This window comes from Pelodiscus sinensis, chromosome 19 (assembly GCF_052426305.1).
Source record: "Pelodiscus sinensis isolate ZL-2025 chromosome 19, ASM5242630v1, whole genome shotgun sequence".
Taxonomy (NCBI): domain Eukaryota; kingdom Metazoa; phylum Chordata; order Testudines; family Trionychidae; genus Pelodiscus; species Pelodiscus sinensis.
In genome coordinates, this window is record NC_143070.1 from 26,970,712 (window position 1) to 27,232,364 (window position 261,653).

Sequence of the window (261,653 nt, forward strand, 5' to 3'; positions counted from 1 at the left end):
CCTGAGTCTCTCTGTGTCCCGATGCTTCTAACCCACTGGCTGAGCCATCCCTAGGCTGGGCTGTGGGGCTGTAGCTCCTTTGAGGCACTTTATTCTGATCCGTCAGGGTGTGAAACTCCAGACTGAGGGGGAGTTTCAGCATCAGGCTTCTGGGTCCTTTTCTTCAGTCCCCACCCCACTCAGTAACCCACCCCCAGCCTCTTCCAGCACAGCCTGCCCCACCTTCCCCTATAGGGCTTCCACAGGGGCCTCTGTCCCAGGGGGAATGGGGAGCCCCTGCCCCCGGCACCCACCCAGCCTGCTGCTGCTCCCACAAGAGCAGAGGATTCACCCGACACAAGTAAGTGCCTCTGTCCCCCCTCACCCCCGCTGCTAGTTTTCCCTCCTATGTAGCTTGCTGGCCTAGGTAAGGTCACATGAGACTGCTCATATCACCGCTCACCTCTTCCCCGCCAGCATGGAGCCCTGGGCAGCCGCCCTGGTCATTCAGGTCTCAGGCTGGCAGGGCCTGCAGGGATACTGGGTTTGAATGACAAGGTGTTGGAGCAGCTATTAAAAGGCTTCTTCCTTGGCAGGGGCTTTGTGCTTGTGGATTGGCTGTTTCTTGGATGACTGGTGCTTGCACATGCAGCTGGGCTTTAGCAAATCAGAATGAAGTGAGTCATGAGTAACCCAGCGCCTCTGGAAATGGGAGTGGAGTAAAAAGTACAATATTGTCTAAAAAAAATAAAATAACTTGAATAAAAATCAAAGTGTGACTAAAATAAATGGCTTGAGTAAAGTACAAATACCCAAAAAAGGTCTTGAGCAGTGTGATCAAGTATTTCTACTTAGTTATTTTCCACCTCTGCCCGGCAGGCAGGGGTTCTTGGCCCCTTGCTGGTCTGCGGACTGGCCATTTGTTACCACTGACTTAGAGGAGCCCCAGGAACTGCAGTTTCAGGAAGAAACAGCAGGAGATTTTGATTGGCTGCCAGGTGCTCCACATGCTAATCAGGAGGCGTGTTTCTGTAAACAGGGACATGGAGCATATTCTAATATACAGATTTCTAAACCTAGTGGAGTGTGTTTGAATGGGACAAGCATTTTGCTGAGATTATTTCTGTTTCACACAGATGTTGTGTGAAAACATTCCTCATGAGGAGAAAGTGAATGCACATGAATGTGGGTGTGTAGCGAGCAGGCTGCTGTTAAGACTGTGCTTTCAGGGATCATTTCTATAGTTGGTAACTAGAGAAATGCAGCTGAAAGTGGTTGGTCTCGCTAGCCATGAGGATGAGTGATAGTGTTCTCTTCTGAGCATGAAGCAAGCAGATAGTGTTGTTTCAATGTAATTGTTGTCTGCTGTTGATGATTGTTCCTTCTTTCCTGTTGGGAAGCTGGAGGAAGAGATCACAGGCTGAGTGGTTGGCTACTGTCAAAATGTTTAAAATTAGTTTTCAAGTAGAAAGGAGCAGCGATTTCACTTTATAATCCTGTCCTGGCTTTTCTTGAATTCCTGGTTTTACATGTGCTACCCTGATCCTGATGTCTTCATGTTGTTCTCTCACCAGCTTTTGGGTCTTTTTCCCTGTGCTTCTCACACTCAACTTAGCTAGTATCTTAGATCTGCTTCATGCGTTGTCCCTCATCTGTTCCTTAGTGGCCCTGGGGGAGACAGATACTAGGTGTAGCCAGGTATTAATTATCCCTTGGGTTAGTGTCTTTCTCCTATAACTTGTAGCTAAGATATTTGTTAGTAACTGGCAGAGGCCGCGGGGGCTCACCCCCGAACAGGCACCCACAGACTCAATATTGATGCACAAGATGAAACTCACCCTGCTCCTGGAACAGAAACACTGATGAGCAGTGAGGCCCTTCCCTGGCAGCACCGAGCAGTGAGAGCTGAGTGAAGGGGGAGGCAGGACCAGGGGGAGAAGGCTCCATGACTGTGTCAGAGGGAGGCTCTGCCCTGGTCAGTGGGGAATCGTTGCCTCTCCGAGGGGCCCAGGCCTGATGGGTCATTTCCCCAGGTTACTGAGTGGGGGCTGGAGCCAGTTCTGTGTTGTCTCCTCCAACAACCAAACTGAACCAATGGATCTTGTGCCGACCTGACACTGTGCTGGGCTAGTGCTGTGTGTGCCACAGAGCTTCCTGCAGGGCTGCCCACACAGCAGAGGGGAGGGGCAGTTTGAGTCACCCATCTCTGCCCCTTCTGAAAATGGCAGGTGCTGTCTTAGCAGTGAGGGAGAGGTGGGAAGGAGCCTGAAGTAACCTCTTGGGTCACAGCTGCTGTAACGTGTGATAGTGAAATAAAAGGTTAGGCAGTTGTCCAGAAGGTAAATTGACCAGGGATCTGTGGCTGGTTTCTTGGAACCAGACAGGACTTGTTCGGGGTAGGTGGGATTGGGTGCTAGGACCCCCCACCTGTGTATTAGGCCCGGGGCCATCTGGGGCATGGATATTGCTGAGGTGTCGGAGGGGTTTTGCTCGTGAGGCTTCAGGCAGGCAGCTGAAGCACTCTGAGACTGGTTTGTGGCCTATTTGGAGAGGTCACCAGTCTGGGGGCTGTAAGGAGCCCCAGATTTAAGCAATTCGCCCTGAGCGGACGCCCTCAGCTGTGCCCAGATACGGCCCAGTCCGTCACAGGGGACCATTCTCCCTTGTCCAGAGGGACAAGAACAGCCAAACAGAACATCAAAGCAGTCAGACTGGGCCATGCCAGTTGTCCAACTAGCCCAGAATCCTGTCTCGGGACAGCAGACAGTTATTAAGTGATCCTTCCCATCTCCCATTCCCAGCTTCTGGAATGCACCAGCTAGGGACACCTGCCCTGTCCATCCCGGTTAAATGCCATTGATTGACTTTTCCTGCATTAAATTATCCAATTTTGTTTTGGGCCTTCTTGCAGATATCAGTTTTGCAACATCCTCTGGCAAGGAGTTCCACTGGGTGCAAAAATGCTTCCTTTTGGTTTATTTTTAACTTGGTTACTTATCAGTTTCATTCTCTCACCCTGGTTCTTTAGTAGGAGAAAAAATACTTTCTGCACCCCTGTCATCATCACATAAACCCCTGTCCCGTCGCCCCTTGCTTGTCCCTTCCCAAGCTGAGAAGAAGAAGTTCCATGAACTCCTGGGAGCTGCTGTTCCAAAGAAGAGGCATTTCCTGTGGAGAAGATGCCAAGCCCAATCCCCTACACAGAGCCCCAGGAAATACCAATGGACATTGGGAAAGCTCCCTCTCGGGCACAAAGGCAGCACTTTTCCAATGGAGCTAATTCTGCCCCACCTGCCCCCTGCCTCCGGTGTTCCTGGCACTGCCTGGCCCAGGAGGGCTGGTGTCCAGCAGCTCTCTCCCTCAGTGTGGCTGGCTTTTGGGGAGAGCAACTAGGAAGTGGGGGAGGGGGGCTAGGGCAGCCACTTAGCCCCTGGCTGGCTCTGCCAGTAAAAAGATGATGATGATGATCTCCCTGAACACTGGAGAATGTGGGCATTGATCCCACTGCCTCTCGCATGCAAAGCAAGCGCTCTACCACTTGAGCTAATTCCCCTACTGTGTTTAGTTTGGCCTTCTTGGAGGCTCTTCCCTTCTCCACAGGGACGTCTGTCTTCTAGGTCAGTCGTGGGAAAGGAAAAGGCTCCAAAAAGGCCACAAGGGCAACTCTCAGGAAGGAGACTCCCTGCAGGAAAGCATGGGCGGGGAGGGCAGCGGCAGGGTGTGGTCTCTTTGATGACCCTTGCCCTGCAGCCTGTCCCACCTGGCCATTGTCATGGACTCTCTGTGAGGTCATCACCTCCCAATCTCCTTTAGCCAATAAGCTGAGGGGCTGCAAAAGGCCCTTGTGATGTCACTGCCACACCCACCCCTGCCCTCCAGGGCTAATGTCCTGCCCCAGGCAGCCCCTTTGCCTGGCTGAGCTGCTCCCAGGGGTGAAAGTGACACATTTCTTACAGGGCCTGTTCTATTGGGCACCACCCTTTGGGCGGGGGGAGGATCAAGGCAGGAAGTTGGGGGAGGGGTTGTGATAGGACAGTACCTGTAAGAAATTAAAATGTGGAAGGCTCAAGGCAGGGATTTGGGGAGTGTGTGAGAGTGGGGGGGTGCTCAGGGCAGGGGTGAGGATGTAGAAGGGTAGAGAAGTCAGGGCACATGCAGCCTTTGTTACTCACCTGGCTCAGCTGGCAGCTGACACTCTGTTCCTTGCTTCCCTTCTGCTGCTTCATCTCTTAGGGTGCCTCCAGCTGCCCCATGCTAAGATCCAGGCCCAAGAAGGAAAGAGGCGGGTAGGCCCTCTTGTCATCAGGGTCTCACCCCCCATCTTCTTCCCACCATCGGCAGCCACAGCCCCTTTCAGCCACTGGGTCAGCCCAGGAAGGGAGGCAGGAAATGGGGCCAAGTAGTGAGTTAGGGTGTGAGGGGCAGGCAAAGCTCATCTTGCCTTGCAGGGCCACCAGCAACAGCATGTGTCTTGTGCGCTGCTGTGGAGTAAAGCATCCCTGAGGGAGAACCCTGCTCCCAGGGCTACGTCTAGACTGGCCCCAAATTCCAGAAAAGGGATGCAAATCAGGTAAGTCAGCATAGGGAAATCCGCGGGGGATTTAAATATCCCCCGCGGTATTTAAATAAACATGTCTGACGCTTTTTTTCCGGCTTGGGGAAAGCCGGAAAAAAGCGTCTAGACTGGCGCGATCCTCCAGAATAAAGCCGGAATTTGGGGCCAGTCTAGACGTAGCCCAGGTATATAGAGCAAGTGCTGAGCTGGCCCTGGGCACATGGTGTATGTGTGTGGTGCTGGCCCTGGGTGCATGGCACAGGGGTGGTGCCAGCCCTGGGGGTGTGATACATGGGTGGCACTGGTACTGGGCACATGGGCTGTGTCTACACTGGCCACTTATTCTGGAAAATCAGCCACTTTTCCGGAATAACTTGCCAGCTGTCTACACTGGCCCCTTGAATTTCCGGAAAAGCACTGACGATCTAATGTAAAATCATCAGTGCTTTTCTGGAAAAACTATGCTGCTCCCGTTCGGACAAAAGTCCTTTTCCGGAAAACTGTTCTGGAAAAGGGCCAATGTAGACAGCCCAGATTTCTTTTCCGCAAAAAAGCCACAATCGTGAAAATGACGATTGGGGCTTTTTTGCAGAAAAGTGCTTTTCCAGAAAAGTATCCTGCCAATGTAGACGCGCTTTTTCCAAAAATACTTTTAACGGAAAACTTTTCCGTTAAAAGCATTTCCGGAAAATCATGCCAGTGTAGACGTAGCCTTGATGTATGGGTGGCTCTGCCCTGGGTGCATGTGTGGCCCTGCCCCAGGGTGTTGGGCAGCTCCAAAAGGCTGGGGACCACTGGTCTAGACTGTGTTGTTATTTCTAGCAAAGAATGCAAAGTAGAGAAAGTAGAGACACCAGAGTTGCACATGAAGCAGGGATTTAAATAGCACGTGCTTCATTTGCATACTCTCACCCATGTGCTGTTTTGAAACTGAAAGGGCGTCTGGGGCTGCTTGTTCAAGCCCCGTGGTTTAAACTAACGTGATTCTTCATTTTTTGCCCTCTGTGCCTCCCCCCCCCCCACCAACATACCCCAATCCCCCCCCCCCCAACCCGTTCCCAACACACCCCTTTCCCACTTTCCTCTCCCCCTTCCCCTACTGGTAACACAAACAGGACTTTTCCCTGTTGAAAGAACAAACTCTCTGGGGAATGTAGAACTGGGGAAAGAACCTGGGAGGAGGGTGGAGGGGAAGGGGAGGTGGGGCTCAGGGCTAAGGCTAGGACTGACACCTTCCTCTGATGGTTCCACTGCCTTATGTCAGGGGCCTTAGCAACGCCTGGGGGTGGCTCCAGGGGGAGAAGCTGGTTCAGGGGAACTTGAGCTGCTGGGCCACTGAAGCAGGCCCCCAGCAGTAGCCTCTGTGCAGGGCACACACGCTCCAGGCCTCCCGGTCATATTGAGTCTCCCCGTGTGGCTTGGGCTCCAGAGCCTGCCCCCCACCTGGTGCCTTGAGGTAGCCACTGCAGCAGCAGGAATTTGGGCATCAGGTCCCCTGCTTTTGAGGACAGGAAGACAGGTGCCAAGGCCCTTTTAGCCACTGGGACTGTGCAGGCTGGAGACTCCTACCAGATCTCTGCCCTGCTTCCTGCAAAGCTCACATTTTTGCTTGTTTCTGCTTCCCTGTCCATAGCAGACAGCTAAAGGAAGGGAAGTCACCAAACCAAACACCCCAAAGGCCAGCATGGGGCTTGAACCTGTGACTGTGGCATTATTAGCACCAACCTCTAACCAACTGAGCTAGCCAGCTTTAGGTGGATGCAAGGATGTTTCTGCAGCTTCCAATGGCTCGTCTCTGACAGGGCCACTAGTGATTCACTGTGATGTGGGCTGGCTAGTCCAGCTGGTTTGAGGTTTGGTCAAGGTGGCTGGTGGGCGACATGGCGCACTGAGACCCAGGGCAAAGAAGCAGCTGGAATCTCTTGCTGCCAGCACCTTGCCTCCCAGCTTCTTCCCTGTCGGCAGCAGCCACAGCCCTTTTCGACCACTGGGTCAGCACAGGAAGGGAGGCAGGAAAGGGGCCTCAGATTGCAGGATTCAGAGTCCTGAGCGCTGCCCTTGTCACCAACCACCCCTCACTCAATTGGGCCAAACTGGTGCCCCAGGTCATGCCCACGGGGACCTGCTTTACTTGGTTTCCTTCCGACTTCTTCTCCTGGGCTGCAAGGAGCATCCCTGGGATTCCCTGGGACAGGCACAGGACTCTGCCTCCCCACAGTCGGCCCCACCCCACAGGCTTTGGCAGAACGGAGGGTAGGGGCTCTGCTCACCCCACTGAATCCCACAGAGGTGCTGAGCTCATGCCCTGCCCCCCTCAGCTGCCCTGCCCCCCTCAGCTTCGCTTCCCTCCTCTGCCCCATTTCCTCCTTGGGCCAGTCACACAAGGGAGGCAGCAGGAAGAGCCATTCCCATACGCCAGCCTCCAAGGGCAGGGGAGGCCAAGCCACAAGCCCCCAGCCTGACCCATATGGCTTCCCCAGGCTGGCACCAAGGGGCATTCTCAGCTGATGTCACTCCCCTCTGTCACATGGGATTTGGCCTCATCCCAGGCACAGGCCTGGAAGCAGGAGCTGCACTTACTTGGCCACCAAGGAGAGCTCCAATAAGAGAAGAGCCAGTGCTTCTGCCTGGCTTTGAACTAGAAACCTTTTGTATGTTAAGCAACCACAGAAACACACATTGGTGGGGGTGGAACTTGGCTGTTCTGTTCCTAACACCCTGCTCTGCGGGGGAGGGGATGCACCTTGTGAACACTCCACCTCTTGTTCTCAGGGAAGCCGCTAACCCGAGCTGCCAGCTCCTCATTTCCTCACCAGCCCCTTGAGATTTGTAGCTCAAAGCTGGAGCTGCTGTGGAAGGAGGTGAAGCTACAGAAGCTGACGGGGGACAATCAGCGGGCGGAGGGTTGTTTTTTCTCCTTCCTGGGCTGATGTGGCTAGAACTGAGGAGAAGAAAATCCTCTTCCCTTCTCCTCAGAAGATGGAAATTGCAGTTGGTTCTCTCTTTGGTTCTACTAAAGCTGGACTTTTTCTTTCTAAAACCCTGGTGAAAGCTGAGAGTGAATTGCTTGTAAACTGAGAATGTGACTTAAAGAAGGGCATCACCCACCATAGAACTTGAACTCATGACCCTGATATTAAGAGTCTCATGTTTTACCCACTGAGCTAGCCAGGCTGTGTGCAAAAAGTTTCCTAATATCCCATCACAGCATAACAGGAGACAAGTGTTCTCCACTGCCTGACTCAAGGCTCTTTCTTGCCCCTCATGTGGGGTTCTGGTCTGTGGAGAGGTTTGAACTCGAACACCACTCCTGACACACCCACTTCTTTCCCCACAAGGAACGGCCCCATTTCCATCTCTCCAGGGACAGGAGAAGGGCTCTGGCCTGTTCTCTGCAAAATGCTCAGCCTGTTTCATTTTCTGCAGGAACGAGTGGGATCCGTGCGCCCTGTTCCCCAGTGACAAGTGTGTGTCCTCTCCCCCCTTTCCACAGACACAGCAGGCCAGGGGGCTATGAGCCTCCAGAGGCCCCTTCCTACTTGGCCTCCCACAAAGCTGGGGTGAAAAGCGGCTAGACACCAGCCCTCTGGGGCCAAGCCATGGCAGAGGTAGCAGGATTCACTCCCATCTTCTCCTGCCTGCGCCCTGGTGCTGAGGGGCCGGCCCCTTTCCTGCTGCCCCAACTCTTATTCCCACAATGCACTTTGTGCAGGGGCCGTTGGTCTTTCTGCCAAGGTGCATGGCTGGGAGCCAGGACTCAGGGCCCTTCCCCCAATCTGACCCGCTCACACTGTCTGGCTGCCTATAGCACAGGCTGGGCTCAGGGGTCAGGTGGGTGACCTGCCCTGCAGCTGTGATGGCATCAGGCCCTTCCTGCCCGCCTGCTCAGTCTGGAGATGGAGCTCCAGTGGCCTCAGACACCCAGCAAGAGGAACAAAACTCTCTTTATTGAACCTCAGGTGATAGAAACCAAAACACCTGAACCTTGTAACAACCACCTGAGTCTTAGTAGGTCCCACTGAGATTAGAACTCAGATTGCAGGATTCAGAGTCCTGAGTGCTGCCCCTTACACCATGGGACCTGTGGTGGGACAGTGCAGTGGGCACCTCTGACTCTCAGCTCTCAGGCTGGCCTCTGCTCTCCTGGCTCCCTCCAGCTGCTCCATCTCCCAGGACTCCCTGTAAGAAATGTGTCACTTTCACCCCTGAGAGCAGCTCAGCCATGCAAAGGGGCTGCCTGGGGCAGGACATTAGCCCTGGAGGGCAGGGGTGGGTGTGGCAGTGACATCACAAGGGCCTTTTGCAGCCCCTCAGCTTATTGGCTAAAGGAGGTTGGGAGGTGGTGACCTCACAGAGAGTCCATGACAGTGGCCAGGTGGGACAGGCTGCAGGGCAGGGGCCATCTCAGAGCCCCCCCCCCCCATGGCTTTGCTGCAGGGAGTCTCCTTGAGAGTTGCCCTTGAGGCCTTGTCGGAGCCTTCTCCTTTCCCACGACTAACTGACCTAGATGACAGACGTCGCTGTGGAGAAGGGAAGAGCCTCCAAGAAGGCCTCTGTAACTGCAGCAGGGGAATTAGCTCAAGAGGTAGAGCACTTGCTTAACATGTGAGAGGTAGTGGAATCGATACCCACATTCTCCAACTGCGGCTCAGTTCTTCTCCCTTATTTTCACTGTCAGGGGCTCAGTGGCCCCCTCTCTCTTCCTACCTGCTCTCCCAAAAGAGACAGACCTGGCTCCCCTTTCTTTGCCACCAGCAATTGCCATGCTGCAAAGCAGACAGTGGAGATATCAGGCTCTGTGGTGCAATGGAAAGCATGTTGGACTTTTAAGCTGCAACAAAATGCAGGACAATGTAGCACTTTAAAGACTAACAAGATGGTTTATTATATGATGAGCTTTCGTGGGCCAGACCCACTTCCTCAGATCAAATAGTGGAAGAAAATTGTCACAACCATATATATCAAAGGATACAATTAAAAAAAACGAACACATATGAAAAGGACAAGTCAAATTTCAGCACAGAACGGGGCTACCGGGTGAATCCTCTGCTCTGGTGGAAGCAGCAGCAGCAGGGTGGGTGGGTGCCGGGGGCTGTGGCTCCCCATTTTCCCTGGGACAGAGGCCCCTGTGGAGGCCCTGTGGGGGGAGGGTGGGGCAGGCTGTGCTGGAAGAGGCTGGGAGTGGGCAGCTGAGTGGCGTGAGGATTGAAGAACAGGCCCCAGAAGCCTGATGCTGAAACTCCCCCTCAGTCTGGAGTTTCACACCCTGACAGATCAGAATATAGTGTCTCAAAGGAGCTACAGACCCACAGCCCAGCCTAGGGATGGCTCAGCCAGTGGGTTAGAAGCACCGGGACACAGAGAGACTCAGGAGCTGCTCAGAGACAAGCACTGGCGAGAAGCAGAACAATTCCCCGGGCAGTCGATTGGTTCTGGCTCATTTGCTGGGACTTAAGGAGAACAACAAAGTCCTGAGTCTCCTCCCTGGGACTGGCCCCTACTCAGCCAATCAGAACTGGAACACTGTGTCTACACTGGTGGGCTGTGTCTACGCTGGTAGGTTATTGTGCAAGACGGGCCACACTGCCCACTCGCTCTTGTGCAAGAAGTTTTATAGTAAAGTGTAGAAGAAAGGGCTTCTTGCCCAAGAGCTCTTCTCTTTTCTAGCAGGTGTAAGTCTTCTTGCACAAGAGCTCAGGACAGGGGTTTCTTGCACAAGAGAGCATCCACATTGCCATGGATGCTCTTGCACAAAAACACAGCTCACACACAGCAGCATGGATGAGATCTTGCACAAGAACCCACCAGTGCAGATATAGCCCAAGGGACCTTCAGAGACAAAGTCCGGGCCCTGCCTCACAGCAGGACTAAACACCATCCCAATCAATGTCTCGCCAAAGAAGGGAAGTTACCAGGAGTGGGGTTTCAACCCACACAGATAAACATCCATCGGATCTTTAAGTCCAACACCTTAATCACTCGGCCATCCTGGTGGTGCTGGGAAAAGCAAACATGAGAAAGTTCTCTCCCCAAACAGCCCAGGGACTCACTCTCAGAGCATCTGCCCATCCCATCCCTGTACCAGGGCTTCCCACTGTGAGGGCGAGAGCTGACCCCTCCCCACAGCGAGGAGGGAAGCAGGGAAAAGGGAAACCAAACAAGACAAAACCCAACGTCCCCAGGGATTCAGAGGGACAAAGGCCTGGAGGGGAAAATATCCCCCCCCCCCTTCACCCAGTGTTTTCCCTGCCTTGCATTCGGCCAGTCCCCAGGGATCAGGCCAGAGTTTCCAGCCTTTGTGTTTACACCATGGACAGACAAACCATTCACAAACCTTTGCCAGACCAGTAACATTTTATTTACATATCACTGCGCATGCGCAGACTGCACTGAGTGCCGCACCGGGCTAAAATCTACTCACCACGGGTGGGTAAATTGCCCTAATTGCCGAGCCCTGCATATCTGCATACGCATTATGCAAATAAGTGTAAATATCTGCAAATGCTGATCTGCTCACTCCCCCAACCTCGCAGGTGCTGGGAACTGGGAGCAGTTTCCCTGGACCCAGGCTGGGATCAAACCCCCTCTGCTGGGAACAGCCCTGGGCCAGATCCGCCCCCTATAGCCCTGGGGGGCTGCTCTCTGGGGGAGAGGAGGGGGTATCTCTTACCTGCCCCCGCAAGTGGCAGGGACTGGGGGCACTGCCCTGGGAGAGGTTCCTACATCGCACTGGCCCTGCGGGAGATTCCCCCTCCTGGCAGGTGGCACTGGGGGAGCTCTGAGACTCCAGGGCAAAGGCCTCCAGCCCCCCAGGCCTGGGATTAGGAGGCCCTGGAACCAGGCCCTCTGGAGTAGCATTGTGGGTAGGGGGCTCTGACCCACAAGGTGGCTGGCCCCAGAGCCCAGGGCCTAAGCTTGCCCAGGCTCACGCCAAGGGGCTTTCTGTGGTGCCGGGTTGGGGAGGGAGGCCAGGCCCTGGCCAGTGGGAGAAGGGGCAGCGCCTGCCAGGGCAGCAAGGGGAGCTGCAGGGAGCGAGACGCGGTGTTTCTGTCTGGTTTCACTCAAGGGTCCTTCTGCGGGTGAAGCGCCTGTGACACCCCTGTGCTGCTGGGTTCTCCTGCCCCTCCCCTGGGAGGCCGTCCCCTTCGGGGGCTCTTGCCCTGGCACTCAGGGAAGGGCCAAACTGGGCAAAGCAGCCTGCCCCAGGCACCTTCCATAGCTCAGCTGGCAGAGCAGAGGCCTGTAGCGGGTGCTCGGCAAGTGCCCTTAGGTTGCTGATTCAACTCCAGCTGAAAGGAGAGATTCTTCTCCCTCCCCCTGGCTGCAGGCCCGGCCTTAGGACCAGGCAGCTGCCTTGGGTCTGTGCCTTTGGGGACTGGGGCTATAATTGACAAAAAGGTTTTGGGTACCAGCTGTCATGGCTCCTTCCCCACTCTGGCATGATAAATGTAGAAGTGGGGCCAGCAAGTGTACCCCAAAGCCTTATCTACCAGGCTTTGGTATAAAACTTCCCCCAAAATCTTAAAAACCTAGATCTTGGGAATAAAACTTCCGCTGCCACCACCCAAATGTTGATAAAGAAATCAGGAGGAAGATCATTTGGGAAATCTCACCCCTAAGCTAAAAATCAAGGCACACAATTAACCACTGCCAGGTTAATAAAAAGAAAAGAAAGAACTTTTATTATTACAACAATATTCCTGTTGCAAACATAATGACTAGATAGGGAGGTAACAAAATATACTCATGGAGAAACTCCATGGGCCTAGAACTTAGTTACAAAGAAAAGCCAAACCATCTTTTAAGCAGTGCCAGATCTCAGATCCCATACCCAATCCTTAAAACAATAAAACCTAACGAAACTACCTAAACTTTACCCTACTTACAGAAAATGAAGAATGGTGTCTTGGAGAGAGAGAGAGAGAGAGAGAGACATGCTTGTCCCTCTCTGTAGCTGCAGAGAACTCACCCAGAGAGACAAAAGGGAGGAAAAGAAAAAAAAACCAAATTCCTTTGTCCCAGTTTGAAAGTCCCACCTACATTCCTATTGGTCACTCCACCTGACTTGGTGTAGTTAACCCCTTAATCCCCAGGCTGCTGGCTAACCCTCATAATCATGACATGCCCACCAAATCACAGACGGTGCTGGACAGCCTCTGGCCACGCTGACTGTGATTTCTTCCTGTAGGTCTGAGATAAAACATAGTAAATACATTATTGACCACTTGACTAGACTATTGAATACATGAAAAGTAAACAAACTGCTTTCATATCCATGGAGTACCATAACAGGTGTATGTATACTGGTGAGCTGGGCCAGCAGTTTGCTGTGCCTGAGGGGGGTAAAAGTGACTTAGGGTTAGAAAGGTCCAGTGGGGACAAGGGTAAGGAAGTTGCAGAGGGACTGGAGGTTGTTTCAGATGGGGTGGGGATAGCCAGGAAGATGAACCAGCCCTCTGGTGACCAAGTGACTGTGTTTGACCAGCTTGCTGGAGAGTGTGTGTGGCTGGGACATGAATGTTTCCAGTCGGAGTCTGTGAAGGGACCAAAGATCCATAAGTCTATCAGGCCAGGGCACCTAGGCCCCGTCGCTGTGAAGCAATGGCCCACTTGGAAAGCTAGATTGAAAGCAGGGTGCCAGGGTACTGTCTGGACAGATTGCTTCATGATTAGTGGAGGAAAAAAACCCCTACTTTACCCTACTTACAGAAAATGAAGAATGGTGTCTTGGAGAGAGAGAGAGACATGCTTGTCCCTCTCTGTAGCTGAGGAGGCCACTCCCAGAGAGACAAAAGGGAGAAAGGAAAAAACCCAAATTCCTTTGTCCCAGTTTGAAAGTCCCACCTACATTCCTATTGGTCACTCCACCTGACTAGGTGTAGTTAACCCCTTAATCCCCAGGCTGCTGGCTAACCCTCATAATCATGACACCAGCTGCCAATCAAACGTCTTGGGCTGCGCAGGCCTTGAGTCATGGCAAGAGCTGGAGGGGAATGGGGAACGGCTGCACTTTGGAATGGGAAGGGGGTGTCTGGGACCATAAAGTAGAACAGTTTGAGCAGTGCTTTCAAGGAGGGCACCATGGCTTAGTTGGCTAAAGCACCTGCCTCGTAAGCAGGAGATCCTGGGTTCAACTCCCAGTGGTGCCTTGTTGTCAGGTCAATGGGTCTTTCCTTTCTTCAATATGTATCTGGTGTTGATTTTACCTTCAGCTGAGCTTGGTGGTACCCTCACAGTGGGAGTAGGATAGTAGCAAAGAGCAGGAGGTGCTCTAGGGGTTTGATTTAGTGAGGCTTAGCTAGACTTGCTAAATCAAGCTCTGGAAGATGGATTGCAGCAGCGATCTCCACCTGAGTGAAGACATGGCCTAATGGTGCAATTAGTTAGATGCCGACAATAACAGCCCCACTGCTGGTAACTCACAGAGGCTACATCTACACTAGAAGCTTTCTCCTTAAAAAAATATGTTAATGACGGACTCAATTGCACAAGTCATGATCTCATTTGCATATTTTCTGCCAATGGGATTGTTGTGCAAAAACAAGCAGTGTGAACATATTTTTTTGCACAAAATCCCCTTTTTTCACAAGATTCTTATGCCCCCCCAAAAGAGGTATCCTGATCTTGCAGAAAAAGGGGGTTTTGCACAAAAAGAAAACTTCCACACTGCTTGTTTTTGCACAGCAACTCCAGCACAAAATCAGTTTGCCAGAAAATATGCAAATAAGATCATGACTCATGCAAATGAGACCCTCGTTAGCACCTTGTTTGCTGAGAAAATTTGTAGGGTAGCCATAGCCGGAGATTCTGGTGCTGATCATGCAATAGAAGCACATTATGTTTAAACAGCTGCCGTATGAACGTACCTGAAAGTCACAAGGATCAATGATCTGTGTGAAAGGCAGGTGGCCAGTAATTAGAGCCCCATGTATGTTGTGTGCACAAGGGAAGGTAGGAATGTGCACGGGTAGTCTGATAACGGTGTTTAGTGTGTGTTTGTAACAGGCTCCTGCCCATCTCCGGTAGATTTGGGCACCTCCTCCACCAATTGCAATACACACTAGGCCGTTCCTCCCCAGCTGGGTGTGGTTCTTGTTCTTCTGCACAGCACAGCCCGTGGAGACCAGGGACCTGCCATTGGGCTTCCAAATCACACCCTTGTTGAATGGATGGAAACAGAAACCAGACCCACAGCGGGTTTGAGCTGGCTCCAGCTGAGGGACGGGTTTGCCTGGTTTATGGGCATTGGCACAGGACAGCAGTAAGGATTCGTATTCATTTATAGAATCTAAAAAAATAGAAACCTAGAATGTAATGGAATTGGAGAGATAAATGTGTCCATTGAATGGTCAGTTGGATTCAAAGTAACGCTCATATAATTTGTAGTCTATCACTGAGCTACATTCCCCAAAGTTTGCACTGTTAGGAGTTGAGAAGGGAACAAGAGGCTTTTGCAGCTCACACACCCCTGGGCCTGTCTCCATCACTTCTGCCTCTGCCAGGTGAAGGGAGGCCACTGGGCCCAGCATCTTTCTCCCCAACCAGGGCCGGCTTTTGGGGAGAGGGAGGGGCCACTGGAGCTGCTTGGTCCCCTAGCTGTGTCCATGGGGAAGTGGCTCTGCTGAAAACCAGACTGGTTTTCCTATTGTTAGGCAGGACCCCGCAATCCATGTTCTCTCCTGCTTTTGTAGCCTCTGTTGCCTTCTGCAGGTGTCCCTTCTGATGGGACAGGCACGTTCTTCTCAGGATCTGGGTACCATGTTGCCCTAGGAAGGGGTGTGGCCAAAACACAGGTTTTGCTGTGATCAGGATTTGAACCTGCACAGGAAAACCCTATTGGATTTTATAAGGCCAATGCCTCAACCACTCGGCCATCACAGCTCAAAGTAACAGCAGGCCAGGGAAACTCATAAATAATCTCAGTGCCCAGGCCTGACGTCACCTGACCCACAGAATTCACTCAGCAAAACATTTCACCAGTCATGCAGAGGAGTCCTGGCTGTTCAGGTCTAAGGCTGCCTTAGAGGGGAGTTCTGCTTCCAGGTCTCCCTCCTCCTTCTTGGTCTTCTTCCTTCCTTTCCCTCCTTCTTCCTCTTCTCATTTCCCCTTTTCCTTCTTCTCCCTGGTCTCCTGGGACCCCAGTTTATATAGTGAAAATTGAGTCCTACTTAACCAATTATTTTAATATGATTTTACTAACCAAAGCTAACATACTATTATGATTTACCTAACCAATCACACTCCACCACCTTTGTTGATTTTCCCCCAGCAAAATTAATGATACAGCCGACAGAAACAGCTACAATCCAGACAGCGATCACACAGAGAAACAATAGGAAAGTGAAGAGAATTATCACAGAGTTCAAGTGGAAACCTCACAAAGGAGATTCCAGGCAGCCAGGCCATGGGTGTCTCTGAAATTGCCCCTGTCCTGCCTGGCTGTTGCCAAGGTTGCTCTGTGAGGTCACTGCCTCTCAGCCAATGAGCTGAGGTGCTGTAAAAGTTCCTTGTGATGTCACTGCTGCTTTGCAGGCTCATGTCCTGCCACTGGCCAGCCCCTTCACATGTGTGAGCTGCTCCCCCTCTGCCCTGTCACTCATGGCTGGTTCTGGGGCTCAAGCAGGGAACATCAGAGGCTGCTCAGGGGGCCACATTGCTAGGCCAGGGGCCCTCCTGTGGGGCTGTGAGTGTTGCTGTCCCGGCTGTACAGACAGGGCCATAGAGCCTCAGGAGGCTGCAGCGGTGGGAGACACTTCCCTGGTTTCGGGAGGGAGACGAGACGTCAAGGCCCATGACTCGGAGCCAGCTACAGATACCCATGGAAAGCTGATTTTCAGAGGGGTGTGATCAGCCCTTCCTGTGTATCTGGCTTCTTCAAAGGGGCTTAATCAGGAGCTAAAAGTTGAAGAAGGGAGATTTAGAAGGGAGAATTTCTTTCCCTGACAGTCTTTTCTGTGTGCTCCAGTGGCCTAATGGACAAGGCCCTGGCCTCCTAAGCCAGGGTTTGTGGGATCAAGTCCCCTCTGGGGTGACAGTTTTTCTCACTGGCAAAGAGTTTACATTCCTCTGGTCTCTGAAACAATTAGCATGGATGCTCCACAGTTGCTCTCTCCCTCTCTGCCGAAGTTGTTCAGACCCTGCACTAGCAAATGCTGGTGTAAGATGCAGATGTTAGTGCTAAAAGCCCAGGTATTCAAAGTCAGAATGAAGAGGCATATTTTACTCTAGAAGGCCCAGGAGTGACAGCCTGTGGCAGAGCAGGGTCTGTCTGGAGACAAAGTGGACCTGAGGATGAGAAGGCCCATAAGAGGCAGAGACTCCAGAGCAGTGGGGTGGTTAGTTATTTGGTCTGGCAAAAGGACAGAAAAACCCCAGGCCCTGAGCATGGTGCGGGTGAAGCCCACGGGGCAGTTTGCCTGGTGGGGTTTGGAGCGTGGAGAAGCTGTGAAGCTCTGTGAGTGGCTAAGGTCCCTGGCTGAGCTGCGCCACCAGCCTTATGTGCGACTCAAACTGTCCTTCGTCCCCTTTTGTGTGTCTGTTGCGCTTCCAGCTTCTTTCCTCAGGTATGTTCATCCGGCAAAGACCCCAGCAGGGATCTTGTATCTTCCTTTGTGCAGCTCAGCCACAGACACAGCCAGGGCTGGAAGGAAATTGCTGCACTTTGGGAGTCAAAGGTGTTGTCTGGGACCACAGAGCAGTTTCACCCAACATCTTGAGGGGGGCACCATGGCTTAGCTTGCTCCGTCTAAACAGAAGAGCCTGGGTTCAACTCCCAGTGGTGCCTTGTTGCTTCCTTTGCTCACATTTTCCCAGGTCCTTCTGGGACACAGAAGAGGCCTCCCCTGGACACCCATGGAACTGCTGGGCTGACCCAGGGCCTGAAAGGGGCTGTAGCTGCTGCTGACAGGGAAGAAGCTGGGTGGTAAGATGCTGATAGGAAGAGATTCCAGCTGCCTCTTTGCCCTTGGTCTCAGTGCACCATGCCAGCCAGCAGCCACCTTGACCAAATGTCAAACCAGCTGGACTAGCCACCCCACATCACAGTGAGTCGCTAGTGGCCCTGTCAGAGAAGAGCCATTGGCAACTGCAGAGACGTCCCTTCAGCTGCCAGACACGCCTTTCTAAAAGGGCTATTTGTGAGCTGTGTTTGGGTTGGCTGGCTAGTAAAGTTGGTTAGTGCACGAAGCTAGTAATGCCAAGGTCTTGGGTTCAAGCCCTGTGCTGGCCACAGATATGTTTGCTGTGGTGACTGTTCTACCCCTGTCTCCCTCCTTTAGCTGCCTGCTATGGACAGGGAAAGAGAAATAGGCGAAAAACTGTGAGCTTTTCAGGAAATAGGCCAGAAAACTGGTAAGAGGAGGCTCCAGCCTGCACAGACCCAGGGGCTAAAAGGGCCTTGGCCTGGCCTGCTTTCCCCAATAGCAGGGAAACTCTTCTCTTCCCTCTATAGTGGGGCCACTTGTGGGCCTGCTGGCTCAGCTGTTTAGAGCTTGATGCTAAAAATAATGCCCAGGTCATGGGTACAAGCCCCTGCAGACCCCACAACAGCCAAATTAGTTTTGTTTGAGCTGCTCCCCATGAAATGCGGTGAGAGGGAGCCCTTGGCTGTGGGACCCACTTGTGCCTGTTGTTCAGGGTTAAATAAGTTCTTCCCCAGGAGGCTGCCTGTTCCCTTCCCACCTTGCATTGGCTGGGAATCAAATCAAGCAAGGGGCAGCAAACCCCAGGCACCATCATAGTCTGGGCCACAGATAACGACCCTCTTGGAGCTGTGATCCCAGGAGGAGTCTCTGAAGGCCCTGCAGTCCATACGGAGGAATGCCGACATTTTTGGCCAAATGGCCAATGGTCTAGCAAAGAAAGGCCACCTCCCTCCTACCCCCGCATCGTACCAAGTCAGAGCCAAGGTCAAGGAATTGCGGCAGGGGTATGTGAGGGAGGAACCACATTACTGTGCACGCTCTCGGAGAGGATGAAGAGCGGTGAGAGGCAGCCCACAGCTGCAGAACCCATTTGTGCCTGTTTTTTCAGGGTTCAAGTAAAAGTTCAGCAAGGAGTTTTGATGCTCCCTCTTTACATTGCATTGGCTGGGAATCGAACCCAGGTCAACTGCTTGGAAGGCAGCTATGCTCACCACTATACCACCAATGCCTGCCTGCAAAGTTGCTGGGAAAATTAGTTAAGAAATCCTACATCTGCCATGAGGCTAGCCAGAGGCGAGAGGGTGCCTGTGTGGTTTGGGTAAAGCAGAACTTCTTGGCTATTAGGCAGAGACCAGAAGTGGTGACGCTGGGGTAGTGGCTGCCCTGCACTCTCCGTGGTGTGAGGAGCCGGGCGGGAGAGGAGTCCCAGAGGTTGTTGGGTGGGAGAGTAGAGTTTATCAGACTTTGGGCTAAGCTCTAGAGCAGCCAAGGGAGAGACGGGGAAGTGACTTCTGGATACTCTGTGTGGCCCAGGGATGCGGACTAAGAGCCGTCCTTGTGTTTTTTGCCGTAAAGTGTTGTTTCTGGGTCCTTTGCCTAAGATCGAGCACGTCTGCCTTTCGGAGAGCCATGTCACAGGCACAAGCCCCCAGAGACCACTCCAGGGACACATCACAGGACCAAGCAAGGGGCAGAAACACTGGGCACTGTCAGTGTCTGGGCCAGAGATAAAGACCCTCTTGGAGCTGTGATCCGAGGGGGAGTCTCTGCAGGCTCGGCAGTCCAGGAGGAGGAATGCAACATTTATAAACATAAAAAGATAAGAACGGCCATACTGGGTCAGACCAAAGGTCCGTCTAGCCCAGTGTCCTGTCTGCCGACAGTGGCCAGCACCAGGTGCCCCAGAGGGGGTGGACCGAAGACAATGATCAAGTGATTTGTCTCCTGCCATCCGTCTCCAGCCTCTGACAAACAGAGTCCAGGGACACCATTTTATCCCCTGGCTAATAGCCTTTTATGGACCTAACCTCCATGAAATTATCTAACATATGGCCCAATGGCTGATGGCCTTGCAGAGAAAGGCCACCTCCCCACCCCTGCATCCTAGACCAAGTCAGACCCAAGGTCAATGAATTGCGGCAGGGGTGTGTGAGGGCCCGTGAGGGCAGGTCCCGCTCTGGGGAAGCACCGCAGCACTGTGCATACTGTGAGGAACTGGACCGAATCCCGGGGTGTGGGGAGCCCCTGTCTCCAGGGAGAGTTGTGGAGTCTGGGATGGAGATACCTGGGAAGCAGCGGCTGCAGCTTCAGGATGACAACGCTGATGACCTGCAGCTCCAGGGGATGCAGGAGGACTCCCAAACGTCTTCAGGCAGCAGGGAGGGAACATCAGGTGAGTGCTGGGAGGTTGCAACACCCAGGACATGTCGACACTTGCAGTCTCCTTCAGGAGAGGGCTGCAAATGGAGACATTCAAAATTGTAAATGAAACCGGGATTTAAATATCCTGCGCTATATTTGCATAATCGTGTCCGGGTGCTGTTTCAAAATACTTTATTATGAAATAAAAAACACTGTTTAGATGCAGTTATTTGGGGAGAAAACCCTTCTTCCGAAATAACCCTTAAACCCTCCCCTCTGGTCTGGACCTAACAGCGGTGTCAGCGTTTGGTAGTCGGGGCTCTGGACAGCACCTGCACAGAAGGAGATGGCAACTGCGGGACGCCCTGGCCAACTGTCCCAATGTCTCACAGCTGAAAAGAAAACAAAAGAGGCCAATGCAAACAGCCCCCTGGCAGCGAGGGAGTCAGCACGTCGGTGGCTGGGGCAGGGAGCTGGGGGCAGATTTTGACTCTAACTAGCTGGGTGACCTTGGCCCATTCAGTGAACCTCTCCCTGTCTCCATGGCCCTGTCTGTACAGCAGGGACAGCAACACTCACAGGCCCACAGGAGGGGGCTGGTTTAATGCTTCACCCCAGGGCCCAGCAATGAGCCCCCAAGCTTGCCCTGTGCGCTGGAAGCCAGGTTTGCTGTGTGAATTCTGTGGGGCGGGTGAGGTCAGGCCTGGGCACTGGGATTATTTACCACATTCCCTGATCCTGGGACACTGCTGTCTTCACAGCTGTGGTGGCCGAGTGGTTACGGCGTTGGACTTGAAATCCAATAGCGTTTCCCTGCGCAGGTTCAAATCCTGCTCACAGCGAGGCCTGTGTTTTGGCCACACCCCTAACCAGGCAACAAGCTGCACAACCCCTGCGCCACTCTCCCTGTCCCCAGTCAATCCCTTTCTGCGCCTTCCGAGAGAGACAGGGGCCATGGTGCCTCGTTATGGGTCCCTGGGCTCTAGGGAAACGCTCAGCTCCTGCAGCCTCTGCCCATGGCTCAGCCCTACCCTTGGGGGCTGCCCTGCTCCAGTGTGTGATAGGAGTTGAGTGAGAGGATGGAGCGTCTGGGCCTGCCCCCAAAGGTCCATCCATGAAGGGCAGAAATGTTGGGGATATGATGTGGGTCACTCCTCCCGAGGCACACAGTCCCCCCCACCCCGCCCCGTGTTGGGAGCAAAGGGTCTAGAGAAGTATTGGGGGGGGGGGGTCTTGTTCCCTGCTCTTGCTCTGCCTTGGGCAAAGAATTAGTAACAGAATATTTGTCCAAGTTTATGTACAGAAAAAAACTGACAAGCATGTTTCTGTGGGGTGGTGGGTATCGTGTTTGCTTAATGTGCAAAAGGCTCCTGGTTCAAAACCAAACAAAAAGTGGGAACAGGGGGTTCTGCTCCTATTTGTGGCTCCCCAGGTAAACACAGCCCCTGCTGCTTGGGGATAAGCCCAACTCCCAGGTTGAGTAAAGCAAGGAACAGCAGGAGCCCTGACCTAGAAAGGAAGGGGCCAGTGTGTGTGAGTGCATGGCCCAGACAGACAGCCCCAGGGTGCAAGGACAGAGCTGCTGGACATTTTTAGTGGTCCTGAGGCCAGGGGGGGCACATAGGTGTTAACAACACGCTCATGTGGTGCCATGTTCCAGCCACACCAACAGGGAAGGTTTTTTGTGGCATCACCTGATTGCCCCCAACTGTAGCACTTGTACCTGGCTAGATAGAGACCCAGGGCAGCTCCTGCAGGGCACCTTGGAACGACAGCTCTAAGCAAACCTATCAACTTCAAGTTATTAACACCTGCTAAAGCCTGGAATGGAACCAGGGACCTTTAGAGCTTCAGTCTAATGCTCTCCCAACTGAGCTACTTCGGCTGTTTCAAAAAATGTCTCTGGCCTGTAATTCTCTGTCCGGGATGTTTGGCAGCCGGGCCACATGTCGCCCTGCCCAGGAAGGCGAGACTGGCTTTTCCACAGCGCCCCTCCCCCACAGCCCAGAGCCAAGGTTCCCTCTAAGCCAGGCCTGGGCAATACAGGCCAGCGGGCTGGATCCAGCCCATGAAGCCACCCAACATGGCAGCAAGAAGCCTCAGGCAGATTCCCTGCTCGCCCTGCCCCCACGCACAGCTGAGAGAAGGGGCTGCTGGGCCCTTTGTGTCTCTCAGCTGCAGAGGAAAAGGCTTCAGGCCTGGTTCCTGATCCAGGCTTGTTTGTGGCCAATGGGAGCTGCCTGCTTGAAGCCCTGGCCAGTCCCCACAAGCTCTTATTCACCCAGGCGTGTGACCTGTACCCCCTGCGCAGGGAAGGGGCTGCCTGAGAAATGTGCTTGGCTGCTGGGAGTGTCTCCCAGTCAGAGCCTGCCTCTGGAAACCCAGCCCCTCCCTTCCCCCAACCCACTGGCCCTCCCTGTGATGGAAAAGGGCAAAGACTTGGCAGATTTCATTAATACAGATGAGGCTGGTTTCCCTGACTGGGAATTGAACCCAGGTCTCATAGTGAAAGTGCTGAACCCTACCCACTAGACCATCAGGGACACATGAAGAGGCCTTTTTGCTCACCTACACTAGCCTTTCACAGGCCACTTTCTGTCCCCTTCAGGACACGGGTCCATTTTCCATTGCCCAGAGGGGACAAGAACAGAAACCAAACAGAACATCAGAACAGCCAGATGGGGCCATGCCAGTTGCCAAACTAGCCCAGGATCCTGTCTCACAACAGCAGCCAATTTCATTGCCCAGTGGGAATCCTCAGGACAGACACTTGTTAAGTGACCCCTCCTGTCGCCCATTCCCAGCTTCTAGAATACACCAGCTAGGGACACCTGCGCTGTCCATCCTGGTTAAATGCCATTGATTGACCTTCCCTGCATTAAATTATCCAGTTCTGTTTTGGATCAAATGTCTTGGGCTGCGCAGGCCTTGAGTCATGGCAAGAGCTGGAGGGGAATGGGGAACGGCTGCACTTTGGAATGGGAAGGGGGTGTCTGGCACCATAAAGTAGAACAGTTTGAAAGCTATTTTGAAAGAGGGCCCCAATGGCTTAGCTGGCTAAAGCACCTGCCTTGTAAACAGGAAATCCTGGGTTCAAGTCCCAGTGGTGCCATATTGTTGCATTTGCTCATGTTTACTTATGCCCTTCTGGGACACAGGAGCCGCCTCCCCTGGCCACTGACCACTGCTGGCTCAGGAAAAGGCTGATTGGGGAGGAGTGTTGGGAAGAAGGAAACAACAGGTGAGAAGCACCTGATGCCCACAGACCCTGACTCTCTATGGCTGCAGGAGCAGCAGTGGTTGCTCCCTCAGGATCTCTAGGCCCTGACCTGACCCCCTGAGGGAATCACAAGGGCATGTGGTGCTGGCTCTCCTGTCCCAGCAATTGCAGTCAGAGCCCTGCCTTGCCAGTGCCAGTCACAGCAGCCTCTGTACCTGCTCCAGGCTTGTTGTTTCCTTCTTCCCAATACCCCTCTCAAATCAGCCTTTTCCTGAACCAGCAGTTCCATGGGTGGCCTTAGATGCTGGTATAGACACACAGGACTATGGGTAATAAGCAGGAAGAAGTTGGTATCACAGGGACTTGGTGGGATAATACACTTTATTGGAATATTGGCACAGAAGGGTTCAGCTTGCTCGGGAAGGACTGGCAGGAAAAAGGGAGGACGAGTTTCCTTCGATATGAAACATGCGAACACTTGGCCTGAGGCGGAGATGGACACAGGAGACTTGTCAGGAGTCTCTGGGTGAGGTTAAAGGGGTAAAACCCCAGGGTGATGTCACACTAGAAGTCTATTACAGACACCTCCCCAGGCAGAAGAGGTGCCTGAGGCTTTTTAAACAATTAACAAAATCATCCAAAGTGCAGCTGGTTTCACACACACTCAGCCTCACCCACAGCTGGGAGGCAGTTTGCAGGGAGCTGAAAAGAAACAGAAGAGGGGAAACTGGAGCCTGGCAGAACCAAGTCTTGGGATTCTTCTGTGTCCAGATGTGCTAAACAGCTGGCAGCCAAGCTCCCAAGTGCTGGTCTGTTCCCACCCTCCCCAGGCAGGTGAATTCAGCGTCACCTACAGCTGGGACGCAGTTTGCAGTGAATTGAAAAGAAACTGGCTGGTAGAACCAAGGCTCAGGATACTTCTGTGTCCAGATGTGCAAACAGCTGGCAGCCAAGTGCTAGTTTGTTCCTGCCCTCCCCAGGCAAGTGAATCCCCTCCTCTGGGTGTTACAGGCAGGACTTTGCCTGTCTGGCTTTTAGCCAGGGAACTTTTCTATGCCCAGCAAACGTGACACCCACTGCACTGCAGAAACCAGCCCCCTGCCTTTTGCAAAGAGGCCCCTAGAAGCACTTAGCCCCCTTGTTGTCTCTGCCTGTAAAACAAGGAAAAAGCAAATATCTATCACTGGAAAATGTGGGTGTCAATCCCACTGCCTTTCACATGCAAAGCAAGCACTCTACCACTTGAGCTAATTCCCCACCTTTTATGGAAAAGGGATGCAATCTAGACACAGGCATTGTGTAGACACGGCCTTGGGGTGTCACTAAACTAGCCCCAAGACACATTCCTTGCTTGGACCAGGCATAGTCCTACCTGAGACGTGTGTGACTCAAAAGCCTCCTGTTCCCTGCCCAGTTCCCAACACTGGCTGCAGACCCAGCGATATTTGGTGACTTGGCTGCTGTCCCTGCTGGCAGGGAGCTGTCCCGCACCTGCAGTTCATCCGCCTCCCGGAGAGGCAGCAGCTCTGTGAGGGGGAGAAGCCGGGGCATTTCCCTTCATGTGTAAAACCATCACTGCCGGCCCGGCCTGGGCCAGTGCGCTGGCATCCCTCATGTCTGGAGCATCCGCCAGGGAAAAACTGAAACTGTATCCTGCCAGGCGGGACTCTGACCCGCTATAGGGCTTGGGGTCCCTCCAACCCTCCCCAGCAGGAAATACCAGACAAGGGGTCCCTCCACCCCTCCCCAGGAGGAGCTATGGGGCCAGGGGACCCTCCACCACTCAGCAGGAGCCAATGGGTGCCAGGGGGGCTCACACACAAACAGGGGCACACTCCCTCAATATTGGTGCCCAAGGAAAAACTCACTCTGTTCCTGGAACAGTGAGGAAGACAGAAACTGTGCAGCATCCTTGCTAACTGTTTCAGAGAGCAGAGGAGAGTAAACTCTCTGTCAGTGAGAGAAACTGTCACCCCAGGTGGGACTTGAACCCACAATCCCTGGCTTAGGAGGCCAGTGCCTTGTCCATTAGGCAGAAAAAATTGCCAGGGAAAGAAATTCACCCTTCTAAATGTCCCTTCTTCAACTTTTAGCTCCTAATGAAGCCCCTTTGAAGAAACCAGATACACAGGAAGGGCTGATCACACCCCTCTGAAATCAGCTTTCCATGGGTATCTGTAGCTGGCTCCAAGTCATGGGCCCTGACATCTCGTCTCCCTCCCGAAACCAGGGAAGTGTCTCCCACCGCTGCAGCCTCCTGAGACTCTATGTCCGTGTCTGTACAGCAGGGACAGCAACACACACAGCCCCACAGGAGGGTCCCTGGCCTAGCAATGTTCCCCCCTGAGCAGCCTCTGATGTTCCCTGCTTGAGCCCCAGAACCAGCCCTGAGTGAGGGGGGCAGGGAGAGCAGCTCACACATGCCAAGGGGCTGGCCAGGGGCAGGACATGAGCCTGCAAGGCAGCAGTGACATCACAAGGAACTTTTACAGCACCTCAGCTCATTGGCTGGGAGGCAGTGACCTCACAGAGCAACCTCAGAGACCCCCATGGCCTGGCTGCCTGGAATCTCCTTTGTGAGGTTGCCCCTTGAACTCACCTTTAAGCCAGATCCCTGGTCAATTTACCCTCTGGACCTTACCCACAAATCACGCTGAGCCAATCCTTTAGCATCTACCATCTAAAGGTTTATTACTACAATAATACAATATAGGGCACAGGACACATGCTTCTTTGCTCACCTGCACTAGCCTTTCCCAGGATGAGGGGTCCCTTCTCCCTTGCCCAGAGGGGACAAGAACAGAAACCAAACAGAACATCAAAGCAGCCAGACTGGGCCATGCCAGTTGTCCAACTAGCCCAGGATCCTGTCTCACAACAGCAGCCAATTTCATTGTCCCGAGGGAATCCTCAGGACAGACAGTTATTAAATGATCCCTCCCGTCACCCATTCCCAGCTCCTGGAATACACCAGCTAGGGACACCTGCCCTGTCCATCCTGGTTAAATGCCTTTGATTATGGCTGCCAGGGATCCCGATGTTGAGTAGCTCTGCATTAAGGGTTCTTATTAATGTCAAGAACCTCAAGCAATGTAAAGCCAGAGTGTGATGGAACTGGAAAGGAAAATGTTTACACTAGAAGGAATTTTTTCCAAGGGGGCACTTGGAGTTGAGACAAGGACCAGTTGATCTGCAGTCAAAGACTCTATCACTGAGCTACACCCCCATGGAAGTTAGAATCAGCAGCCAATGTTGGGAACTGAGCAGGGAACAAGAGGCTTTTGTGTAACACCCAACCCAGGTGCTACCCTTGGGCTTGGTCCGCACACTGAGCAGACGGGTGGGAGGGGTCTGATGCTGTCACATATGCAGGGCAAGTCACTCACCTGGCCCCCAGGGGAGGCGGGGGATTTCTATATTTTAGGAAGGGTCCTGAGTCCTGGCTCCCAGCCACGCACCTTGGCAGAAAGACCAATGGCCCCTGCACAAAGTGCATTGTGGGAATAAGAGTTGGGGCAGCAGGAAAGGGGCCGGCCCCTCAGTACCAGGGCGCAGGCAGGAGATGACGGGAGTGAATCCTGCTACCTCTGCCATGGCTTGGCCCAGGAGAGCTGGGGTCTAGCAGCTTTTCACCCCAGCTTTGTGGGAGGCCAAGTAGGAAGGGGCCTCTGGAGGCTCATAGCCCCCTGGCCTGCTGTGTCTGTGGAAAGGGGGGAAGAGGACACATACCTCTCACTGGGGAACAGGGCGCATGGATCCCACTCGTTCCTGCAGAAAATGAAACAGGCTGAGCATTTTGCAGAGAACAGGCCAGAGCCCTTCTCCTGTCCCTGGAGAGATGGAAATGGGGCCGTTCCTTGTGGGGAAAGAAGTGGGTGTGTCGGGAGTGGGGTTCGAGTTCAAACCTCTCCACAGACCAGAACCCCACATTAGGGGCAAGAAAGAGCCTTGAGTCAGGCAGTGGAGAACACTTGGCTCCTATTACCCTGAGATGGGATATTAGGAAATTTTTCACATGCAGCCTGGCTAGCTCAGTTGGTAGAGCATGAGACTCTTAATCTCAGGGTCATGGGTTCAAGCCCCATGCTGAGCGGTGCCCTTCCTTAACTCACAGTCTCAGCCTGTGAGCAATTGGCTCTCACCAGGGTTTTAGAAAGAAAAAGTCTAGTCCTGGGGTCCAGCTTTAGGAGAACCAACTGCAATTTCCATCTTCTGAGGAGAAGGGGAGAAGGGAAGAGGATTTTCTTCTCCTCAGTTCTAGCCACATCAGCCCAGGGGGCAGAAAAAATAACCCTCTGCCCGCTGATTGTCCCCTGTCAGCTTCTGTAGCTTCACCTCCTTCCACAGCAGCTCCAGCTTTGAGCTACTTTTGTGTGTAGGTTGAGCTACTTTTGGGTTCAAGCCCCATGCTGGGTGGTGCCCTTCCTTAACTCCCAGACTCTGGTGCTGATCATGCAATAGAAGCACATTATGTTCAAACAGCTGCCTTGTGAATGTACCTGAAAGTCACAAGGATCAATGATCTGTGTGAAAGGCAGGTGGCCAGTAATTAGAGCCCCATGTATGTTGTGTGCACAAAGGAAGGTCGGAATGTGCACTGGGTAGTCTGATAATGGTGTTTAGTGAAAAGTTATAGGTGTAACGGCGTTGCGCAGGAGGGTTTTTCTTGCACAAGAAGGGGCAGTGTAGATGCTCCTTCTGGTGCAAGAGTCTCTTCTGAAAAAAGTGGTGGCTCATTAGCTATGCAAATGAGGCTCAGCAATATTCTACATTTAGCCTCATTTGCATATTACTCATGCAAGAAGCTACAAGTGTAGACATAGCCCATGTGTCCCTTCTGCTGGGACAGGCATGTTCTTCTCAGGAGTCTCAGAGTTTGGGTACCTTGTTGCCCTAGGAAGGGGTGTGACCAAAACACAGGCCTCCCTGTGAGCAAGATTTGAACCTGTGCAGGGAAACCCTAGCGGATTTCTAGTCCAACATTTTAACCACTCAGCCATCACAGCTCTGAATCTTAGTAGCTCAGGGAAACTGGTAAATAATCCCAGTGCCCAGGCCTGACGTCACCTGTCAGAATTCACACAGCAAACCATTTCAACAGTCATGCAGAGGGGTCCTGGCTGCTCTGGTCTGAGGCTGCCTTGGAGGTGAGTTCTGCTTCCAGGTCTCCCTCCTCCTCCTTGGTCTTCTCCCTTCCTTTCCCTTTCCCTCCTTCTTCCTCTTCTCGTTTCCCCTTTTCCTTCTTCTTATCTATATAGTGATAATTTAGTCCTGCTTAACCAATTATTTTAGTTTAATGTTACTAACCAAAGCTAACATACTATTATGATTTACCTAACCAATCATACTGCACCGCCTTTGTTGATTTTCCCCCAGCAACATTAATGATACAGCCGACAGAAACAGCTACAAACCAGACAGCGATCACTCAGACAAACACTAAGGGTACGTCTAGACTACAGGTTTTTGTCGACAGAAGTTTTATCGACAGTTACTGTCGACAAAGCTTCTGTTGACAAAGAGCATCTAGACTACATTCAGTTCTGTCGACAAAGCAAGCTGCTTTGTCGACAAAACCCTGTAGTCTAGACACAACCCTACAGGCAATAACACCTTCTGTCGACAGAAGGCGTTATGCCTCGTAAAATGCGGTTTACCAGCGTCGACAAAACTGCTGAGTTCTGTCGACGTTATGTCGACAGAACTCAGTGGTAGTGTAGACGCAGGTATAGTTTTGTCGACAAAAGTCCACTTTTGTCGACAAAACTCTGTAGTCTAGACACACCCTAGGAAAGTGAGGATGATAATCATAGAATGCCAATTGCACAAACTCAACTATTGCTAAGCAGTTTTTTTTCTGAACAAATGCTGTTAACTAAGTTCTCTCTATCCACCCTTAGACCTGTTTCTTACTTGGTGACGGTGGGGGTCAATAGGATCAGACCCCCTGGTCACAGTCTAGTGTGACCCTATTGAAATGCCATTTAGGTGGAACATGAGCTCAGGCTTTATAATTAATTGCTGCCACTTTGCCTGCAGAAGGTTTTAGTTTAGATCTGCCAAATAGCTAGAGGCCTTCCAATGGACACACGTTGTTACAGAGAACCATTCCAAGCATAAGACACCAGAACCCACAAGCACAGTCAACACAACTGCAAAGGGATTCAACCCTTCAGTCTTCTGACCCAAAGTCTGATGCCTTTTCTTTTAGGCCACACAGTCCTGTTTAGGAATGGACATTTCAAAGTGTGTAAGAAGGGAGCAGTCTAGCTAGCCAAAGCCGGTTGTTCTGCCAAAGCCGGTTGGGTGGGGAGGGGCTGGTTATGGGGAGGCAGAGTCCTGTGCCTGTCTCAGGGCATCCCAGGGAGGCTCCTTGCAGCCCAGGAGAAGAAGGGGGCTCTGGGTGGAAGGAAACAAGCAAAGCTGGTCCGAGTGGCCATAAGCCAGAACTCCAGTTCAGCCTAATTGAATCACTACTGGCTCATGTAGGTCCCTTGGGCTGTGTCTCGACGGGCCAGTTTTTCCGGAAAATCAGCTGCTTTTCCGGAAAAACTTGCCAGCTGTCTACACTGGCCACTTGAATTTCTGCAAAAGCGCTGACTCCCTACTGTAAGAAATCAGTGCTTTTTGCGGAAATACTGTGCTGCTCCCATTCGGGGAAAGGTCTTTTTCCAAAAGACTTTTGTGCAAAAGGGCCAGTGTAGACAGCTGAGATTTCTTTTTTGCAAAAAATCCCTCCAACTTTATGAGCTTTGGGCTCCCTATCTGCAGGCTCCCCAGAGAAAGAGTTCTGTGCCTCCTGCTGGGTGTCTGATGCCCCCTGGAGCTCAGTCTGATGCTATGATCTGCCTGGCTGAGATGGGCTGGGCCCTAAAACTTAACCTGCCTGGAGCTTGCTGCTTACCCTTGTGGTCTCTTGTGTGGTCCCCAGGAGCTGCCAGGCTCTGACTCTTGCCCCCCTGGCACTAGCAGGTGCCCCCCCCAAACAATCTTTTAAATTGTTCTTTCTGGTCCCTCTCAGGGTGTTTTTCTCCTCAGCAGCAGCGCACAAGAGAGAAGCTGTTGCCAGTGGCCCTGCAAGACAAGATGAGCTTTGCCTGCCCCCCTCAGCCTGACTCGTTACTTGGCCCCATTCCTGCCTCTCTTCCCAGTGGCTGAAAGGGGCTGCGGCTGCTGCCGACAGGGAAGAAGCTGGGAGGCAAGGTGCTGGCAGCAAGAGATTCCGGCTGGTTCTTTGCCCTGGGTCTCAGTGCGCCATGCCGGCCACCAGCCACCTTGACCAAACCTCAAAGCATCTGGACTAGTGAGCCCACATCACAGTGAGTTGCTAGTGGCCCTGTCAGAGAAGAGACGCCTTTCTGAAAGGGCCATTTGTGAGCTTGGCTTCTGAAGGCCAACTAGCTCAGTTGGTTAAAGCGTGGTGCTAATAACGCCAAGGTCATGGGTTCAAGCCCCATGTTGGCCACAAGGTTGTTCACTGCAGTGACTACTCTCCCTCCCCACCAGACACACTCTTTAGCTGCCTGCTATGGACAGGGAAGCAGAAACAGACAAAAGGCTGAGAGCTTTGCAGGACTGAGGCCAGAGAACTGGTAGGAGGAGGATCCAGCCTGCACAGACCCAGTGGCTAAAAGGGTCTGGCCAGCTTTCCCCTAATGGCAGGGAAAACTCTTCTCTTCCCTCCATTGTCCCCAGTGGGGTGACCTGATCCCAAATTCCTGCTGCTGCAGTGGCTGGCCCATGGTTCCTCCAGCCCAAGCCACAGAGGGAGGCTCCATATGTCCAGGTGATGGGACCATGTGTACAGCCCACAGAGCTGCTGCCAACCACCTGGTCACCTGCTTCAGTGGCCCAGCAGCCCCTCCCCCAAACCTGCTCCTGCTCAAGGCCCCCCTGAACCCACCCAGGCTCCTGCTCCTCTGACTTCTGCACTAGCCAGCCCACATCTCAGTGAGTCGCCCGTGGCCCCATCAGAGACGAGCTCTGGGCAGCGGCAGAGACGTCCCTGCAGCTGCCTGTGGGGTCTTTCCCAAAGGGCCCCTCGTGGGCTGCTGGCTCAGCTGTTTAGAGCTTGATGCTGATAACGCCCAGGTCGTGGGTGCAAGCCCCATGCAGGCCACAGGGGTGTCTGGTTTGGTGACTTGCCTTTGTGTAGCTGCCTGCTATGGACAGGGAAGGAGAAAGAAGCCCTGGGAGGTGAAGCAGCGGGAAGGAAGCAAGGAGCAGAGTGTCAGCTGCCAGCCCAGAGTCACAGGTGCCCTCTGCCTCCTGGGACCGCCCCTCCCTGAGCCGCCAGCCCCCTGTCTCTCACCGTGCGCCCCGTGGGGAGTCCACTCGCTCTGGGCTCCGGGGGCCTCCCGCTCCCACAGGGAATGACACAGCCCTGTGCCCTAGCCCAGAGCCACTCCCAGCCCGTGTGAAACAGGAGGGTTCATTGAGCATCTGACACAGCACAGGGACCCAGGCAGGCAGCAGGGGCTGCGGGTGGGGAGTGAGGGCACCAGAGGGGGCAGGGAAACAAGTAGCACCAAGACTCTTGCCACCAGGGTCTGGCCACCCGACTCCCTGCCCAGGCTGCTGGGCCCCCGACCACTTCAGCTGCCAGGTCAGCCCGGGAGCTAAGGCAGGAATGGGGGGAAGGAGCCAGTCAAACTGCAGGTGGCAGGAAACACCAGTCTCGCCTTCCTGGGCCGGGCACGACGGCATCATGTTTGTGACACGGCTGCCAGACATCCCGGACAGTTAATAACCAGCTAGAGGGGTTTATGGGTAGCTCAGTGTGGGGAGCCTAAGATGAAATATTTAAAGGTCCCTGGTTCAATCCCAGGCTTTGCCATGTCTCTCGGTGCAGCAGGGCCCTCTCTGGTCCCCTTGCTGTGCTAGTGCCCTGTGACATCCCCTCATCTATCTTAGCCACAGCCCAGCACTGGAAACTCCCATCCATCTGATTAACCCCCTTCACTTCCAACCCCTCCTCAGAGTCCTTGCTTCCTTGGCTAAAGTCCCCTCCCTTGTGTGTGTGGCTGGCAGTGGTTACTAGATGGATCCATTTACATGTAGCTTCACTGAGACCCCCCTTGTTGGCCTGCGCCAGGTCAGTCCGTGTCACTGGCTCAGCGGTTTCTCCCCCCAGCACGCTGCAGAGAAAGCCCTTGTGTGTGAAAGGGCCTCAGGGAGCCCAGAAACCAAGTTAAAAATAAACCAAAAGGAAACATTTTTGCGCCCAGTGGAACTCCTTGCCAGAGGATGTTGTGAAGGTGAAATCTACAAGGAGGTCCAAAACAGAACTGGATTATATAATGCAGGAAAGGTCAATCAATGGCATTGAACCAGGATGGACAGGACAGGTGTCCCTAGCTGGTGTATTCTAGAAGCTGGAAATGGGCAACAGGAGGGGTCACTTAATAACTGTCCGTCCTGAGGATTCCCTCGGGACAATGAAATTGGCTGCTGTCATGAGACAGGATCCTGGGCTAGTTGGACAACTCACATGACTCAGTCTGGCTGCTTTGATGTTCTGTTTGGTTTCTGTTCTTGTCGCCTCTGGGCAAGGGAGAATGGACCCCCTCCCCCCAATCCTGAAGTGGACAGAAAATGGCCTGCGAAAGGCTAGTGTAGGTGAGCAAAAAGGCATGCTTTACGTGTCCCTGGTGGTCTAGTGGTTAGGATCCAGCACTCTCACTGCTGTGGCCTGGGTTCAATTCCCAGTCAGGGAAACCAGCCTGCAGTTTCATGTGACACCTGCCTAGTCTCTTTTCTCACCTATCTGACAGCAGCTGTGACCCAAGAGGTTACTTCAGGTTCCTTCCCACCTCCCTGGTACTGCTAAGACAGCACTTGCCATTTTCAGAAGGGGCAGAACTGGGTCACTCAAACTGCCCCTTTCCTCTCCCATGTCTCTCCCCTGCAGGAAGCTCTGTGGCACACACAGCACTAGCCCAGCGCAGTGTCAGCTCGGCACAAGATCCATTGGTTCAGTTTGGTTGTTGGAGAAGACAACACAGAACTGGCTCCAGCCCCCACTCAGTAACCTGGGGAAATGACCCACCAGGCCTGGGCCCCTCGGAGAGGCAACGATTCCCCACTGGCCAGGGCAGAGCCTCCCTTTGACACAGTCATGGAGCCTTCTCCCCCTGGGCCTGCCTCCCCCTTCACTCAGCTCTCACTGCTCGGTGCTGCCAGGGAGGGGCCTCACCGCTACTCAGTGTTCCTGTTCCAGGAGCAGGTGAGTTTTGTCTTGTGCACCAATATTGAGGTCTTGTGTCTCTGTTCAGGTGTGAGCCCCCAGCGGCGCCTGCCAGTTACTAACAAATATCTTAGCTACACGTTATGGGAGAAAGACACTAACCCAAGGGATAATTAACACTGGGCTGCGGCTAGGCTCTGCCTCCCACAGGGTCACTAGGGAACAGATGGGAGACAAGGCATAAGGCAGATCCAAGGGGCTGGCTAAATCCAGTGTGAGAAGCAAATGGAAAAAGACCCAGCAGCAGGTGAGATAAAAGCATGAAAACATCAGGATCAGGACCAGAGCAGTTCGGCTATGTCTACATTGGCAAGATTTTATGCAAAATCTTGCCGCCTCTCTACACTGGCCACGAGTATTTGCGCAAGAACACTGAGTTTGTAACATACAAAATCAGTGGTTCTTGTGCAAATACTCTGACGCGCCCACTCACGGATAAGCCCTCTTGTCAAGTATTCTTGTGCAAGAGGGCCAGTGTAGACAGCAACGTTAATTTCTTGTGCAACAAAGCCCAATGGCTAAAATGGCCATCGAACCTTTCTTAAACAAGAGAGCATCTACACTGGCACGAATGCTTTTGCACAAAAGCACATGCTAGTGTAGGTGCTCTCCTGTACAAATGCTTTAATGTAAAAATTCTTGCATTAAAAGTATCTGCACAATGTCATACCAGTATAGATATAGCCTACAAGTAAATCCAGGAATTAAACAAAAACCAAAACAAAACAATAAAATGAAATCCCCATTCCTCTCTACTGCAAAACTAATTTTGACCTTTTTGACAATAGCCAACCACTCAGCCTGTGCTCTCTTCCTCCTACTTCCCAACAGGAAAGAAAGAACAATCATCAACAGCAGACAGCAATTACATTAAAGCAACACTGCCTGCCTGCCTGCCTGCCTGCCTGCCTGCTTGCTTGCTTGCTTCATGCTCAGAAAAAAACACTGTCACTCATTCTCATGGATAGCAAGACCAACCACTTTCAACTGCATTTCTCTAGTTATCAACTATAGAAATGATCCCTGAAAGTACAGTTTTATTAGCACCCGCTTCCTTACACACCCACACTCATGTGCATTCACTTTCTCCTCATGAGGAATGTTTTCAAACAACACTTAGAAAACTAAAAAACAGAAATAATCTCAGCAAAGTGCTTGTCCCATTCAAACACACTCCACCAGGTTTAGAAATCTGCATACTAGAATATGCTCCATGTCCCTGTTTACAGAAACATGCCTCCTGATTAGCATGTGGAGCACCTGGCAGCCAATCAAAATCTCCTGGGCTACGTCTATACTGGCACCCTTTTCCGGAAAAGGGATGCAGATGAGCCAAGTCAGAATTGCAAATGCAGCGGGGATTTAAATTTTCCCCGCTGCATTTGCATGAACATGGCTGCTGCTTTTTTCCAGCTCGGGGCTTTGCCGGAAAAAAGCGCCAGTCTAGACGGGATCTTTCAGAAAATAAAGCCTTTTCCAGAAGATCCCTTATTCCTCTTAAAATCAGGAAAATTTAAATCCCCGCTGCATTTGCAATTCTGACTTGGCTAATCTGCATCCCTTTTCCGGAAAAGGGTACCAGAGTAGACACAGCCCTGCTGTTTCTTCCTGAAACTGCAGTTCCTGGGGCTCCTCTAAGTCAGTGGTAACAAACCGCCAGTTCTCAGACCAGCAAGGGGCCAAGAACCCCTGCGTGCCGGGCAGAGGTAGAAAGTAATAAAGTAGAATTACTTGATCACATTACTCAAAACCTTTTTTAGGTATTTGTACTTTACTCAAGTAATTTATTTTTGTCACACTTTGATTTTTATTCAAATTATTTTATTTTTTTTAGACAATATTGTACTTTTTACTCCACTCCCATGTCCAGAGGTGCTGGGTTACTCACGACTCGCATCATTCTGATTTGCTAAAGCCCAGCTGCATGTGCAAGCACCAGGCATCCAAAAAACAGCCAATCCACAAGCACAATGCCCCTGCCAAGGAAGAAGCCTTTTAATAGCTGCTCCAACACCTTGTCATTCAAACCCAGTATCCCTGCAGGCCGTGCCAGCCTGAGACCTGAGCGAGCAGGGCGGCTGCCCAGGGCTCCGTGCTGAGGGGGTGATATGAGCAGTCTCATGTGACCTTACCTGGGGCCAGGCAGCTAAACAGGAGGGAACCCAGCAGCCAGGGTCAGGGGGGACAGAGGCACTTACTTGTACCGGGTGAATCCTCTGCTCTAGGGGTGTGGCATCGAAACCTTTTGTGCTGGCCGTAATGTTTTTCCTTTATTTAAAATGAAGTTTGATCAACTAACATGAGACAGTTCAAACGTTTAATCATTTAATGATTTAAGTTAAAATTTTCTCCCCAGCTGCAGCCCTAGCAAAATGGCTGGGGTGTGATTATGTCATTAGTGGCGAGTGTCCATTAGTAACCAAGAGTCCATGGAAAGGTTTGGGGCGGGCAGGGGCTCAGCAAAGGGGTGGGGTTTTGGGGAAGGGACGGGATAGATCCTGGCTTGCCCTGACATTTAAAAGGTGCCCTTGGGGGCACGTGGCACCCTGAGCAGCCTCTGATGTTCCCTGTGTGAGCCCCAGTACCAGCCCTGAGTGACAGGGGCAGAGGGGGAGCAGCTCACACATGCCAAGGGGCTGGCCAGGGGCAGGACATGAGCCTGCAAGGCAGCAGTGACATCACAAGGAACTTTTCAAGCTCCTCAGCTCATTGGCTGGGAGACAGTGACCTCACAGAGGGTCCACGGCAACAGCCAGGTGGGACAGGCTGCAGGGCTGGGGCATCTCAGAGACCCCCATGGCCTGGCTGCCTGGAATCTCCTTTGTGAGGTTTCCCCTTGAGGGCAGAAGGGATTGAGGGTCCCATCTGGGAGTGTCTCTGTGGAGATTTCCCCTTTCCCCAGGCTGTAGTGGGAGGGGCTGGCACTGAACTGAAGAGAGACCTGGGAGAAGCAAGAGGAAGGGCTGCAAACACCCAATGAGGATGGGATTTGAACCCATGCATGCAGAGCACAATGGATTAGCAGTCCATCGCCTTAACCACTTGGCCACCTCATCTGAGCTGTTGGGCTTTGTTACCAATTACCCAAAGCCATCACTGCCAGGAACCTTTGTGCCACTCGCTAGCTGGCCAGGGACACCCAGGGTAGGAAGGTTTTGGCTTTTCACAATGTTCCCTGGGCTGTTGTACAAAGCTCAGTGCTCGTAACAAACCCAAACAACCCTTGACTACATCTACACTGCAGGCTTCTTACACAAGAACTGTTTTGTGCAAGAGTTCCTGTGCAAAATGTCTTGTGCAAGAGCACGTCCACACTGCCATGTGCTTTTGTGCAAGAATGTCCGTGGCAGTGTGCACACTCTCTTGTGCTGGAAAGCTCTGATGGCCATTTTAGCCATAGGGATTTCTTGCACAAAAAAACCCGGTTGCCCATTCATACTACCTTCTTGTGCAAGAGCTCTTGCACAAGAGGGTTTATTCCTCATGGGGAGAGGAATAACTCTTGCCCAAGAAGCCCTTTTCCTTCATTTTGCTGTAAATTTACTTGCACAAGAACGCACGCACAGTGTAGATGTTCCTCAAGTTTATGCACAAGAACGGCCATTCTTGAGCAAGAAGCCTGCAGTGTAGACGTAGTCCCTGGGAGCCCAGAAAGGGGCTGTCTAGTCACAGTCTGACTCGGCGCGCGCTCTGCAATGGGAAGACGTCCACGGAGCAGGCAGATGGCAGCGGCACACGGCTCTGGTGGGCCCAGCATCCAGAGGAGCGTTTCCGATATGAGTGTTGACTGACAGTGTCCATCTCTGGTCTGATTTCACAGTGTGGTGAGACACTGGCACCCACAGCAGCATAGATGGGGTGGCTGGAGGGAGTGGCTGGCGGGCGGTCGGTAGGAGCAGCGGCAAGTGGCCAAGGGAGAGGGTGAGCCTCATTTGCATATCTAATGAGCCACCATTGTTGTGGAGGAGGCTCTTGCGCCAGAAGCTGACGGGGGACAATCAGCGGGCGGAGGGTTATTTTTTCTCCCCCTGGGCTGATGTGGCTAGAACTGAGGAGAAGAAAATCCTCTTCCCTTCCCCTCAGAAGATGGAAATTGCAGTTGGTTCTCTCTCTGGTTCTACTAAAGCTGGACCCCAAGACTAGACTTTTTCTTTCTAAAACCCTGATGAAAACTGAGAGCCAATTGCTCACAGGCTGAGAAAGGGAGTTAAGGAAGGGCACTGCCCAGCATGGGGCTTGAACCCATGACCCTGAGATTAAGAGTCTCATGCTCTACCAACTAAGCTAGCCAGGCTCTCTGTGAAACATTTCCTACTATCCCGTCACAGCATAACAGGAGCCAAGTGTTCTCCACTGCCTGACTCAAGGCTCTTTCTTGCCCCTAATGTGGGGTTCTGGTCTGTGGAGAGGTTTGAACTCGATCCCCACTCCCGACACACCCACTTCTTTCCCCACAAGGAACGGCCCCATTTCCATCTCTCCAGGGACAGGAGAAGGGCTCTGGCCTGTTCTCTGCAAAATGCTCAGCCTGTTTCATTTTCTGCAGGAACGAGTGGGATCCATGCGCCCTGTTCCCCAGTGAGAGGTATGTGTCCTCTTCCCCCCTTTTCACAGACACAGCAGGCCAGGGGGCTATGAACCTCCAGAGGCCCCTTCCTACTTGGCCTCCCACAAAGCTGGGGTGAAAAGCTGCAAGACCCCAGCCCTCCTGGGCCAAGCCATGGCAGAGGTAGCAGGATTCACTCCCGTCATCTCCTGCCCGTGCCCTGGTACTGAGGGGCCGGCCCCTTTCCTGCTGCCCCAACTCTTATTCCCACAATGCACTTTGTGCAGGGGCCGTTGGTCTTTCTGCCAAGGTGCGTGGCTGGGAGCCAGGACTCAGGGCCCTTCCCCCAATCCTCCCTCTGGCCCGCTCACACTGTCTGGCTGCCTCCAGCACGGGCTGAGCTCAGGGGCCAGGTGGGTGACCTGCCCTGCAGCTGTGATGGCATCAGGCCCTTCCCGCCTGCCTGCTCAGTCTGGAGATGGAGCTCCAGTGGCCTCAGACACCCAGCAAGAGGAACAAAACTCTCTTTATTGAACCTCAGGTGATAGAAACCAAAACACCTGAACCTTGTAACAACCTCCTGAGTCTTAGTAGGTCCCACTGAGATTTGAACTCAGATTGCAGGATTCAGAGTCCTGAGTGCTGCCCCTTACACCATGGGACCTGTGGTGTGACAGTGCAGTGGGCACCTCTGACTCTCAGCTCTCAGGCTGGCCTCTGCTCTCCTGGCTCCCTCCAGCTGCTTCATCTCCCAGGACTCCCTGTGAGAAATGTGTCACTTTCACCCCTGGGAGCAGCTCAGCCATGCAAAGGGGCTGCCTGGGGCAGGACATTAGCCCTGGAGGGCAGGGGTGGGTGTGGCAGTGACATCACAAGGGCCTTTTGCAGCCCCTCAGCTTATTGGCTAAAGGAGGTTGGGAGGTGGTGACCTCACAGAGAGTCCATGACAATGGCCAGGTGGGACAGGCTGCAGGGCAGGGGCCATCTCAGAGCCCCCCCATGGCTTTGCTGCAGGGAGTCTCCTTGAGAGTTGCCCTTGAGGCCTTTTCGGAGCCTTTTCCTTTCCCACGACTAACTGACGTAGATGACAGACGTCGCCGTGGAGAAGGAAAGAGCCTCCAAGAAGGCCTCTGTAAATGCAGCAGGGGAGTTAGCTCAAGTGGTAGAGCGCTTGCTTAGTATGCGAGAGGCAGTGGGATCGATGCCCACATTCTCCAACTGCAGCTCAGATCTTATTCCTTATTTTCACTGTCAGGGGCTCAGTGGCCCCCTCCCTCTTCCTACCTGCTCTCCCAAAAGAGACCGACCTGGCTCCCCTTTCTTTGCCACCAGCAATCGCCATGCTGCAAAGCAGAGAGTGGAGATATCAGGCTCCGTGGTGCAATGGAAAGCATGTTGGACTTTTAAGCTGCAACAAAATACAGGACTATGTAGCACTTTAAAGACTAACAAGATGGTTTATTAGATGATGAGCTTTCGTGGGCCAGACCCACTTCCTCAGATCAAATAGTGGAAGAAAATTGTCACAACCATATATAGCAAAGGATACACTTAGAAAAACCGAACACATATGAAAAGGACAAATCAAATTTCAGAACAGAACGGGGATACCGGGTGAATCCTCTGCTCTGGTGGGAGCAGCAGCAGGGTGGGTGGGTGCCGGGGGTAGCAGCTCCCCATTCTCCCTGGGACAGAGGCCCCTGTGGAGGCCCTGTGGGGGGGAGGGTGGGGCAGGCTGTGCTGGAAGAGGCTGGGGGTGGGAGGCTGAGTGGCGTGAGGATTGAAGAACAGGACCCAGAAGCCTGATGCTGAAACTGCCCCTTAATGTGGAGTTTACATCCTGACTGATCAGAATAAAGTGTCTCAAAGGAGCTACAGCCCCACAGCCCAGCCTAGGGATGGCTCAGCCAGTGGGTTAGAAGCACCGGGACACAGAGAGACTCAGGAGCTGCTCAGAGACAAGCACTGGCGAGAAGCAGAACAATTCCCTGAGCAGTCGATTGGTTCTGGCTCATTTGCTGGGACTTAAGGAGAACAACAAAGTCCTGAGTCTCCTCCCTGTGACTGGCCGCTGCTCAGCCAATCAGAACTGGGACTAGAACTGGAACACTGTGTCTACACTGGTGGGCTGTGTCTACACTGGTAGGTTATTGCACAAGAAGGGCCACACTGCCCACTCGCTCTTGTGCAAGAAGTTTTATAGTAAAGTGTAGTAAGAAAGGGCTTCTTGCACAAGAGCTCTTCTCTTTTCTAGCAGGTGTAAGTCTTCTTGCACAAGAGCTCAGGACAGGGGTTTCTTGCACAAGAGAGTGTCCACACTGCCATGGATGCTCTTGCACAGAAACACAGCAGCATGGATGTGATCTTGCACAAGAACCCACCAGTGCAGATATAGCCCACAGGACCTTTGGAGACAAAGTCCAGGGCCCTGTCTCACAGCAGGGCTAAACACCATCCCAATCAATGTCTCTCCAAAGAAGGGAAGTTACCAGGAGTGGGGTTTGAACCCACACAGATAAACATCCATCGGAACTTTAAGTCCAACACCTTAATCACTCGGCCATCATGGTGCTGCTGGAAAAAGCACACATGAGAAAGTTCTCTCCCCAAACAGCCCAGGGACTCGCTCTCAGAGCATCTGCCCATCCGATCTCTGTACCAGGGCTTCCCACCGCGAGGGCGAGAGCTGACCCCTCCTCACAGCGAGGAGGGAAGCAGGGAAAAGGGAAACCAAACAAGACAAAACCTAACGTCCCCAGGAATTCAGAGGGACAAAGGCCTGGAGGGGAAAATATCCCCCCCCCCCTTCACCCAGTGTTTTCCCTGCCTTGCATTCGGCCAGCCCCCAGGGATCAGGCCAGTGTTTCCAGCCTTTGTGTTTACACCATGGACAGACAAACCCATTCACAAACCTTTGCCAGACCAGTAACATTTTATTTAAATATCACTGCGCATGCGCAGACTGCACTGAGCGCCGCACCGGGCTAAAATCTACTCACGGGCAGAGAGATTGCCCTAATTGCCGAGCCCTGAAATATCTACATATGCATTATGCAAATAAGTGTAGATATCTGCAAATACTGATCTGTTCGCTCCCCCAACCTCGCACGTGCTGGGAGCAGTTTCCCTGGACCCAGGCTGGGATCGAAGCCACCTCTGCTGGGAGCAGCCCTGGGCCAGATCCTCCCCCTACAGCCCAGGGGGCTGCTCTCTGGGGGAGGGGAGGGGGTATCTCTTACCTGCCCCCGCAAGGGGCAGGGACTGGGCTGGGGGCACTGCCCTGGGAGAGGTTCCTACATCGCACCGGCCCTGCGGGAGATTCCCCCTCCTGACACGTGGCACTGAGGGAGCTCTGAGGCTCCAGGGCAAAGGCCTCCAGCCTCCCAGGCCCTGGGATTAGGAGGCCCTGGAACTTGGCCCCCTGGAGTAGCACTGTGGATAGGGGGCTCTGACCCACAGGGGGGCTGGCCCCAGAGCCCAGGGCCTAAGCTTGCCCAGGCTCACGCCAAGGGGCTTTCTGTGGTGCCGGGCGGGGGAGGGAGGCCAGGCCCAGGCCGGTGGGAGAAGGGGCAGCGCCTGCCAGGGCAGCAAGGGGAGCTGCAGGGAGCGAGACGCGGCGTTTCTGCCTGGTGTCACTCAAGGGTCCTTCTGCGGGTGAAGCGCCTGTGACACCCCTGTGCTGCTGGGTTCCTCTGCCCCTCCCCTGGGAGGCCGTCCCCTTCGGGGGGCTCTTGCCCTAGCACTCATGGAAGGGCCGACCTGGGCAATGCAGCCTGCCCCAGGCACCTTCCATAGCTCAGCTGGCAGAGCAGAGGCCTGTAGCGAGTGCTCGGCAAGTGCCCTTAGGTGGCTGATTCAACTCCAGCTGAAAGGAGAGATTCTTCTCCCTCCCCCTGGCTGCAGGCCCGGCCTTAGGACCAGGCGGCTGCCTTGGGTCTGTCCCTTTGGGGCCTGGTGCTACAATTGACAAAAAGGTTTTGGGTACCAGCTGCCAGTCAAATGTCTTGGGCTGCGCAGGCCTTGAGTCATGGTAAGAGCTGGAGGGGAATGGGGAACGGCTGCACTGTGGAATGGGAAGGGGGTGTCTGGCACCACAAAGTAGAACAGTTTTAGGGTTGCTTTCAAGGAGGGCACCATGGCTTAGTTGGCTAAAGCAGCTGCTTTGTAAGCAGGAGATCCTGGGTTCAACTCCCAGTGGTGCCTTGTTGCCAGGTCAATGTGTTTTTTCTTCCCACCATTCTTCAACATGTATCTGGAGTTGGTTTTACCTTCAGCTGAGCTTGGTGGTGCCCTCACAGTGGGAGTAGGATAGTAGCAAAGAGCAGGAGGTGCCCTAGGGGTTTGATTTAGTGAGGCTTAGCTAGACCTCCACCTGAGTGAAGACATGGCCTAATGGTGCAATTAGTTAGATGCCGACACTAACAGCCCCACTGCTGGTGACTCACAGAGGCTACATCTACACTAGAAGTTTTCTCCTTAAAAAATATGTTAATGAGGGACTCAATTGCACGAGTCACGATCTCGTTTGTAGATTTTCTTCCAATGGGGATTGTTGTGCAAAAACAAGCAGTGTGAACATTTTTTTTGCACAAAGCCCCCATTTTTCACAAGATTCTTATGCCCCCCCAAAAGAGGTATCCTGATCTTGCAGAAAAAGGGGGTTTTGCACAAAAAGAAAACTTCCATGCTGCTTGTTTTTGCACAACTACCCCAGTGCAAAATCAGTTTGCTAGAAAATATGCAAATAAGATCATGACTCATGCAAATGAGCCTCTCATTAGCACCTTTTTTGCTGAGAAAATTCGTAGGGTAGACATAGGTGGAGATTCTGGTGCTGATCATGCAATAGAAGCACATTATGTTTAAACAGCTGCCGTATGAATGCACCTGAAAGTCACAAGGATCAATGATCTGTGTGAAAGGCAGGTGGCCAGTAATTAGAGCCCCATGTATGTTGTGTGCACAAAGGAAGGTAGGAATGTGCACCAGGCAGTGTGATAACGGTGTTTACTGTATGTTTGTAACAGGCTCCTGCCCATCTCCGGTAGATTTGGGCAACTCCTCCACCAATTGCAATACACACTAGGCCGTTCCTCCCCAGCTGGGTGTGGTTCTTGTTCTTCTGCACAGCACAGCCCATGGAGACCAGGGACCTGCCATTGGGCTTCCAAATCACACCCTTGTTGAATGGATGGAAACAGAAACCAGACCCACAGCGGGTTTGAGCTGGCTCCAGCCGAGGGACGGGTTTGCCTCGTTTATGTGCATTGGCACAGGAGAGCAGTAAGGGGTAGTATTCATTCATTTAAAGCAGGGGTCTCCAAACTTTTCAGCCCGAGGGCCGCATTAACTATCAAACAGCAGTTCGGGGGCCGACTACACACTTGAGGTCCAAATAAAAAACAATCAAAACATGGATGTTGTTTTTAATTATTTATTTAATATTATTTTATTCAGTTATTATTTAATAACACATTGATACACTACACATGAACACCTGTATTAGTGTGAATGGTGAAATTGTTTCCTGGATGCCAAAATAGAGCCCAGCCCACTAGTGACCTCATGAGAGAGCTAGCCAATAGGATAAGAACGCACTGGCCAATAGGGAGCAATTGTCCACGCCAAGTCCCAACCCCTTTTGCTGTGAGGGACGCGCAGAGCCCGGGCTCGGCCGTCGGTCTGCAGGGCGTGTGGCCGTCCGTTGGCGGCTCCGATCCCCCGCACCCCCGGCAGGGCGAGTCTCGCTGCCCAGGGCAAGGGCTGCGCGGGTCCAGAGTCCCTCCTCCGTCCCGCTGGCTCCTCCGGCTTCCCTCTCCTGGCTGCCTGCCCAAAAGAAAGTGAGTGCCGGCCGCCCCTGTCCTTCCGGCCCCTCCCCCTTTTGAGCCGGCACGCACGGGGCGTGCCGCTTACCCTGGCGTCCCTGCCCCTTCTCCTCCTGGGTCCTGCCGCCTTCCTCGCCTGCCGCGCCTGCGGCTGTGCGCCCTCGCTCCCCTCCCCGTGGGCTTTCCCCTGGGCTCCGCTGCGCTGCGCCGCTCGGCGCTTCTCCGGGGGAGGGGCTGACAGTGTGGGGAGTTTCTTCCCCGCCCCAGCTCCGCGGCGCTGCGCCGCTCGGCGCTTCTCCAGGGGAGGGGCTGTTAGTGCGGGGAGTTTCTTCCCCGTCACAGTCTCCACGGGCCGGATGAGAGGGCCTCGCGGGCCGCATCCGGCCCGCGGGCCGTAGTTTGGAGACCCCTGATTTAAAGAATCCAAAAAATAGAAACCTAGAATGCAATGGAATTGGAGAAATAAATGTTTCCATTGAATGGTCAGTTGGATTTGAAGTAACGCTCATATAATTTGTAGTCAAACACTCTACCACTGAGCTACACTCCCTGATGTTTGCACTGTTAGGAGCTGAGAAGGGAACAAGAGGCTTTTGTAGCCCACACACATCAGGTAGGACAGATCCTCACTGTTCGCCAGATTGTGACTGGTCCTAACAAGGGATTTGCCCTGAAAGCAGCAGAGCTGGGGCAGGATGGAGAGTCCTGAGATGAAGCTGATGGAGGGACGGCAGGAGAGCAAGACACCAGCTGTAGGTCTCTTACGGTGAAATATGCTGCTGCCACTTTGCCACCTCTGCCTCTCACTGACATTCACGGGTGTTCTTTTGTGCTGCCCAGTCTCTGTTCCCCACATGAACTCCATGGCCCCCTGGGCCTGTCTCCATCACTTCTGCCAGGTGAAGGGAGGCTGCTGTGCCCAGCATCTTTCTCCCCAACCAGGGCCGGCTTTTGGGGAGAGCAAGTGGCCACTGGAGCTGCTTGGCCCCCTGGCAGTGTCCATGGGGAGGTGGCTCTGCTGAAAGCCAGACTGGTTTTCCTATTGTTAGGCAAGACCCTGCAATCCATGTTCTCTCCTGCTTTTGTAGCCTCTGTTGCCTTCTGCAGGTGCCCCTTCTGATGGGACAGGCATGTTTTTCTCAGAGTTTGGGTACCATGTTGCCCTAGGAAGGGGTGTGGCCAAAACTCAGGCCTCGCTGTGAGCAGGATTTGAACCTGCACAGGGAAACCCTATTGGAGTTCTAGTCCAACGCCTTAACCAATTGGCCATCACAGTTATGAGAAAAAGCACGCCCGGGAAACTGGAAAATAATCTCAGTGCCCAGGCCTGACATCACCTGACCCACAGAATTCACACAGCAAACCATTTCAACGGTCATGCAGAGAGTCCTAGAAACTCTGGTCTGAGGCTGGCTTGGAGGTGAGTTCTGCTTCCAGGTCTTTCTTCCTTCCTTTCCCTTTTCCTCCTTCTTCCTCTTCTCTTTTCCTCTTTTCCTTCTTCTCCCTGGTCTCCTTCTTGGACCCCAGTTTATAGAGTGAAAATTGAGTCCTGCTTAACGAATTCTTTTAATATGATTTTACTAACCAAAGCTAACATACTATTATGATTTACCTAACCAATCATACTCCACCACCTTTGATTTTCCCCCACCAAAATTAATTATACAGCAGACAGAAACAGTTACAATCCAGAAAGCGATCATACAGACAAACAATAGGAAAGTGAGGACAAGAATCATAGAATGCCGATTGCACAAACACAACTATCGATAAGCAGTTTTTTGCCAGACAAAATGCTGTTAACTAAGTTTTCTCTACCCATCCTGAGATCTGTTTCTTACTTGGTGACAGTGGGTGTCATTAGGATCGGACCCCCTCCTCACGGTCTAGTGTGACGCTATTTAAATATCATTTAGATTGAATGTGACTCTATACTTTACAGCTCATTGCTGCCGCTCTTCAGTCTGGCTACAGAAGAAGGTTTAGTTTAGTTTAGGCTCACCAAATAGTTACAAGCCTTGCAAGAGGACTATAGAAAAACCATATTGTTACAGGCACAAGGTAGCAGGATCCCAAGCACACAAAATACTACTGTGAAGGGGGACGACCCCCTCAATCTTCTGATCCAAAGTCAAATGCCTTATCCATTAGGCCACGCAGTACTAGAAATAGATATCTTGACGTGCAAGTAGGGAGTAGTCTAGAGAGTCCATCCGGTTTTATTATTTTCCTTGTGTGAGGGCTTAGAAATCACGTCTGAACTGGTGTATTATTTTTAATTGGTGCAAATAAGGATTGCAGCCCAGGGATTTGTCCTGAGTCTATGTCACTCCATGGCTCTCTACCACCTAGGTCCTAGGCTATCTCTATACTGCACCTCTCTTCCACAAAAGCGTATGGAAATGAAGCGCTGATTAGGATATTGCCATGCTTTAGTTGCATAATTAATTAGGGTCCATTTTTGCACAAAAAGTAGCTGTGTAGACGGGGCTCTTCCTCCCTCCTGCTTCCCCTAACTCCAGTTTGCCCCTGGGCTTCTCCACATTAAGGGCTTGCTGTTGGTCCCATGGTGTAGGGGCAGCATTCAGAACTCTGAATCCTGCAATCTGAGTTCAAATTTCATTGGGACCTTTGTTGGCTGGTTGCTGCAAAACCCTCCCATTCCATGTGCTTTAGCCTCCTTGTCCTCAGGATGGTGAAAAGAGAATTTCGTGCCTCCTGGTGGGTGTCTAATGCCCAGTGGTGCTTGGTGTCTTGTCTGGCTGGCTCAGCAGGAGGCTGGGATGTGCTGCGGCCATGGAACCTACCAGCCTGGCTAGAGATGCAGGGGGCTGAGTTTGTGTTTCTTGCTGATGTTTTCACGTCTGTTCCCAGCAGCTGCCAGGCTCTGCCTAGTGCTCCCTGGCGCTAAAGGGAGGGAGTCTCAGGACTGGGCCTCAGAGAATGTGTGTTCCCTGCTTCTGAGAAAGGTGAAGAAACCTGTTCTACTCCCTGCGCTGGCTCTAGGCTGAGGGAAATTGACTCAACACACCTTGACTAGCTCAGCTGGTCGTGTGGAAAGGTGTAGTGTGTGCTTGGTAAGTCATTGTTAGGTTGCTGCTTTGACTCTGGCTTGAAGAAGAGCCTTTTCCCTAGAGCCCACCCTTAGCACAAGCTGGTTGCCTTGAGTCCATGTTTTCAGAGCCCTGCACTCAATTGACAATAAGATTCTGGGTACCAGTTTCCAATCACATTTCTTGGGCTGCACAGGCCTTGAGACCCTGGAAGGCTGGAGGGAAATGGGGAATGGCTGCACTTTGGAATTTAAAGATGTTATCTGCAACCATAAATTCGAACAGTTTTAGAGACACTTTTCTTTTTTCAGAAGAGGCTTTTCCGACATTTGGCCCATCTACACGGGCCCAAAGGTGGGGAAAACCTCCTCTTTCGGAAGAGCCCTTATTCCTAATAAAATGAGGAATACGGGCCTTCTGAAAAAACATGCCCATTTTTTTGGAAAGTGATCCGAAAAATGGGACCGATTCCCTGGATGTGGATATAAAGCTAGCTAAGTAGGGCACCATGGCTCATCTGGCTAAAACACCTTCCTCATATATGGGAAATCCTGGATTCAACTCCCCTTGATGCCTTGTTGTAGTCTTTGCTCACATTTTCCTATGTCCTTCTGGGACACAGAAGAGGCCTCCCCTGATCACCCACGAAACTGCTGGTTCAGGAAAAGGCTGATTGGAGAGGAACGTTGGGAAGAAGGAAACCACAAGGCTGGAACTGGTGAAAAGGTTGCTGTGACAGGCACTAGCAAGACAGGGCTCTGACTCCCACTCTGAACCCCTGGGTACCGCAAACTGGCCACTGAGTCCTGCTCTATGGTCGTCCCAGTGCTCTGGGAGCAAGCGATGTGCCTGTAACTCCCTGCCTCCCCCCGCCCAAGGGGTGGTGCCCAATAGAACAGTCCCTGTAAGAAATGTGTCACTTTCACCCCTGGGAGCAGCTCAGCCATGCAAAGGGGCTGCCTGGGGCAGGACATTAGCCCTGGAGGGCAGGGGTGGGTGTGGCAGAGACATTACAAGGGCCTTTTGCATCCCCATAGCTTATTGGCTAACGGAGGTTGGGAGGCGGTGACCTCACAGAGAGTCCATGACAATGGCCAGGTGGGACAGGCTACAGGGCAGGGGCCATCTCAGAGACCCCACCCCCCATTGCTGCAGGGAGTCTCCTTGAGAGTTGCCCTTGAGGCATTTTTGGAGCCTTCTCCTTTCCCATGACTAACTGACCTAGAAGACAGACGTCTCTGTGGAGAAGGGAAGTGCCTCCAAGAAGGCCCCTTCTGGTATAGCAGAGGAATCAGCTCAAGTGGTAGAGCGCTTTCTATGCATGTGAGTGGTAATGGGATTGGTGTCTGCATTCTCCAATTAAGGAAGAAATCCCAATTCTTCTTTTTATCGGCAGAGCCAGCCAGGGGGCTAAGTGGCTCCAGTAGCCCCCCTCTCCCTCTGCTTTGTACTTGCTCTCCCCAAAAGCCAGCCACGTTGGGGCAGAGAGCTGCTGGACTCCAGCTCTCCTGGGCCAGGCAGTGGCTGGAGCACTGGAGACAGGTTGCAGGTGGGGCAGAATTAGCTCCATTGGAAAAGTGCTACCTTTGTGCATGAGAAGTATCAGGATTCACTCCCATCTTCTTCCACCGGCTCCTTGGTTCTGAGGGGCCAGCCCCTTTCCTGCTGCCCCAACTTTTATTCCCGCAATGCTCCTTACACCATGGTACCTACAGCTGAGACCCAAAGTGGCGCCTGAGTCTCTCAGCTCTCAGGTTGGCCTCTGTTCTCCTGGCTTCTCTCCATCCCCTTCATTGCTCAGGACTCTCTGTCCTGCCGCATCTCCGCTGCTTTCAGGGCAAATCCCTTGTTAGGACCAGTCACAATCTGGGGTCAGTGAGGGTCCATCCCATCTGAGATATGTGTTACATGAAAGCCTCGTGTTCCCTGCCCAGTTCCCAAGACTGGTTGCAGATGCTTGTTTTCATGGGGGTGTAGCTCAGTGGCAGAGTGTTTGACTGCAGATCAAGTGGTTCCTTGGTTCAAATCCAAGTGCCCCCTTGGTGAAATTTCTTTCTATTGGCAATATTTTCCTTTCCACTTCCATCACACTCTGACTTTACATTGCTTGACATTCTTGACATTAATAAGAATCCTTAATGCAGAGCTACTCAACCTTGGAAGGCCCGGGGGCCACAATGAATGGCATTTAACCAGGATGGACAGGGCAGGTGTCCCTAGCTGGTGTATTCCAGAAGCTGGGAATGAGCGATGGGAGGGATCATGTAATAATTGTCTTTACTGAGGATTCCCTTGGGAGAATGAAATTGTCTGCTGTCCTGAAACAGGATCCTGGGCTAGTTGGACAACTGGCATGGCCCAGTCTGGTTGCTTTGATGTTCTGTTTGGCTGTTCTTGTCCCCTCTGGGCAAGGGAGAATAGACCCTCCCCTCCGCCCCCTGCATCCTGAAGTGGACAGAAAATGGCCTGTGAAAGGCTAGTGTATGTGAACAAAGTAGGTTGCTTCAGTTGTCCCTGGTGGTCTACTGTTTAGGATCCAGCACTTTCACTGCTGTGGTCTATGTTCAATTCCCAGTCAGGGAAACCAGCCTGAAGTTTCACAGGACCACTTCCTAGTCATTTTCCTCACCTCATTACCACATGTTACAGCAGCTGTGATCCAAGAGGTTACTTCAGGCTCCTTCCCACCTCTCCCTCACTGCTAAGACAGTACTTGCCATTCTCAGAAGGGGCAGAGCTAGGTGACTCTAACTGCCCCTCTCCTCTCCTGCATGGGCAGTGCTACAGGAAGCCCTGTGGCACACACAGCACTAGCCCGGTGGGGAAAGCACTGGGGGCTGGCAGTGGATGGAGTCGTGGTTCGCATGGCAGCCAGACAAGCAGTTAGGCTGGGTTTGTGGATGTTCTTTACTGCTGCCCTGTCTCTGTTCTCTGACTCGCCCCTTTCCCGTCCTGCCCTGCTCTGACTTCTGCCTGGCTGCCTCCCGCACAGGCGGAGCTCAGGGGCCGGGCTGGTGACCTGCTCCACCGACACCTCCCATCAGTCTGCTCCATCACTCAGTGCATGCCAGGGAGCTGAGCGATTGTGCCCTTGAGTGGCATTCTCAGCCACCCAATCAGCTTTGTGAGGAGGATCATGGAGGCAGGGCAAAGAGCTCTCTTGTTAGGCCAGCAAGGAAGCAGCCAAGGCCCCACCCCCAGAGAGCCAGCTAGAGACCATGTGGAGGGAGCCGCTGCCTCTCCCCTGTGTAGCCGGCACTTTTCCAGGAGGCAACTCTGCCCCTTGGGGCCTGTCTCCACTGCTTCTGTCACTGCCAGGCAATGGGAGGCTGAGTCCCAGCAGCTTCCTCCCCCAGCATGGCTGGCCTTTGGGGAGACAAAGTAGGAAGAGGGAGGGGCTATTGGACACATTTAGCCCCCTGGCTGGCTCTACCTGTGAGAAGAAAAACAGGGACTGTTCCCATTAATGGAGAATGTGGGTATTGATCCCACTGATTCTTGCATGCTAAAGAAGCGCTCTACCACTTGAGCTAATTCCCCTACTCTGGCTATAGGACCCCTCTTGGAAGCTCTTACCTTCTCCACAGGAACGTCTGTCTTCTAGGTCAGCTAGTGGAGGGAAAGGAGAAGGCTCCAACGAGGCTTCTCCTCACACTCATTCTCTCTCTGGTCTCAAGGGCAGCTCTCCAGAAGGAGACTCCCTGCAGCAAAGCCATGGGGGGCTCTGAGACTCCTTGCAGCAAAGTCTCTGAGTTTTCCGCTGCCCTGCAGCCTGTCCCACCTGGCCATTGTCATGGACTCTCTGTGAGGTCATCACTTCCCAACCTCCTTTAGCCAATAAGCTGAGGGGCTGCAAAAGGCCCTTGTGATGTCACTGCCACACCCACCCCTGCCCTCCAGGGCTAATGTCCTGCCCCAGGCAGCCCCTTTGCATGGCTGAGCTGCTCCCAGGGGTGAAAGTGACACATTTCTTACAGGGACTGTTTTATTGGGCACCACCCCTTGGGCCAGGGGGGAGGTTCAAGGCAGGAAGTTGGGGGAGGGGTTGTGATAGGACAGTACCTGTAAGAAATTAAAGTGTGGATTGGAGTGTGGGAGGCTCAAGGCAGGGATTTGGGGAGCGTGTGAGAGTGGTGAGGGTATCAGGGCAGAGGTGAGGATGTGCAAGGGTACAGAAGTTAGGACACAGGATTAGTGATATGGGGGGAGGTGCTTGGGGCTGGGATTGAGTGTTGAGGGGATCAATGGGACTAGAATCCTGCTCTGAGCTCCCTGAGGCCCTTTAACACACAAGGGCTTTCTCTGCAGCGCACTGAGGCGCGGAACCCCTGAGCCAGTGACATGAAATATCCATAGTGTGGACGCTCCACTGCTGCTATTTCAAACACACTCCTCCCCAGAGCCACTAAAAATCATTTCCTGGGGCTCCAAATCTACACTGAGCACGTCCCCATTAGATCGCTGGCAGAGGGGCCACTGACAATCAAGAGAACTGACGGGTTTTCTGATGGCGGCAAACCTCTTTCTCTGAGGAAGAAGCCATTTTTCTAAAGAAGCGTTTTCGGGGAAAGGCAAATGTGGACACGGAAGGGGGAGTTCTTTGCAAAGAAGAGGCCTTTGGGAAATAGCACAGGTGCCCTGGTGGCCACTCCAGCCACAGTAATCACAACTGAAATTCAAGACAGCGCCCATCAATGTGGACATTATCATTCCAAAAAGCAGCTCAGTTTTTCAATGCACATTTGCTGTGTAGACGTTCTCTTTCAAAATAAGCATTTCCAGAAGATCTCCTCCAGAGGCCGTATGTTTGCTCCACCCCCATTTTCACTGGCTTGCTTATCTGTGAGCACACAGCCCCCTCACACAGAGACTTGTGGGCCCTGGTGACCAGCCCTCTGTGTCTTTCCTTGTTCCCAGACTCATGGGGTGGCCTGTTCTGTGGGAGCAGATGCTAAAGTGACTCTCGTGCAATTTGAACCTACAGCCTTTACTAGACTAGCCTGGTACCTACTGAGCACTGCAGCGTAGAAATCCAATAAGCTTTTCCTTCTGCCAAAGAACCCCACCTGCTAGATGAGCCCACATCTCCTCTCTGTGTCTGACGGGGAAGGGGTTACAAGTCCCTTAGCCTCCTGGCTGGCTCTGCCTGTGAAAAAAGGAAGATGCCCTGAAGAATGAGGATACCGATCCCACATGCAAAGTGAGCACTGCCCTGCAATTAGACGTTCATTATAGGCCACCCATCTCCCTCCAGAGTCCACAGCATCCCTGCAGCTGCCTCTGGCTCTCCTCTGAAAGGGCCACTAGCGACTCCCTTTGCTGTGGGCTGGTTCCTTCAGCCACTTAGCGTTTGGTGCTAATAGCATTAAGTTGTTGGGCTCAATCCCCTTGGTGAGTTGGTGTTTCTAAGTCTTAGTGGTCTGATCTTCAGTCTAATGCTCTCCCAAATGAGCTGCTTTGCCTGCAACAAGCAGGCCTCTCTGGAAGAGATGGAGGGGGAGGGCGCTAATCAGATTAAGATGATTTGTCAGTGCCAAGCTGTGGCTGAAAACCCTGACATGACGATCAACCACAAGAATAACTGGAGGTTAGCAAAGAGATCCCTGCTACATGTTCCAAAGACAGGGATTGAACCAGGGATTTTCAGACCTTCAGTCTAATGCTCGCCTAACCGAGCTACTTTGACGGCAGCCAGCAGACCTCAGTGGCCTGTGACTCTCTGTCTGGGATGTTTGGCAGCCAGGCTGCATGTCATCATACACTGCCCAGGAAGGCAAGACAAGCATGGAACAGGCATATTCTTCTCAGGGTTTGGGTACCATATTGCCCTAGAAAGGCTTGTGGCCAAAACACACGCCTCACTGTGAGCAGGATTTGAACCTGCACAGGGAAACCCTATTGGATTTCAAATCCAGCACCTTAACCACTCGGCCATCACAGCTCTAAGTAACTCTAGGCCAGGAAAACTGGTAAATAATCTCAGTGCCCAGGCCTGACGTCACCTGACCCACAGAATTCACACAGCAAACCATTTCAATGGTCATGCAGAGGAGTCCTGGGTACTCTGGTCTGAGGCTGCCTTAGAGGTGAGTTGAAGGCGAAACCTCACAAAGGAGATTCCAGGCAGCCAGGCCATGGGGGTCTCTGAAATTGCCCCTGTCCCACCTAGCTGTTGCCAAGGTTGCTCTGTGAGGTCACTGCCTCCCAGCCAATGAGCTGAGGTGCTGTAAAAGTTCCTTGTGATGTCACTGCTGCCTGGCAGGCTTATGACCTGCCCCTGGCCAGCCCCTTGGCATGTGTGAGCTGCTCTCCCTCTGCCCCGTCACTCAGGGCTGGTTCTGGGGCTCAAGCAGGGAACATCAGAGGCTGCTCAGGGGGCCACATTGCTAGGCCAGGGGCCCTCCTGTGGGGCTGTGAGTGTTGCTGTCCCTGCAGTACAGACAGGGCCATAGAGCCTCAGGAGGCTGCAGCGGTGGGAGACACTTCCCTGGTTTCGGGAGGGAGACGAGCTGTCAAGGCCCATGACTTGGAGCCAGCTGCCAAGTCAAAAGCTGATTTTCAGAGGGGTGTGATCAGCTCTTCCTGTGTATCTGGCTTCTTCAAAGGGGCTTCATTAGGAGCTAAAAGTTGAAGAAGGGCCATTTAGAAGGGTGAATTTCTTTCCCTGGAAGTCTTTGCTGTGTGCCACAGTGACCTAATGTACAAGGCACTGGCCTCCTAAATCAGGGATTGTGGGTTCTAGTCCCACCTGGGGTGATAGTTTCCTTTCATTAACAAGGATTTTGCATTTCTCTGAAATGGTTGGCAAGGATGCTCTGCAGTTACTGTCTCCTTCTCTGCAGAAGCTGTCCAGACCCCTCACTAGCTAATGCTGGAGTTAGGTGCGGATCTGGTTGCTGAAACCCCAGGTATTCAAAGTCAGAATGAAGGGGCACATTTTACTCTAGAAGGCCCAGGAGTGACAGCTAGAGGGAGGTGGCTATAGCAGAGCAGGGTCTGTCTGGAGACAAAGAGGAGTCTGAGGATGAGAAGGACCATGAGAGGTAGAGACTCCAGAGCAGTGGGGTGGGTAGGGGGCTAGTTATTTGGTCTGGAAAAAGGACAGAAAATCCACAGGCCCTGAGCATGGTGCGGGCAAGGTCCATGGGGCAGTTTGCCTGGTGGGGTTCGGGGCGTAGAGAAGCTGTGAAACTCTGTGAGTGGATAAGGTCCCTGGCTGAGCTGCACCCCTAACCTTGTGTGTGACTCAAACTGTCCCACGTCCCCTTTTGTGTGTCTGTTGCGCTTCCAGCTTCTTTCCTCAGGCACGTTCATCCGGCAAAGACCCCCCCAGAGATCTTGTATCTTCCTTTGTGCAGCTCAGCTGCAGACACAGCCAGGGCTGGAAGGAAATTGCTGCACTTTGGGAGTCAAAGGTGTTGTCTGGGACCACAGAGCAGTTTCCCCCAACAACTTGAGCGGGGCACCATGGGTTAGCTTGCTTCTTCTAAACACAAGAGCTTGGGTTCAACTCCCAGTGGTGCCTTGTTGCTTCCTTTGCTCACATTTTCCCAGGTCCTTCTGGGACACAGAAGAGGCCTCCCCTGGCCACCCATGGAACTGCTGGGCTGTCCCAGGGCCTGAAAGGGGCTGTGGCTGCTGCTGACAGGGAAGAAGCTGGGAGGTAAGATGCTGATAGCAAGAGATTCCAGCTGCCTCTTTGCCCTGGGTCTCAGTGCACCATGCCAGCCAGCAGCCATCTTGACCATATGTCAAACCAGCTGGACTAGCCAGCCCACATCACAGTGAGTCGCTAGTGGCCCTGTCAGAGAAGAGCCATTGGCAGCTGCAGAGACAGCCCTTCAGCTGCCGGACATGCCTTTCTAAAAGGGCTATTTGTGCGCTGTGTTTGGTTGGCTGGCTAGTAAAGTTGGTTAGTGCATGAAGCTAGTAATACCAAGGTCTTGGGTTCAAGCCCTGTGCTGGCCACAGATATGTTTGTTTTGGTGACTGTTCTCTGCCTCCTTTAGCTGCCTGCTATGGACAGGGAAACAGAAATAGGCACAAGACTGTGAGCTTTTCAGGAAATAGGCCAGAAAACTGGTAAGAGGAAGCTCCAGCCTGCACAGACCCAGGGGCTAAAAGGGCCTTGGCCTGGCCTGCTTTCCCCAATAGCAGGGAAACTCTTCTCTTCCCTCTGTTGTGGGGCCACCTTTGGGCCTGCTGGCTCAGCAGTTTAGAGCTTGATGCTAATAATGCCCAGGTTACGGGTACAAGCCCCATGCAGACCCCACAACAGCCAAATTAGTTTTGTTTGAGCTGCTCCCCACGAAAAGCAGTGAGAGGGAGCCTTTGGCTGTGGGACCCACTTGTGCCTGTTGTTCAGGGTTAAATAAGTTCTCCCCCAGGAGGTCACCTGTTCCCTTCCCACCTTGCATTGGCTGGGAATCAAATCAAGCAAGGGGCAGCAAACGCCAGGCACTGTCATGGTCTGGGCCACAGATAAAGACCCTCTTGGAGCTGTGGTCCCAGGAGGAGTCTCTGCAGGCCCTGCAGTCCATGCGGAGGAATGCCGACATTTTTGGCCAAATGGCCAATGGTCTAGCAAAGAAAGGCCACCTCCCTCCTACCCCCGCATCCTACCAAGTCAGAGCCAAGGTCAAGGAATTGCCGCAGGGGTATGTGAGGGAGGAACCACATTACTGTGCACGCTCTCGGAGAGGATGAAGAGCGGTGAGAGGCAGCCCACAGCTGCAGAACCCATTTGTGCCTGTTTTTTCAGGGTTCAAATAAAAGCTCAGCAAGAAGCTTTGATGCTCCCTCTTTACATTGCATTAGCTGGGAATTGAACCCAGGTCAACTACTTGGAAGGCAGCTATGCTCACCACTATACCACCAATGCCTGCCTGCAAAGTTTCTGGGAAAATCCTACATCTGCCATGAGGCTAGCCAGAGGCGAGAGGGTGCCTGTGTTGTTTGGGTAAAGCAGAACTTCTTGGTTATTAGGCAAAGACCAGAAGTGGATGCCTCGTTATGGGTCCCTGGGCTCTAGGGAAACTCTCAGCTCCTGCAGCCTCTGCCCCTTGCCCAGCACCCCATGGCTCAGCCCTACCGTTGGGGGCTGCCCTGCTCCAGTGTGTGATAGGAGTTGAGTGAGAGGATGGAGCGTCTGGGCCTCCCCCAAAGGTCCATCCATGAAGGGCAGAAATGCTGGGGATATGATGTGGGTCACTCCTTCAGAGGCGCACAGGCCCCCCACCCTGTGTTGGGAGCAAAGGGTCTAGAGAAGTATTGGGGGGAGTTCCTGGTCTTCCTGCTTCAGGATGACAATCTGCTCCTGCAGGCACCAGTGCTGCCAGGTGCTAAGTTCCCAACACTGGGCTGAAAAGTACAACCACTGTCAGGTGTACTCAGTGGTAGTGTTTGAGTGCCGATTGTAGAGGCCGATTGTTCAATCTCAAGTGCCCCCTTAAAAAGTTGATTATCCTAAGTGAAACATTTGCACCTCCAGGTGTGTCAGTCATGGATTTCTATTGTACAGGGATTCTTAAAATGTCAGCAAACCCCTCATGTGTTCTTGTGCCAATGCATGTAAACCAGGCAGACGGGTCCCTCAACTGAAACCAGTTCAAACCTGCTGGGTGTCTGGTTTCTATTCCCATCAACTGAGCAAGGCTGAGATCTGAATGCCCATTGGCTGTTCTGTACAGAAGAACAAGAACCACGTCCAGCTGGAGAGGAATTGCCGTGATCAATCTTCTGGAACTTGATTCAGCCAGTCAAACTAAGACTCACTAAATCAAACCCAGAGGGCACCCACCAGCATCCTGCACTTCTGCTCTTTGCTCCCTTTGGCTTCCTGCTGTGGGGACAAGGCAAAGTTCAACTAAAGGAAGCCGACTCCAGGTACAGATGAATGGATGGTAGGAAAAGCAGACACATTGGTCAGGCACCGCTGGTTTCATGCACACTCAGCCTCACCTACAGCTGGGAGGCAGTTTGCAGTGAGCTGAAAAGAAACTGGCCGACAGAACCAAGGCTCAGGATATTTCTGGGTCCAGATGTGCAAACAGCTGGCAGTCAAGCTTGTTGTCCTTGTTAGGGGTGTGACCAAAACACAGGCCTCAGTGTGAGCAAGATTCAACCCTGCACAGGGAAAAGCTTTTGGATTTTTAAGCCAACTCGTTAACCACTTGGCCATCATTACTGTAAGAGACCATTCTCCTGTACTTATATGAGAACAAAAAAATTGTGACTTGCTCGCTGGCCAATTCGGATTGCTATAGGACAAAGGAATTCTCCCTTAATTCTGTGCCCTCAGGAAGGGACAGACCCAAGGAGGCCAGGCCCCCACCTGGGGTCGCCAACCCAAACTGTGAGACCCAAGGGCTTACAGTCCAGACGATTAGTGTTTGCTGCACTTTTCCCTTCCCCCAGCAATTCTAAATCTCAAGGCCAACTCTACAGTCCCAGTGGCTGGGGGAGATGTGCATGTTAGAGCCTCTGCCCACTGAGCTGTAGCTTTCTGTTCCCAGGGAGCCAGACACTGCCAGGGCTGGAGGGAAATGGGGATTGGCTGCACTTTGGGAGTCAAAGGTGTTGTCTGGGACCATAGAATAGAACAGTTTTAGGTACTGGACTGCAGAGGGCACCATGGCTTAGCTGGCTAAAGCACCTGTCTTGTAAACAGGCGGTCCTGGGTTCAACTCCCAGTGGTGCCTTGCTGTGGCCTTTGTTCACCTTTTCCTATGTCCTTCTGGGACACAGAAGAGGCCTCCCCTGGCCACCCATGGAACTGCTGGTTCAGGGTGGCTGGTTAGGGAGAAGGAAACCAGAAACCTGGAGCGGGTGCAGAGGTGACTGGCACTGGCCAGGCAGGGCTCTGACTCCCACTGTAAGTCCCTGGGTACCACACATGGGCCAGTGAGTCCTTCTCCATGGTCGTCCCAGTGCTCTGGGTGCGAGAGACGTGCCTGTAACTCCCTGCTGGGAGCGTGGGCCCTGCCCTGCCTGGTGAGGGAGGGGACAAACACAGGCTGGTTGACAGGGGCTCTGACACTCCAGCATCGGGGTTGTCCAGCCCATCAGACGGATTTAAACCAGGCCGGTCGGAGCCTCCTGCGCTCGCCAAGGGGGATTCTGCACTTGCTGCCTTGGGAGCCAGGGTCACATTGCAGAGCTCCCCCAGGGATGTCCCATGGCACCACCAGCCCAGCCCCAGCCTCTCTCCCTGCCCTCAGCAACGTGGCTGCGTTTTATCCTTCCCCTTCAGTGACAACTGCCCATTCCCCACCAGCCCCAGATCCTGTGGGACCTGCTCCCTTCCCCACGAGCAGTGAGCGCCAGTGCGACTCCCTGCTGAGGCTGCAGCTGTGGGAACAAGCCCCTGGCTTTGTGATGGAGACGAGATGTCAACGTGTTGAGTTTCACCCATGGCTAGTGTGGGGTGACCCACACTTTGGGGGCAGCTGGAGATGCCTCCTAAGCGCTGGTTTTCAGAGGGGTGTGATCAGCCCCCCCTGTGTTTCTGGCTCCTTCCAACGGCTTGAATCTGGCACCTAAAAATTGAGGAATGTGCATTTGGAAGAGGGAATTTCTGTCTCTGTTCTCTTTAGTGTGCCCCAGCAGCTTAATGGACAAAGCAATGGCTTCTTAAACCAGGGATTATGGATTCAAGTCCCACCTGGGTTGACAGTTGTGATGTTTCCTGGTAGGTGTAGAGTCTATTTGGCTTCCTCTTTGCCATGTTACCTGTGAGATGTTTCAACACTGGGCAAGTGTCCCCTGGAACTGCCATTTCCCCCCAGACAGGACCCCTCAGGAGCAGACAGTGACACTGGTGTTAGGCGCAGACAGGAGGAGAGTGTTTGCTAAAAGCTGAGCTGTGCACAGTGAGGTCACTTGCAGAGATGCAGGCGCTGGCGTCTCTGTATGCGCCTTGGCACCTGTTACCCATTGGTACCCGCCACCTCCCACCCCCTGCCAGCACCCAGACAGAAGGCCAGTGCACATGGAGCCAGCGACCATAGCAAGGGAGGCAGCTGCAGCACAATTCCAGGCCTGGGGCACATTGAACAATTGTTTGAAATATTTTTAAAACAAAAAAATATGAAAAACTTTAGGCTCCGTCTACACTGCAGGGTTCTTGACCAAGAACGGTTTTGGGCAAGAGTTCTTGTGCAAGAGCTCATCCACACGGCTGTGTGCTTTAGCCCTAAAAGCAAGGCAGGATAGCTCAGTTATTTGAACGTTAGTTTGCTAAGCTCAGGGTTATGAATTCAATCCTTGAGATAACCATTTAGTTATCTGGGGCATATCTGCCAAGGATGGTTCTTGGAGCTTCCATAAGTGCAAGGACAGAACTACCTGACCTCTCAAGGCTCCTTCCAGCTCTATGAGATGGTGTATCTCCTTATAAAGAGAATTGTGGACACTCTCTTGTGTAAGAAAGCTCTAGCCATAGGGGTTTCTGGCGCAAGAAATCCCTCTTGCCTGTGCACACTGCCTTCTTGTGCAAGAGGGCTTATTCGTTATGGGGAGAGGAATAACTCTTGTGCAAGAAGCCATCTTTTCTAATGGTTTACTGTATATTTTCTTGTGCAAGAATGCACATGCAGGGTAAACACTCCGCTAGTTTTTGCATAAGAACGGCCATTCTTGTGCAAAAAGCTTGCAGTGTGAAAAACCTCACACCAACAAGTGCACCCCAGGAGATCCCATTGAGATATGAACTCACATTGCAGGTTTCTAAGTCCTGAATGATGATTCCAAAATAGCTTATTTCGAACTAGCACGTCTACACTGCAGGGAAACCTCAGAATAGTCTGAGCCAGGCTCCCCATTGTGGATGAGCTGTCTCGATTTAGAGCCCTGGGAAGAATAACTCAGAATGGCCCCAGGGAGGGGCTAGTTCAAACTAGCAGCAGTGGCGCAGCTACACAGGCCTTATTTTGAAATAGCTAAGTGACAGGGCAGAGGGGGAGCAGCTCACACATGCCAAGTGGCTGGCCAGGGGCAGGACATGAGCCTGCAAGGCAGCAGTGACATCACAAGGAACTTTTTCAGCACCTCAGCTCATTGGCTGGGAGGCAGTGACCTCACAGAGGGTCCATGACAACAGCCAGGTGGGACAGGCTACAGGGCTGGGGCATCTCAGAGACCCCCATGGCCTGGCTGCCTGGAATCTCCTTTGTGAGGCTTCCCCTTGAGGGCAGAAGGGATTGAGGGTCCCAGCTGGGAGTGTCTCTGTGGAGATTTCCCCTTTCCCCAGGCTGCAGTGGGAGGGGCTGGGGCAGGCAGGGGTACAGGAGGGGCTGCCACTGAACTGAAGAGAGATCTGGGAGAAGCAAGAGGAAGGGCTGCAAACACCTGATGAGAATGGGATTTGAACCCCTGCATGCAGGGCACAATAGATTAGCAGTCCACCACCTTAACCACTCGGCCACCTCATCTGATTTATTGGGATTTCTTACCAATTACCCAAAGCTGTCACTGCCAGGAACCTTTGTGCCACTCGCAGGCTGGCCAGGGACACCCAGGACTGGAAGGTTTTGACTTTTCACAATGTTCCGTGGGCTGTTGTACAAAGCTCAGTGCTGGTAACAAACCCAAACACCCCCTGGCTACATCTACCCTGCAGGCTTCTTACACAAGAACTGTTTTGTGCAAGAGTTCTTGTGCAAAATGTCTTGTGCAAGAGCACGTGCACACTGCCATGTGCTTTTGCACAAGAATGTCCGTGGCAGTATGCACACTCTCTTGTGCAAGAAATCTCTGATGGCCATTTTAGCCATAGGGATTTCTTGCAAAAAAAACCCTGTTGCCCATTCATACTACCTTCTTGTGCAAGAGCTCTTGCACAAGAGGGTTTATTCCTCATGGGGAGATGAATAACTCTTGCCCAGGAAGCCCTCTTTTCCTACGTTTTGCCGTAAATTTAATTGCTCAAGAACGCGCGTGCAGTGTAGATTCTCCTCAAGTTTTTGCACAAGAACGGCCGTTCTTGAGCAAGATGCCTGCAGTGTAGATGTAGCCCCTGGGTGCCCAGAGAGGGGCTGTCTAGTCACAGTCTGGCTCGGCACGCGCTCTGCTATGGGAAGATGTCCACGGAGCAGGCAGATGGCAGCGGCACACGGCTCTGGTGGGCCCAGCATCCCAGAGGAGCGTTTCCGATATGAGTGTTTACAGACAGTGTCCGTCTCTGGTCTGATTTCACAGTGTGGTGAGACACTGGCACCCACAGCAGCATGGATGGGGTGGCTGGCGGGAGTGGCTGGCGGGCGGCTGGTAGGAGCAGTGGCAAGTGGCCGATGGAGTGGGTGATCCTCATTTGCATATCTAATTAGCCACCATTGTTGTGGAAGAGGTTCTTGCGCCAGAAGAAGCATCTACACAGCCCCTTCTTTCGCAAGAAAAACTCTCTTGCGCAATGCTGCTACGCTTAGCCTCATTTGCATATTTCTGGTGCAAGAACCTGGCAGCGTAGATGTAGCCCAATTGTTTTCACTGTCGGGGGCTCAGTGGCCCCCTCCCTCTTCCTACTTGCTCTCCCAAAAGAGACAGACCTGGCTCCCCTTTCTTTTCCCCCAGCAATTGCCATGCTGCAAAGCAGATATCAGAGACAGCAAAGCCAGCATTCTAGGAGGCTCTGTGGCGCAATGGAAAGCGTGTTGGACTTCTAAGCTTTGGTGCTCACTGTGACCTAGGCCAGTCATTCAAAGGTTGTGGGTTCAAATCCCACCAGAGTCACTTTAGCTGCTTCCTCATTTCCAGAGCAGCTTTTACAGAACAGGAAATCCTTAGGCTGACACCAGGATGGGCTTTAGTCCAGACAGTTCCCAGGAGACCACAGCGAGGGTGGAGGCAAGGGCTGCTCTGAAAGGCTGCAGGTGCCACCAGACCCTTTCGTCCCTCCATGTCTCCTACCAGTGCTGTGCAACACTCAAGCTATGTCTACACACACTGTTCTTCTGAAAAAGCTAGGCAAATTGTGAACCCTAGTTTGCATAGCTTTTTCTGGAAGAAGCTTTTCCAACATTTGGCCTGTTTACACTGGGCCAAATGTGGGAAAAAAAACTTTTTTTGTAACATCCCTTCTTCTTCATAAAATGAGGTTCACAGAGGCACCAAAAAGGCACGTCTGCTCTTCCAAAAAAAAATCAGCAGCTGTGTTCTCTGGACTAAAGCGTCATCTCTGTAGTGTAAACAGAGCCCTGATGTAACATCTTATTTTAAGTGTAGGTGCAGCATAGAGGGTTGACTCAGAGTCCTTAGTGCTGCCTCTTAGACCATGGGACCTACAGAAGACACCTGTGACTCAGCTGGGCCAAACTGGAGCCCTGGCCCAGGCCCACTGGGACCAGCTTTGCTTGTTTTCCGTACACCCAGAGCCCCCTTCTTCTCCTGGGTTGCAAGGAGCCTCCCTGGGATGCCCTGAGACAGGCACAGGACTCTGCCTCCCCACAGCCAGCCCCACCCCACAGGCTTTGGCAGAACAAGGGGGGGGGGGAGGTCTCTGCTCACCCTACTGATTCCCTCTGAGACGTTGAGCTTTTGTCCTGCCCCCCTCAGCTTGGCCTCCCTCCTCTGCCCCATTCCTGCCTCACTTCCTCCTTGGGCAAGTCACACAAGGGAAGCAGCAGGAGGAGCCGGCCCCATACGCCAGCTTCCGAGGGCAGGGGAGGCTGAGACAGAAGTGTCCATCAGGTGCCTGGCCTGACCCATCTGGCTTCCCCAGGCTGGCACCAAGGGGCATTCTCAGCTGATGTCACCCCCCGCCCCGTCGCATGTGAGTTGGGCTTCTCCCAGGCAGGAGGAGCTGCACTTACCCGGGCACCCAGGGGAGCAGCAATAAGAGAACACCCTGTGTTTGTGCCTGGTTTTGAACCAAGAACATTTTGCATGTCAGGCAAATGTGATAAGCACTACACAAAAACACACAACTGTTCTTTAAAGAATGGAACTTGTCTGACTGTTCTGTTCCTGGCTCTTTCCAACACCCTGCTCTGCCGGGGAGGGGAATGCACCTTGTGAACACTCCACCTCTTGTTCTCATGGAAGCGACTAACCCGAGCTGCCAGCTCCTCGTTTCCTCACCAGCCCCTTGAGATTTGTAGCTCAAAGCTGGAGCTGCTGTGGAAGGAGGTGAAGCTACAGAAGCTGACAGGGGACAATCAGCAGGCGGAGGGTTATTTTTTCTCCTCCCTGGGCTGATGTGGCTAGAACTGAGGAGAAGAAAATCCTCTTCCCTTCTCCTCAGAAGATGGAAATTGCAGTTGGTTCTCTCTCTGGTTCTACTAAAGCTGGACCCCAAGACTAGACTTTTTCTTTCTAAAAGCCTGGTGAAAACTGAGAGCCAATTGCTTGCAGACTGAGAATGTGAGTTAAAGAAGGGCATCACCCAGCACGGGGCTTGAACCCATGACCCTGAGATTAAGAGTCTCGTGCTCTACCGACTGAGCTAGCCAGGTTCTGTACAAGAAGTTTCCTAATATCCCATCACAGCATAACAGGAGCCAAGTGTTCTCCACTGCCTGACTTAAGGCTCGCTCTTGCCCCTAATGTGGGGTTCTGCTCTGTGAGGAGGTTTGAGCTCAAACCCCACTCCCAACACACCCACTTCTTTCCCCACAAGGAACGGCTCCATTTCCATCTCTCCAGGGACAGGAGAAGGGCTCTGGCCTGTTCTCTGCAAAATGCTCAGCCTGTTTCATTTTCTGCAGGAACTAGTGGGATCCATGCGCCCTGTTCCCCAGTCAGAGGTGTGTGTCCTCTTCCCCCCTTTCCACAGACACAGCAGCCAGGGGGTTGTGCACCTGCAGTGGCCCCTTCCTACGTGGCCGGGAAGAAAGCAGCTTGGACTGACGGGCGAGTCTCACTTGTTGATCAGACTCCCAGGGCCTGAGCTCTGGGGCCAGCCCGGGGCGGGAGGGAGAGGGGGTGTGAAGAAATTCCAGGGGAGGGGGAAGAGGTGACCCAGTCCTCCCCCAATCAATATTTTTCTTTTTTGCTAAAACAAGTTTTGCTTCTATTTTTTGGGGGGGGGGTTGCGTGAGGGTTTTCAAAAATCAAAAAGGGGGGGAGTGATGCTGAAAAGTTTGGGAACCACTGCAAGGGGACAACCCAGCAGGGTCTCAAAAGGAGTGCTCCAGGTGAGGTTTGAACTCACAACCTCAGCATGTCTTGTACAAGTACTGCCTTATAAGTACTGTGCGCTAACCCATTGCGCCACTGGAGCAGATATTTGAAGTGCTTCTTCAAAGTCCTTACAGTGACAATATCAAGACGCACAACGTGGAGTTGAAGTTTCTGCCTGTGCCCTTGTTCTTTCTTTTCACAGGCAGAGCCAGGGGGCTCCGCACATCCAGAGACCCCTCCCTCTTCCTCTCTGGTCTCTGAAATAACCCACCCTAGTGGAGCACAAAGCTGCTGGAGGCCAGAGCACTAGAGATGAGTTGCACGTGGGTTAGTGCTCCCTTTGCACGTGAGAGGTAGCAGGATTCACTCCCATCTTCTCCCACCTGCTCAGTGGGGCTCAGGGGTTGGCCCCTTTCCTGCTGCCCCAACTCTCATTCCCACAATGCACTTTGTGCAGGGACCGATGGTCATGGTCAAGGCGTGTGGCTGGGAGCCAGGACCCTTCCCAAAGTATACAAGTCCCCCGCCCCCGTTCTGCTCACACTCTCTGGCTGCCTCCAGCATGGGCTGAGCTCAGGGGTCAGATGGGCGACCTGCCCTGCAGCTGTGATGGCATCAGGCGCCTGACCACAAGTCTGCTCACGAAGCTCTAATGGGCCTCAGACAAGCAAAACCCCCCTTAGTGAACCTCAGGGCAAGGAAGCCGAAAAGCCTGGAGCACAAGGACCTCCCAGCAACCACCCCAGCCCGTCCCACTGAGATTTAAACTCAGAGTGGAGAATTCAGAGTCATTAGTGCTGCCCCTTACACCTGGGACCTAGACAGAAGGCCTGGGGTAGACACCTGGGACACACAGTTCTCAGACTGGCCTCTGCTCTCCTGGCTTCCCTCCAGCTGCTTCATCTCTCAGGACTCTCTGGCTACGTCTACACGGCACATTTAATTTGGAATAAGCTATTCTGGAACAATTTATTTGAAATTAGCACGTCTACACTGCAGGGAATCCTCAAAATGAGTCCAAGGAGCTTCCCTAATGTAGACGTGCTACCTTGATTTAGAGCCCCAGGTTGAATAACTTAGAATGGCCCTGGGGAGGGGCTATTTTGAAACAGCCGAAGTAGTGCATGTACACAGGCCTCATTTTGAAATAGCTATTTCAGAATAGGCATTTTTCTGCATACAGTGAGGTCTACAGAAGTTGGAATCAGCCATCCGTTATTTCAGTTATTTCAAACTAACGGAATTGCTGTGTAGACTCTTGCCTTGTTATTTTGGAATAACGGCCATTGTTCCAAAAGAACTTTTCCATGTGGACAGAACCTCTGTCCTGCCCCAGTTCTGCTGCTTTTAGGAAAACTCCTTGTTAGGACCAGTCACAATCTAGGGTCAGTGAGGGTCCATCTCAGCTGAGATGTGTGTTACACAAAAGCCACTTCTCAATACTGGCTGTAGATGCCGCTCTTGCATGGAGGTGTAGATCAGTAGCAGAATGTTTGACTACAGATCAAGTGGTCCCTGGTTCAAACCCAAGTGCCGCCTGTGAGAGTGTTGACTTAATGAAGACATTCACCTTTCCTGGATTTCCATTGTATGTGAACTGTTTAAATCTGTGGTCACCAACAGGTTGATGGCAAGGCCTTGAGCAGTGGCTTGCAAGGTGTCCTGTCTGCCCTGCCCCTGTTTCCCTCTCACCCCCAAGAAGCTCCACTACTTCCCTCCAGTGGAAATGGAGGCAGTGTGGGCTTCCTGGGGATGGACAGAAGTCCTACAGCTCAGTGCCACTGTGGGAGATTCCAGAAGTGCCCTGGCTGCTCTGCTGGGTGTACTGCAGGAGGAGGGAGTATGGGCTCCCTGCACTGCACAGGAGGGGGGAGTCAGCCCTGCAGGAGGCTTCCTGGGGTTGGGGGGTTGGCCCCAGGGCGGGCAGGCAGGCGCTGGTTTCCCTGGGGGGAGAATCCTGGGAGATGCAGGGGACTCGCTGGCTCCCCAGCTGCAGAGCTCTGTCCCCACAGCATGTATCATTGTAAATGCTTCATTGTAGATTTAAATAGCACTAATAAAACAGACCATTTATGTCATAGCTAGGAACACGTGATTTTAATGGCATGTTTGGCAGAATTTAAAAATAAACTGTCAGAGTGTGTCAGTGGGGGCTGGGGACAGCAAGTGACGGACAGGAGGAGAAGAGAGGGGGCGGGGCTTTGAGGAAGGGGCGGGGCGCTGGATCTTCGCCTGTTCGGGGTGGGGAGGCGGCAAAACCTCCCCACGCTGCCCCGCAGCGATGTATCTGCCCCGCCCCCATCTGACACGTCATCTGCTGCGCCCGCCCACTTCACCTCAGCGCCTCCGAGTCCTCCTGCCCCGCCCCCCCCTCTCCTGCTCGGCGCTGACCGGAAACCGAACCAGGCGCGCGGCGAGTAACGGCCCCAACGGCTCCTTCAGAATTCGCGCCACAGAGTCAGACGCCCAGGCGGGCGGGGCAGGGAGCGGCGGGCGGGACGCACTGAAAACCCGGCCGGCGCGCGGCAGAAGAAGGGGGAGAGGGGTCGGACCGCGCGTGCGCAGCGGGTCAGTGACTCCGGTCTGGGATCCGCGCCCGGGCTTAGCTCTGACCCGGAGCTGCCTGGCCCCGCCCCCGCCTCGCGCGATTGGGCGCCCGGGCCGGGCGGCAGCTGCGAATGCAGGGGGCGGGGCCGGGGCCGCGTGTCACGACGCGGGGGGTTCCGCACGTGCCGCGGAGCCGGAGCGGGGGTGCTGCTGCGAGTTCGGCCCAACGGGGCCTTTCCCCGGGGTGAGGTCCGTGGTCTGACCGGGGGGGGCAAAGCGGGTCACAGCCCGTGTCGGAAGGGAGCAGCTGGGGGGGGGGGGCACAGAGCGAGTCTGCTACCTGGGGGGCTGTGTCTGAGCAAGGGGGGCAGCCGCCCCCTGGGGCCCATGGGCCTGAGCTTGTGGGGCCCGAGGGGAGGGGAACACGAGGGCCTGGAGCAGGGTCTGTGGCCGCTCTGGGTCCTGCCCTGGGGTGGGGGGGCCCTTATCACCCCCATTCTCCACCCCACCTGGGGCAGTAGAACACCCTGCTGGGGGGAGGGGCACCCCTGACTTAGCCGCTGGGGGACACTGGTCCCCAAATGGGACCCTGGCTCTGATGATCGTTAATGACGGGGCGAGTCACGTGCCTCAGCAGCACCCCAGTATTATTGGGGGCAAAGGGGGAACAGAATTTGATTGTGAAACATGAGTGGTAAATGGGAGGGGGATTAATCCCACTGCCCCTTCAGGGTCCCTCCCCAGTCCCCACTCGCTGTAGGGGACACAATCCTTCAGCTCTTGCCTACGCCTATAAACGGGAGCAGCACTGGCTTCTGGGTGCCTTAAGAAACGTCTGGCCCTGTAGCATCTGAGAGACTAGCAAAAAATCTGGAGTGTCATTGTTGCATAAATTGCAAGGTTTCGTCCCCTTGGAGGCTAGTCTGATTTACCCCAAGAAGAGAGTCACACTTTCAGGCTGGGTCCAACTCAAGTTTATTGGTTGCAACCAAGGTACGGCTAAGGAACTCAATGTTCAAAGCAGAGCCGACGACCAACATCTCATAGGCAGGGGTTCTTATAGGGTTAACATCCTTTCTGGTTTAGGTGCCTTAACATGATAGGTTACTTCATTTTTGACGTTTAGCATTCCTATAGGTCAGGTTAATTTTCCAAATGAGGTTAAATACAGTGCCTACTTGCTGACTTTGCGGTTACAGCTGTGTTACATTCATTCACTTTTGCTGAACAATGGGCAAGCCATACTTCCCTTTTTCCTTTCCTGCTTGAGCCGGTCACAAGTTTAAAGGATGTGGAATCTATCCATATCTCTACTTAACAGAAGACTGGTTTCACCTCCCCTCGTCTCCTTATTATAAGTTATTACTTGTGACAGGCCTTGACCTTTGTCATGTCTTACTCCTACACAAATAGCAAATATATCTAAGCATTAGCAATGTATGTATATTGTACGTGCCCCTCATAGGGGAGTCAATGGCTCCAGGGGATTTAACTTCCCTTTTACACATCATCATGAGCTTCCGTGGCACAGCCCACTGCCTCAGACGGCAAACATGGAGCGGTGGGCGGTGCCCATGAAAACTTGTTGGTTTTTAAGCTTCTTTTAGTTACAGACTAACACGGCTCCCCCAGAGACTTTTAACCAGGCAAGGTTCTGTGTGTCTGAAACTGCCTGGGAGTTTTCTTAGGTAGCTTGGTGCTTGTTTGGGGCATTTCTGAGGGTCTGACTTCTGTGGCGGTTTTTTAATTTCTGCATTTCCATCCAGCAATTGTGATTGGCTCTGAGTTGTACAACCTGCTTAGAAAAAAATAAAGCAGCTTGAACAGGCTACGCTGCTTCCTCTGATCGGGAAACAAAACCAACCCGCAGGGCGGGGTTGCAGAGGGGCCATGGCTTCCGGGAACCTGGCCAGGAGCTTCCAGGGTGAGGTGACATGTCACGTCTGCCTGGAGTATTTCACAGACCCGGTGTCTATTGAGTGTGGGCACAACTTCTGCCGGGCCTGCCTCAGTCGGTGCTGGGGGGAGTCGGAGCCCAACTTCTGCCCCCAATGCAGAGAGACCATCCCACACAGACACCTGCGGCCAAACTACCAGCTGGGGAACCTCGTGGAGCTGGTGAAACGCCTGCAGCTCCCAGCGGGGCCAGTGCCCGAGGGGCAACCAGAGTGCGAGAGGCACCAGGAGGCCCTGAAGCTCTTCTGCCAAGAGGATCAAGCCCCCATCTGTGTGGTGTGCGACAGGTCCCGGGCTCACCGCGCGCACACGGTGGTGCCCATCAAGGAGGCTGCCCAAGAGTGCAAGGTAGGGACCAGACTTACAGGGGCAATTTCTCTGCAGCGCCAGAGCCCCCTGCGTGTTCTGACCTGCCCTGGGTAGAGCCAGGGCCTGCCCGGGAACACAACCCAGCCACATGGAGCTGGGCCAGGCCCAGCAGCGCTGCTGGGCAGTTACCAAGGGCTGGAGGGGGGGGGCCTGCTCCCCCAGCCTCACTGCTCTGTGGCGCTGTTCTCGCTGGGCACGAGCCAATGGCTCCAAGCAGCCCCCAGCACCGCTGTCTGTGTTTGCAGGAGCAAATCCTGAGCTGCCTGCAGCGTCTGCGGGAGGAGAGAGACGCGCTCCGGGGCCTGGAATCCGACTGGGCCGAGGAGAGCGAGAGGCTCCTGGTAGGTGCACGGCCCTGCCCAGCCGCTTTGCATGGTGGGGGAGGAGCAGTGACAGCATCAGGCGGGTCTCTGTGCTGGCTGGTGTCTGGGTCCTTCAGAAGGTTAAAGGGTTTCCATGGTTAATGCAGGGACACAGCTCAGGGTCACTTCAGTGTGGGGCGGCCTCCGCTCACAGCTACCTGGTATAAATCAAGAGTAACCCCACTGGGGTTTAGGTCAGGCTCCTCTGTTACCCTGGTGCTAGTTCCCACTGGAGTCGGTGGGGTTCGGGTCAGACTCTTGGGGGACGCTGGTGTTAGTTCCAACTGAGGTCAGTGAGTTCACCCCAGGCTTCCTGCAAGCACCCTCTGGCTCTGCCTCTCTCCCGTGAGGGGCAGCGATGAGGCCTGTCAAACTGCTGCATGTGCCCAGCTGTGGCAGGGTCAGGCTGAGGGGAGATCTGTGCTGACCCCCAGGTGTGAGTGTCAGACACCCCAGGGATGCCAGCGGCTGGTTTGGGCCCCATTTCCCAAGGCCCGGGCTGCACCTCAGTCTGTTGGTGCAGTGAGGGGGGTTGGGGTGATTTTTGGTGACACTTTTGCCCTGGGACAAGCCCTGGGCGAGACCCAGCCAACCTGGCAAAGACACGGAGTGAAACGCTCTGCGCAGCCCGGACAAGGCCCTGCCACTTCGCACAGCCCCACTCACCCGCGTCCCGGCCCCGCCTGCTCTGCGCCCCCAGAGGCAGACGGACGTGGAGCGGCAGCTGGTGGGCTGGGAGTGCGAGCAGCTTTGGAAGTTCCTGGCGGAGCGAGAGCGCCTCCTGCTGGCCCGGCTGGGAGAGCTGGACAAGGAGATTGGGAGGAGGAGGGAGGAACACGCCGCCCGCCTGGGCGAGGACATTTCCCAGCTCAGCGCCCTGATCTTGGAGCTGGAGGAGAAGTGTCGGCAGCCGGCGCTGGAATTGCTGCAGGTGAGACGGGGTCAGACATGCTCGGAGCCCAGTCACTGGGGGCTCACAGGGTAACTCAGGGTAGAGAGCAGGGCCCGGGGCAGCTGCAGGGCCAGGGCTGCAGAGATGCAGGAGTTTGGCCCATTGGGAAGGCTGGTGAAAAAGTGGACCTGGCCCCCCTGCAAAGCAGCTGATGTAAAAGGGGCTCGGCTCCCCCTAGCACAGCCCTTCAGTGGGTCTCCCACCTGGGGGAGCAGCCTGCGGAGTGGGGGAGCAGCGTGACCCCTCTGGGGCAGGGAGCCAGGCTGGGCCATGGGCACTGACTCTCTGCTCTGCCTCCTTCCCCTCTAGGGTGTGAAAAGCGCCGTGAGCAGGTACGTCCGGGCTCCATCTGCCCCTCACCCCCGTCATGCTGGGAGCAGGCTCAGAGCACAGGCTGTGAATCCAGCCACAGCCCCCCACCATGGGCCTGTCTCACCCTCTGAACCCTGCCCCCTCTGTACCCACCGCCCGGGGTGCCACTGCCACTGTGCGAGTGTGAGGCACGCTGGGAGGGTACTGCCCCCAAAGTTCTGGGCTGGGGAACCCTCCCTGGGGGCTGCGCTGGCTCAGGGGAATATTAATAGAGCTGAGGCTGGTCACCCCAAGGTCCCAGCTGGGACCTGCCCCCAGCTTTGGCGTAGCTCGTGGGGGGAAGGGGGAGCTGTGGGGAAAGAGCTGAATGTCCCAGGCTAGGCCTTGGGGGGAGTGTCCCCATCCCAGAGCCCCCACTCCATGGGGAGTGACCAGGCCCCTGGGGGCTGAGCGGAGAAGCTGAGGAGCAGCTGGGTCTGGAGAACGGGCCCCTCTCTCAGCCATGGGAGCTGCCCAGCCAGGCCTCTTTGGGGCACATGGGCTGGGCCGGGTGTGCGGGAGCTGGGCCTGGTGTTGCCTGGGCTGTTTTCCCTCTGGCTGGAGAGAGGCCCCAGGCCAGGCACAGCAGGAAAAACTCCCTGGGCAGCCGAGGTAAGGGCCCTGTGAGCTCTGCCTGTGGCCCAGCCCCCACCTGCTCCCCTGTCTGGCTTGGGGGGAGGGGGAGCTGAGGTGGGAGACCAATAACGCCCTCATGTCTCTGCAGAGGCGAGGAGGCGACGTCGCCGCATCCAGCGCCCAAGTGCCCGGAGCTGGAGCGGAGAATCCGGGACTTCCCAAGAGAGAACAGTCTCCAGGGGGCCGTGACGGGATTCCTGGGTACGGGGCGGCGCTGCTGGGGGCTCCTCTCTCTCTATGCGGGTGTGGGGAGGGGCGTGGAAAGGCCCAGCTGGGTCCCTGAGGCCCCAGGGTCTGCTCCTGGGGGGCTGGCGGGTTCCTGAGCCTGGAGGCTGCTTTGAGCAGAACGGCAGGATCCCAGAGGGATGTGGATGGTGGAGAACAGGGGCAGGCGGTGAAGGTGCCTCCCCCGCTGCCCCAGTCCCTGCGGCCGCCCTCTCCTGCTGCCAAGCAAAGGGTCCCCCAGCCCAGCCTGCGCGGGCCGAGGGGCAGGGGGAGGTTTCTGGGGATGCTGGGAGCTGGTTGCCGTGGGAGACGTTGTCACAGACTCGGGGCCCGAGTCCCAGCTCCCTGGACGTTTGTGGAGCCTCCCTGGCTGACACCAGACGTGCCTGGGCCCGGTGTCTGAACCCCTTGGGCCAGATGCTCAGAGCTGGGCAGGTGCCCGGCAAGTCACACGGGCCTGGCGGGAGTTTCAGCAGCCCCAGAGCAGCTGGGCCCGTAACTCCCACTGGTGCCCATAGGAGTTGGGCACCTCCCCTGTTCTTGTGCGTGTGAAATCCCAGGGGCTGCGTGGCTGGGGGTGGAAACATCTGAGAGAAGCTGGTTCCGGGGCCTTGCTCCCCAGGACCCTCTGGCAGCGCGGGGCAGAGCTGGGCTGTGAGCCCTGGGCACGGCCCCCTCCCCCCCACTGATGGGTTTTCTCTTCCCCTCCAGGGGCGCTGGCTGCAGAGAGAGGTGATGATCCCGGGTGCTGCCCTAGGACCGGGCACAGCAGCTGCTGGGAGCCTGTTCCCCCGCCCGGAGCAACCCCTGGGCTGGGCGGGCGCGCGAGGATCGGCGCGGTGAGGGGGGCACAGGCAAGGAGCGTGGGACAGAGCAGCCGAGGGGAGACAGAGGATGTGGGACCTTGCTCTGTGGAGCCAGGGCAGAGCTGGGGGCGGCGGGAGGAGTTGGGACATCCCTGCTCCTGCTCCGGGGGCTCTGCAGTGGGAATTCTCACCTCTCTCTCTCTCTCTCTCTCTCTCTCTCTCTCTCTGCTTGTTCCAGGACTCAGGCAAGCCCGAGGATTCGCAGGTAACTGTCCTTGCACTGGTGTCAGTGACTCCAGCTCCTGCCCTGGGGAGAGACTGGCTCACCCACCCTTTCCCCCTCCAGCACCATGCCTGTGCCCTAGGCCTGGGAGATGATCCCGGCCCTTGGGGGAGCAGTAACCCCAGATCCTTGGGCCCACTCCTGTGCAGAGACCCCAGAGGCAGGGGCTGGGAGCCACACCCTGCTGGCAAAGCTGGAGCCCGGGGAGCAGCTGGGGGGTGTTATGGAGCTGGGTTGTGGCTCCAGATCTAAGGCCAGGAGACGCTTCCCACCTTAACCCTGCTCATCCCCCCGCCCCACCTCACAGCCTGGGGCAGGGAACCGCTTCCTGGCAGGGTCCTCTCAGCACGCTGCAGCCTGGGGAGAAAACTCCAGGCGTGTCCAGCCAGTGGGGCTGGGCCCAGGGCAAATCCAGGGTCTGGCTTTGGGCCCCAATTCCTGTTTAAACACAATGGCTATGTCAATACTGCATTGTTTTGTGCAAGAAATATGCAAATGAGGCAAAGCATGGAATATTGCCATGCATCATTTGCATAATTAATTAGGCTCCATTTTTGCACCAGAGGTTTTTGTGCAAAAAGGCACCGTCTACACCGCTCCTTTTTGCACAAAAGTCTCTTGTACAAAAAGCGGCCGCTCATTAATTATGCAAACGAGGTGCAGCAATATTTCATGCTTCCACTTGATGGCTCCTGTGGTGTCTTCCAGCTCTATAATTCTATGACAGGGCAGGGATCACTAGACGATTCCCTCTGGCTGCTCCAGGCACTGCAGTGGCAGGAGGCAGGACACTGGGCAGAGGGACCAGGGGTCTGGCCCAATATGGCTGTTTTGCATAAAAATTCATTATAAAAATAAAAAGTTGAAGAGAAACTCCCCCAGACACTGGCCCGTTGAGCTAGCGATGATGTTAACGCAATGCCCCTGGCAAATAGTGAATTTTCAAAGTCTTGGCCTCCTAGGAAACGTGTTTTTCTACCAGGTTCCCAGGCACAAAGCAGGGTGCTGGAGCGAAGTCACTGACACAGTCCCACAGAGCCATGTTCTGGCTGCTGCTGTTTCTGTGCCACCATTCCCTCTACTGATCCATCCCCAATGGCCCGACCCTGGCACCTTCTGCTGCCCCCCGCCCCTCCCCCCCAATGACCTTGTCCTGTCCCTTGAGGTTCCACCAGCTCTGGGCGATGGCAGCTCTGAGTGGGGAACCTTGCGGCTAAGGCAGGCCGGGCTGCCTCCTCCCCACATACGGAGCGTCCAGGGCTGAGCCCTGCTGGGGACAGTGACTGCAGCTCCAGCTGTCACTGACCCAAGCCAAAGGCTCAGTCTGGCCTGGGCAGCTCTGTCTCTGCATGGGAGAGAGGGGCAGGCAAACCGGGCCTGTGGGGCCAGCAAACCCCTGGGCCACCCGCCCTCTGTTCACCAGTACCCAGCAAACCCCTCCTCCCCAGCGCAGGGCGACTGGGGCGGGTCAGTGCTTAATGTGTCACCGGAGAGGTGCCGGGCTCCAGCATTTTTGTTACTTTCCCAGCTGATGCAGCAAGAACACAAGGGCCGGGGCTGGAAACCGCCAGGCCCTGAGGTCTCAGAGGGGACCAAGTTAGTCTATTCTAAAAAACCCATGAGTGGTCCTGTAGCAGCTGAGAAACCCCCAACAAATCTATTTGTTAGTCCAGCATTTCTCAAACTGTGGGTCCCGAGGCCCTGGGGGGTCACGAACAACTTGGGGGGGGGGGGTCGCAGTATCACAAGTTTGAGAACCTGTTAGTCTGTGGGCGCTGCAGGACTTTGTAAGCCCGCTGGGGCTGGGAACTGATGAGCACAGAGGGGCCTAGCACAGATTCGGTGCTGAGGGTCCCTCCCCCAGGCAGGCCCAGCCCAGCCCAGCCCAGCCCTGCCCTGCTGCTACCTGTCACTCAGACACTAAAAGGGTCCCGACATTTCCTGACCTCACATGGCACCTCAGTGGTTTGTGCCCAGCCCCAGGCAGAACAGATCCCCAGGCAGCCCAGCTCTGTGGGCCGGGCCCCAGGCAGGGCAGGCGTGTCCCTGGCAATGTAGGTTGGAGCTGCCGCCTCCCCCACCTGGTTCCTCCCAAGCTGTTGGAGGGGCTCACTCGGGCCCTGATGACACACTAGTGCCGTGGTCACCAATCAGTAGATCGCGAGCTACCGGTAGATCTCAGGGGCTCTAAGAGTAGCTCTTGAGCCCTCTCAACTGCGCACCTGCACAGTACATTTACATTAGATTTCCTCATGTAATGTAGGCGGGGCTTCAAGGAAGGGGCGGGGCAGTAGATCTTCGCCTGTTCTGAGACTTAAAAAGTGATCTTGGGTGTAAAAAGGTCGGAGACCACTGCACTAGTGGGTTGGCCGGAGCAGCCCCATTCACACTGGCACAGACAGCAGCTGGGAGAGCTCGTCTGGGCCCTGCTGTCACACCCACCCTGCGCGCTCAGGGGAAATTCAGGAGCCACCCAGCAGATTAGCAGAACGTTCATATGGCCACAGCCTGTGTTTCCTGGGTGTGCCTCAATGCACATGATAAAATTTATTCCGCACATGGCTAGGAACAGCTGGAGGGAGCACTGGTGTACACCCCCCGCGGTCCTAGCGAAATCCCGGCTAGAACCTGCCCCTCCCTTCAGCCCCTCGGTTTTCATAGTGCCTGTTCCTCTTGCCCCCATGGCCTCCCTTCTGCTCCTCTAATCTTCCCCCACCCCCACTGACACCTTTCCACCTGCCCCATTGCTGCCAGCCCATCTGCTCCTCCTCAGTCTCTCATTTTTCACCCCTCCCCTGGTACCTCTCTAGGCCCCTGGCACCCACCCTTCCCTTCCCACCCACTGAGAATCAAACCTGTCACCGTCACCACCCCCATTTGTCCTGGTGCCTTCCCCATCCGTGTCCTCTGGCATTTTTCTCCCCCCCCCCCCCCACACGCTGCCCCTTGGTGCTTCCCCTTTCTCCTCCTGCCCCACCTCCCTTCCCTCACCCCTCCTGCCTGCCCCCTCCCCTCACACTCCCTCCACCTTCTGCCCCCTGGCCCTGCATCCCTCTAGCCCTTGGGACCAGCCCCTCTTGTCACTGCTCCTCTGCCTCCTTGAGGCCCCTCTCTGCTTTCACCTCTATCAGAATCACAGAACTGGCAGGGACCTCGAGAGTCATCGAGGCCCCTGGCTCTGTGACTCTCTCCCCAGTGGATGTGACACTGGATCCAGACACGGCTCATTCCAAACTCGTCCTGTCTGAGGATCGGAAAAGTGTGAGACACGAAGACACGCGCCAGGATCTGCCCGACACCCCCGAGAGATTTGATAGTTACCCTGAAGTGCTGGGCGCCGAGGGGTTCGTGGGTGGGAGGCGTTACTGGGAGGTGGAGGTGGGAGACAAGACCGAGTGGACTGTGGGGGTCTGCAGGGAATCTGTGAGCAGGAAGGGGAAGTTCCCATTCTCACCTAAGAATGGATACTGGCTCATGTGGCTGAGGAACGGGGCATACAAGGCCGGCACCTCCCCCAGCACCCTCCTCCCCGTGAGCGCCAGGCCCAGCCGGGTGGGGGTTTTTCTGGACTACGAGGCGGGCGAGGTCTCGTTTTACAATGTGACTTACAGGTCCCATCTCTTCACCTTTGCCGGCACCTTTTCTGGGACGCTGCGCCCCTATTTCTACACTGGGGGCACCAACGTGACTCCCCTGACCATCTGCCCGGTGCCGGCCCAGGCCGGAGGGAATCCCTGCCCCTGACAGTGACCCTGCGGCACCGACAGGCCCCTCCCAGCGCTGCTGTTCCTTTCCCCAGTGATGGGAGCCAGTTACTGCAGGTACCTGAACATTTTGTGCCAACCGGTCGCTGCCCCTTTCCCTTTGCAACTGGAGCCTCCAGTGGAAAACTGGACAACTGGCAGCCCAGCCCAGGCCGGGTGAATGGGACCCCCTGGCTGGAAAGAACCCAGGCTGCCTTTCCCCCCTTCCCCAGGTTTGCTCCACCCCAGCACAGGGTGAAACTGGTACGAAATGCGGCCAGACAGTGGGTGGGGTTTGCTGCCCCACCTGGCCCCCTCCCCTGCCCCAGGGGGAGCAGATGGTGGGGGAGGGAGAAGGGGATTTTCACTCCTGTCAGAATTTTTTAACGCTGTGACATCTCAATGTCAAATATGATGGAAAAAAATGGATGCTAATTAGAAACTGTTGTAACAAGGTGTCTGTGCAGGAACCTTTCCCTTTACAGTTCACCAGCTTTTTATTAAACTATTTTTAGAAATGGAATGATTGACCTTTATTCTTCCCTCACGTCGATATCGACGTTTGACGTGTTTACATTTGTATACAGCACTTCAAGCAATCCAAAACATTTCTCCAAACTCAATTCATTATGGCATTGTCAGACTGTTCAGTGACAATGTCCATGTGTCATAACCAGCACGGCCACACACATTGGAAGGGGTATGGCCAAAACACAGGCCTCGCTGTGAGCAGGATTTGAACCTGCACAGGGAAACCATATTGGATTTCAAGTCCAACACCTTAACCACTCGGCCATCACAGCTGCATGTACTGGGGGGGACCAGGGAAACTGGTAAATAATTCCAGTGCACAGTCCTAACATCACCTGCTATAGAATTCACACAGCAAACCATTTCAACAGCTGTGCAGAGGAGTAACTAATTGACCATTCATTTCCAGTTGGAAATAGGTCAATGGAGGGATGATAGGAGTTGCTATAGAGAACTTTCTGGGTGTCTGGCTGGTGAGTCTTGCCCACATGCTCAGGGTTTAGCTGATCGCCATATTTGGGGTCAGGAAGGAATTTTCCTCCAGGGTAGATTGGCAGAGGCCCTGGAGGTTTTTCGCCTTCCTCTGTAGCATTGGGCACAGATCACAGCTGAAGGACTCTCTGCATGTTGGGGCCTTCAAAGTATTGGAAGGCTTCAATATCTGAGACATAGGTGAGAGGATTATTCTAAGAGGGGTGGGTGAGATTCTGTGGCCTGCACTGTGCAGGGGGTCAGACTAGATGATCATAATGGTCCCTTCTGACCTTAAAGTCTATGAGTCTATGAGTCCTGGCTGTTCTCGTCTTAGGCTGCCTTGGAGGTGAGTTCTGCTTCAAGGTCTTCTCTCCTCTTCCTTTCCCTTCTCTTCTCCCCTTTTCCTTCTTGCTGGTCTCCTTCTTGGACCCCAGTTTATATAGAGAAACTCAATACTGCTTAGTTCTTCCTTAACCAATTATTTTAGTATAATTTCACTAACCAAACATAACATACTGTAACAGAATTACCTAACCACTCATACCCCACCGCCTTAGCTGATTTACACCTAGCAAAATCAATTATACAGCAGACAGAAACAGATCCAAGCCAGACAGTGATCACACAGACAAACAACAGGAACATGAGGACAAGAATCATAGAATGCCCATTGCACAACCACAACTATTGGTAAGCAGTCTTTTGCCAGACAAAATGCTGTTAAGTTTTCTCTACTCACTGTGAGATCTGTTTCCTGCCTGGTGACAGTGGGTGCCACTAGGATAAGTGACCCCCCCTCCAGCCTTGTGTAGCACTATTTAAATGACATATAGCTGGAATATGAGCATGTGACCCTAGGCTTTACAACTAATTGCTGCTGCTCTTCAGTCTGGCTGCAGAAGAAGGCTTCAGTTTAGACCTACTGAATACCTACAGGCCTTCCAATAGGGTTACAGAAAAACCACATTGCTACATAGGACCTTTACAAGCCAAAGATAGCAGGATCCACAAGCACAGACAAATGGAGGTAAATACAACTGCGAAGGGATTCACACCCTTCATCTTTTGATCCAAAATCAGACACCTTATTCTTTAGGGCACACACTCTTGTGTCGGCTACGATTGGACTTCCTGAAATGTGTAAGTAGGGAGTAGTCTCCCTAGTCCATCAGGTTTTATTTTCCTTTTTTGGGGGTTTAGAAATCACATCTGAGCTGGTGAATTATTCTTATTGTGTGTAACTAAGGATTGCAGCCCAGGGATTTTTCCTGAATCTATGTTACCACCTAGGCTTTCTCCATACTGCACCTCTCTTCTGCAAAAGTTCATACAAATGAAGTACTGATTAGCATATTGCCATGCTCATTTACATAATTAATTGGGGTCTGTTTTTGCACAAGAGGCTTTTGTGCAAAGAGGATCTGTGTAGACTGGGGCTCTTCCTGCTTCCTGCTTCCCCTAGCCCTGGGCCTCTTCCATGGGGGCAGGGAAATGCAGGGGGCCATTTCAGAGTCTGGTTGGGGGCAGTGACCTGTCCATCACGTGATGGGAGAGGGGAGAGTGGCGGCTTCCACTAGAGCTGGTACTTAAATAAAAACAAAAAATAAACAAGCAGCTGGGATGGGGCAGCTGGAGGGGCCGGGAGAGCAGAGGCAGCCTGAGAGCTGAGAGCCCCAGGTGCCCACCAAAAACATCAGCTGTTTGTCCCATGCTGCAAGGGGCAGCACTCAGGGCTCTGAACTTTGCAACCTGAGTTCTATTGTCAGTGGGATGTTCCTAGGCTGGTTGTTGCAAAACCCTCCTGCTTTAGATTTCTTGTCCTCAGGCTGGTGAGAAGAGATTTTTGTGCCTTCTGCTGGGTGTCTGGTGTCCACTGGCGCTCGGTCTCTCATCCGGCTGGCTCAGATGAGCTGGGGCCATGAAACCCACAAGCCTGGCTAGAGATGCAGGGGGCTGAGTTTGTGTTTCTTGCTGCTTCCCCTGATGCCCTCAGGTCCTGTCCCAGCAGCTGCCAGGCTCTGCCTATTGCCCCCTAGCCTCTGCTAACCCATCCATTGGGTGTGGAGCTATTGCCTTGGGATCTGTCTGGGAGAGCGAGCAGCACAAGTGAGAAGCTGGCCCAAGATTCACTCAACCCATTTTTTTTTTTTTTGTGTGGATCTGTCCCTCTTGCACCCCTAGAGACATTGAAACAAAAAAAGACACAGAAGAACCCAGCTATTTTACTTTTGCTGTGACATGAATGGATCTAGCTCAGGGGTCCTTCTGCATGGGAAGCTCCCCTGTGCTCCTGGGTTCTTCTGCCCCTCAGCATGTCTCCTATGCACACTGCCTTATAAGTACTGTGCGGTGATCCATTGCGCCACTGGAGCAGATGTTTGAGAGTTTTCTCCAAAGTCTTTACATTGAGAAAGTGAAGAAGCACAAAGTAGAACTGAGAGAGAGAGGCAAGAAGATCAATATTCAAGGATTTACACAAACCAACATTTCTCCAGTAGGACCGACTAAGATTTGATCTCAGCTTGTAGGAGTCAAACTCCTGAACCTTGCCCCTTAACACTATGGGAGCAACACACCATGATGTGCTTGAGGTTCTCAGCTGGTAGCTGGTACTCTACTGTCCTTGCTTTTTCCATTCAGCTGCTTCACCTCTCCAGACCCTGCTCCATTTGTAGGCAGCCTATGGGAATGAGCTGGCTCCCTCTCTGCAGAAGGAAGAGAAACATTGCCCTGTCCCTCCCTCCTACTTAGCTGGCAGGCCCCAGGTAAGGTCACATGAGATTATCCAAATACATCCCCATCAGCCCACAGCCACTGTTCCATATCTAGGGCCAGCAGTGGGTGCACATTAATAAATGAGGCAACAACTCACAGGAAGAAGTCAGGGACAGGGCTAATCAGATGATCTTGATTTGTCTTTGCCAAGCTGTGGCCATAACCAGCAAGGTAAGGATCAAACACAGGAGTAACACCAGCTCAGCAGATATGTTCCTGCCCCATGTTCTCACATGCTAAAGCCTGGGATTGAACCACAGACCTTTAGATTTTCAGTGTAATGCTCTCCCAACTGAGCTACTTTGACTGCTGGATGTAGAGCTCTCTGGCCTCTAATTCTCTATCTGGGATGTTGGGCAGCAGTGCTGCACAAATTAGACATCATCATGCCTTGCCCAGGAAGGCCAGACTGGCCTTTCCACAGCGCCCCTCCTCCACAGCCCACAGCCAGAGCCAAGGTTCCCTCTACGCCAGGTCTGGGCAATACAGGCTAGTGGGCTGGATCCAGCCCATGAAGCCGACCAACATGGCTGCCTGAGGCTTCTTGCTGATTCCCTGCTTGCCCTGCCCTCCCCCCCCACACAGCTGAGAGAAGGGGCTGCAGGGCCCTTTGTTTTTCACAGCTGAAGCTCTGGCACATCCCAGCAAGCTCTTATTCACCCAGGCATACAACGTCTGCTACCCATGCAGGGAAAGAGCTGCCTGAGAATTGTACTTGACAGGTCTCCAAGAGCTGTTTTGGTTTATGGTCCAGGACAACACCTTGGACTCAAAAAATGAGGAGTAACATTAGTTTGAACCAAGGGCTTGAACTACCGCGTCCAGGCACGCACTTCCTGGTTCAAATCAGCTGTGATTTGGACTAGTGCGCTGGGCGAGATCTTGCTAATGAAGCGGGGGATATTTATCTCCACTTCATTAGCAGTTTTGGTCACCTACATTTGCATCTCTAGTCCGAACTAGGGAGCAAATGTAGATGTACCCAAACAGCACTCCGAACTGAGCCCATTAAATAACAGAATATTTAATTTCCATCATAAAGAGTAACAACTATTTCATTTCATGTTGCGATATGAATCATCATTGCCTGTTTGCTAAATCAAGAAGAAGGACAATTTTGTTTTATGCCTCAAAGGAACAATCTCTGTAAGATACCAAATAGCTATGGAATGTGTTGCAGTGTTAATGTTCTTTTTATTTGATTTCATACTAAAAACATGAAGTAATGTACCTTGTTAACTATCCCTTGTTTCAGTATTTTTTCTTCTATCAAATTATAAAACTATATTTAGCTAAGCTGTTTGTGAATAACTGGCGGGTACCACAGTAGCACACATCCGCACAAGTGCAAACGACCTCACTAGTGGTGCACATTATGAAACTCATTCCGCCCATTGGCAGCCACAGTCCTTTCAGCCACTGGGACACCCTGAGAAAAGCGGCAGGAATGGGGCCAAGCGCGAGTCAGGCTGAAAGGGGCAGGCAAAACTCATCTTGCCTTGCAAGGCCACAGGGAGCAGCATCTCTCTTGTATACTGCCACAGAAAAAAACATGCCTGAGAGAAGTGTCGGCCTTAGAAAGCTGCAGACAGTTGCCAAAGTAGTTCAGTTGGGAGAATATTACACTGAAGATTTGAAGGGTCCTGGTTCAATCCCTGGCTTTGGCAGAAGCCTTTCTCGAGATGGCTTAGTCTATTTTGCATCTCTCCATCTCTGGTAAGCAAACATCTGGGCTATGTCTACACTTTTGGGTTCTTGTGCAAGAAGTTTTGCGCAAGAACACGTCCACACTGCCATGTGTGAGCTGTGCTTTTCTGCAAGAGCATCCATGGCAGTGTGGATGCTTTCTTGTGCAAGAACTTTCCGATAGCCATTTTAGCCATAGGGCTTTCTTGCACAAGAAACCCCTGCCGAGCGTCCACACTGCCCTCTTGTGCAAGAGCCCCTGTGCAAGAGGGCTTACACCTGTTAAAAAAAGAGCATAGCGCTTGCACAAGAAGCCCTCTCTTACCATGCCATACTGTGAATCATCTTGTGCAAGAACAGGCGGGAAGCGTGGACGCTCTGCGGATTCTTGCACGAGAACAGTCGTTCTTGCACAAGAACCTGCCAGTGTAAACATAGCTCTGCAGTCAAGTTCAAAGTCTGTATCAAGAGGCCGGGAATGAAATCATAAAGACGATGATATTTCAGGGTTAGAAACTGGAGAGGGGATTTTATGCCACCTCAGAGATTGCTGACACAGTAGAACAGGGCTCTTGGCTTCAGCTGCTCCCAGCTGTCGTGGAATAAACACACGCTAGCTTTAGGGTTCAAGACAGACAAAACCACCTTAATAACCCAGCTGGGGGGGCGTTGTCACAGATGGCAGGGAGTCACCCCATACCAATACAAGCCCTTTCCTCACACTTGTTACCCGGAGAGCTGGGGTAAACAATTGCTGTGCTATGGGCTATGCAATTTAATTAAAGCCTAAGGTGCCCTCCCACAGAAGCCAGATTCGGCCTGGTATCCTGTATCTAATCACCAGGGAAACAGCTTAGAAATCACCAAACAACAAGAATTTAGGGCCAAACCCTGTATTTTAAATGTAAGACTAAACATTAGCAAACAGCATACAACTCAGCAACAGTCCCACCCTAACCCTGGAAAAGAAGAAGATAGAAGAGTCCCACACACACAAGGGTATACATTACATTCAACGCGGCGATTGATGTTCGATGTCCGTGACCTTCAACCTTGCGGCTAGTAAAAAGCCTTAAGGGAGGACAAACGGAGCGATCCCTCGATGGATGCTTCTCGCCTCCTGCGAGCTGATGCTTGGTGGGCACCGGATCCTGTCTGAGTATCCGTAAGCGAGACAGTGTTATAAGTCCCAAAGTCTTAGTGGGAGCGGAAAAGGCTTCCCTTATTCCAGTTAAAGTCACTAGCAGTGGGTAGTCTTGTCAGACTGCAGGCTGGAACCTTGGCCTCCTCCGGGTAGACGATGACACAGGGCAATGATGATTACAGATGCACACACAGGACATGAAGGGGGCCAAAGAACACTAATGCTCCTTGACAAGGGTATATAAACATCTCATGGCGGGAAAACCATGAAGAGAGCGGGGTGCAGAGAACTAGAGCTGGGTGCATAAAACTTGGGTGCCGTGTGCAAAGAATGGGTGCACACGCAGGCAATTGGACGGTGTGCACAGCCTTGGTGCTGAGTGCACAGGTTTAGTGCTGGGTGCACAGCCTTCCTTTACCTGTTTTGACGGGAAAACTGCTCTGAGGGAAAAAGAACCCCTCAGATTCCATTTTGTATTCTACCCGGGCAACACACTCAAATGCCTGAGATATTTATACCTTCTTACAAAGTCACAGTGGAAATTTTCAGAGAAAAGAGGAAGTAAGGCACTTTATCCTTAAATGGTAATCTCTGCTTGACCCAATAACAAATTGCAAGCAGTGCGATTTTTTGTGTGTTTAACAGCATTGTGGTTTCTTGCTCAACCTGTTTAGGAAGCTCGCTTCTGATGCAGGACGCACTGTGTACGGTTCAGTCTTTGGCCAGGCTAGTGAGGCCTACCTCCACAGTATGTATTGGACATAAATATTTTACTTAATTTAAAATAAAGTTTGATCAACTAACATGAAAAAGTTAAAAGGTTCAATCTCTTTAATAATTTAAATGCAACTGCCCAGATGCAGTCCTAGCAAAATGGCTTGACTAATTATGTAATTAACAGTGAGTTTCCATTAGCAACAGTAATCTACAGAAGGTTTTCAGAGGGCAGGGCTGTGACTGGCCGGGCCAGGCCAGGCCTGAGCACCGCTGAGGGAATCCAATCAGGGGAAATTGCTGACAGCCCTTGACTGGAGACCTTCCCAAAACATGCCACAAACCAGTCACACTGAGCACTTCAGCTGCCAATCCAGCCTGCAGGAAGCCTCATGAGCAAAACCCCTCAGATACCCCAGCTCTTCCTGTGCCACAATCAGCCCTGGGCTTACACACAGGTGAGGGGTTATACAGCCCAATTGCTCCAACCCAGAACAGATCCACCTGGTTCCAAAGAACCAGCCATGAATCCCTGGTCAATTTATACTTTAGATCTTACCCACAAGATCACAGTGGACCAATCCTTTAGAATCTAAAGCTTTATTAATAAAAGAAAGAAAATGTTAAGAGTAAGGCTGTTAAGGAGAATACATTATATACATCAATCAGCAAGTTCTTGATGCAGGATCTTAGCGGAGATGTTACAAACTGTTAGCATAAAAGTCTTTGGCGTACATCATACGTCAGGATGGGTCAGCAATCCTTCCTGTGTCTCTGTCCTTAGCAAGGCTGCATCTGGGATAAGTAGCAAGACTGAAGACAAGATGGAGCCCCCCTCATAGCATTTGATATTCATTTCTGGTGTCTCCCAAGCTGGAGCTAGTTACATGGTCAAGTGACCTGTTTCATATGCCAGCAGCCATTGTGCCCTGGCTGCTTTGCAGCTTTCCACAAGCATTCCTCAGGTGTGTATTGGCCACCCTGAGAACCATTGTCCTTGGAGCTATACTGATTAGCATAGTCACTCATTGCACATTCCTTCCTCATGACAGGCAGTCCATACACAGCATCAGCAGAGCCCATAGTCATAACTCCCCATACAAACTCCAAACAAGTACATGAATACCACACATAGAATCAGCACAATATCAGCTTTCATTTGACACCTCGCATGTCTCACTCTGTACCAAATTTGGGGCAAACAGTTTCCCGTGAGCACAGCAATGATCTTAAGGTGTGTATGCTCACCTTAAAATCCAATAAAGTGACAGGGACCTCAAGAAAGGGTTGGGGTCTTGAGGAAGGATCTGGGATGCAGAAGCAGGCAGGTGTCTGGGCAGGGGGAAGATGCAATGTGTGGCAAGGAAAGAGGGTGCAAGAGAAAAGGAGGGTGTCATTGCAAGCTGGGGGTGCTGGTGCTGGGGGAAAGGGAATTGAGGTGATTGGGAGGGAATGTCTGGGAAGGACAGCAAATATTATCTGGATTTGGGCCCTCTTGCAGCAACATCTCTAGTCACACTGTCTTGGTCACGCCAGAGGGAGGCTCAACTGCTGCAGCAGCAGCCACAAAGACTAGGACCAGCCCAAGACACCAGACGCACCACTACTGTACCCATTCAGTCCAGGGCTGGAGGTATTGCTACTGCAGCCATGCAGCTCAGGAACAGCCCCAGAGGCACCCCTGACATGGCCATGTGGTCCTGGAGGCCAGCAGTGCAGTGGCAGCAGTGCCTCTAGTGCCGGGCTCAGGTTGTGTGGCAAAGACTCAGCCTAGCGCTGCCTCCTCTCTAGTAGTTACAAAGCATGAAGTGGGAATGGGGCTAAGCTCCTTCACCCCCAGCACATGTTCATTTTGAGGTGGGGCCTGGCACTGCCTTGTGGACAGGATCAAAGTCTTAGGAAAGCTGGATTCTGCTAACAGAAAATTTTGCTCACCCCCACTATAGGGTTTCTCACCTGTGTGGGATCAATTATATGCAACAAGCCTTGAACTCTCGCTATAGCATATCCATAGCAGTTAAAGCAGTTAAAGGATTTAACATAGCATATCCATAGCAGTCAAAGCAGTTAAAGGATTTCTCTCCTGTGAGAGTTCTCACAGATAACAAGGTGTGACCTCTGACTGCAGCATTTCCTACAGTGAGAGCAGGTGAATAGCTTCTTCCGTATGGGTTTTCCTATGTCTAACAAGGGTTGAGATCTGACTGAAGCTTTTCCCACAGTCAGAGCAGCTGAAGGGTTTCTCTCCCGTGTGAACTCTCCTATGGATAACAAGCTGTGAGAGGTCATAGAATCTTTTCCCACAGTCAGAGCAGCTGAAGGGTTTCTCTTCCGTGTGGACTCTCCTATGCCTAACAAGGGTTGAGGTCTGACTGAAGTTTTTCCCACAATCAGAGCAGCTGAAGGGTTTCTCTCCTGTGTGGGCTCTCCTATGGATAACAAGGTATGACCTGTGACTGAAGCTTTTCCCACAGTCAAAGCAGCTGAAGGGTTTCTCTCCTGTGTGAACTCTCCTATGGATAACGAGGTGTGACCTCCGACTAAAGCTTTTCCCACAGTCAGAGCAGCTGAAGTGTTTCTCTCCTGTGTGGACTCTCCTATGTCTAACAAGGCCTGACCTGTGACTGAAGCTTTTCCCACAGTCAGAGCAGCTGAAGGGTTTCTCTCCCGTGTGAACTCTCCTATGGATAACAAGCTGTGAGAGGTCATAGAATCTTTTCCCACAGTCAGAGCAGCTGAAGTGTTTCTCTCCTGTGTGGACTCTCCTATGTCTAACAAGGCCTGACCTGTGACTGAAGCTTTTCCCACAGTCAGAGCAGCTGAAGGGTTTCTCTCCCGTGTGAACTCTCCTATGGATAACAAGCTGTGAGAGGTCATAGAATCTTTTCCCACAGTCAGAGCAGATGAAGGGTTTCTCTCCTGTGTGGGCTCTCCTATGTCTAACAAGGCCTGACCTGTGACTGAATCTTTTCCCACAGTCAGAGCAGATGAAGGGTTTCTCTCCTGTGTGGGCTCTCCTATGTCTAGAAAGGCCTGACCTGTGACTGAAGCTTTTCCCACAGTCAGAGCAGCTGAAGGGTTTCTCTCCTGTTTGGGCTCTTTCATGTTTAATAGGAGTTGCACTGTCACTGCAAGCACAAGGTGAATGTTGATGGGGGATTTTCTTTTGAACAGTTTCTGTGTTTGTTTTCAACCTTCTGATCCTCTGACTGGATTTATTCTGTCCTGCTCCTGGATGGTTTCCCTGCTGCCTTTGTAGACTACGCTGACTCTCACAAGTCTCTCCTTGCTCAGGACTCTGAGAAACATGCCCTTCAGATCTTTCCACTAATACCCCACATGGAGCCATTTGCTCAGGTCCTTCCTCCTGAAGACTCCTCTCACTGTTCTCATTCAGCATCCCATCACCTGCTGGGATGGAGAGAGAAACCACACAGGAGTCATTCTCTGTGCTGAGCTGAAAGAAAAATTCTGAATGGTGAACAGAAAATGTGGGACAAACCCAAAGAATGGCTGGAAAGATACAATAATCATGAGCTGAGTTCACCCTGCTCCCCCATTACTCTTTCCCCATCCGGCACTCTCAGACCAGAGTTGAAACAGGCTAAAGGGCCAGTCAGACTTGATGAAAACACACAACCAACATCTGCTATGAACACACAGAAATTGGTCTGAGTCAGTTTAGCTGATATCTCACCTGTGTGGGTGTCACTGATGATCTCCCCTTCCTCACAGCCTTGGAGATCCGGGATCTGCAGCTCTTCCCTTCGCTCCACCCAGGAGAGCACATGAGCTTTGGAGACTGGAAATCCTATTTCGGGAGCAATTAACCAAGTGCTGATCTTGTTCATTAAGGTCTGTGCCATTCCTGCTTCCAGAGCCAGGAACTGAGTCTCCTACCCAGAGAGGCTCCTTCCCAACCTTCCAGAGACTGGTCTCTGGCTGGTACAAAACACCAGGACACACCAATTCCATACTCCCCCTGCCCCACTACCATGTTGGGAATAGCCCAGCAGACTCCCATGGGGAACTGAGCGCTCTGCTGCACTCTTACAGGATACAACTTGGTCTCCTGTTCCATACTTGGGCAGGACAGGAACACACTGCTAATAAGGGGAGAACTCTAGGACTTTCAGGACTGACAGACACTCCTAGCCAGGATTCATACTTGAGCTGACATATGTCAGATCTCTAGGGCTGGGAGGGAAAGGATCCAGCAGAGCTCTAGAGCCCTATGGGCTCTGCCCACAAAGCTCTTGGCTGGGGGATGGAGTTGTCCTGCTCTTGGGCTCAGATTCTCTACTTGAGCCAGAAGGAGGCAGGGGAATTGTCTGGTCGGGAAAATGAATCCTTGGTTGGCCACTTCAGTCCCTGCCTATGCTCCACACTCCTGATACTGACTGACTGTGCCTGGGTGGGCCCTGTAAGCTGTCCACAACAGCTGTCAGTCCTGCAGACAGCCAGAGCAGTGTCGGTCTGTTCCTGTGGCCAGCCAAGGTGGAGACAGGCTGGGCTGCTTCTCTGCTGCTCGTAGATGCTCCTGCAGCTCAGCTCCCCTTCTGCAGCCTTGGTTCTACTCTGCCAGCAGCAGCAGCCTTCCTCTTGTGGCCAGTCCATTTGGTGCCCCTCTGGCTTACACAGAATCTACTAGAGGCAGGGAAGGACTCTGACTTGGCACCTTCCTTCCAGGGGCTCAGCACAATAGCACAAGGGGACCCTGCAGACGCTAAGACCAGCTGCACCCAGCCCCACAACTCTCGTCCCTGCCGTTCCTGCCTGGGTCCTTCTGCTGACACTCTGGCCAAGGCACAACATGGGGAAGATGGTGGGAACCACAATGAGACCTTGGCTGTGGAAAGAGCAGCACCGCTATTATGTCACTGAACCTCCTCTCACACAGGAGCCAGGATTACTGGGGCACATACTGCTGATATTGGGGGTTCGGGCAATGAAGGACCCTGAACCAAACCCAACCCAGCTGCTCCAGAGCCCACCCAGCTTCTGTTACCCAAGGGGACAGGAATCCTCACCCAGCCAGCTCACAGCCTTGTAATTCTCCTGCATCACATCCCTGTAGAGAGCTCTCTGGCCCGGGTCCAGCAGAGCCCATTCCTCCTCAGAGAAATACACAGCTACCTCCTCGAAGCTCACCGGCTCCACCATGGCCATTTCCTGTCCCTGGCTCTGCAGGCCAGGGGCTAAGCTGGAGTCGGACATGGGTGTTCTGCAGCCTGGCAGGGGAAGAAGGGGAATTGGAGACATTTCAAAAAGGGCTTTAATCCTTTCCACACCCAATTCTGCTCAGACTCTGTGCCTGGTGGAAAACATGCTGGACTCTGCAGTTTTGGGCAAACGCTGAGTCTAGATATTCCATAAACACCACACGCAAGTTAGATCTGAAAGCCCTATTTATTTATCTCAATACCTACCTTGAGTTACATTACTTTGCCTGCAACAATGGGATTCAGTTCTCAGCACCCAGTGTTTCTGCTAAGAAGTCACATATTCATCTACCTGAACATGGACATAGGTTTAAATTTAATTTGGGCGGCAGTATTTATAATCCTTAGTCTTCATGCATTGATTAGCAGCCCAAACTTTGGTTCTCTCATCTGACATAGACTTTATAAACCCTCTCCAGAACAGAGAAGAAGTGAAGTTAATATGAGTATTCAGATGCATATTATTAAACGTGTGCTGAGTGTTTGCAAGATAAGACCTTAAAATTCATGGATTCATGGCATCAGAAAATATCCTTAGCCATGCAGTCTGTCCCCTCTGCGGCACAAGCCATTACATTTAGCCCAGATACCCAGGCACAAAGCTCTGTTCCCCCACACTATGTTTTCTAGAAAGTCGCCCTGTGTTGATTTGAAGACATCAAGAGATGGAGAACCCACCCGTTCTTTGCTGATTGGTTTCAGCAGCGAATACTCTTACCCATCAAATATTTGTGCCTCCTCTCTAGCCTGAAATTCTCTGGCTGCAGCTTTCAGTTACTGACTCTCACTGAACTGTATCCACTAGACCAGGGGTGGGCAATTCATTTTGTTGGGGTGGGGGGGAGACTCCAGGGTTTTGGAAAGTGGTTGAGAGCTGCACTCTTCCAAGACATTAAGCAGGAAATACAGCGTATGTGATGGACACTGGGAGAAGAAGGGAACTTTGGGTGAGGGTTTGGGATGCAGGAGGGAAAGGAGTCTGGGAAGGAGTTGCGGTGAAAGAGGCAGGTGTGATCTGGGGCACTGGAGTAGCCAACTACTCATGAGATATTTCAAGTAAAGTTAATTTAGAGAAACAGCTGAGTGGACAAATAAGGGGCTGAGGGTTTCTGACCATGAAGAGCTTCTTGCATACTTGGATGCAGGAAGAGAACAAAGAGTTTGGGTATGTGGAGTTGGGGGCAGAGAATTCAGAGGGGAAGGGAGAGGTTGTGGTGCCAGAGGCAGGCTTTGGCTATGAGACTTACCTGAATGACTCCCAACCAGTAGCCAAGCACCTCTCTGAGGCAGACAGGGAGCCTGCCCAACCCTCGCACAGGCTGCGGGGCCATGTGGGTGTTTGAATAGCTATGAGCTGGAGGAGAAGGGGCATGGTGCTTCCTTTCTGGCCAGAAACCAGCCAATTGTCCTGGGAGTGGAAGCAGTGCTGGTAGCCTTCCTGCTTCATCTATGGGCTCACCTTCACTTTCTGAGTGGCTTGCAGGTGGGAAGTAGCAAGCACGGAACTAGCCCATTGCTCGCCAAGCATCAGAGGGCCGGATGCGATGGCCTGGCGAGCTAGATCCGGCTCATGGGCTGCGTTTTGCCAGGCCTGCACTAAACTGAAGAGCCCTTGCATATCCAGCAGTTTCTCGCCATGAACAAACTGATACCATGGAAGCCAGTCAGCTCTCAGACTTTCAGCCTATTTATTGTTTGAAACCAACCCCATATTGAAACTGACTGAGCAGTGAAATCTGAGCCTGCAGGTGCCGTCCATTGTGTGCTTTAACGTCACCCTTTAGCATCACAGCCTGTAGATCAGTGATTCTCAATGTGTCTGCAGGTCCCTGTGCAGTGTCCCTGGGGCTCCTCATTGATCTCATTTAAGGGCTGTGTGCACCGTGGTCACTAGGTTTGGTTGGTAACTTCAATGACAATCCCATGAAGATGATTTTGCTGGAATTTTCTCATTTTTAGAATCGCCACATGAAAAACTCACCTTGTCTGAAAACTCCCAGGGATTTTCCTCTTGCTCTCTCCAGTGCAGAGGGCAGAGTGTCTGGTGGGGGAAGGGATAAGAGAAGTGAGATTCTAGGCTCTTCTCTTTATAACTATGTCCCCACACTGAACTCTGCGTTTCACTTGTATCAGAGACTAGAGACACACTCAAGTGTTTAGTATGAAAAGACTTGAAATCTTCCGTGTCCTCTCTTGCTTGGGCTCCTCGCAGCAATGGAGCCAACATCTCTGCATCATTCCCGCCCCAGGAGACAAACTGAAAGTGAGATTTACTTTTCTCTCCTCATCCCCTCCCACCCCGTTTCTCTCGGTCACTTACCACCTCTTGTCATAACCTAGAGCTGCGCTGGGGGAAGACATTGCCATGACATTAACTTTACCTATTTTGATCCATTGACACGGGAGGTTCAGAGTTTGCAAACCCCTGGCTCTATTTGCAAGCAGTTGTGTCTGTTCGCTCAGTGTCTCTAAGGAAAGCACCATGATAGGGCCGTCATTCTCCATGTGGGAAATGTAGCAGGGAAGGGTTGGCTTCAGAGGCAAGATTGAATAGTTTCTAATACTTAAACAACTTTCCCTACTCCATCCCTTCTAGGTACCTTTGAATTCCCTCAGAGTCTCCGACAGCACAATCGTTTTTTGGCAGAAATCATTGACTTCAGTCTTCATGGCTGAGAACGATAGGGAGATTCCCAAATCTGCACTGTCCTTTGTGGGTGATGAATCTGAGGAACTGTCCTCAGATTTTAAATATTGTGACAACAATATTTAAAAAGGGCTCTAGAGGCAATCCTGGCAATTATAGACCAGTAAGTCTAACTTCACTACCGGGCAAATTAGTCAAAACAATAGTAAAGAATAAAATTGTGAGGCACGTAGAAGAACATAATTTGTTGGACAAAAGTCAACATGGTTTCTATAAAGGGAAATCATGTCTTACTAATCTATTAGAGGTCTTTGAAGGGGTTAGCAAACATGCAGACAAGGGGGATCCAGTAGATATAGTATACTTATATTTTCAGAAAACCTTTAACAAGGTCCCTCACCAAAGGCCATGGGATAAGAGGGAAGGTCCTTTCATGAATTGAGAACTGATTAAAAGACAGGAAACAAAGAGTAGGAATAAATGGTACATTTTCAGAATGGAGAGGGGTAACCAGTGGTGTCCCCCAAGGGTGAGTCCTCGGACCAATCCTTTTCAATTTATTCATAAATGATCTGGAGAAAGGGGTAAGCAGTGAGGTGGTAACATTTACGGATGACTATCCTAAACAGTTTGGTATCAAGACAGAAGCACACTGTGGGTGTGTCTAGACTACTGAGTTTTGTCGACAAAAGTGGACTTTTGACGACAAAACTATACCTGCGTCTACACTACCGCTGAGTTCTGTCGACATAACGTTGACAGAACTCAGCAGTTTTGTCAACGCTGGTAAACCTCATTTTACGAGGCATAACACCTTCTGTCGACAGAGTTCTGTCGACAGAAGGTGTTATTGCCTGTAGGGTTGCGTCGAGACTACTGGGTTCTGTTGACAAAGCAGCTTGCTTTGTTGACAGAACTGAATATGTCTAGACGCTCTATGTCGACAGAAGTTTTGTCGACAGTATCTGTCGACAAAACTTCCGTCGACAAAACCCTATAGTCTAGATGTACCCTGTGAGGGACTCCAAAAAGATCTCCCCAAACTGAGTGATTGGGCAACAAAATGGCAAATGAAATTTAATGTGGATAAGTGTAAAGTAATGAACATTGGGAAAAATAACCCCAACCATACATACAGTATGATGGGGGCTAATTTGGCTATGACAAATCAGGAAAGAGATCTTGGCATTATCGTGAATAGTTCTCTGAAAACATCCACACAGTGTGCTGCGGCAGTCAAAAAGGCAAATGGGATGCTAGGAATTATTAAGAAAGGGACGCAGAATATCTTACTGCCCCTGTATAAAACTATGGTACGCCCACATCTTGAATACTGTGTACAGATGTGGTCTCCTCACCTCAAAAAAGATATTTTGGCCTTGGAAAGGGTTCTGAAACTTAAACGATTAGGGGTTTGGAATGGGTCCCATATGAAGAGAGGTTAAAACAACTGGGACTTTTCAGTTTAGAAGAGAGGAGACTGTGGGGGGTTATGATAGAGGTATATAAAATCATGAGTGGTGCAGATTGGGCGAATAAAGAAAAGTTATTTATTAGTTCTCATAATAGAAGAACTAGAGGACACTAAATGAAGTTAATGGGTAGCAGGTTTAAAACTAATACAAGAAAGTTCTTTACACAGCGTGTAGCCAACCTGTGGAACTCCTTGCCAGACGAGGCTGTGAAGGCTAGGACTATAACAGTTTAAAGAGAAGCTAGATAAATTCATGGAGGTTAGGTCCATAAAAGGCTATTAGCCAGAGAGTAGAAATGGTGTCCCTGGCCTCTGTTTGTCAGAGGCTAGAGAGGAATGGCAGGAGACAAATTGCTTGATCATTGTCTTCGGTCCACCCTCTCTGGGGCACCTGATGCTGGCCATTGTCGGCAGACAGGCTACTGGGCTAGATGGACCTTTGGTCTGACTCAGTACGGCCATTCTTATGTTCTTATGACTTGTTCTTCCAGTTCAGAGGAAATCTCCTCTGGCAGCTGGAACTGCCCCATCTCCCACCTGGACAGAAACAATTCAATGTGATTTTCTTTAATTTACAGATGATAAGATTTGTCTAGTGAGTCTCAGCTCTAACAGGCCTGGAGTTAGAATTCCTTGAATTCCCCCAGCCTGAGAGCAGGGGCAACACAGTCCATGGCCATGCAACCTTCCCCTGAAAGGTCTCATTGCTGTTCTTCACCTACAGCCTGGAGAGACCAGCTGGGGACAAGAGTGGAATTGAGTCTCAATGGCCAATTCCCTCTTTGGCCTCCAGGCTGTGGAAGCAGGCTCTTTGCTGGCCAGGCCTCTCGCGCGTATTGCCATCCAAGCAAAAGGTCAACTTCCCCTTGATGAAAACCCTTACACTATGTAACTTAAAGGTCAGTGACGAACAGGAACCAAAACCAGACCTAAAAAGTTCATGTAAAGTTCATGCTGGTTGTGCTGACTGTGCCATGCCCGATAAGGCAGAAAAGGAAAAACAGGAAACCATCTCACCCCCTTACCCCTGTCACTTAGCAGACAGGGTCTGCTAGCCTATCACAAAAAGTGCCCAAAAGCTCTCTATAAAACAGCTACCCCTCCTATATCAAATTGAGGAATCCCGAATAAACATTGGATGGCAGAATACGAGCCAGGCCCAAGGACTGATCACCCGAAGGCTACCTCCCGCTCACCAAACCAGAGTTCCTGTAGAGCGTAACGTATACCAACTATGCTGTTGTTGCTGTTGTACTTTGTGTTTTTTCTAAGTGTGAGTATTGCTATCTAAACTTAGTTAAAAGCTTTGTTAAGTAGTATTGTTAAGAGTTTTAGATAAGTAATTAGACTTATGAGTAAGATTAATGTAAACATAACTGTTGATAATCCCTGGTCCCTTATTGACAACTATTGGGACTTAGAAAAAGCTCAGGGAATTTTCATTTATTGTATTGCACTTTTCTTATTGCTCCTACTAATAGTTATTTGGCGGCCACGCATGTAAGAGACTAATAAAGAAAAACTATAATTGGAAGTATTTTAATAAAAGTTTAAAAGATATTTAGTAATAGTTTGCTTGTTTCTGCGCCTTCCTGGGACTAGCCACATTTCCAAACCTTTTACTTTAAACCACACAGGCGATGAGGGACAGGAGTTTCCCAGGTGAAGGGCTGCAGGAATCTGCCACTAGGAAATAGACTGAGACACCAGCTTGTCCTTCCCCAGCTCCTTCCACACACGTCTCCGAACAGCCCTCAGGTAGGACAGACTCTGGGTCCCTGCTGCCCTGGGCTGAATGTGCCCAGTGCCCAGCAGTGACAGACCCACATTCCAGCCCCACAGACCTGAGGCAGCAAGTCTCCAGGTGGGTGACAGCTCTAGGAAATATCTGAAGTCAGACTGTGCCCCTGAATGGGGAATTCCAGAGTCTGCTGTGCAAGGGTGAGACCCTCAGAATTGAGTCAGAGACATTTCTACCCATAGATATTTCTATCTATTTCTGTAGAGCCCTGGGGAGATGTGGTCCTAACATCAGCTCCAAGCTCTTTCCCTGCACTGTGCAGTGTGACAGGAGTGCGAGCCACCTACCTGTTCAAGCAGTTTCTGATGCCCTAGAGAAAAAGAGACAAAAAAGAATCTCAGCTGCACTGGACACTCACAGCGAAGGCATTTTGCAAATATGGAGAAGAGACGCCCTGACCTGGCCCCAGGGCCATAGATTCTGTGAGCTAATGGGGCTTTGCCATCTCGAATAGCTCTGTGCCTGTGACTGCAAAGCACAACAGTCACTCGCATGGCAGCAATGCACACGCCGTTACACCCAGATTGGACGGCTGGACCCTAGTGCTTGTTATTCAGGAGCCCCCCTTCCCTGTGTGGGGAAAGGTCGAGGTTTCTAAGATATTTATTAATAACTTGGGTGCCACGCGGGGAGGGGGCGGGTTCTCCAGCAGCCGTCAGGCCCGCCTGCGAAATTCGCGCATGCACAGCGCGGGGCTCTCCCAGCCGGGAGCAGCGGGAGCCAATGAGGCGACGCAAGGGAAACAAAGAAACAGCCCCACCCCCAGGGCTTGAGGTAGCAGCCGCCCCCCCGCAGCCAGAGAACCCCCCCAGCGTTGACCACCTGGCCCCTCCCCCCCTGCTCTGCTCCCCAGAAGCAACGCGGTGACCAACCACTCCCTGCGGGCCCCAGTGGGTGGGCGGGGCCTGAGCAGGGCAGGGAAGCACAAAAACCCGGCGCCGGCCGTTCGGAATGGAGGGGCCCAAGGAGACTGCGCATGCGCAAGGAGTCAGGGGCTCCCCTGACCAGATGTTGATCCCGGCGCTAGAAGTGGGGTGGGCCCACGGGGGGGGCCTTTGCCGGACGCGCAGCAACAGGGGGGGGTGGGGCCGGAGTGAGCACACTTGGCTCGTTAGACACGGGGCGTTACTGTGCAAAATGCCCCCTCACCCGGGGGCAGGGCCGTGTCACTCCCCAGCGCCCCGCACGCGCGAACCCGCAACAGCCTCCCCCGCCCCGCCCCCAGGGAAGAGGCGGGAGCTGGTCACGTGTCGGCACTGTGACGTGCGGGGTGGGTGCTGCAGGGCGATGGCTCCAGCTCCTCTGAGTTGACATCCGGACTGTACGAGCCCCCCCCCCCCCCCCGTGATTCTCTGTCGGCCCAGATTGCTGCTGGGATCACACCGCCCCCCCCCCCCTTTGCTGCTTCTCCTGTTCCCGGCCCGCAGCCCCTGGGCAGCGCGCTGGGAGCCGGGACAATCCCACCCCCCTGCAACTGGCCCAGGGACACAGGCTGGAATAGGGGAGGGGTCTGTCAGTTCCCCTCCTGCCTCTCTCCAGCTTTTCCTCCAGGGCTGGGGGGTCCTGGTGGCTGAGACCTTCCCATTCCCAGCCCCATGTGCTGCTGCCCCCCCCCCCCGTCACCAGCCCCTAGGGCAGGGGTGCAGTGTTCCCACGGATACGGGATACGCCTGTCACAAGGAGCGACCTCTGCCTTTGCCCATCCCCCTCGGGGGCCCCAGAGCAGGAGGCCAAGGGCCCCTCCCACTGTTGAATGTGGGCAGGTCTGGCCTGGCCTCTTTCTCCCCAGACCCTCCCTGCCCCGTCCCATTCCCCCTGGAATCTGCCCCCTTCCCCCCAGAAGCTGGAGCCCTGCCCAGAGAGGAGGAGCCCTGGGGTGCCAATGCAGCTGGGGTGATCACAGGATCATCGTGGGGGTGGCTCAAAAGCGGCTCTTGGCTGATGGGCTGGCCATAGCAGCTCCTGCCCAGGGTAGCTGGAGCATCTATGGATCCCCCACTGTCCAGACAGCTCTGTGATATGAACTGGTGAGAACCACAGGGGTAGTTGTGGGGAGCCTCAGACTCTGGGCTGGGGCTGCTCATGAGCCCCTCAGGAGTGTTCTCTGTAAGCTGAGCGCTTGGGCAGCCACTCAGGAGAGATTCAGGTGCTGCCCAGCTGGTTAGCGGAGCCCCACAACAGGCAAGCTGTGTTTCTATGGGTGGTGCACAACTGCACCTGTCTTGGTGCACAGAATGAAATTTATTCCACACAGATGGAACCAATTTGAGGGAACCCTCTCCCACTGCCCAGGCAGAACAGCCTGAGTGACAGAGACCTGCTCCCTCCCCAAGCCCCACAACACTCTGGTTTCTGCCCGTCCTAAAGGAACTTTTGCCCCAAGTCACTGGCACCTCCCGGCTGAAAGCAAACCCAGCGCCTGCGGCCAGTCCTATGGCACCGGCACCAGCGATTTACTGGCCGAGGGAAGGGAGAAGAGGTTTGAAAGAGAGAGAAAATATTTCTCAAGCCCCTCCCCCCCCACTCCTCTCCGCACCCGGGTGTTTTGTTACTTTTGCAGCCCCGGGGCCTGTTTTCCGGTCGCTCTTCATGGATCTTTTCACGTGGCTCTTGGTTTAAAGCCCCGATCACAATTTTCCTTCTGCTTCTTCTCGTCTCTCTAGTCACCCCCCCCCCCCCACACACACACACCCACCCCGCTCCGGTCCCTGCCTCCCCGGGCTGCACGAGGCTGCCCCAGGGACGGGTTGTGTGAAAGACCCGCAGCGCGGGGCAGGCCCGGTGGGGACCCGGGCGGGGCAGCCAGGCTGTGGCCGGGGGAGCCCCGGGCCCCCCCAGACACCCCGGAAGGGTCACTCCCCACAGTCTCTCGGGAGCTGCCCGGGGCCCTGGGATCGTGGGGCCCGCCCAGGAGGCGGCTCCCGGGCCAGGCGCTGGCTCTGGGACCCGGGGCACAAGCCCGCCCCAGGGTGGTGGTGGGGGGGGGGGGTCACTCCGTGGTGGAGCCCAGCGGGGCACGACCGGCCACGTGGCTCCAGGCCGGGGCTTGCGCTGTAACCCCGCGGCAGGCCCGGCTCGCCCGGCAGGGCCAGGAGCTGCCCCAGAGAGGCCTGGGCGGGGGGGAAGCTGCGGGCCGGGGACCCGACATCCAGCGGGTGAGAAAAACGCTTCCCCTGGATCCGGCCTGGGGTGGGGGAGTCACGTTGTGCGGGGCCCTGGGACTGGGGCGTTTCCCCGCCTGCTGCAGCCGCCGCCGCCTGGCCCTGCCTGCGGGTCCTTTGCCCGGCCGGGGGCTGCGGCTCGCACCGCTGGGAAGCCGGAGCCGGGTCGGAGCCGGGGAAAGGGGCCAGGCTGCGGCGCGGGGCCGAGGGGCAGCGCAGGGGGCTGCAGGGGGCTGGCTGCGGGCTCTGGGGGTATCCGGGGGCAGCGGTGGTTTCTCTCTGCCCGCCAGAGCAGGACTTGCGAGGGCGGGGGACTAGCCCGGGCCATGGGGGTTGGTCGGTATCTGGGGTTGTGCCCGGCGGGGGGGGGGGAACTCACCGTCCTGGGGGTGGCGGAGCGAGACCGAACACCAGCAGCCAGGCATCCCACGTGCACCGCGGGCGCTAGGACCCAGGCGGCGGCGGGCGGGACTCGGGGCGGGGCCTCCCTTCCTCCTTGCAGCCCCCCGCCCGGGGGGAAGAGGTGACCCCGCCCCCAGGGCGCTGCTCCCGGCCGCCTGTGCCCGGGAAAGAGGGAAGCGGCTCCAACTCTAAGGCGTTCGGGGGGCGGGGCTGGGACTGGGGGACACTCTGAGTTGGGGGGGTGAAGGGAAGCGGAGGATAAGGGGGAGGGGCTGTGGGAGGCGGGAGGGGGCACATGGGAGCAAATTCAGCCTGGGTGGGGAGGGCTCATGGGACGGACACTGGCAGCTGCCCCAGCCCGTGGGGTAGGAGAGGGGGAGGGGCTGCCCCACCCAGCCGCGGGGAGTGGGATGTGGAATCTGCTTCCCTACAACTGGTCACCCCAGCGTGGGGCAGAGAATTTCCCTCCGCAGTTACAGGCAAATCTCCCCGGGCAGCCCCTCCCTTCCCGCCCCCCAGCACGGGGCGTCCAGTTTAATGTCCCTGTTAAAACCGGTCTCAGCATTTGTGGGGCCGAGTGCACAGGGCTGGGCAGCTGCTGTCTCGGTTCTGCCAGGATTTGGTCTCCAAGCAGAGTCCCTGCCAAGCACAGCCCAGAACTGGGGTTCCCAAGAGCAGGTCAGATTCTCTGAGTGAGGGGAAATGAATGTTCCAAGTCTGGTGCCGGGTTGGTTAAAAATCCTGGTTCTCTGGGCCTGGTTCAGTTCTGCCAGCTCCAGCTGGGCCAATGGAGTTTGCATCTGCTGAGCTGTCCCTGGGGATTGTGGGGGCAGCCTGGGGGGCTCAGGCATGTGGGGGGAGAGGTCTCTGGTTACTGCACAGGCAGAGGAGGCTGGTGTCTGCCTCTGCTCTGGGTACAGAGCCCTAGAGCTGGCTGAGTTTCCTGGGTCAGATGCTGCTGCCTCTGACATCCTGCTCTGGGAGCCCAGGTTGAACAGCGGGTCTGTAGCAGGGAGACATTCACTGCGGCCCCTCTGTGCCCGCCCTGGGTGGGGACATTCCCCGGTGCCTGTTACTCACCCCTTGGGGCAGCCCCCGGCTCTGCTGACATCAGCTCCAGGGGATGGAGGGAGAACGGGGGGACAAAGCTCGGGAGGGGCAGGAAAGTGACTCAGCCAAAGCAGCCTCTTCCAGCCTGAGTTTGTGCTGGAGGGGAGGGGGCTCCTGTCTGTCTGCGGCTCCCAGAGCTGCTGCCTCAGTGATGTGGCCAGGCTCCCACTGGAGAGCAAACGCCCATGGGCACCAGGCAGGCACTAGCCCTCCCAGCAGAGGGGGATGGGCAGGTGGGAAACTGGGGAGCCCAGAAGGGGCAGCAGATGCAGAAAGTCGGGAGAGAGGTTTCCAGCCCCCAACCTGCTCAGACCCGTTCACTGCATCATCCTGGGTAGGTTGACTGTCCTAGGAGTAGGGTGCAGGGAAGAAAAGCCAGTTCCTGCCCCTCCCAGTCCTCGTGGATTGGGAGCGGGGAGTGGAGAGGACACTGACCTCAGGGACAATGTTGGGAATCCTCCGGTTTGGAACTTCTGATCTTCTCTAGCGTCTGTCTCCGAGAGACTGTCCCAGGGAGGGTGTGAAAGTGCCTGGTGGGCTCAGCCCCGGGGGAGGGGCCAGGCCTGTGTTGTAACCACACAACTGAGGTTTTCCCAGCATGGTGGAATCTGAAGGAACTGGGGTGTGAAATGGACCAAAGGCCCTTGGGAAACCTCCTCAGTCACAGAACCATACGATGCTAGAACTGGAAGGACCCCAAGAGAGCCTCAAGTCCAGTCCCCTGCCCTCACGACAGGACAAAGCAGCATCTAGACCATCCCTGGGAGGTGTTTGTCTAACCTGCTCTTGAATATCTCCAGAGATGGAGATTCCACAACCTCCCTAGGCAACTTATTCCAGTGTTTCACCACCCTGACAGGAAATGTTTCCTAATGTCCAACCTAAACCTCTCTTGGTGCAGTTTAAGCCCATGGCTTCTTATGCTATCATCAGAGGCCAAGAACAATTCCCCCTCCCCTCCCCTCCCCTCCCCTCCCCTCCCCTCCCCTCCCTGTGACACCCCTCTGGACCCGACAGGACCAAGACCCACGTCTACCTTTTGTTCCAGATGATGCCAGCTTGCAGTACACAGGGCAGGGAAATGGCTGTGATGGAGCTGGCTCAGGTAGAGGATTGTGTGTGTGTGGGGAGGGGGGGGCAGGAAATAAACAGGGTGGGGCAGGGTGGGGTAAACCTGCTGGGATTTGCTCAGCCTAGGGCCTGATGGTCTGAACAGGCCCATTGGGAGGGGGGTGAACGTTCTCCCATCTCTGAAAGAGGAAACTGCCCATGGACTGGGAAAACTGACCAGAGTCTCCATTGGTCCATCAGTGGCTACTAGCCAGGCTGGGCAGGGAGGGTGCCCTGAGCCCCTGTTTTCCAGAAGCTGGGAATGGGTAATGGAGTGGATCACTTGGGGTTTGCCTGTTCTGTTCAGTCTCCCTGGGACACCTGCATTGGCCACTGTGGGCAGACAGGACACTGGGCTAAAGGGACCTTTGGTCTGACCCAGCCTGGCTGTTCCTGTTGCTGTTTCTCACGCTGGAGACAGAGCTCGCTGGCCAGAGGCTGCCATGAGCTAGGAAGGGGCTGGGATTCCTGTCCCTGTGGCCTGTGCTGAGCTCTGCTCCCACCTCAGCCTGTGGCAGGCATGTGGGTGACTGAGAAGACCCTGCCCTGCTGCATCTGTTGGGAGACACAAGGAGCTCTCCCCCCTCTCTGGAGCCTCCTGGTCTCTTTGGGCGGGGGGGGGTGGGATTCTGCTCCTCGGACCCCCTCCATTGTGGCGAGTGGGGATGTGGCTGGGGCAGCAGGTGCTGAGTGGGGCCCCCTGTTGTTCCAGGTTCTGGTGACCTTCGAGGAGGTGGCTGTGTATTTCACCGCGGGGCAGGGGGCACTACTGAGCTCCGCGCAGAGAGCCCTGTATAGGAGCGTCATGCAGGAGAACTATGAGATGGTGGCCTCGCTGGGTAAGGATTCCTGCGCCCTCAGCTAGCAAAGCCCTGGGACCGGCATTTCTGCATCGGGTCAGGTTCTTCCCTGGTCAGTTTGATGGGAGGGGAGTGGGGCCCCAAGCCCTCATGTGAGGGACACTTTCATCCCCGTGCCTCCTTCTGGGGAACAGGAGAGTCAGACACCTAAGGGACAGGCTAATTCAACCCTCATCTCCCCAGCTTCCAGGGGCCAGAAGCGGGGAACCATCCTGCCTATGTTATTTCTCCTTCACGCACTGTTCACCTGCCCCCTTGGGACTGGCTCCATCTGTGGAGGGGTCTGAGTTCCACAGGCTTCGAAACAGGCAGGAGTTTAACCCCCGAGCTGTGTGGGTGTCAGCGAGTCCCCTAGAAATCCACAGATCATTAAAGCTCCTAGTGAGGGCATAACACTGGGCCCTGCCCCCCCCCCCCCACACACACAGTCAGGTGGCTTATTAGTTCAGAGATACAATGTAGAACAGACTTGGTAGCAGAGAAGCCAGGAGCAGTCAGCACAATCCATCTTGGGGAGGAGGGGCACAGAGCTAAGGGCTCTGCCCCAAGCCAGTGAGACTCACTTCCACCCTGCACAGCTCGTCGCTGGCTGCATCTCAAACCTTTATCCAGCTTCCCAGGGAAAAGGTGTCCGCTGGTCACATCCCCTTCTCAGGCTCAGATTATTGTAAGCCTGGGCTATTGGGAATGTGCTGGTTTGGGCATCCTTCCTCAGTGAGTCACCTCCAAATTCCCATCCCTGTTCAGATAGTGGTTCAGTGCCAAGGGAAACTGAGGCACACACACAGGGTTACTACAGGACAGTAGAAATCACATGCAGCATAACAAAGCAAACAGAGTGAATACAGTCCTGACTTCATCACATCCCCCAGTCCTTTCCTTCCCAGAAGTCTGATGCTCTCAAGTCCTGGTCCCATGTAGGATGAGATTGGGCTCATGGAATGTTCCCTGTGACACACACTCTCTGCTCAGATGCCATGTGTCTTCACCTTGCCTGATTTCACCCCTGGGCAGGATTCTCCATTTCCAAACCTGACCTGATCTCCCAGCTGGAACGAGGGGAAGAGCTGTGGGTCCCAGATCTCCAGCCCTCCAAGGAAATGGGGATCCTGAGAGATACCCGCACAGGTGAGAAGTCAGGGAAACTGACATAAAAACATACCAGAAATGTGGGAAAAATCTGGGACTTGCAAAAATGAGCATTGGCTGAGAGCCCTCACTTCTGCCCCATGTCTCCCTGGTAGGGCTGCAGGTATCATCCTGCCAAATACCTGTCACAGCTCCCCAGACATCCCGTTACGTGTCAGGAGTTTCCTTCCTATGATTCCTTCCCTGGGAGTGTTTGGGTGGGACATGGACCCACACACAATGTCTCAGTCTCACGAATTATTATTATGCTGTGCTTTCTGGCTTAGGGATGTAAAGGGCTAGTCGACTAGCTGATAAGCAAATGCTTATTGGATAGTTGACAGGCTAGTCGACTAGTCGCTTCCCTGACCCCTTTCTGCCTCTATCGCAAAGAGGCAGCAAGGCAGGGAGCGTGAGGGTATTTCAAAGCAACAGTGCCACTTGAAGTTTGGAGCCAGACCCCGGGTTCCGTGCAGCGCTGCACTTTGAAATGCGGCCTGCAGCCCAGAGCCAACTGGGACGTCTCCAGGCTGCACATGTCATTTGAAAGCAGCAGTACTGGGAGGAGCAGGGCTACTCAACATGTAGCCCTTGGGCCACATGCAGCCTATGGACCGTTTTTTTTTTTTGAGACCCACAGCACAGCTTGGATTTACGCGGGGCTCAACACATGGCCTGCCGGTGGGATCCTTTCCCTCTCCTGGGAACACTGCTCAACTGCAAGTCAATATAATCAGGGCTCGACGATCACGGTGAAAGCCGCTCACCAGCCCCGCATTGTGCATGTGTGCGCCACCGGCGAATGGGGCACCGGGCTGAAATCTACTCACCGCGGGCGAGTATATTTAATACTTTGTCGAGCCCTGAATATAATGGTGTTCTGTCGATATGCCTTTTAGTAGTTAATTTTCTGGACTGTCATCCTCATTAAAAGTGCTGTCATATGGTACAAATCAGGTAACTATTACATTTTATTATTATCAGCAGAACTGACTTAAATAGGGCCTGCATCTTGTGTAGTCTTCCCTTAATCTTTGCATTGATACCTATCAATGTTATAGAAGCTATCTGCATATATTTGAATATATATTTGCACACGTATGCAACCACACTTAAGTTGTGGCCCTCAGCATCTGCGGTGAGTATCAGTGTGGCCCCTGGGGCTTCTGTAGTTGAATAGCCCTGATGTGGAGCCTAGGATCAGCTGGGCTTCCCCCTCAGATCCTGGGCTCCGAGCAGCGCTGCTTCTTTGAAATGCCGCAGGGAGCCTGGCCTCAGGTTCCTCATGATGTTTCAAAGTGGCAGCACAGTACAGAGCCCCAGGTCAGTGGAGGAGTCCCCAGCTGACCCCAGGCTCCACATGGCGCTTTCACTGTTGAAATGTAGCAAAAGCAAAAGTCATAGGGCTGCTGCTCCATTACAAAGGTGGAGGCTCCCTATCGACTAATCAAACAGTCGATGCAAAATGCATGGACTATTCAATTAGTCAATACTTGATATCCTTATTATATTTTTTTCATTCCCCTGTTGGTCCTTTCTCCCCAGCACAGTAGGTGCTAGGACAGTGAGGGAGAACAAGGAGGAGAATCAACAGCAGGAAGGTCCCGGCACCGTAGAATAACAGGGAGTATTTTTGGAAGGAGCTGAAGGGGATTTTTCCCAGTATGTAGAACACAGGAAACTCTTGGGAAATTAACTCAGGGAAGAGTGGCAGCTGAAAAACAATTCAGGCAGAAAAGTGGAGGAACCCATTAAATGCAGTCTTATGGGCGGGCTGGCATGTGGGTTTTTGGGGGGTTTTCTTGCTTGACAGTCCCCTCCTCCCTTTTTTTGGTTGACCACTCCCCCCCCAGCAGCTTAGAAAAGGGTTCCATGGCCAAATAAAATTGGAAACACAGGACTAGACTGTTAATTCTCTAGTCAGTGGTAGTTCACAGGCAGGAACGGCAGGTACCTGAGTTCTGGGGCTGGTTGCAGCTGTTGTTAGTGCCTGCAGGCTCTCTTTTGTACTATTGTGCTGAGTCCCTTGAAGGAGGGTACAGTCTGAGTCCTTTGCTGCCTCTGGTAGGTTCTGTGCAGCCCAAAGGGGCACCAAATGGCAGGCCAGACTGGCCACAAGAGGCAGGCTGAGAAACCACACAAAGGCTGCTGCTGGCAGAGTAGAATGAAGGCTGCAGAGGGGGAGCTGAGCTGCAGAAACAACCACAAGCATCAGAGAAGCAACCGGGGCAATCTCTACCCTGGCCAGACAAAGGAACAGCCTGGCACTGCCCTGGCCGGCCGTGGGAGTGACAGCTGTTGTGGGCAGCTGGCAGGGCCCAGACAGGCACAGGCAGTGGGATCAGGAGTGTGGAACATAGGCAGGGCATGAAGCAGCCAGCCAAGGGTTCACTTTCCTGCTCAGGCAACTTCCCCTGCCTCCTTCTGGCCGGAGTAGAGCATCTGAGCCAAAGAGCAAGGCAAGCCCAGTCCCCCAGCCAGGAGTTTTGTGGACAGAGCCCTTGGAGAGCTAAAACTCTGCTGCAGAGCTGGCCCACGCTATGGACTGACCGGGCGATAGCCTGGGGCGCCCAATTGTAAGGGGCACCGCGTGGTGCTGCTGAGCTGGGCGGGGGTGGAGCCACACATGCGCCGCGTGCTCAGGGTGCAGGAATGACTTGGGCCGGCTCTGCTTTGCTGTGTACATTCTCTCCAAGTCCTAGTGACCTGCCATGTGGCAGCTGCAATCTGAGGCCTGCCTGTGGGCCTCAGTATCAGACCTGCCAGCCATCCCTAGAGCTCCCCTTCTGAGCAGTGTGTTCCTGTCCTGCCCTGGGATGGGGGGAGGAATGGAAGGGGCCATGTGGGAAACTAAGTTATATCCTAGAGAGTACAGCTGAGTACTCAGCTCCCTTGGGGAATCAGCTGGGCTGTTCCTGAGGCAGAGGGGATGCACCTTTACTGCAGGTGAGTGTGCCTGGGATCCTGCATCAGCCAGAGCCCAGTCCCTGCAAGGTGGGGAAGGAGCCTATCTGGGTGGGCAACTCAGATCCTGGCTCTGGAAGCAGTAATGGCACAGACCTTAATGAACAAGATCAACTCTTTTAATTGCTTCCCAAACAGGATTTCCATTTTCCAAAGCTCATGTGATCTCCTGGGTGGAGCAGGGGGAGGAGCTGTGGATCCCAGATCTCCAAAGCTGTGAGAAAGGAGAGATCATCAGTGACGCCCACACAGGTGAGCAATCAGCTAAACTGACTCAGAAAATAATTTCAGTGTACTCCTAGCAGATGTCATTTTCATCAAGTCCTACTGACCCTTCTGCATGTCTTAAACACCAGTCTGCTGGGTGGGGGAAAGATTATGGTGAAGGAGGGTGAATTCAGCTCATGATTATTAAATCTTTCCAGCCATTCCTTGGGCATGCTCCTCCTTTTCTATTTCTATTTGAGAGTTTCCTTTCCGCTCTGCACAGGGAATGACTCCTGTCTGGTTTCTCTCTCTGTCCCAGCAGGTGATGAGACACTGACTGACAACCATGAGGAGAGTCTTGAGCAGGAAGGACCAGAGCAAATGGCTCCATGTGGGATGATGTTGGGAAAATCTGAAGGGCATGTTTCTCAGAGTCCTGAGCAGGGAGAGACCTGTGAGAGCCAGCATAACCCAGAAAAGCAGCAGGGTAACCATCCAGAAGAGGGACAGGGTAAATCCAGCCACAGAAGCAGAGGAGTGAAAACAAACACAGAAACTGTTAATCAGAAAATCCCCCATCAACAGTCACCCTGTGCTTGCAGTGACTGTGCAACTCTTAGTAAATGTGGAAGAGCCCACACAGGAGAGAAGCCCTTCAGTTGCTCTGAGTGTGGAAAATGCTTCAGTCAGAGGTCACACCTTGTTAGACATAGGAGAACCCACACAGGAGAGAAACCCTTTTGCTGTTCTGACTGTGGGAAAAGCTTCAGTCGGAGCTCACATCTTGTTAGACATAGGAGAACCCACACAGGGGAGAAACCTTTCAGTTGCTGTGAGTGTGGAAAATGCTTCAGTCAGAGGTCACACCTTGTTAGACATAGGAGAACCCACACAGGAGAGAAACCCTTCACCTGCTCTGACTGTGGAAAATGCTTCAGTCAGAGCACAGATTATCTTATTCACAGGAGAATCCACACAGGGGAGAAACCTTTCAGTTGCTCTGAGTGTGGAAAATGCTTCAGTCAGAGGTCACGCCTTGTTAGACATAGGAGAACCCACACAGGAGAGAAACCCTTCACCTGCTCTGACTGTGGAAAATGCTTCAGTCAGAGCACAGATTATCTTATTCACAGGAGAATCCACACAGGGGAGAAACCTTTCAGTTGCTCTGAGTGTGGAAAATGGTTCAGTCGGAGGTCATGCCTTGTTAGTCATAGGAGAACCCACACAGGAGAGAAACCCTTTAACTGCTCTGACTGCAGGAAAAGCTTCAGTGTGAGTTCAAGCCTTGTTGCACATAGGAGAACCCACACAGGAGAGAAACCCTTCAGCTGCTCTGACTGTTGGAAAAGCTTCAGTACAAAGTCAAATCTTCTTATCCACAAGAGAACCCACACAGGGGAGAGACCTTTCAATTGCTCTGACTGTGGAAAATGCTTCAGTCAGAGGTCAGAATTTGTTAGACATAGGGGAACCCACACAGGGGAGAAACCTTTCAGTTGCTCTGACTGTGGGAAAAGCTTCAGTCAGAGGTCACACCTTGTTAGACACAGGCTTTCCCTATCCTGCTTGCTGGCAGCCCTGCCTCACACACTGTATCCCTCATTTCAGTCCCTACTCCAGAGCCGAAAGAGGTCCATAAGATCCACTAACTTCAGAATGCCAGAAAAGGAAATCTAGTCTATTGGAAGGTCTTAACCTCAGTCCTCCCCCCTTTGCTTCCCCTCACCTGATGACGCTGGAGCAGCAGAGGATTGAGGTCTCTCAGTTAGGGCCACATCAGTGAGGATTGGGGGGTTGGAGGAGTTTCTTTGTTTCTCACTTGTATGGTCCTCAATGGATTTTTTTTGTGGGTCAGTGACCCCTGACCAAAAAATGGTTCTCCACTCTTGTGTCAAATAAAGAAAACATTGAAACCTTTTGTGTTGGGCATAATGTTTTACTTTATTTAAAAAGAAGTTTGACAAAGTAACGAGAGAATCAAAATGCTTAATCTGTTTGATAATGTAAATTAAACTGATCTCCACAGCTGCAGCATTAGCAAAGTGGCTCAGGTGTAATTATAATTAATAGTGAGTGTCCATTAGCAACTGGTAGTCCAAGGAAAGGTTTGCATCCACCCATGTTATCCACAGGGCATACAGTGGAGAGAGCTCCTCCCCCTCTCCCAGGAGAGTGTCACAGCCCAGAGCAGGAGAGTTAAATCTTTGCACACCCCTTCGGAATGGTTGCTGACCCCTGTTGTACTTTTTCTAAACGACTGGCTGAGCAATCCCTAGGCAGGGCTGTGGTCTGTAGCTCATTGGAAGTAACTTTATTCTGATCAGTCAGGGTGTGAAACTCCTGACTGATGGTGAGTTTCAAAATCAGGACTTCTGGGTCCTGTTCCCAGCATTGTCCCAGACTGGCTGTGTGATGGCAGACAAGGCCCTGTGCCTTTCTCAGTCTTTGTCACTCCCTCTGTCAGTTGGGTGTAACCATCCTCTCCTGCCTGTCCCATCACAGGGGAATATGGGGAGCTGTAAGGAGCTATGTGAGGGTGTCACTGGTAGCACTGAGTAATAGGAGGTGTCCTATCAATGGGGCTCAGTACAGCTACTGGGTCCTTTCAGGGTGTATGTACACTGCAGAGTTTGCACAAAAGCTGTCCACACAACATGCACCTTTTTGCACAAGAGAGGCCTTTTTTTCACAAGACTTATTCCTCTTTCTATGAGGAATACGCCTTTTTGTGCAAGAGCTCTTGTGCAAAAAGGGATGAGTAGATGGGAAACAGGTTTTTATGCAAAAACAGCCCATCAAAAGAAGTGGTGGTGGCAATCAGAGCTTTCTTGCTTTTGCAATGCACTTTAGTAGTGTGGATGTGCCATTGCACAAGAAGCCTGCAATGTAGACATATCCTTCTTTCTACGAGGAAGAGCTCTTTTGGAAAACGGCATGTATGGATAGGGAAGAGGGAGTTCTTTCGAAAGAAGAGGAAAGAGGAAAAAGCACAGGTGCCCTGGTGGCCACTCGGTCCATAGTAATAACAGCTGAAATGCAAGATAGCATCCAGTCAGTGTAGACACTATCTGTCAAAAAATTAGATGGCTTTTTTGATGCTCTTTGGCAGTGTGGACATGGTCTTTTGGAAGAAGGGTTTTTGGAAGATCTCTTCCAGAAAAGCTTCTTTTGAAAGAAGCCTGCAGTCTATATGTAACCTCACTTAGGGAAATATTCAGTAGGTGGATGAGATCCTTATCAGGGTGGGAGAAGGAGGAGGTAGCTGCTACTACCAGGGTGGTTCCTCAAGGTCTTTCCTCCTGGCTTTCTCAGTGCCTGGCTCCAGAGCACTTCGTGCCAGCTGTATACCACATTCCAGGCCCCTTTCTGTAGGTGTGAGCCTCCATAGACCTCCTTAAGGGCTTCCTAAAGGAAATGGAGACTGTGTGGCCTAAAGGAGAAGGTGTCTGCCTTTTGATCAGAAGACTGTTTGAGTCCCTTCACAGTGGCGATGGCTTTCCTGTGCCTGTGGCCCTTCTGTCTTCAGCCTGGGGGCAGATCTTGGCTCTAACTCACTGAGTGACCTTGGCCTGTTCAGTGAATCTCTCCCTGACTCTATGGCTGTGTCTGTACAGCAGGGACAGCAACACTCACAGCCCCACAGGAGGGCCCCTATGCCTAGCAATGTAGCAGCCTGAGCAGCCTCTTATGCTCCCTGCTTGAGGCCCAGAACCAGCCCTGAGTGACAGGGGCAGGGAGAGCAGCTCACACATGCCAAGGGGCTGGCCAGGAGCAGGACATGAGCCTGCAAGACAGCAGTGGGTGTATGGAACTGGGGGCAGAGCTGGGCTCTAACTCACTAGGGGGTGCGTCCCATAGCTCAAAATAAGTGATGCAATTGTGTAGCTTATTTTTCAGAAATGGGAATTAGCTCAAGTGGTAGAGTGCTTGCTTAGCATGCGAGAGGCAGTGGGATCAATGCCCACATTCTCCAATACAGCTCAGCTCTTATTCCTTATTTTCACTGTCAGGGGCTCAGTGACCCCCCTCCCTCTTCCTACCTGCTCTCCCAAAAGAGACAGACCCAGCTCCCCTTTCTTTGCCACCAGCAATTGCCATGCTGCAAAGCAGAGAGTGGAGATATCAGGCTCTGTGGTGCAATGGAAAGCATGTTGGACTTTTAAGCTGCAACAAAATACAGGACTATGTAGCACTTTAAAGACTAACAAGATGATTTATTAGATGATGAGCTTTCATGGGCCAGACCCACTTCCTCAGATCAAATAGTGAAAGAAAATTGTCACAACCATATATAGCAAAGGATACAATTAAAAAAACTGAACACATATGAAAAGGATAAATCGAATTGCAGAACAGAACGAAGATACGGGGGGGAAAGGTAAATGTCTGTGAGCTAATGATATTAGAGGTGATAATTGGGGAAGCTATCTTTGTAATGGGTAAGATAACTAGAGTCTTTGTTAGGACCCCACCGTAAAGTGTCGAATTTTAGCATGAATAACAGTTGAGAGGATTCCCTTTAAATGCAGTTTTAAAAAAGCTTTTGAAGCAGGATGCAGGTAATTAAGTCATTGAGATAATGTCCTTTCTGGTTGAAATGGCAAGAAACTGGTTTTTTTCTGTATTTTGTTTCAGCTACCCTAGACTAAGGGTACGTCTAGACTACAGGCTTTTGTTGACAAAAGTCCACTTTTGTCGACAAAACTCTGTAGTCTAGACACACCCTAACATGGCTACTTTTCAATCACTATTTTAAGCTGCAGTGATTCATGTGAGCCCAGCTAGACATTCAAAGTTTGTGGGTTCAAGTCCCACCAGTGTCACTTTAGCTGCTTTCTCATTTCCAGGGCGCAGCTTTTACAGAACAGGCAATCCTTAGGGTGAAACTGGGGTGGGCTTGAGTCCAGACAGTTCCCAGAAGACCCCAGTGAGGATGGAGGGAAGGGCTGGTTCTTGCGCTTGGGGCTGGGAGTTGTTCTGAAAGGCTTCAGGTGCCATTAGATGGTTTTATCCCTCCCTGTCTCCTACCAGTGCTGAGCAACACTCAGGCTATGTCTGCCCTACACTGCTTTTCTGGGAAAAGCTAAGCACATTTCAAAACCCAATTTGTGCAGCTTTTTCTTCTGCTTTTTTTTGGAAGAGGCTTTTCCGACATTTGGCCTGTTACACTGGGCAAGTCACACAAGGAAGGCAGCAGGCAGAGCCAGCCCAATACACCAGCCTCCCAGGGCAGGGGAGGCCAAGGCACAAGCAGCTGCCTGGCCTAATTTATCTGGCTTCCCCAGATTGGCACTCAGGGGCATTATCAGCTGACGTTACCCCCCCTGTGTCACATGAGCTTTGGACTCATCAACAGGCTGGTCAGCAGCAGCTGCAGTTACCTGGGCACCGCAATAAGAGAAGACCCTGTGTTTCTGCCTGGCTTTGAACCAGGGACTTTTTGTATGTCAGGCAAACTTGATAATCACTACACCACAAAAACACATTTCAGGGGGTGGAACTTGTCTGACTGTTCTGTTCCTAGCTCTTTCTAACACCCTGCTCTGCAGGGGAGGGGGATGCACCTTGTGAACACTCCACCTCTGGTTCTCATGTAAGCACCTAATTTCCTCACCAGCCCCTTGATATTTGTAGCTCAAAGCTGGAGCTGCTGTGGAAGGCTCTTCCTTGCCCCTAATGTGGGGTTCTGGTCTGTGGAGAGGTTTGAACTCGAACCCCACTCCCGACACACCCACTTCTTTCCCCACAAGGAACGGCCCCATTTCCATCTCTCCAGGGACAGGAGAAGGGCTCTGGCCTGTTCTCTGCAAAATGCTCAGCGTGTTTCATTTTCTGCATGAATGGTGGGATCCATGCGCCCTGTTCCCAGTGACAAGTGTGTGTCCTCTCCCCCCTTTCCACAGACACAGCAGGCCGGGGGGGGGGGGGGTACGTCTAGACTACAGAGTTTTGTCGACGGAAGTTTTGTCAACAGATTCTGTTGACAAAACTTCTGTCGACATAGAGCATCTAGACACATTCAGTTCTGTCGACAAAGTAGTCTAGACGCAACCCTACAGGCAATAACACCTTCTGTCGACAGAACTCTGTTGACAGAAGGTGTTATGCCTCGTAAAATGAGGTTTACCAGCGTCGACAAAACTGCTGAGTTCTGTCGACGTTATGTCGACAGAACTCAGCAGTAGTGTAGATGCAGGTATAGTTTTGTCGACAAAAGTCCACTTTTGTCGACAAAACTCAGTAGTCTAGACACACCTGGAGCTATGAGACTCCAGAGGCCCCTTCCTACTTGGCCTCCCACAAAGCTGGGGTGAAAAGCTGCTAGATCCCAGCCCTGCTGGGCCAAGCCATGGCAGAGGTAGTAGGATTCATTCCCATCTTCTCCTGCCTGTGCCCTGGTACTGAGGTGCCGGCCCCTTTCCTGCTGCCCCAACTCTTATTCCCACAATGCACTTTGTGCAGGGGCAATTGGTCTTTGTGCCAAGGTGCGTGGCTGGGAGCCAGGACTCAGGACCCTTGCTAAAATATACAAATCCCCTGCCCCTCCCAGGGGCCAGGTGAGTGACTTGCCTTGCATATGTGACATCATCAGACCCCTCCCACCCGTCTGCTCAGTGTACAGACCAAGCCCAAGGGTAGCACCTGGGTTATGTGTTACACAAAAGCCTCTTGTTCCCTGCCCAGGTCCCAACACTGGCTGCTGATGCTAACTTCCATGGGGGTGTAGCTCAGTGGTAGAGTCTTTGACTGCAGATCAACTGGTCCTTGGCTCAGCTCCAAGTGTCCCCTTGGAAAAAGTTCCTTCTGTAAATATTTTCCTTTCCAGTTCCATCACACTCTGGCTTTACATTGCTTGAGGTTCTTGACATTAATAAGAATCCTTAATGCAGAGCTACTCAACTTTGGGAGCCCTGGCAGCCAGAATCAATGGCATTTAACCAGGATGGACAGGGCAGGTGTCCCTAGCTGGTGTATTCCGGAATCTGGGAATGGGTGACGGGAGGGATCATTTAATAACTGTCTGTCCTGAGGATTCCCTTGGGAGAATGAAATTGGCGGCTGTTGTGAGACAGGATCTTGGGCTAGTTGGGCAACTGGCTTGGCCCAGTCTTGCTGTTCTGATGTTCTGTTTGGCTGTTCTTGTCCCCTCTGGGCAAGGGAGAATGGACCCCTCATCCTGCGAATGGCTAGTGCAGGTGAGCAAAGAAGCATGTGTCCTGTGTCCCTGGTGGTCTAGTGCCTAGGATACAAAACTCTTGCTGGTCTGATTCCCACTCAGGGAAACCAGCCTGATGTTTCACATGGCCACTGCCTAGTCATTTTTCTCACCTCATTGTCACATGTTACAGCAGCTGTGACCCAAGAAGTTACTTCAGGCTCCTTCCCACCTCTCCCTCACTGCTAAGGCAACACTTGCCATTTTCAAATGGGGTAGAGCTGGTGACTCAAACTGCCTATTCTCTCTCCTGCAAGGGCAGCGCTATCGGAAGAGGGACTGACAGCTGACACCACTCCATGCTTCCCTTCTGCTGTTTCATCTCTCAAGGCTTGTTTCTCTTTCCTTGTCTATAGCAGGCAGCTACACAAAGGCAGGTCACCAAACCAGACACCTCTGTGGCCAGCATGGGGCTTGAACCCACAGCCTTGGCATTATTAGTATCAAGCACTAAACAGCTGAGCCAGCAGTCCCACAAGTGGCCCTTTCGGAAAGACACCACAGGCAGCTGCAGGAATGTCTCTGCAGCTGCCAATGGCTCTTCTCTGATGGGTCCACTTGCGACTCACTGTGATGTGGGCTGGCTAGTCCAGCTGGTCTGAGGCTTGGTCAAGCTCATCTTGCCCTACAGGGCCACTGGCAACAGCTGCTCTCTTGTGTGCTGCTGTGGAGAAAAGCTTCCCTGGCAGCTGCTGAATTAGCTCGGTGGGGAGAGTGTTAAACTGAAGGTTTAAAGGTTCCTGGTTTAATTCCAGGCTTTAGCAGAAACTTTTGTCCCTGTGGCTGAGCTGTTGGTTGAGTCCTCTGTGGAGAACCTGTCCGTCCCCCTAAAAGAGCATTGTCTGCCCTGCCTTCCCTCAAGCAGGGGAGGGGAAAAGAACTCTCCTTAGAGGTGGTGTTAAACCAGCCACCTAGGAGCAGCAGCTCCAGTTCTCTGCTCTATAAGCTGAGCTATGGAGGGGCCTTTTGGGACTGCTGCTTGGTCCAGGTGTCTCTGTCCACAAGGGCAGGAACAGAATCCTGGAATCACCTTCTTCCCAGACTCACCTCTTGGAAACAGCTGGTTGCAGAAGGTGAGGACAGAAGCTCTGTTTCCACCTGCCAGTAGCTCCTGGGGTGGGGGGGCAGGGCTTTGTGTGTTGGTATCACACGTGACATCACGAATGCCCCGATGCACATGACTTGACACCCCCTCCTGGAGCAGCAGCAGGCTGGGAGGGCGGCACGCTGGGATGGAACAGGCTGTCAAGCCTCTTTGGATCCTGCCATCTGCTGCTACATGGTGATAAATTTTGGAAAACCCTGTTCTCTGGCCACATCCCTTCTGCCTCGTAGAAAGAGTGTCCACTTCAGTCTGGTAGCCACTGAAAGGAGCAGAAGGTGATTGACAGGAGATGGGGAGCGTGGGGAGAGTGTCTCAGGGGTTTGTTGCTTTGGTTAGAGGTGTGCCAAAGCACAGGCTTCGCTGTGAGCAGGATTTGAACCTTTGCAGAGAAAACCTAGTGGATTTCAAGGCCAACACCTTAACCACTCAGCCATCACAGATGTGAGCTCAGCAGTGCCTGGGCAACAGCAAACAAAAGGTCTGAGGCCTACATAGTCGTTCCCTTCAATGGGGCCCTGCTAGTCTGTAGCTGTGAAAGCTTAAAAACCGACAAATGGTCCTAGAATGAGAGAATCCTGCCTTGTGTCCATGTTTGCTGTCCCAGAGCGCGGACCCATGGCTAAGCTGGCCAAGGCACCTGCCAGGTCCGGGGGAGGTGACGGAGGCAGCCCCCAGTGGTGCCTGGCCAATGTGTCTGCTCTTTCCACCATCCCCCCTTATGTAGCTGGAGGTAGCTTCCTTCAGTTGAGCTTGGCCATGTCCTCACAGCAGGAAGCCAAAGGCACGAGAGCAGATTTCTGGCCCCTAGTCAGGTGCTCTCTGGTCTTAGTTGGACTCACTAAATCAAACTCCAGAAGGTTGACCACAGCCCGTCCTCCTTGTTCTTCTGCGCAGCCCAGCCCTTAGAGACCAAGGATGTGCCAATGGACTTCTACATCACACCCTTTTTGAATTGCTGGAAACGCAAACCAGACACATAGCGGGTTTGAGCTGGTTCCAGCTGAGGGATGGGTTTGCTTGGTTTATGTGTATTGGTGCCAGAAAACATTAACGGTTTGTATTCATTTAAAGAGTCCACATACAACAGAAATCCAGGAGGCAATAGAACTGGAGAGGTAAATGTTTCTATTAAAGGAAGATTTCCTAAGGGGGCACTTGAATTTGAACCAAGAACCACTTGATCTGCAGTCGAACACTCTGCCACTGAACTACACCCCCACACGAAACAGATACCTCCAGCCCGTATTGTGCACTAGGCAGCTGTCGAAGCAAAAACACGCTCCTCTGTTTTTCGGCAGCTAACAAACAGCTTTATTAATTAATAAAGCACAGCATGAGCCAAACGTGGTCACAGCAGAGCCGGGCCCAGTAAGGCTGCTAATACAATCAATCCTAGTATCTTTATACCCTTAGCCAAACAGTCTGACGTCAGGGCATCCAATCACAGAAATCCTCAATTAAATTTGGAAAAAAACAAAGCCTTATCAACAAGATGGCGGACAGGTACGAGGGAGTACATCTCCTGTCCCAACCAGCCCAATTAACACATACCAATAGCCCATCCTGTAGGCCTCTTCTCACGGGGTGACAGAAAGGGTACTTTTAGACTACAGGGTTTTGTCGACAGAAGTTTTGTCGACAGATACTGTCGACAAAACTTCTGTCGACATAGAGCATCCAGACACATTGAGTTCTGTCGACAAAGCAAGCTGCTTTGTCGACAGAACCCTGTAGTCTAGAAGCAACCCTACAGGCAATAACACCTTCTGTCGACAGAACTCTGTCGACAGAAGGTGTTATGCCTCGTAAAATGAGGTATACCAGCGTCGACAAAACTGCTGAGTTCTGTCGACGTTATGTTGACAGAACTCAGCGGTAGTGTAGACGCTGGTATAGTTTTGTCGACAAAAGTCCATTTTTGTCGACAAAACTCAGTAGTCTAGACACACCCAAAGTTCACTGTGGTCTACGTGCTTGAGAGAAAAGCTGAAAAGGTTTCTGATATACAAGATGGCTTCTAGCTAAACATAAAATAGCTTCTACACAGGGAACACGAGGCTTTTGTGTAACATACATCTCAGGTGGGATGGACTCTCACTGACCCCAGACTGAGATGGACCCTAACGAGGAATTTGTCCTGAACGCAGCAGAGCTGGGGCAGGACATAGGTTCTGTCTACACAGAAAAGTTATTTTGGAATATGGCCATTTAGAATAACAATGCCAAAGTCTGTGCAGCAATTCCGTTAATGTGAAATAATCTGAAGTAATAGATGGCTTATTCCAACTTCTGTAAACCTAATTCTACAAAGAATAACACCTATTCCCAAATAGCTATTTCAGAATAATGCTTGTGGAGATGCGCCACTTCCGCTATTTCAAAATGGCCCTTCCCTAGGCCCATTCTACGTTATTTCTTCCAGGGCTCTAAATCGAGATAACTCGTCTACATTAGCGGAACCTGACTCGGACTCATTCTGAAGTTTCCCTGCAGTGTAGACGTGCTATTTTGAAATCACTGTTCAAGAATAGCTTATTCCAAAATAAATGTGCCGTGGAGATGTAGCCAGAGAGTCCTGAGAGATGAAACTGTTGGGCTATGTCTACACTCGCGGCTTCTTGCGTGAGTAATATGCAAATGAGGCTAAGCATGGAATCTAGCTGACCCTCATTTGCATACCTAATGAGCCACCATTTTTTTCAGAAGAGGTTCTTGCGCAAAAAGGAGTGTCTACACTGCCCCTTCTTGTGCAAGAAAAACCCTCTTACGCAATGCCGTTCTTCCTGAAAAGTAATAGATGTAACTCATTTTTGCCCAAAAGCCTCTTCTGAAAAAAATGGTGTCATATTAGGTATGCAAAGGAGGTTTGGAGATGTTCCACACTTAGCCTCATTTGCATATTACTCGCACAAGAAGCCGCGAGTGTAGACATAGCCTTGGTGGGAGGCCAGGAGAGCAGAGGCCAGCCTGAGACCTGAATATCCCAGGTCCCCAGCAGAAACTGTATATGTAGGTCCCATGGTGTAAGAGGCAGCACTCAGGACTTTGAATCCTGCAATCTGAGTTCAAGTCTCAGTGGGACCTGCTGGGCTAGTTGCTGTGAGCTCCTTGTGCTCTGTGGTTTTTACATTCCTTGTCCTGAGGTTCCCCAGAGGCAGTTTTACTCCTGTGCTGGGTGTCTGAGGCCCAATGGAGCTTGGACCCCAGACTGATGAGAGTTGCGGTCAGGTGCCTGATGCTCTCCCAGCTGTTGGTCAGGTCACCTGCTCAGCCTGTGCGGGAGGCAGCCAGACAGTGTGAGGGGGGATTGGGGGAAGGGTCCTGAGTCCTGACTGCCAGCCACGCACCTTGGCAAAAAGACCAAGGGCCCCTGCATAAAGTGCATTGTGGGAATAAGAGTTGGGGAAGCAGGAAAGGGGCAGGCCCCTCAGTACCAGGGCACAGGCAGGAGAAGATGGGAGTGAATCCTGTTACCTCTGGGGGTCTAGCAGCTTTTCACCCCAGCTTTGTGGGAGGCCAAGTAGGAAGGGGCCTCTGGAGGCTCATAGCCCCCTGGCCTGCTGTGTCTGTGGAAAGGGGGGAAGAGGACACATACCTCTCACTGGGGAACAGGGCGCATGGATCCCACTCGTTCCTGCAGAAAATGAAACAGGCTAAGCATTTTGCAGAGAACAGGCCAGAGCCCTTCTCCTGTCCCTGGAGAGATGGAAATGGGGCCGTTCCTTGTGGGGAAAGAAGTGGGTGTTTCGGGAGTGGGGTTCGAGTTCAAACCTCTCCACAGACCAGAACCCCACATTAGGGGCAAGGAAGAGCCTTAAGTCAGGCAGTAGAGAACACTTGGCTTCTGTTACACTGAGATGGGATATTAGGAAACTTTTTGCATGCAGCCTGGCTAGCTCAGTTGGTAGAGCATGAGACTCTTAATCTCAGGGTCATGGGTTCAAGCCCCATGCTGGGCCGTGCCCTTTCATAACTCACTTTCTCAACCTGCAAGCAATTGGCTTTCCGTTTTCACCAGTGTTTTAGAAAGAAAAAGTCTAGTCCTGGGTCCAGCTTTAGTAGAACCAGAGAGAGAACCAACTGCAATTTCCATCTTCTGAGGAGAAGGGAAGAGGATTTTCTTCTCCTCAGTTCTAGCCACATCAGCCCAGGAGGGAGAAAAAATAACCCTCCGCCTGCTGATTGTCCCCTGTCAGCTTCTGTAGCTTCACCTCCTGCCACAGCAGCTCCAGCTTTGAGCTACAAATATCAAGGGGCTGGTTAGGAAATTAGGCACTTCCCTGAGAACAAGAGGTGGAGTGTTCACAAGGAGCATCTCCCTCCCCTGCAGAGCAGGGTGTTAGAAAGAGCTAGGAACAGAATAGTCAGCCAAGTTCCATCCCTTGAAATGTGTTTCTGTGGTGTAGTGGTTATCATGTTTGCCTAACACGCAAAATGTCCCTGGTTCAAAGCTAGGCCGAAACGCAGGGTCTTCTCTTATTGCGGTGCCCAGATAACTGCAGCTGCTGCTGACCAGCCTGTTGATGAGCCCAATGCTCATGTGACGGGGGGGGGTAACGTCCGCTGATAATGCCTCTGGGTGCCAAACTGGGGAATCCAGATAAATTAGGCCAGGTAGCTGCTTGTGCCTTGGCCTCCCCTGCCCTGGGAGGCTGGTGCATTGGGCTGGCTCTGCCTGCTGCCTCCCTTGTGTGACTTGCCCAGTGTATCAGGCCAAATGTCGGAAAAGTCTCTTCCAAAAAAAAAAAAAGCAGAAGAAAAAGCTGCACAAATTGGGTTTTGAAATTTGCGTAGCTTTTCCCAGAAGAGCAGTGTAGGGCAGACATAGCCTGAGTGTTGCTCAGCACTGGTAGGAGACAGGGAGGGATAAAACGATCTAATGGCACCTGAAGCCTTTCAGAACAACTCCCAGCCCCAAGCGCAAGAACCAGCCCTTCCCTCCATCCTCACTGGGGTCTTCTGGGAACTGTCTGGACTCAAGCCCACCCCAGTTTCACCCTAAGGATCCCTGTTCTGTAAAAGCTGCGCCCTGGAAATGAGAAAGCAGCTGAAGTGACACTCATGGGACTTGAACCCACAACCTTTGAATGTCTAGCTGGGCTCACATGAATCACTGCAGCTTAAAATAGTGATAGAAAAGTAGCCATGTTACTCTAGGGTAGCTGAAACAAAATACAGAAAAAAACCAGTTTCTTGCCATTTTAACCAGAAAGGACATTATCTCAATGACTTAATTACCTGCATCCTGCTTCAAAAGCCTTTTAAAACTGCACTTTAAAGGGAATCCTCTGAATTGTTATTCATGCTAAAATTCGACACTTTACGGCGGGGTCCTAACAAAGACTCTAGTTATCTTTCCCATTACAAAGATAGCTTCCCCAATTATCACCTCTAATATCATTAGCTCACAGACATTTACCTTCCCCCCCGCATCCCCGTTCTGTTCTGAAATTTGATTTGTCCTTTTCATATGTGTTTGGTTTTTTTAATTGTATCCATTGATATATATGGTTGTGACAATTTTCTTCCACTATTTGATCTGAGGAAGTGGGTCTGGCCCACGAAAGCTCATCATCTAATAAACCATCTTGTTAGCCTTTAAAGTGCTACAGAGTCCTGTATTTTGTTGCAGCTTAAAAGTCCAACATGCTTTCCATTGCACCACAGAGCCTGATATCTCCACTCTCTTCTTTGCAGCATGGCAATTGCTGGTGGCAAAGAAAGGGGAGCCAGGTCTGTCTCTTTTGGGAGAGCAGGTAGGAAGAGGGAGGGGGCCACTGAGCCCCTGACAGTGAAAATAAGGGATAAGAGCTGAACTGTATTGGAGAATGTGGGCATCGATCCCACTGCCTCTTGCACGCTAAGCAAGCGCTCTACCACTTGAGCTAATTCCCCTGCTGCATCAATAAAGCCCTTCTTGGAGGCTCTTCCCTTCTGACAGCGACATCTGTCATCTAGGTCAGTTAGGCGTGGGAAAGGCGAAGGCTCCAAAAAGGCCTCAAGGGAAACTCTCAAGGAGACTCCCTGCAGCAAAGCCATGGGGGGCTCTGAGATGGCCCCTGCCCTGCAGCCTGTCCCACCTGGTCACTGTCATGGACTCTTTGTGAGGTCACCGCCGCCCAACCTCCTTTAGCCAATAAGCTGAGGGGCTGCAAAAGGCCCTTGTGATGTCACTGCCACACCCACTCCTGCCCTCCAGGGCTAATGTCCTGCGCCAGGCAGCCCCTTTGCCTGGCTGAGCTGCTCCCACGGGTGAAAGTGACACATTTCTTACAGGGAGTCCTGGGAGATGAAGCAGCTGAAGGGAGCCAGGAGAGCAGAGGCCAGCCTGAGAGCTGAGAGTCAGAGTTGCCCACTGCACTTTCCCATCCCAGGTCCTATGGTGTAAGGGGCAGCACTCAGGACTCTGAATCCTGCAATCTGAGTTCAAATCTCAGTGGAACCTGCTGGGGCTCAGCTGCTTGTGACAAGGTTCAGGTGCTTCAGCGTCTATGCACTGAGGTTCAGTAAAGAGAGTTTTGTTCCTCTTGCTGGGTGTCTGAGGCCACTGGAGCTCCATCTCCAGACGGAGCAGGCCAGTGGGAAGGGCCTGATGCCATCACAGCTGCAGGGCAGGTCACCCACCTGGCCCCTGAGCTCAGCCCGTGCTGGAGGCAGCCAGACAGTGTGAGTGGGTCAGAGGGAGGATTGGGGGAAGGGTCCTGAGTCCTGGCTGCCAGCCACGCACCTTGGCACAAAGACCAATGGCCCCTGCACAAAGTGCATTGTGGGAATAAGAGTTGGGGCAGCAGGAAAGGGGCCGGCCCCTCAGTACCATGGTATTGGCAGGAGAAGATGGGAGTGAATCCTGCTACCTCTGCCATGGCTTGGCCCAGGAGGGCTGGGGTCTAGCAGCTTTGCACCCCGGCTTTGTGGGAGGCCAAGTAGGAAGAGGCCTCTGGAGGCTCATAGCCCCCTGGCCTGCTGTGTCTGTGGAAAGAGGGGAGAGGACACACACTTGTCACTGGGGAACAGGGCGCATGGATCCCACTCGTTCCTGCAGAAAATGAAACATTTTTCAGAGACCAGGCCAGAGCCCTTCTCCTGTCCCTGGAGAGATGGAAATGGGGCCGTTCATTGTGGGGAAAGAAGTGGGTGTGTCGGGAGTGGGGTTCGAGTTCAAACCTCTCCACAGACCAGAACCCCACATTAGGGGCAAGAAAGAGCCTTGAGTCAGGCAGTGGAGAACACTTGGCTCCTGTTATGCTGTGATGGGATATTAAGAAACTTTTCCCACACAGCCTGGCTAGCTCAGTTGGAAGCACATGAGACTCTTAATTTCAGGGTTGTGGGTTCAAGCCCCATGCTGGGTGGTGCCCTTCTTTAACTCACTTTCTCAACCTGCAAGCAATTGGCTTTCCGTTTCACCAGTGTTTTAGAAAGAAAAAGTCTAGTCCTGGGTCCAGCTTTAGTAGAACCAGAGAGAGAACCAACTGCAATTTCCATCTTCTGAGGAGAATTACAGGCTAAATGTGTCAGCTAAAGTAGCTCACTTGGGAGAGTGTTAAACTGAAGCTCTGAAGGTTCCTGGTTCAGTCCCAGCCTTTGCCAGTTGTTAATAGGTAATCCTTTCTAAGGTTCCCCTTTATTTAATGATCATTTCACCCTTTTTGGCCACAGCTGGGCCTGACAAATCATGTTCCTGTGACTCGCCCCTGTTCCTCCCAGCCCTTCCTGAGAGTTGCTGCTTCCTTGGCTAATGCCCACCCAGCGCTGGCACAAGGGCTGTGGCTCAGGGTGAGGTGCTGATGGGGGCACATTTGACTAGTCTCGTGTGAGCTCCTTGAAGCCAGCCAGCTGAGCAGGAGGAGAAACCCAGCAACCAGCTCAAGCAGGGTGGGAGGACAGAGACCCTCTCTCACCTGGGCACTGCAGGCAGCAAGAATTGGAGTCATCAGTGGAGTGGTGACAATGGGGGCAAGACACAGACATCTTCTCCTCCCCCCGAGGAAGGGGGCTGGGCCCGGGATCCAAGTCCCTTTCAGCCCCCAGGAGAAGGGAGCTGAGAGAGAGGGGAGGGAAGGAGGTGGCCAGAGCCTCCTCCCAGCAGGCTGGGTCTGTGGGAGCAGGGGTGAGGGGGCCTGGACCTGCTTTCCTGCCCCCTTCTCACACTGGTCTCAGAGCGTCAGCAGCCGCCCGCTATCTGGTGGGTGGGGCCTTCGCTCAGCGTTTGGCAGCCAGAGGGCTCTGCATCCATACGTAGGCCTGGCCTGCCCCCCTCTTGCCCTGCCTCGGTTGCTCTGTGGCTTCTGAGCCTTCCCTTGGAGCTGTCAGCACCAGCCCCCCCCGTGCTCAGGGTGCCCAGAGGAGGAAAGGGGATCTGGGCTCCAGTCTGAGGCTTTTCCTGCCTCCTGCTTTCCCCTGGTTCCTGCCTGGCCCTGGGCCTCTTTCCTGCCAGCCCCACGGGGGCAGGGGAAAAGCAGGGGGGTGGGTACAAGGGCCACATTCATGGGCATCAGGTGGCACCACAAGAAACGCTCCCTGTCGGCCTGGCTGGAACACGGCGCCACTTGAGCATGTTGTTAGCACCAACGTGCCCCCCTGGCCAGTCTGAGCGGGGAGCCAGGGACGGTCCCTGCAAACCTGGGGCCATTGGCCAAGGCTGCTGCTCTTGTGTCTGTGCTGGGACCCTCTGGTCCTCAGGAGCGCTAGAGATGTGGGGCAGCTCTGTCCTCCCAGCCTGGGGCTGCCTGTCTGGGTGACGCCCTCACACACACTGGCCCCTCCCCTCCTGGGACAGGGCTCCTGCTGTTCCTTGGCTACTCAGCCTGGGAGTTGGGCTTATCCCAAGCACAGGCCAAGCAGCAGGAGCTTAGCTGGGCATTAAGGGAAGCTGCAATAAGAGTGTAGCTGCCTTCTGCCTGGCTTTGAACCAGAGGCCTTCTGCATATTAACTAAACACGATAACCACTACCCCACAGAAACATGCTTAAACCACTTTTTTTCTGTACATAAACTTGGACAATAATTCTGTTACTAATTCTTTGGCCAAGGCCTGGGGCAGAGGCAGAGCAAGAGTAAGGAACAAGACACGCCCCCCCCCCCCACACGATACTTCACTAGACCTTTGCTCCCAACACAGGGTGGGGGGGGGGGAGGCTGTGCGCCTGGGGAGGGGTGACCCACATCATATCCCCAACATTTCTGCCCTTAATAGATGGACCTTTGGGGGCAGGCCCAAACGCTCCATCCTCTCACTCAACTCCTATCACACACTGGAGCAGGGCAGCCCCCAGGGGTAGGGCTGAGCCATGGGGTGCTGGGCAAGGGGCAGAGGCTGCAGGAGCTGAGAGTTTCCCTAGAGCTCAGGGACCCATAAAGAGGCACCATGGCCCCTGTCTCTCTCGGAAAGGTGCAGAAAGGGATGGACTGGGGAAAGTGGCTCAGGGGTTGTGCAGCTTGTTGCCCAGGTTAAGGGTGTGGCCAAAACACAGGCCTCGCTGTGAGCAGGATTTGAACCTGCGCAGGGAAACCCTAGTGGATTTCTAGTCCAACGCCTTAACCACTCGGCCATCACAGCCACAAGTGCAGTAGTGCCCTGGGGCCAGGGAAACTGGTAAATAAGCCCAGTGCCCAGGCCTGAGTTCACCTGCCTCTCAGAATTGACACAGCAAACCTGGCTCCCCGAGCACAAGGGGGCTAATTTTACAGCACGTCTGGGCCCTGGGTGTTTCTCTGCCTCCTGCTTTCCCCTGGATCTAGCCTGGCTCTGGGTGTCTTTCCTGTCAACCCCACGGGGGCCAGGGGAAAAGCAGGGGGTGGGTGCAACAGCCACGTTCATGGGCATCAGGTGGCACCACAAGAAACGCTCCCTGTCGGCCTGGCTGGAACATGGCGCCACTTGAGCATGTTGTTAGCACCAACGTGCCCCCCTGGCCAGTCTGAGCGGGGAGCCAGGGACGGTCCCTGCAAACCTGGGAACATTGGCCAAGGCTGCTGCTCTTGTGTCTGTGCTGGGACCCCCTGGGCCTCAGGAGCGCTAGAGATGTGGGGCAGCTCTGTCCTCCCAGCCTGGGGCTGCCTGTCTGGGTGACGCCCTCACACACGCTGGCCCCTCCTTCCCCTCCTGGGACAGGGCTCCTGCTGTTCCTTGGCCAGTCAGCCTGGCCTGATGCGCATTCCCTTGAGCACCACGGGGGCAAGAGGCAGAGCCTGGCACCTGCTGGGACCAAACAAGAGGGCATCAGGGGCAGCAGCAAGAAACATGAAACCTCAGCATCCTGCAAGTCCAGGGTCCCAGCACATCCCAGCCACCCACTGAGCAGCAGACACCCAGCGTGAGGTAAGAAACGGTCTCATGAACCTAAGGGGAAGGAAAACAAAGCAGTGGAAGTGGAAGGGTTCTGCAGCCAAACAGTGACAGGTCCCAATGAGATTTGAGCTCAGCTTGCAGGACTCCCCAGGCCTAAGGGCTGTTCCTTACCCCATAGGACCTACACCAATCATCACTCCCTCAGCTGGAGCACCAGCTCATGGCCACTGGGACCAGCTGTGCTTGTTTTGTTTTCTTTCCACCCAGAGCCCCCTTTTTCTCCTTTGCAGCAAGGAGCATCCCTGGGATGCCCTGAGACAGGCACAGGACTCTGCCTCCCCACAGGATTTGGCAGAACCAAGGGCAGCAGGGGGGAGTGGGAGACTCTCCTAAACCACTGACTCCCAAAGCTTCTGGTCTGCCTCCCTCAGCTTGGCTTCCATTCCTGCCTTGCTTCCTCGTTGGGCCAGCAGGAAGAGCTGACCCCATACCTAGCCTCCCAGGCACAGGTTGGGCAGCAGGAGCTGCGCTTTCCTGGTCACCAAGGGGAGCTGCAATGGAAGCAGACACTCTGTTTCTGCCTGGCTGTGAACCAAGGACCTGTTGCATGTTAGGCAAACATCTTACCCACTACACCACAGAAAACCACAAAAGTGCTTAAACTTGGCTAACTATTCTGTTACTAGCTCTTTTTCCAGCACCATGATGGGGAGGGGAAAACACCTTTTCATGGAAAATTGCTGTGAGCTCTGAGTCTGGCAATTAATCCGTATAATTAGTATAAACAATTAGTAACACACATACTAAATGGAAACAAATCTGCCTACAACAAGTCACAGCTGGAGAGCTCTCTGAAAACATCCACTCCATGTAGAGCCACAAATGGGATGTTAGAAATTATTTTTAAAGGCCTTGACAATAAGACAGTGACTATCATATTACATCTCTGTAAATCCATGCTGTGCCCACAACTTGAGCACTGACTGGAAATGTGGTTGCCTTAACCCCCCCCCCGCCCCCCCACAAAAACCCATACCTTGGCATTGGAAACTTCAGACAAGCACAACAAAAATGATGAAAGGTTTGGATCAGCTGCCACATGAAGAGAGATTGGGACTTTTCATCTTAGAAAGATGGAGAAAGAGTGGAAATAAAATAGAGGTCTATAAATCATGGCTGTTTTGAGATTGTAAATAAGCAAAGGTATTTTTCTTGTTCCCATAATAGAAGAACTAAGGATGCGCCATGATATTAGCAGGTTGAAAACAAACAAAAGGAAGAATTTCTTCACACAACGCACAGTCAACCTGTGGAACTCCTTGCCAGAGGATGGTGTGAAGACCAGGACTATAAGGGCATGTCTATACTTGGAAACTATTTTGAAATTGCTTAAATCAACATCATAACTTCCAGTCTAAGAAAATAGAAATAGCATGTCCTCAGTATGCAGAAGCCTCAGATTTAGTCTGAGGCAGGCTCTGTTAATGTTCATTTCTGGGGGCATGGAATTAAAAACAGAGACGCAAGGCTGGGAGCAGCTGAAGACAAGAGCCCTGTTCTACTGTGTCAACAATCTCTGAGGTGACATGAAATCCCCTCTCCCATTTCTAATCCTGAAATATCATCAACTTTATTATGTCATTCCCAGCCTCTTGATACAGCCTTTGAACTCTGACTGCAGATACTGGCCTGCCAGAGATGGAGAGATGCCAAAACAGACTAAGCCGTATTGACTAAGGCTTCTGCCAAAGCCCGGGATTGAACCAGGGACCTTTAGATCTTCAGTCTAACGCTCTCCCAACTGAGCTACTTTGGCAACGGCTGCAAGCTTTCTGAGGCCCATGTTTCTCTCAGGCATATTTTTCTCTCAGCAGAATACAAGAGAGATGCTGCTGCCAGTGGACCTGCAAGGCAAGATGAGCTTTGCCTGCCCCCCTCAGCCTGACTTGCACTTGGCCCCACTCCTACCTCTCTTCCCGGGGTGTCCCAGTGGCTGAAAGGGACTGTGGCTGCCAATGCAGGGAAGAAGATGGGCGGGGATTCATGTTCCCTCTGAGATTTTCCATCCATGGGCGGAGTGAGTTTCATAATGTGCACCACTAGTGAGGTCGTTTGCGCTTGTGCGGATGTGGGCTACTGTGGTACCCGCCAGTTACTCACAAACAGCTTAGCTAAATATAGCTTGATAATTGTATAGAAGAAAAAATACTGAAACAAGGGATGTCATTCCCAGCCACTTGGTACAGCCTTCGAACTCTGCAGGGCTAGGTCTACATGGGGAGGTTCTTGCGCAAGAAATCCTGAAACCGGCCCCTTCTCCTGTCCCTGGAGAGATGGAAATGGGGCCGTTCCTTGTGGGGAAAAAAGTGGGTGTGTCAGGAGGGGGATTTGAGCTCAAACCTCCCCACAGATCAGAATCACCCACTGGAGGCAAGAAAGAGCCAAGTCAGGCAGTTGAGAGCACTTGGCTCCTGCTACCTTGTAATAGGGTATGAAAATGCTTGTTACAGCCCGGCTAGCTCAGTTCGCAGAACAACATAAGGCTCTTAATCTCAGAGTCATGGCTTCAAGCCTTATGCTGGGCAATGACTTTCTTTAACTCTCAGTCTACAAGCAATTCACTCTCCGCTTTCACCAGGGTTTTAGAAAGAAAAGTCTAGTCCTGGGGTCCAGCTTCAGTAGAACCAGAGAGAGAACCAACTGCAATTTCCATCTTCTGCGGAGAAGGGAAGAGGATTTTCTTCTCCTCAGTTCTAGCCACATCAGCCCAGGGAGGAGAAAAAATAACCCTCCGCCCGCTGATTGTCCCCTGTCAGCTTCTGTAGCTTCACCTCCTTCCACAGCAGCTCCAGCTTTGAGCTCCAAATCTCAAGGGGCTGGTGAGGAAATGAGGAGCTGGCAGCTCGGGTGAGTCGCTTCCCTGAGAACAAGAGGTGGAGTGTTCACAAGGTGCAGTCCCCTTTTAGAAAGAGCTAGGAACAAAACAGTCATCCAAGTTCCACAAGCACCAAAGTGTGTTTCTGTGGTGTAGTGTTTATCACATTTGTTTAACATGCAAAAGGTTCCTGGTTCAAAGCCAGGCAGAAATGCAAGGCCTTCTGTTACTGCTGCTTCCCCTGGGTGACCAGGTAAGTGCAGCTGCTGCTGAGCAGCCTGTTCCTGGGATGAGCCCAACTCCCATGTGACAGAGGGGGGTGATGTTAGCTGAGAATGCCTCTTGGTGCCAGCCTGGGAAGGGGAGATGAATCAGGCCAGGCAGCTGCTGGAGGCTTGTGGCTTGGCCTTCCCTGCCCTGGGAGGCTGGTGCATTGGGCCGGCTCTGCCTGCTGCCTCCCTTGTGTGACTTGCCCAGTGTCCACAGGCCAAATGTCGGAAAAGCCTCTTCCAAAAAAAGCAGAAGAAAAAGCTACACAAACTGAAACTAGGTTTTGAAATTTGCGTAGGTTTTTCCAGAAGAGCCGTGCAGTGTAGACATAGCCTGAGTGTTGCTCAGCACTAGTAGGAGACAGGGAGGGACAAAAGGGTCTAACGGCCCCTGCAGCCTTTCAGAATAACCCTCAACCCCAACCCCAAGAACCAGCCCTTCCCTCCGCCCTCACTGGGGTCTGCTGGGAACTGTCTGGACTCAAGCCCACCCCCAGTGTCAGCCTAAGGATTGTCTGTGTCAGTGACATCACAAGGGGCTTTTGCAGCACCGCATCTTATTGGCTAATGGAGTTTGGGAGGTGGTGACGTCACAGAGAGTCCATGACAATGGCCAGGTGGGACAGGCTGCAGGGCAGGGACCATCTCAGAGCCCCCCCATGGCTTTGGTGCAGGGAGTCTCCTTCCTTAGTGTTGCCCTTGTGGCCTTTTTGGAGAATTCTCATTTCCCAGGACTAACTGACCTAGAAGGCAGACGTCCCTGTGGAGAAGGGAAGAGCCTCCAAGAGGGGCTCTGTAAATACAGCAGGGGAATTAGCTCAAGTGGTAGAGCGCTCACTTTGCATGTGAGAGGCAGTGGGATCGATACCCACATTCTCCAGTGTTAGGAGCAATCCCTGTTTTCCTTTTTACTGGCAGAGCCAGCCAGGGGGCTAAGTGGCTCCAGTAGCTCCCTCCCGCTCCTCACCATTTCCTACTTGCTGTCTCCAAAAGCCAGCCACACTGGGGCAGGGAGCTGCTGGACACCAGCCTTCATGGAACTTCTTCTCAGCTGGGGAAAGGGACAAGCAAGGGGCGATGGGACAGAGGTTTATGCGATGATGACAGGGGTGCAGAAAGCAAATAAATTATTTTTTCTCCTACTCAACAACCAGGCTGACAGAATGAAACTGATCAGTAACCAAGTTAAAAATAGACCAAAAGGAAGCATTTTTGCGCCCAGTGGAACTCCTTGCCAGAGGATGTTGTGAAGGTGAAATCTACAAGAAGGTCCAAAAAAGAACTGGATAATTTAATGCAGGAAAGGTCAATCAATGGCATTTAACCAGGATGGACAGGGCAGGTGTCCCTAGCTGGTGTATTCCAGTAGCTGGGAATGAGCGACTGCAGGGATCACTTAATAACTGTCTGTCCTGAGGATTCCCTCCGGACAATGAAATCGGCTGCTGTCCTGAGACAGTGTCCTGGGCTAGTTGGACAACTGGCATGGCCCAGTCTGGCTGCTTTGATGTTCTGTTTCGCTGTTCTTGTCCCCTCTGGGCAAAGGAGAATGGGCCCTCAATCCTGAAGTGGACAGAAAATGGCCTGCGAAAGGCTGGTGTAGGTGAGCAAAAAAGGGTGTTACAGGTGTCCCTGATGGGCTAGTGGTTAGGATGCAGCACTTTTAGTGCTGTGGCCTGGGTTCGATTCCAAGTCAGGGAAACCAGCCTGAAATTTTACATGGCCACTGCCTTGTCATTTTTCTCACCTCATTACCACATGTTACAGCAGCTGTGACCCAAGAGGTTACTTCAGGCTCCTTCCCACCTCTCCCTCACTGCTAAGACAGCACTTGCCATTTTCAGAAGGGACAGAGCTGGTGACTCAAACTGCCCCTCCCCTCTCGCATGCAGACAGCCCTGCAGGAAGCTCTGTGGCACACACAGCACTAGCCCAACGCAGGTCGTCACAAGATCCATTGGTTCAGTTTGGTTGTTGAAGGCGACAACCCAGAACTGGCTCCAGCCCCCACTCAGTAACCTGGGGAAATGACCCACCAGGCCTGGGCCCCTCGGAGAAGCAACGATTCCCCACTGGCCAGGGCAGAGCCTCCCTCTGACTCAGTCATGGAGCCTTCTCCCCCTGGTCCTGCCTCCCCCTTCACTCAGCTCTCACTGCTCGGTGCTGCCAGGGAGGGGCCTCACTGCGAGAGCCGCCTGGGCAGGTTCCTGCCACAGAGAGACGCCCCAGAGCAGGACGGATGCTCAGACCGACACTGAGTGTTGCTCAGCGCTGGGGTGAGACAGGGAAGGACAAAAGGGTCTAACGGCGCCTGCAGCCTTTCAGAACAGCCTCTGGCCCCACCCCAAGTACCAGCCCTTCCCTCTGCCTCTGCTGGGCTCCACTGGACACTGCCTGGACTCAGGCCTCCCCGGTGCCAGCCTAAGGGCTCTGGAGAAGACAGGGCAGCTCCAGGGGCAGAGTCCAGAGCCCCTGGCTGGGAAGGGATCAGTAAGCAGCTTTGAGGCTGGGCTGCTGCACAGTTTAGGCAGGGGTGGGCAATGACTTTTGATGGGGAACCACTCCCAAGCCTGCACTTTTCCATGCTATTATCGGAGGAGGTGGGGGTCTGGGATGGAGGCTGGGTGCAGACAGGAGCCTGGGGCAGAGGACTGGGGTGCAGGAACGGTTGCAGGGTGTTGGGTTGTGACTTGGGGCAGAGGATTGGGGTGCAGGATCTGGGAGGGGTGTGGGTTCAGGTGGGGGGAGAGGGTTTGGTTTACGTGCGGTACCCGGGGGTTGAGGGAAGGGAGGGGCTGGGGTTTCAGTCAGGCTCTGGCTGGGAGACTTACCTGGCTCACTCCCGGCCAGCAGCCCAGCACATTTCTCAGGCAGCCTGTCTGCCTTGTCCCCACACAAGCTGCAGGGGCCATCTGGGTCGATGAATAAGACCCTGAGTGGAGGGGGGATGACGCTTCATATGGCCAGAAACCAGCCAATGGGATTGTGCTGGGAACAGGGACACTAACTGCCCAGCAGTCCCTGTTCTCAGCAGCTTGCGGGGTTGGGGCAAGCAGGGAGTGTCTTGATGGGCTAGATACAGCCCGCTGGCCTGTATTGCCCAGGCCTGGCTTAGAGGGAACCTTGGCTCTGGGGGAGGGGCGCTGTGGAAAGGCCAGTCTTGCCTTCCTGGGCAGGACATGGTACCTGCAGCCTTTCAGATCAACCCTCAGCCAACAACCCAAGAACCAGCCCTTCCCTCCACCCTCACTGGGGTCTGCTGGGAACTACCTGGACTGAAGCCCACCCCAATTTCAGCATTAAGGATTGCCTGGTAATGAGAAAGCAGCTAAAGTAACACTGGTGGGACTTGAACCCACAACCTTTGACTGTCTAGTTGGGTTCACACTAGCCACTACAGCATAAATGCCCAGCATGCTTTCCATTGTACCACAAAGCTTGAGGGACTGCTCAGTTTGTTATCTCCACTCTCTGCTTTGCAGCACGGCAATTGCTGGGGGAAAAGAAAGGGGAGCCAGGTCTGTCTCTTTTGGGAGAGCAGGTAGGAAGAGGGAGGGGGCCACTGAGCCCCCAACAGTGAAAATAAGGGATAAGAACTGAGCTACAGTTGGAGAACATGGCCATGGATCCCACTGCCTCTCGCATGCTAAGCAAGCGCTCTACCTCTTGAGCTAATTCCCCTGCCTAAAAAAACCTTTTGCTACCTCCCCTACCTTGTTCCGGAGCCCACAACATCGCTGCCACTGCCCAAGGCTCCATTCTGAAAGGGTCACTTGTGAGACTGACACCCGTGGGCCGGCTGGCTCGGAGGATTAGGACGTGGTGCTCATATCACACAGACACGTCTCAAGAGCAAGCCCCTTGTTTCAAACCATAACGGGCTCGCTATTCCGACGTCCCTGCATGGCAGGACGAGGGAGGGATGTTTTGGAATAGTGATTTATTTCAAAGTAAGTGCTGTGTAGCCAGCCCCAAATTACAAAATAAGCTATTTCAAAATAGGCGCATTGATTATTTTGAACTATGGGACGCACCCCTAGTGAGTTAGAGCTGAACTCTGCCCCCAGCTCCCTGCTCCCTCCACCCACGTACTGACTCCCTCGCTGCCATGGGACTGTTTGCATTGGCCTCGTCTCTCTGTAGCCAGGCTTCAGCCAGGACTGAGACTCAGGCAGGAGAATGTGACCCGGCTCCCTGCACCTGGGCCCTGCATTTCTCATCCCTTCAGAGACACTTGCTAGTGGAGGAATAAATCACAGTCACATGAGTGTAGATTATGAAACTTTGTTGTTATTGTTGCCTTGGAAACTCCCCACAGACCTTCCCCTGGGGGCCCCGGCAGCCCGCTCACACTGCACAGCTCACTTCGAGGTGGGGGTGCTGTGTAGACGTGCCCATCCTGTTGAGGGCCAGCCTGCTGGGGGGAGGCTCCGGCCACTTCCTTTCCTTGTCTCTCTCAGGCTGTGTCTACACTGCAGGACTACGTCTACACTGCAGGCTTTTTGTGTAAGAGCAACTGCTCTTGTGTAAAAACTTGCAGAGCGTCTACACTGCAGGCAGGTTCTTGCGCAAGTAAATTTATAGTGCAGCACCAGACAGCAGGGCTTCTTGCGCAAGAATTATTCCTCTCCCTGTGAGGAATAAGTCCTCTTGTGCAAGAACTCGTCCACAAGGAGGCAGTGTGGATGGGCAACAGGGGTTTCTTGCTCAAGAAAGCCCGATATCTAAAATGCCCGTCAGAGCTTTCCTGCGCAGGAGAGCGTCCATACTACCATGTGCGCTCTTGCAGAAAAGCACTTCTCTTGTGCAACAGCACATGGCAGTGCAGAGACACTGTTGCGCAAGACCTTTTGCACAAGAACTCTTGCACAAAACAGTTCTTGAGCAAGAAGTCTGCAGGGTAGATGTAGCCAGGGGGTGTTTGGGTTTGTTACCAGCACTGAGCTTCGTACAACAAACCAGGGAACATTGTGAAAAGCCAAAACCTTCCCACCCTGGGTGTCCTTGGCCAGTCAGCAAGTGGCAGAAAGGTTCCCTGAAGAGCTGACTTCAGGTGATTTGAAACAAACCCTAACAGCTCTGGTGAGGTGGCCGAGTGGTTAAGGCGATGGACTGCTAATCCATTGTGCTCTGCATGCAGGGGTTTGAATCCCCTCCTCATTGGGTGTTTGCAGCCCTTTCTCTTGCCTCTCCCAGAGGTTCAGTGCCAGCCCCTCCTGTATCCCTGCCTGCCCCAGCCCCTCCCACTGCAGCCTGGGGAAAGGGGAAATCTCCGCAGAGACACTCCCAGCTGGGACCCTCAATCCCTTCTGCCCTCAAGGGGAAACCTCACAAAGGAGATTCCAGGCAGCCAGGCCATGGGGGTCTCTGAGATGCCCCAGCCCTGCAGCCTGTCCCACTTGGCTGTTGCCATGGTCCCTCTGTGAGGTCACTGCCTCCCAGCCAATGAGCTGAGGTGCTGCACAAGGCCCTTGTGATGTCACTGCTGCCTTGCAGGCTCATGTCCTGCCCCTGGCCAGCACCTTGGCATGTGTGAGCTGCTCTCTCTGCCCCACTCACTCAGGGCTGGTTCTGGGGCTCAAGCAGGGAACATCAGAGGCTGCTCAGGGGGCCACATTGCTAGGCCAGGGGTCCTCCTGTGGGGCTGTGAGTGTTGCTGTCCCTGCTGTACAGACAAAGCCATAGAGCCTCAGGAGGCTGCAGTGGTGGGAGACACTTCCCTGGTTTCGGGAGGGAGACGAGACGTCAAGGCTCATGACTCGGAGCCAGCTATAGATACCCATGGAAAGCTGATTTTCGGAGGGGTGTGATCAGCCCTTTCTGTGTATCTGGCTTCTTCAAAGGGATTAAATCAGGAGCTAAAAGTTGAAGAAGGAACATTTAGAAGGTGAATTTCTGTCTCTGGCACTGTCCCACCTGGGGTGACAGTTTCCTCTCATTCCTCTCATTGACAAAGAATTTACATTCCTCTGCTTTCTGAGACTGTTGGCAAGGATGCTCCACAGTGGTTCTCTCTCTCTACAGAAGCTGTTCAGACCCCTCACTAGCCAATGCTGGTGTTAGGTGCAGCTCTGAGTGCTAAAAACCCAGGTGTACAAAGTCAGAATGAAGGGAAGCATTTTGCTTTAGCAGAGCAGGGTCTGTCTGGAGACACATCTCAGGTGGGAGGGACCCTCACTGACCCCCAGAGTGTGACTGGTCCTAACAAGGGATTTGCCCTGAAAGCAGCAGAGCTGGGGCAGCACAGGGAGTCCTGGGAGATGAAGCAGCTGGAGGGAGCCAGGAGAGCAGAGGCCAGCCTGAGAGCTGAGAGCTGGGAGTCAGAGGTGCCCACTGCACTTTCACCTCATAGGTCCCATGGTGTAAGGGGCAGCACTCAGGGCTCTGAATCCTGCAATCTGAGTTCAAGTCTCAGTGGGACCTGCTGGGGCTCAGCTGGTTGTTACGGGTGGGAGGGGTCTGATGCCATTACAGCTGCAGGGCAGGTCACCCACCTGGCCCCTGAGCTCAGAAGAGGCTCTTGAGCAAGAAGGAGCATCTACACTGCCTGTTCTTGCGCAAGAAAAGCCTCTAGGGCAATGCTGTTACACCTATTATTTTTCAGGAAGAACAGCATTGCGCAAGAGGGTTTTCCTTGCGCAAGAAGGGGCATCAGACCCCCCCCCCTCCCACCCGCCTGCTCTGTCTGGAGATGGAGCTCCAGTGGCCTCAGACACCCAGCAAGAGGAACAAAACTCTCTTTACTGAACCTCAGTGCATGGAAGCTGAAGCACCTGAACCTTGTAACAACCAGCTGAGCCCCAGCAGGCGCCACTGAGATTTGAACTCAGATTGCAGGATTCAGAGACCTGAGTGCTGCCCCTTACACCATGGGACCAGTGGTGTGAAAGTGCAGTGGGCACCTCTGACTCTCAGCTCTCAGGCTGGCCTCTGCTCTCCTGGCTCCCTCCAGCTGCTTCATCTCCCAGGACTCTCTATCCTGCCCCAGCTCTGCTGCTTTCAGGGCAAATCCCTTGTTAGGACCAGTCACACTCTGGGGTCAGTGAGGGTCCCTTCCACCTGGGATGTGAGTCACACAAAAGCCTCGTTTCCTGCTCCATTCCCAACACTGGATGCAAACACATGGTTGCTCTGGGGGTGTAACAAGTGCCCCCTTAAAAAGCTCATCAATTGAAATGAAACTTTTACATCTCCAGCTGTGTCAGACTTTGGATTTCTATTGAACAGGGATTCTTCAAATGACCACAAACCCCTATCGTGCTCTAGTGCCAATGCACATAAACCAGACAAACCCGTCCCTCAGCTGGAACCAATTCAAACCGGCTCTGTGTGTGTGTCTGGTTTCTGTTTCCATCCATTCAACAAGGGTGTGATCTGATCTGGATGCCCATTGGCTCGTCCTTACTCTCCTTTGGCCGTGTCCTCCAAAAGAACAAGAACCACGTCCAGCTGGGGAGGAATGGCCACAATCAATCTTACAGCTTTTGATTTAGCAAGTCCAACTAAGACTCACTAAATCAAACCCAGAGGCCACCTCCACCAGCTTCCAGCACTTCTGCTCTTTGCCCCCTTTGGCTTCCCGCTGTGGGGACATGGCCAACTCCAGCTACGTAGGGAGGGATGGCAGGGAGAGCAGACACATTGGCCAGGCACCACTGGGGGCTGCCTCCCTCACCTCCCCCACACCCAGCAGCTGCTTGGCCAGCTTAGTCACGGGGCTGCTCTCTGGGACTTCTCTCCCAGCTCCTCCACTTGTTGCCATTGCCCATCCCAAGGGAGGAGGGAACGAGAGTCACTCTCCACGGTTGCAGGAGCTGCAGAGGTTGCACTCGCAGGGTCTCTGGGCACTGACACCCCCAGGGAATCACAAAGGCACATGGCGCTGGTTCCCCTGTCCCAGCAATTGCAGTCAGAGCCCTGCCTTGCCACTGCCAGGTACAGCAGCCTCTCAGGGGTTCGGTTGGAGTCCACAGGCTGGGGCCCGGCCTCCTTCAGTTTGGTCCCATCCTGAGGCCACAAAACTGACAACAGGGAATTCCTTTGCCCTGCAGCAATCTCTGTTGGCCAAAGGGTTAGCAACCGAATATTTGCCCAAGTTTAAGTACAGCAGCAGAAGACACTGGGATGTGTGTTTCTGTGTGTAGTGGTTATCACATTTGCCCAACCTGTGAAAGGTCTCTGGTTCAGAAACAGTGGGTCTTCTCTTATTGCAGTTCCCTTTGATACTCCCCAAAGCAGTTTCTATGCCCTGCTCTCTGGTGCAGAAAGAGACAGCTAAATAGGTTAGGCTGAAAAGGGAGGAGGCAGGGCTGGGGCTGAGACTTCTTAGTGGTACCTTGCCTGGGATCAGGTCATTGCAGCCTCACAGTCCAGGACCCACCCTGGAAGTGCCTCATTTCAAGAGGGATAAGGGATCTTTCGGGAAAGGCTTTATTTTTCAAAAGGTCAGCGTCTAGACTGGCGCTTTTCTCCGACAAAAAAAATGGCAGCCATTAGCAATTGCGATACATCTAATTTACATCCCTTTTCTGAAAAAGGGATGTAGTCTAGACGTAGCCAAGAAGTTTTACAGTAAAGCGTGGTAAGAGAGGGCTTCTTGCATAAAAGGGCAGTGTGGACATGGGACAGGTGTTTCTTGTGCAAGAAAGCTCTATGGCTAAGATGGCCATCAGAGCGTCCACACTGCCATGGATGTTCTTGCTCAAAAGCACAGCTCACCACAGCTCACACATGCCAGGGTGGACGTGTTCTTGCATAAGAACCCTTGCGCAAGATACCGCCAGTGCAGACATAGCCAAAGGGACTTTTGGAGATGAAGTCCAGTCCCCTGCCTCACAGCAGGACAAAGCACCATCCAGATTGATGTCTCTCCAAAATGGGAAACTACCAGGAGTGGGGTTTGAACCCATGCAGACAAACATCTATTAGATCTTAAGTCCAATGCCTTAACCACTCGGCCATCCTGGTGATACTTGGGCAGCTGGAAGGGTGAAAGTTCTCTCTCCAGACAGCCCAGGGACTCACTCTCAGAGCATCTGCCCGTCCCATCTCTGTGCCAGGACTTCCTGCCGCGAGGGCGAGAGAGTCGCCCGCTCCCCCCAGTGAGGAGGGAAAAAGGGAAACCAAACAAGACAAAACCCAGCGTCCCCAGGGATTCCGAGGGACAAAGACCTGGTGGGGAAAATCTCCCCGCCCTTCACCCAGGCTGCGTCTAGATTGGCATGATTTTCCGGAAGTGCTTTAACGACATGCGGCCCCACTGCCAAACATCCTGGACAGAGAATTACAGGCCAGACAAGCCACTTATCACAGCCAGAGTAGCTCAGTTGGGAGAGTGTTAGACTGAAGCTCTGAGGGTTCCTGGTTTAATCCCAGGCTTTCGTGTGTGCTAATAGTGGCTAATAACTTCAAGTTCAGGGGTTTGCTTAGAGCTGTCATCACAAGCTGCCCTGTAGGAGAAAAGCTGAGCTGCAACCTGGGGCTCTGTTCTGCCAGGGGGCAGGTACAAGGGTTAAGCTGGGGGGGGAAATCAGCTGACCCCACAAGAAACACTCCCTGTTGACCTGGCTGAAAGATGGTACCACATTAGCAGGTTGTTAGCACCAATGTGCCTGCTCTCCCCCCTCCCACCCCCCTGCAGCACTAGAGATGTCAGGCAGCTCTGTCCTCCCAGCCTGGGGCTGTCTGTCTGGGAGACACACTGGCCCCTGGCTTTCTAGGACTGTTCCTTGGTTTACTCAGCCTGGGAGTTGGGTTTATCCCTATCCCCAAGCAGCAGGAGCTGTGTTTACCTGGGGAGCCACAAATCAGAGCAGAACCCCCTTTCCTGTTCTGAGTTTCTGCTTTGAAGAAGGGGCCTTTTCACATTAAGCAAACAGGATAACCACCCCCCCCCCCCCCCCCGGGCTTGACAGTAGACAAACTTTGGACACTTGGACAATTATTCTGTTACTAATTCTTTGGCCAAGGCAGAGCAAGAGCAGGGAACAAGACCCCCTTCCCCCCAACAATACTTCTCTAGACCCTTTGCTCCCAACACAGGGAAGGGAGGGGGGGGCTGTGTGCCGGGAGAGGAGTGACCCACATCATATCCCCAGCATTTCTGCCCTTCATCGATGGATCTTTGCGGGCAGGCCCAGACGCTCCATCCTCTCACTCAACTCCTATCACACACTGGAGCAGGGCAGCCCCCAGGGGTAGGGCTGACCCATGGGGTGCTGGGCAAGGGGCAGAGGCTGCCGGAGCTGAGAGTTTCCCTAGAGCTCAGGGACCCATAATGAGGCACCATGCCCCGTGTGTCTCTCAGAAGGCGCAGAAAGGGATTGACTGGGGACAGGGAGAGTGGCCCAGGGTTTGTGCAGCTTGTTGCTCTGGTTAGGGCTGCGGCCAAAACTCTAGCCTCGCTGTGAGCAGGATTTGAACCTGCGCAGGGAAACCCTATTGGATTTCTAGTCCAACACCTTAACCACTCGGCCACCACAGCTGTGAAGTTCCCAGCGCCCCAGGGCCAGGGAAACTGGTAAATAATCCCAGTACCTGGCCTGACATCACCTGCCCCACAGAATTCAAAGGGCAAACCTGGCTCCCAAAACACAGGGGGAAGCTTGGGGGCTGTGACAGACCGGGCCGTGTCTGGGCACAGCTAAGGGCATCCGCTCAGGGCGAATTGCTCAAATCCGGGGTTCCTTACAGCCCCCGACTGGCAACCTCTCCACACAGGCCACAAACCAGTCTCACAGAGCGCTTCAGCTGCCTGCCTGAAGTCTCCCGAGCAAAACCCCTCCGACACCCCAGCAATATCTGTGCCCCAGATGGCCCCGGGCCTATACACAGGTGGGGGGTCCTAGCACCCAATCCCACCTACCCCGAACAAGTCCTGTCCGGTTCCAAGAAACCAGCCACAGATCCCTGGTCAATTTACCCTCTGGATCTTACCCACAAATCACGCTGGGCCAATCCTTTAGAATCTAAAACTAAAGGTTTATTATTACAAGAAAGAAAAGCATGAGAGTAAGGTTATTAAAGTACAGTACGTTACATGCACCGAATCTCCCAGTCCTCGATGCAGGCTCTAGCAGAGATGTTGCAGCTGCTGGTTTAAAAGTTCTTATTGCACATCCTACGATCAGGATGGGTCCACAGGTCTTCCAGGCTCTTCAATCCCTGCAGTGCTGCCTCTGGGATGAAGTGCTGAGCTGAGAACAAAATGGCATCGACCACATGGCCTCTTTATACTCCTTCCTGGCCTCTTCTAGTCTGCAGCAAGTCACCTGGTCAGAGGCCAATCTCTATATTTCCTGCTGGCTGCCCTCAGGTGACAAATCCCATTCTTTGGGTGTGTCCATAGCCTATTGAGAGCCATTGTTCCACAGGGCTTTGCTACTCAGCCTGTCCATAGCCATGCTTAACCACATTCGCAGAAATATTCAGCTTCCACACAGATTACAGATTCCTACCTACACACACAGACATTATACACTCACATAAATAGCGTACATAAGATCAACAAACAATAATCTCCCATTCAATACCCCACATGGCTCCCCCCACACCAATTTCTGGGGCCAACACCCCCACCTAGGGGTGCAGCAGCGATCTGGCTGCTTCCCTCCAATTCAGCAACGTGACACCCCCAACGCAAAATTGATGCAGGAAGTGATGCCAGTAACATCACTGAGGGCATCACAGGCCTCCCCCGTCAAAATGGTGGTGTGCCTCAGTTTCCTTCTTACACAGGACCTTCTGGCTGGAACCCTTTTTGTCCTGTAAGAAGTTCCAAGACCAGTTACAAGTGTTAACCACGAAATAGCAACATTACAATGTTCCCTTACATACCGTCTGTCGTTTGGTACATCTCCAGACAGATTACATGGTATTTTCATAAGCTCATGCACACTGTATACCGTTACAATTCTCTGCAACAATAATCCATTGGTTACAAGAATTAACATCAGTAACAAAAACAATCCTATATCAGGTGTATATTGACATTCCCCATCATGCCCCTTCTCTGGCCCCACACCATTGCAGTTTTTTCCCTTCAGGTTCAACCTGCAAATCTTCTATGTCAAAGCAAGTCCTGCCCCTCCCCCTTGTCCTCTGGGCTCCAGGCCTGAAACCTCTGGCCAGACCAAGACAAAGGGCTGGCTGGGCGTGACTCCCTGGCTCACAATGGCCCTGGAATTCTCCCCCTTCCCCCACTCAGTGGGGTAACAGCAGTAAGCTGTAGACTCCCAAGTCTCTCCTCTGTCCCTCTCTAACCTCTGTTTCCACATGGAACCAGATATCAACCTCCCTGATTGAGTATGAGTGTCCACCGTGTCCAGAGATGGGAGCCTAATCGCCATCTCCTGCATCCTAGGGAGAGTGACCACACAGCTGTTCTGCTCTGCATACTTGGCTACCCAGCCCTTCTCCTGAATCTGAGACACTAAGTTCCCACTCTCCTCCTTCACCTGGGAACAATCCTGTCCCACACACACTGACTTCCCAGCAAGCTGGTCACACACAGTCACTGGGTTAGCAGCCTGCTCCAGTTCTCTGGATGTTCCTGCCTCATCTGGAACAATCCTCAGTCCCTCTGAGACTTCTCCACCACCATCCACACAGGGTTTCCCATAACCCAAGTTATTGGAGTCACTGTTAACAGACAAGTTCTGTCTGTCAGGCACTGCAACAAGTGCCTCACACAAGAAGCTGCTGCCTTTTACAGGCAGAGCTTTCTCCTGAATACCTTCTCCCAGCAAGGCCCTGTCACCTCTCTCAGTTACTGCAAACTGCTCTCTACAAGCACTGCCAGGACTCTCTTCCCTATGAGCTTCCTTAGGAAACAGTTTACCTTCCTCTGGCTCCACAGCAGCATTACCCTGCTGAGCCACAACCAACTCCTCCCACAATTCCCTTACTCCCTGAGTTATCTCTGGCCCCTCAGGTGGATTCACAGATAATCCCCTCTCAGGCACACAGACAGACCCACAAGAGACAGGGTCAGAAGCACCTTCACTCCCCGTGCAACTCTCTAGATGGCTGTAAACTTCCACACCATCATTAGGCTCCAGCGTTAACATGCCCTCAATCTCTCCTTGTGCCTGGGCTAAGGGGTAACCGTGATCCCACAGAGTTGCTCCCCCCTCTTCCAGCAACACAGCAGCATCAGGCACAATATCAGGGTCACCACTGTCTGGTCTCTGGGATTCTGGCAAAACACTGACTGACTCTACCTGAGTCACCTCATCCCTCTCCCCAGCAGACACAAACCTTGGGCCACCCCCTTCCTGGGCCTTAGCCATATCCAGACCCAACTCTGGGACAACAACACTGCTCTCAGCCTTCACAGGCTGTGGGGCACCTTCCTCAGACAAAGGAAGAAACTCTTCCCCACACACAGCCAGACAACCAGAGACAGTTTCTCCCTTGTCCCAACACCCCTGGCTAATCTCAGGCATACAGCTAGACACTGAGACAGCTTCCTTTACTGCCCCACTGCTACTTCCACCAGCCAAATTGCCAGCTTGCACACACTGTGCTTCACACAACTCAATTTCAGCTTGTGCAGGTTCAATTCCACAAACCTCACCAGCCACCAACTCCTCAACTAAGACTTCACTCTGGCCAGCCACTCCAGACTGCCCCAGAGAAACATTTCCCTGACTTCTGGGCTCTTCCTGCCCCGGTTCTGATTCCAGCCTTACCTCTGAGGCATCAGATGGGCCCTCACCCACAGGCTCACTGCGGGTCCTGATCCCAAAGCTCAATTGACCAAGATCTGTGGACCCTGCTCGCTGCGCCACTGTGACGGACCAGGCTGTGTCTGGGCACAGCTGAGGGCATCCACTCAGGGCGAATTGCTCAAATCCGGGGCTCCTTACAGTCCCCCTGACTGGCGACCTCTCCAAACAGGCCACAAACCAGTCTCACAGAGTGCTTCAGCAGCCTGCCTGAAGCCTCCCGAGCAAAACCCCTCCAACACCCCAGCAATATCCGTGCCCCAGATGGCCCCGGGCCTATACACAGGTGGGGGGTCCTAGCACCCAATCCCACCTACCCCGAACAAGTTCTGTCCGGTTCCAAGAAACCAGCCACAGATCCCTGGTCAATTTACCCTCTGGACCTTACCCACAAATCACGCTGGGCCAATCCTTTAGAATCTATATCTAAAGGTTTATTATTACAAGAAAGAAAAGCCTGAGAGTAAGGTTATTAAAGTACAGTACGTTACATGCACCGAATCTCCCAGTTCTCAATGCAGGCTCTAGCAGAGATGTTGCAGCTGCTGGTTTAAAAGTTCTTATTGCACATCCTACGATCAGGATGGGTTCACAGGTCTTCCGGGCTCTTCAATCCCTGCAGTGCTGCCTCTGGGATGAAGTGCTGAGCTGAGAACAAAATGGCATTGACCGCATGGCCTCTTTATACCTCCTTCCTGGCCTCTTCTTGTATGCAGCAAGTCACCTGGTCAGAGGCCAATCTCTATGTTCCCTGCTGGCTGCCCTCAGGTGACAAATCCCATTCTTTGGGTGTGTCCATAGCCTATTGAGAGCCATTGTTCCACAGGGCTTTGTTACTTAGCCTGTCCATAGCCATGCTTAACCACATTCACAGAAATATTCAGCTTCCACACAGATTACAGATTCCTACCTACACACATAGACATTATACACTCACATAAATAGCGTACATAAGATCAACAAACAATAAGCTCCCATTCAATACCCCACATGGCTCCCTTTCATACCAATTTCTGGGGCCAGCACCCCCACCTAGGGGTGCAGCAGCGATCTGGCTGCTTCCCTCCAATTCGGTAATGTGACACCCTGGTCCTGCCTCCCCCTTGACTCAGCACTCAGGGCACGTCAACACAGCTGCTGTTAAGAGTCCTCTGGTGCTGCCAGGGAGGGGCCTCACTGCGAGAGCCGCCTGGGCAGGTTCCTGCCACAGAGACACGTCCCAGAGCAGGACGGATGCTCAGACCGACACTGAGTGTTGCTCAGCGCTGGGGTGAGACAGGGAAGAACAAACGGGTCTAACGGCGCCAGCAGCCTTTCAGAACAGCCCCCGGCCCCACCCCAAGTACCCTCTGCCCCTGCTGGGTTCCGCTGGGCACTGCCTGGATTCAGGCCTCCCCAGTGCCAGCCTAAGGGCTCTGGGGAGACATGGCAGCTGTGGCGCTGGGCTGCTGCACAGCTTAGAGCAGGGGTGGGCAATGAGTTTTCATGGGGAACTGCTCCCAGGGCTGCACTTTTCCATGCTATTAACGGGGGCAGGGGGGCTCTGGGTTGCAGGTTGGTGCAGACAGGAGCTTGGGGCAGAGGACTGGGGTGCAGGAACGGTTGCAGCATGTTGGGTTGTGACTTGGGGCAGAGGATTGGGGTGCAGGATCTGGGAGGGGTGAGGGTTCAGGATGGGGGCAGAGGGTTTGGTTTATGTGGGGTACCTGTGGGTTGAGGGAAGGGAGGGGCTGGGGTGCCAGAGGCAGGCTCTGGCTGGGAGACTTACGTGGCTCACTCCCAGCCAGCCTGGGTGAATAAGAGCTTGTGGGGACTGGCCAGGGCTTCAAGCAGGCAGCTCCCATTGGCCACAAACAAGCTGGGAGCAGGGACCAGGCCTGAAGCCTTTTCCTCTACAGCTGAGAGACACAAAGGGCCCAGCAGCCCCTTCTCTCAGCTGTGCGTGGGGGCAGGGCGAGCAGGGAATCTGCCTGAGGCTTCTTGCTGCCATGTTGGGTGGCTTCATGGGCTGGATCCAGCCCGCTGGCCTGTATTGCCCAGGCCTGGCTTAGAGGGAATCTGGGCTGTGGGGGAGGGGCGATGTGGACAGGCCAGTCTCACCTTCCTGGGCAGGGCATGACGACATGCGGCCCAGCTACACAATGTCCCAGACAGAGAATTACAGGCCAGACAGGTGTCTTATCACGGCCAAAGTAGCTCAGTGGGGAGAGCATTAGACTGAAGATCTAAAGGTCCCTGGTTCAATCCCAGGCTTTGGCATGTGCTGATAGGGGCTAATAACTTCAAGTTGATGGGTTTGTTTAAAGCTGTCATCACAAGCTGCCCTGCAGGAGGAAAGTTGAGTTGCAGTGTCACTTGGGGGAAATCTGGTAAGGCCACAAGAAATACTCCCTGTTGGCCTGGCTGGAACATGGCACCACATGAGCATGTTGCTGGCACTAATGTGCTCCCCTGGGCCTGAGGAGTGTAAGAGATGGGGGGCCCTCTGAGCCTGGGACTGTCTGTTTGATGGACACACACTGGCCCCTCCCTTGCTTTGTAAGACAGGGCCTCTTGCTGTTCTGTGGCTACTCGGTTGTTGGGCTTATCGCAGCAGGAGCTGTGTGTTTACCTGGGAAGCCCCAATAAGATCAGAGCTCCCAACATTTCTGCTTGGCTTTGAACTAGGAGCCTTTTGCATTGTGCATATTAAGCAAACAGCAAACACCATAACCACCACACCACAGAAACATTAACATACTTGTCAGTTCTTGTCAGTTTTTTTCTGTACATAAACTTGGACAAATATTCTGTTACTAATTCTTTGGCCAAGGTCTTGGGGGGAAGTTGCAGAGCTAGCGCAGGAAACAAGACCCGCGCCCTCCCCCCCCCAAACAAACACACACACACACACACACACACACACAATACTTCTCTAGACCTTTGCTCCCAACACAGGGCCGGGGGGAGGGGTGACCCAAATCACATCCCCAACATTTCTGCCCTTAATAGATGGACCTTTGCAGGCAGCCCCAGACACTCCATCCTCTCAACAACTATCACACACTGGAGCAGGGCAGCCCCCAGGGGTAGGGCTGAGCCATGGGGTGCTGGGCAAGGGGCAGAGGCTGCAGGAGCTGAGAGTTTCCCTAGAGCTCAGGGACCCACGATGAGGCCCCATGTCCCACGTCTCTCTCGGAAGGCGCAGAAAGGGATTGACTGGGGAGAGTGGCTCAGGGGTTGTGCAGCTTGTTGCCCTGGTTAGGGGTGTGGCCAAAACACAGGCCTCGCTGTGAGCAGGATTTGAACCTGCGCAGGGAAACCCTATTGGATTTCTAGTCCAACACCTTAACCACTCGGCCATCACAGCTCTGAGTGCAACAGTGCCCCAGGGCCAGGGAAACTGGTAAATAATCCCAGTGCCCAGGCCTGACATCACCTGCCCCACAGAATTCACATGGGGAACCTGGATCCCTGAGCACAGGGGGAGCTTGGGGGCTCCTTGCTGGGCCGTGGGGTGAAGCATCAAACCAGCCCCCTCCTGTGGGCCTGTGAGTGTTGCTGTCCCTGCTGTACAGACAGGGCCATAGAGCCAGGGAGAGGTTCACTAAATGGGCCAAGGTCACCCAGTGAGTTAGAGCCCAGCTCTGCCCCCAGCTCCCTGCCCCACCCACCGACGTGCTGACTCCCTCGCTGCCAGGGGGCTGTTTGCATTTGCCTCTTTTGTTTTCTTTTCTGCTGTGAGACATTGGGACAGTTGGCCAGGGCATCCCGCAGTTGCCATCTCCCTCTGTGCAGGTGCTGTCCAGAGCCCCGACTAGCAAACGCTGACACTGCTGTTAGGTCCAGACCAGAGGGGAGTGTTTAAGGGTTATTTCGGAAGAAGGGTTTTCTCCCCAAATAACTGCATCTAAACAGTGTTTTTTATTTCAAAATAAAGTATTTTGAAACAGCACCCGGACACGATTATGCAAATGTAGCGCAGGATATTTAAATCCCGGTTTCATTTACAATTTTGAATGTCTCCATTTGCATCCCTCTCCTGAAGGAGACTGCAAGTGTCGACATGTCCTGGGAGTTGCAACCTCCCAGCACTCACCTGATATTCCCTCCCTGCTGCCTGAAGACATTTGGGAGTCCTCCTGCATCTCCTGGTGGTGCAGGTCATCAGCGTTGTCATCCTGAAGCTGCAGCCGCTGCTGCCCAGGTGTCTCCATCCCAGACTCCACAACTCTCCCTGGAGACAGGGGCTCCCCACACCCCAGGATTCGGTCCAGTTCCTCACAGTATGCACAGTGCTGCGGTGCTTCCCCAGAGCGGGACCTGCCCTCACAGGCCCTCACATACCCCTCCCGCAATTCGTTGACCTTGGGTCTGACTTGGTCTAGGATGCAGGAGGGGGGAGGTGGCCTTTCTCTGCAAGGCCATCAGCCATTGGGCCATATGTTAGATAATTTCATGGAGGTTAGGTCCATAAAAGGCTATTAGCCAGGGGATAAAATGGTGTCCCAGGCCTCTGTTTGTCAGAGGCTGGAGAGGGATGGCAGGAGACAAATCGCTTGATCATTGTCTTCGGTCCACCCTCTCTGGGGCACCTGGTGCTGGCCACTGTCGGCAGACAGGACACTGGGCTAGACGGACCTTTGGTCTGACCCAGTACGGCCGTTCTGATGTTCTTATGTTCATAAATGTTGTTCGTCCACCTGGACTGCAGGGCCTGCAGAGACTCCCCCTCGGATCACAGCTCCAAGAGGGTCTTTATCTCTGGCCCAGACACTGACAGTGCCCAGTGTTTCTGCCCCTTGCTTGGTCCTGTGACCAGGGCTGGATTAAGGCCTGGGCTAGCTGGGCAGCCGCCCTTTATAGCTGCCATCAGACGCCGTGTTCCCGGCTCCCGGATTGCGGGCTGCAGTAGCTCCCAGCAGCCACCCTCTGCTGCACCGGTCAGCAGCGCCTTTCCCCCCATGGCTGCAGGGCCCTGCATGGCCAGGCTTACCCACCCCAGGCAGCCTCGGGCTGCGCACGACTGGTGGTAGCCGGGCTGGATCAGGCACGTGCATCCTGCCACCGCCAGCTCCGCGCATGCGCCCTCCCCCAACGTGGGGCGCAATTGAACTGTCAGCCCGGGGCACCGGAATGGCTCGGTCCGGCTCTGCCTGTGAAGTGTCCCTGGAGGAGTCTCTGGGGGTTGTGCCTGTGACATGGCTCTCCGGAAGGCAGACGTGCTCCATCTTAGGCGAAGGACCCAGAAACAACACTTTATAGCAAAAAACACAAGGACGGCTCTTGGTCCTCATCCCTGAGCCACACAGAGTATCCAGAAGTCACTTCCCCACCTCTCCCTTGGCTGCTCTAGAGCTTAGCCCAAAGTCTGATAAACACTACTCTCAAAACCAACAACCTCAGGGACTCCTCTTCCGCCCGGGTCCTCACACCACGCAGAGTGCAGGGCAGCCACTATCCCAGCATCACCACTTCTGGTCTTTGCCTAATGGCCAAGAAGTTCTGCTTTACGCAAACCACACAGGCATCCTCTCACCTCTGGCTAGCCTCATGGCAGACGTGGGTTTCCCTAATTTATTTTCCCAGCAACTTTATAGGCAGGCATTGGTGGTATAGTGGTGAGCATAGCTGCCTTCCAAGCAGTTGACCTGGGTTCAATTCCCAGCCAATGCAATGTAAAGAGAGAGCATCAAATCTCCTTGCTAAGCCTTTTTACTTGAACCCTGAAAAAACAGGCACAAACAGGTCCTGCAGCTGTGGGCTGCCTCTCACAGCTCTTCATCCTCTCTGAGAGCATGCACAGTAATGCGGTTCCTCCCTCACATACCTCTGCTGCGACTCCTTGACCTTGGCTCTGACTTGGTCTAGGATGTGGGGGTAGGAGGGAGATGACCTTTCTTTGCTAGACCATTGGCCATTTGGCCAAAAATGTCGGCATTCCTCCGCATGGACTGCAGGGACTCCTCCTGGGATCACAGCTCCAAGAGGGACTTTATATGTGGCCCAGACAATGACAGTGCCTGGCATTTGCTGCCCTTTGTTTGATTTGTTTCCCAGCCAATGCAAGGTGGGAAGGGAACAGGCAACCTCCTGGGGAAGATCTTATTTAACCCTAAGCAACAGGCACAAGTGGGTCCCACAGCCAAGGGCTCCCTCTCACCGCTTTTAGTGGGGAGCAGCTCAAACAAAACTAATTCAGCTGTTGTGGGGTCTGCATGGGGCTTGTACCTGTGACCTGGGCATTATTAGCATCAAGCGCTAAACAGCTGAGCCAGCAGGCCCAGGAGTAGCCCCACAACAGAGGGAAGAGAAGAGTTTCCCTGCTATTGGGGAAAGCAGGCCAGGCCAAGGCCATTTTAGCCTCTGGGTCTGTGCAGGCTGGAGCCTCCTCCTACCAGCTCTCTGGCCTGTTTCCTGAAAAGCCTCAGCCTCTTGCCTGTTTCTGCTTCCCTGTCCACAGCAAACAACTCTGTGGCCAGCATGGGGCTTGAACACATGACTTTACCATTATCAGCATTATCAGCTAGCTGAGCAGAATGCAATTCACAAATGGCCCTTTTAGAAAGGCGCCTCAGGCAGCAGCAGGGACGTCTCTGCAGCTGCCAATGGCTCTTCTCTGACAGGGCCACTAGTGACTCACTGTGACATGGGCTGGCTCGTCCAGCTGGTTTGAGGTTTGGTCAAGGTGGCTGGTGGCCGGCATGGTGCACTGAGACCCAGGGCAAAGAGGCAGCTGGAATCTCTTGCTGCCAGCACCTTGCCTCCCAGCTTCTTCCCTGTCAGCAGCAGCCGCAGCCCCTTTCGGCCACTGGGTCAGCCCAGGAAGGGAGGCAGGAATGGGGCAAAGTAGGGAGTCAGGCTGAGGGGGGCAGGCAAAGCTCATCTTGCCTTGCAGGGCCAGTGGCAACAGCTTCTCTCTTGTGCGCTGCTGAGGAGAAAAACACCCTGAACAGGACCATAAAGACCAATTTAAAAGAGAATTTAGACGGGGGCACAAAGGGGGCAAGAGTCAGAGCCTGGCAGCTTCTGGGACACAGGAGAGGCCTCCCCTGGCCACCCATGGAACTGCTGATTCAGGGAAAGGCTGATTGGGGATGAGCATTGGGAAGAAGGAAACCACAAGCCTGGAGCAGGTGCAGAGGCTGCTGTGACTGGCACTGGCAAGGCAGGGCTCTGACTGCAATTGCTGGGACAGGAGAGCCAGCACCACATGCCCTTGTGATTCCCTGGGGGTGTCAGCACCTAGAGAGCCTGAGGGTGCAACCTCTACAGCTCCTGCAGCCATGGAGAGTCAGGGTATGTGGGCATCAGGTGCTCCTCCCCAATCAGCCTTTTCCTGAACCAGCAGTTCCATGGGTGGCCAGGGGAGGCCTCTTCTGTGTCCCAGAAATACATAGGAAAATGTGAGTGAAGGCTGTAATAAGACACCATTGAGAGTTGAACCCAGGATCTCCTGTTTACAAGGAAGGTGCTTTATCCAGCTAAGCCATGGTACCAGCCTCTGGCTGGCAGGTGAAACTGCTCTATGGTCCCAGACAACACCTTTGACTCCCAAAGTGCAGCAATTTCCTTCCAGCCCTGGCAGTGTCTGCGGCTGAGCTGCACAAAGGAAGATACAGGATCCCTGGAGGGGTCTTTGCCAGATGAACGAACCTGAGGAAAGATGCTGGAAGCGCAACAGACACAGAAAAGGAGACGTGGGACAGTTTGAGTCACACACACGGTGGGGGGTGCAGTTCAGCCAGGGACCTTATCCACTCACAGAGCTTCACAGCTTCTCCACCCCCCAACACCCACCAGGCGAACTGCCCCATGGGCCTCGCCCCCACCATGCTCAGGCCCTGGGGATTTTCTGTCAATTTGCCAGACCAAGTAATTAGTCCCCCCGCTCTGGAGTCTCTGCCTGTCATGGGCCTTCTCATCCTCAGACTCCACTTTGTCTCCAGACAGACCCTGCTTTGCTACAGCCACCTCCCTCTGTCTGTCACTGCTGGGCCTTCTAGAGCAAAATGTACCCCTTCATTTTGACTACCTGGGCTTTTAGCACTCAGAGCCACACCTGAAAAGCTTCTGTAGAGGCCAAGATCATCCTTACCAAATCTCTCAAAGAGGCAGAGAAAGCTAAGTTCCTTATCAGTGAAAGGAAACTGTCACCCCAGATGGGACTTGAACCCACAATCCCTGGCTTAGGAGGCCAATACCTTGTCCATTAGGCCACTGGGGCACATAGAAAACACGCCCAGAGACAGAAATTCACCCTCCTAAATGGCCCTTTTTCAACTTTTCACTCCTGATAAAACCCCTTTAAAACCCCTTTGAAGAAGCCAGATACACAGCAAGGGCTGATCACATCCCTATGAAAATCAGCTTTCCATGGGTATCAGTAGCTGGCTCTGAGTCATGGGCCTTCACGTCCTGTCTCCCTCCCAAAACCAGGGACGTGTCTCCCACCGCTGCAGCCTCCTGAGGCTCTATGGCCCTGTCTGTACAGCAGGGACAGCAACACTCACAGCCCCACAGGAGGGCCCTGGCCTAGCAACTTGGCCCCCTGAGCAGCCTCTGATGTTCCCTGCTTGAGCCCCAGAACCAGCCCTGAGTGAGTGGGGCAGAGGGGGAGCAGCTCACACAGGCCAAGGGCAGGACATGAGCCTGCAAGGCAGCAGTGACATCACAAGGAACTTTTTCAGCACCTCAGCTCATTGGTTGGGAGGCAGTGACCTCACAGAGGGACCATGACAACAGCCAGGTGGGACAGGCTGCAGGGCTGGGGCATCTCAGAGACCCCCATGGCCTGGCTGCCTGGAATCTCCTTTGTGAGGTTTCCCCTTGAGGGCAAGAAGGGATTGAGGGTCCCAGCTGGGAGTGTCTCTGTGGAGATTTCCCCTTTCCCCAGGCTGCAGTGGGAGGGGCTGGAACTGAACCTCTGGGAGAGGCAGAAGCAAAGGTTGCTAATACCCAATGAGGATGGGATTTGAACCCCTGCATGCAGAGCACACTGGATTAGTAGCCCATTGCCTTAACCACTCAGCCACCTCATCTGAGCTTTTGGGCATAGTTTCAAATCACCTGAAGTCAGCACTTCAGGGAACCTTTCTGCCACTTGCTGGCTGGCCAGGGACACCCAGGGCAGGAAGGTTTTGGCTTTTCACAATGTTCCCTGGGCTGTTGTACAAAGCTCAGTGCTGGTAACAAACCCAAACACACCCTGGCTACATCTACCCTGCAGACTTCTTGCTCAAGAACTGTTTTGTGCAAGAGTTCTTGTGCAAAAGGTCTTGTGCAACAGTGTCTCTGCACTGCCATGTGCTTTTGCACAAGAGAAGTGCTTTTCTGCAAGAGTGCCCATGGCAGTGTGGACGTTCTCCTGCGCAGGGAAGCTCTGATGGCCATTTTAGCCATAGGGTTTTCTTGAGCAAGAAACTGCTGTTGCCCATCCACACTGCCTCCTTGTGGACGAGTTCTTGCACAAGAGGGCTTATTCCTGGTGGGGAGAGGAATAACTTCTGTGCAAGAAGCCCTGTTGTCTGATGCTGAACTATAAATTTACTTACACAAGAACGTGCCTGCAGTGTAGACGCTCTGCAAGTTTTTACACAAGAGCACTTGCTCTTGTGCTAAAAGCCTGCAGTGTAGACGTAGCCCTGCAGTGTAGAGAGAGCCTGAGAGAGACAAGGAAAGGAAGTGGCCAGAAACTCCCCCCGGCAGGCTGGCCCTCAACAGGATGGGCATGTCTACACGGCACCCTCACCTCGAAGTGAGCTGTGCAGTGTGAGCGGCTGCCCGGGACCCCAGGGGAAGGTCTGTGGGGAGTTTCCAAGGCAACAACAACTACAAAGTTTCATAATTTACACTCATGTGACTGTGATTTAGTGATGAGAAATGCAGGGCCCAGGTGCAGGGAGCCGGGTCACATTCTCCTGCCTGAGTCTCAGTCCTGGCTGAAGCCTGGCTACAGAGAGAAGAGGCCAATGCAAACAGCCCCATGGCAGCGAGGGAGTCAGTACGTGGCTGGGTCGGTGGGTGGAGCTGGGGGCAGAGTTCAGCTCTAACTCACTAGGGGTGCATCCCATAGCTCAAAATAATCAGTGCGCCTATTTTGAAATAGCTTATTTTGCAGTTTGGTGCTGGCTACACAGCACTTACTTCGAAATAAATCGCTATTCCCAAACCCCTCCCTCCTCCTGCCATGCAGGGATGTCGGAATAGCGAGCCCGTTATAGCTTGAATCAAGGGGCTTGCTTTTAAGATGCATCTGTGTGATATGAGCACCGCGTCCTAGAGCTCCGAGCTAGCCGGCCCACGGGTGTCAGTCTCGCAAGTGGCCCTTTCAGAAAGGAGCTTTGGGCAGCTGCAGGGATGTTGTGGGCTCTGGAACAAGGTGGGTGAGGCAGCAGGGCCCTTTGCAAGCAGGGGAATTATCTCAAGTGGTAGAGCGCTTGCTTAGCATGGGAGAGGCAGTGGCATCAATGCCCCCGTTCTCAAACCACAGCTCAGTTTTTATCCTTTAATTTCAGTGGCCCCCTCCCTCTTCCTACCTCCTCTCCCAAAAGAGACAGACCCCCAGCAATTGCCATGCTGCAAAGCAGAGAATGGAGCTATCAACCCCAGCAGTCTGTCAGGCTCTTTGGTGCAATGGAAAGCACAGTTGTAATGGTTAATGTGAGCCCAGCTAGAGGTTATGGGTTCAAGTCCCACCAGAGTCACTTTAGCTGCTTCCTCATTTCCAGGATGCAGCTATTACAGACCAGGCAATCCTTAGGCTGACACTGGGGTGGGCTGGCATCCAGGCAATTCCCAGCAGACCCTAGTGAGGGTGGAGGGGGGGGTTGGGGATGGGGGTTGTTCTGAAAGGCTGCAGGTGCCTTTAGACTATTTTGTCCCTCCCTGTCTCCTACTAGTGCTGAGCAACACTCAGGCTGTCTACACTGCACTGCTCTTCTGGAAAAACCTACGCACATTTCAAAACCCAATTTGTGCAGCTTTTTCTTCTGCTTTTTTTGGAAGAAGCTTTTCCAACATTTGGCCTGTGGACACTGGGCAAGTCACACAAGGGAGGCAGCAGGCAGAGCCGGCCCAATGCACCAGCCTCTCAGGGCAGGGAGGCCAAGCCACAAGCCTCCAGCAGCTGCCTGGCCTGATTCATCTCCCTTCCCCAGGCTGGCACCAAGGGGCATTCTCAGCTGATGTCACCCCCTCTGTCACATGGGGGGTTGGGCTCATCCCAGGCACAGGCTGGTCAGCAGCAGCTGCACTTACCTGGGCACTCAACGGAGCAGCAATGAGAGACAACCTTGTGTTTCCAGCTGGCTTCAAACCAGGGATCTTTTGCGCATTAGACAAATGGTATAACCACTACACCAGAGAAGCAGATCTCGCTGCTAGAACTTGGCTGGCTGTTCTGTTCCTAGCTCTTTCTAACACCCTGCTCTGCAGGGGAGGGGAATGCACCTTGTGAACACTCCACCTCTTGTTCTCAGGGAAGCGACTCACCCGAGCTGCCAGCTCCTCATTTCCTCACCAGCCCCTTGAGATTTGTAGCTCAAAGCCCAGCTGCCTTCCCCAGTGGGAGCAAAAAATGCTCATGGAAGGGCTCACACATTGTCCCCAATGCACTGGCCTGAGAGACTGAATTCTTGCTGCCCCGGGGTGCACCCAAATACCCCTTCTGCTCCCCAGCTCACACCCCTCATGCCACACTTGGTGCCATGAGAACAAAGCTTCCAAAGGGATTTGATTTTTCTCCATCTCCCCTTGCTGCGGCGCTAAGAGAAATCTTGAACCCGACCCCTTCTCCTGTCCCTGGAGAGATGGAAATGGGGCCGTTCCTTGTGGGGAAAGAAGTGGGTGTGTCAGGAGGGGGATTTTGAGCTTAAACCTCCTCACAGACCTCAACCCCCCATTTGGGGCAAGAAAGAGCCTTGAGTCGGGCAATGGAGAACACTTGGCTCCTGCTATGCTGTGATGGGGTGTCAGAAGCTTTGTTAATTGTGTCCTTGTTAGCTCAGTTGGTTGTGCAGGAGACTTTTAACTTCCAGGTTGTGGGTTCAAGCTGCATGCTGGGTGATGCTCTTCTTTAACTCTCAGTCTACAAGAAAATAGATCTCAACTTTCAGCAGGGTTTTAGAAAGAAAAAGTCTAGTCCTGGAGTCCAGCTTTAGTAGAGCCGAAGAACGAACTAACTGCAATTTCTGTCTTCTGAGGAGAAGGGAAGAGGATTTTCTTCTCCTCGGTTCTAGCCACATCAGCCCTGGGAGGAGAAAAAATAACCCTCCGCCCACTGATTGTCCCCTGTCAGCTTCTGTAGCTTCACCTCCTTCCACAGCAGCTCCAGCTTTGAGCTACAAACATCAAGGCGTGGGGGCCTGAAAGTTTTATTCTTTTTATATTTGCATTTTAGGTTTAGTAATGTAGCCATTTAGGTATATATCGCCTCTATTTCCTTGTTAAAAGTGTAGTGATGAAAATAATAGAGCTTTGCTATTGTGTCTGTGTTAATGAGACTAGAGGAATAGCAGGTTATTTTGATATTTTGTGCAGTGTAGACACCAAAGCGTTTTCAAAATAAGCTCAAAACGACAACTTCTGTAGCTCAAATTGCGTATCATATTGCAACCCTCTGTCTATGATGCACCCTAAACTTGAAAACAGATGCTACATCAGAGCTCTGTCTACACTACAGAAACAACGCTTTAGTCCAGAGAACACAGTTGCTCTTCCGACGTGCTTTTTGGGCATCCTTTTGTAGCTCATTTTATGAGGAAGAAGGGATGTTCCAAAAAAGGGGTTTTTTTCCCCAACATTTGGCTCAGTGTAGACAGGTCAAATGTTGGAAAAGCCTCTTCTGAAAAAAGAAGCAGAAAAAGCTACGCAAATCGGGGTTCACAATTTGCATAATTTTTTCCAGAAGAACAGTGTAGTGTAGACATAGCCTGAGTGCTGCACAATACTGGTACAAGACAGGAACAAAATGGTCCAACCGCACCTGCAGCATTTCAAAACAATCCCCACCTTCATCCCTATGTACCAGCCCCTGCCCTCATTGGGGACTGCAGGGAACTGTCTGGACTCAAGCACACCCCAGTGTCAGCCTAAGGATTGCCTGTTCTCTAAAAGCTGCCCTGGAAATCAGTGAGCAGCTAAAGCGACTGTAGTGGGATTTGAACCCCCAACCTTTGAACATTTGACCTGGTTCATAGTGGGCACCGCAACTTAAACAACCAACACACTCGCTCTTGCACCACAGAGCATGATGGGCTGCTAGATTTGCTCTCTCTCCTCTCTTCTTTGCAGCATGGCAATTGCTGCAGGAAAAGAAAGGGGAGCCAGGTCTGTCTTTTTCACAGGAGCAGGTAGGAAGAGGGAGGAGCCACTGACAGTGAAAATAAGGGATAAGGACTGATCTGTAGTTGGTGAATGTGGGCATTGATCCCACTGCCTCTCGCATGCTAAGCAAGCACTTTACCACTTGAGCTACTTCCCCTGCTGGTGAGCAGCTCTCCCATTTCACCCCCTCTTGTTCCAGAGCCCACAACGTCCCTGCAGCTGCCCAAGGCTCCTTTCTTAAAGGGCCACTTGTGAGACTGACACCCGTGGGCCCCTTGTGTCAAACCATAACGGGCTCGCTAAGCCATGGTCCCCTCCTCACCAGTGGGCTGTAAAACTGTTCTACTCTATGGTCCCAGACAAGACCTTTGACTCCCAAAGAGCGACCAGTCCCCATTTCCCTCCAGCTTTCCCACCCTGGCGGTGTCTGGCTCCCTGGGCACAGAAGGCTACAGCTCAGTGGGCAGAGGCTCTAACATGCACATCTCCCCCACCCGCTGGGACTGTGGAGTTGGCCTTGAGGTTGGGCAGGGTTGAGGGGAGGGACAAATGCAGCAAACCTTGATCATCTGGATTGTCAACCCCCTTGGTCTCAGGGTTTGGGTTGGAGTCCCCAGGTGGGGGCCCGGCCTCCTTCGATTTGGTCCCTTCCCGAGGGCACAGAATTAACAAGAGAGAATTCCTTAACCCTGCAGCAATCAGAGTTGGCCAAGGAGTTAGTAACAGAATTTTTCTCCACATTTACGTACAGGAAACAAACTTCTCAGAGCTGTGATGGCCGAGTGGTTGAGGCGTTGGAGTAGCAAGTCAATGGGGTTTCCCTGTGCAGGTTCAAATCCTGCTCACAGCAGGGCCTGTGTTTTGGTCACACCCCTTCCTAGGGCAACAAGCTACCCAAGTCCTGAGACACCCTCCCCTTCTGCCCCTGTCAGAGAGATGCCTGGGATGGTGCCGTGTGCTGGGTTCCTGAGGTCTCAGGTAAACTCTTGGCTCCTGCCACCACTGCATGGCTCAGCCCTACTCCTGGGGGCTGCTCTGCTCTGGAGTGTGAGAGGTCGGGGAGTCTGGGCCTGTCCCCAAAGGTCCATCCCTGCAGGGGGGCAACGCTGGGGAAGTGACGTGGGTCACCCCTCCTGCATCACAAAGCCCCTGCCACCTTCCCAATGTTGGGAGCAAAGGTCTAGAGAAGTAGCGGGGGGAGGGGGGTGTCTTATTCCCTGCTCTTGCTCGGCCTTTTCCCCAAAGCATTGGCCAAGAGTTAGTAGCAGAATATTTGTCCAAGTTTAAGTCCAGCAGAACTTAAGTCCTTCACAGGTGTTTCTGTGGTGTAGTGGTTAGCACATTTGTCTAACACGCAAAAGGTCCCTGGTTCAAAGCCAGGCAGAAACACAGGCTCTCCTCTTATTGCACCTCCCCTTGGTGCCCAGGTAAGCAGAGCTCCTTCTGCCAGACCTGTGCCTGGGATGAGCCCAACTCCCACGTGACAGAGGGGGGTGACATCAGCTGAGAATGCCCCTGGGTGCCAGCCTGGGGAAGCAGATGAGTCAGACCAGGCACCTGTTGGAGGCTTTGCAGGACTCAGGCCACAGATCTGGTAGGAGGAGGCTCCAGCCGGCACAGACCCAGTGACTAAAAGGGTCTTGTCCTGGCCTTCCTCCCCAGGCCTGTTGGCAGCAGCTCAGGGGCAAGTGTCTTAGATTAAACAGCTGAAAATCCCTGGTTCTATCCAGGCTGTGGCATGTCTGGAAGAGCAGCAGGGCCTCTCTCTACCTCTTGATGTGCTAGTGCCTGTGACGTCCCTTCATCCATTTCTGCCCAGCCTTGGACACTCATGTTCCTCTGATTAGCCCCCAACCCTTCCTCAGAGTCACTGCTGCCTTGGCTAAAGGCCCCTGTGGCTGCTAGATGGATCTAGTCACATGTAGATTTACTGAACACACACACACCCTTGGTTGCTTGGAACCAGATCAGTGCATGTCACTGGCTCAGGGGTTTCTCTCCCCAGTGCAGTGCAGAGAAATCCCTTGTTTGATAACAGGCCTCAGGGAGCCCAGAGCAGAGGGAGCTGGGATTCTAGTCCCCTTGATCCCCTCAATGCTCATCCTGACTTCTGTATTCTGAGCCCTACCTCACCCATATACCCCCCAAATCCCTTCCCTGAGCCTCCCACTCCACTCTGTAATGTCTTACAGGTACTGTCCTATCACAACCCCTCTCGCCACTTCCTGCCTTGAGCCTTCCTATGCCCAAGGGGTGGTGCCCAATACAACAGTCCCTCTACAAATGTGTCACTTTCACTCCTGGGAGCAGCTCAGCCAGGCAAAGGGGCTGCCTGGGGCAGGACATTAGCCCTGGAGGGCAGGGGTGGTTGTGGCAGTGACATCACAAGGGCCTTTTGCAGCCCCTCAGCTTATTGGCTAAAGGAGGTTGGGAGGTGATGACCTCATAGAGAGTCCATGACAATGGCCAGGTGGGACAGGCTGCAGGGCAGGGGCCAGATCAGAGACCCCCCATGGCTTTGCTGCAGGGATCTAACCCTTGAGATCTGCTCCTGAGGCCAGAGAGAGAATGGGAGTCACAAGAATGAGTGTGAGGAGGAGCCTCGTTGGAGCCTTCTCCTTTCCCTCCGCTAACTGACCTAGAAGGCAGACGTCCCTGTGGCGAAGGGAAGAGTCACAAAAAGTCCCAGCACAAGAAGGCAATATGGATGGGCAACAGGGGTTTCTAGCACAAGAGAGCGTTCACACTGCCATGGACGTTCTTGTGCAAAAGCACATGGCAGTGCGGACGCGCTGTTGCACCTAGCAGTTCTTGCGCAAGAAGCCTGCAGGGCAGATGTAGCCAGGGGGTGTTTGGGCACTGAGCTTTGTACAACAGCCCAGGGACTGTGAAAAGCCAAAACCTTCCCGCCCTGTGTATCCCTGGCCAGCCAGAAAGAAAGGGAATTTCTCTCTCTTTGCCATCACTTATGTGCCCCAGTGGCCTAACGGATAAGGCATTGGCTTCTGAAGCCAGGGATTGTAGGTTCAAGTCCTATCTGGGTTGACACTTGTGATGTTTCCTAGTGGAGTCTCATTGTCTTCCTCTTTGCAATGTTAGCTGTGAGGGTCCCCTGGAATTGCCATTTTCCCCCAGACAGGACCCCTCAGGAGCAGACGGTGACACTGGTGTTAGGCGCAGACAGGAGGAGAGTGTTTCCCAAAAGCTGAGCTGTGCACAGTGAGGTCACTTGCAGAGATGCAGGCGCTGGCTTCTCTGTATGCACCTTGGCACCTGTTACCCATTGGTACCTGCCACCTCTCAGCCCCCTGCCAGCACCCAGACAGAAGGCCAGTGCACACGGAGCCAGCAACAGTAGCAAGGGAGGTGGCTGCAGCACAATTCCAGGCCTGGGGCACATTGAACAACTGTTTGAAATATTTTTAAAACAAAAAATATGAAAAACTTTAGGCTCCATCTGCACTGCAGGCTTCTTGCCCAAGAACTGTTTTGTGCAAGAGTTCTTGTGCAAGAGCACATCCACACGGCCATGTGTTTTGGCACAAGAGAGAGGGAGAGCTGAGTGGTTTGAGTATTAACTTGCTAAACCCAGGACTCTGAATTCAATCCTTGAGGGGGCCATTTAGAGATCTGGGGCAAATCTGTCAGGGAGGGTTCCTGTGCTTGCTATGAGGGTAGGGGGCTGGACTATCCGACCTCTCAAAGTCCCTTCCAGCTCTATGAGGTGGTTTATCTCCTCCTAAGGAGCATCTACAGCAGCATAGATGCTCTCTTGTGCAAGAAAGCTCTAATGGCTATTTTAGCCTTAGGGGTTTCTGGCGCAAGAAATCCCTCTTGCCTGTGCACACTGCCTTCTTGTGCAAGAGGGCTTATTCGTTAGGGGGAGAGGACTAACTCTTGCACAAGAAGCCATCTTTTCCAATGGTTTACTGTTTTTCTTGCACATGAATGCACATGCAGGGTAGACACTGTGCTAGTTTTTGCACAAGAATGGCCATTCTTGTGCAAGAAGCCTGCAGCATAGCCAGGCAGTGTGAAAAACCTCACAACAATAAGCCCCAACCCAGGAGGTCCTACTAAGATTTGAACTCAGATTGCAAGATTCAAAGTCCTGCCCCTTACACCATGGGACCAAGACAGGTGACTGTGTGTAGCCATATGGAATACTGAGCTTTCAGACTGGCCTCTGGACTCCGGGCTTTCCTCCTGCTGCTTCATCCCTCTGGCTACGACTACACGGCACATTTATTTTGGAATAAGCTGGTCTGGAATAGTGATTCCAAAATAGCTTATTTCGAACTAGCACGTCTACACTGCAGGGAAACCTCAGAATAGTCCGAGGCAGGCTCCCCAGTGTAGACGAGCTATCTCAATTTAGAGCCCCAGGAAGAATAACTTAGTATGGCCCTGGGGAGGGGCTAGTTCAAATTAGCAGCAGTGGCGCAGCTACAGACACCTTATTTCGAAATAGCTAATTTGGATTACGTGTTATTCTTCGTAGAATGAGGTTTGCAGAAGTCGGAATAAACCGTCTGTTACTTCAGAATTATTTCAAAATAACGGAATTGCTGTGTAGACTCTTGCATTGTTATTGTGGAATAACGGCCATTGTTCCGAAAGAACTTTTGTGTTTGTGGATATAACCTGCGCAGCCCAAGAAATGTGATTGGCAGCTCCTCCCCACAATCTTTCTGTCAATTGCAGTGGAGGGCTCTGAAGACACGGACCCAAGGCAACCACCTTGGTTACCTTCTGCTAAGGCCAGGCCGGAGGGAAAACAATCACTCCTTCGAGCCGGAGTTGAACCAGCGACCTAAGGATCACTTGTCAAACACACACTACAGTCCTCCGCTCTGCCAGCTGAGCTATCGAAGGGAGCCTGATTGATCCTGGCTTGTCTAGGTTGTCATTTCTACAAGTCTCGGGGCACGTGCTCCCCCAAGTAGGTGGCATTGCTGATGGGGGGGCAGAGAAGCACAGGGGCTGTCACAGGTACTTCACATGCAGATGGACCCCTTGAGTGAAACCTGAGCTAGATCCATCCATGTCACAGCAAAAGGAAGAAAGTTGGGTTCTTCTCATGTGTCTTCTTTGTTCCAGAGTCTCTAGGGCTGCGGTCGGGGCAGGTCCAAAAAAAAAACCCACTTCTCACGTGTCTCCTCACGTGTCTTCAGCAGGGGAGGTGGGAGCAGAAAGTGGGAAGGGCGGGCAGGGGAAGGGTGTGTGTGGGTGGGGGGGGAGGCACAGAGGGGAAATACAGAAGGCCCTTGTGGGGGCACCCAGGGGAGAGTCTCACAGGTGTCCTTGTCTGGAACTCTCCCTCAGGGCCTCTCAGATGCACAAGCCCCCAGAAGGGCCTGCTGGATGGCAGCCGTGTGCTGCTGCTGAAGGGCCTTTTGCGGAAAAGGGATGCAGATTAGACACAGAGCAATTGCAAATGAAGCGGGGATTTAAATCTCCACAGCTTCATTTGCATGAACATGGCTGCTGCTTTTTTTTCCGGCTCGGGGCTTTGCCAGGAAAAAGCGCCAGTCTAGACGGGATCTTTTGGAAAATAAAACCTTGTCCAAAAGATCCCTTATTCCTAGCAATGTGGCCCCCTGAGCAGCCTCTGATGTTCCCTGCTTGAGCCCCAGAACCAGCCCTGAGTGACGGGGGCAGGGAGAGCAGCTCACACATGCCAAGGGGCTGGCCAGGGGCAGGACATGAGCCTGCAAGGCAGCAGTGACATCACAAGAAACTTTTACAGCACCTCAGCTCATTGGCTGGGAGGCAGTGACCTCACAGAGGGTCCATGGCAACAGCCAGGTGGGACAGGCTGCAGGGCTGGGGCATCTCAGAGACCCCCATGGCCTGGCTGCCTGGAATCTCCTTTGTGAGGTTTCCCCAAGGGCAGCATTTGGGAGTGTCTCTGTGGAGATTTCCCCTGGCTGTAGTGGGAGGGGGGTGGGGCAGGGCAGGCAGGGCTGCCACTAAACCTCTGGGAGAGGCAAGAGAGAAGACTACTAACACCCGATGAGGATGGGATTTGAACCCATGCGTGCAGAGCACAATAGATTAGCAGTCCATCATCTTAACCACTCGGCCACCTCATCTGAGCTGCTGGGGCTTGTTTCAAATCACCTGAAGTCAGCACTTCAGGGAACCTTTCTGCCACTTGCTGACTGGCCAAGGACACCCAGGACGGGAAGGTTTTGGCTTTTCACAATGTTCCCTGGGCTGTTGTACAAAGCTCAGTGCTGGTAACAAACCCAAACAGCCCCTGGCTACACCTACCCCGCAGGCTTCTTGCGCAAAATCTGTTTTGTGCAAAATGTCTTGCCCAACAATGTGTCCACACTGCCATGTGCTGTTGCACAAGAGAAGTGCTTTTCTGCAAGCGCGCCTATGGCAGTGTGGACGCTCTCCTGCGCAGGAAAGCTCTGATGGCCATTTTAGATACATGGCTTTCTTGAGCAAGAAACCCCTGTTGCCCATCCACACTGCCTCCTTGTTGACGAGTTCTTGCACAAGAGGGCTTATTCCTTGTGGGGAGAGCAATAACTTCTGTGCAAGAAGCCCTGTTGTCTGATGCTGTACTATAAATTTACTTACACAAGAACGTGCCTGCACTGTAGACGCTCTACAAGTTTTTACATAAGAGCAGTTGCTCTTGTGCAAAAAGCCTGCAGTGTAGACGTAGCCCTGCAGTGTAGACACAGCCTGAGAGAGACAAGGAAAGGAAGTGGCCAGAACCTCCCCCCAGCAAGCTGGCCCTCAACAGGATGGGCATGTCTACACAGCACCCTCACCTCGAAGTGAGCTGTGCGGTGTGAGCAGCTTCCCGGGCCCCCAGGGGAAGGTCTGTGGGGAGTTTCCAAGGCAACAACAACTACAAAGTTTCATAATCTACACTCGTGTGACTGTGATTTATTCCTCCACTAACAAGTGTCTCTGAAGGGATTGTGGGTTCAAGTACCACCTGGGGTGACAGTTTCCTCTCATTAACAAATTATTTGCCTTCCTTGGCTCTCTGAGACAGTTGGCAAGGATGATCCATGGTGGCTGTCTCTCTCTATATAAAAACTGTTCAGACCCCTCCCTAGCAAATACAGGTGTATTTCCTAAAAGCCCATGTATTCACAGGCAGAACAAAGGGCCATTTTTTGCACTTGAAGGCCCATGAGTGACAGTGAGAGAGAGGTGCCTGTAGCAGAGCAGGGTCTGTCTGGAGACAAAGCGGTGCCTGAGGATGAGAAGGCCCCTGAGAGGCAGAGACTCCAGAGCAGTGGGGGTGGCTAGGGATCTGGTCTGGCAAACTGACAGAAAATCCCCAGGCCCTGAGCATGGTGCGGGCGAGGCCCATGGGGCAGTTTGCCTGGTGGAGTGTGGGGGGGGTGGAGAAGTTGTGAAGCTCTGTGAGTGGATAAGGTCCCTGGCTGAGCTGCGCCACCTGCCGTGTGTGCGACTCAAACTGTCTGACGTCCCCTTTTGTGTGTCTGTTGCGCTTCCAGCTTCTTTCCTCAGGCACGTTCATCCGGCAAAGACCCCCCCCCCCCAGGGATCTTGTATCTTCCTTTGTGCAGCTCAGCCGCAGACACAGCAGAAGGGTTTTCCTGCAGCCACCGGCCCCAGCCCCTCTCTCCAGAGAACTGCAGCCCCTCGTGCCAGGCAGCTGCTCCCAGCATTCAGGAGGCGCCAGGCCAAGAAAAAACCGTCTGACACGGTGCTGCCAGTGAGGGGCCTCACTGCTAGTCACTGTTCCTGTTCCAGGAGCGGAACGAGTTTTTCCCTGGGCACCAATATTGAGGGCATGTGCACCTGTGTGTGTGTGAGCCCCCATAGCGCCCATTGGCTCCTGCTGGGGGGTGGAGGGTCCCCTGGCTCCATAGCTCCTCCTGGAGACGGGTGGAGGGACCCCGTCCAGTATTTCCTGCTGTGGAAAAGTAGAGGTAGCCTATTCCCTATAGCTCCTGCTGGGGGGGACCCTGGCCCCTTATCTCCTGATGCGGTTTCAGTTTTTCCCTGGCGGATGCTCCAGACATGAGGGATGCCAGCGCACTGCCCCAGCCCGGGCCGGCAGTGCTGGTTTTTACGCATGCAGGGAAATGCCCCAGATTCTCCCCCTCACAGAGCTGCCTCCTCTCCGGGAGGCAGATGAACTGCAGGTGCGGGACAGCTCCCTGCCAGCAGGGACAGCAGCCAAGGCACCAAATATCGCTGGGTCTGCAGCCAGTGTTGGGAACTGGGCAGGGAACAGGAGGCTTTTGTGTCACACACATCTCAGGTGGGACGGACCCTCACTGACCCCAGATTGTGACTGGTCCTAACATGGAGTTTGTCCAGAAAGCATCAGAACTGGGGCAGGACAGAGGTTCTGTCCACACAGAAAAGTTATTTTGAAACAATGGCCATTATTCCAAAATAACAATGCAAGAGTCTACACAGCAATTCCGTTATTTTGAAGTAATTCTGAAATAACGGATGGCTAATTCCAACTTCTGTAGACCTCACTGTACACAGAAAAATGCCTATTCTGAAATAGCTATTTCAAAATGAGGCGCGTGTACATGCTCCACTTCTGCTATTTCAAAATATCCCCTCCCCAGGGCCATTCTAAGTTATTCCTCCTGGGGCTCTAAATCAAGGTAACACGTCTACATTAGGGAAGCCTCCTCAGACTCATTTTGAGGTTTCCCTGCAGTGTAGACGTGCTATTTTCAAATAAACTGTTCCAGAAGAGCTTATTCCAAAATAAATGTGCCGTGTAGACGTAGCCAGAGAGTCCTGAGAGATGAAGCAGCTGGAGGGAAGCCAGGAGTGCAGAGTAGGAATAAGAGCCTCCGGAAAAGGGCGCTTTTTCCGGAGGATCGGGGCCAGTGTAGACGCTCTTTTCCGGCTTTTCTAAAAGCCGGAAAAAAGCGGCGGACATTTTTATTTAAATGCCGCGGGGGATATTTAAATCCCCTGCGCATTTCCCTACTACGATGGCTGAAATTAACATGCCCCTTCCGGAAAAGGGGCCAATGTAGACGAGCCCGCTATGTCTACACCTCACTGTTCTTCTGAAAAAAGCTATGCAAATTGCAAACCCCAATTTGTGTAGCTTGTTCTGCTGCTTTTTTCAGAAGAGGCTTTTCCAACATTTGGCCTGTCTACACTGGGCCAAATGTCAGAAAAAAAAAACCTTTTTTTTTTGGAACATCTCTTCATAAAATTCAGAAGAGCAGATGTGTTCTCTGGACTAAAGCGTTGTCTCTGAAGTGTAGACAGAGCCCTGATGTAGCGTCTTCAGCGTACACAGAGGGGTGACATATGATACACAATTTGGGCTACAGAAGTTGTCATTTTGAGCTTATTTTGAAAACCCTTTGGTGGCTACACAGCACGAAATATCGAAATAACCTGCTATTCGGAATGTCCCTTCCTCCTCATGGAATGAGGTTTACCGGGACATTGAAATAGGGAGCCCATTGGATTTCACAATAAGGGGGCACTGTTAACACGCAGGATAGATATTACAGGTACCGCCATACCCCAAAATAGCCCTGCAGGGTTGAGGTCACCTTACTGGCCCACCGGGGGGGGGGGAGGATGGAGGGGTGACCCTCCTCACATCCCCAGCATTTCCCCCCTGCAGGGATGGACTTTTGGGGGCAGGCCCAGACTCCCCCGCCTGTCACCAACTTTCTGTCACACTGCAGGGTGGAGCAGCCCCCAGGGGTAGGGTTGAGCCATGGGGTGCTGGGTGAGGGGCAGGGGCTGCAGGAGCTGAGAGTTTGCCTGAGACACCACCCCAGGCATTTCTCTAACAGGAGCAGAAGTGGCTTGATGGGGGGGGGGGGGCGGAGGAGGCAGAATTCTCTCAGGCTTTATGGAGTTTGTTCCCCTGGTGACGGGTGTAGCCGAAACACAGGCCTCCCTGCAGGCATCCCTGCAAGGCCTCCCTGCAAGGGAACCTGCACAGGGAAACCCTATTGGGGGGTTAGCCCAATGCCTGAACCACGCAGCCCTCTCAGCTGCTAGCTTAGCAGTGCCACAGGGCCAGGGAAACTGGTAACTAATCCCAGTGCCCAGGCCTGACGGTACCTGCCACACAGCAAACCTGGCTCCCCGAGCACAGGGGGAACTTGGGGGGCTCATTGCTGGGCCGTGGGGTGAAGCATCAAACCAGCCCCCTCCTGTGGCCTGTGAGTGTTGCTGTCCCTGCTGTACAGATGATGTGTAAAAGGGAAGTCAAATCCCCCGGAGCCATTGATTCCCCTATGAGGGGCACGTACAATATACATACATTGCTAATGCTTAGATATATTTGCTATTTGTATAGGAGTAAGACATGACAAAGGTCAAGGCCTGTCACAAGTAATAACTTATAATAAGGAGACGAGGGGAGGTGAAACCAGTCTTCTGTTAAGTGGAGATATGGATAGATTCCACATCCTTTAAACTTGTGACCGGCTCAAGCAGGAAAGGGAAAAGGGAAGTATGGCTCGCCCATTGTTCAGCAAAAGTGAATGAATGTAACACAGCTGTAACCACAAAGTCAGCAAGTAGGCACTGTATTTAACCTCATTTGGAAAATTAACCTGACCTATAGGAATGCTAAACGTCAAAAATGAAGTAACCTATCATATTAAGGCACCTAAACCAGGAAGGATGTTAACCCTATAAGAACCCCTGCCTATGAGATGTTGGTCGTTGGCTCTGCTTTGAACATTGAGTTCCTTAGCCGTACCTTGGTTGCAACCAATAAACTTGAGTTGGACCCAGCCTGAAAGTGTGACTCTCTTCTTGGGGTAAATCAGACTAGCCTCCAAGGGGACGAAACTAGCAATTTATGCAACACAGACAGGGCCATGTGGCCAGGGAGAGATTCACTGAATGGGCCAAGGTCACACAGTGAGTTAGAGCCAAAATCTGCCCCCAGCTCCCTGCCCCACCCACCGACGTGCTGACTCCCTGGCTGCCAGGGGCTGTTTGCATTGGCCTCTTCTCTCGGTAGCCAGGGCTCAGCCAGGACTGAGACTGGCACATTCCAGCCAGGGGCTGCCCAGGAGCAACAGCCCGGCATCTCCAGGGGTGTGTCCAGGGCTGGGCCGGGCTGCAGTGAGATCAGCGGCCAGGCCTCCGCCAGCCCGGAGTGACTGGGATGCAGGGAGATGGCCCTGCACCGACCAGGGACCAGAGTGACCAGGTGCCCCGATTGGACCCAGAGCCCGCAGTGCGCAGGGAGAGGGGGTGGGGATTCTGGGGGTGCTCCAGGGGCAGGGAGTGGGGGTGGCAGTGGGATTCCCCTGGGTGGGGGCCAAGGAGAAGGGGCTGGGGCTGGACAGGAAGCAGGGGCCAGGCGTGGTGGTCACAGGGCAAGAGCATGGCAGGAAGGGGAGCAGGCTGGGGTCCCAAAGGGGCAGTCAGGGACCTTGGCATAGAGGGGTTCAGTAGGACTTGGGGATCCTAGGGGGCAGTGCGGGTGTGTGTTCATGGGGGTTGGATAGAGGGTGGGGCCCCAGGGAGAAAGGGGGAGGGACCAGGCCACCCCTGGCTCTTTGGGGAGGGGCACAGCCTCTCCACCCTGCCTCCCCTACCCAGCTCTCTGTACGGGGGAGGAGCAGAAGGTGGGGTGGAGAGGGAGGCAGTGAGAGGGATGGGACAGGATGTAGAATGGGGAGGGACGCAGTGAGGGGGTGGGGAAGGAGGTGAGTTGGGGAGGGGTGCAGTAGGTAGGATGGGGCAGCAGGTGGGAATGGGAGGGACGCAGTGAGGGGGTGGGTGCTGCGAGGGAGGTGGGTGCAGTGGGGGTGGGAAGGGGATGAGCCTTCTGAACACTCACGTTTGCTATTTCAGGGCTTGGCAAAGTTTTAGCTCCAAGGGCCACGCTGGGACCAGAAATTGTGGGGGGAGGGGGTAGGGAAGGCTGGGAGAGGCTCTGCCTCCTCTCCCCAAGCCAGACATGGCCTGCTCCATCCCCCATCCCTCCCCCTGCACTCCAGGCCCCCCATCCACATCCAATCTGCTCCCCACACCTGAGCAGCTCCCCTGCCCTGGGCCCCATGACAGCACCATGCAGAGCAGCAAAGTTGGCTGTGGGGCAGCCACGCCTGCCAGGCTCTAGGGGAACTGGGTGTGGGGAGGGGGCGGAAGGGGAGGGGCCAGGGTGCCTCCCTAGTCAGCCCTGATCCCTGCACTGCCCAGAAGTGGTTCCTGTCCTGCCCCCTGTCATGCTAAGAGCTGAACATGCCAGCTCAGGGGCTTCACCCTGCCTCAGTTCCCCCACTGGGCAGAGACAGGAGGGGACAAGGACCCCACAACCCAGGGGCTAACCTCGGGGTTGAAAGCTCTTGGGTGGGCCCCACCCCTCCTCTGCCCACTCTGGGTGCATGAGGCCCCAGCCTGGCTCCTTGGCCCAGGGTGCAGTGAGGGGCCTGGGCTGCCTGGCCCCAGGAGGGGGGTTCCTAGGCCGAGCTCAGCACCTGCCTGTAGCGGGGAATTAGGCACCAAGCTCCATGAGAGCCGGGGCTTAGGCTACACGCTCTGTGGGGGGCTCCCATTGGCTCCGGCGGCTCCCTGCTCGCACGCTGGCATGTATGGGGCCCATTCTGAGGGGGCGTCTCTCCCCTTTCCCTGCCCAGGGAGCCCATGGGCCCAGCTCAGGCTGGGTGGGTCCTGGCCCGTCCTATGACTGGGCAGGCGCTGGTCAGTGAGGTGCCTGGCGATCGGTCTCAGCCCCTCAGGGCCAGTGAATGTGGCCCCCAGGCCTTTCCTCCAGGCTGCGCACAGGGGTTTATTTCCCTTCTGCAGCCTCTGGGGAGCCCGGCGCCGGCGCGACTCTGGTGCAGACACAGCGAGGGGAAGGCGGGCGGGGACGTGACTGAAATAGGAGCAGCGGGCAGGGGGCTCAGGTGTGGGGCCTGCACAGACACTTTGTGCTGGGGGGGTGTCAGTGGGGGTAGCCCTGGCAATGGGGCGGGTTGGTGTGAGGAACAAAGGGAGATTTTCTGCCCAAGAGCCTCTGTTGCGAAGGGATTCCTCAGCCTGTCCAGTGCTGTCACATGGCTCCCCGTGACGGTCAGTGTGCGATGTGCATCACACGGCCACTCACCACAGACATGCAGGGCCTGTGTGACACTGCCCAGCCCAGTGCCAGCTTCTGTCCAGGCCCCAGACCTCCCCAAGCACTGGCACAAGCTGGGTCGGCAGCCAGCTGGCTCCCTGGGGTGTCCATGTGGTTAAAACAGGCATTGGACTGGCAGAGACAGGGCAGGGGCTGGACTCTGGGAAATGCTGGGGGGGTGCTGCTGGTGCTGACCCCCAAGGGACTGGTTGTGCCTGTGGCACTGGGTGATGGTTCAGTGTTGCTCAAGGGCTGGATGAGGGTTTGTTGTGACACCGGGAGCAGAGAGGGGCAGAGGAAAGTCTGAGACCCTGGTGTGTCGGGGGGGGGGGGGGGGGAGGGGGCATCTCTTGCCTGGCACAGGAAGCTCCAGACACCAGACAAGCCACCATGGAGCATTGTGGGAAAAAGACTCTATTGGCTGCTCCCCTCCTCCTTGTGCCCTTGAAGAGGAGCCGGGCCCCAAACATTCCTCTTATCAGTGTGAGCTCTGGGGGAGGGAAGGACAAGCCAGGGTAGGAAGAACTTTCTCTCTACTGGGCTTAGATGCTGGGGGTGGGGCAGGGAGGGAGGGGGATGGTGGTAGGGGGAGGGTTAGGCACAAACTGAGGGATCTGCAGTGGCCCCAGGCAGCCTGGTGCTACAGGACACACCGAGCTGGCTCACCAGAGGTGCCTCTATTCCCTGGGCCAGGCAGGAGCGCACTGTGTGTGTGGGTGTGTGTCCAACTGCTGCGTTCACCGTGAGTAACTCTCATTCTCTTCTCTGGGCCAGTAAATCGCTGGTGCCGGTGCCATAGGACTGGCTGCAGGTGCTGGGTTTGCTTTCAGCCCGGAGGTGCCAGTGACTTGGGGCAAACACTCCTTTGGGACGGGCAGAAACCAGAGTGTTGTGAGGCTTGGGGAGGGAGCAGGCTGTCTGTCACTCAGGCTGTCCTGCTGGATTGGGGGAGGAGGGTTCCCTTGAATTTGTTTCCATCTATTTGTAGAATAAATGCTGTTGTGTGCACCAAAGCAGGTGAAGATGTGCACCACCCATGGAAACACAGGCTGCCGGGGCTCTGCTAATCACCTGGGCAGCACCTGAATCTCTCCTGAGTGGCTGCCCAAGCGCTCAGCTTACAGGGAACACCAGTGGGGGACCCATGAGCAGCCCCAGCCCATGTCCACACCCCCATCCAGGACAGGTGGAGAGTCTGAGGGTCCCCACCACTGCCCTTGTGGTTCTTACCCCATTCACATCACAGTAAGAGCTATCTGGGCAGTGGGGGGGGGGGGGGTGGGATCCATGGACCCTCCATCTGCCCTGGGCAGGGGCTGCTAGGGCCAATCCATCAGCCAGGGGCAGCTTTTGAGCCACCTCCCCCCCCAGGTGGATGGGCCTGTGATGGCCCCAGCTGCATTGCCACCTCAGGGCTTCTCTTTCCTGGGCAGGGCTCCAGCTTCTGGCCAGGGTGGGGGACAGAGCCCAGGGGGAAAGAGGAGGGGCAGGGGAACTGGGGAGAAAGAGGCCAGGCCAGACCTATCCACATTCAACAGTGGGAGGGGTCCTTGGCCTCCTGTTCTGGTGCCCCCCCCCCCCGAGGGGGATGGGCAAAGGCAGAGGTTGCTCATTGTGACAGGCGTATCCTGTATCCATGGCAATATTGCACCCCTGCTCTAGGGGCTGGTGACAGGCCAGGTGGGGCAGGGAGGGGCAGCAGCACATGGGGCTGGGAATGTCCCAGCCCTATAGCAAAGTCTGGAGAGAGGCAGGAGGGGAAACTGACAGACGCACCCCCGCATCCCAGCCTGTACCCCATGGCCAGTCAGAGTGGAGAGGGACCCCACGGGGGTGGGAATGTCCCTGCTCCCAGCGCAGTGTCAGGGGGTTGTAGGGTGGGGGACCAGCAGAAGCAGCAAGGAGGGGGAGCAGGTGTGATACCAGCCTCCAGCAGCAACCATGGAAGTAGGGACTCCTGGGGGGGGGAAGTAAGGGCGGGGAGGGAGCGGTTCAATCCACAAGAACCCAAAGGAGCTGGAGCCATCGCCCTGGCAGCTCCATGGCACGCGGAGAGGGGGAGGGGAAGCAGCCCGTGCAGCCAGGGACACGCGTGGGGCAAAGAGCCCCTACATGGCAGGGCGCTAGGACCCAGGGGGCGTCGGGCGGAGCAGCCCCGCTCCTGCAGCCTGGCCACAGGCGGAGACTTGCAGGCGCCCTCGCTCCTCGCAGACCCCGCACCCCCCCCCCCCCGGGAGAAGGGGAGCCGGCGGGGTGCGTGTGAAGGGGGCGGGGCTGTGGGTGCCAGGGGGCAGGGAGGGGCTGTGGCCTTTGGGGCGCTGGAGATTGGGGTGGGGGGGCAGAGATGGGACGGGGGGGGGGGGCAGACTGAGCAGCCGAGCCCGGAGCGTGTCTGCAGGGATGGAGCCGGGGGAACTGGGGTGTGAAATGGACCCAGCCCCCCACCCCCCGCCCCGCCGGGTGCGGCCCCTGCAAACACCCCCCACGCGAGGGGCCGGTCCAGCAGCTGCCGGTGAGATCGGCCCCCCAACTCTCTAGCCCCGCCCCCATCTCGGCTCCGTAGCAATGGGGGGGGGGGTCCTCACTGCCGGGCTGGGGAGGCAGCTCCACGTGCTGCGGGGCGGGACCGGCGCGCGCGCTGCTGTTCGCCTCCCGCACGACGACTTGCGGCGTCTCCCCCGCCCACCCACGCGTGACGGTGCGGACACGTGACCAGCCCCCACCTCTTTGCCGGTCCCGTCCGAGGGGCGGGGCTGGGGCTGCAGGGTCTCGCGTGGGCCCCACGTGGCTGCGGGGAGGAGGCGGTAGCGGGTTCGCGCCTCCCCCTCGGCGCTTGTGCGTTTCGGGGAGGACGGTGACACAGCGGGGGACCCCGCACCCGTGGGGCTGCTCCTGTCCCCTCTGGCGCCCGCCCCCTGCCACCTCCCGTGGAAACACCCGCGCCTCGGGCTGCTCCTGTGCATGTCAGCGGGGCGGGGACAGCGGGTGAGCGAGCCCCCCCATCAATCCCGCATCAGCAGGTGACTGGGGGGGGCCGTAGAGTCTGTTGCCTGTTGCACCCGGACAGACTCCCCGAGCTGAGGGACGGGCAGCCCGCGGGGGCCTCCTAATGATCGTCTGCAGCCCCAGCCCTTTGCATGGGCCCCCTGGGGCCCCTTCGGGTCCACTCCAGGGACAACATGGGAGCTGTGGCCTGGAGACAGAATGTGACCAACAGGGCGAGGCCTGCGGAAGAGCCCCCTCCCTCCAGAGCTTGTCCTTCTCTCAACAGAACCTAATAAAAGGTCTCGCCTTAAAAAACCGGGTTGAGCGGCCCTGCATCTGCCTCCATTCGCTGAGCAATAGAAATGTAACCTCCCTAGAAAGGGTGAAAGCCCCTTTGACATGTCTCCAATGGCCCCTCTCCCCTGCCAGGCTGCAACACCCATGTCTGTCCCCAGCTCAGCCCCCGGCCTGCAGAGCCAGGGACAGGACGCAGGGAAACGTTTTAGCTGCAGCCTCCTGCAAACCCGCGTGGCCCAGCTTGGCTCTAGGGCCCGGAGAATCCCTGTTCGGTGTCCGTGTTTGCTTAAAGCTGCCTGGCTCACGCTGTAAAGCAGGAGCAGAGAACCTACAGCCCAGGACTTGCCTGGATGTGGCCCCTGAAGCTCCAGGAACCCCCCGATATTGGGGAGCCTGCACTGGCTTTCTAGCCACCCCTCCCCACCTCCCTCCCTCCTGCCACTCCAGCTGGTGTGTGGGCCACATCAGTGAAGGGTTTTTCTTGCTTCTCACTCAGTGCGTGTGCGTGGCCCCGACCCAAAAAAGCCCCCTCCCCCCAGTTTGTTTGTGGCGGGAAGATGATGCATGAAATTGCAGGGGAGGGAGGCGGGGCTGTGGAGCGGGCGGGAAGGGGCTGAAGGGGCGGGGCTGTGGGTGCCGGGGGGCGGGGCTGTGGAGCGGGCGGGAAGGGGCTGAAGGGGCGGGGCTGTGGGTGCCGGGGGGCGGGGCTGTGGAGCGGGCGGGAAGGGGCTGAAGGGGCGGGGCTGTGGGTGCCGGGGGGCGGGGCTGTGGAATGTTTCTGAGCTGGGGGAGCAGCGAAGCCCCTGGATCTCCTCCGCGCGGGTAACAAGGGGGGGTTCGGGGGCAGAGCCCCCCCGCGCGTGAGGGAGGTGACACGTGACCAGCTGTAGCGCCGCGGCCGGTCGGGGCTGAGGCTGCAGGGACCCGGGTGGGCCCCACGTGACTGCGGGTTCGCCCCCGGGTTACGAGAAATGCCCCGGCACGGCACCACCCAGCCAGACCAGCGCGAGGAAGCGCCAAGAGCCGGGGGGGGGGCATTGTCCAGCCGGACCCGCCCCCTCCCTGCCCCCAGCGGGCGCGCCCCGATACCCAGCGCCGGACCCACCAGCAGCGCAGGACGGCGGGTCGCAGCCCCTCCCCCCAGCTCCCTCCCCTACCCAGCAGCGAGTAACGGTTCCAACGGCCCCTCACAACGGCTCCCGGCTCAGGGAGCGCGGCGCATGCGCAGTAACCGCGGCGCAGTCTGGTCCCTTTCCCTGCCCGCGCGCGGAGCGATGGGCGGGACCCGCCGAAAACCCGACCGCGGCGGAGTAGAACGGGGCGGCCCGTCAGACCGCGCATGCGCAGCAGCTCCGTGACTCCGACCAGACTGCAGCGCCAGGGCTTCGCTCAGACCGGGCGCTGCTTGGCCCCGCCCCCCCGGCCAGAGGCTACTTCCGCTTCTCGGAGCCCGGGCCGGCTCGCAGGTGGGGCGGGGCTTTTGCAGCGCGTGGAGCGACCCGGGGGATTCCCTCCCTGCCGGGCTGGGAGCGGCGGGGGCGTGTCCCGAGGTGGGCGGGGCCGGCGCGCGCTGCTGGGGTTGCAGGGTTCGCTCTGGGCCCCACGTGGCTGCGCGGGCGGGGGGAGGCTGCGGCGGGTGCGCGCGCGGGGCGCTGGGACCGGCCCTTTGTTGCGGGGGCGGGGCCGAGAGATGCCCACGTGGGCCAGTCCCGGCTTCTGCCCGGCGCGTCTGGTTGGTCCCGGGGCGGCGCGCGGAGGGGGGCGGGGGATGCTCACCTGAGAGGCGGGGCCACTGTGGGCTCCTGCCCGGGCACTGCGCATGCGCAGCGGCTCTGGCGCAGCCCTGGCCCGTCTCTGCCCGCGCGCTGCGAGTGTCCCGAGGGGGACGCGGCTCCACGTGGACTCAGGTCTGGTGGGTTCTAGGGCGAGCGGGGACTCGGGGAGGCTTCAACATGCCCCGCGCCAGCGGGATAGGGCGGCGGCTGGAGGAGGAGGAGGAGGGGGGGCGGGGAGGATTGTGCCGCACTTTCGAAATTCCCCGGCGCCGGCCAGTGCGGGCCACGTGGGGCCGAGGGTGCGCGTGCGACCGAAACATTTAACTTCTCAGGATTTGCTACTTTGGGTGCACTGAGCATGCGCACCGAACTGAGCAAACTCAGTAGCCTGCGCTGTAGCCGCTGCCCTCTCTCTGCCCTCACTGCCTCCTCAGCTTTGCTCCCTCCTCTTCGGAGGTGTTTAAAATGATGAAGGGGGGCAAATTGCAGGGGTGTGTGTGTCAGGTTCTGAGCATGGGGCAGATATTTACCGGCTGGAGGCATCAATCTTCTTTTTTTAGCTGCAGAAGAGGGGCGAAATTTGAAAAATCAGGGGGGTGGGGGGGTGGTAGCCTTGGTTAACCCTGGGCGGGGGGACACTGCCAGACCCTGCTGGGGGGGGGGCGAAGCTTTTGGGGCTTTTTTGATTTTTAAATTTGATGGGTTTTTTTGTCCTCAGTGCTGATGCCTCACGCCTCCCCCCCCCCCCCCCGGACCTGCCCCTCCATTGCTGAGCTCAGGAGAGTGACACGACCCTCAGCCCAGAGGCAGCCATGGCTGCAGAGAGCTCTGTGGAAAGTGTCCGGGAGGAAGCGCCACGTCCCGTCTGTCTGGAGGATTTCACAGCCCCTGTCACTCTGGAGTGTGGGCACAATTCCTGCCAGGTCCCCTTCAGCCCTCAAGGCAGAGACACTGAGCAGCAGGAACCCCTCCAGCCCAACCGGCAGCTGGCAAACATGGTGGAACTAGCCAAGCCGCTGAGTTTCCAGTCATCAAAGAGAGCAAGATGGGACGGGGTGTGTGGGGAGCACCAGAAGGCTCTGAAGCTGTTCTGTGAAGCGGATCAAACTCCCATCTGTGTGGTGTGTGACAGATCCCAGGCTCACATGGTGGTGCCCTTACAGGAAGCTGCCCAGGAGTACAAGGTACAGAGTGACTGTCCAGTGTGATGGGAAATAACATTGGGTTTTAATTACAGGCTAATTTCACTGACTGTTACCGGCCACAGATGTGAACCAACCAGTGTAAAGCAGTGGTCTCCAGCCTTTTAAAGTATCACTTTTTGAATTTAAGTGCAACCCAGGATCTACCTCAAACCCAAATACCCTTGCCCCACCTCCTTTGTGACCCTTTTCTGGGGCCCCATCTCTGCTCACTGCATCCCTTCTCCCTTCCCCATCCTTTCTCCCTTTCATCAAGCAGGGGGCAGAGGGTTGGAGTGCAGGAGGGGGTTCACACTCTGTAAGGGAGTTTGAGCTCAGGGGGCTCAGGGTTAGAGAAGAGGCTTGGGGTGCGGGAGAGGTACATGACTAGAACAGGGATTCAGGATACAGGCTCCAGCTGCACACTGCTTGCTACAGGTGGCTCCTCTGTGGTGTAGTGGGGCTGAGGAAGGCTCGCCCCTGCACCACTCTCAAAAGCAGCCTACAGACTCCCTCTGTTTATGGAGATAGAATGCAGGGTGGGAGAAGGAAACAGCTCCAAGGCAAAGGGCAGGAGATGTGCAGCAGGCGGGAGAGGGGGCAGCTGAAGTGCTGCACTTGATAGTCTCTTAGCCAAATCAGTCAAGATCACCTGTCAGAGGCTCCAAGATCTACCTGTAGATCCCAATCTTCTGGTTGGTGACCACTTCTGTAAAGCCTTCGTGATTAAAGAGATGCAGTAAAAAGTAAATGTTCTGGCTTTGTGGCAACTTATGTCAAGTCTTTACAGATACCTGATGTGGGAAATGTTTCTCTGAGGCTCTAAATCCTTAAACCCAGCCCTCACTGGTGACAGGAAGGGTGTTTGCACAAGGGAAGGTGTGAATAATCAGAGAGGTTTAGATTACAGGAGCTACAGGCCACTCTGTCAGTGAGCTGCCTTGGGACTGGAGAAGTGGAGGTTACAAGCTGTTACTGATTGGATGAACAGGAATAATAAGCTGTCATTTGCCTTACAGATCTGCAGTGACCCTGCACAATACCCAGCACGGGGAAGTCCCTGCTCTGAGCAGGTCACAGTCCAGTTAGACAAACTGTGGAAAGGGAAGGTGGGGCAGCAAGTTGCTCATAGTCGCCAAACAGATCAGGGATAGAGTTCGGTCCTGAACCCTGGTCCAATTGATAGACTGCACTGCTCCCTGTCCCTCAGCATCACTGAACAGTGATGAAGTGTGGCTCTTAGGAGAAAAAGATGCCTCGATAAAGCCCTAGGCTCAGCAGGGAGAAGAGGTTTCCCACTGGGATGCTGAACTTCTGGTCTGCTCTGTGAGGGGTTAAACTCTGATGCAGCAGCTGGCACTAGATGAGGTTGCTGGGCTGGATGCTGTGTGGGGCCCCGAGCGCCTTCACTCCACCCATAGCAGGGTTTCAGGACGCACAGGTCTATGCCAGGCAGAACTGGGATTCAACTGGATTGTAGCAAGAGTTCAAACTGGTTAACTGATGAGCTAACGTTTATCTGTACCAGTTACCGGTTAAACTCCCCTCTGCCCCTGAAGTGCCCACTTGCCTCTGGCAGCTGATGTCAGCCTGCAGCTGCCGGGAGTTCCCATTGGCCAGCAGTTCTTGTGGCCACCTCGGCAGACCTCGCAAGAGATCCCTGGCCCCAGGAGAGCCCCTTTCCGCTACCAACCCTGCCTGTCAGCCGGTTAAAAATACTGTCACTGATAAAATTGTAATTGGTTACGTGATTAGTATTAACAACCACCTGCATCATTCTTTATGAAGGTGCCACCACCGATCTGTCCCCCATGCTCGTAGGTGTCCTGCTGCATCCGCAGTCTCCTCCTGTGTATTTTTCTATGGACAAAGCCATGTCCAGGGCTGACTCCCTACTGGACAGAGGCAGAGCTCCACAAAACTGGGACTCTCCTAAAGGCAGACAAATGGGCTCCCAACATCTAATGTGGTTTGCCCTCGTGCTTATATCTGTTTCTTCAGGAAAAACTGGAGACTCATTTGAAGACTCTGAAGGAGGAGAGAGAAAAGCTGCTGAGAAGGAAAACAGCAGCAGAAGGGAAAAGCCAGGAGCATCTGGTAAGTGCTTGTGGCTATGGACCAGCAGGGACTGGCAGTGGGAGGGCTGTGTTAGGAGGCAGACTCCTGTGTGGGCTTGGTGAGGTTGGGCTTGTTTGCGTTTCTCCTGGATTATGAATCGCTGGCTGTAAAAAGGCCTTGAGCATCCGTGTCAGTGCATGAGTGCAGCTGGAGAAATTAGATGAGGCGGTTGTGAGGTTCCAGATTGACACTGTCAGGAACCTCTCTGTGCAGATTTCCCGTATCAGCGAGGGGATTGGTGAGCTGGAGGGGACATGTCAGAAGCCAGCAAGTGAATTCCTGCAGGTGAGACTGAGGGACAAACATCCCAGCTCCTCACACAGCGAAGAGAGGCTCCTGAATCACAAGTGCTCAGTCCCAGTTGTCAGATCTCAGTGTAACACTTTGTGCATTGCTGCCATGTGAATGACTCTTGTGCTTTGTAGAGTTACAGGCACAGATCTATTAGATATGGCAAAGCCCCATTCACTCAGGGGATCCATGTTCCTGGGGCCAGGGCAGGGCCTCTCTTCCCAGGTTTTCAATATCCCTTCTCAGAGGTCCCCTGTGTGTGTCCAATGGGGCTGAGATTCTTTTCTGTGTCTTTTTTTCTAGGATGGCAGAAGCGCCCTGAGTAGGTACGTGGCTCTCACTCCCCTCACACTGCACAGAGCAGGGAAAAGGCTTGGAGCGGATGTTAGCACCACATCTCCCCAGAGCTCTACAGTCAGATGTTAGACATAAATATCTCTGACGCATTTAATTCTGAGGGTCTCATCCTCGCACTTTAGACTCTGGAATTCCCCATTCAGGATCAAGTGTTTCTTAGAGCTGTCACCTCCCTGGGGATTGGTTGCCGCAGGACTGTGGGGTGGAACGTGGGCCTGTCACTGCTGGGCACTGAGCACATTCAGCCCAGGGCAGCAGGGATCAAGAGTCTGTCCCACTTGAGGGCTGTTTGGAGACCTGTGTGGATGGAGCTGGGTTGAGGGGAGCTGGTGTTTCAATCTAATCCCTAGTGGTCAGATTCCTTCAGCCCTTCACATGGGAACCTCCTGTCCCTCAGCATCTAGAGGCCAAGGAGTGAGTTGGCCATGGAGACTCTATTCCCCTTTACTCCCCCAGCCAGTCTCCACAGGACAGAAGTGAAGAACAGAAATGGGATCTTTGAGGGGAAGGTTGCATGGCCATGGGATGTGTTGTCCCTGTTCTCAGGGTGCGAGAATTGGAGGAATTCTAACTCCAGGCCTGTTAGAGCTGAGACTTACTAGCCAGAACTTATCAGCTGCAAATGACATACAATCACATTGAATTATTTCTGTCCAGGTGTGAGACGGGGCAATTTCAGCTGCCGGAAGAGATTTCCCCTGAACTGGAAGAACAAGTCAGAGGTTTCTCCCAGAGAACGATTGCTCTGTCGGAGACTCTGAGGGAGTTCAAAGGTACCTGGAAGAGATGGATGAAAGGAAAGTGGTTCAAGTATCTGAGACTATTGAATCTGGCCTCAGAAGCCAACCTTCCCCTGCCTCAATTCCCACGTGGAGAATGATGGCCCTGTCAGTCTGCTCTCCTTAGAGACACTGAGCGAACAGACCCACCTGCTTGCAGATAGAACCAGAGGTTTGCAAACACTGAACCTCCCATTCAGAGATCAAAATGGCTAAGTTACTGTGATGGCCACGTGTTCCGCCACCACAGCTCCAGTTTATGACAAGAGGCAGTAAGTGAATGGGAAACCAAGTGGAAGGGGCTGAGGAGGGAAGAGTAAATCTCATTTTCAGCTTGTCTCTCCTGGGACAGGTGTGAGGCTGCAGGGATGTTGGCTCCATTGCTGGAAGGTGCCCGAGTGAGAGAGGAAATGAAAGTTTCAGACTCTTTCATACTAAATACCTGAGTGTGTCTCTGATAGAATTGAAATGCAGAGTTCAGAGTGGGACATTGTTATGAATAGGAGAACCTGGAATCTCACCTCTCTTATCCCTTCCCCCACTAGACACTCTGCCCTCTGCACTGGAGAGAGCAAGAGGAAAATCCCTCGGAGCTTTCAGACAAGGTGAGTTTGCTGGTGGAAATTCTTTAAGTGATGTGAGAATTCCTGTGAAAACATCTTCATGGGATTGTCATTGGAGTTACCAACCAAACCCAGTGACCACGGTGCACACAGCCCTAAATCACCCAGTGATCAGTGAGGAGCCCCAGGGGTGCTGCATGGGGTCCTGTGGACATTTGGAGAAACACTGGTCGATAGGTTTGTGATGCTAAAGGGGTGAAGTTAAAGCACAAAACGGACGGCACCTTCAGGCTCAGATTTCACTGCTCAGTCAGTTTCAATATAAGGTTGGTTTCAAACAATAAATAGGCTGAAAGGCTCCTTCACCCAAACTCCCTCCTAGACCCCTCTATCTGTCCTGTATCCCAAACCGTTACCCCAAGCATCCTCCTCCTCCCAGTGCCCATCCCGGATCCTCCATTTCCTGCATTTATGTCACGGAAGAGTGCAGCTCTCAGCCACTTTCCATTTGGCCACCCCATGAAAATGAATTACCCACCCTGTCGAGTGGATACGGCTCAGTGAGAGCCAATAATTGAAAGCTGAAGCCAGACTATTTTAGACAAGAAAAGAGGCACAAATGTTTGATAGGGAAGCGGTTTAGCTGCTGAAACAAATGAACAAAGAGCTGGTGGATTCTCCCATCTCTTGATGTCTTCAAATCACTGGGGGCTTTCTAGAAAATACACTGTGGGAAAACAGAGCTTTGTGCCTGGGTAACTGGACTAAGTGTAATGGCTTGTGCCACTGAGGGGGTCAGACTGCATAACTGAGGATATCTTCTGAATCTTAAGATCTCATCCTGCAAACACTCAGCACAAGTGTTTAATAATAAGCACACGTATTTAATAATAACACCACCATTCAGATGCTTAACGTCACTGATTCTCTATTTTGGAAAGGGATTATAACGTCTCTGAGATGAGAGCAATGTTTATGCTGCAAATCTGTGAATGAAGACTAAGGCTTTCAAATACAACAGCCTACATTTGGCTTATGTCCATGTTCAGGCAGATGAATATGTGGCTTGTTATCAGAAACACTGGGTGCTGAGAACTATATCCCATTGTTGCAGATGCAGTAATCTTGTAACTCAAGCCAGGTGCAGAGAGAAATGAATATGGTTTTGGGATCTAAATCCCGTGCGCTGTTAATGGAATATCTAGACTAAGATTCTACCACTGTGGACAAAAGTTTAACACGTGTGTCACGTCACTAGGGACAGAGTGTGGGGAGAATGGGGGTGTGGAAAGGATTAAAGCCCCTTCTGAAATGTCTCCAATTCACCTTCTCCCCCTGCCAGGCTGCAGAACACCCATGTCTGTCTCTAGCTCAGCCCCTGGCCTTCAGAGCCAGGGACAGGAAATGGCTGTGGCGGAGCTGGTTAGCTTCCAAGAGGTGGCTGTGTATTTCTCTGAGGAGGAATAGGCTTTGCTGGACCCAGGCCAGAGATCCCTCTACAGGGATGTGATGCAGGAGAATTATGAGGCTGTGAACTGGCTGAGTAAGGATTCCTGTCCCCTCGGGTATCGGAAGCTGGGTGGGCTCTGGAGTAGCTGGGTTGGGTTTGGTTCGATATCATTCATTGTCTTTGCCCCCAATATCATGAGTATCTGCCCCAATAATCCTGGCTCTTCTGTGAAAGACTGTCCCCTCCATACTGCCTCCCAGGGAAAGCAGGTTGAGGGACGTAAGAGTGGAGCTGCTCTTCCCACAACTAAGGTCTCAGTGCGCTTCCCCCCCTATCTTGCCCATCTTGTGCCTTGACTGGAGGTGTGAGTAGAAGGGCTCAGGCAGGAACAGCAGGTACTAGAGGTCTGGGTCTGGCTCTTGGTTTGTCTGATCTTTGTGCCTGCAGGTTCCCCTTGTGGCAGTGGGCTGAGCCAGTATAAGGTGGGTGCAGTTCCCTAAGTCCTTTCTGCCTGTAGCTAATCTCTGTGACATGCTGTTCTTGTCAGTGACAGGGGCTGGATGCTGGGGCTGAGGGAGGGTGGGTGAGGCAGTCTCTTTGCTCACTTACACTAGCCTTTCGCAGGCCATTTTCTGTCCACTTCAGGATGAGGGGGGGTCCATTCTCTCTTGCCCAGAGGGGACAAGAACAGCCAAATAGAACATCAAAGCAGCCAGACTGGGCCAGGCCAGTTGTCCAACTAGCCCAGGATCCTGTCTCACAACAGCAGCCAATTTCATTGTCCGGAGGGAATCCTCAGGACAGACAGTTATTAAGTGATCCCTCCATTCCCAGCTTCAGGTATACACCAGCTAGGGACACTTGCCCTGTCCATCCTGGTTAAATGCCATTGATTGACCTTTCCTGCATTAAATCGTCCAGTTCTGTTTTGGACCTTCTTGTAGATTTCACCTTCGCAACATCCTCTGGCAAGGAGTTCCACTGGGTGCAAAAATGCTTCTTTTTTAACTCGGTTACTTACCAGTTTCATTCTGTCACCCTGGTTCTTAAGTAGGCGAAAAAATAATTTATTTGCTTTCGGCACCCCTGTCATCATCACATAAACCCCTGTCCCCTTGCCCCTTGCTTGTCCCTTTTCCAAGCTGAGAAGAAGAAGTTCCATGAACTCCTGGGAGCTGCTTTCCAAAGAAGAGGCATTTCCAGCAGAGAAGATGGCCAAGCCCAATCCCCCAACACAAAGCCCCAGGAAATACCAGTGGAGATTGGGAAAGCTCCCTCTCGGGCAGCGCTACGGAATGGAGACAAGGGAGACGTGAGGTGAGAGGAAGGGGAACAAGTCGCCTCTTCTCAAGGGAGACATGGTGGGAAACTGCCGGTTCCGGTGCAAGCCAAGCTCCAAGGGCTGGTTCCTGCCCTGGTGGCTCCTTGCAGGGCCTGGCTTGACACACACCAAGAAGTTCCATGTGTGGCCAGGAGAGCGGGTGGGGAGAACGGAAGGTGTTGGAGCAAGCTGGGGCTGCCGGGTCTTGGGGGATCTGGGCATCAGGGGGGAACCTTACCTGGTTTTGTGTCCCCTTGCAGCAAAGGCCACAGATGTCCCAGAGGCCGGAGGTGCTGCCATTGACCTTGCCCAATGTGGTTGCAATGCCCTGGTCCCTGCCAAGGCACCACTGAGGAGCCTCAACCCCAGCGGCGCCTCCTCCCATCTCAGCCTAACCTGCCTAGGTCTATGTCTACTCTCGCAGCTTTTTGCGTGAGTAATATGCAAATGAGGCTAAGCATGGAATATCGCTGAGCATCATTTACATACCTAATGAGCCACCATTTGTTTCAGAAGAGGCTCTTGTGCCAGAAGGAGCATCTACACGGCCCCTTCTGGCATAAGAAAAACCCTCTTGTGCAATGCCGTTCTTCCTGAAAGGTAATAGGTGTAACGGCATTGCACAAAAGCGTTTTTCTTGCGCAAGAAGGGACAGCGTAGACAGCTCCTTCTTGCGCAAGACCCTCTTCTGCAATTTCTCAGTGTTTTAGTAGTTAAATTCCTGAATTGCCCTTGCTCATTAAAACTGCTGTCATATGGTTAGAAATGGGGAAAATATTGCATTTTATTAACATCAGCAGAACTGATTTACATAGGGCCTGTGTGTTGTGTAGTCTTGCCTTAATCTTTGTATTCATGCCCATCAGTGTGAAAGAAGATATTTGCATATATATTTGCATATACAGACAACTGTGTATAATTCCCTGTAATATTATCACTCTCATATAACTTTGTATTAACATCTCCTTTTAGATATATCTCTAAGGCTATGTCTACACTTGCGGCTTCTTGCGCAAGAACATCTTGCGCAAGGGTTCTTGTGGAACAAGTCATGCGCAAGAAAACGTCCACACTTCCACATGCACGCTGTGCTTTTGTGCAAGAGCTCTCATGGCAGTGTGGACGCTCTCTTGTGCAAGACAGGGGTGAGGATGTGGAAGGTAGAGAAGTCTGGGCACAGGATTCGGGATGGGGGGAGTCTTGGGGCTGGGACTGTGTTTGTGTGTTGAGGGGATCCCTCTGCTCTGGGCTCCCTGATGCCCTTTAACACACAAGGGCTTTTTCTGCAGCGCACTTGGTGCCGTGAGAACAAAGCTTGGAGAGGGGGTTGATTTTCCTCCATCGCCCCTTGCTGCTGCGCTAAAAGAAATCCTGAAACAGGCCTCTTTACCTGTCACTGGAGAGATGGCCCTGTGATGGGGGTATACTGCAACATGGAACCTGGCTAGCTCAGTTGGGAGAACATAAGACTTTTTATCTTAAGGTCATGGGTTCAAGCCCCATGCTAGGTGATGCCCTTCTTTAACTCACATTCTAAGTCTACAAGCAATTCACTTTCAGCTTTCACCAGGGTTCTAGAAAGAAAATGTCTAGCCCTGGGATCCAGCTTTAGTAGAACCAGAGAGAGAGGAACAAGCTGCATTTTCTATCTTCTGAGGAGAAGGGAAGAGGATTTTCTTCTCTTCAGTTCTCACCACATCAGCACAGGGAGGAGAAAAAATAACCCTCCGCCCGCTGATTGTCCCCCGTCATCTTCTGTAGCTTCACCTCCTTCCACAGCAGCTCCAGCTTTGAGCTACAAATCTCTGTGTGTAGCCATATGGAATACTGAGTTTTCAGGCTGGCCTCTGCACTTCTGGCTTCCCTCCTTCTGGCTTCGACTACACGGCACATTTATTTTGGAATAAGCTGGTCTTGAATAGTTATTACAAAATATCTTATTTCAAACTAGCACGTCTACACTGCAGGGAAACCTCAGAATAGTCCGAGGCAGGCTCCCCAGTGTAGACGAGCTACCTCGATTTAGAGCCCCAGGAAGAATAACTTAGAATGGCCCCGGGGAGGGGATAGTTCAAACTAGCAGCAGTGGCGCAGCTACACAGGCCTTTTTTTAAAATAGCTAATTGGAACAGGCATTATTCTTTGTAGAATGAGGTTTGCAGAAGTCGAAATAAGCCATCTGTTACTTCAGAATTATTTCAAAATAACGGAATTGCTGTGTAGACTCTTGCATTGTTATTGTGGAATAACGGCCATTGTTCCAAAAGAACTTTTGTGTGTAGAGAACCTGCGCAGCCCAAGAAATGTGATTGGCAGCTTGTACCCACAATCTTTCTCTTAATTGCAGTGGAGAGCTCTGAAGACATGGACCCAAGGCAACCACCTTGATTGCCTTCTGCTAAGGCCAGGCCGGAGGGAAAACAATCACTCCTTCAAGCTGGAGTTGAACCAGCAACCTAAGGATCACTTGCCAAGCACACACTACAGTCCTCCGCTCTGCCAGCTGAGCTATCGAAGGGAGCCTGACTAAGGGTGGCTAGTCCAGGTTGTCCCTTCTATAAGTCTCGGGGCACGTGCTCCCCCAAGTATATAGCATTGCTGATGAGGGGCAGAAGCGCACAGGTGCTGTCACAGGTGTTGTACCAATAAAAGCAAGCAGGATCTTATGAGGGGGATAAGGCAAAAAGCCACATTTATTGTAAAGATAATAATAAAGAATAAAGAAAAGATAGAAGCAAACAACGTTGTTTAACTACTTATTCCTATCACTACTTACCCCTTATATATATATATATATAAACATTCATTCAATCATTCATCCAGGTTCTGTGTAGTTGTTATAGTTACCAGCCTGGAAGTTGCTTGTGACAGAATACTGGCCAGGTACTCTGTACACAAGTGAGGGTAGTGGGGAGCGAAGTCCTGATCAGATGCTCATCTGAAGCTCCTGGTAGGCTGGCAGCAGAACGTTGGACTCTGACTCCATAGTCTTTTAGTCCAGTTCTTATAGGAATTTCTTCCTATGCCAGTCTATGGGAATTGCTGCATCACGTTCAGGGTGGCTGTCAGGTGCTCATCAGTGATCTCATAGGGTGGGCCTCCAGTACTTGGTTTTCTCCACTTGACACCTTTTGGTTGCCCTGGCACCTGACGCCTTCTTCAGCCCTTTGTTGCTGCATTCTCAGGCTGGCACCTCTCAAAACCATTCATTCATCGTCCAAGCAATCTCTCTCTCTTACATACATTCCCTAATTAATGTTTCCCATACAGTATTTTGTATAATAATAACTTTACATATACAAGAGTTGTAGTTACAAAAAGTCACAGGTTTCTGGGTGGCATTTCTTAAAACATTCTCTGAGTGCTGAGTAAGTTACTGTTATAGTTACAATGTTTCACTTTGTGATTAGGGTTAATTGCTTCACAATGCTTTGAAGAGAATGGGGGTCAATTGTGTAACAATAAGTTTGTGTGTGCCCTGGGACACAGAGAGAAGAGCTGTTTCTGGCTACATGGTATTATATTTTTAACAGTTTTAAAGTTACATGACCTAATATTACTTTCCTAACAAATTATATTCTAGAGGGGCAATAATTATAAATCTAAACATTTAACAATCTTAACAAATAATAATAATAATAATAAATCTAAACACTTTAAATTGTGGGGAACAAATTATGGGGAGTCACTTCCACTTGGGGGAATCATTTTTAATACATTTATATGTTATCCCTACACAGGTACTTCACATGCAGACGGACCCCTTGAGTGAAACCTGAGCTAGATCCATCCATGTCACAGCAAAAGGAAGAAAGTTGGGTTCTTCTCATGTGTCTTCTTTGTTCCAGAGTCTCTAGGGGTGCGGTCGGGGCAGGTCCACAAAAAAAAAAAAACCCACTTGAATGAACCTCGGTCTACAAACACACAGAAACACCCCTGAGGGTTTCCTTGCCTCTACTTAAATGTTGACAAAAAATTTGTTGCTAACTCCTTGGCCAACTCTGATTGCTATGGGGTTAAGAAATCTTCTCTTGTTAATTCTGTGCCCTCAGAAAGGGAGCAAATTGAAGAAGGCCAGGCCCCCTCCTTGGGGCTCTAACCCAAACCCTAGGACCAAGGGATTTATAAGCCAGCTGATTAATGTTTGTTGTACTTTTCCCTCCCAACATCTGGGCCAAACCGCAAAGGCCACTCTACAGCCCCAGCAGCTGGGGGAGAGGAGCATGTTAGAGACTCTGCCGACTGAGCTGTAGCCTTCTGTGCCTAGGGAGCCAGACACCCCCAGGGCTGGAGGGAAATGGGGATTGGCTGCACTTTGGCAGTCAAAGATGTTGTCTGGGACCATGGAATAGAACAGTTTCACCAGACTTCCTGAGGAGGGCACCATGGCTCAGTTGGCTAAAGCACCTGTCTAGTAAACAGGAGATCCTGGGTTCAACTCCCAGTGGTGCCTTTTGACACCCTTTGCTCACATTTTCCTATGTGTTTCTGGGACACAGAAGAGGCCTTCCTTGGCCACCCATGGAACTGCTGGTTCAGAAAAAGGCTGATTGGAGAGGAGTTTTAGAAAGAAGGAAACCACAAGTGAGAAGCACCTGCTGCCCACAGACCCTCACTCTCCATGGCCACAGGAGCTGCAGAGGTTGCACCCTCAGGCTCTCTAGGTCCTGACCCCCCTCAGGGAATCACAAGGGCATGTGGTGCTGGCTCTCCTGTCCCAGCAATTGCAGTCAGAGCCCTGCCTTGTCAGTGCCAGTCACAACAGCCTCTGCACCCACTCCAGGCTTGTGGTTTCCTTCTTCCCAATGTTCCTCCCCAATCAGCCTTTTCCTGAACCAGCAGCTCCATGGGTGGCCAGGGAAGGCCTCTTCTGTGTCACAGGAGGACCTAGGAAAATGTGAGCTGTCACCTGGGATACGTTCCTGGCTTTATGCAACGTGTCCTGTCTAGGGCTTCATCAGCCCGGGAGCAAAGGGCAGGCAGCATCCCCCATGATGCAGAGGGGCAGGTCCACATCTCCGGACCTGAGGGTGCAGCCAGGGGAGAAGTGCTGGGGAGCATCTATGCTGGCATCACGCACCTTCTCCGAGAACAGACCCACGTCCTGAAAGGGAGAGAAAGTGACCTGGGATGACTAGTGTAGCTGAGCCAACACTGCAGGTTTGTGTCTGTCAAGTGGCTAGGATTGAGCACTTCCACTGCTGCGGCCAGGGTTGGGCTCCCAGTCAGGGGAAATAGCCTCCTCTATATTCATGAATTCTGCCAAGTCTTTGCTCTTTCAGCATGGGAAGGGAGGGGCTGGGGTGCCAGAGGCAGGCTCTGGCTGGGAGACTCACCTGGCTGAGCCCTGGCCAACACCCCAGCACATTTCCCAGGTAGCTGCTTTTCTGCACAGGCTGCAGATGTCAGGTGCCTGGGGAAATAAGAGCCTGAGTGGAGGAGGGGGGAGGGCTTCATGCAGGCAGCTGTCATTGGCATTGGAAACAGTCCAGAAAAGCATGACAAAAATTATGAAAGTTTGAATCAGCTGCCATAGTTAGTATAAACAATTAGTAACACACATACTAAATGAAAGCGAATATGCTACAACAAGTCACAGCTGGAGAGATCTCTGAAAACATCCACTCCATGTGCAGCCACAAATGGGATGTTAGAAATTATTTTAAAAGGCCTTGACAAGAAGACAGTGACTATCATATTACATCTCTATAAATCCACGTGGTGCCCACAACTTGAGCACTGACTGGAAATATGGTTGCCTTATCCCCTGCCCCCCAAAAAACCATACTTTGGTATTGGAAACTTCAGAAATGCACAAGAAAAATGATGAAAGTTTGGATCAGCTGCCATATGAGGAGAGGTTGGGACTTTTCACCTTAGAAAAGTGGAGTCAAGGGGAGATAAGATAGAGGTCTATACATCATGGCTGTTGTTGAGACTGTAAATAAGCAAAGGTATTTTTCTTGTTAACATAATAGAAGAACTAAGGATGCGCCATGATATTAGCAGGTTGAAAACAAACAAAAGGAAGTATTTCTTCACACAACGCACAGTCAACCTGTGGAACTCCTTGCCAGAGGACGTTGTGAAGACCAGGACTAGAAGAGCATGTTTATACTTGGAAACTATTTTGAAATTGCTTAAATCGACTTAATAACTTCCATTCTAAGAAAATAGAAACAGCATGTCCTCACTATGGGGAAGCCTCAGAATTAGTCCAAGGCAGGCTCTGTTAATGTTCCTTCCTGGGGGCATGGAATTAAAAACAGAGAAGCAAGGCTGGGAGCGGCTGAAGACAAGAGCCCTGTTCTACTGTGTCAACAATCTCTGAGGTGGCATGAAATCCCCTCTCCCATTTCTAACCCTGAAATACCATCAGTTTTATGACGTCATTCCTGGCCTCCTGGTTCAGCCTTTGAACTCTGACTGCAGATGTTTGCTTACCAGAGATGGAGAGATGCCAAAAGAGACTAAGCTATATTGGCAAAGGCTTCTGCCAAAGCCCGGGATTGAACCAGGGACCTTTAGATCTTCAGTCTAACGCTCTCCCAACTGAGCTACTTTGGCAACTGCTGCGAGGATTCTGATGCTGCCTCTTCTCTCAGGCATGTTTTTCTCCACAGCAGTACACAAGAGCGATGCTGCTGCCAGTGGCTCTGCAAGGCAAGATGAGCTTTGCCTGCCCCCCTCAGACTGACTTGCACTTGGCCCCACTCCTACCTCTCTTCCCGGGGTGTCCTAGTGGCTGAAAGGGACTGTAGCTGCCTATGGGGAGAGCGGGGGGGGAGAAGATGGGCGGGGGCCGTGTTCCCTGTGAGATTTTCCATCCATGGGTGGAGTGAGTTTCACAATGTGCACCACTAGTGAGGTCGTTTGCGCTTGTGCGGATGTGTGCTACTGTGGTACCCGCCAGTTACTCACAAACAGCTTAGCTAAATATAGCTTTATAATTTTATAGAAGAAAAAATACTGAAAAAAGGGATAATTAACAAGGTACATGACTTCATGTATTTAGTATGAAATCAACTACAAAGAACATTAATACTGCGACACATTCCATAGCCATTCGGTATCTTACACGGATCTGTTCCTTTGAGGCATAAAACAAAATAACTGCATCTAAACGTTGTTTTTTATTTCATAATAAAGTATTTTGAAACAGCACCCGGACACGATTATGCAAATATAGCGCGGGATATTTAAATCCTGGTTCCATTTAGAATTTCGAATGTCTCCATTTGCATCCCTCTCTGGAAAGAGGGTGCAAGTGTAGACATGTCCTGTGTGTTGCAACCTCCCAGCACTCACCTGAGGTTCCCTCCCCGCTGCCTGAAGACATTTGGGAGTCCTCCTGCGTCTCCTGGAATGGCAGCCCATCAGCGTTGTCATCCTGAAGCTGCAGCTGCTGCTGCCCAGGTATCTCCATCCCAGACTCCACAACTATCCCTGGAGACAGGGGCTCCCCACACCCCAGGATTCGGTCCAGTTCCTCACAGTATGCACAGTGCTGCGGTGCTTCCCCAGAGCGGGACCTGCCCTCACAGGCCCTCACATACCCCTCCCGCAATTCCTTAACCTTGGCTCTGACTTGGTCTAGGATGCAGGAGGGGGGAGGTGGCCTTTCTCTGCAAGGCCATCAGCCATTCGGCCATATGTTAGATAATTTCATGGAGGTTAGGTCCATAAAAGCTATTAGCCAGGGGATAAAATAGTGTCCCTGGCCTCTGTTTGTCAGAGGCTGCAGACGGATGGCAGGAGACAAATCGCTTGATCATTGTATTCGGTCCACCCCCTCCGGGGCACCTGGTGCTGGCCACTGTCGGCAGACAGGACACTGGGCTAGACGGACATTTGGTCTGACTCAGTACGGCCGTTTTTATGTTTTTATGTTTATAAATGTCTGCATTCCTCCTCCTGGACTGCCGGGCCTGCAGAGACTCCCCCTCGGATCACAGCTCCAAGAGGGTCTTTATCTCTGGCCCAGACACTGACAGTGCCCAGTGTTTCTGCCTCTTGCTTGGTCCTGTGATGTGTCCCTGAAGGGGTCTCTGGGGGCTTGTGCCTGTGACATGACTCTCTGTAAGGCAGACGTGCTCGATCTTAGGCAAAGGACCCAGAAACAACACTTTACGGCAAAAAACACAAGGACGGCTCTTGATCCGCATCCCCGGGCCACACAGAGTATCCAGAAGTCACTTCCCCACCTCTCCCTTGGCTGCTCTAGAGCTTAGCCCAAAGTCTGATAAACTCTACTCTCCCACCCAACCACCTCTGGGACTCCTCTCCCACCCGGCTCCTCACACCACGGAGAGTGCAGGGCAGCCACTACCCCAGTATCGCTACTTCTGGTCTTTGCCTAATGGCCCCTTTCAGGCCCTGGGTCAGCCCAGCAGTTCCATGGGTGGCCAGGGGAGGCCTCTTCTGTGTCCCAGAAGGACCTGGGAAAATGTGAGCAAAGGAAGCAACAAGGCACCACTGGGAGTTGAACCCAGGCTCTTCTGTTTAGACGGAGCAAGCTAAGCCATGGTGCCCCCCTCAAGCTGTTGGGTAAAACTGCTCTGTGGTCCCAGACAACACCTTTGACTCCCAAAGTGCAGCAATTTCCTTCCAGCCCTGGCAGTGTTTGCGGCTGAGCTGCACAAAGGAAGATACAAGATCCCCTGGGGGGGTCTTTGCCGGATGAACGTGCCCGAGGAAAGAAGCTGGAAGCGCAACAGACACACAAAAGGGGACGAGGGACAGTTTGAGTCGCACACAAGGCTGGTGGCACAGCACAGCCAGGCACCTTATCCACTCACAGAGCTTCACAGCTTCTCCACCCCCCGAACCCCACCAGGCAAACTGCCCCATGGGCCTCGCCCGCACCATGCTCAGGGCCTGGGGATTTTCTGTCCTTTTGCCAGACCAAATAACTACCCCGTGCTCCTCTGGAGTCTCTGCCTTTCATGGGCCTTTTCATCCTCAGACTCCTCTTTGTCTCCAGACAGACCCTGCTCTGCTACAGCCACCTCTTGCTGTCTGTCACTCCTGGGCCTTCTAGAGTAAAATGTGCCCTTTCATTCTGACTTTGAATACCTGGGGTTTTAGCAACCAGATCTGCACCTAACACCAGCATTGGCTAGTGAGGGCTCTGGACAGCTTCTGCAGAGAAAGAAACAGTAACTGCAGAGTATCCTTGCCAACTATTTCAGAGAGCAGAGAAATGCAAACTCTTTGTCAGTGAAAGGAAACTGTCACCCCAGGTGGGACTTGAACCCACACTCCCTGGCTTAGGAGGCCAGTGCCTTGTCCATTAGGCCACTGGGGCACACAGAAAAGACTGCCAGGGAAAGAAATTCACCCTTCTAAATGGCCCTTCTTCAACTTTTAGCTCCTAATGAAGCCCCTTTGAAGAAGCCAGATACACAGGAAGGGCTGATCACACCCCTCTGAAAATCAGCTTTCCATGGGTATAGGCAGCTGGCTCCAAGTCATGGGCCTTGATATCTCGTCTCCCTCCCAAAAGCAGGGACGTGTCTCCAACCGCTGCAGCCTCCTGAGGCTCTATGGCCGGGTCTGTAGAGCAGGGACAGCAACAATCACAGCCCCACAGGAGGGCCCCTGGTAGCCTCTGATGTTCCCTGCATGAGCCCCAGAACCAGCCCTGAGTGAGGGGGGCAGGGAGAGCAGCTCACACATGCCAAAGGGCTGGCCAGGGGCAGGACATGAGCCTGCAAGGCAGCAGTGACATCACAAGGGCCTTGTGCAGCACCTCAGCTTATTGGCTGGGAGGCAGTGACCTCACAGAGCAACCTTGGCAACAGCCAGGTGGGACAGGCTGCAGGGCTGGGGCATCTCAGAGACCCCCATGGCCTGGCTGCCTGGAATCTCCTTTGTGAGGTTTCCCCTTGAACTCACCTCTAAACCAGCCTCAGACCAGAGCACCCAGGAACCCTCTGCATGACCGGTGAAATGGTTTGCCGTGTGAATTCTGTGGGTCAGGTGACATCAGGCCTGGGCACTGAGATTATTTACCAATTTCCCTGGCCTGCTCTGACTTAGAGCTGTGATGGCCAAGTGGTTAAGGTGTTAGACTTAAAATCCAATAGGGGTTCCCTGCGCAGGTTCAAATCCTGGTCACAGTGAGGCCTGTGTTTTGGCCACAAGCCTTTCTAGGGCAACATGGTACCCAGACCCTGAGAAGAACGTGGCCTGTCCCATCAGAAAGGACACCTGCAGAAGGCAACAAGGCAACAGAGGCTAGAAAAGCAGGAGAGAACATGGGTTGCAGGGTCCTGCCTAACAATAGGAAAACCAGTCTGGCTTTCAGCACAGCCACCTCCCCACGGACACAGCCAGGGGACCAAGTGCCTCCAGTGGCCCCTCCCTCTCCCCAAAAGCCAGCCCTGGCTGGGTAAAAAGATGCTGGGCCCAGCGGCCTCCCTTCACCTGGCAGAGGCAGAAGTGATGGAGACAGGCCCAGGGGTGTGTGGGCTACAAAAGCCTCTTGTCCCCTTCTCAACTCCTAACAGTGCAAACATCAGGGAGAGTAGCTCAGTGATAGACTACAAATTATATGAGCGTTACTTCAAATCCAAGGGTACGTCTAGACAACATGCCTCTGTCTCTGTCCAGCTGGCCGGCCGTTAGGGGAAACTTCCTGTAAGACAAGCAGGGTGGCTGAAGAGGGGCATCAATGGCCTAGGAAAACGATGTGCTTCCCGGGAGATGGCAGAAGAAGCAAAAAACAGAACCCACCCCCCCCCCCCATGTGGTAGGCCAGGCCAAGCCAAGCCTGAATGTGGAATAGAGACTCAGCAGAGAAAAATGCAGAAAACTAGCAATGCACACCACAGAGAGAAAAAGGAGTGAGAACAGGAGCAGCAATATTTCTTCTCTGTTTGTCTTGGTCATCCATCAGTCTATTTTTCACAGCAAACACCAGAAAAAAACACAAACGCAGTCACCCACTGCCACAAAAAATGCAGCCGAGTTTCCCACATTTGGGGAAATCACAGGGGTCAACACACCCATAATGCAATGGATGATCCTCACCCAGTGAAAACCACCTTTGTGATCGTGGTATCTCCTCTACCAGGTAAGTATAAGCTCCACCTGCACAACCACCGCCTGCCCCCCACCGTCCAAACCCTTTCACATCATGGGGGACGCCGCCTCACGCACCCACACCGCCGTGCCCCAAACGCTCCCCTACCGCCCGCACCCACCCCCAAGCCGCCCCTGACACCCACACCGAGCCCCGCTTGCCCAAAGCGGGCCCCACTCACCAGCCCGCGCCCGCTCCCACAAGCCTCCGCTCGTGCTGACATCTGCATACATGCTCACGCTGCTCCGCCTCTCCGCCCGGGACACGCCCCCACCTGACTGTCTGCCTGGGCCCGGCACTCTCTCCCCTCTCCGGCCTGAGCCCCACTTCGGCGGCGAGGAGCCCGGTGGCGCTGCTGCACCCCGACTCTCAACACCGCTGGCGCTCTCCCCAGCTGCGGCCTGCACACCCAGCAGGAGCTGGCTCGGGCAGGAGCCGCCACTCGAGAGGCACCGGGTCCATGCAGCTTCCGCTCTCGCCCCAACACCCCTGGCCCAGCCGGGCCTGTCGCCCTCCAGAGCCGAGCGCATCCGGACTGTATCTACACTGGCCACTTATTCCGGAAAATCAGCCACTTTTCTGGAATAACTTGCCAGCTGTCTACACTGGCCCCTTGAATTTCCAGAAAAGCACTGACGATCTACTGTAAGAAATCCTTTTTCCGGAAAACTGTTCCGGAAAAGGGCCAGTGTAGACAGCACAGTAGTGTTTTCCGCAAAAAAGCCCCGATCGCGAAAATGGCAATCGGGGCTTTTTTGTGGAAAACCGCGTCTAGATTGGCACGGACGCTTTTCTGCAAAAAGTGCTTTTGTGGAAAAGCATCCTGCCAATCTAGATGTGCTTTTCCGAAAATGCTTTTAAAGGAAAACTTTTCTGTTAAAAGCATTTTCGGAAAATCATGCCAGCGTAGACGTAGCCAAGCAGTATGCAGGTAATCAAGTCGTTGAGACAATGCCATTTCTGGTTGAAATGTCAAGACACTGTTTTTCTTTGTGATACTGTCTGATATCCCTTTTGTGTGCATTGATTCTTTGGTGAAGCATCTGAGACATTTGTCCAGTTATATACATTATCTTACCCATTACAAAGATAGCTTCCCCAATTATCACCGTTACTATCATTAGCTCACAGACATTTACCTCCCCCCTCCCATCTCTCCTCTGTTCTGAAATTTGATTTGTCTTTTTTATAGGTGTTCACTGTTTTTGATTGTATCCTTTGGCTACGTCTAGACTGGCATGATTTTCCACAAATGCTTTTAACGGAAGGCTGTGTCTAGACTGGCCAGTTTTTCCAGAAAATCAGCTGCTTTTCCAGAAAAACGTGCCAGCTGTCTACACTGGCAGCTTAAATTTAGGCAAAAGCACTGACGATCTCGCGTAAGATTGTCAGTGTTCTTGCGCAAATACTATGCTGCTCCGGTTCGGGCAAAAGTCCTTCTGCACAAAGCTTTTGAGCAAAAGGGCCAGTGTAAACAGCCCAGATTTGTTTTCCCCAAAAGCCCCGATCGCGAAAATGGCGATCAGGGCTTTTTTGCAGAAAAACGTGTCTAGATTGGCACGGACGATTTTCTGCCAAAAGTTCTTTTCCACCAAAAGCATTCTGGAAAATCATGCCAGTCTAGACATAGCCCCTCTTGCTAGCACTACATAGCTCTATTTTTTGTTTTAGCTAGACTAGACTAACACAGCACCTACTATTATAAAAGGTAGCACACCATAAGGTCAACAACATTTTCAAATAAACACAGGCACCTACAAGCCTCACTACAAAAACTAATAGTTCAGTTCTGTTTTTTTACACCATTGGGTAGCTTCACTAGAGTGAAGCCTCAAAAAATTGAGTAAAAACTCATAAATGTTCCTCTCCACGGAAATCTTTAGTAAAAGGCGAAAGATTTATACAATCTGAAGAGAAACCAGAGTATACCACAGTTGCTGCAGAGGCACTGCCAGAAAAACGGCGTCTGTTTCTCAACTCACGGTGGCTACACCGGACCGTCTGCAAATCCCCACCCCTTCTGCAGCCTGTTGCTCTGCCACGCTGATAGCCCGAGTTTTGCGTGGGAGCCAGGGGCTTTAGGAGCAAACTCTGCCCCATGGACGTGGGTGGCGAATCACTGTGCGCAATGCATCGTGGGTATGTAAATGAGCACCCCTGGGTACACCGGAATGCGCGGAGGAGCCCAGATCTCTGAGCTGCGGCTGCAGCCCCTAGCTCGCTGGCTGGGCTGGGCAGCTGCTGCCGGTCCCACCGCTGTTCTGGGCGCAAGCCGCGTGCTGGTTCCCCGCAGGCCCTCGGGCCGGTAGCTTGGGGGTGCCGGACTCTGCACTTCCCTCGGGAGGGGCAGGCGGGCTTGGGGCTCTGGTCGCTGCTGCGTGTAAGGGCCGGGGCATGAGCCGCTGAACTGCCTTGGGGGAGGGCAGGTCAGCCACGGAGCCTACAGAGGATCCAGCCTGACCCGCGGCAGCAAAGTCAGCGGCTTGTCCCCAGCCTCCAACGCTGCAGCCTGCACCTGCGGCCCTTCTCTGTAGCCCGCCCGCTGTGATCGAGCCAGCCCCAGGACACCCGAGTGCGATTCTCCCCCGCCTGGGCCGGCTGGTGCTGCCCCCGGTTTGCTCGTACTGTTTAAACACCTCAGTCTCCGCCCCTAGGAGCTTCCGCTCCCTAAAGGAGCCGGGTTGGTTCCAACCTTCTCAGGAACGTTCACAGCGCAGAACAGAACAGGAACAGCCGTGCTGGTGACGAAACCCTGGCACGGGGTCTAGCGCGGGGTTTGTAACCCCCTCGTCTGGGAGCGTCACTGGAACAATTCTCTGACACGCTGTGCTTCTATTGCATTATCTACACGACGAGTTTTCTCAGCAAAAAAAGGTGCTAATTAGGGTCTCATTTGCATGAGTCATGATCTTATTTGCATATTTTCTGGCAAACTGATTTTGCACTGAGGGGCTTGTGCCTCGGCCTCCTCTGCCCTTGGTGCCGGCTCTCCCGGCTGCCCCTGAGCGCTGCTGGCCAAAGGAGGCAGCAAGGCAGGAGAGGGGGGAGGAGCAAGTCCCGCTGAGGCTGACAGCTCGGGCTCAAGCCTCCAGCCCCAGCACAAAACCTTCAGCCGGGCCCGTGTGGCTCCCTCCTGCCCCCGCACACGCTCACAGGGGGAAACATGCCCCATGTTCCATCCCCGCGCCAGACCTGGGCGACGGGCTCAGCCCTCCAGGAGCCCACAGGGCCTGTGAGGGACGGACTGAGAGCAGGGCCCCACGGACACCCCCCGTCCTGCCCCACTGGCCTGCGCGGCGCTGGCACGAGACAGGCAGGAACGGCAGCCGGGGAGAAAGCAGCTTGGACTGACGGGCGAGTCTCACTTACTGACCAGACTCCCAGGCCCTGGGCTCTGGGGCCGGCCCCCCTGTGGGTCAGAGCCCCCTGGCCACAATGCTACTCCAGGGGGCCTGCTTCCAGGGCCACCTAACCCCAGGGCTGGGGGGCTGGAGGCCTTTACCCGGGAGTCTCAGAGCTCCCCCGTGTCGGCTGCCGCTGGCCTGAATGGTGCTGGATGCTCCTGCTCCCCTCCCAGCAGGCTGGCCCTGCGTAGGCTCTGTGCTCGCTGGAGCCTCCTCCTGCCAGGTCCCCGGCCTGCTCCCTGCAAAGCCTCAGCCTGGCTCCTTTCCTGCCCTCTGCTTCCAGGGCCCGGCTCTGGTGTATCCCTGAGCCCCAGCATTGGGTACAGCACCGCCTCCCCTTCCCAGAGAGCAGGCCCCCCCAGGGCTGCAGTGGGAGGATCTGGCCATGGGCTGCTCTCAGCAGAGGGGGCTGTGATCCCAGCCTGGGACCAGGGAAGCTGCTACCAGATCATGCCGGGCAGGGGGAACCACCCCAGAGAGAGTGGGGAGGTGGCTGAAGAGGGGTGGGGGAAGATAAGAGAGGTGAAGGGGAACAGGGACGTGTGAGGTGGGGCGGGAAGGGGAGGCAGGAGCCACTGAAGGGAGGTTGGGGGGATCATGCCAGGCATGGGATGGCTGGGAGCAGGGGTTTCAATGGAGGGAATCTCGGGGAGGTCATAGAAAGTGAAAGGGGGCAACGGCAACTCCCCCATCCCCATCGGGCAGGAGGGGGGGCAGAGGTGACTGGTGGTGGCACTTGGGGGCACCAACTTCTCTGCCCCAACAACATTTCTGAAGTTTATAACCAGGGTGTCGCAAATGCCCCCTGCCTCTGTGGGTGCCTCTCCCTGCGCCCCTCCCTCTGCAGGCACCAGTCCCCCTGGGGGAGGACCTGCCCCCTCGAGGAGCCTGAGGGGAATTGTTTCTGTGATTTTTTAAGTGTAGATATCTGCAAACACTGATCTGTTAGGGACTGGCAACAGTTTATTTCCATATTTGCAGATTTGTTATTTGCATAATGGATATGCAGATATGTAAATATAATGTTATTGGTCTGGCACAAGTTTGTGAATGGGCTTGGCTGTCCATGGTATAAAAAAAAATGGTTGGGAAACACTGGCCTGATCCATGGGGGCTGGCCAAATGCAAAGCAGGGCAAACACTAGGGCTACGTCTACAGGCATGGATTCTTGCATGAGAAATATGCAAATGAGGCTAAGCGTTGAATATCGCCGAGCCTCATTTCCATACCTAATGAGCCACCATTTTTGCAGAAGAGACTCTTGCACCAGAAGGAGCGTCTACACTGCCCCTTCTTGCACAACAAAAACCCTCTCTGCGGAGGAGGGGGCGCCTCTTTCACCCTTTAGGAGGGAAGCCCTGGCACAGAGATGGGACAGGCAGATACTCTGAGAGCGAGTCCCTGGGCTATTTGGGGAGAGAACTTGCACACGTCTGCTCTTTTCTTCCTCACCAGGATGGCCAAGTGGTTAAGGCGTTGGACTTAAGATCTAATAGATGTTTGTCTGTGTGGGTTCAAACCCCACTCCTGGTAGCTTCCTGTTTTGGAGAGACATTGATCTGGATGGTGATTTGTTCTGCTGTGAGGCAGGGAACTAGACTTCATCTCTGAAAGTCCCTTTGGCTGTGGTGGCATGTTGCGCAAGAGCACATCCCCCCTGCCATGTGTGAGATCTGCACCGGATCTGGTAGTTTCCCACCACATCTCTCCTGGGAAGAGGTGACTTGTTCTCCTTCCTTCTTACCTTACGTCTCCTTTCCCTTCAAAGGTTTCTGCTGCCTCGGGACCCGCCTCCTCAGGGCGCTGCCCCTCTGCCCCTGGGCTGAGAGTGGGAGACTCCACAGTCTCTGCACTTGGGCTGAGAAGTCTCACTGGGACTCGTCTGTGGATGGCGTTAGTCAGCCCGATGGCCAGCCGGATCCATTCCGTAGCGCTGCCCAAGACGGAGCTTTACAAGTGCCCAGTGTCCGTTGGTATTTTCTGGGGCTCTGTGTAGGGGATTGGGCTTGGCCATCTTTTCCACGGGAAATGCTCCCAGGGCTGCACTTTTCCATGCTATTAACGGAGGAGGTGGGGGTCTGGGATGCAGGTTGGTGCAGACAGGAGCTTGGGGCAGAGGACTGGGGTGCAGGATCTGGGAGGGGTGAGGGTTCAGGAGGGGGGCAGAGGGTTTGGTTTACATGGGGTACCAGTGGGTTGAGGGAAGGGAGGGGCTGGGGTGCCAGAGGCAGGCTCTGGCTGGGAGACTTACCTGGCTCACTCCCGGCCAGCAGCCCAGCACATTTCTCAGGCAGCCTGCCCTGCCCCCACACAGGCTGCAGGGGCCATGTGGGTTGGTGAATAAGAACCTGAGTGGAGGGGGGATGGTGCTTCCCATGGCCAGAAACCAGCCAATGGGATTGTGCAGGGAGCAGGGACACTACTTTCCCAGCATCCCCTTTTCTCAGGAAACACTTCAGGGCTACGTCTACACTGGCCCCTTTTCCGGAAGGGGCATGTAAATTTCACTAGTCGTCGTAGGGAAATCTGCGGGGGATTTAAATATCCCCCGTGGCATTTAAATAAAAATGTCCGCCGCTTTTTTAAAAAAGCCGGAAAAGAGCGTCTAGACTGGCCCCGATCCTCCGGAAAAAGTGCCCTTTTCTGGAGGTTCTTATTCTTACTTCAAAGTCTGTTGAGAGAAAGGAGGGGCTGGGGTGCCAGTGGAAGACACTGGGGGAGACACTCCCAGCAGCCAAGCACATTTCTCAGGCAGCCCCTTCCCTGCGCAGGGGGTACAGGTCATACCCCTGGGTGAATAAGAGCTTGTGGGGACTGGCCAGGGCTTCAAGCAGGCAGCTCCCATTGGCCACAAACAAGCCTGGAGCAGGGACCAGGCCTGAAGCCTTTTCCTCTACAGCTGAGAGACACAAAGGGCCCAGCAGCCCCTTCTCTCAGCTGTGCGTGGGGGCAGGGCGAGCAGGGAATCTGCCTGAGGCTTCTTGCTGCCATGTTGGGTGGCTTCATGGGCTGGATCCAGCCCGCTGGCCTGTATTGCCCAGGCCTGGCTTAGAGGGAACCTTGACTCTGGGCTGTGAAGAAGGGGCGCTGTGGAAAGGCCAGTCTGGCCTTCCTGGGCAGGGCATGACGACATGCGGCAAAACATCCTGGACAGAGAATTACAGGCCACACAAGACTCTTATCACAGCCAAAGTAGCTCAGTGGGGAGAGTGTTAGACTGAAGATCTAAAGGTCCCTGGTTCAATCCCAGGCTTTGGCATGCTCCAATAGGGGCTAATTACTTCACAGTGATGGTTTTGCTTAGAGCTGTTATCACAACCTGCACTGCAGGAGAAAAGGGGAGATGAGCTGCATCCTGGGGCTCTTCCTGCTTTCTCTTGGCCCTAGGTCTCTATCCTGCCACAGGGCAGGTACAAGGTCTACAGTTGGGGGGAATCAGGTGACACCACAAAAAACACCCCCTGTTGGCAGTGCTGGAACATGGCACCACATGAGCATGTTGCTAACACCCATGTCTCCCCCCCTCAGGACCACTAGAGACACCCAGCAGCTCTGTCCTTGCACCCTGGGGCTGTCTGTCTGGGCCATGCACTCACACACACTGGCCCCTCCCTTTCTAGGGCAGGGCTCCTGTTGTTCCTTGCTTTACTCAATCTGGGAGTTGGGTTTATCCCCAAGCAGCAGGGGCTGTGTTTACCTGGGGAGCCACAAATAGGAGCAGAACCCCCTGTTCCCACTTTTTGCTTGGCTTTGAACCAGGAGCCTTTTGCACATTAAGCAAACACGATAACCACCACCCCACAGAAACATGCTTGTCAGTTTTTTTCTGTACATAAACTTGGACAAATATTCGGTTACTAATTCTTTGCCCAAGGCAGAGCAAGAGCAGGGAACAAGACCCCCCCCCCCCAATACTTCTCTAGACCCTTTGCTCCCAACACGGGGTGGGGGGAGGGCTGTGTGCCTCGGGAGGAGTGACCCACATCATATCCCCAACATTTCTGCCCTTCATGGATGGACCTTTGGGGGCAGGCCCAGACACTCCATCCTCTCACTCAACTCCTATCACACACTGTCTTTGCCGGATGAACGTGCCTAAGGAAAGAAGCTGGAAGCGCAACAGATACACAAAAGGGGACGTGGGACAGTTTGAGTCACACACACGGCAGGGGGCACAGCTCAGCCAGGGACCTTATCCACTCACAGAGCTTCACAGCTTCTCCACCCCCCAAACCCCACCAGGCAAACTGCCCCATGGGCTTTGCCCGCACCATGCTCAGGGCCTGGGGATTTTCTGTCAGTTTGCCAGACCAAATAACTAACCACCCCACTGCTCTGGAGTCTCTGCCTCTCATGGGCCTTCTCATCCTCAGGCTCCGCTTTGTCTCCAGGCAGACCCTGCTACAGCCACCTCTTGCTGTCTGTCACTCCTGGGCCTTCTAGAGTAAAATGTGCCTCTTCATTCTGACTTTGAATACCTGGGGTTTTAGCAACCAGATCTGCACCTAACACAAGCTAGTGAGGAGTCTGGACAGCTTCTGCAGCAAGGGAGACAGTAACTGCAGGGCATCCTTGCCAACTATTTCAGAGAGCAAAGGAATGCAAACTATTTGTTAGTGAACAACAAGGAAACTGTCACCCCAAGTGGGACCCACAATCCCTGGTTTAGGAGGCCAGTGACTTGTCCGTTAGGCCACTGGGGGACACAGAAAAGCTTGGCAGGGAAAGAAATTCACCCTTCTAAATGTTCCTTCTTCAACTTTTAGCTCCTAATGAATCCCCTTTGAAGAAGCCAGATACACAGGAAGGGCTGATCACACCCCTCTGAAAATCAGCTTTCCATGGGTATAGGCAGCTGGCTCCAAGTCATGGGTCTTGACATCTCGTCTCCCTCCCGAAACCAGGGAAGTGTCTCTCACCGCTGCAGCCTCCTGATGCTCTATGGCCCTATCTGTACAGCAGTGGGAGCAACACTCACAGCCCCACAGGAGGGCCCCTGGCAGCCTCTGATGTTCCCTGCTTGAGCCCCAGAACCAGCCCTGAGTGAGGGAGGCAGGGGGAGCAGCTCACACATGCCAAGGGACTGGCTAGTGGCACGACATGAGCCTACCAGGCATCAGTGACATCACAAGGAACTTTTACAGCACCTCAGCTTATTGGCTGGGAGGCAGTGACCTCACAGAGCAACTATGGCAACAGCCAGGTGGGACAGACTCATTGGTTGGAGGCAGTGACCTCACAGAGCAACCTTGGCAACAGCCAGGTGGGACAGGGGCAATCTCAGAGACCCCCATGGCCTGGCTGCCTGGAATCTCCTTTGTGAGGTTTCCCCTTGAACTCACCTCTAAGGCAGCCTCAGACCAGAGCACCCAGGACCCCTCTGCATGACTGCTGAAATGGTTTGCTGTGTGAATTCTGTGGGTCAGGTGACGTCAGGTCTTGGCACTGAGATTATTTACCAGTTTCCCTGGCCTACTGTTAGTTAGAGCTGTGATGGCTAAGTGGTTAATGTGTTGGATTAGAAATCCAATAGGGTTTCCCTGCGCAGGTTTAAATCCTGCTCACAGTGAGGTCTGTGTTTTGGCCACAAGCATTTCTAGAGCAACATGGTACCCAAACCCTGAGAAGAACGTGGCCTGTCCCATCAGAAAGGACACCTGGGGCTCGTCTACACTGGCCCCTTTTCCAAAAGGGGCATGCTAATTTTACAGGTCGTAATAGGGAAATCCGCGGGGGATATTTAAATATCCCCCGCGGCATTTAAATAAAAATGTCCGCCGCTTTTTTCCGGCTTTTAGAAAAGCCGGAAAAGAGCGTCTACACTGGTCCCGATCCTCTGGAAAAAAGCCCTTTTCCGGAGGATCTCTTATTCCTACTTCAAACTTTTTCCGGAATAAGTGGCCAATGTGGACACAGCCCCAGGCTACGTCTAGACTGGCATGATTTTCCAGAAATGCTTTTAACTGAAAAGTTTTCTGTTAAAAGCATTTTCGGAAAAGCGTGTCTAGATTGGCAGGATGCTTTTCCGCAAAAGCACTTTTTGCGGAAAAGTGTCTGTGGCCAATCTAGACGCGCTTTTCCGCAAAAAAGCCCCGATCGCCATTTTCGCAGTCGGGGCTTTTTTGCGGAAAACAAATCTCTGCTGTCTACACTGGCCCTTTTGCGCAATAGTTTTTCGGAAAAAAACTTTTGCCCAAAAGGGAGCAGCATAGTATTTCTGCAAAAACACTGACAATCTTACATGAGATCGTCAGTGCTTTTGTGGAAATTCAAGCGGCCAGTGTAGACAGCTGGCAAGTTTTTCTGGAAAAGTGGCTGATTTTCCAGAAAAACTGGCCAGTCTAGACACAGCCCCAGGCACTAACACTGGATGCAAAGAAGCAAGTGTAATGGGGGTGTAGCTCAGTGGTAAAGTGTTTGACTATAGGCAAAAGGGTCCCTGTTTCAACTCCAAGTGCCCCCTGAAAGGTTGATCAACTTCTTTGAAACCTTTGCATCTCCAGTTGCATCTCACTCTGCATTTCTGATGTGCAGAGATTACTACAAACCCCTGGGCTGTGTCTAAGCTGGGTCACTTATTCCGGAAAAGCAGCTGCTTTTCCAGAATAACTTGCCAGCTGTCTACACTGGCTGCTTGCTTTTCTGGAAAAGCAATGACGATCTAATGTAAAATCGTCAGTGTTTTTCCGGAAAAACGATGCTGCTCCCATTCGGGCAAAAGTCCTTTTCCGGAAAAACTGTTCTGGAAAAGGGCCAGTGTAGACAGCCCAGTAGTCTTTTCCGCAAAAGAGCCCCGATCGCGAAAATGACAATCGGGGCTTTTTTGCGGAAAAGCGTGGCTACATTGGCCACGGACGCTTTTTCGGAAAAAGTGCTTTTCCAGAAAAGCATTCTGCCAATGTAGACGTTCTTTTTCCAGAAATACTTATAACGGAAAACTGTTCCATTTTAAGCATTTCCGGAAAAGGGTGACAGTGTAGACGTAGCCCCAGTAATCTGTTTCCCGGCAGCCGCTGAGTTGGGGCCCCTCCCCCCCGTACTCAAGGAGCTGACTGGGGTGACATCTGAGATATGGAGGATTATTTCAGAAAACTCGCGGCAGGTGGGAGAGATTCCCGAAGAGGGGGAAGGGGCAACCTATCAAAAGGGTATATCTGCTGTCTTCAGGAAAGCTGTGGGTACCGTCTCACGTGACTTGCGCACGAACGCGCTCGCTAGCCAAACGCAAGCTAGACGGAGCTACCGTCAGGGTGCTGCTAAAGGGTCAGAGATACCGTTCCCAGGGAATAGTTATCGCCGTAGTGCCCAGCCTCGCTGGAAGAGTGTAATGAGCGGGGGTCTGGCAGGGATTCCTTGTGGGCCTGGTTCCCTTCCTCGGCCATTCGGATGGGCGGCGTAGAGAGTACGCTTATCAAGACTGCGGAGGACCCAGAGCTGGGAGGGGTTGCAGGTGCTGTGGAGGACGGGTTCCTCACAATTCGGAATGATCTGGACAAAGCGGAGAAATGGTTTGGAGAGACTACAATGAAGTTCAATAAGGCCAAATGCAAAGTACTCCACTTACGAATGATCGATCCGTTGCTTGCGCCCATGTGCAAGGTGGCAGAGAGAGAGAGAGAGAGAGAGAGAGAGAATGGGAAATGGCTGTCTAGGAAGGAATACTGTGGACAAGAATCGGCGCAGCAGGGGAGAGGACCAGGGAGAGGCTGGCTGTCACAGCAGACCACGAGGTAAACGGGAGTCGAGAGTGGTAAACGGGTTGCCAGAGCAGCGAACATGGTTCTGGGGCGCGTTAGCGGAAGCAGCAGCGTCGTGCGGAAGACAGGAAAAGTAATTCTTCCGCTCTACACGGTGAGGATTAGGCCTAGCTGGAGCATTGTACCCTGTGGGCGGGAAGGGAGGCAGACTCATACAAATCGGAGACAGGGAATGCAGAAAAATGCAAGAGAAACTGACTGTGCGGGGTGTAGAAGATTGGAAGGGAGTCTGCTAGAGGGGAGCTGCTAAGAGTTTTCAGGGCCATAAAAGACTGATAGGCAGAGAAGAGAGAACTTCTGGTTCTTCTGAAGCTCGGGGGGTGGGGGGGGGGAGGAGGCCAGGACGAGAAGCAAGGGGCTGGGGCTGCAGCGAGGGCCAGCAGGCCGTTAGGGGAAACTTCCTGTAAGGCAAGCAGGGTGGCTGAAGAGGGGCATTAATGGCCTAGGAAAGCGATGTGCTTTCCAGGAGATGGCAGAAGAAGCAGAAAAAGGAGCCCCCCCCCAGGGACCAGCCAAGCCAAGCCTTAGCACAGAACAGGGACTAAGCAGAGAAAAATGCAAAAAACTAGCAACGCTCGCCACAGAGAAAAAAAAGAGCAAAAACAAAAGCAGCAACATTTCTTCTCTGTTTGTCTTGGTCATCTGTCAGTCTATTTTTCACAGCGAGCGCCGGGGGAAAGCGCGAACGCAGTCCCCCACTACCACATATTATGCAGTTGAGTTTCCCACATTTGGGGAAATCACAGGGGTCAGCACACCCACAGTGCAATGGATGAGCCTCACCCTGGGAAAACCACCTTCGTGATCATGGTATCTCCCCTGCCAGGTAAGTATGAGTTCCACCTGCACAACCACTGCCTGCCCCCCACCGCCCAAAGCCTCTCACATCACAGGGGACGCCGCCTTGCGCACCCACACTGCCACGTCCCAAACACTCCCCTACTGCCCGCACCCGCCCCCAAGCCGCCCCCGACACCCACACCGAGCCCCGCTTGCCCAAGGCGGGCCCCGCTCGCTAGCCCGCTCGTGCTCCCACAAGCCTCTGCTCGTGCCCACATCTGCATACGTACTCACGCCCCTCTGCCTCTCCGCCCGGGACACGCCCCTGCCTGCCTGTCTTCCCCTGGCCCGGAGCTCTCTCTCCTCTCCGGCCTGAGCCCCGCTTTGGCGGTGCTGCTGCACCCCGACTCCCGACCCCACCGGCACTCTCCCCGGCTGCAGCCCGCACACCCAACAGGAGCTGGCTCGGACAGGAGCCGCCACTCAGGAGGCACTGTGTCCGTGCGGCTTCCGCTCTCGCCCCGACACCCCCGGTCCAACTGGGCCTGTCGCCCTCCGTAGCTGGGCGCATCCGGGCTGTGTCTACACTGGCCACTTATTCCGGAAAATCAGCCACTTTTCCAGAATAACTTGCCAGCTGTCTACACTGGCCCCTTGAATTTCCGGAAAAGCGCTGATGATCTACTGTAAGAAATCAGCCACTTTACCGGAAATACTATGCTGCTCCCGTTCGGGCAAAAGTCCTTTTTCCGGAAAACTGTTCCGGACAAGGGCCACTGTAGACAGCACAGTAGAAAGCGATCGTGGCTTTTTTGCGGAAAAGCGAGTCTAGATTGGCACGGACGCTTTTCCGCAAAAAGTGCTTTTGGGGAAAAGTGTCCGTGCCAATCTAGATGCTCTGTTCCAAAAATGCTTTTAACAGAAAACTTTTCCATTAAAAGCATTCCGGAAAATCATGCCAGTCTAGATGTAACCCCTCTGGTTAGCCCTACATAGTTCTATTTTTTGTTTTAGCTGGACTAGACTAACACAACTACTACTATTAAAAAGGTAGCACATCATAAGGTACATCATTTTCAAATAAACACAGGCATCTACAGGCCTCACTACAAAAACTAATAGTTCAGTTCTGTTTTTTCACACCATTGAGTAGCTTCACCAGAGTGAAGCCTCAAAAAATTGAGTATAAACTCTTAAATGTTCCTCTCCATGAAAATCTTTAGTAAAAGGCAAAAGATTTATATAATCTGAAGAGAACCCAGAGTATACCACAGTTGCTGCAGAGGCGCTGCCAGAAAAACGGCGTCTGTTTCTCAACTCACGGTGGCTATACCGGACTGTCTGCAAATCCCCACCCCTTCTGCAGCCTGTTGCTCTGCCGTGCTGATAGCCCGAGTTTTGCGTGGGAGCCAGGGGCTTTAGGAGCAAACTCTGCCCCATGGACGCGGGTGGTGAATCACTGTGCCCAATGCATCGTGGGTATGTAAATGAGCACCCCGAGGTACGCCGAGTGCGCGGAGGAGCCCAGATCTCCGAGCTGCGGCTGCAGCCCCTAGCTTGCTGCCACGGGCCGGGCTGGGCAGCTGCTGCTGGTCCCACCGCTGTTCCAGGTGCAGGCCGCGCGCTGGTTCCCCGTGGCCTCTTGGGCCAGTAGCTTGGGGGTGCCGGGCTCTGCACTTCCCTCGGGAGGGGCAGGTGGGCTTGGGGCTCTGGTCGCTGCCGCGTGTAAGGGCCGGGGCACGAGCCGCTGAACTGCCCCGGGGGAGGGTGGGTCAGCCACGGAGCCTACAGAGGATCCAGCCCGCCCCGCGGCAGCAAAGTCCCCAGCCTCCAACGCTGCAGCCTGCACCTGTGGCCCTTCTCAGTAGCCTGCCCGCTGTGATCGAGCCAGACCCCGGGACACCCGAGTGCAATTATTCTCCCCCGCCTGGGCCAGCTGGTGCTGTCCCCGGTTTGCTCGCGCTGTTTAAACACCTCAGTCTCCGCCCCTAAAGGAGCCGGGTTGGTTCCAACCTTCTCAGGAACGTTCACAGCATGGAACAGAACAGGAACAGCCGCACTGGTGACGAAACCCTCGACACCCCCTTCCTATTCCAAAGTGCAGCCGTTCCCCATTCCCCTCCAGCTCTTGCCGTGACTCAAGGTCTGCACAGCCCAAGACATTTGATTGGCAGCTGGTACCCAAAACCTTTCTATCAATTGTAGCACCAGGCCCCAAAGGGACAGACCCAAGGCAGCTGCCTGGTCCTAAGGCCAGGCCTGCAGCCAGGGGGAGGGAGAAGAATCTCTCCTTTCAGCTGGAGTTGAATCAGCCACCTAAGGGCACTTGCCGAGCACCCGCTACAGGCCTCTGCTCTGCCAGCTGAGCTATGGAAGGTGCCTGGGGCAGGCTGCTTTGCCCAGGTGGGCTTTTGATGAGTGCCAGGGGACGAGCCCCCCATGGGGACGGCCTCCCAGGGGAGGGGCAGAGGAACCCAGCAGCACAGGGGTGTCACAGGCTCTTCACCCACAGAAGGACCCTTGAGTGATCCAGGCAGAAACGCCGCGTCTCGCTCCCTGCAGTTCCCCTTGCTGCCCTGGCAGGCGCTGCCCCTTCTCCCACCGGCCTGGGCCTGGCCTCCCTCCCCCGCCCGGAACCACAGAAAGCCCCTTGGCGTGAGCCTGGGCAAGCCAGAGGCCTCAGGCCTGTCCCCTCTGAGGGGCTTGTGCCTCGGCCTCCTCTGCCCTTGGTGCCCGCTCTCCCGGCTGCCCCTGAGCGCTGCTGGCCAAAGGAGGCAGCAAGGCAGGAGAGGGGGGAGGAGCAAGTCCCGCTGAGGCCGACAGCTCAGGCTCAAGCCTCCAGCCCCAGCACAAAACCTTCAGCCGGGCCCGTGTGGCTCCCTCCTGCCCCCGCACACGCTCACAGGGGGACACGTGCCCCATGTTCCATCCCCGCGCCAGGCCTGGGCGACGGGCTAAGCCCTCGAGCAGCCCACAGGGCCTGTGAGGGACGGACTGAGAGCAGGGCCCCACTGACACCCCCCGTCCTGCCCCACTGGCCTGCGTGCGGCGCTGGCACGGGACAGGCAGGAACGGCAGCCGGGGAGAAAGCAGCTTGGACTGACGGGCGAGTCTCACTTGCTGACCAGACTCCCGGGCCCTAGGCTCTGGGGCCAGCCCCCCGTTGCGGGGCTCTTGCCCTGGCACTGGTCAAAAAGCCCACCTGGGCAAAGCAGCCTGCTGCAGGTACCATTACGTAGCTCAGCTGGCAGAGCAGAGGCCTGTAGCGGGTGCTCGGCAAGTGTCCTTAAGTTGCTGATTCAACTCCAGCTGAAAGAAGAGATTCTTCTCCCTCCCCCTGGCTACAGGCTCGGCCTTAGGACCAGGTGGCTGCCTTGGGTCTGTCCCTTTGGGGCCTGGTGCTACAATTGACAAAAAGGTTTTGGGTACCAGCTGCTGATCAAATGTTTTGGGCTGCACAGACCTTGAGTCATGGCAAGAGCTGGAGGGGAATGGGGAATGGCTGCAGTTTGGAACGGGAAGGGGGTGTCTGGCACCATAAAGTAGAACAGTTTCAAACCTCTTTTTAAGGAGGGTACCATGGCTTAGTTGGCTAAAGCACTTGCCTGTAAGTAGGAGATCCTGGGTTCAACTCCCAGTGGTGCCTTGTTGCCAGCCCAAAGGGACTTTTCTTCCCACCATTCTTCAACATGTAGCTGGAGTTGGTTTTACCTTCAGTTGAGCTTGGTGGTGCCCTCACAGTGGGAGTAGGATAGTAGCAAAGAGCAGGAGGTACCCTAGGGGTTTGATTTAGTGCAGCTTAGCTAGACTTGCTAAATCAAGCTCTGGAAGATGGATTGCAGCAGCCATCTCCACCAGAGTGAAGACATGGCCTAATGGTGCAATTAGTTAGATGCCGACACTAACAGCCCCACTGCTGGTGACTCACAGAGGCTACTTCTACACTAGAAGTTTTCTCCTTAAAAAATATGTTAATGAGGGACTCAATTGCATGAGTCACAATCTCATTTGCATATTTTCAGCCAATGGGCTTGTTGTGCAAAAACAAGTAGTGTGAATGTTTTTTTGCACAAAGCCCCTTTTTTCACAAGATTCTTATGCCCCCCAAAAAGAGGTATCCTGATCTTGCAGAAAAAGGGGGTTTTGCACAAAAAGAAAACTTCCATACTGCTTGTTTTTGCACAACAACTCCAGCGTGAAATCAGTTTGCCAGAAAATATGCAAATAAGATCATGACTCATGCAAATGAGACCCTCATTAGCACCTTTTTTGCTGAGGAAATCCGTAGTGTAGACATAGCCGGAGATTCTGGTGCTGGTCATGCAATAGAAGCACATTATGTTTAAACAGCTGCCGTATGAATGTACCTGAAAGTCACAAGGATCAATGATCTGTGTGAAAGGCAGGTGGCCAGTAATTAGAGCCCCAGGTATGTTGTGTGCACAAGGGACGGTAGGAATGTGCACCGGGCAGTCTGATAATGGTGTTTAGTGTGTGTTTGTAACAGGCTCCTGCCCATCTCCGGTAGATTTGGGCAACTCCTCCACCAATTGCAATACACACTAGGCCATTCCTCCCCAGCTGGGTCTGGTTCTTGTTCTTCTGCACAGCACAGCCCGTGGAGACCAAGGACCTGCCATTGGGCATCCAAATCACACCCTTGTCGAATAGATGGAAACAGAAACCAGACACACAGCGGGTTTGAGCTGGCTCCAGCCGAGGGACGGGTTTGCCTGGTTTATGGGCATTGGCACAGGACAGCAGTAAGGATTCGTATTCATTGATAGAATCCAAAAAATAGAAACCTAGAATGTAATGGAATTGGAGAGAGAAATGTGTCCATTGAAAGATCAGTTGGATTCGAAGTAACGCTCATATAATTTGTAGTCTATCACTGAGCTACTCTCCCCGAAGTTTGCACTGTTAGGAGTTGAGAAGGGAACAAGAGGCTTTTGCAGCCCACACACCCCTGGGCCTGTCTCCATCACTTCTGCCTCTGCCAGGTGAAGGGAGGCCGCTGGGCCCAGCATCTTTCTCCCCAACCAGGGCCGGCTTTTGGGGAGAGGGAGGGGCCACTGGAGCTGCTTGGTCCCCTAGCTGTGTCCATGGGGAGGTGGCTCTGCTGAAAGCCAGACTGGTTTTCCTATTGTTGGGCAGGACCCTGCAATCCATGTTCTCTCCTGCTTTTGTAGCCTCTGTTGCCTTCTGCAGGTGTCCTTTCTGATGGGACAGGCATGTTCTTCTCAGGGTCTGGGTACCATGTTGCCTTAGGAAGGGGTGTGGCCAAAATACAGGCCTTGCTGTGACCAGGATTTGAACCTGCACAGGAAAATGCGATGGAATCTTAAAGTCAATGCCTCAACCACTCAGTCATCACAGCTCTAAGTAACAGCAGGCCAGGGAAACTCATAAATAATCTCAGTGCCCAGGCCTGATGTCACCTGACCCACAGAATTCACTCAGCAAACCATTTCACCGGTCATGCAGAGGAGTCCTGGCTGTTCTGGTCTGAGGCTGGCTTAGAGGGGAGTTCTGCTTCCAGGTCTCCCTCCTCCTTCTTGGGGAGTGTCTAGACTACCTAACGTCGACAGAACTCAGTAGTTTTGTCGACGCTGATATACCTCATTTTACGAGGCATAACACCTTCTGTCGACAAAACTTCCGTCGACAAAACGCGGTAGTCTAGACGTACCCTTGGTCTTCTTCCTTCCTTTCCCTTTCCCTCCTTCTTCTTCTTCTCATTTCCCTTTTCCTTCTTCTCCCTGGTCTCCTTGGACCCCAGTTTATATAGTGAAAATTGAGTCCTACTTAACCAATTATTTTAATATGATTTTACTAACCAAAGCTAACATACTATTATGATTTACCTAACCAATCACACTCCACCACCTTTGTTGATTTTCCCCCAGCAAAATTAATGATACAGCCGACAGAAACAGTTACAATCCAGACAGCGATCACACAGACAAACAATAGGAAAGTGAAGAGAATTATAATAGAGTTCACGGGAAAACCTCACAAAAGAGATTCCAGGCAGCCAGGCCATGGGGGTCTCTGAAATTGCCCCTGTCCCACCTGGCTGTTGCCAAGGTTGCTCTGTGAGGTCACTGCCTCCCAGCCAATGAGCTGAGGTGCTGTAAAAGTTCCTTGTGATGTCACTGCTGCCTTGCAGGCTCATGTCCTGCCCCTGGCCAGCCCCTTGGCATGTGTGAGCTGCTCCCCCTCTGCCCTCTCACTCAGGGCTGGTTCTGGGGCTCAAGCAGGGAACATCAGAGGCTGCTCAGGGGACCACATTGCTAGACCAGGGGCCCTCCTGTGGGGCTGTGAGTGTTGCTGTCCCTGCTGTAAAGACACGGCCATAGAGCCTCAGGAGGCTGTAGCCGTGGGAGACACGTCCCTGGTTTCGGGAGGGAGACGAGACGTCAAGGCCCATGACTTGGAGCCAGCTACAGATAGCCATGGAAAGCTGATTTTCAGAGGGGTGTGATCAGCCCTTCCTGTGTATCTGGCTTCTTCAAAGGGGCTTAATCAGGAGCTAAAAGTTGAAGAAGGGACATTTAGAAAGGTGAATTTCTTTCCCAGGCAGTTTTTTCTGTGTGCCCCAGTGGCCTAATGGACAAGGCACTGGCCTCCTAAGCCAGGGATTGTAGGTTCAAGTCCCATCTGGAGTGACAGTTTCTCTCATTGGCACAGAGCTTACATTCATCTGCTCTCTGAAACAGTTAGCATGGATGCTCCACAGTTGCTGTCTCCTTCTCTGCACAAGTTGTTGAGACCCTGCACTAGCAAATGCTGGTGTAAGATGCAGATCTGCTTGCTAAAAGCCCAGGTATTCAAAGTCAGAATGAAGAGGCACATTTTGCTCTAGAAGGCCCAGGAGTGACAGCCTGTGGCAGAGCAGGGTCTGTCTGGAGACAAAGTGGACCTGAGGATGAGAAGGCCCATGAGAGGCAGAGACTCCAGAGCAGTGGCGTGGTTAGTGGTTAGTTATTTGGTCTGGCAAACTGACAGAAAAACCCAGGCCCTTAGCATGGTGCGGGTGAGCCTATGGGGTGGTTTGGGGGGTGGAAAAGCTGTGAAGCTCTGTGAGTGGATAAGGTCCCTGGCTGAGCTGTGCCCCCTGCCGTGTGTGACTCAAACTGTCCCCTTTTGTGTGTCTGTTGCGCTTCCAGCGTCTTTCCTCAGGCACGTTCATCCAGCAAAGACCCCACCAGGGATCTTGTATCTTCCTTTGTGCCGCTCAGCCGCAGACACAGCCAGGGCTGGAAGGAAATTGCTGCACTTTGGGAGTCAAAGGTGTTGTTTGGGACCACAGAGCAGTTTTACCCAACAGCTTGAGGGGGGCACCATGGCTTAGCTTGCTCCGTCTAAACAGAAGAGCCTGGGTTCAACTCCCAGTGGTGCCTTGTTGCTTCCTTTGCTCACATTTTCCCAGGTCCTTCTGGGACACAGAAGAGGCCTCCCCTGGCCACCCATGGAACTGCTGGGCTGACCCAGGGCCTGCTCACAGGGAAGAAGTTGGGAGGTAAGATGCTGATAGCAAGAGATTCCGGCTGCCTCTTTGCCCTGGGTCTCAGTGCACCATGCCAGCCGCCAGCCATCTTGACCAAACCTCAAACCAGCTGGACGAGCCAGCCCACGTCACAGTGAGTCACTAGTGGCCCAGTCAGAGAAGAGCCATTGGCAGCTGCAGAGACAGCCCTTCAGCTGCTGGATATGCCTTTCTGAAAGGGCTATTTGTGAGCTGTGTTTGGGTTGGCTGGCTAGTAAAGTTGGTTAGTTCCTGAGGCTAGTAATGTCATGGTCTTGATTTCAAGCCCTGTGCTGGCTACAGATATGTTTGCTGTGGTGACTGTTCTACCCCTGTCTCCCTCCTTTAGCTGCCTGCTATGGACAGGGAAACAGAAATAGGCACAAGACTGTGAGCTTTTCAGGAAATAGGCCAGAAAACTGGTAGGAGGAGGCTCCAGCCTGCACAGACCCAGGGGCTAAAAGGGCCTTGGCCTGGCCTGCTTTCCCCAATAGCAGGGAAACTCTTCTCTTCCCTCTGTTGTGGGGCCACCTTTGGGCCTGCTGGCTCAGCTGTTTAGAGCTTGATGCTAATAATGCCCAGGTCATGGGTACAAGCCCCTGGAGACCCCACAACAGCCAAATTAGTTTTGTTTGAGCTGCTCCCCACGAAAAGCGGTGAGAGGGAGCCCTTGGCTGTGGGACCCACTTGTGCCTGTTGTTCAGGGTTAAATAAGTTCTTCCCCAGGAGGCTGCCTGTTCCCTTCCCACCTTGCATTGGCTGGGAATCAAATCAAGCAAGGGGCAGCAAACACCAGGCACCATCATAGTCTGGGCCACAGATAACGACCCTCTTGGAGCTGTGATCCCAGGAGGAGTCTCTGAAGGCCCTGCAGTCCATGCGGAGGAATGCCGACATTTTTGGCCAAATGGCCAATGGTCTAGCAAAGAAAGGCCACCTCCCTCCTACCCCCGCATCCTACCAAGTCAGAGCCAAGGTCAAGGAATTGCGGCAGGGGTATGTGAGGGAGGAACCACATTACTGTGCACGCTCTCGGAGAGGATGAAGAGCGGTGAGAGGCAGCCCGCAGCTGCAGAACCCATTTGTGCCTGTTTTTTCAGTGTTCAAATAAAAGTTCAGCAAGAAGCTTTGTTGCTCCCTCTTTACACTGCATTGGCTGGGAATCGAACCCAGGTCAACTGCTTGGAAGGCAGCAATGCTCTCCACTATACCACCAGTGCCTGCATGAAAAGTTGCTGGGAAAATTAGTTAGGAAATCCTACATCTGCCATGAGGCTGGCCAGAGGCGAGAGGGTGCCTGTGTGGTTTGGGTAAAGCAGAACTTCTTGGCTATTAGGCAGAGACCAGAAGTGGTGACTCTGGGGTAGTAGCTGCCCTGCACTCTCCGTGGTGTGAGGAGCTGGGCAGGAGAGGAGTCCCAGAGGTTGTTGGGTGGGAGAGTAGAGTTTATCAGACTTTGGGCTAAGCTCTAGAGCAGCCAAGGGAGAGGTGGGGAAGTGACTTCTGGATACTCTGTGTGGCCCAGGGATGCGGACCAAGAGCCGTCCTTGTGTTTTTTGCCGTAAAGTGTTGTTTCTGGGTCCTTTGCCTAAGATGGAGCACTTCTTCCTTTTGGAGAGCCATTTCTCAGGCACAAGCCCCCAGAGACCCCTCCTGGGACACATCACAGGACCAAGCAAGAGGCAGGGGATGCAGGAGGACTCCCAAACGGCTTCAGGCAGCGGGGAGGGAACATCAGGTGAGTGCTGGGAGGTTGCAACACCCAGGACATGTCGACACTTGCAGTCTCCTTCAAGAGAGGGATGCAAATGGAGACATTCAAAATTGTAAATGAAACCGGGATTTAAATATCTGGCGCTATATTTGCATAATCGTGTCCGGGTGCTGTTTCAAAATACTTTATTATGAAATAAAAAACACCGTTTAGATGCAGTTATTTGGGGAGAAAACCCTTCTTCCGAAATAACCCTTAAACTCTGCCCTCTAGTCTGGACCTAACAGCGTGTCAGCGTTTGCTAGTCGGGGCTCTGGACAGCACCTGCACAGAGGGAGATGGCAACTGCGGGACGCCCTGGCCAACTGTCCCAATGTCTCACAGCAGAAAAGAAAACAAAAGAGGCCAATGCAAACAGCCCCCTGGCAGTGAGGGAGTCAGCACATCGGTGGGTGGGGCAGGGAGCTGGGGGCAGAGCTGGGCTCTAACTCGCTGGGTGACCTTGGCCCATTCAGTGAATCTCTCCCTGCCTCCATGGCCCTGTCTGTACAGCAGGGACAGCAACACTCACAGGCCCCGTAGAAGGGGGGCTGGTTTAATGCTTCACCCCAGGGCCCAGCAATGAGCCCCCAAGCTTGCCCTGTTCTGGAGCCAGGTTTGCTGTGTGAATTCTGTGGGGCGGGTGAGGTCAGGTCTGGGCACTGGGATTAGTTACCACTTTCCCTGATCCTGGGACACTGCTGACTTCACAGCTGTGGTGGTCAAGTGGTTAAGGCGTTGCACTAGAAATCCAATAGGGTTTCTCTGCGCAGGTTCAAATCATGCTCACAGGGATGCCTGTGTTTTGGCCACACCCCTACCCAGGGCAACAAGCTGCACAACCCCTGAGCCACTCTCCCTGCCCCCAGTCAATCCCTTTCTGCGCCTTCCGAGAGAGACACTGGGTCTGGTGCCTCGTTATAGGTCCCTGGGCTCTAGGGAAACTCTCAGCTCCTGCAGCCTCTGCCCCTTGCTCAGCACCCCATGGCTCAGCCCTACCCTTGGGTGCTGCCCTGCTCTAGTGTGTGATAGGAGTTGAGTGAGAGGATGGAGCGTCTGGGCCTGCCCCCAAAGGTCCATCCATGAAGGGCAGAAATGCTGGGGATATGATGTGGGTCACTCCTCCCGAGGCACACAGCCCCCCCCCCCCCCCTGTGTTGGGAGCAAAGGGTCTAGAGAAGTATTGGGGGGAGTTCCTGGTCTTCCTGCTTCAGGATGACAATCTGCTCATGCAGGCAGTGCTGCCAGGTGCTAAGTTCCCAACACTGGGCTGAAAAGTACAACCACTGTCGGGTGTAACGCAGTGGTAGTGTTTGAGTGCCGATTGTAGACGTCCTTGGTTCAATCTCAAGTGCCCCCTTAATAAGTTGATTATCCTAAGTGAAACATTTGCACCTCCAGGTGTGTCAGTCATGGATTTCTATTGTACAGGGATTCTTAAAATGTCAGCAAACCCCTCGTGTGTTCTTGTGCCAATGCATGTAAACCAGGCAGACGGGTCCCTCAACTGAAACCAGCTCAAACCTGCTGGGTGTCTGGTTTCTATTCCCATCAGTTGAGCAAGGCTGAGATCTGAACGCCCATTGGCTGTTCTGTACAGAAGAACAAGAACCACGTCCAGCTGGAGAGGAATTGCTGTGATCAATCTTCTGGAACTTGATTCAACGAGTCAAACTAAGACTCACTAAATCAAACCCAGAGGGCACCCCACCAGCATCCTGCACTTCTGCTCTTTGCTCCCTTTGGCTTCCTGCTGTGGGGACAAGGCAAAGTTCAACTGAAGGAAGCCGACTCCAGGTACAGATGGAGGGATGGTAGGAAAAGCAGACACATTGGTCAGGCACCGCTGGTTTCATGCACACTCAGCCTCACCTACAGCTGGGAGGCAGTTTGCAGTGAGCTGAAAAGAAACTGGCCGACAGAACCAAGGTTCAGGATATTTCTGGGTCCAGATGTGCAAACAGCTGGCAGTCAAGCTAGTTGCCCTTGTTAGGGGTATGACCAAAACACAGGCCTCAGTGTGAGCAAGATTCAACCCTGCACAGGGAAAAACTTTTGGATTTTTAAGCCAACTCCTTAACCACTTGGCCATCATTACTGTAAGAGACCGTTCTCCTGTACTTATATGTGAACAAAAAATTTGTGACTTGCTCGTTGGCCAATTCGGATTGCTACAGGACAAAGGAATTCTTTCTTAATTCTGTGCCCTCAGGAAGGGACCGACCCAAGGAGGCCAGGCCCCCACCTGGGGTCTCCAACCCAAACTGTGAGACCCAAGGGCTTACAATCCAGATGATCCGTGTTTGCTGCACTTATCCCTTCCCCCAGCAACACTAAATCTCAAGGCCAACTCCACAGTCCCAGCGGCTGGGGGAGACGTGCATGTCAGAGCCTCTGCCCACTGAGCTGTAGCCTTCTGTGCCCAGGGAGCCAGACACTGCCAGGGCTGGAGGGAAATGGGGATTGGCTGCACTTTGGGAGTCAAAGGTGTTGTCTGGGACCATAGAATAGAACAGTTTTAGATCCTGCCCTGCAGAGGGCACCATGGCTTAGCTGGCTAAAGCACCTGTCTTGTAAGCAGGAGATCCTGGGTTCAACTCCCAGTGGTGCCTTGCTGTGGCCTTTGTTCACCTTTTCCTATGTCCTTCTGGGACATAGAAGAGGCCTCCCCTGGCCACCCATGGAACTGCTGGTTCAGGAAAGGCTGATTGGGGAGGCTCATTAGGGAGAAGGAAACCAGAAACCTGGAGCAGGTGCAGAGATGACTAGTACTGGCCAGGCAGGGCTCTGACTCCCACTGTAAGTCCCTGGGTGCCACACATGGGCCAGTGAGTACTGCTCCATGGTCGCCCCAGTGCTCTGGGTGCGAGAGACGTGCCTGTAACTCCCTGCTGGGAGCGTGGGCCCTGCCCTGCCTGGTGAGGGAGGGGACAAACACAGGGCTGGTTGACAGGGGCTCTGACACTCCAGCATCGGGGTCGTCCAGCCCGTCAGACGGATTTAAACCAGGCCGGTCGGAGCCTCCTGCGCTCGCCAAGGGGGATTCTGCACTTGCTGCCTTGGGAGCCAGGGTCACATTGCAGAGCTCCTCCAGGGATGTCCCATGGCACCACCAGCCCAGCCCCAGCCGCTCTCCCTGCCCTCAGCAACGTGGCTGCGTCTTATCCTTCCCCTTCAGTGACAACTGCCCATTCCCCACCAGCCCCAGACCCTGTGGGACCCGCTCCCTTCCCCAGGAGCAGTGAGTGCCAGCACGGCTCCCTGATGAGGCTGCGGCTGTGGGAACAAGCCCCTGGCTTTGGGAGGGAGATGAGATGTCAAGGTGTTGAGTTTCACCCTTTGGGGCAGCTGGAGGTGCCTCCTGAGAGGTGGTTTTCAGAGGGGTGTGATCAGCCCCTCCCCTCCCCCGTGTTTCTGGCTCCTTCCAACGGCTTGAATCTGGCACCTAAAAATTGAGGAATGTGCATTTGGAAGAGGGAATTTCTGTCTCTGTTATCTTTAGTGTGCCCCAGTAGCTTAATGGACAAAGCAATGGCTTCTTAAACCAGGGATTGTGGATTCAAGTCCCACCTGGGTTGACAGTTGTGATGTTTCCTGGTAGGTGGAGAGTCTCTTTGGCTTCCTCTTTGCCATGTTACCTGTGAGATGTTTCAACACTGGGCCAGTGTCCCCTGGAACTGCCATTTCCCCCAGACAGGACCCCTCAGGAGCAGACAGTGACACTGGTGTTAGGCGCAGACAGGAGGAGAGTGTTTGCTAAAAGCTGAGCTGTGCACAGTGAGGTCACTTGCAGAGATGCAGGCGCTGGCGTCTCTGTATGCGCCTTGGCACCTGTTACCCATCGGTACCCGCCACCTCTCACCCCCTGCCAGCACCCAGACAGAAGGCCAGTGCACACAGAGCCAGTGACCGTAGCGAGGGAGGCGGTTGCAGCACAATTCCAGGCCTGGGGCCCATTGAACAACTGTTTGAAATATTTTTAAAACAAAAAAATATGAAAAACTTTAGGCTCCATCTGCACTGCAGGCTTCTTGACCAAGAACTGTTTTGGGCAAGAGTTCTTGTGCAAGAGCACATCCACAGTGCTGTGTGCTTTGGTACAGGAGGGCAGGGTAGCTCAGTTGTTTGAATGTTAGTGTGCTAAACCCAGGGTTATGAGCTCAATCCTTGAGGTAACCATTTAGGGATCTGGGGCAAATCTGTCAGGGATGGCTCTTGGAGCTTCCATGAGCACAAAGACAGAATTAGCTGACCTCTCAAGGCTCCTTCCAGCTCTATGAGGTGGTTTATCTCCTTATAAAGAGCATGCATAGACACTCTCTTGTGCAAGAAAGCTCTAATGGCTATTTTAGCCATAGGGGTTTCTGGCGCAAGAAATCCCTCTTGCCTGTGCACACTGCCTTCTTGTGCAAGAGGGCTTATCCGTTATGGGGAGAGGAATAATTCTTGCACAAGAAGCCCTCTTTTCCAATGGTTTACTGCACATTTTCTTGTGCAAGAATGCACATGCAGGGTAAACACTCCGCTAGTTTTTGTACAAGAACGTCCAGTCTTGTGCAAAAAGCCCACAGCAGAGACCATAGGTGTGCAGTGTGAAAAACCTCACAACAGCAAGCCCACTCCAGGAGGTCCCATGGAGATTTGAAAATAGCTTGCAGGATTCAAAGTCCTGAGTGCTGCCCCTTACACCATGGGACCAATATGGCTCAGTGGGCGTGGGGACCTGGGATATTCAGTTTTCCAGCTGGCCTCTGCACTCCTGGCTTCCCTCCTGCTGCTTCCTCCCTCTGGCTACGACTACACAGCACATTGATTTTGGAATAAGCTGGTCTCGAATAGTGATTCCAAAATAGCTTATTTCGAACTAGCACGTCTACACTGCAGGGAAACCTCAGAATAGTCTGTGGCAGGCTCCTCAGTGTACACGAGCTACCTCGATTTAGAGCCCTGGGAAGAATAACTCAGACTGGCCCCGGGGAGAGGCTAGTTCAAACTAGCAGCAGTGGCCCATCTACACAGGCCTTATTTTGAAATAGCTAATTTGGAACAGGTGTTATTCTTCGTAGAATGAGGTTTGCAGAAGTCGGAATAAGCCGCCTGTTACTTCAGAATTATTTCAAACTAACGGAATTGCTGTGTAGACTCTTTATTCTCTCTTTGGTTCTACTAAAGCTGGACCCCAGGACTAGACTTTTTCTTTCTAAAACCCTGATGAAAAGTGAGAGCCAATTGCTCGCAGGCTGAGAATGCAAGTTAAGGAAAGGCACCGCCCAGCATGGGGCTTGAACCCATGACTCTGAGATTAAGAGTCTCATGCTCTACCAACTGAGCTAGCCAGGCTGTGTAGGAAAAGTTTCCTAATATCCCATCTCAGGGTAACAGGAGCCAAGTGTTCTCCACTGCCTAACTCAAGGCTCTTTCTTGCCCCTAATTGGGGCTCTGGTCTGTGGAGAGGTTTGAACTCGAACCCCACTCCCGACACACCCACTTCTTTCCCCACAAGGAACGGCCCCATTTCCATCTCTCCAGGGACAGGAGAAGGGCTCTGGCCTGTTCTCTGCAAAATGCTCAGCATGTTTCATTTTCTGCAGGAATGAGTGGGATCCATGCGCCCTGTTCCCCACTGAGAGGTATGTGTCCTCTTCCCCCCTTTCCACAGACACAGCAGGCCAGGGGGCTATGAGCCTCCAGAGGCCCCTTCCTACTTGGCCTCCCACAAAGCTGGGGTGAAAAGCTGCTAGACCCCAGAGGTAGCAGGATTCACTCCCATCTTCTCCTGCCCGTGCCCTGGTACTGAGGGGCCGGCCTCTTTCCTGCTGCCCCAACTCTTATTCCCACAATGCACTTTGTGCAGGGGCCATTGGTCTTTCTGCCAAGGTGCGTGGCTGGGAGCCAGGACTCAGGACCCTTCCCCCACTCCCCCCTCTGACTTGCTCACACTGTCTGGCTGCCTCCAGCACGGGCTGAGCTCAGGGGTCAGGTGGGTGACCTGCCCTGCAGCTGTGATGGCATCAGGCCCTTCCCGCCGGCCTGCTCCGTCTGGAGATGGAGCTCCAGTGGCCTCAGACACCCAGCAAGAGGAACAAAACTCTCTCCATTGAACCTCAGGGCATGGAAGCTGAAGCACCTGAGCCTTGTAACAACCAGCTAAGTCTCAGTAGGTCCCACTCTGAGATTTGAACTCAGATTGCAGGACTCAGAGTCCTGAGTACTGCTCCTTACACCATAGGACCTGTGATGTGAAAGTGCAGTGGGCACCTCTGACTCTCAGCTCTCAGGCTGGCCTCTGCTCTCCTGGCTCCCTACAGCTGCTTCATCTCCCAGGACTCCCTGTAAGAAATGTGTCACTTTCACCGCTGGGAGCAGCTCAGCCATGCAAAGGGGCTGCTTGGGGCAGGACATTAGCCCTGGATGGCTGGGGTGGGTGTGGCAGTGACATCACAAGGGCCTTTTGCAGCCCCTCAGCTTATTGGCTAAAGGAGGTTGGGAGGTGGTGACCTCACAGAGAGTCCATGACAGTGGCCAGGTGGACTCCAGCCCTCCTGGGGCAGGCTATGGCAGAGGTTGCAGGATTCACTCCCGTCTTCTCCTGCCTGCACCCTGGTGCTGAGGGGCCGGCCCCTTTCCTGCTGCCCCAACTCTTATTCCCACAATGCATTTTGTGCAGGGGCCATTGGTCCTTCTGCCAAGGTGTGTGGTTGGGAGCCAGGACTCAGGACCCTTCCTAAAATATAGAAATCCCCCGCCTTCCCTGGGGGCCAGGTGAGTGACTTGCCTTGCATATGTGACAGCATCAGATCCCTCCCACCCGTCTGCTCAGTGTGCAGACCAAGCCCAAGGGTAGCACCTGGGTTGTGTGTTACACAAAAGCCTCTTGTTCCCTGCTCAGTTCCCAACATTGGCTGCTGATGCTAATTTCCATGGGGGTGTAGCTCAGTGGTAGAGTCTTTGACTGCAGATCAACTGGTCCTTGTCTCAACTCCAAGTGCCCCCTTGGAAAAAATTCCTTCTAGTGTAAACATTTTCCTTTCCAGTTCCATCACACTCTGGCTTCACATTGCTTGAGGTTCTTGACATTAATAAGATCCCTTAATGCAGAGCTACTCAACTTTGGGATCCCTGGCAGCCATAATCAAAGGCATTTAACCAGGATGGACAGGGCAGGTGTCCCTAGCTGGTGTATTCCAGAAGCTGGGAATGGGTGACGGGAGGGATCATTTAATAACTGTCTGTCCTGAGGATTCCCTCCGGACAATGAGATTGGCTGCTGTTGTGAGACAGGATCCTGAGCTAGCTGGACAACTGGCATGGCCCAGTCTGGCTGCTTTGATGTTCTGTTTGGTTTCTGTTCTTGTCCCCTCTGGGCAAGGGAGAAGTGACCCCTCATCCTGCGAAAGGCTAGTGCTGGTGAGCAAAGAAGCATGTGTCCTGTGTCCTATATTGTATTATTGTAGTAATAAACCTTTAGATGGTAGATGCTTAAGGATTGGCTCAGCGTGATTTGTGGGTAAGATCCAGAGGGTAAATTGACCAGGATTCTGGCTTAAAGGTGAGTTCAAGGGGAAACCTCACAAAGGAGATTCCAGGCAGCCAGGACATGGGGGTCTCTGAGGTTGCTCTGTGAGGTCACTGCTTCCCAGCCAATGAGCTGAGGTGCTGTAAAAGTTCCTTGTGATGTCACTGCTACCTTGCAGGCTCATGTCCTGCCCCTGGCCAGCCCCTTGGCATGTGTGAGCTGCTCTCCCTGCCCCCCTCACTCAGGGCTGGTTCTGGGGCTCAAGCAGGGAACATCAGAGGCTGCTCAGGGGGCCACATTGCTAGGCCAGGGGCCCTCCTGTGGGGCTGTGAGTGTTGCTGTCCCTGCTGTACAGACACGACCATAGAGTCTCAGGAGGCTGCAGTGGTGGGAGACACTTCCCTGGTTTCGGGAGGGAGACGAGATTTCAAGGCCCATGATTTGGAGCCAGCTACAGATACCCACGAGGAGCAATGGTAGTTCGAACTAGGAACGGGGTTCGAACGAGCGGGGATTTAAAAATGGCAGTGCCCCGCTTATGCAAATGAAATTCAAATCCCGGGCTTCATTTGCAATTGCGGTATGCCTACATTACCCCACTAGTTTGAACTAGGGGGTAGTGTAGACATACCCTGGCTTCTTCAAAGGGGCTTCATTAGGAGCTAAAAGTTGAAGAAGAGCCATTTAGAAGGGTGAATTTCTTTCCCTGGCAGAGTTTTCTCTGTGCCCCAGTGGCCTAATGGACAAGGCACTGGCCTCCTAAGCCAGGGATTGTGGGTTCAAGTCCCACCTGGGGTGACAGTTTCTCTCACTGACGAAGAATTTACCCTCCTTTGGTCTCTGAAACAGTGAGCAAGGATGCTGCACAGTTGCTGTCTTCGTCACTGTTCCAGGAATAGAGTGAGTTTTGCCCTGGGCACCAATATTGAGGGTGTGTGCACCTGTTTGTGTGTGAGCCCCCCTGGCACCCATTGGCTCCTGCTGAGGAGGGGAAGGTTCCCTGGCCCCATAGCTCCTCCTGGGGAGGGCTGGAGGGACCCCTGGTCTGGTATTTCCTACTGGGGAGGGTTGGAGGGACCCCAAGCCCTATAGCGGGTCAGAGTCCCGCCTGGCAGGATACAGTTTCAGTTTTTCCCTGGTGGATGCTCCAGACATGAGGGATGCCAGTGCACTGGCCCAGGCCGGGCCGGCAGTGATGGTTTTTACGCATGCAGGGAAATTCCCCGGCTTCTCCCCCTCACAGAGCTGCTGCCTCTCCGGGAGGCGGATGAACTGCAGGTGCGGGACAGCTCCCTGCCAGCAGGGACAGCAGCCAAGGCACCAAATATGGCTGGGTCTGCAGCCAGTGTTGGGAACTGGCAGGGAACAGGAGGCTTTTGAGTCACACACGTCTCAGGTAGGACTGTGACTGGTCCAAGCAAGGAATGTGTCTTGGGGCTAGTTTAGTGACACCCCAAGGCCGTGTCTACACAATGGCTGTGTCTAGATTTCATCCCTTTTCTGTAAAAGGTGGGGGAATTAGCTCAAGTGGTAGAGCGCTTGCTTTGCATGAGACGGGCAGTGGGATCGACACCCACATTCTCCAGTGATAGACATTTGCTTTTTCCTTGTTTTACAGGCAGAGACAACAAGGGGGCTAAGTGCTTCTAGGGGCCTCTTTGCAAAAGGCAGGGGGCTGGTTTCTGCAGTGCACTGGGTGTCACGTTTGCCGGGCATAGAAAAGTTCCCTGGCTAAAAGCCAGACAGGCAACCTCCCAGCACACACCTGATGTTCCCTCCCCGCTGCCTGAAGACGTTTGGGAGTCCTCCTGCGTCTCCTGGAGTGGCAGCCCATCAGCGTTGTCATCCTGAAGCTGCAGCTGCTGCTGCTGCTGCCCAGGTATTTCCATCCCAGACTCCACAACTATCCCTGGAGACAGGGGCTCCCCACACCCCGGGATTCGGTCCAGTTCCTCACAGTATGCACAGTGCTGCGGTGCTTCCCCAGAGCGGGACCTCACAGGCCCTCACGTACCCCTCCCGCAATTCGTTGACCTTGGGTCTGACTTGGTTTAGGATGCAGGAGGGGGGAGACGACCTTTCTCTGCAAGGCCATCAGCCATTGGGCCATAGGTTAGATAATTTCATGGAGGTTAGGTCCATAAAAGCTATTAGCCAGGGGATAAAATGGTGTCCTTGGCCTCTGTTTGTCAGAGGCTGGAGAGAGATGGCAGGAGACAAATCTCTTGATCATTGTCTTCGGTCCACCCCCTCTGGGGCACCTGGTGCTGGCCACTGTCGGCAGACAGGACACTGGGCTAGACGGACCTTTGGTCTGACCCAGTACGGCCGTTCTTATGTTTTTATGTTTATAAACGTCCACATTCCTCCTCCTGGACTGCCGGGCCTGCAGAGACTCCCCCTCGGATCACAGCTCCAAGAGGATCTTTATCTCTGGCCCAGACACTGACAGTGCCCAGTGTTTCTGCCCCTTGTTTGGTCCTGTGATGTGTCCCTGGAGGGGTCTCTGGGGGCTTGTGCCTGTGACATGACTCTCCGGAAGGCAGACGTGCTCCATCTTAGGCAAAGGACCCAGAAACAACACTTTACGGCAAAAAACACAAGGACGGCTCTTGATCCGCATCCCCAAGCCACACAGAGTATCCAGAAGTCACTTCCCCACCTCTCCCTTGGCTGCTCTAGAGCTTAGCCCAAAGTCTGATAAACTCTACTCTCCCACCCAACAACCTCTGGGACTCCTCTCCCGCCCGGCTCCTCACACCACGGAGAGTGCAGGGCAGCCACTCCCCCAGATTCACCACTTCTGGTCTTTGCCTAATGGCCCCTTTCAGGCCCTGGGTCAGCCAAGCAGTTCCATGGGTGGCCAGGGGAGGCCTCTTCTGTGTCCCAGAAGGACCTGGGAAAATGTGAGCAAAGGAAGCAACAAGGCACCACTGGGAGTTGAACCCAGGATCTCCTGTTTAAAAAAAGCAAGCTAAGCCATGGTGCCCCCCTCAAGCTGTTGGGTGAAACTGCTCTGTGGTCCCAGACAACACCTTTGACTCCCAAAGTGCAGCAATTTCCTTCCAGCCCTGGCAGTGTCTGCGGCTGAGCTGCACAAAGGAAGATACAAGATCCCTGCTGGGGTCTTTGCCGGATGAACGTGCCTGAGGAAAGAAGCTGGAAGCGCAACAGACACACAAAAGGGGATGAGGGACAGTTTGAGTCGCACACAAGGCTGGTGGCGCAGCTCAGCCAGGGACCTTATCCACTCACAGAGCTTCACAGCTTCTCCACGCCCCGAACCCCACCAGGCAAACTGCCCCATGGGCCTTGCCCGCACCATGCTCAGGGCCTGGGGATTTTCTGTCCTTTTGCCAGACCAAATAACTACCCCGTGCTCCTCTGGAGTCTCTGCCTTTCATGGGCCTTCTCATCCTCAGACTCCTCTTTGTCTCCAGACAGACCCTGCTCTGCTACAGCCACCTCTTGCTGTCTGTCACTCCTGGGCCTTCTAGAGTAAAATGTGCCCCTTCATTCTGACTTTGAATACCTGGGGTTTTAGGAACCAGATCTGCACCTAACACCAGCATTGGCTAGTGAGGGCTCTGGACAGCTTCTGCAGAGAAAGAAACAGTAACTGCAGAGTATCCTTGCCAACTATTTCAGAGAGTGGAGAAATGCAAACTCTTTGTCAGTGAAAGGAAACTGTCACCCCAGGTGGGACTCGAACCCACACTCCCTGGCTTAGGAGGCCAGTGCCTTGTCCGTTAGGCCACTGGGGCACACAGAAAAGCCTGCCAGGGAAAGAAATTCACCCTTCTAAATGGCCCTTCTTCAACTTTTAGCTCCTAATGAAGCCCCTTTGAAGAAGCCAGATACACAGGAAGGGCTGATCACACCCCTCTGAAAATCAGCTTTCCATGGGTATAGGCAGCTGGCTCCAAGTCATGGGCCTTGACATCTCGTCTCCCTCCCAAAAGCAGGGAAGTGTCTCCCACCGCTGCAGTCTCCTGATGCCCTATGGCCCTGTCTGTACAGCAGGGACAGCAACACTCACAGCCCCACAGGAGGGTCCCTGGCAGCCTCTGATGTTCCGTGTGTGAGCCCCAGAACCAGCCCTGAGTGATGGGGGCAGGGGGGGAGCAGCTCACACATGCCAAGGGGCTGGCCAGGGGCAGGACATGAGCCTGCCAGGCAGCAGTGACATCACAAGGAACTTTTACAGCACCTCAGCTTATTGGCTGGGAGGCAGTGACCTCACAGAGCAACCTTGGCAACAGCCAGGTGGGACAGGCTGCAGGGCTGGGGCATCTCAGAGACCCCCATGGCCTGGCTGCCTGGAATCTCCTTTGTGAAGTTTCCCCTTGAACTCACCTCTAAGGCAGCCTCAGACCAGAGCTCCCAGGACCCCTCTGCATGACTGTTGAAATGGTTTGCCGTGTGAATTCTGTGGGTCAGGTGACGTCAGGCCTTGGCACTGAGATTATTTACCAGTTTCCCTGGCCTACCTTGAAGTAGGAATAAGAGATCCTCCGGAATAGGGCTTTATTCCGGAGAATCGGGCCAGTCTAGACGCTTTTTTCTGGCTTTTCCCCAAGCTGGAAAAAAGCGGCGGACATCTTTATTTAAATCCCGCGGGGGATATTTAAATCCCCCGCGGATTTCCCTATTCTGAAGTTGAAAATTAGCATGCCCATTTCGGAAAAGGGGCCAGTGTAGACGTAGCCAATGGCTGTGTCTACACTGGCCATTTATTCCGGAAAATCAGCCGCTTTTCCGGAATAACTTGCCAGCTGTCTACACTGGCCGCTTGCTTTTCCGGAAAAGCAATGACGATCTAAGGTAAAATCGTCAGTGTTTTTCCGGAAAAACTATGCTGCTCCCATTCGGGCAAAAGTCCTTTTCCGGAAAAACTGTTCTGGAAAAGGGCCAGAGTAGACAGCCCAGTAGTCTTTTCCGCAAAAGAGCCCCAATCGCGAAAATGACGATCGGGGCTTTTTTGCGGAAAAGCGCGTCTACATTGGCCACGGATGCTTTTTCGGAAAAAATGCTTTTCCAGAAAAGCATCCTGCCAATCTAGACACGCTTTTTCCGGAAATACTTATAACGGAAAACTGGTCTGTTTTAAGCATTTCCGGAAAAGGGTGACAGTGTAGACATAGCCCCAGTAATCTGTTTCCTGGCAGCCGCTGAGTTGGGGCCTAGGCCGGAGGATGTTGCGAAGGCCGAGATACCGAGGCAGTGTGATGAAATGCATCCCCTCCCCCCCGTACTCAAGGAGCTGACTGGGGTGACATCTGAGACATGGAGGATTATTTCAGAAAACTCGCGGCAGGTGGGAGAGATTCCCGAAGAGGGGGAAGGGGCAACCTATCAAAAGGGTATATCTGCTGTCTTCAGGAAAGCTGTGGGTACCGTCTCACGTGACTTGCGCACGAACGCGCTCGCTAGCCAAACGCAAGCTAGACGGAGCTACCATCAGGGTGCTGCTAAAGGGTCAGAGATACCGTTCCCAGGGAATAGTTATCGCCGTAGTGCCCAGCCTCGCTGGAAGAGTGTAATGAGCGGGGGTCCGGCAGGGATTCCTTGTGGGCCCTGTTCCCTTCCTCGGCCATTCGGATGGGCGGCGTAGAGAGTACGCTTATCAAGACTGCGGAGGACCCCGAGCTGGGAGGGGGTTGCAGGTGCTGTGGAGGACGGGTTCCTCGCAATTCGGAATGATCTGGACAAAGCAGAGAAATGGTTTGGAGAGACTACGATGAAGTTCAATAAGGCCAAATGCAAAGTACTCCACTTACGAACGATCGATCCGTTGCTTGCGCCCGCGTGCACGGTGGCAGAGAGAGAGAGAGAGAGAGAGAGAGAGAGAATGGGAAACGGCTGTCTAGGAAGGAATACTGTGGACAAGAATCGGCACAGCAGGGGAGAGGCCCAGGGAGAGGCTGGCTGTCACAGCGGACCACGAGGTAAACGGGAGTTGAGAGCGGTAAACAGGTTGCCAGAGCAGCGAACATCGTTCTGGGGCGCGTTAGCGGAAGCAGCAGCGTCGTGCGCAAGACAGGAAAAGTAATTCTTCCGCTCTCCACGGTGAGGATTAGGCCTAGCTGGAGCATCGTGCCCTGTGGGCGGGAAGGGAGGCAGACTCATACAAATCAGAGACAGGGAATGCAGAAAAATGCAAGAGAAACTGACTGTGCAGGGTGTAGAAGATTGGAAGGGAGTCTGCCAGAGGGGAGCTGCTAAGAATTTTCAGGGCCATAAAAGGCTGCTAGGCAAAGAAGAGAGAACTTCTGGTTCTTCTGAAGCTCGGGGGGGTGGGGGGGGGGGAGGAGGCCAGGACGAGAAGCAAGGGGCTGGGGCTGCAGCGAGGGCCAGCAGGCCATTAGGGGAAACTTCCTGTAAGGCAAGCAGGGTGGCTGAAGAGGGGCATCAATAGCCTAGGAAATCAATGTGCTTTCCAGGAGATGGCAGAAGAAGCAGAAAAAGGAGCCCCCCCCCAGGGACCAGCCAAGCCAAGCCTTAGCACAGAACAGGGACCGAGCAGAGAAAAATGCAAAAAACTAGCAATGCTCGCCACAGAGAAAAAAAAGAGCAAAAACAAAAGCAGCAACATTTCTTCTCTGTTTGTCTTGGTCATCTATCAGTCTATTTTTTACAGTGAGCGCCAGGGGAAAGCATGAACACAGTCCCCCACTACCACAAATTATGCAGTTGAGTTTCCCACATTTGGGGAAATCACAGGGGTCAGCACACCCGCAGTGCAATGGATGAGCCTCACCCTGGGAAAACCACCTTCATGATCATGGTGTCTCCCCTGCCAGGTAAGTATGAGTTCCACCTGCACAACCACTGCCTGCCCCCCACCGCCCAAAGCCTCTCACATCACAGGGGACGCCGCCTTGCGCACCCACACCGCCGCGCCCCAAACACTCCCCTACTGCCCGCACCCGCCCCCAAGCCACCCCCGACACCCACACCGAGCCCCGCTTGCCCAAGGCGGGTCCCGCTCGCTAGCCCGCTCGCGCTCCCACAAGCCTCCGCTCGTGCCCACATCTGCATACGTACTCACGCCCCTCCGCCTCTCCGCCCGGGACACGCCCCTGCCTGCCTGTCTTCCCTGGGCCCGGAGCTCTCTCTCCTCTCCGGCCTGAGCCCCGCTTTGGAGGCGCTGCTGCACCCCGACTCCCGACCCCACCGGCACTCTCCCCGGCTGCGGCCCGCACACCCAGCAGGAGCTGGCTCGGACAGGAGCCGCCACTCAGGAGGCACTGTGTCCGTGCGGCTTCCGCTCTCGCCCCGATATCCCCGGTCCAACTGGGCCTGTCGCCCTCCGTAGCTGGGCGCATCCGGGCTGTGTCTACACTGGCCACTTATTCCGGAAAATCAGCCACTTTTCCGGAATAACTTGCCAGCTGTCTACACTGGCCCCTTGAATTTCCGGAAAAGCGCTGATGATCTACTGTAAGAAATCAGCCACTTTACCGGAAATACTATGCTGCTCCCGTTCGGGCAAAAGTCCTTTTTCCGGAAAACTGTTCCGGAAAAGGGCCACTGTAGACAGCACAGTAGAAAGCGATCGTGGCTTTTTTGCGGAAAAGCGAGTCTAGATTGGCACGGATGCTTTTCCGCAAAAAGTGCTTTTGGGGAAAAGTGTCCGTGCCAATCTAGATGCTCTGTTCCAAAAATGCTTTTAACAGAAAACTTTTCCATTAAAAGCATTCCGGAAAATCATGCCAGTCTAGATGTAGCCCCTCTTGTTAGCACTACATAGCTCTATTTTTTGTTTTAGCTGGACTAGACTAACACAACTACTACTATTAAAAAGGTAGCACATCATAAGGTACAACATTTTCAAATAAACACAGGCATCTACAGGCCTCATTACAAAAACTAATAGTTGAGTTCTGTTTTTTCACACCATTGAGTAGCTTCACCAGAGTGAAGCTTCAAAAAATTGAGTATAAACTCTTAAATGTTCCTCTCCACGGAAATCTTTAGTAAAAGGCAAAAGATGTATACAATCTGAAGAGAACCCAGAGTATACCACAGTTGCTGCAGAGGAACTGCCAGAAAAACGGCGTCTGTTTCTCAACTCACGGTGGCTACACCGGACCGTCTGCAAATCCCCACCCCTTCTGCAGCCTGTTGCTCTGCCGTGCTGATAGCCCGAGTTTTGCATGGGAGCCAGGGGCTTTAGGAGCAAACTCTGCCCCATGGACGCGGGTGGTGAATCACTGTGCCCAATGCATCGTGGGTATGTAAATGAGCACCCCGAGGTACGCCGAGTGCGCGGAGGAGCCCAGATCTCCGAGCTGCGGCTGCAGCCCCTAGCTTGCTGCCGCGGGCCGGGCTGGGCAGCTGCTGCTGGTCCCACCGCTGTTCCGGGTGCAGGCCGCGCGCTGGTTCCCCGTGGCCCCTTGGGCCAGTAGCTTGGGGGTGCCGGGCTCTGCGCTTCCCTCAGGAGGGGCAGGTGGGCTTGGGGCTCTGGTCGCTGCCACGTGTAAGGGCCGGGGCACGAGCCTCTGAACTGCCCCGGGGGAGGGTGGGTCAGCCACGGAGACTACAGAGGATCCAGCCCGCCCCGCGGCAGCAAAGTCCCCAGCCTCCAACGCTGCAGCCTGCACCTGTGGCCCTTCTCAGTAGCCCGCCCGCTGTGATCGAGCCAGACCCTGGGACACCCGAGTGCGATTCTCCCCCGCCTGGGCCAGCTGGTGCTGTCCCCGGTTTGCTCGCGCTGTTTAAACACCTCAGTCTCCGCCCCTAAAGGAGCCGGGTTGGTTCCAATCTTCTCAGGAACGTTCACAGCATGGAAAAGAACAGGAACAGCCGCACTGGTGACGAAACCCTAGACACCCCCTTCCTATTCCAAAGTGCAGCCATTCCCCATTCCCCTCCAGCTCTTGCTCTTGCCATGACTCAAGGCCTGCACAGCCCAAGACATTAGATTGGCAGCTGGTACCCAAAACCTTTCTGTCAATTGTAGCACCAGGCCCCAAAGGGACAGACCCAAGGCAGCCGCCTGGTCCTAAGGCCGGGCCTGCAGCCAGGGGGAGGGAGAAGAATCTCTCCTTTCAGCTGGAGTCAAATCAGCCACCTAAGGACACTTGCCGAGCACCCGCTACAGGCCTCTGCTCTGCCAGCTGAGCTATGGAAGGTGCCTGGGGCAGGCTGCTTTGCCCAGGTGGCCCTTGGACGAGTGCCAGGGCAAGAGCCCCCCGAAGGGGACGGCCTCCCAGGGGAGGGGCAGAGGAACCCAGCAGCACAGGGGTGTCACAGGCGCTTCACCCGCAGAAGGACCCTTGAGTGATCCAGGCAGAAACGCCGCGTCTCGCTCCCTGCAGCTCCCCTTGCTGCCCTGGCAGGCGCTGCCCCTTCTCCCACCGGCCTGGGCCTGGCCTCCCTCCCCCGCCCGGAACCACAGAAAGCCCCTTGGCGTGAGCCTGGGCAAGCCAGAGGCCTCAGGCCTGTCCCCTCTGAGGGGCTTGTGCCTCGGCCTCCTCTGCCCTTGGTGCCGGCTCTCCCGGCTGCCCCTGAGCGCTGCTGGGCAAAGGAGGCAGCAAGGCAGGAGAGGGGGGAGGAGCAAGTCCCGCTGAGGCCGACAGCTCGGGCTCAATCCTCCAGCCCCAGCACAAAACCTTCAGCCGGGCCCGTGTGGCTCCCTCCTGCCCCCGCACACGCTCACAGGGGGAAACGTGCCCCATGTTCCATCCCCGCGCCAGGCCTGGGCAACGGGCTCAGCCCTCGAGCAGCCCACAGGGCCTGTGAGGGATGGACTGAGAGCAGGGCCCCACTGACACCCCCCGTCCTGCCCCACTGGCCTGCGTGCGGCGCTGGCACGGGACAGGCAGGAACGGCAGCCGGGGAGAAAGCAGCTTGGACTGACGGGCGAGTCTCACTTGCTGACCAGACTCCCGGGCCCTAGGCTCTGGGGCCAGCCCCCCGTTGGGGGGCTCTTGCCCTGGCACTGGTCAAAAAGCCCACCTGGGCAAAGCAGCCTGCTGCAGGTACCATTACGTAGCTCAGCTGGCAGAGCAGAGGCCTGTAGCGGGTGCTCGGCAAGTGTCCTTAAGTTGCTGATTCAACTCCAGCTGAAAGAAGAGATTCTTCTCCCTCCCCCTGGCTACAGGCTTGGCCTTAGGACCAGGTGGCTGCCTTGGGTCTGTCCCTTTGGGGCCTGGTGCTACAATTGACAGAAAGGTTTTGGGTACCAGCTGCTGATCAAATGTTTTGGGCTGCACAGACCTTGAGTCATGGCAAGAGCTGGAGGGGAATGGGGAACGGCTGCAGTTTGGAACGGGAAGGGGGTGTCTGGCACCATAAAGTAGAACAGTTTCATGCCCCTTTTTAAGGAGGGCATCATGGCTTAGTTGGCTAAAGCACTTGCCCGTAAGTAGGAGATCCTGGGTTCAACTCCCAGTGGTGCCTTGTTGCCAGCCCAAAGGGTCTTTTCTTCCCACCATTCTTCAACATGTAGCTGGAGTTGGTTTTACCTTCAGCTGAGCTTGGTGGTGCCCTCACAGTGGGAGTAGGATAGTAGCAAAGAGCAGGAGGTACCCTAGGGGTTTGATTTAGTGCAGCTTAGCTAGATTTGCTAAATCAAGCTCTGGAAGATGGATTGCAGCAGCAATCTCCACCTGAGTGAAGACATGGCCTAATGGTGCAATTAGTTAGATGCCGACACTAACAGCCCCACTGCTGGTAACTCACAGAGGCTACATCTACACTAGAAGTTTTCTCCTTAAAAAATATGTTAATGAGGGACTCAATTGCATGAGTCACAATCTCATTTGCATATTTTCAGCCAATGGGCTTGTTGTGCAAAAACAAGTAGTGTGAACGTTTTTTTGCACAAAGCCCCTTTTTTCACAAGATTCTTATGCCCCCCAAAAAGAGGTATCCTGATCTTGCAGAAAAAGGGGGTTTTGCACAAAAAGAAAACTTCCACACTGCTTGTTTTTGCACAACAACCTCAGTGCAAAATCAGTTTGCCAGAAAATATGCAAATAAGATCATGACTCATGCAAATGAGACCCTCGTTAGCACCTTTTTTGCTGAGGAAATCCGTAGTGTAGACATAGCCGGAGATTCTGGTGCTGATCATGCAATAGAAGCACATTATGTTCAAACAGCTGCCATGTGAATGTACCTGAAAGTCACAAGGATCAATGATCTGTGTGAAAGGCAGGTGGCCAGTAATTAGAGCCCCAGGTATGTTGTGTGCACAAGGGACGGTAGGAATGTGCACCGGGCAGTCTGATAATGGTGTTTAGTGTGTGTTTGTAACAGGCTCCTGCCCATCTCCGGTAGATTTGGGCAACTCCTCCACCAATTGCAATACACACTAGGCCATTCCTCCCCAGCTGGGTCTGGTTCTTGTTCTTCTGCACAGCACAGCCCATGGAGACCAAGGACCTGCCATTGGGCTTCCAAATCACACCCTTGTCGAATGGATGGAAACAGAAACCAGACCCACAGCGGGTTTGAGCTGGCTCCAGCCGAGGGACGGGTTTGCCTGGTTTATGGGCATTGGCACAGGACAGCAGTAAGGGGTCATATTCATTTATAGAATCCAAAAAATAGAAATCTAGAATGTAATGGAATTGGAGAGAGAAATGTTTCCATTGAATGGTCAGTTGGATTTGAAGTAACACTCATATAATTTGTAGTCCATCACTGAGCTACTCTCCCCGAAGTTTGCACTGTTAGGAGTTGAGAAGGGAACAAGAGACTTTTGCAGCCCACACACCCCTGGGCCTGTCTCCATCACTTCTGCCTCTTCCAGGTGAAGGGAGGCCGCTGGGCCCAGCATCTTTTTACCCAACCAGGGCCGGCTTTTGGGGAGAGGGAGGGGCCACTGGAGCTGCTTGGTCCCCTGGCTGTGTCCATGGGGAGGTGGCTCTGCTGAAAGCCAGACTTGTTTTCCTATTGTTAGGCAGGACCCCGCAATCCATGTTCTCTCCTGCTTTTGTAGCCTCTGTTGCCTTCTGCAGGTGTCCCTTCTGATGGGACAGGCATGTTCTTTTCAGGGTCTGGGTACCATGTTGCCCTAGGAAGGGGTGTGGCCAAAACACAGGCTTTGCTGTGACCAGGATTTGAACATGCACAGGAAAACCCTATTGGATTTTATAAGGCCAACGCCTCAACAACTCGGTCATCACAGCTCTAAGTAACAGCAGGCCAGGGAAACTCATAAATAATCTCAGTGCCCAGGCCTGACTTCACCTGACCCACAGAATTCACTCAGCAAAACATTTCTCAGCAAACCATTTCAACAGTCATGCAGAGGAGTCCTGGCTGTTCTGGTCTGAGGCTGCCTTAGAGGGGAGTTCTGCTTCCAGGTCTCCCTCCTCCTTCTTGGTCTTCTTCCTTCCTTTCCCTCCTTCTTCCTCTTCTCATTTCCCCTTTTCCTTCTTCTCCCTGGTCTCCTTAGACCCCAGTTTATATAGTGAAAATTGAGTCCTACTTAACCAATTATTTTAATATGATTTTACTAACCAAAGCTAACATACTATTATGATTTACCTAACCAATCACACTCCACCACCTTTGTTGATTTTCCCCCAGCAAAATTAATGATACAGCCGACAGAAACAGCTACAATCCAGAGAGCGATCACACAGAGAAACAATAGGAAAGTGAAGAGAATTATAATAGAGTTCACGGGAAAACCTCACAAAAGAGATTCCAGGCAGCCAGGCCATGGGGGTCTCTGAAATTGCCCCTGTCCCACCTGGCTGTTGCCAAGGTTGCTCTGTGAGGTCACTGCCTCCCAGCCAATAAGCTGAAGTGCTGTAAAAGTTCCTTGTGATGTCACTGCTGCTTTGCAGGCTCATGTCCTGCCACTGGCCAGTCCCTTCACATGTGTGAGCTGCTCCCCCTCACTCAGGGCTGGTTCTGGGGCTCAAGCAGGGAACATCAGAGGCTGCTCAGGGGGCCACATTGCTAGGGCCAGGGGCCTTCCTGTGGGGCTGTGAGTGTTGCTGTCCCTGCTGTACAGACACGGCCATAGAGCCTCAGGAGGCTGCAGCGGTGGGAGACACTTCCCTGGTTTCGGGAGGGAGACGAGACGTCAAGGCCCATGACTCGGAGCCAGCTACAGATACCCATGGAAAGCTGATTTTCAGAGGGGTGTGATCAGCTCTTCCTGTGTATCTGGCTTCTTCAAAGGGGCTTAATCAGGAGCTAAAAGTTGAAGAAGGGAGATTTAGAAGGGAGAATTTCTTTCCCTGACAGTCTTTTCTGTGTGCCCCAGTGGCCTAATGGACAAAGCACTGGCTTCCTGAGCCAGGGATTGTTGGTTCAAGTCCCATCTGGGGTGACAGTTTCTCTCACTGGCAAAGAGTTTACATTCCTCTAGTCTCTGAAACAATTAGTGTAGTTGCTCTCTCCCTCTCTGCAGAAGTTGTTCAGACCCTGTACTAGCAAATGCTGGTGTAAGATGCAGATTTGAGTGCTAAAAGCCCAGGTATTCAAAGTCAGAATGAAGAGGCACATTTTACTCTAGAAGGCCCAGGAGTGACAGCCTGTGGCAGAGCAGGGTCTGTCTGGAGACAAAGTGGACCTGAGGATGAGAAGGCCCATAAGAGGCAGAGACTCCAGAGCAGTGGGGTGGTTAGTTATTTGGTCTGGTAAAAGGACAGAAAAACCCCAGGCCCTGAGCATGGTGTGGGTGAAGCCCATGGGGCAGTTTGCCTGGTGGGGTTTGGAGCGTGTAGAAGCTGTGAAGCTCTGTGAGTGGATAAGGTCCCTGGCTGAGCTGCGCCACCAGCCTTATGTGCGACTCAAACTGTCCCTTGTCCCCTTTTGTGTGTCTGTTGTGCTTCCAGCTTCTTTCCTCAGGTATGTTCATCCAGCAAAGACCCCAGCAGGGATCTTGTATCTTCCTTTGTGCAGCTCAGCTGCAGACACAGCCAGGGCTGGAAGGAAATTGCTGCACTTTGGGAGTCAAAGGTGTTGTCTGGGACCACAGAGTAGTTTCACCCAATAGCTTGAGGGGGGCACCATGGCTTAGCTTGCCTTTTTTAAACAGGAGATCCTAGGTTCAACTCCCAGTGGTGCCTTGTTGCTTCCTTTGCTCACATTTTCCCAGGTCCTTCTGGGACACAGAAGAGGCCTCCCCTGGACACCCATGGAACTGCTGGGCTGACCCAGGGCCTGAAAGGAGCTGTGGCTGCTGCCGACAGGGAAGAAGCTGGGAGGTAAGATGCTGATAGGAAGAGATTCCAGCTGCCTCTTTGCCCTGGGTCTCAGTGCACCATGCCAGCCAGCAGCCACCTTGACCAAATGTCAAACCAGCTGGACTGGCCAGCCCACATCACAGTGAGTCGCTTGTGGCCCTGTCAGAGAAGCGCCATTGGCAGCTGCAGAGACATCCCTTCAGCTGCCGGACACGCCTTTCTAAAAGGGCTATTTGTGAGCTGTCTTTGGGTTGGCTGGCTAGTAAAGTTGGTTAGTTCCTAAAGCTACTAATGCCAAGGTCTTGGGTTCAAGCCCTGTGCTGGCCGCAGATATGTTTGCTGTGGTGACTGTTCTACCCCTGTCTCCCTCCTTTAGCTGCCTGCTATGGACAGGGAAAGAGAAATAGGCACAAGACTGTGAGCTTTTCAGGAAATAGGCCAGAAAACTGGTAAGAGGAGGCTCCAGCCTGCACAGACCCAGGGGCTAAAAGGGCCTTGGCCTGGCCTGCTTTCCCCAATAGCAGGAAAAACTCTTCTCTTCCCTCTGTTGTGGGTCCACCTTTGGGCCTGCTGGCTCAGCTGTTTAGAGCTTGATGCTAATAACGCTCAGGTCACGGGTACAAGCCCCATGCAGACCCCACAACAGCCAGATTAGTTTTGTTTGAGCTGCTCCCCACAAAAAGCCGTGAGAGGGAGCCCTTGGCTGTGGGACCCACTTGTGCCTGTTGCTCAGGGTTAAAGAAGATCTCCCCCAGGAGGCTGCCTGTTCCCTTCCCACCTTGCATTGGCTGGGAATCAAATCAAGCAAGGGGCAGCAAACGCCAGGCACCATCATAGTCTGGGACACAGATAACGACCCTCTTGGAGCTGTGATCCCAGGAGGAGTCTCTGCAGGCCCTGCAGTCCATGCGGAGGAATGCCGACATTTGGCCAAATGGCCAATGGTCTAGCAAAGAAAGGTCACCTCCCTCCTACCAAGTCAGAGCCAAGGGCAAGGAATTACGGCAGGGGTATGTGAGGGAGGAACCACATTACTGTGCACGGTCTCGGAGAGGATGAAGACGGGTGAGAGGCAGCCCGCAGCTGCAGAACCCTTTTGTACCTGTTTTTTCAGGGTTCAAATAAAAGCTCCCTCTTTACATTGCATTGGCTGGGAATCGAACCCAGGTCAACTGCTTGGAAGGCAGCTATGCTCACCACTATACCACCAGTGCCTGCCTGAAAAGTTGCTGGGAAAAATTAGTGAGAAAATCTTACATCTGCCATGAGGCTAGCCAGAGGTGAGAGGGTGCCTGTGTGGTTTGGGTAAAGCAGAACTTCTTGACTATTAGGCAGAGACCAGAAGTGGTGATGCTGGGGTAGTGGCTGCCCTGCACTCTCTGTGGTGTGAGGAGCTGGGCGGGAGAGGAGTCCCAGAGATTGTTGGGTGGGAGAGTAGAGTTTATCAGACTTTGGGCTAAGCTCTAGAGCAGCCAAGGGAGAGGTGGGGAAGTGACTTCTGGATACTCTGTGTGGCCCAGGGATGCGGACTAAGAGCCGTCCTTGTGTTTTTTGCCGTAAAGTGTTGTTTCTGGGTCCTTTGCCTAAGATGGAGCACGTCTGCCTTTTGGAGAGCCATTTCTCAGGCACAAGCCCCCAGAGACCTCTTCAGGGACACATCACAGGACCAAGCAAGAGGCAGACTCCCAAACGTCTTCAGGCAGCGGGGAGGGAACATCAGGTGAGTGCTGGGAGGTTGCAACACCCGGGACATGTCGACACTTGCAGTCTCCTTCAGGAGAGGGATGCAAATGGAGACATTCAAAATTGTAAATGAAACCGGGATTTAAATATCCTGCGCTATATTTGCATAATCGTGTCCGGGTGCTGTTTCAAAATACTTTATTATGAAATAAAAAACACCGTTTAGATGCAGTTATTTGGGGAGAAAACCCTTCTTCCGAAATAACCCTTAAACTCTCCCCTCTAGTCTGGATCTAACAGCAGTGTCAGTGTTTGCTAGTCGGGGCTCTGGACAGCCCCTGCACAGAGGGAGATGGCAACTGCGGGACGCCCTGGCCAACTGTCCCAATGTCTCACAGCAGAAAAGACAGCAAAAGAGGCCAATGCAAACAGCCCCCTGGCAGTGAGGGAGTCAGCACATCGGTGGGTGGGGCAGGGAGCTGGGGGCAGAGCTGGGCTCTAACTCGCTGGGTGACCTTGGCCCATTCAGTGAATCTCTCCCTGCCTCCATGGCCCTGTCTGTACAGCAGGGACAGCAACACTCACAGGCCCCGTAGAAGGGGGCTGGTTTGATGCTTCACCCCAGGGCCCAGCAATGAGCCCCCAAGCTTGCCCTGTTCTGGAGCCAGGTTTGCTGTGTGAATTCTGTGGGGCGGGTGAGGTCAGGTCTGGGCACTGGGATTAGTTACCACTTTCCCTGATCCTGGGACACTACTGACTTCACAGCTGTGGTGGTCAAGTGGTTAAGGCATTGCACTAGAAATCCAATAGGGTTTCCTTGTGCAGGTTCAAATCATGCTCACAGGGATGCCTGTGTTTTGGCCACACCCCTAACCAGGGCAACAAGCTGCACAACCCCTGAGCCACTCTCCCTGCCCCCAGTCAATCCCTTTCTGCGCCTTCCGAGAGAGACACTGGGCCTGGTGCCTTGTTATAGGTCCCTGGGCTCTAGGGAAACTCTCAGCTCCTGCAGCCTCTGCCCCTTGCTCAGCACCCCATGGCTCAGCCCTACCCTTTGGTGCTGCCCTGCTCTAGTGTGTGATAGGAGTTGAGTGAGAGGATGGAGCGTCTGGGCCTGCCCCCAAAGGTCCATCCATGAAGGGCAGAAATGCTGGGGATATGATGTGGGTCACTCCTCCCGAGGCACACAGACCCCCCCCCCCCCCTCCACCCTGTGTTGGGAGAAAAGGGTCTAGAGAAGTATTGGGGGGAGTTCCTGGTCTTCCTGCTTCAGGATGACAATCTGCTCCTGCAGGCACCAGTGCTGCCAGGTGCTAAGTTCCCAACACTGGGCTGAAAAGTACAACCACTGTCGGGTGTAACTCAGTGGTAGTGTTTGAGTGCCGATTGTAGAGGTCCTTGGTTCAATCTCAAGTGCCCCCTTAAAAAGTTGATTATCCTAAGTGAAACATTTGCTCCTCCAGGTGTGTCAGTCAAGGATTTCTATTGTACAGGGATTCTTAAAATGTCAGCAAACCCCTCATGTGTTCTTGTGCCAATGCATGTAAACCAGACAGACGGGTCCCTCAACTGAAACCAGCTCAAACCTGCTGCGTGTCTGGTTTCTATTCCCATCAGTTGAGCAAGGCTGAGATCTGAACGCCCATTGGCTGTTCTGTACAGAAGAACAAGAACCACGTCCAGCTGGAGAGGAATTGCTGTGATCAATCTTCTGGAACTTGATTCAGCCAGTCAAACTAAGACTCACTAAATCAAACCCAGAGGGCACCCCACCAGCATCCTGCACTTCTGCTCTTTGCTCCCTTTGGCTTCCTGCTGTGGGGACAAGGCAAAGTTCAACTGAAGGAAGCCGACTCCAGGTACAGATGGAGGGATGGTAGGAAAAGCAGACACATTGGTCAGGCACCGCTGGTTTCATGCACACTCAGCCTCACCTACAGCTGGGAGGCAGTTTGCAGTGAGCTGAAAAGAAACTGGCCGACAGAACCAAGGCTCAGGATATTTCTGGGTCCAGATGTGCAAACAGCTGGCAGTCAAGCTAGTTGCCCTTGTTAGGGGTATGACCAAAACACAGGCCTCAGTGTGAGCAAGATTCAACCCTGCACAGGGAAAAACTTTTGGATTTTTAAGCCAACTCCTTAACCACTTGGCCATCATTACTGTAAGAGTCCCTTCTCCTGTACTTATATGTGAACAAAAAATTTGTGACTTGCTCATCGGCCAATTCGGATTGCTACAGGACAAAGGAATTCTCTCTTAATTCTGTGCCCTCAGGAAGGGACCGACCCAAGGAGGCCAGGCCCCCACCTGGGGTCTCCAACCCAAACTGTGAGACCCAAGGGCTTACAATCCAGATGATCAGTGTTTGCTGCACTTATCCCTTCCCCCAGCAATTCTAAAGCTCAAGGCCAACTCCCCAGGCCAAGCAGCTGGTGGAGATGTGCATGTTAGAGCCTCTGCCCACTGAGCTGTAGCCTTCTGTGCCCAGGGAGCCAGACACCACCAGGGCTGGAGGGAAATGGGGAATGACTGCACTTTGGGAGTCAAAGGTGTTGTCTGGGACCATAGAATAGATCAGTTTTAGTAAGTGGCCTCAAGAGGGCATCATGGCTTAGCTGGCTAAAGCACCTGTCTTGTAAACAGGAGATCCTGGGTTCAACTCCCAGTGATGCCTTGCTGTGGCCTTTGTTCACCTTTTCCTATTTCCTTCTGGGACACAGAAGAGGCCTCCCCTGGCTACCCATGGAACTGCTGGTTCAGGAAATGCTGATTGGGAAGGCTCGTTAGGGAGAAGGAAACCAGAAACCTGGAGCAGGTGCAGAGATGACTAGTACTGGCCAGGCAGGGCTCTGACTCCCACTGTAAGTCCCTGGCTGCCACACATGGGCCAATGAGTCCTGCTCCATGGTCGCCCCAGTGCTCTGAGTGCGAGAGACGTGCCTGTAACTCCCTGCTGGGAGCGTGGGCCCTTCCCTGCCTGGTGGGGGAGGGGACAAACACAGGGCCGGTTGACAGGGGCTCTGACACTCCAGCATCGGGGTCGTCCAGCCCGTCAGACGGATTTAAACCAGGCCGGTTGGAGCCTCCTGCGCTCGCCAAGGGGGATTCTGCACTTGCTGCCTTGGGAGCCAGGGTCACATTGCAGAGCTCCCCCAGGGATGTCCCATGGCACCACCCGCCCAGCCCCAGCCGCTCTCCCTGCCCTCAGCAACGTGGCTGCGTTTTATCCTTCCCCTTCAGTGACAACTGCCCATTTCCCACCAGCCCCAGACCTGTGGGACCCGCTCCCTTCCCCACGAGCAGTGAGCGCCAGTGTGGCTCCCTGATGAGGCTGCGGCTGTGGGAGACAAGCCCCGGTTTTGGGAGGGAGATGAGATGTCAAGGTGTTGAGTTTCACACTCTGGGGGCAGCTGGAGGTGCCTCCTGAGAGCTGGTTTTCAGAGGGGTGTGATCAGCCCCCCCTGTGTTTCTGGCTCCTTCCAAGGGCTTGAATCTGGCACCTAAAAATTGAGGAATGTGCATTTGGAAGAGGGAATTTCTGTCTCTGTTATCTTTAGTGTGCCCCAGTAGCTTAATGGACAAAGCAATGGTTTCTTAAACCAGGGATTGGGGATTCAAATCCCATCTGGGTTGACAGTTGTGATGTTTCCTGGTAGGTGTAGAGTCTCTTTGGCTTCCTCTTTGCCATGTTACCTGTGAGATGTTTCAACACTGGGCCAGTGTCCCCTGGAACTGCCATTTCCCCCAGACAGGACCCCTCAGGAGCAGACAGTGACACTGGTGTTAGGCGCAGACAGGAGGAGAGTGTTTCCTAAAAGCTGAGCTGTGCACAGTGAGGTCACTTGCAGAGATGCAGGCGCTGGCGTCTCTGTATGCGCCTTGGCACCTGTTACCCATTGGTACCCACCACCTCCCACCCCCTGCCAGCACCCAGACAGAAGGCCAGTGCACATGGAGCCAGCGACCGTAGCAAGGGAGGCAGCTGCAGCACAATTCCAGGCCTGGGGCCCATTGAACAATTGTTTGAACTATTTTGAAAACAAAAAAAATACGAAAAACTTTAGGCTCCATCTACACTGCAGGCTTCTTGACCAAGAACGGTTTGGGGCAAGAGTTCTTGTGCAAGAGCACATCCACACGGCTGTGTGCTTTAGCCCTAAAAGCAAGGCAGGCTAGCTCAGTTGTTTGAATGTTAGTTTGCTAAGCCCAGGGTTATGAATTCAATCCTTGAGATAACCATTTAGGTATCTGGGGCATATCTGTCAAGGATGGTTCTTGGAGCTTCCATAAGCGCAAGGACAGAACTACCTGACCTCTCAAGGCTCCTTCCAGCTCTATGAGATGGTTTATCTCCTTATAAAGAGAATTGTGGACACTCTCTTGTGCAAGAAAGCTCTAGCCATAGGGCTAGAAATCCCTCTTGCCTGTGCACACTGCCTTCTTGTGCAAGAGGGCTTATTCGTTATGGGGAGAGGAATAACTCTTGTGCAAGAAGCCATCTTTTCTAATGGTTTACTATATATTTTCTTGTGCAAGAATGCACATGCAGGGTAAACACTCCGCTAGTTTTTGCACAAGAGCGGCCATTTTGTGCAAAAAGCTTGCAGTGTGAAAAACCTCACACCAACAAGCGCACCCCAGGAAGTCCCATTGAGATTTGAACTCACATTGCAGGTTTCTAAGTCCTGAATAGTGATTCCAAAATAGCTTATTTCGAACTAGCACGTCTACACTGCAAGGAAACCTCAGAATAGTCCGAGGCAGGCTCCCCAGTGTGGACGAGCTGTCTCAATTTAGAGCCCTGGGAACAATAACTCAGAATGGCCCCGGGAAGGGGCTAGTTCAAACTAGCAGCAGTGGCGCAGCTACACAGACCTTATTTTGAAATAGCTAATTTGGAACAGGTGTTATTCTTCGTAGAATGAGGTTTGCAGAAGTCGGAATAAGCCGTCTGTTACTTCAAAATTATTTCAAAATAACGGAATTGCTGTGTAGACTCTTGCAGTGTTATTGTGGAATAACGGCCATTGTTCCAAAAGAACTTTTGTGTGTGGACAGAACCTGCGCAGCCCAAGAAATGTGATTGGCAGCTCCTCCACACAATCCTTTTGTCAATTGAAGTGCAGGGCTCTGAAGACAGGGACCCAAGGTAAACACCTTGACTGCTTTCTGCTAAGGCCATGTTGGAGGGAAAAGAATGGTTCCTTCAAGCCAGAGTTGAACCAGCGACCTCAGGATCACTGGCCAAACACACACTACAGTTCTCCACTCTACCAGCTGAGCTATAGGAGGGTGCATGAACAATGCTAATTTATCCAGGTTGTTCCTTCTGCAAGTCTCAGGGCAACTTCTCCCCCAAGTAGATGGCATTGTTGGTGAGGGGCAGAGGAGCACAGGGGCTGTCACAGGTACTTCACATGCAGACAGACCCCCTGAGTGAAACCTGAGCTAGATCCATCCATGTCACAGCAAAAGGAAGAAAGTTGGGTTCTTCTCATGTGTCTTCTTTGTTCCAGAGTCTCTAGGGGTGCGGCACCGAAACCTTTTGTTCCGGCCGTAATGTTTTCCTTTATTTAAAATGAAGTTTGATCAACTAACATGAGACAGTTCAAACGCTGAATCATTTAATGATTTAAATGAAACTTTTCTCCCCAGCTGCAGCCCTAGCAAAATGGCTGCGGTGTGATTATGTCATTAGTGGTGAGTGTCCATTAGTAACCAAGAGTCCATGGAAAGGTTTGGGGAGGGCAGGGGCTCAGCAAAGGGGTGGGGTGTTGGGGAAGGGACGGGATAGATCCTGGCTTGCCCTGACATTTAAAAGGTGACCCTGGGGCCATGTGGCCCCCTGAGCCGTCTCTGATGTTCCCTGTGTGAGCCCCAGAACCAGCCCTGAGTGAGGGGGGCAGAGTGGGAGCAGCTCACACATGCCAAGGGGCTGGCTGGGGGCAAGACATGAGCCTGCAAGGCAGCAGTGACATCACAAGGAAGTTTTACATGACCTCAGCTCATTGGCCGGGAGGCAGTGACCTCACAGAGGGTCCATGGCAACAGCCAGGTGTGACAGGCTGCAGGAATCTCAGAGACCCCCATGGCCTGGCTGCCTGGAATCTCCTTTGTGAGGTTTCCCCTTGAGGGCAGAAGGGATTAAGGGTCCCACCTGGGAGTGTCTCTGTGGAGATTTCCCCTTTCCCCAGGCTGCAGTGGGAGGGGCTGGGGCAGGCAGGGATACAGGAGGGGCTGGCACTGAACTGAAGAGAGATCTGAGAGAAGCAAGAGGAAGGGCTGCAAACATCCAATAAGGATGGGACTCGAACCCATGCCTGCAGAGCACAGTGGAGTAACAGTCCATCACCTTAACCATTTGGCCACCTCATCTGAACTGTGGGGATTTGTTTCAACCTACCCAAAGCCAGCACTACCAGGAACCTTTGTGCCACTTGCTGGCTGGCCAGGAACACCCAGGGCTGGAAGGTTTTGGCTTTTCACAATGTTCCCTGGGCTGTTGTACAAAGCTCAGTGCTGGTAAGAAACCCAAACAACCCCTGGCTACATCTACCCTGCAGACTTCTTGCTCAAGAACTGTGTTGTGCAAGAGTTCTTGTGCAAAACGTCTTGTGCAAGAGCACGTCCATACTGCCATGTGCTTTTGGGCAAGAATGTCCGAGGCAGTGTTCACGGTCTCTTGTGCAAGAAAGCTCTGATGGCCATTTTAGCCATAGGGGTTTCTTACACCCAAAATCTGTTGCCCGTTCATACTACCTTCTTGTGCAAGAGCTCTTTCACAAGAGGGTTTATTCCTCATGGGGAGAGGAATAACTCTTGCCCAAGAAGCCCTCTTTTCCTACGTTTTGCTGTAAATTTAGTTGCTCAAGAATGCGCGCGCAGTGTAGATGCTTCTCAAGATTTTGCGCAAGAACGGCCATTCTTGAGCAAGAAGCCTGCAGTGTAGATGTAGTCCCTGGGTGCCCAGAGACAGGCTGTCTAGTCACAGTCTGGCTCAGCGCACACTCTGCAATGGGAAGATGTCCATGGAGCAGGCAGATGGCAGCAGCACACGGCTCTGGTGGGCCCAGCATCCAGAGGAGCATTTCTGATATGAGTGTTTACTGACAGTGTCCGTCTCTCATCTGATTTCACAGTGAGCTTCCCTCACATCGCCCTGCTGCAATTCCTTGACCTTGGCTCTGACTTGCTCTAGGATGTGGGGGTAGGAGGGAGGTGACATTTCTTTGTAAGACCATTGGCCATTCGGCATAAATGTCCACATTCCTCCGCATGGACTGCAGGGCCTGCAGAGACTCCTCCTTGGACCACAGCTCCAAGAGGCTCTTTATCTGTGCCCCAGGTGCCTGGCATTTGCTGCCCCTTGCTTGATTTGATTCCCAGCCAATTGAAGATGGGAAGGGAACAGGCAACCTCCTGGGGGAGATCTTATTTAACCCTGAACAACAGGCACAAGTGGGTCCCACAGCCAAGGGCTCCCTCTCACCGCTTTTCATGGGGAGCAGCTCAAACACTCTGTAGTGTGTATTCTCAGATTGTCCCTGTCCCACCGGGCTGTTGTCTTGGACCCTCTGTGAGGTCACTGCCTCCTAACCAATGAGCTGAGGTGCTGCACACGGTGCTTATGATGTCACTGCTGCCTTGCAGGGCTCATGTCCTGCTCCTGGCCAACCCTTTGGCATGTTTGAGCTGCTCCCCCTGTATCACCCCCACTTGCTCAGGGTATGTCTGCACTGCAGAAGTAAACAGGGTCTCAACCACTGCTTCCAGTACAGCCAGCTGAAAGGGGAGAGCAGCCCTAGGTGTGGGGACACTCCTTCAGTTGTTTAACCCTGCAAGATACTCAACTATTGATTTGTAAATACAGCTCATGCTGGGCTGGGAAAGGAATCCTGGCTGTGGCAATGTAAATCCAGTTCAACCAGTGCTTGATGGAGGATTGGTTGTGAGAATGGAATGTGGAGTATTGTAACTAATTTGGCTGTGGTGGGGTCACAAACCATTTTATCTCTAACTGTAGGAATTGTAAAATATGACACCAGTGCTTGCAGGAGAGACACTGTCATTGAAAAAAGTCTGGGAGCCTTCTCCTTCCAGACTCAGTACAGTGGACTCAGGGTGTGGGGGGAAGGAGCATGAACCAGCAGGCCACAAGTCCTCCAGCCATGAGCTATGAGACGGGTTCATTCTGCCTCTCCCTCCCCCACTACCCATTCTAAGGATAGACCTAAAACAGACTCCTTAAGGAATCTCTTTGTTATTTTGAAATATTATTCCAGTGGGGGCTGGAATCTTTTGTCCAGCCTAGGTGGGGGGAGGGGCCAAGAGCTGAAATCACCAAGGAAACTGACAAAGAGCAGAAATCACTGGGTTTATCCCAGAGCCAGACTGATCCCGATCGTAGAAGCAGCAGCTGTCATGAGCATGCAGCCAGCAGAGTGAACAATAGGGGCAAGAGCAGGTAGTTGGTGGGTGGCCAGTAGGAACAGTGGCAGGTGGCCAGCAGGGTAGCTGGTGGGAGTAGCTGGTGGCAAGCCAGTAGGAGCAGTGGCGGGTTGCGAACGGAGAGGGTGAGATGCCTCCTATGCCCACTCCCTCCAAGAGTGGGAGGTGAACTCTGAAAATCACGCCTGAGCTCTTATCTGCCCTGAGCAAGGGCAGCAACTGGGAGTGGGGTACAGAGAAAGTTTGGGCATGTGAGTGGGACACGTACATTGCTGGACTTACATTACTGGCAAAGGACATTACTCAAGCCACTTGAGCCGAGATTTATTTGTGGGTTGGTTCTGAACCCTGCTTGTGGTATTTTCCCAGGTGAATGCCACGTTACTTCTCACCCTCTTTCATTAAAAGTTTCTTTTCTACATTCAGACTCTGTGCTGGCGAATGGGGAAACATCGCCTCCCCGAGGTACTCGCGGCGGGGGGGGGTGGATTTCCCAGGCTGCTGGGTGGGGGCTCAAGTCAGTTTTGTGTGAGATGAATGAAGAGAAACCCCTAGACATCGAACCCAGCCCTGGCTGCTGCCAGCACTACCTGGCAGAAGAGTTACACTAGCAGGGGGAGTGACCAAAGCAAAGGCCTCGCTATGAGCAGGCTTAGAACTTTTTCAGGGAAACCCTATTGGATTTCTAGTCCAACACCTTGACCACTCGGCCATCACAGATGTGAAGACAGCAAAGCCCCAGGGCCAGGGGAACTGGCAGATAATCCCAATGCCCAGGCCTGATGTCACCAGCCACACAAAATTCACACAGCAAACAGGGCTCTTAGAACAGGGGAAGTTTGGGGGCTCGTTGCTGGGCCGTGGGGTGAAGCATCAAACCAGCCCCCTCCTGTGGGGCCTGTGAGTGTTGCTGAATGTGTGCCCCTGGAAACGGGAAACAAAAGGTCTGGGAGCCACACAGAGACCCTGCTGGACTGAAGTCCAAACGACTCCACTTTGTCTTTGCCTGTGGGCTTGTCTGTCTGCAGCCTGGAAACCTCCTGGCTCCTCAGACCATTGGTCTGGATGGAGCGTTACAGAAGTCGGAATAATGGAATCGCTGTGTTGATGCTCCCATTGTTATTGCAGTATAATGGCCGTTGTTCCCAAGGAACGCTGCTGTGTAGATGCAGCCTCAAAGAAATGCTGAGCAAGGGATCCTGCAATGCCAGGGGAGTCATTGAAATGAGGTCAATTCTCTAGATTTAAAAATGAAGCAATGTCAGGAGTGGGATTTGAACCCACGCCTCCATTCAGAGACCAGAACACCCAACTGAGGGAAAGACAGAACCTTGAGTCTGGCGCCTTAGACCACTCGGCCATCCTGACAAGTGTGCAAAGATATTCAACCAAAGTTTTCTTACATGTGTGAGTTGCTCGGGAGGCAAAGGGAGCACCTCTCTTTCCCCACCTAACAGCCGCTCTACAGCACAGCTGGGTTTATCCCCACTCACCCTCATCTACCGTTGTGAGGTGTTTTACAGGGAGCTGACAGGAAACAAAAGAGAGGAAAACTCTGGCTGGCAGAACCGAAGCCTGGGATTGTCCTGTGCCAGGGAATCTGTGTCAGTGCCCTTGGGGATCCTGAGCAGGGTTGGTACTTGGGGTGGGGCCGGGGGCTGTTCTGAAAGGCTGCAGGCGCCGTTAGACCCTTTTTTCTTTCCCTGTCTCACCCCAGCGCTGAGCAACACTCAGTGTCGGTCTGAGCATCCGTCATACTCTGGGGCGTCTGGGCGTCTGCAGCCAATGTTGGGAACTGGACAAGGAGCAAGAGACAAGAGGCTTTTGTGTTACTCACATCCCAGGTGCCACCCTTGGGGTTGGTCTCCACACTGAGCAGGCGGGTGGCAGGGGTCTGATGCTGTCACCGCTGCAAGGCAGGTCACCCACCTGGCCCCTGAGCTCCATGTGGGCAGCAGCCAGACAGTGTGAGTGGAACAGAGGGTCATGGGGGGGCAGGGATTTGTATATTTTAGGAAGGGTCCTGAGTCCTGGCTCCCAGCCATGCACCTTGGCAGAAAGACCAGCGGCCCCTGCACAAAGTGCATTGTGGGAATAAGAGTTGGGGCGGCAGGAAAGGGGCCGGCCCCTCAGCACCAGCGAGCCGGTGGGAGAAGATGGGAATGAATCCTGCCACCTCTCATGCGCAAAGGCAGCAATTTTCCAATGCAGCTAATTCTGCCCCATCTGCAACCTACCTCCAGTGCTTCTGCCACTGTCTGGCCAGGAGGGCTGGTGTCTAGCAGCTCTCTGCCCCAACGTGGCTGGCTTTTGGGGAGAGCAAGTAGGAAGTGGGGGCCGGGGCGGGGGCGGGGGGAGGCTACTGGAGCCACTTAGCCCCCTGGCTGGCTCTGCTGGTAAAAGAAAAATTGGACATTTCTCCCGCCATTGGAGAATGCAGGTATTGATCCCACTACCTCTCACATGCGAAGCGAGCGCTCTACCACTTGAGCTAATTCCCCTGCTTCATGTATAATGGTCTTCGTGGAAGCTCTTCCCTTCTCCACAGGGACATCGGCCTTCTAGGTCAGTTAGTCGTGGGAAAGGAGAAGGTTCCAAAAAGGCCTCAAGGGCAGATCTCAAGGAGACTCCTTTCAGCAAAGCCATGGGGGGGGGGGGTCTCTGAGATGGCCCCTGCCCTGCAGCCTGTCCCACCTGGCCATTGTCATGGACTCTCTGTGAGGTCATCACCTCCCAACCTCCTTTAGCCAATAAGCTGAGGGGCTGCAAAAGGCCCTTGTGATGTCACTGCCACACCCACCCCTGCCCTCCAGGGCTAATGTCCTGCCCCAGGCAGCCCCTTTGCATGGCTGAGCTGCTCCCAGGGGTGAAAGTGACACATTTCTTACAGGGCCTGTTCTATTGGGCACCACCCCTTGGGCAGGGGGATGCTCAAGCCAGGAAGTTGGGGGAGGGGTTGTGATAGGACAGTACCTGTAAGAAATTAAAATGTGGAGTGTGGGAGGCTCAAGGCAGGGATTTGGGGAGTGTGTGAGAGTGAGGGGGGGGCTCAGGGCAGGGGTGAGGATGTGGGAGGGTAGAGAAGTCAGGGCACAGGATCTGGGAGAGGCTTGGGGCTGGGACTGTGTGTGTGTGTCGAGGGGATCCCTCTGCTCTGTGCTCCCTGAGGCCCTTTAACACACATGGACTGACCTGGGTGCAGGCCAACGAGGGGGGTTTCAGTGAAGCTACATGTAAATGGATCCCTCTAGCAATCCCTGCCAGCCACACGCACAGGGGGAGGGACTTTAGCCAAGGAAGCAGAAGCAGCCAATCTGAGGGAGGTTTAGAAGCAAAGGTGGGCTGCTGCCAGGATGGATGAGGGGATGTCACAGGGCACGAGCATGATAAGGGGAGCAGAGAGGGCCCTGCTGCACCAAGAGACATGCCAAAGCCTGGGATTGAACCAGGGACCTTTAAATATTTCATCTTAGGCTCCCCACACTGAGCTACCCATAAACCCCTCTAGCTGGTTATTAACTGTCCGGGATGTCTGGCAGCCGTGTCACTAACATGATGCCGTCGTGCCCGGCCCAGGAAGGCGAGACTGGTGTTTCCTGCCACCTGCAGTTTGACTGGCTCCTTCCCCCCATTCCTGCCTTAGCTCCCGGGCTGACCTGGCAGCTGAAGTGGTCGGGGGCCCAGCAGCCTGGGCAGGGAGTCGGGTGGCCAGACCCTGGTGGCAAGAGCCTTGGTGCTTCTTGTTTCCCTGCCCCCTCTGGTGCCCTCACTCCTCACCCGCAGCCCCTGCTGCCTGCCTGGGTCCCTGTGCTGTGTCAGACGCTCAATGAACCCTCCTGTTTCACACTGGCTGGGAGTGGCTCTGGGCGAGGGCACAGGGCTGTGTCATTCCCTGCGGGAGCGGGAGGCCCCCGGAGCCCAGAGCGAGTGGACTCCCCAAGGGGCGCACGGTGAGAGACAGGGGGCTGGCGGCTCAGGGAGGGGCGGTCCCAGGAGGCAGAGGGCACCTGTGACTCTCGGCTGGCAGCTGACACTCTGCTCCTTGCTTCCCTCCCGCTGCTTCACCTCCCAGGGCTTCTTTCTCCTTCCCTGTCCATAGCAGGCAGCTACACAAAGGCAAGTCACCAAACCAGACACCCCTGTGGCCAGCATGGGGCTTGCACCCACGACCTGGGCGTTATCAGCATCAAGCTCTAAACAGCTGAGCCAGCAGCCCACGAGGGGCCCTTTGGGAAAGACCCCACAGGCAGCTGCAGGGACGTCTCTGCCGCTGCCCAGAGCTCGTCTCTGATGGGGCCACGGGCGACTCACTGAGATGTGGGCTGGCTAGTGCAGAAGTCAGAGGAGCAGGAGCCTGGGTGGGTTCAGGGGGGCCTTGAGCAGGAGCAGGTTTTGGGGGAGGGGCTGCTGGGCCACTGAAGCAGGTGACCAGGTGGTTGGCAGCACCTCTGTGGGCTGGGCACATGGTCCCATCACCTGGACATATGGAGCCTCCCTCTGCGGCTTGGGCTGGAGGAGCCATGGGCCAGCCACTGCAGCAGCAGGAATTTGGGATCAGGTCACCCCACTGGGGACAATGGAGGGAAGAGAAGAGTTTTCCCTGCCATTAGGGGAAAGCTGGCCAGACCCTTTTAGCCACTGGGTCTGTGCAGGCTTGATCCCCCTCCTACCAGTTCTCTGGCCTCAGTCCTGCAAAGCTCTCAGCCTTTTGCCTGTTTCCCTGTCCATAGCAGGCTAAAATGGCCATCAGAGCTTTCTTGCACAAGAGACCGTGAACACTGCCTCGGACATTCTTGCCCAAAAGCACATGGCAGTATGGACGTGCTCTTGCACAAGACGTTTTGCACAAGAACTCTTGCACAACACAGTTCTTGAGCAAGAAGTCTGCAGGGTAGATGTAGCCAGGGGTTGTTTGGGTTTCTTACCAGCACTGAGCTTTGTACAACAGCCCAGGGAACATTGTGAAAAGCCAAAACCTTCCAGCCCTGGGTGTTCCTGGCCAGCCAGCAAGTGGCACAAAGGTTCCTGGTAGTGCTGGCTTTGGGTAGGTTGAAACAAATCCCCACAGTTCAGATGAGGTGGCCAAATGGTTAAGGTGATGGACTGTTACTCCACTGTGCTCTGCAGGCATGGGTTCGAGTCCCATCCTTATTGGATGTTTGCAGCCCTTCCTCTTGCTTCTCTCAGATCTCTCTTCAGTTCAGTGCCAGCCCCTCCTGTATCCCTGCCTGCCCCAGCCCCTCCCACTGCAGCCTGGGGAAAGGGGAAATCTCCACAGAGACACTCCCAGGTGGGACCCTTAATCCCTTCTGCCCTCAAGGGGAAACCTCACAAAGGAGATTCCAGGCAGCCAGGCCATGGGGGTCTCTGAGATTCCTGCAGCCTGTCACACCTGGCTGTTGCCATGGACCCTCTGTGAGGTCACTGCCTCCCGGCCAATGAGCTGAGGTCATGTAAAACTTCCTTGTGATGTCACTGCTGCCTTGCAGGCTCATGTCTTGCCCCCAGCCAGCCCCTTGGCATGTGTGAGCTGCTCCCACTCTGCCCCCCTCACTCAGGGCTGGTTCTGGGGCTCACACAGGGAACATCAGAGACGGCTCAGGGGGCCACATGGCCCCAGGGTCACCTTTTAAATGTCAGGGCAAGCCAGGATCTATCCCGTCCCTTCCCCAACACCCCACCCCTTTGCTGAGCCCCTGCCCTCCCCAAACCTTTCCATGGACTCTTGGTTACTAATGGACACTCACCACTAATGACATAATCACACCGCAGCCATTTTGCTAGGGCTGCAGCTGGGGAGAAAAGTTTCATTTAAATCATTAAATGATTCAGCGTTTGAACTGTCTCATGTTAGTTGATCAAACTTCATTTTAAATAAAGGAAAACATTACGGCCGGAACAAAAGGTTTCGGTGCCGCACCCCTAGAGACTCTGGAACAAAGAAGACACATGAGAAGAACCCAACTTTCTTCCTTTTGCTGTGACATGGATGGATCTAGCTCAGGTTTCACTCAGGGGGTCTGTCTGCATGTGAAGTACCTGTGACAGCCCCTGTGCTCCTCTGCCCCTCACCAACAATGCCATCTACTTGGGGGAGAAGTTGCCCTGAGACTTGCAGAAGGAACAACCTGGATAAATTAGCATTGTTCATGCACCCTCCTATAGCTCAGCTGGTAGAGTGGAGAACTGTAGTGTGTGTTTGGCCAGTGATCCTGAGGTCGCTGGTTCAACTCTGGCTTGAAGGAACCATTCTTTTCCCTCCAACATGGCCTTAGCAGAAAGCAGTCAAGGTGTTTACCTTGGGTCCCTGTCTTCAGAGCCCTGCACTTCAATTGACAAAAGGATTGTGTGGAGGAGCTGCCAATCACATTTCTTGGGCTGCGCAGGTTCTGTCCACACACAAAAGTTCTTTTGGAACAATGGCCGTTATTCCACAATAACACTGCAAGAGTCTACACAGCAATTCCGTTATTTTGAAATAATTTTGAAGTAACAGACGGCTTATTCCGACTTCTGCAAACCTCATTCTACGAAGAATAACACCTGTTCCAAATTAGCTATTTCAAAATAAGGTCTGTGTAGCTGCGCCACTGCTGCTAGTTTGAACTAGCCCCTTCCCGGGGCCATTCTGAGTTATTGTTCCCAGGGCTCTAAATTGAGACAGCTCGTCCACACTGGGGAGCCTGCCTCGGACTATTCTGAGGTTTCCTTGCAGTGTAGACGTGCTAGTTCGAAATAAGCTATTTTGGAATCACTATTCAGGACTTAGAAACCTGCAATGTGAGTTCAAATCTCAATGGGACTTCCTGGGGTGCGCTTGTTGGTGTGAGGTTTTTCACACTGCAAGCTTTTTGCACAAAATGGCCGCTCTTGTGCAAAAACTAGCGGAGTGTTTACCCTGCATGTGCATTCTTGCACAAGAAAATATATAGTAAACCATTAGAAAAGATGGCTTCTTGCACAAGAGTTATTCCTCTCCCCATAACGAATAAGCCCTCTTGCACAAGAAGGCAGTGTGCACAGGCAAGAGGGATTTCTAGCCCTATGGCTAGAGCTTTCTTGCACAAGAGAGTGTCCACAATTCTCTTTATAAGGAGATAAACCATCTCATAGAGCTGGAAGGAGCCTTGAGAGGTCAGGTAGTTCTGTCCTTGCGCTTATGGAAGCTCCAAGAACCATCCTTGACAGATATGCCCCAGATACCTAAATGGTTATCTCAAGGATTGACTTCATAACCCTGGGCTTAGCAAACTAACGTTCAAATAACTGAGCTATCCTGCCTTGGTTTTAGGGCTAAAGCACACGGCCGTGTGGATGTGCTCTTGCACAAGAACTCTTGCCCAAAACCGTTCTTGGTCAAGAATCCTGCAGTGTAGACGGAGCCTAAAGTTTTTCATATTTTTTTGTTTTAAAAATAGTTCAAACAATTGTTCAATGTGCCCCAAGCCTGGAATTGTGCTGCAGCTGCCTCCCTCGCTACAGTCGCTGGCTCCATGTGCACTGGCCTTCTGTCTGGGTGCTGGCAGGGGGTGGGAGGTGGTGGGTACCGATGGGTAACAGGTGCCAAGGCGCATACAGAGACGCCAGCGCCTGCATCTCTGTAAGTGACCTCACTGTGCACACCTCAGCTTTTAGCAAACACTCTCCTCCTGTCTGCGCCTAACACCAGTGTCACTGTCTGCTCCGGAGGGGTCCTGTCTGGGGGAAAATGGCAGTTCCAGGGGACACTTGCCCAGTGTTGAAACATCTCACAGGTAACATGGCAAAGAGGAAGCCAAAGAGACTCTACACCTACCAGGAAACATCACAACTGTCAACCCAGGTGGGACTTGAATCCCCAATCCCTGGTTTAAGAAACCATTGCTTTGTCCATTAAGCTACTGGGGCACACTAAAGATAACAGAGACAGAAATTCCCTCTTCCAAATGCACATTCCTCAATTTTTAGGTGCCAGATTCAAGCCGTTGGAAGGAGCCAGAAACACAGGGGGGGCTGATCACACCCCGCTGAAAACCAGCTCTCAGGAGGCACCTCCAGCTGCCCCCAGAGTGTGGGTCACCCCACACTAGCCATGGATGAAACTCAACACGTTGACATCTCATCTCCCTCCCAAAGCCAGGGGCTTGTTCCCACAGCCGCAGCCTCAGCATGGAGCCGCACTGGCGCTCACTGCTCGTGGGGAAGGGATCGGGTCCCACAGGATCTGGGGCTGGCGGGGAATGGGCAGTTGTCACTGAAGGGGAAGGATAAAACGCAGCCACGTTGCTGAGGGCAGGGAGAGCGGCTGGGGCTGGGCTGGCGGCACCGTGGGACAGCCCTGGGGGAGCTCTGCAATGTGACCCTGGCTCCCAAAGCAGCAAGTGCAGAATCCCCCTTGGCGAGAGCAGGAGGCTCCAACCGGCCTGGTTTAAATCCGCCTGACGGGCTGGACGACCCCGATGCTGGAGTGTCAGAGCCCCTGTCAACCAGCCTGTGTTTGTCCCCTCCCCCACCAGGCAGGGAAGGGCCCACGCTCCCAGCAGGGAGTTACAGACACGTCTCTCGCACTCAGACGACCATGGAGCAGGACTCACTGGCCAGTGTGTGGTACCCAGGGACTTACAATGGGAGTCAAAGCCCTGCCTGGCCAGTGCTAGTCATCTCTGCACCAGCTCCAGGTTTCTGGTTTCCTTCTCCCTAACAAACCTCCCCAATCAGCCTTTTCCTGAACCAGCAGTTCCATGGGTGGCCAGGGGAGGCCTCTTCTGTGTCCCAGAAGGACCTAGGAAAATGTGAGCAAAGGCCACAGCAAGGTACCACTGGGAGTTGAACCCAGGATCTCCTGTTTACAAGGCAGGTGCTATAGCCAGCTAAGCCATGGTGCCCTCTGCAGGACAGTACCTAAAACTGTTCTATTCTATGGTCCCAGACAACACCTTTGACTCCAAAAGTGCAGCCAATCCCCATTTCCCTCCAGCCCTGGCAGTGTCTGGCTCCCTGGGCACAGAAGGCTACAGCTCAGTGGGCAGAGGCTCTAACATGCACATCTCCCCCAGCCGCTGGGACTGTGGAGTTGGCCTTGAGATTTAGTGTTGCTGGGGGAAGGGATAAGTGCAGCAAACACTGATCATCTGGATTGTAAGCCCTTGGGTTTCGCAGTTTGGGTTGGAGACCCCAGGTGGGGGCCCGGCCTCCTTGGGTCGGTCCCTTCCTGAGGGCACAGAATTAAGGGAGAATTCCTTTGTCCTATACCAATCCGAATTGGCCAATGAGCAAGTCACAAATTTTGTGTTCACATATAAGTACAGGAGAATGGTCTCTTACAGTAATCATGGCCAAGTGGTTAAGGAGTTGGCTTAAAAATCCAAAAGTTTTTCCCTGTGCAGGGTTGAATCTTGCTCACGCTGAGGCCTGTGTTTTGGTCATACCCCTAACAAGGGCAACAAGGTTGACTGCCAGCTGTTTGCACATCTGGACCCAGAAATATCCTGAGCCTTGGTTCTGTTAGCCAGTTTCTTTTCAGCTCACTGCAAACTGCCTCCCAGCTGTAGGTGAGGCTGAGTGTGCATGAAACCAGCGGTGCCTGACCAATGTGTCTGCTTTTCCTACCATCCCTCCATCTCTACCTGGAGTCGGCTTCCTTCAGTTGAACTTTGCCTTGTCCCCACAGCAGGAAGCCAAAGGGAGCAAAGAGCAGAAGTGCAGGTTGCTGGTGGGGTGCCCTCTGGGTTTGATTTAGTGAGTCTTAGTTTGACTGGCTGAATCAAGTTCCAGAAGATTGATCACAGCAATTCCTCGCCAGCTGGACGTGGTTCTTGTTCTTCTGTACAGAACAGCCAATGGGAGTTCAGATCTCAGCCTTGCTCAGTTGATGGGAATAGAAACCAGATACCCAGCAGGTTTGAACTGGTTTCACTTGAGGGACCCGTCTGCCTGGTTTACATGCATTGGCACAAGAACACATGAGGGGTTTGCTGACATTTTAAGAATCCCTGTACAATAGGAATCCATGACTGACACACCTGGAGGTGCAAATGTTTCACTTAGGATAATCAACTTTTTAAGGGGGCACTTGACATTGGACCAAGGACCTCTACAATCGGCACTCAAACACTACCACTGAGTTACACCCGACAGTGGTTGTACTTTTCAGCCCAGTGTTGGGAACTTAGCACCTGGCAGCACTGCCTGCAGGAGCAGATTGTCATCCTGAAGCAGGAAGACCAGGAACTGGCTCCAAGGCAGGGTTACGACACTGCTAGAATCCTCCTCCTCCTCCTGGAGCTACAGGTCATCAGCGTTGTCATCCTGAAGCTGCAGCTGCCCAGGTGTCTCCCTCACAAACTCCACAACCATCCTTGGACAAAGCCGTGGTCCCACTGCCTCATGTCAGGGGCCTCAGCAGCGCTGGGGGGTGGCTCCAGGGGGAGAAGCTGGGTCAGGAGAACTTGAGCTGCTGGGCCACTGAAGCAGGCCCCCAGCAGCAGCCTCTGTGCAGGGCTCACACGCTCCAGGCCTCCCGGTCATATTGAGTCTCCCCGTGTGGCTTGGGCTCCAGAGCCTGCCCCCCAGCTGGTGCCTTGAGGTAGCCACTGCAGCAGCAGGATTTTGGGCATCAGTTCCCCTGCTTTTGGGAACAGGAAGCCAGGCCCAGGCCCTTTTAGCCACTGGGGCTGTGCAGGCTGGAGCCTCCCCCTGCCAGATCTCTGCTCTGCTTCCTGCAAAGCTCTCAGCCTTTTTCCTTGTTTCTGCTTCCCTGTCCATAGCAGGCAACTAAAGGAAGGGAAGTCACCAAACCAAACACCCCTGTGGCCAGCATGGGGCTTGAACCCATGACCTTGGTGTTATTAGCACCACACGCTAACCAACTGAGCTAGCCAGCCTACAAAAATGCAGCTCACCAGTGGCCCTTTCAAGAAAGGTGCCTCAGGCAGCAGCAGGGACGTCTCTGCAGCTGCCAATGGCTCTTCTCTGACAGGGCCACTAGCGACTCACTGTGATGTGCACTGGCTAGTCCAGCTGGTTTGAGGGTTGGTCAAGGTGGCTGGCGGCCGGCAGACCCAGGGCAAAGAGAAGCCGGAATCTCTTGCTGCCAGCACCTTGCCTCCCAGCTTCTTCCCTGCCAGCAGCAGCAGAGTCCTGAGCGCTGCCCTTGACACCATGGGACTAATCTCCCCTCACTCAACTGGACCAAGCTGGTGCCCAGTTCATGCCCATTGGGACCTGTTTTACTTGGGTTCCTTCCACCCAGAGCCCCCTTCTTCTCCTGGGCTGCAACGAGCATCACTGGGATACTCTCTCATATCCCAGCACAGGGCCATCTCTCCAGTGACAGGAGACGGGGCTGGTTTCAGGATTTCTTTTAGCGCAGCAGCAAGCAAGAGGAGATGGAGGAAAATCAAACCCATTGGCAAGCTTTGTGTGACAGGAGGGGTGTGAGCTGGGGAGCCCGCCCCCCCCCCCAGAAGGGGCATTTGGGTGAACCCAGGAGCAGCAAGAATTCAGGCCCCCCAGGTGAATGCATTGGGGACAATGTGTGAGCCCTTCCATGAGCATTTTCTGCTCCCACTGGGAAAGGCAGCTGGGCAGGACCAGCCTGCAGCCCACGTCCCTTTCAGCCCCAGGTGCAGGAGGTAACAGAGAGGGGAGGAAAGTCCGTGGCAAGAGCCTCCTTCCAGCAGTCTGGCCTGGCACAAAATATGCATGATGGAGCCTCTCCCAGCAGGGCGATGGCCTGTTCTCTGCAAAGTGCTCAGCTTTTTCATTTTTCTGCAGGCCCATTGTATGTGTCCCTGGTGGCTTCATTTACAGTTTTCAATCTTTACATTTGCATCCCTTTTTGGAAAGAGGGTGCAAGTGTAAACATACCCTACGTAGCGAGAGTTGGCTTCCTTCAGTTGAGCCTGGCTGTGTCCCTACTTCAGGAACCCAAAGGGAGCAAAGAGCAGAAGTACTGGAAGCTGGTGGGGTACCCTCTGAATTTGATTTCGTGAGTCTTAGTTGGACTTGCTAAATCAAACTCCAGAAGATTGGTTGTGGCCATTCCTCCCCCACTGGGTGTGATTCTTGTTCTTCTGCACAGCACAGCCCAGCCCAGGTAGACCAAGGACCTTCAGATCACACCCTTGCTGAACTGATGGGAATAGAAACCAGACACACAGCAGATTTGAACTTGTTTCAGTTGAGATGGGTTTGCCTGGTTTATGTGCATTGACACAGGAACACATTAAGTCTACGTCTACACTGGCAGCCTTTTCTGGAAATGCTTATAATGGAACAGTTTTCCATTATAAGTATTTCCGGAAAAAGCGCATCTACATTGGCAGGATGCTTTTCCGGAAAAGCACTTTTTCGGGAAAAGCGTCTGTGGCCAATGTAGACGCGCTTTTCCGCAAAGAAGCCCCGATCGTCATTTTCACGATCAGGGCTTTTTTGCGGAAAAGACTACTGTGCTGTCTAGATTGGCCATTTTCCGGAACAGTTTTTCCGGAAAAGGACTTTTGCCTGAACGGGAGCAGCATAGTATTTCTGGAAAAACACTGACAATTTTACAGTAGATCGTCAGTGCTTTTCCAGAAATTCAAGGGGCCAGTGTAGACAGCTGGCAAGTTATTCCAGAAAAGTAGCTGCTTTTCTGGAATAAATAGCCCAGTGTAGACACAGCCTAGGGGTTTGCAGTAATTTAGAAATCTCTGCACAGCAGAAATGCAGAGTGAGATGCAATTGGAGATGCAAAGGTTTCAATGAAGTTGACTAACCTTTCAGCAGGCACTTGGAGTTGAACCCAAGAACCACTTTGCCTACAGGTACTCTACCACTGAGCTACACTCCCATTACACTTGCTTGCTTGCATCCAGTGTTAGGAAATTAGCCGTTGGCAGCACATTCTGCAGGAGCAGGTGGTGCCTTGCACACATGGCGGGGGGAGGACGGCCCTCTATGGGGTCACACATGTGTGGTGTCCCCCAACCTACGATCAGCATGACACGTCACGATAGTGCATCATCCCCTGTGCTCCCGCCTGCCCTGTGTGTGTTGCAACCTCACAACACTCACCTGATGTTCCCTCCCGGTTGTCCAAAGACATTTTGGAGGCCTCCTTCATCTGGAGGACCAGTTCCAGGGGGAGGGTCACAACATTCCTGGAATCCTCCTTCTCTTTATCCTGGAGCTGCTGGTCAGCAGGTTTGTTGTCCTGAAGCTGCGGCCGCTGCTGCCCAGGTGTCTCCATCCCAGACTCCACAACTGTCCCTGGAGACAGGGGTTCCCCATCCCCCAGGACTTGGTCCAGTTCCTCACAGTATGCACAGTGCTAAGGTGCTTCCCCAGTGCAGGAGCTGCACTCACGGGTCCTCACATACCCCTGCTGCAATTCCTTGACCTTGGCTCTAACTTGGTCTGGGGTGGGGGGAGGTGGCCTTTCTTTGGCCATAAATATCTGCATTCCTCCGACTGGACTGCAGGGCCTGCAGAGACTCCTCCTTGGACCACAGCTTTATCTCTGGCCCAGACCATGACAGGGCCCGGCACTTGCTGCCACTTGCTTGGTCCTGTGATGTGTCTATGGAAGGGCCAGAGGGGTCTCCGGGGGCTTGTGCCTGTGACATGGCTCTCTGAGATGCTGGAAGCGCTCCATCTTAGCCAACTGGATAGTGAAATTATACTAAAATAATTGGTTGTGGTAGAACTATGCGGTACTTGAATTTCTCTTTATAAACTGGGGTCCAAGAAGGAGACCAGCAAGAAGAAGAAAAGGGGAGAAGAGAAGAGGAAGGAAAAGGCAAAGGAAGACCAAGAAGGAGGAGAGAAGACCTTGAAGCAGAACTCACCTCCAAGGCAGCCTAAGAGCAGAACGGCCGGGACTCCTCTGCACAGCTGTTGCAATGGTTTGCTGTGTGAACTATGTGGCAGGTGACATTAGGGCTGTGCACTGGTATTATTTACCAGTTTCTCTGGCTTTGCTATGCCCAGAGCTGTGGTGGCTGAGTGGTTAAGGTGTTGGACTAGAAATCCAATAGGGTTTCCCTGCACAGGTTCAAATCCTGCTCACAGCGAAGTCTGTGTTTTGCCCACACCTCTTCCTCAGGCAGCAAGGGCCTCTGTGAGTTACCAGCAGTGGGGCTGTTACTGTTGTCATCAGGACTGGATTAAGGGGTGAGCTAGTGGGGCAGCTGCCAGCAGGCACTGCGTTCCTTGCTCCTGGCAGACTACAGCAGCTGCCCTGGGACTGAAGCTGCATTAACCTCCACAGCACCTGTCAGCAGTGCCCTTCCCAATGCAGCTGTGGGGCTCTGCATGGCCTGCCCCAGGGGACCCTGGGTTGCACGCCAGCGGTGGTGGCAGGGCCAGGCTGGGCAGCACAAGAGCATCCTGCTACCACAAGCTCCACGCATGGAGCGGGAGGGGCTGTATATGCACTGTGCACCCAGGGTGGAGCCGCACATGTACTGTGAGCCCGGGGGCAGTGCCACATGCCCGGAACACTAGAATGGCTCAGGGCGGCCGTTGTCAGCATCTAACTAATTGCACCATTAGGCCATGTCTTCACTCAGGTGGAGATTTCTGCTGCAATCCATCTCCCAGAGTTTGATTTAGCAAGTCTAGATAAGACTCTCTAAATCAAACCCAGAGGGCACCTGCACCAGTACACACTGCTCCTGCTCTTTGCTGCCATCCTACTCACACTGTGAGGGCACCAGCAAACTCAACAAAAGGTAAAACCAATTCCAGATATGTGTTGGGATATGGTGGAAAGAAGAGACACATTGGCCTCACCACAAGGTACCACTGGGAGTTGAACCCAGAATCTTCTCTTTACAAGGCAGGTGCTTTAGCAAACTAAGCCATGGTGCCCTCCTTAGAAACAGCCCTAAAACTGTTCTACTTTATGGTTCCAGACACCCCCTTCCCATTCCAAAGTGCAGCCGTTCCCCATTCTCCTCCAGCTCTTGCCATGACTCAAGGCCTGCGCAGCCCAAGACATTTGATTGGCAGCTGGAACCCAAAACCTTTTTGTCAATTGTAGTAGCAGGCCGGGCCTGCAGCCATGGGGAGGGAGAAGAATCTCTCCTTTCAGCTGGAGTTGAATCAGCCACCTAAGGACACTTGCCGAGCACCCGCTACAGGCCTCTGCTCTGCCAGCTGAGCTATGGAAGGTGCCTGGGGCAGGCTGCTTTGCCCAGGTGGCCCTTGGACGAGTGTCAGGGCAAGAGCCCCCCAAAGGGGACGGCCTCCCAGGGAGGGGCAGAGGAACCCAGCAGCACAGGGGTGTCACAGGCGCTTCACCCGCAGAAGGACCCTTGAGTGATCCAGGCAGAAACGCCGCGTCTTGCTCCCTGCAGCTCCCCTTGCTGCCCTGGCAGGCGCTGCCCCTTCTCCCACTGGCCTGGGCCTGGCCTCCCTCCCCCGCCCGGCACCATAGAAAGCCCCTTGGCGTGAGCCTGGGCAAGCCAGAGGCCTCAGGCCTGTCCCCTCTGAGGGGCTTGTGCCTCGGCCTCCTCTGCCCTTGGTGCCGGCTCTCCCGGCTGCCCCTGAGCGCTGCCGGCCAAAGGAGGCAGCAAGGCAGGAGAGGGGGGAGGAGCAAGTCCCGCTGAGGCCGACAGCTCGGGCTCAAGCCTCCAGCCCCAGAAGCCTGGCTGGGGAAGGGGTTACACAGGGCAGGGCTTGTACAGAAGGAAGGGGGGAGATACAATGGCAGTTCCCTCACCCCATCGGGCAGGAGGGGGGGCAGAGGTGACTGGTGGTGGCACTTGAAGACACCAACTCCTCTGCCCCCAACAGAATTTCTCAAGTTTATAACCAGGGTGTCCCAAATGCCCCGTCTCAGTGGGTGCCTCACCCTGCGCCCCTCCCTCTGCAGGCACCAGTCCCCCCGGGGGAGGAGCTGCCCCCTCCAGCAGCCTGAGGGGAATTTCTTCCATGATTTTTTTTTAAGTGTAGATATCTGCAAACACTGATCTGTTAGGGACTGGCAACAGTTTATTCCATATTTGCATATTTGTTATTTGCATAATGGATATGCAGATATGTAAATATAATGTTATTGGTCTGGCACAAGTTTGTGAATGGGTTTGCCTGTCAATGGTAGATAAACACAAAGGCTGGAAACATGGGCCTGATCCATGAGGGCTGGCTGAATGCAAGGCAGGGAAAACACTGGGTGAAGGGGGGGGGTATTTTCCCCACCAGGCCTTTGTCCCTCGGAATCCCTGGGGACATTGGATTTTGTCTTGTTTGGTTTCCCTGCTTCCCTCCTCACTGGGCGGGAGGGGGTGGCTCTCTCACCCTCACGGTGGGAAGCTCTGGCACAGAGATGGGATGGGCAGATGCTCTGAGAGCGAGTCCCTAGGCTGGGTTTTTTTAGACAATATTGTACTTTTTACTCCACTCCCATTTCCAGAGGCGCTGGGTTACTCACGACTCACATCGTTCTGATTTGCTAAAGCCCAGCTGCATGTGCAAGCACCAGTCATCCAAAAAACAGCCAATCCACAAGCACAATGACCCTGCCAAGGAAGAAGCCTTTTAATAGCTGCTCCAACACCTTGTCATTCAAACCCAGTATCCCTGCAGGCCCTGCCAGCCTGAGACCTGAGCGAGCAGGGCGGCTGCCCAGGGCTCCGTGCTGAGGGGGGGATATGAGCAGTCTCATGTGACCTTACCTGGGGCCAGGCAGCTAAACAGGAGGGAACCCAGCAGCGGAGGTCAGGGGGGACAGAGGCACTTACTTGTGCCGGGTGAATCCTCTGCTCTGGGGGGAGCAGCAGCAGGGTGGGTGGGTGCCGGGGGCAGGGGCTCCCCATTCCCCCTGGGACAGAGGTCCCTGGAGAGAGAAATGTTTCCATTGAATGGTCAGTTGGATTCGAAGTAACACTCATATAATTTGTAGTCTATCACTGAGCTACTCTCCCTGATGTTTGCACTGTTAGGAGTCAAGAGGCTTTTGTAGCCCACACACCCCTGGGTCTGTCTCCATCGCTTCTGCCTTTGCAAGGTGAAAGGAGGCCGCTGGGCCCAGCATCTTTCTCCCCAACCAGGGCTGGCTGGCTTTTGGGGAGAGGGACGGGCCACTGGAGGCACTCGGTCCCCTGGCTGT

At 53.5% G+C, this 261,653-nt stretch overlaps 3 protein-coding genes, 58 non-coding genes and 2 pseudogenes across 66 annotated transcripts; 29 read left to right on the top strand and 34 right to left on the bottom strand.

Moving 5' to 3' along the window:
• The first annotated feature begins 1,192 nt into the window (after nt 1-1,192).
• On the top strand, nt 1,193-1,408 carry LOC149522554 (small nucleolar RNA U3). The gene has a single exon (XR_016347485.1). It is a non-coding gene; the product is annotated as a small nucleolar RNA U3 (small nucleolar RNA).
• A 12,201-nt stretch (nt 1,409-13,609) lies between these two features.
• On the top strand, nt 13,610-13,683 carry TRNAT-CGU (transfer RNA threonine (anticodon CGU)). The gene has a single exon. It is a non-coding gene; the product is annotated as a tRNA-Thr (tRNA).
• Nucleotides 13,684-18,613: 4,930 nt separating this feature from the next.
• On the bottom strand, nt 18,614-18,685 carry TRNAG-UCC (transfer RNA glycine (anticodon UCC)). Its single transcript has one exon. It is a non-coding gene; the product is annotated as a tRNA-Gly (tRNA).
• A 1,893-nt stretch (nt 18,686-20,578) lies between these two features.
• On the top strand, nt 20,579-20,660 carry TRNAS-AGA (transfer RNA serine (anticodon AGA)). Its single transcript has one exon. It is a non-coding gene; the product is annotated as a tRNA-Ser (tRNA).
• A 6,398-nt stretch (nt 20,661-27,058) lies between these two features.
• Nucleotides 27,059-27,131, top strand: TRNAK-CUU (transfer RNA lysine (anticodon CUU)). Its single transcript has one exon. It is a non-coding gene; the product is annotated as a tRNA-Lys (tRNA).
• A 3,298-nt stretch (nt 27,132-30,429) lies between these two features.
• On the top strand, nt 30,430-30,503 carry TRNAI-AAU (transfer RNA isoleucine (anticodon AAU)). The gene has a single exon. It is a non-coding gene; the product is annotated as a tRNA-Ile (tRNA).
• A 2,179-nt stretch (nt 30,504-32,682) lies between these two features.
• On the top strand, nt 32,683-32,754 carry TRNAE-CUC (transfer RNA glutamic acid (anticodon CUC)). Its single transcript has one exon. It is a non-coding gene; the product is annotated as a tRNA-Glu (tRNA).
• Nucleotides 32,755-34,075: 1,321 nt separating this feature from the next.
• LOC149522557 (small nucleolar RNA U3) lies at nt 34,076-34,323 on the bottom strand (annotated as a pseudogene).
• Nucleotides 34,324-36,258: 1,935 nt separating this feature from the next.
• Nucleotides 36,259-36,340, bottom strand: TRNAS-GCU (transfer RNA serine (anticodon GCU)). Its single transcript has one exon. It is a non-coding gene; the product is annotated as a tRNA-Ser (tRNA).
• A 1,165-nt stretch (nt 36,341-37,505) lies between these two features.
• TRNAK-CUU (transfer RNA lysine (anticodon CUU)) lies at nt 37,506-37,578 on the bottom strand. The gene has a single exon. It is a non-coding gene; the product is annotated as a tRNA-Lys (tRNA).
• Nucleotides 37,579-38,422: 844 nt separating this feature from the next.
• Nucleotides 38,423-38,494, bottom strand: TRNAQ-CUG (transfer RNA glutamine (anticodon CUG)). Its single transcript has one exon. It is a non-coding gene; the product is annotated as a tRNA-Gln (tRNA).
• A 480-nt stretch (nt 38,495-38,974) lies between these two features.
• TRNAT-AGU (transfer RNA threonine (anticodon AGU)) lies at nt 38,975-39,047 on the top strand. Its single transcript has one exon. It is a non-coding gene; the product is annotated as a tRNA-Thr (tRNA).
• A 2,912-nt stretch (nt 39,048-41,959) lies between these two features.
• Nucleotides 41,960-42,033, top strand: TRNAT-UGU (transfer RNA threonine (anticodon UGU)). The gene has a single exon. It is a non-coding gene; the product is annotated as a tRNA-Thr (tRNA).
• Nucleotides 42,034-48,675: 6,642 nt separating this feature from the next.
• TRNAC-GCA (transfer RNA cysteine (anticodon GCA)) lies at nt 48,676-48,748 on the top strand. The gene has a single exon. It is a non-coding gene; the product is annotated as a tRNA-Cys (tRNA).
• A 3,819-nt stretch (nt 48,749-52,567) lies between these two features.
• On the bottom strand, nt 52,568-52,649 carry TRNAA-UGC (transfer RNA alanine (anticodon UGC)). Its single transcript has one exon. It is a non-coding gene; the product is annotated as a tRNA-Ser (tRNA).
• Nucleotides 52,650-55,517: 2,868 nt separating this feature from the next.
• TRNAG-UCC (transfer RNA glycine (anticodon UCC)) lies at nt 55,518-55,589 on the bottom strand. Its single transcript has one exon. It is a non-coding gene; the product is annotated as a tRNA-Gly (tRNA).
• Nucleotides 55,590-57,334: 1,745 nt separating this feature from the next.
• On the top strand, nt 57,335-57,408 carry TRNAT-UGU (transfer RNA threonine (anticodon UGU)). Its single transcript has one exon. It is a non-coding gene; the product is annotated as a tRNA-Thr (tRNA).
• Nucleotides 57,409-61,330: 3,922 nt separating this feature from the next.
• Nucleotides 61,331-61,435, top strand: TRNAR-UCU (transfer RNA arginine (anticodon UCU)). The gene is made up of 2 exons: nt 61,331-61,367; nt 61,400-61,435. It is a non-coding gene; the product is annotated as a tRNA-Arg (tRNA).
• A 2,394-nt stretch (nt 61,436-63,829) lies between these two features.
• TRNAI-UAU (transfer RNA isoleucine (anticodon UAU)) lies at nt 63,830-63,923 on the bottom strand. The gene is made up of 2 exons: nt 63,886-63,923; nt 63,830-63,865 (listed from the first exon to the last, which is right to left on the bottom strand). It is a non-coding gene; the product is annotated as a tRNA-Ile (tRNA).
• Nucleotides 63,924-66,495: 2,572 nt separating this feature from the next.
• On the top strand, nt 66,496-76,576 carry LOC149522563 (zinc finger protein RFP-like; annotated as a pseudogene). The gene is made up of 9 exons (XR_016347367.1): nt 66,496-66,619; nt 68,137-68,674; nt 68,941-69,036; nt 69,758-69,988; nt 70,319-70,341; nt 71,085-71,197; nt 71,933-71,953; nt 72,266-72,292; nt 75,507-76,576. The product of XR_016347367.1 is annotated as a zinc finger protein RFP-like (transcript).
• Nucleotides 76,577-76,774: 198 nt separating this feature from the next.
• Nucleotides 76,775-76,856, bottom strand: TRNAS-CGA (transfer RNA serine (anticodon CGA)). Its single transcript has one exon. It is a non-coding gene; the product is annotated as a tRNA-Ser (tRNA).
• Nucleotides 76,857-82,440: 5,584 nt separating this feature from the next.
• Nucleotides 82,441-98,168, bottom strand: LOC102455309 (uncharacterized). Of its 3 annotated transcripts, XM_089771054.1 has the most exons (6): nt 98,062-98,168; nt 94,809-94,831; nt 90,581-90,640; nt 88,408-88,608; nt 87,075-87,188; nt 82,442-86,788 (listed from the first exon to the last, which is right to left on the bottom strand). In XM_089771054.1, exons 4-6 carry the CDS (start codon nt 88,592-88,594, stop codon nt 85,512-85,514), a joined length of 1,578 nt encoding a protein of 525 aa, XP_089627180.1. In that variant the 5' UTR covers nt 88,595-88,608; nt 90,581-90,640; nt 94,809-94,831; nt 98,062-98,168; the 3' UTR covers nt 82,442-85,511. The 3 variants fall into 3 exon arrangements, with proteins under 3 accessions (XP_089627179.1, XP_089627178.1, XP_089627180.1); XM_089771053.1 differs by lacking the exons at nt 94,809-94,831; nt 98,062-98,168 and adding an exon at nt 91,200-91,926 and having other exon boundaries at nt 82,441-86,785; XM_089771052.1 differs by lacking the exons at nt 94,809-94,831; nt 98,062-98,168 and adding an exon at nt 91,200-91,924 and having other exon boundaries at nt 82,441-86,788.
• Nucleotides 97,538-107,384, top strand: LOC142820479 (uncharacterized). 2 transcript variants are annotated; one of them, XM_089771035.1, is made up of 6 exons: nt 97,538-97,676; nt 100,243-100,299; nt 101,017-101,143; nt 102,179-102,292; nt 105,395-105,508; nt 105,783-107,384. In XM_089771035.1, exons 2-6 carry the CDS (start codon nt 100,243-100,245, stop codon nt 107,141-107,143), a joined length of 1,773 nt encoding a protein of 590 aa, XP_089627161.1. In that variant the 5' UTR covers nt 97,538-97,676; the 3' UTR covers nt 107,144-107,384. The 2 variants fall into 2 exon arrangements, with proteins under 2 accessions (XP_089627161.1, XP_089627162.1); XM_089771036.1 differs by having other exon boundaries at nt 105,786-107,384.
• A 10,289-nt stretch (nt 107,385-117,673) lies between these two features.
• TRNAK-CUU (transfer RNA lysine (anticodon CUU)) lies at nt 117,674-117,746 on the top strand. Its single transcript has one exon. It is a non-coding gene; the product is annotated as a tRNA-Lys (tRNA).
• A 1,863-nt stretch (nt 117,747-119,609) lies between these two features.
• On the bottom strand, nt 119,610-119,682 carry TRNAA-AGC (transfer RNA alanine (anticodon AGC)). Its single transcript has one exon. It is a non-coding gene; the product is annotated as a tRNA-Ala (tRNA).
• A 3,582-nt stretch (nt 119,683-123,264) lies between these two features.
• TRNAS-AGA (transfer RNA serine (anticodon AGA)) lies at nt 123,265-123,346 on the bottom strand. The gene has a single exon. It is a non-coding gene; the product is annotated as a tRNA-Ser (tRNA).
• A 2,475-nt stretch (nt 123,347-125,821) lies between these two features.
• On the bottom strand, nt 125,822-125,894 carry TRNAF-GAA (transfer RNA phenylalanine (anticodon GAA)). Its single transcript has one exon. It is a non-coding gene; the product is annotated as a tRNA-Phe (tRNA).
• A 2,135-nt stretch (nt 125,895-128,029) lies between these two features.
• On the top strand, nt 128,030-128,102 carry TRNAA-CGC (transfer RNA alanine (anticodon CGC)). Its single transcript has one exon. It is a non-coding gene; the product is annotated as a tRNA-Ala (tRNA).
• Nucleotides 128,103-132,303: 4,201 nt separating this feature from the next.
• TRNAS-GCU (transfer RNA serine (anticodon GCU)) lies at nt 132,304-132,385 on the top strand. Its single transcript has one exon. It is a non-coding gene; the product is annotated as a tRNA-Ser (tRNA).
• Nucleotides 132,386-136,106: 3,721 nt separating this feature from the next.
• TRNAL-UAA (transfer RNA leucine (anticodon UAA)) lies at nt 136,107-136,189 on the bottom strand. The gene has a single exon. It is a non-coding gene; the product is annotated as a tRNA-Leu (tRNA).
• Nucleotides 136,190-137,623: 1,434 nt separating this feature from the next.
• Nucleotides 137,624-137,705, bottom strand: TRNAS-AGA (transfer RNA serine (anticodon AGA)). The gene has a single exon. It is a non-coding gene; the product is annotated as a tRNA-Ser (tRNA).
• A 5,430-nt stretch (nt 137,706-143,135) lies between these two features.
• TRNAF-GAA (transfer RNA phenylalanine (anticodon GAA)) lies at nt 143,136-143,208 on the top strand. The gene has a single exon. It is a non-coding gene; the product is annotated as a tRNA-Phe (tRNA).
• A 1,008-nt stretch (nt 143,209-144,216) lies between these two features.
• TRNAS-CGA (transfer RNA serine (anticodon CGA)) lies at nt 144,217-144,298 on the bottom strand. Its single transcript has one exon. It is a non-coding gene; the product is annotated as a tRNA-Ser (tRNA).
• A 2,234-nt stretch (nt 144,299-146,532) lies between these two features.
• Nucleotides 146,533-146,604, top strand: TRNAG-UCC (transfer RNA glycine (anticodon UCC)). Its single transcript has one exon. It is a non-coding gene; the product is annotated as a tRNA-Gly (tRNA).
• Nucleotides 146,605-149,082: 2,478 nt separating this feature from the next.
• Nucleotides 149,083-149,155, bottom strand: TRNAR-CCU (transfer RNA arginine (anticodon CCU)). Its single transcript has one exon. It is a non-coding gene; the product is annotated as a tRNA-Arg (tRNA).
• Nucleotides 149,156-155,022: 5,867 nt separating this feature from the next.
• TRNAS-AGA (transfer RNA serine (anticodon AGA)) lies at nt 155,023-155,104 on the top strand. Its single transcript has one exon. It is a non-coding gene; the product is annotated as a tRNA-Ala (tRNA).
• Nucleotides 155,105-155,570: 466 nt separating this feature from the next.
• Nucleotides 155,571-155,643, top strand: TRNAV-AAC (transfer RNA valine (anticodon AAC)). The gene has a single exon. It is a non-coding gene; the product is annotated as a tRNA-Val (tRNA).
• A 3,396-nt stretch (nt 155,644-159,039) lies between these two features.
• On the bottom strand, nt 159,040-159,129 carry TRNAY-GUA (transfer RNA tyrosine (anticodon GUA)). The gene is given in 2 exon segments: nt 159,040-159,075; nt 159,093-159,129. It is a non-coding gene; the product is annotated as a tRNA-Tyr (tRNA).
• Nucleotides 159,130-160,267: 1,138 nt separating this feature from the next.
• TRNAS-GCU (transfer RNA serine (anticodon GCU)) lies at nt 160,268-160,349 on the bottom strand. Its single transcript has one exon. It is a non-coding gene; the product is annotated as a tRNA-Ser (tRNA).
• Nucleotides 160,350-173,071: 12,722 nt separating this feature from the next.
• Nucleotides 173,072-179,713, top strand: LOC142821525 (zinc finger protein RFP-like). Of its 2 annotated transcripts, XM_075912700.2 has the most exons (6): nt 173,072-173,585; nt 175,584-175,679; nt 175,914-175,985; nt 176,295-176,317; nt 177,006-177,121; nt 177,673-179,713. In XM_075912700.2, exons 1-6 carry the CDS (start codon nt 173,214-173,216, stop codon nt 177,933-177,935), a joined length of 942 nt encoding a protein of 313 aa, XP_075768815.2. In that variant the 5' UTR covers nt 173,072-173,213; the 3' UTR covers nt 177,936-179,713. The 2 variants fall into 2 exon arrangements, with proteins under 2 accessions (XP_075768815.2, XP_089627292.1); XM_089771166.1 differs by lacking the exon at nt 175,914-175,985 and having other exon boundaries at nt 173,075-173,585.
• A 3,176-nt stretch (nt 179,714-182,889) lies between these two features.
• On the bottom strand, nt 182,890-182,979 carry TRNAY-GUA (transfer RNA tyrosine (anticodon GUA)). The gene is given in 2 exon segments: nt 182,890-182,925; nt 182,943-182,979. It is a non-coding gene; the product is annotated as a tRNA-Tyr (tRNA).
• Nucleotides 182,980-184,840: 1,861 nt separating this feature from the next.
• On the top strand, nt 184,841-184,914 carry TRNAT-AGU (transfer RNA threonine (anticodon AGU)). Its single transcript has one exon. It is a non-coding gene; the product is annotated as a tRNA-Thr (tRNA).
• Nucleotides 184,915-186,955: 2,041 nt separating this feature from the next.
• On the bottom strand, nt 186,956-187,028 carry TRNAF-GAA (transfer RNA phenylalanine (anticodon GAA)). Its single transcript has one exon. It is a non-coding gene; the product is annotated as a tRNA-Phe (tRNA).
• A 2,667-nt stretch (nt 187,029-189,695) lies between these two features.
• Nucleotides 189,696-189,768, bottom strand: TRNAR-CCU (transfer RNA arginine (anticodon CCU)). Its single transcript has one exon. It is a non-coding gene; the product is annotated as a tRNA-Arg (tRNA).
• A 735-nt stretch (nt 189,769-190,503) lies between these two features.
• On the top strand, nt 190,504-190,585 carry TRNAL-UAA (transfer RNA leucine (anticodon UAA)). The gene has a single exon. It is a non-coding gene; the product is annotated as a tRNA-Leu (tRNA).
• A 797-nt stretch (nt 190,586-191,382) lies between these two features.
• On the bottom strand, nt 191,383-191,546 carry LOC142821693 (U1 spliceosomal RNA). Its single transcript, XR_012898382.2, has one exon. It is a non-coding gene; the product is annotated as a U1 spliceosomal RNA (small nuclear RNA).
• Nucleotides 191,547-193,358: 1,812 nt separating this feature from the next.
• On the bottom strand, nt 193,359-193,474 carry LOC142821680 (U5 spliceosomal RNA). The gene has a single exon (XR_012898369.2). It is a non-coding gene; the product is annotated as a U5 spliceosomal RNA (small nuclear RNA).
• A 2,928-nt stretch (nt 193,475-196,402) lies between these two features.
• TRNAL-UAA (transfer RNA leucine (anticodon UAA)) lies at nt 196,403-196,485 on the top strand. The gene has a single exon. It is a non-coding gene; the product is annotated as a tRNA-Leu (tRNA).
• Nucleotides 196,486-198,138: 1,653 nt separating this feature from the next.
• Nucleotides 198,139-198,211, top strand: TRNAF-GAA (transfer RNA phenylalanine (anticodon GAA)). Its single transcript has one exon. It is a non-coding gene; the product is annotated as a tRNA-Phe (tRNA).
• A 5,168-nt stretch (nt 198,212-203,379) lies between these two features.
• On the bottom strand, nt 203,380-203,543 carry LOC142820569 (U1 spliceosomal RNA). The gene has a single exon (XR_012897796.2). It is a non-coding gene; the product is annotated as a U1 spliceosomal RNA (small nuclear RNA).
• Nucleotides 203,544-204,640: 1,097 nt separating this feature from the next.
• LOC142821684 (U5 spliceosomal RNA) lies at nt 204,641-204,756 on the bottom strand. The gene has a single exon (XR_012898373.2). It is a non-coding gene; the product is annotated as a U5 spliceosomal RNA (small nuclear RNA).
• Nucleotides 204,757-212,168: 7,412 nt separating this feature from the next.
• TRNAG-UCC (transfer RNA glycine (anticodon UCC)) lies at nt 212,169-212,240 on the bottom strand. The gene has a single exon. It is a non-coding gene; the product is annotated as a tRNA-Gly (tRNA).
• Nucleotides 212,241-215,311: 3,071 nt separating this feature from the next.
• Nucleotides 215,312-215,385, top strand: TRNAT-UGU (transfer RNA threonine (anticodon UGU)). Its single transcript has one exon. It is a non-coding gene; the product is annotated as a tRNA-Thr (tRNA).
• A 2,655-nt stretch (nt 215,386-218,040) lies between these two features.
• TRNAK-CUU (transfer RNA lysine (anticodon CUU)) lies at nt 218,041-218,113 on the bottom strand. Its single transcript has one exon. It is a non-coding gene; the product is annotated as a tRNA-Lys (tRNA).
• Nucleotides 218,114-221,014: 2,901 nt separating this feature from the next.
• TRNAR-CCU (transfer RNA arginine (anticodon CCU)) lies at nt 221,015-221,087 on the top strand. Its single transcript has one exon. It is a non-coding gene; the product is annotated as a tRNA-Arg (tRNA).
• A 2,893-nt stretch (nt 221,088-223,980) lies between these two features.
• TRNAR-CCU (transfer RNA arginine (anticodon CCU)) lies at nt 223,981-224,053 on the bottom strand. The gene has a single exon. It is a non-coding gene; the product is annotated as a tRNA-Arg (tRNA).
• Nucleotides 224,054-226,936: 2,883 nt separating this feature from the next.
• On the bottom strand, nt 226,937-227,100 carry LOC149522577 (U1 spliceosomal RNA). The gene has a single exon (XR_016347459.1). It is a non-coding gene; the product is annotated as a U1 spliceosomal RNA (small nuclear RNA).
• Nucleotides 227,101-228,197: 1,097 nt separating this feature from the next.
• LOC142821678 (U5 spliceosomal RNA) lies at nt 228,198-228,313 on the bottom strand. The gene has a single exon (XR_012898366.2). It is a non-coding gene; the product is annotated as a U5 spliceosomal RNA (small nuclear RNA).
• A 7,277-nt stretch (nt 228,314-235,590) lies between these two features.
• TRNAG-UCC (transfer RNA glycine (anticodon UCC)) lies at nt 235,591-235,662 on the bottom strand. The gene has a single exon. It is a non-coding gene; the product is annotated as a tRNA-Gly (tRNA).
• A 3,069-nt stretch (nt 235,663-238,731) lies between these two features.
• Nucleotides 238,732-238,805, top strand: TRNAT-CGU (transfer RNA threonine (anticodon CGU)). The gene has a single exon. It is a non-coding gene; the product is annotated as a tRNA-Thr (tRNA).
• A 7,033-nt stretch (nt 238,806-245,838) lies between these two features.
• On the bottom strand, nt 245,839-245,947 carry TRNAL-CAA (transfer RNA leucine (anticodon CAA)). The gene is made up of 2 exons: nt 245,910-245,947; nt 245,839-245,884 (listed from the first exon to the last, which is right to left on the bottom strand). It is a non-coding gene; the product is annotated as a tRNA-Leu (tRNA).
• Nucleotides 245,948-253,369: 7,422 nt separating this feature from the next.
• TRNAT-UGU (transfer RNA threonine (anticodon UGU)) lies at nt 253,370-253,443 on the bottom strand. Its single transcript has one exon. It is a non-coding gene; the product is annotated as a tRNA-Thr (tRNA).
• Nucleotides 253,444-258,530: 5,087 nt separating this feature from the next.
• TRNAS-AGA (transfer RNA serine (anticodon AGA)) lies at nt 258,531-258,612 on the top strand. The gene has a single exon. It is a non-coding gene; the product is annotated as a tRNA-Ser (tRNA).
• Nucleotides 258,613-261,653: the final 3,041 nt, after the last annotated feature.

Coding starts and splice junctions, on each gene's coding strand:
- LOC102455309 (XM_089771052.1), bottom strand. CDS start 91,269: ATGAAGACTGAAGTCAATGATTTCTGCCAAAAAACGATTGTGCTGTCG. Junction 90,641..91,199: donor GACTCTGAGGGAATTCAAAG/GTACCTAGAAGG, acceptor TTCCCCCACCAG/ACACTCTGCCCTCTGCACTG. Junction 86,789..87,074: donor CATCAGTGACACCCACACAG/GTGAGATATCAG, acceptor TCTCCATCCCAG/CAGGTGATGGGATGCTGAAT.
- LOC142820479 (XM_089771035.1), top strand. CDS start 100,243: ATGATGCCAGCTTGCAGTACACAGGGCAGGGAAATGGCTGTGATGGAG. Junction 100,300..101,016: donor CTGTGATGGAGCTGGCTCAG/GTAGAGGATTGT, acceptor CTGTTGTTCCAG/GTTCTGGTGACCTTCGAGGA. Junction 102,293..105,394: donor CCTGAGAGATACCCGCACAG/GTGAGAAGTCAG, acceptor CTTCCCAAACAG/GATTTCCATTTTCCAAAGCT.
- LOC142821525 (XM_075912700.2), top strand. CDS start 173,214: ATGGCTGCAGAGAGCTCTGTGGAAAGTGTCCGGGAGGAAGCGCCACGT. Junction 173,586..175,583: donor AAGCTGCCCAGGAGTACAAG/GTACAGAGTGAC, acceptor CTGTTTCTTCAG/GAAAAACTGGAGACTCATTT. Junction 175,680..175,913: donor GGAAAAGCCAGGAGCATCTG/GTAAGTGCTTGT, acceptor CTCTCTGTGCAG/ATTTCCCGTATCAGCGAGGG.